We start from the raw sequence: 254,571 nt of genomic DNA, 5'->3' as shown, positions 1-254,571 counted from the left end.
ATTGAATCCGTGATACAGTCCAGCCATCTCATCCTCTGACGCCCTCTTCTCGTTCTGCCCTCAATCTTTCCCAGCATCAGGGACTTTTCCAATGAGTCGTCTGTTCGCAACATATGACCAAGATACTGGAGCTTCAACTTCAGCATCAGTCCTTCTAGTGAATAATCAGGGTTGCGCTCCGTTAAGATTGACTGGTTTGGTCTCCTTGCTCTCCAAGGGGCTTTTGGGAGTCTTCTCCAGCACCACAGTTCGAAGGCATCAATTCTTTGGCGTTCTGCCTTCTTTACAGTCCAGCTCCCACAACCATATGTGACCGTTGGGAAGACCATAGCCTTGACTATACAGACCACTGTTGGCAGAGTAATGTCCCTGCTTTTCAACACACTGTTTAGGTTTGTCATCACTTTCCTGCCAAGAAACAATCGTCTTCTGATTTCATGGCTGCAGTCACTGTCTGCAGTGATTTTGGAGTCCAAGAAGAGGAAATCTGTCACTTCTTCCACCTTTTCCCCTTCTATTTGCCATGCAGTAATGTGGCCAGATGCCATGATCTTAGTTTTTTTAATGTTTAGTCTTAAGTCGACTCTTTCACTCTGCTCCCTCACCGTCATCAAGAGGCTCTTTACTTCCTCTTCGCTTTCTGCCATCAGAGTGGTATCATCCACATATCTGAGGTTGCTGATGTTTCTCCCACCTATGTTGATTCCAGCCTGTCATTTCTCGTGATGTGTTCAGTGTATAGGTTAAACAAACAGGGTGACAGAGGCTTATAGGGTGGAGCTACTAGCTACTAGTTAAAGTTCTCTGTGTGATTCAGTTTCTTGGATCCTTTGCATTTGTTCATACCCCAAGCCCCTCATCTCATGGGAAACAAATTGTTTTCTGAATTCATGGTGAGTGCCTGCAAAGTGCTTTGAGGTCGGGTCAGTTGAACCCAAGGCACTGTATTGTGAATATATTGTCAGAGAGATGGTTAATAATTTTTAGAACGAATGAAGTTGCCTGGTTACTGTTTAAAGCTCAGAGGGGTAAAGCTTTTGTCTGTCTTAGTTGTTTACTTCACCAGGCATTTTCAACTGCGAAAAGTGAACAAATGTCTTGCTGTCAAAGAGCACTGCAGTTGTTCATTTATTATTAAATGTAAATAATGTCCAGAGGGAGAATGAAATCCTAGTTTTAACAATCATTAATGTAAAATATGACCAATTTATAGTCAAGAGGACATGGCCTTATCAGTCACCCTGTGCTGTGCTTAGTTGCTTGGTTGTGTCCGATTCTTTCTAACCTCATGGACTGTAGCCCTCCAGGCTCCTCTATCCATGGGGATTCTCCAGGCAAGAATACTGGAGTGGGTTGCCATGCCCTCTTCCAGGGAATCTTCCCATCCCAGGGATCAAACCCAGGTCTCCCACATTGCAGGCGGATTCTTTACTGTCTGAGCCACCAGGAACTGATCCATTTGCTAGTCACTTGTTTAGCCAGTAATTATTGAGAGCCAGCAGTGCAGTATGTGTGTGCTCAGTGATATCAGACTCTGCGACTCCACAGTTCCTCTGTCCATGGGATTTTCCAGGCAAGAAAAATGGAATGGATTGCTGTTTCCTCTTCCAAAGGATTTTCCTGACCCAGGGTTCAAACCTACATCCCCTGTGTCTCCTGTATTGGCAAGCGGATTCTTTACCGCTGAGCCACTTGAAAACTGTATGGAGAGCCTAATGCATAATAAAGATTGCATGTGCATTCCATCTGTGCCTTTCCCAACAAGTAGTTTATATCATTGCTATGTGGATGGAAATAATAGCCTATGCCAAGGGCCTAGAGGAACAGAAAGACCTACCAGATGACTAGTTATTGGTGTGAGATGGACAATGGGAAGACTGGGAATATTTAAACAGTAGTAGAAAATCACGGTCCTCCTAAGCAGTTTAGACTAAGACATCAGAGAGGCAGTAAGGGTTCTTAAGCAAGGAGGGTGAAGTGACCAGATCATTTTGGTTATCCTATGGAAACTGTGTTAAGAAGGGCAATGAGATGATTAGTTAAGAATACATCAATGGTTTGTATGATCAGTGAAGAATAATAGTAATTCAGAGATGATGGTCTCAACCAAAGAAGCTTCAATGAGAATGGGGATTTGGATGGATTCCACAGATATGGGATATGGAGATTAAAAAAAAAAAAACAACCTTGGTGATTGATTAGATATTGGAGCTTAGGAAGGAGAGGAGTTAAGGGAGGAACCAAGGTTCTTGGCTGGAATAAGTGAGTTGCGGAACATCTGGAGGAGAAGAAAAGTTAGGAGATCTAGGACCAGAGGGCTCCACAAAGGGATAATTCATTTGAGCAGCTGTACATTGGGGAAAGAGGGATACCCAAACAATTCAAGGAATATAGGACAGAGTCTGAGTTGGTATTGGCTCTCTATTGGAATGGAAGGCCTAAGGGGCCAGGTAATAAAGAGAGTCTGGGTCCATAGTTCGATCTATTGGGTCCACAGACCCACATCTGGTAGTTTTCCTGCTTCCAGATAGTATGATTGGAATATGCATAGTTGATAGCTAACACTGTCTAACACTGGTTCTTGGTGTCTAATAGAAGAGCTGTTTTAGTGGAGATGGCTAAGTAGAAGCCTCTGAATCTGCCCCGCTGACCAAACCATATTATCTCCTGGGGGGAATGGCAGAAATTAGTGCTGCATTTAAAAGATGCAGTGGTGGTTACCATCATATCACCATCTAATGCCTCTTCCATGGTAGGTGCTCCCATTATTATTATTAATGGAGGACACTTTACGTACTTTTCCACTGATCCACTCCCATGCTTCTATCCCAGACCTTCTCTCACATCTGATCTTTTTCCTCCCGATTCTTGACCAGCCGGCCAAGCCATTAACCACTGCCCATAAATCCATGTATGTTTCAACTTCAGACAACTCTTTCTATGAAAAGTGAATAACCAGATGCATTGCTTAAAGACGCTATCCCCATGCCCCATCCTGGAGATGTGGACAGGATTTCATCCTCAACCTTGTCTTTCAAGGCCACCCTAGGCAAGAGTGAAATGCAGTTGCACGTGAAAAGATGCTCAACATAACTAACCATCAGGGAAATGGAAGTTAAAACCACAATAAGATATCACCTCACACCTATTTTAATGTCTATTATCAATATTAAATAAATAATAATACACAAATGATTAAATAAATAAGAGAGGGAAAAAAAAACCTCTTCCTTACTGTAAGACACCAACAAATAAAGAATTAATGGAGTTAGAAAATTATCATTTGATAACTGTCATACTTGATTCTTTGGCATTGCCTTTCTGTGGGATTGGAATGAAAACTGAACTTTTCCAGTCCTGTGGCCACTGCTGAGTTTTCCAAATTTGCTGGCATATTGGTGCAGCTCTTGCACAGCATCGTCTTTTAGGATTTGAAATAGCTCAACTGGAATTCCATCACCTCCACTAGCTTTGTTCGTAGTGATGCTTCCTCAGGCCCACTTGACTTCACATTCCAGGATGTCTGGCTCTAGATGGATGATCACACTATCGTGGTTATCTGGGTCATGAAGATCTTTTTTGTATAGTTCTTCTGTGTATTCTTGCCACCTCTTCTTAATATCTTCTGCTTCTGTTAGGTCCATACTCTTTCTGTCCTTTAATGTGCCCATCTTTGCATGAAATATTCTCTTGGTATGTCTAATTTTCTTGAAGAGATCTCTAGTCTTTCCCATTCTATTGTTTTCCTCTATTTCTTTGCACTGATCACCGAGGAAGGCTTTCTTATCTCTCCTCGCTATTCTTTGGAACTCTGCATTCATATGAGTATATCTTTTCTTTTCTCCTTTGCCTTTCACTTCTCTTCTTTTCTCAGCTATTTGTAAGCCCTCATCAGATAACCATTTTGCCTGTCTGCATTTCTTTTTCTTGGGGATGGTCTTGATCACTGCCTCATATACAATGTCACGAACCTCCTTCCATAGTTCTTCAGGCACTCTGTCTATCAGATCTAACCCCTTGAATCTATTTGTCACTTCCACAGTATAATCATAAAGGATTCGATTTAGGTCATACCTGAATTTGGTCTAGTGGTTTTCCCTACTTTCTTCAATTTAAGTCTGAATTTTGCAATAAAGAGTTCACAATCTTAGCCATAGTCAGCTCCTGGTCTTGTTTTTGCTGACAGTCTAGAGCTTCTCCATCTTTGCCTGCAAATAATATGATTTTTTATATAAGTGTTTGGCTGCAAAGAATATAAAGGCAGAAGAACCAGAGATCAAATTGCCAATATCTGTTGTATCATGGAAAAAGCAAGAGTCCCAGAGAAACACCTACTTCTGCTTTATTGACTACGCCAAAGACTTTGACTGTGTGGATCACAACAAACTGTGGAAAATTCTTCAAGATATGGGAATACCAGACCACCTCACCTGCCTCCTGAGAAATCTGTATGCAGGTCAAGAAGAAATAATTAGAACTGGACGTGGAACAACAGACTGGTTCCAAATTGGGAAAGGAATAAATCAAGGCTGTATATTGTCACCCTTATTTAACTTATATGCAGAGTACATCATGTGAAATACTGGGTTGGATGAAGCACAAGCTGGAATCAAGATTGCCAGGAGAAATATTAATAACCTCAGATATGCAGACGACACCACCCTTATGGCAGAAAGTGAAGAGGAACTAAAGAGCCTCTTGAAAGTAAAAGAGGAGAGTGAAATAGCTGGCTTAAAACTCAAAATTCAAAAAACTAAGATCATGGCATCTGTCCTATCACTTCATGGCAAATAGATGGGGAAACAATGGAAACAGTGAGAGACTATTTTCTTCAGCTCCAAAATCACTGCGGATGGTGACTGCAGCCTTGAAATGAAAAGCCACTTGCTCCTTGGAAGAAAAGCTATGACCAACCTAGAAAAGAAGAAAGAAAGAAAGTTAGTTGCTCAGTTGTGTCTGACTCTCTGTGACCCCATGGACTGTAACCCACCAGGCTCCTCTAGCCATGGAATTTTTCTGGCAAGAATGACCAACCTAGACAGTATATTAAAAAGCAGAGACGTTACTTTGCCAGCAGAGGTCCGTCTAGTCAAAGCTATGGTTTTTCCAGTAGTCATGTATGGCTGTGAGAGTTGGATTGTAAAGAAAACTGAGCACCAGAGAATTGATACTTTTGAACTGTGGTGTTGTAGAAGACTCGTGAGAGTCCCTTGGGCTGCAAGGAGATCAAACCAGTCAATCCTGCATATTCATTGGAAGGACTGATGTCGAAGCTGAGACTCCAAAACTTTGGCCACCTGATGCAAAGAGCTAACTCATTGGAAAAGACCCTGATGCTGGGAAAGATTGAAGGCAGGAGGAGAAGGGGACGACAGAGGATGAGATGGTTGGATGGCATCACCGACTCGATGGACATGAGTTTGAGCAAGCTCTGGGAGTTGGTGATAGACAGGGAAGTCTGGCATGCTGCAGTCCATGGGGTCACAAAGAGTCAGAAATGACTGAGTGACTGAACTGAACTGAGACTTAATTCAGAAAGAATCATCAGCTGGATTCTAAAATTAAAAATTTGATAAGAAAGTATCTGTCACAAACACTTATTAACTATAAAGGGAAAAATAGTAATTTTATAATAGAGAAACCTGGCAGACACCACCTTAATGATCAAAGTTAACATCACAACGAGTGGGACAAATTGACTTCATATGTCTCATGACATGATGCCCTGAAAAGAAACAGCATCACTTCTGTGGTTTTCCTGCCAGAAATGCATTACCTGAACCAAATCATGAGGAAACTTCAGATAAACTCAAAATGAGCATTCTACAAAGCGACTAGCTAGATTGAATGTCTAACTGTTCCTTTTCACAAGAAACTTGTATATCATATATTTTTCTGTTCTATCTAAATTGTATTGTTTACTAATGCTTCACACAGACTTCCCTGGTGGCTCATTGATGAAGAATCTACCTGCCAATGCAGGAGACGTGGGTTCGATTCCTGGGTCAGAAAGATCCCTTGGAGGAGGAAATGGCAACCCACTCCAGTAATCTTGCCTGGGAAATCCCATGGACAGAGGAGCCTGGTGGGCTACAGTCCATGGGGTCACAAAAGAGTCGGACACGACTTAGTGACTAAAACAATAAGAACAACGAACACTTCATACAGACCCCTTGTTATACAACCATCAAAATTCAAGAGCACTAGTGGAACACTAGCCAATTCTCTCCAGTAGGTAACATTAGCAGAGTGAAGATATTTTATAGAAAACACTGTCTAAATGGCTTTTTAATCCAGAGTTTTCATCTTCCAACTTCAACTGATGACGATATACATAAATGCATACATACATACATACATACATACATACATACATACATAATTTAAATCATTAAAACCATGGGAATTCCCTGGTAGTCCTGTGGTTAGACTCTGCATTTTCAATGCTGGGAGCCTGGTCAGAGAACGAAGATCCTGCAAGCTCAATGGCCAAAAAAATAAAATTGTATCAATTATATAAATAAATAAATCATTAAAACTTTAATCAGTCAACAAACATTGTGTGCCTTACTCAGTACTATTTATCACACATTTGTACAGATTGCTGGTAATGGACATAGCAGGGATTTTACATTATTAAAGAACAAATGGTATTTATGTTTTTTTTTCTTTCTGCATTTCTATTATGACATAGTTTCCAAGAAAGATTATAACTAACATCACTGACTTAAGCAAATCAAGTAAAATTGGTATTTTCTACCTCCAGGCACTGCCTGGACAAGCATACAGAGTTCTACCAAGTGTAGTTCCACCACTGCGAGGAAATGAACCTGGAAGGGGTCAACAGTACAATGTAACACAAGGTAAGGGCTTCCCTGGTGGCTCAGTTGGTAAAGAATCTACCTGCAGTAGGGGAGCCCGCCTGTAATACAGGAGACCTCCTGCAATGCAGGAGACATGGGTTCAATCCCTGGGTCGGAAAGATCCCCTGGAGAGGAACCTGGGAAATGCCTGGGAAATCTCATGAACAGAAGAGCTTGGCGGGCTACCGTCCATGGGGTCTCAAGAGTAGGACATGACTGAGCAACTGTACCACCAATACAAGGTGAAGCCCAGAAGTGTGGATATTGGGGGGATTTGCTTACTTCTTTTCAAGAGCTTTTATTTCTTAGACATTTCTTTAGCATTCCCCCAGAAGTGAGGCAGGAAATAGATGAGCCCCAGGCTGAACAGCTGGAGCTTGTCCCCTATGGACAGATACGCCAAGATTAAGAGGAGAGAAGCTAAGCCCTGCCTAGATAAGAGACCATACATTTCTTTCTCCAAGTCAAGGAAACCTTCCTGACTGTACATGTACAGCAAGGCTCCTTGGAGGTCGAAAATGGAGTAATGTCAACCTACCCATAGGCCTCTTCTCTAGAATCCATCTTGGCTAAGAGATGCATGTGCACACATGGGAGAACTCTGACAAAAACCAAGTACAGATTCAGAAGCAAGCAAAGCGAGATGACCAAAGGCAACCTGGAAGAAATGCCCCACATAAGTGATCCAAACCACCATGCGGGCACAGCTCTCTCTCTGTGCCCACCTGTGTGTTTATCCTTTTCCTCCTAATAAATTCTACTTATTTCACTACTTTCCTTGTCTTTTTGTAAATTCCTTTCCTGCAAAGCCGTATGGGCCAGGGGCTTGTCACTGACCACTGGTCTAGTGGCTAGGATTCGGGCTCTCACCGTCACGGCCTGACTTCAGTCTCTGGCCAGAGCTGAGATCATGCTTCCAGCCACTGCAGACCAAGGCCATGCAAGATCAAAATCAGGTCCTGAGATAAGGATTTAGGTGGGAGCAGTTCATTTGAGAGGTGCAGTAAACACCAGGAGGGGAATGTCATGGACTGAATTGCAATCCCCACCCCCTAATTCATATATTAAAGCCTTAACCTCCAATACCTCAGAATGCAACTATATATGGAGACAGGGCCTTTAAAGAGATAATTAAGGTAAAAATGAAGTCACACAGGTGACCCCAGGACTTCCCTGGTGGCTCAGTGGTAAAGAATCCACCTCCCAATGCAGGAGTCGCAAGAGACATCCGTTTGATCTCTGGGTTGGGAAGATTCCCTGGAGGAGGGAATGGCAACCTACTCCAGAATTCTTGCCTGGAGAATCCCATGGACAGAGGAGTCTGGAGGGCTATAATCCTTGGGGTCACAAAAAGTCAGACACGATTTAGCAACTAAAGAACAACAATTCCAGTATGACTAGGTCTTTGTAAGAAGAGGAGATTAGGACACAGACACACACAGGAAAAAGACCACATGAACGCATAGGGGGAAGACGGCCATTTACAAGCCAAGGAGAGAGGCCTCAGAAGAAACCAAACCTGCCAGTGCCTTGATCCCTGACCGCTTGAGTGAAGCCTAGGAAAATAAATTTCTGTTATTTAAGTGGCCCAGCCTGTGGCGCTTTGTTTTGACTGATACAGGGAGTGAGGAAACGTGACAGGGAAGGAAAATACAGGGGGAGTTATCAAGTCAGCGTCTTTGTAGGCAAGGGGGGGTGTATCCCACAGAGAGACTTGCAGGAAACGTGAGGCACATGCCTCAGAGTCAGTTCACAGGGACGAGGGAGCTGGGATATTTATTTTTCGCTTATGTATGGCTGTGCTGGGTCCTCACTGATGCACAGGCTTTTCTCTGTTGCAGTGAGCAGGGGCTGCTCCCCAACTGGGGTGCACAGGCTTCAGCGTTTGCAGTCCGTGGGCTCGGCAGCTGTGGCTCCCGGCTCCAGCGCGCAGGTTCAGTAGCCGTGGTGCGTGGCCTTAGCTGCTCCAGGGCAGGTGGGATCCTCCTGGAGCGGGGATTGAACCCATGTCTCCTACACTGGTAGGCAGATGCTTTGCCACTGAACTACCAGAGAAGCCCAAGCTGGAATATTTATTTAGTCATACCTGTTAGTCCTTGGCCGAAGGCACCAATTACACTGTCAATTCCAGGCTGCTGTGAGTGGGCATTTATCTATTTGCTGTGTCGGTTCTTGGTGGTGGCTTGCAGGCTTAGTTCCTTGACCAGGGATTGAACCCACATCCTCTGCATTGGAAGCTGGATTCCCAACCACTGGACCAGGGAAGTCCCCACTGTAAGACTTTTAATACTACATTTTAAATTATTTAACAGAAGCTGTTATAAGTTAAGCATATCTACTATAAACTTTGAAGAACAAAAACAAAGATATAGCTAACAACCTATAGGAGATAAAATCATAAAAAATTTTATTATTCCAAAAGAAGGCAGAAAAAGTAAATAAAGTGAATTAAGAACAGATAAAACAGAAAACACATAGCAAGCTGACTGACTGAAACCCAAGTGTATCAATAATCATGTTTCAGTTCAGTTGTTCAGTCATGTCCGACTCTCTGCGACCCCATGGACTGACTGTAGCATGCCAGGCCTCCCTGTCCATCACCAACTCCCGGAGTTTACTCAAACTCATGTCCATTGAGTCGGTGATACCACCCAACCATCTCATCCTCTGTCATCCCCTTCTCCTCCTGCCCTCAGTCTTTCACAGCATCAGGGTCTTTTCAAATGTGAGTCAGCTCTTCACATCAGGCGGCCAAAGTTTTGGAGTTTCAGCCTCAACATCAGTCTTTCCAGCAAATATTCAGGACTGATTTCCTTTAGCATTGACTGGTTTGATCTCCTTGCTGTTCAGGGGACTCTTAATAGTCTTCTCCAACACCAAAAGCATCAATTCTTCAATGCTCAGATTTTCTTATAGTCCAACTCTCGCATCCATACATGACTTATCTACCATACATATTTATCTGCCCTAATTAAAAGGCGGCAGCTAAAAAAACAGATGGTTTTTAAAAAAACCATCAGATGATTAAAAAATCAGTATCCAATTGTATTCTACTTACAAGAAAGGTGCTTTATATATCAAGACACAAGTGGGTTAAAATTGAAAGAATGAAATATAATATGACCTGCTGACAGTACAGAGGAAAGCTGGAGTGACTATATTAACATCAGACAAAGTAGATTCCACAGCAGAAACTATTATAAGGGATATAGCAAGGTCATTTCATAATAATAAAGAGGTCATTTCATTAGAAAGATGTAACGATCCTATACATTTATGTTCCTATTAACAGAGCTTAAGACAAATGAAGGGAAAACTAATAAGAAATAGAGAAAAATCCACAGTTATAGTTGGAGATTTCAATAATTTTCCCTGAATAATTGACAGAAATAAAACAAAACAATCTGTCAGGATATAATTGATTGCAACAATACAATCAACCAACTTGACCTGATTAATCTTAATCGAACATTTAACTCTGAAACAAGAGAATACACTTTCTTTTCAAGTCCACACAATCATTTACCAAGACAGACCATAATTTGGTAAAATGTTCATACTGGTGAATTTAGGAAGGTGGGTACATGAGTTCTATTCTGCTGCTGCTGCTAAGTCACTTCAGTTGTGTCCAACTCTGTGAGACCCCATAGATGGCAGCCCAACAGACTCCTCTGTCCATGGGATTCTCCAGGCAAGAACACTGGAGTGGGTTGCCATTTCCTTCTCCGATGCATGAAAGTGAAAAGTGAAAGTGAAGTTGCTCGGTTGTGTCCGATCCTCAGTGACCCCATGTACTGCAGACCACCAGGCTCCTCCGTCCGTGGGATTTTCCAGGCAAGAGTACTGGAGTGGGGTGCCATTGCCTTCTCTGGAGTTCTATTATAGGGGAGGAAAAACTTAACTTTTTACTCTGTGGTCCTAGGTTCTCATCTGGGACCCTGCAAATCAGACTGATGAAATGTTAACAAGAGAAAATCAGTTTATTAACACATGTATTACACATATACATAGGAGAACTCTGTGATTAGTAACTCAAAGGGATGGTTGGTACCTGGGATTTAGAGTATTTTAATAAAGAACAATAAATTTGTAGGGAAGTGACAAGATAGAGGGAAAGGGGTTTTATGTTTCCAAGAGTGGCAAAGAGCAGAAGGTGAACATTTGGGGGAAGGTGAAGGAGTAAGGTTCAGTTATGCAGGTCCATATCAGACCCGACTTTCTGTCTGCTTTGCAGCCATAAAACTTGCCCTGGAAAGGAGATTTATGGAAGTCCACATATTCCAGAGGTTTCTGCTTTTAGTCAGATAAGGGAAGCTTGAGAGGCCTTCTATCTGCATCTGTTGATTCTCACTTAAAATTATCCTTCAAGACACAGATGTAGAGAACAGACACCAAGGGGGGAGAATGGGACTGACATTTACACACTACTCCGTATGAAACGGATGACTAATGAGAGCCTGCTGTATAGGACGAAGAGCTCTCCTTAATGCCCTGTGGTGACCCGAATGGGGAGGAGATCGGGAACAGAGGGGATATACACACAGCTGGTTCACTTTGCTGTACAACAGAATATAATACAACATTGTAAAGCAACTATACTCTAATAAGATTTTGTTTTAAAGATAAAAGATAATTGGAAAAAAAAGTTATCCTTATGCTAAAGTGGCATATTTTGAGGTGGCATATTCTAATTTCCTACATTATATAAATATGTATAATTTTCTATATGTTTATCTTAATTTAAAACATTGTAAAAACTGCAAGTTTTGTCTAATTTCTTGAATGGTTAAGCAAAAATGAATAACCATGGACTGATCACTTTGAGGAGTCCTTAAGAACTTGCTTTTCACCAGGCCATAGTTCACCAAGATAGAGATAAAGGAGGATCTGAACGAAACATCTGGTAGAGCAAAGTCCTAAAACTTAAAAAATTGTATTGAGATATAACATATATACCATAGAATTCACATACTATAAGTGAAAATTCAATGGTTTTTTAGTAAATTTTACATGAAAATATTCTAAAGTAGTGATCTTTGGGCCACAATTTCCAAAAATAATTATTTTGTTACAATACAAATGAATTGGGTAATTTAGGCATGCTAACGTTAAACAGTATTGGCAGTTTTACTTCTGTCCTTAGAGCTTTAAAAGGGAGAAAATAAAATCTACATTTTAATGTAGATTTGTACATAGAAACACCATTCATTACTGAAGTGTTCATTAAAGAAGGCAAAACTTCCTGTTTCCCCATTTGTCACTCAAAGTACCTAAACGTCTTTAGAGAAGTTAAGTTGCTGTTGTAATTGGTTTATTTTCGGGTGAGTTATTTTCCCACTGATTCATCAGAGGTTCCAACTTGCTTTTGTCATTTACACGGAGAAGTTACAAAAGTCTTTACTGTCATGAGTTAGGACAAGTCTGGCCAGCGTCAGCCTGATTTGTAAGATAAGAGCTCTGGTTTGGCCATTTCCTAAGCGGGGAATCTGCTTGGTCTGGGGGACTGGGAGGCAGAGGGAGGGTCTCTCCATCCCTAGAGGGCACTCTGACAACTTAGGTCCTCAAATCCTGTTGATCAAGCCACCACTGCTTGATCACCCATATATGGAAAGAGAATAGTCAACGAGGCTCAAATAACTAAACTCCTGGGGGAGACCAATAGAAATGATATCTGGGCATCAGACATGGTTCTTAAACAGACGTGTAGGGAGTCGCTTGCCTCTCAGGCATAAGGGCCCATCTCCTGCACTCTGCCAGTGTCCCCACTGCGTGCATCACTGGCACAGATTAAGTCTTTTTCTGAGCTACTTTGTGTCAACTACAAATTGGCACTTGCCATCCACCTCCGAAAGGATTAAATCATGCGCTGCCGCAGCTGCTGACCGTCAACACCCACTGAAAAAAGTTCAATACGTACTTGATTGCATGTGTTCTTCCTTGCCAAACTCACATATATACTGATCTTCCCCCTGCTTGTTTGGAGCATTTTCTGTTATCTGAGGTGCTGTCTCCTGGGCTATAGTTCTCATCTTGACCCAAATAACACTTAACTTGCAACTCTCACATAGTGCATTTTCAGTTGATTTCCATTATATTGGAGGCAGTTGGTAACATAATCAGGGACAGTGTTTCTACTGTGACAGATGCTGAGTTTGCACTGCATAAGGAATGGAACGGACAGAAGGCTCTAATTGGGAAAAACCTTGATAACGAGTATAAGGTCCTTTCAAAGACCTTGCCACCTCCCTTTCCCACACAACCACCCAAGGGGTTGCAGGAGAAGGCGGCATTGTCTCTACTGCACACCGATGGACACTTGGCCTCAGAGAGAACAAAGTGACCGGCTCAAGAAGACTGGAGGAAGGCTCACAGGACTGGTTCCTGTCTGGCCCTTGCTGCTGGCTGCATGACTGACTCACGATGCCCTAATCCTTACTTCTCCTTCCTACTCAGAAAGATGAAAAAAAGGAGCGGAGCAGGAGTTGGCAGAAAAGCAAAGAAAACGATAAAGAAAAGAAGAAAGAAAGGGAACAGGTGGGAAGAGAGGGAAAGAAGGAAGAAAGGGAGGGAAAAACAGCTCCCCAGGCAGACTTAGTCTCAACCTGAAGGTCAAGAGCATTTCAGGTGTTTGTTTATTTTGCTCGCCGTCCCCAGCTCGGTGCCAGCCCAGCCCAGCTAAAGGGAATGACCCAACTTGTTTCTCCCTGTTTTCTCTTCCCTGGGTTTTTTTTTTTTCTCTTTGCTCCTAAGAGCCACTTACATAAGTAATCTGAGTTTATCCAAAAGTGAACTTGAAAGGCTATGTATCAGTTCACGATCAGAAGACCGGACAACACTTTGTCAGGGATCAGGTCCTCCGAAAGTTAGAGCTTTTAGATATTCCAATATGGCCGAGAGAAGAAGGCAGCGGTTCTGACTGTCTCGGTTAGGGGACTACAAGTGTCAACAGCAAGGGTTGTTGTTTAGTCGCTAAGTCATGTCTGACTCTTTGCAACCCCAAAGACTGAAGCCCTCCAGGCTCCTCTGTCCATGGGATTTCCCAGGCAAGAATACTGGAGTGGAGTGCCATTCCCTGCTCCAGGGGATCTTCCCACCCCAGGGTTCAAACCCGCATCTCCTGCACTGGCAGGCGGATTCTTTACCACTGAGCCACCTGGGAAGTCCCCTGATGAAGAATAGTCCGGCTGTATTCTCCTCTTGTGAAAAGGAGGTGGCAAGAGGTGTTTTGCCATCACGTCCCATTTGCCCAAGGCCCTGGTACACCGCTGTGGGGTTGGGCGAAGTTAATTTCTCTGCCACGTCTCAGGAAAAGCTGGAAGCCATGGCTTTCTCTCTACAGCAGAACAGACCCTGGCTTCCCAGACCTTCACAGGCCACAAGGCATGTACTGAGCACACTGGACAGGATTTGGGGGGGTCGAGGGCATTCGATGACTTATTCATTATATATTTGCTTACATTATGTAATTAAAATTAGAAATACAAAACCCAAAGCATGTTACTTTAGATACGTGACATTAAATGTGTATGAAACCCCCAAGTATGTTTTCAATTTGCTTACTTTAACAGATTCAAACATATCTTTTTTTTTTTTTTTGGCCACCTGGCTCTTGCGGGTCTTAGTTCCCTGACCAGGGACTGAACTCTTGCCCCCTACAGTGGAAGTGCAGAGTCCTTACCACTGGACCACCAGGGAAGTTGCCATGAACACACCTTTTTAACTTGGGTTTTTTTGCTTGAACTCGTCAGTTGGTTCATGATTTCCCCAAAGCATGTTTCCGTTACTTTTAAAATCCCTATTGCATGGAAAAGACATTCTCGATAGTCATCGCCAACAGGAAACTTTATTTGCACAAGCAGATGATACAAAGCAGGTGATACAAAATCTTTTATTGATTTTCAAATAACCATTCAAAAATTTCCAACAGTTAGAAATTACCTTGGTAGGTTCTAACAGCCTTTTGTTTATTTCTCCCTTCACTGATGAAATGTGGTGCTGGCATTTCTCATAGCAGTGCAGACTCCTTTCCACTCCCCAGAACTTTCTGGTCTGGAGCATTTCACAGTAACAATAGGGTCAGCTGGCCCTGGAGACTGGGGCTGGCAGCTGGGGTGAGGACCCAGGCCAGGAGGGCCACAGGCTGCTTTCTGCAGGCTGTAGTGGCTCGCGGGAAGTTATTCACGAGTGAAACAGGCCTGAGGATGCCAGAGGGCTTGGCCTGCCCGGTTGCCACGGGCGCTGGAAGGATCACCACTGAAACTGATCCCATCAGTTGACTGCTTTACTAGCAGAGTAAGTTAACCTTCTCTTGCCTCATCTGCCCACGTGTGAAATGGAGATAACAGTAGTATCTACCTGGTCTTCCCCGGTGGCTCGGTAGTAAAGAAGCCTCCTGCCAGCGCAGGAGATGCAGGTTCAATCCCTCGGTCAGGAAGATCCCCTGTAGAAGGAAACAGCAACCCACTCCAGTATTCTTGCCTGGGAAATTCCATGGACAGAGAAGCCTGGTGGGCTACAGCCCATGGGTTCTCGGAAGAGTCAATCAGACCTGAGCAACTAAACAACAACAAACAATGCCTGGTAGGGTCACTATGAGGATTAAATGACTCCTGGCCTGGCCACATGGTAAGTGCTGTCCATGTGTTTGTTACCCTGGGGGAGGGCATGGCAACCCACTCCAGTATTCTCGCTTGGAGAATCGCATGGACAGAGGAGCCTGGTGGGCTACAGACCATGGGGCCGAAAAGAGTCCCACACAACTGAGGTGACTTAGCATGCACGCATGCATGTGTTTGTTAAAAGGCCAAGCAGCTCTGGAACAGACTCCCCAGGTCACATGCTTGGGCCAGCCTGAAATGGATCCCTTGGTTCTGAAGTCTGGCTCCCGCCCTCTCCAGACAGGGGCCATAGAGGACCCTCAACCTTTCCAGCCTCGGTTTACCGGCCCACGGGTGATGATGCCACTGCTACCCATGTTAGTGACGTACAGATTAAGGTAGTTTTCATAAAGTGCTTGAGACACAAGACGTGCTCAGCCAGCAATGACTGTTAGGACCCAGCGGAGCTGGGATGTGAACTGAGGGGTCCTGAGCTCTAAGCTTGTTTCCTGTTCACTGCCCACATCTCCCTCCCACAAGTCATGCCTTCCCACAGAAAACTGCTTTACCTCTTGGACTCATCTATGATTTTCTTTTTTTCAGCAGAGCTGCATGGCAAGCGGGATCAGTGTCCTGCCCAGGGATGGGACCTGTGTCCTCTGCAATGGAAGTGTGCAGTCCTAACCACTGGACCACCAGAGAAGTCCCTTATGATTTATTTTAAATCTTTCCACGCAGATGGTATTTTTCAACCCTCTAATATTGCTTGCTTTTCATCTCTGGGCTCTCTGGGGGGGGGGGGGCGGGTTCCGTGCCTTTCTTTGGCTGTACTGGGTCTGTGCTGCTGCGCTTGGGCTTTCTCCAGTTGTTGCGCATGGGCTGTAGAGGGCGATGGCTCGGTAGCTGCCATACGCAGGCCTCTCGAGTTGCAGTACCCAAGCTTAGTTGCCCTGCGGCATGTGGGATCGTAATTCCCTGATCAGGGATTAAACCCACATTCTCTGCATAGCAAGGTGGATTTTTAACCAGTGGACCACCACTGAAGTCTCTTCCATATCTTTAAAAACCATTATCAAGAGTGGTCAGAGCAACTGCATCAAGGGCCTGGCATCAAGAGGCAGCCAATGACCATATTCTCCCAAGTCTCAAGTACCACACAGTCTTCCTCATGCATATTTTATTAGGAAGCCAATCAGAGAATTCATTAGTTATAAAACTTTAAAATGAATCACTTTTACCAAATACATGATTCAGGTGGGAACACCAGATTTTTCTTAAGAGCAGGAGCAACGGCAAATAGGGTATTTCATTTTACAAATATTTAATAGTCATGAAAAAGACAAAAAACTTACAAAAAAAAAAATTTGTGCCAATGTTAACATCCAGGAACTGCCGTAGAGATGAGGCTGTTAGGGCTTAAATGTTACTATCTGCTAGAAAAGTGACATGATACAAGTCATCTTTTATTAAAATAGAGTATCTTTGTCTCTTTCCACCATATACATATAGATACTATCTCTTTAAATAAATATATATTATGTACTTTAAACAATGATGACTTACTTGACAGCATTCACATGGTGCTTTCCAGCTGGGGCACTTACTTGTTAAGGAAGGCAAATACAAAAAAAAAACCAAGGGTCTTCAAAGTAGGAATTTCCAGGGTTTGGGAGTAGTATCTCAGCTCTCCTCACATGAGGAGTTCTGAGCCTTCCGAGGAGTCATCAGCAAATAAAAGTTCATCTGGCCCTGAGGTCCCCAAGGGCAACGTGCTGGACTGGGACCAAGAGACCCCATTCCTTACCAGTGTGTCCTCCGGTAGAACCCGGTTCTTTTCCGCTGTTCCTGTGGTGGCGGAAGCCATAGCTGGCTCTTCCCATCCCTCATTGCCCCCATTCAGGATGTACCGTCCCTCCTGAGGTCTGTGCTCATGAACTTCCGCTGTGACCACGCTGATGGTGGCGCTGGGCATGCAGGAAGCAATGATGGAGTCGGGATCGATGCTCAAGTCCAGCTGAGTCAGTGCCGAGCCCTGGGCCCGGCCCTCTCCGCTCTCTGGAAGCTGCGTGTTGACATAAATGACATCGGCTTTGTCCCCAGCTACAGGAAGACTCTCCAAGAGCTTTTCTAGCTGCAATCTCAGCACTGAAAAGGTGGGGCGGTCCAGGGGCTCAGCTCTCCAGCACGAGTGCATGATTTCATACCTGGAAGTGAAGAAGAGCACGTGACCTCCCCAGCACAGCACCCGGAGCCCACATGCCAACCATCCGGTTGTCCCACTCAGGAGGGAATGGAGGGGCTTGGGGATGCAGGTGAGAGTGAGGGTCAGTGTCCCGGCTCCACCCTCACCATCATTCCAGGCCCTGCGAGCCTCGAGGAATGAAGTCGAGAGGTGGGCTAGGATGGACAGGTGTGTGAGCCATGAGGACAGTGCTATGACAGCAGCAGGTGAGCCCTGCGCTCAGACAGCCCTTGATCTGGGGTGGCTGCAGCTTCGGGCATGTGCGGGGCTGCTGCGTCTTGGCCGTCTGCTGCTGCCCCGTGAAGCAGACAGGCACGGCCACTCACAGACACGGGGACCCCTGCTCTTGCCCGTGACCTCTACCTTCTCCAGTAAAATGAATGACTGACCGTAGTATTTACTAACAGCTGTCATTTAAGGTACTTTTAGACATGTTAGCTTGGCAGCAACACACGTCCCCACACAAGTACTGTTAAACTCATTTTACAGACAAGTCTCCAGAGAGGGTGATGCTTGGCTCTTCCTAGTTTGAGGGGGAAACTGACCCACACTGAGGAGTGTCTGGTGCCCCAGCCCATGTTCTTAACCACTGAGCTGCCCCGCCTGCCATGGGTCAGACCCTCAGGCGTCTGGCTTCTACTCTCTGGGCAAATGGGGGACCATGGAAAGATTGTGTTTAGCAGCATTTTCATGATCAGATGATAATTTTAAGAAAAGTAGGTCTGGACGCCACCCAAAGGATATGCTAGGATCCTGAGGGTGATGAAAAGAGGAAGACAGGAGAAAGGATAGCCTGTGCACTCTTGCAGGAAAGAGGGCCCTGAACTGCTCATTCATTTACATGCTCTGTGATGCCACTGTGCCTAGGTTCCCACAAGTGTGACCACTCTAGGCCCTGCCCAGCCCTGGGCTTCTGTGGTTTGATAGCGCAAGCGGACCCTGTTTTATTGCATCCCCCCCCCACCCCGCCGCCACCACCACAGGCATAAACCCATGCTCCTTCTAGCATTTCATTTTATCACACTTCAAGATACTGTGTTTTTTACAAATTAAAAATTTTTATTGACTTATTTGGTTGCCCTGGGTCTTAGCTGTGGCACAAAGATTTTCAATCTTCATGGCAGCACATGGGATCTTTAGTTGTGGCATGCAGGATCTAGTTCCCTGACCAGGGATCAAACCCAGACCCTTTGCATTGGGAGCACGGAGTCTTGGCCACTGAACTGCAAGGGAAGTCCCTGTTTTTCACAAATTGAAGGTTTGTGGCAACCCCGTGGTGAGCAAGTCTGCCGGTGCGATTTTCCCAACAGCATTAGACTGTGTCACAGTCCAGTAATTCTCACAACATTTCAAACTGTTTCATTATTAATGTTTGTTAGGGTGACCTGTGATTGAGTGTTCTTTGATGTCACTATTATAATATTTTTGAGATGCCGCAAACTGCCCATGGAAGACGGCAGATTTAATCAATGGATGCTGCATGTGTTCTGACGGCTCTGCCCACTGGCTATTCTTCGGTCCCGTTCCCTCTCCTTGGACCTCTCTCTTCTGAGAGATTGTTATATTTCTGAGATATAACAATACTGAAATTAAGCTATTAATAACCGTGCAATGGCCCCTAAGTGTTCAAGCGCAAGGAAGAGTCACATGTCTCTCGCTTTAAATCAAAAGCTAGACATGATTAAACTTAGTGAGGAAGGCATGTCAAGAATGAAAGCCAAGACAGGCCAGAAGCCTCTTGGACCAAACAGTTAGCCAAGTTGTGAAAGCAAAGGAAAAATTCTTGACGGAAACTGAAAGTGCTGCTCCAGGGAACGCACGAATGATGAGAAAGCAAAACAGCCTTATTGCTGAAGGGAAGAGTTTCAGTGGTCTGGATAGAAAATCAAACCAGCCACAGCATTCCCTTAAGCCAAAACCAAATTCGGAGCAAGGCCCTAACTCTCTTCAATTCTATGAAGGCTGAGAGGTGAGGAAGGTGCAGAAGAAAAGTGTGAAACTAACCTGAGGTTTTAGGAAAGAAGCCGTCTCTATAATATAAAAGTGCAGAGTGAAGCAGCAGTGTTACGTAGAAGCTCGGATAATGAATGAAGGTAACAGCCCAAACAACAGATTTTCAGAGTTGACAAAATAGTCCTGATTGGAAGAAGATGCCATCCAGGACTTTCATAGCCAGAGAGCAGAAATCAAAGCTTCAAAGCTTCAAGGGACAGACTGACTCTCTTGTTTGGAACTAATGCAATTGGCAGATGACTTTAAATGGAAACCAGTGTCTTTTTTTTTTTTTTTACCATTTCAAAAGTCCTGGGGCCCTGGAGAATTACCCTAAATCTGCTCTGCCTGTGCTCTATAAAGAGAACAACAAAGCCTGGATCACAAATCTGTTTATAGCATGGTTTCCTGAATATTTTCAGCCCACTGTTGAGATCAATTGCTCAGAGAAATAGACTCCTTTAAAAATAATGCTGCTCATTGACAATGTACCTGATCACCCATGAGCTCTGATGGAGACGTGCGAGATTTATGCTATTTTCTGCCGGCTAACACAATATCATACTGCAGCCCATGGATCAAGGAGTAATTTAGATTTTCAAGTCTTATTACTCAAGAAATATATTCTGTAAAGCTATAGGTGCTGTGGATAGAGATTTCTTTGATGAATCTGAGCAAAGTAAATTGAAAACATTCTTGCAAAGATTCAGTATTCTATTGATAGATGCCATTAGAACATTTGTAATTCATGGTAAGAGGTCAAAATATCATCATATGCAGGAGTTTGAAAGAAGCTGATTCCAACCATCATGGATGACTTTGAGGGTCAAGGCTTCAGTTGAGGAAGAAATTGCTCCAGTACTTTGACCACCTGATTTGAAGAGCCAACTAACTGGAAAAGACCCTGATGCTGGGAAAGATTGACGGCAGGGTGAGAACAGGGTGGCAGAGGATGAGATGATTAGATAGCATCACCGACTCAATGGACATGAGTTTGAGCAAGCTCTGGGAGATGGTGAAGGATGGGGGAGCCTGGTGTGCTGCAGTCCATGAGGTTGCAAAGAGTCAGAACAACAACAGCAATACCAGCACCACCAACAACAAATTTGATAAAGCAGCAGCAGGATTTGAGAGGACTGACTCCACGTTTGAAGGAGGTTCTCCTGTGGGATAAATGGTATCAAAGAGCATCGCCTGTTACAGAGAAATTATTCATGAAAGGAAGAGTCAATCAATCATCTTATTTTAAGAATTCACCACGGCCACACCAACCTTCATCAGCCACCACCCTGATCAGCCAACAGCCACCACCATCAAGGCCAGAGCCTCCACCAGCAAAAAGATTATGACTTGAGGAAGGCTCTGATGATGGTTAGCATTTTTTAGCAATAAAGTGTTTTAAAAATTAAGATATGTACATCATTTTTTTAGACATAATGCTATTGCATACTTAGACTACAGTGTAACTTTTATATCCACTGGGAAACCAAAAAGTCCTGTGACTCACCATACTGCAGTACTCTGGGGCTGAACCCACGATAGCCGGGAGGAGGGCCTGTACTGGGGGGAGGGATGGCCAGAGTACCCTGAAACATACCTGCCGGCTGATGGGACACAGCGGCAAAAGGAAGAACACGGCGGCTTCGGGTGTCACCTTGGAGCGGGGGACAGTGACAGTGCTAATCACAGCAGCTGCAGCTGGGAGGCCGTGAGTTCAGTTTGGGAATGTCGCCTGGAGGTGACGGGGAGCAGGGCCTGTAGCCTGGGCATTCGGAGGCAGGGGTGATGCCACGAGAAGAGACGGCAGCGGGAGCAGGGCTCCACGTGCACGCTGCTACGTGCATCTCTGTGTTTCTCAGACCTGACCGGAAAAGGACTGTTCTGCCTGCTCAGTCATACCCAACCCTTTGTGATCCCTTCGACTATAGCCCACTAGGCTCCTCTGTCCGTGGGATTTCCTGGCAAGAATAGCTGCGGTGGGTTGCCATTTCCTTCTCCAGGGGATCTTCCCGATTCAGGGATGGAACCTGGGTCTCCTGCGTTGCAGGCAGGTTCTTTACCACTGAGCCACCAGGGAAGCTATAACATGACCGAGGGGCAACCAAACACAGCGGTCAACTTGTCTCCACTAAGTTTAGACAGCAAACAGAGATGTTCAGAAGGATCTGCCTCATTTTTATTAAGAATTTTTTTTTTTTTTCTTTTTGGCCTCAGCACATGGCATGAGGACCTTCCCTGACCAGGGGTCAAACCTGTGCCCCTGCACTAGAAGCCCAGAGTTGCAACCAGTGCACCACCAGGGAAGTATCAGCAGGGCCTGCCTCATTTTTAAGAGAAAAGGCCCCAGATTTGGAAACACAGAGGCTTCTCTGGCCCAGCATCCAGACTCTAGAGGGAACCTGGGAAGCAGGCCTGGTTCACCAGAGCCTCTGCAAGCCCGCAGTGGCCTGAGGGGCAGTCTGGGCACAGAGACCACAGAGTCGCTGCTTTATCCGGCTTCCCAGCCACCCGGCATTGCTGAGACTGAGGCTCTTTCACCTACAAAATCTCTCAGGAAACCGACTCAGCCTTCCCTCGTCTTGGCTCTACATGAATCATCTGAGACCACAGTGTGACACGGCATAGACCTTGCTAAGACCTCACAGTCAGCTTCTCCTGGAGCACAAGAGAAGCCAAGAGAGAAGCCGCCACAAAACACCCTATTCAATATTGCTTCATGGAAAGGGCTTCCTCATTTGCAGAAGCAAACATTTCATTCACGTGGCCATTGCAGAAACAACCGTGAAACCCCAGATCTAATTAAATTAGGATTTCATGATTTTCTTTTAAAGGGCTTGGGTTTTCTGTGTCTGTTCTAAATTTTATGGGTTTACAACCATAATCACCACCACCACCTCCAAGCAGAGTAAGGCTCTGATCAAAAATCTTCTAAGATGGGACGTCGGAGGCCCATGAGCAAACTGACAGGGGACTTCTCAGGGGTGTGAGAAAGCAGAGCCAGCGTGCGAGTGTGAGTATGTCTGTGTGTGGGGGGTGTCCTGCACAGGCCCACCTGCCCTGGCAGCCGGGCAAGGCATTCCATGATGGAGCCCACGCAGGTACCCAGTCCCGAAAAGTTCTTGTTAAACATGGTGAGAATGCCCCTCTCCTTGGAGCCACAGGAAATTATTTTTATAAAATCTGCAAAGGGGCTTCCCTGGTGGTCCAGTGGTTAAGAATCCACCTGCCAGTACAGGAACACGGGTTAGATCCTGGTTGAAGAACTAAGATACTGCGGGGTAGCTAAGCTCATGGGCCACAACAAGAAGCCCACACACGGCAAGGACGATCCCGTGCGTCACAACTACTGAGCCTGAGCTCTCCAGCCCGTGCTCCACAAGGGGAGAAGCCACCGCAGTGAGCAGCCTGAGAGCTGCAATGAAGAGTTGTCCCCACTCATAAAGCCAACCTTTCTTGAAAAGAGAGAGAGCAGTGAATCATCCAAGTACCCCATGCACTGTGAAGTCAACCTGTGTCTCGTAGGATTTACAGTCCTCCGTCATACCCATGGCGGATTGTTTTCCAAAGCCCAGTGGACACCAAACACTGCAGATGCTCAAGCCCCTTACCCTTGGCTCTCTTTACCTGCGGGTTCTGCCTCCACCCACACAAAAGGCCAACTGCATTTCCTAGAGGGGATTATAGGTGTTGAGGGCATGTGTGGGCTCACTGGGGATGAGCACACGCCGCCTACCCCCACAAGGGGCTTCTGGTCCCAGTGTCTGTGACTGTCACCCTCTGCCCATGCCTCCCTGTAAGCGGCCCCACCCCAGTGGCTGTGCGTCCCCAGGTCTCTGCCGGCTGCCGCAAGGTAGAGAGCAACTGACTCACAATTCATCCAGGCAATCCTCGGGCTGCTTCAGCCGGTGGCCGTGGAGAAGATAGTCATATATCTCGTGGTTCTGGACTCCGGGGTAGGGGGTCATTCCTCGCGTGGCTATTTCCCACATGGTCACGCCAAACGCCCACTGAGGACAAAGCGACAACATGAGGGCTCAAGTCTTTCCAGAAAGGCTGAATGGACTTCTTCACTGGGAAAGGCCATTTCCTCAGAGCCCTGGCGACGGCACACAGAGCTGCCCAAGGCGTTAGGGACACGCCGCTCTCCCAACGCGGCAGTGACACGGGTTGGAACGGCACAGCTCCCCATTTCTATTAGAGCTGTCTGGGAAATGAGACAAAGGCAGGCTAGCCTTCTGTCTCGTCACTGCTCTGTTTAACATTCTCTTCCTACTGTTGTTGGCAAGGGTTTTCTTCTCCTGCATGTGGGCTCAGTTCTGTCCAGCTCTTTGTGACCCCATGGACTGTAGCCCACGAGGCTCCTCTGCCCATGATTCTCCAGGCAGGGATACTGGAGTGGGTTGCCATTTCCTCCTCCAGGGGATCTTCCCAGCCCCAGGATCAAACCCACATTTCCTGCATTGGAAGGCGGGTTCTTTACCACTGAGCCACCTGGAAAGCCCCGTTTTCCTTTCCCAAATCTCTGGTTAAGGTTATCTGTCGTTACACAGCACCTTTTATACAGCATCTTGGTTCAAACAGCTACGGGATGAATTCATTTAATTTAATGTAAATCTGAAATATCTTAGTCACTATACTGTAGCAGAGGAAAGTGGGGATAAATGAAGGGCCTTTGCACGGCAGGCTACTTCACCAGAATCTAGTGTCCCACCTAGAATGAAAGCATCAAGCAATGAACAAAAGGGTGAGCCCGCCCCGATCCTCAGTTCATCAAAGAGTAGGTAGTCCTGTGGCACCAGCTGAGGTCATTTCTTTCACCTTGCCTTCATCTTTGCAATGCGAGGCCCCGCATCAAAGCTCTGAACCTACCACATCACTTTTACTGGTGTAGACTCGGTCTGCGAGACTCTCTATGGCGATCCATTTCACCGGCATCTTCGCGATGCGGCCCTGGCGGTAGTAATCACCGCTGTAGATCTTCTTAGAGAGGCCAAAGTCTGCCACGCAGACAGTCATGTCATCTCGCAACCTACAGGGAGAGACAGAGTGAGTTCACATCCTCAGCGACATCAGAGGCAAAGCCTTAAATCCCAGGTCCGCGCCCAATGCAGCTGAAAACAGTCAGGATAAGTACAAAAAATGGGCTTCCCCAGTGGATCAGCGGTAAAGCATCTGCCTGGAATGCAGGAGACACAGGTTCAATCAGGAAGACTCCTTGGAGGAGGAAATGGCAACCCCCTCCAGTATTCTTGCCTAGGAAATCTCATAGACAGAGAAGCCGGGTGGGCTACAGTCCATGGGGTCACAGAGTCAGACATGACTGAGTGACTGAGCATCAACAATGGCTACTGAAGTCGATTGAAGAGAGGGGGAAGCTGACGTTCAAAGTTCTTGTATAAGCCCTTATCTCTTCGCTGCAGAAGGAAAGTTTTGGTGTAGCCAGGACAAAACTGCTTCACAAGACAGCATCATGAAAACTCAGGGACAGAACTGTTATGCTGCTCACGACTGTCTTCACGATTGCAGTTTAGTCTCCAAGTTGCGCCTGACTCTGTGTCTCCATGGACTGTAGCCTGCTAGGCTCCTCTGTCCATGGGATTTCTCAGGCATGATGAGTTGACTTATATGTAATTCTGGATCCAAAAAACCTGATGGCAGTCGGGGAGGGTCCCAAAGTCACAGCTAGGACTCCGAGTTGCATGAGAGTGTGAAAATAAAGTAGTCATATGTACACACTACTACATAAAAACCAGATAACTAATACGGACCTACTGCCTAGTGTAGGGAACTCTACTCAATATTCTGTCATGACCTATACGGGAAAATAATGTAAAAAGACTGGGTATATGAGTATATGTACAACTGATTCACTTTGCTGTACACCTGAAACTAAAACAACATTGTAACTCAACCAGACTCCAGTAAAAAATTTTTGTAAGAAGTCACAGGGCAAAGTTTTGGAAGTCAACCAGACTCTTGGAGGCAGAGATAGTGAAAATCCTCAAGCAGAAAACCCAGTTGTATCTCAGGGTGGTAGAAATTCCGCCTCCAGGGCCAGCCGCGCTGTCCTTCTCCCAAATCCAGCCGTCCTCTGTATCTTAACAGCAACGTGCCCCCCAGCACTCCTACAATATCTAACCAGTGTCTACCACCACGAGGCCCCAACCGCCTCCAGGACGGACCAGGACTCTTACATGCAGTTTCGAGCAGCTAAATCCCGGTGAAGAAAGTTCCTGTTGCTCAGATACTCCATTCCCTGGGCAATGTCCACCATGAACTTCAGCAGTGTCTGCAGGGGGATATGCTAGGGGGTGGAAGACATGAGGAGAAAGACTGTTATTATTATTTGGTTCTGTTGTGCAGCTTGAAGCTAGTTGCTCAGTTATGTCGGACTCTTTGAGACCCCATGGACTACAGCCCACCAAGCTTCTCCATTCATGGGATTTTCCAGGCAAGAATACTGGAATGGGATGCCATTTCCTTCTTCAGAGAATGTTCCTCAGTGGCTCAGATGGTAAAGAATCCACCTGCAATGCAGGAGACCCAGGTTCAATTCCTGGGTTGGGAAGATCCCCTGGAGAAGGGAATGGCTACGCACTCCAGTATTCTTGCCTGGGGGATTCCGTGGACAGAGGAGCCTTGTGGGCTACAGTCCATGGGGTCAGAAAGAGTCAGACATGCCTGAGTGACACAGAGACTGAACACAGCCCATGGCAGTGAAAGTGCCAAGTCCTAACTGCTGGAATCCTGCCAGACTAGTTTCTTAAAAGGAAACCGAGTTATTTCCCTTTGAGGGGGAAAATGATGGCTTTATTTCTTAGAAGTGTGGCCATGAAACAAGGAAATTTCCACATCACTAACGTCGGTGGCTCAGTGGTACAGAAGTTGCCTGCTAATGCAGGGGATGCAGGACATGAGGGCTTGCTCCCTGGGTCAGGAAGATCCCCTGGAAGAGGGCATGGCAACCCGCTCCAGTATTCTTGCCTGCAGAATCCCATGGACAGAGGAGCCTGGCGGGCTGCAGCCAATGGGGTCACAAAAAGTCAGACACGACTCAAGAGACTGAGCATGCATGCAACCTCACAAATGAGGTTTTTAAAAGGGATGAAGACACACAGACAAAATCAACAAACCCTAAAACGTCTTGCAAATATCATATTTTATTGTTTCTTTAGAAGTATGGACAGTGAGTAATAGTCTTTTCACAAGTCATAAGGTCAAATGGGATCCTTGTGTCCTTCTGAGCGGCAGTGGGACCAACAGGGGAAAGGAGGGGAGGTCTGGTTTCAGTCGGGGAGGGTGAGGGGGGAAGGTCTAGGGTTTGGATGGCAAAAAGCGCTCTGAGAAGTAGCTGTTTCCAATTATGCACCCACATCTGCTATCATTTCACTTCAAAATGTTTTGAAAGATACTTTCTTCTTCTAGACAGAAAGTAGGACAGTCTTTACTCCTTATCATGGGACCAAAGAACCACAAGTAACGATTTAGGAATTTTCATTTTTGTTTCTCTAGGGGGCCTTTCTTTAAGTTTGAACAGTCTAGTGTGTATTTTTTTCCCCTAGGTTGTAAAAATCAAACCAGACTGTGTGTTAGAAAATTATGGGATTAATTATGAGGGTGCTGATTCAGCAAGACTTCTGTGTAGTAATCCAAGGTTTTAGTGCAATCGGAGCCCTAAAGAGAAGGGTTCACCAGTTCACAGAACTCACAATGAGTCCATCCTTGATACGTTCTCCCCCAAGGGGCTGGACTGTCACGGCCTACTCCCTACGGCACCTGAGCCTTCTGAAGTGGTGCTGAGGAGGACACTGCATCTTCTAGAAACTGACTTATTTCGGCTGTGCCAGCTCTTCGTTGTGGCACTGGGATCTTTAGCTGTGTTATGTAGGACCTAGCTCCCTGACTAGGGTTTGAACCTAGGCCCCCTGCATGGGGAGCATGAAGCCTTAGCTATAGGACCACCAGGAAAGTCCCAAGACACTGAATTTTCAATGATTTATATTTCCCAACTAAGACACACATCAATAATAGACTGTATAACAAAATGCTTTCATTATCCTTTACCCTTAAAGAAAATGTAAGCAAATCAGGCATGAAACCTTATGCCTCTATTCTGTCTATTTGGGGCATTTGGTTTTCTATATTCTAATTTCTAGGAAAGGATTTGGGTGCTGAGAAATATCAAATCTGCTGACATTTGTGAAAGGATAATGAATATCAGGTGCTATTGATTTGTGTCATTTTTCTCCCAAGCACAACTACATTATTCCTGCAGACTGTGACCAAAGGTCATGTAAAAGATGAATGTGGAGCAAAACTAGTAAATGAGTTCAATAAGGCCACCGGATACTAGGCTGACATACACAACTCAACTGCATTTCTATGCCCTAAACAATGAACCGTTCAGAAATGAAATTAAGAAAACATCTACAAAAGAATTAACAAAATACTTAGGAAGAAATTCAGCAAAAGAAGTGCAAAACGTATACTCTGACAACTATAAAGCAAAATAATTAAACTAGTTCTAAATTAATAGGGAAGCGTCCAGTGTCCACGGATCAGAAGACCAGGGGTGCTACTAACGCAAAGAACAGTGTGGCACCAAGTCCTGCAGAAAAAGCATCTTCGCGTGACTGAGACCCCTCCAGAAGGAACAGAAGGCACCTATTCCCAGGGACCTGACTGACAAGGCAGCAGAGACTTGAATAGAAACTCTTGATTTTCTAGTTTGCCTATGAAGCATTTTGTGACTTCCAGTGGCTATAAGGTAGTAAAATATAAAAATATACCCCTTTAAAATTTTTATAACAACCTGGGGGTTTTCATCATTGGAAATATACCTGTATTTCTGCAAATAGAAATAATTCATTAGCAAGTAAAATGCTGTGTACTTGTTTCCTTACTTGTTATTTTTTTAAAAACGTTTTTATTTTTTGTTTCTTTACTTACCTTGTTCAAAAAAAACATAAGATGACAGCAGTTATTTCTGGCAGACACAGACAAACCGATTCTAGAATTTACATGGAAGGGCAACAAAACCAGAATAGTGAAAACAATTCTGAAAAAGTAGGATAAATTTGGAGGAATCACATTACCCGATTTTACGACAAAAGCCACAGTAATGTCGACGATGTGGTAAGGGCAAAGGATGGCCCAGAGCTTGATGGAACAGAGCAGAGAACTCAGAAACAGACCCACACGTGTACACACAGTTGATTTTTGACAAAGATGCAAAAGCAATGAATGGATGAAGGATAGCCTTTCACAAATGATGCTGGTCATCTATAAACAAAAGAGCAACAGACTAAATTTCACCCCAGTAACGAAAAATAGCTCACAGACTCAAACACAACATGTAAACAAATTTTTAGAAGAAAACATAGAAGAAAATCTCTTATACCTAGGGTTAGGCAAAGAGTCCTTAGACATAACAAATGATCAAGTCCAAGATCATAACAAGTATGATCCATTAAAATAAAAAACTGATGAGATGAGAATCCGCATGCCAACAGAGGAGACAAGGGTTTGATCCCTGATCTTGGAAGATTCAAGGGAGCGACTAAAGCCACTGGGCAGCTGAAGCCCGGGTGCCAGGAGCACTGAGGCCCGGCTGTTCCCGGGCCCGCAGGACATAGCTAAAGCCCGGGTGCTACGAGCACTGAGGCCCGGCTGCTCTCAGGCCCGCGGGACACAGCCGCTGAGCCTACGTGCTAAACCACCAAAGGCGCCACCCCACCCCCCCCCCCCCCCCGAGCCTGTGCTCTACAGCAAGAGAAACCACCACAATAAGCTCCTGGACCACAAGGAAGAACAGCCCCAACCCACCAAAAATAGAGAAAGCCCAAGCACAGCAACGAAGACCCAGAGCAACCAAAAATAAACACGTGAATTGTAAAAACCAAAACAGGCGTGAGCATGGGGCCACCATGGGAGCCAGAAGAAGGCAGGAACTCCTTCCCTTTTAGGTTCTTCCCGCCATCCCTCAAAAGAACAGGACAAAACCAAGAGAAAGAAAATAAAAAGTCTCTTGGTGTTTCCATAACACTCGCATACAATACCAACAGGGGCAGCAAGGTACAGGAGAGAAGGCTCCAGAAAATGTTCTCTGTAAACTGGTCTCAGGTTTTATGTTTTTTTAAAGATTTATTTTGTTTTTAAAAATAATTGTATTTTATTTATTTATTTGGCTGTGCCGTGTCGGAGTCTTCGATCCCCGCACGTGGGATCTTTAGTTGAAACAGGTGGGCTCTAGTTCTCTGACTAGGGATGGAGCGCAGGCCGCCTGCCCTGAGAGTGCAGAGTCTTAACCAGTGGACCACCGGGGAAGTCCGTGTTCACTTTAGTTCTGACTTCGCTGCACAGGCTTTGCTCTAGTAGCAGTGAGCGGGGACCACTCGACATTCTGATGCGGGGCTTCTCCTTGTAGTGGCTTCTCTTGCTGGGACCCGGGCTCTAGGTGCAGGCCTTCAGCAGCCGGGGCTCCCAGGCTACAGGGCACAGGCTCACTAGATGTGGAGCACTGACTTGGTTGCTCCGTGGCGTATGGGATCTTCCTGGACCAGGGATGGAACACGTGTCCTCTGCACTGGCAGGTGGATTCTCATCCACTAGACCACCAGAGAAGCCCAGGTTTGTGGTTTCTCCAGCCGTCTCGATAAACTTTCTGGTGAGTGGCCGTTCCTCCAGGTCCGCCTGTCTCGGGGAATGAGGACCTTCCCCTGCGGCGCTCCCAGGCACCACGTTGCTACTGCTCTCTCATCAGGACCCCTTCCACCACCTGGGGCTGGGGAGCGAGGTGTTGCAGTCTAAGGGCCCGTTTCTGGTTGCTTTCTCTGTGCTGTGGGGCTTGAGGGCAAGGCTTAGGCTTGCCCTGTGGGGTCTCAGGGGTGGACCTCTCTCAGGGGCACCGTGGAAGGTAGGCTGGTGGGCACACCAATTCCTAACATGCTTTCTGATTCTGAGGACAGAGGGGCTCGGGACAAATAGAAAGATGGATGCAACCAATTTCCCCTCCGGTTCTCTGAAAAAAACTCTGCAACTGGGAACTGAGATGGCTCCGACATCTGGTGATTCCATAGTGAACAATCCACAAAAGGAGACCGAAGGAAAGAGCCACTCTGATAGCAAGAGGGCTATCTTGCTCCACTCCCAGCTGGCTTCTCCCCCACATAAGATGAGAGTAACAAAGCCTGTGGGCAGGTCTGCTGTGACGACGGACGCCCTCCATCAACCCCCAGGGCCTGCAGTGAGCACCGGACAAAGCCAGCGTCCCCTGCTTCCCTTTCTAGGTTAGACGCTGAGGTTGTCCTGGCCCTGTACTGGGCCCTGGGAGCCCCGAGTACTGCTCAGGCAGTGGGGTGATGAATTACCTTCGGTCCTGTCTCCAGTCGGGAACAGAGGAGGTAGGTGTGCAGATCCCCGTATTTCATGAAGGGTAAAATCACCATGGGCCTGGGGATGCCCTGAGGGCTCATTTCTATACATACGCCTGGAATTAAAACCAGAGAGTAAGTTACAAAGAGCCCTTGTTAGCAGTGACCAGAAAACGCGCTGCAGGAGCACTGCGTAATTGAAACCACGCACTCTCAAATTAACAGTTAAAAAAACAAAACACTCATAACTCACACACTCTGTGTTCTAGAATATGGAACACATACTGGGGTCCACTTGGTATTTTTTTTCTTTCAGACTAGTGCCAATCTTTGCACGAAAGTTCTCAAAAAAGTAATCAATACCAAGTACAGCTATGGAGAAGGATATGGCAACCCACTCCAGTATTCTTGCCTGAGGAATCCCGTGGACAGAGGAACCTGGTGAGTCCACGGGGTCACGAAAGAGTCAGACACGACTTAGTGACTAAACAACAAAAACAAGTATAGCTGTAGAAACTCATGGAGTTTTTGTTACTCTGAGTCAAACTGAGGGGGAGGTGACCACAAGAGAATTCGAGGGCAAACTAGTTTCAGACGGTTAAATAATTAATCATATGAAGTCCCCTGCAACCAAATACTTAAAACTATTGGAAGAATTAATTCTGAGGGCCCATAGGTGAAATCCATGTCTCTAAATGTTAACAGTTATACACAGGAAAGCTCCACATCATTTGTCACAGATGCTTGAATCAGAGTCTGTCTGAGGTCAGGTTCGCAAAGCTCTTGCACATAGTAGTCAAGGACTAAACACCACTGTCCTTAGACTCTGCCGAAGTCAACAGCTACAAATGAGCAACAGTAGTTTCTTTGACACAATACTGTCTCCAAACATTAGTTTTCCCATCTCTCTGGCAGTGTCCATCATAATAAACATTGAAAATTCCCCCAAGAATATAGCATTTATCAAGTTAAAGGACAGCAAAAAAAGAAGTCAGCAGAACATTCAATTATCTTTAGGTTGCTCCCCCCTTTTGGAAGAACATCACACACCAACCACTTGAGACCAGCTCTCCATTGAGTATTTGTTAGTAAACGGTGTCACAAAACCAAATTCTCATTGTTAAATCACTGACTCAAATCCCATGAAACTGCCAACATAAATCCCAAGAAATTAGTAAGTTAAAAAAATGTTAATATCTTTTCAAGTACTGATTTCTTAGGTTGTGCTGTGCTTAGTTGCTCTGTCGTGTCTGACTCTTTGTGACCATGGACTGTAGCCCGCCAGGCTCCTCTGTCCATGGGATTCTCCAGGCTAGAATACTGGAGCGGGTTGCCATGCCCTCCTCCAGAGGATCTTCCCAACCCAGGATTGAATCCAGTGTCTCTCATTGCAGGCAAATCCCTTACTGTCTGAGCCGCCAGGGAAGCCACATTTCTTGGGCTCTGTATTGACAATTTCATGGGACTTGATTCAGTTGATTTAAAAACTGTCTCTCAGGACTTTCTAGGGGTCCAGTGGTTAGTACTCCTAGCTTACACTGCAGGGAGCAGTCTAAATCCCTGAGGGGAACTAAGATCCCGTATGTCACTTGGTAGAGCTAAAAGAAGTTTTAAGAAAAATTGTTTTTCGAAACTGATCTGTGGAATTTGTCTAATTTACAGCTTTACCCTGCTAGCATTTGATTCATGTGCAACCTGAAATCAAGACAAATCACAGCATAACCAGCTTTCACGTCTTGTAAGCGGGGTGGCAGTGGTGGTTCAAGGGCTACGTCGTGTCTGACTCTGTTTCGACCTCATGGACTGTAGCCCGCCAAGCTCCTCTGTCCATGGAATTCTTCAGGCAAGAATACTGGAGAGGGAGAATACTGGAGGAGCCATTTCCTTCTCCAGGGGATCTTCGCAACCCAGGGAATGAACCCAGATCTCCTGAATTGCAGGCAGATTCTTTACCAACTGAGCCATAAGGGAAACCTTGTAAGGGTGGGGGCGGGGGTAACTGAGGCTATTTTAATCCACAGCAACTTAGAATTCTGTGGACACTAAACATTCCTGAGTTCACTGGTGTCCAGGAAATTCAGGCCTATTTTTACAACCAGCTTCAGAAAAATACAACCATAAAAAGTCTTTTGGGAGAAAAACCAACTCTTTTTTTTTTTTTTTTGCAGGATATTAGTTCCCCAACCAGCGATTGAACTCAGGCCTCCTGCAGAGGAAGTGCTGAGTCCTAATCACTTGACTGCCAGGGAATTCACAAAAACCCAATGTTATGAAGTACTCTGGGCTTATACAAAGCACAATGTTTATCTGCCGCAGAGATTTTTGCTTGGGCCTAGAGTATGCCAGCCAAGGCCCCCCGGCTACCCGATGCTGCGTCTCCGTGAGTACCGAGGAGCCGGATGACGTTCGGATGGTTGAAGTCTTTCATGCACGCGGCCTCACTGAGAAATTCCTCAATCTCTCGCTGCGAAAAGTTGTCCACTAAAAGAAAAGATGGAAACAGTTAGCCTTGAGTTATTACTCAGGGAAGGGGAAAGAGGAATAGCAATTTTATTCTTTAAAAGTTAAATCAGGAAAAGGTAAAATGATAGGGACAGTAAGAGTGGCTGCCAGGGACTGGTTGGGGGAGGGATGAATCGGTTGCCTACAGGGATTTTCAGCAGGTGAAACTTCTGTGTGACCCTGGGATGGCGGACACAGGACATAATGCATTTGTCAAACCCTACAGAACATACAACACCAGTTGGACCCTAATGTCACCTGCTGTGGCTGTTTACTCGCCAAGTGTGTCCAACTCTTCATGACCCTGTTGGACTGGAGCCCACCAGGCTCCTCTTGGGATTTCCCAGGCAATACTGGAGTGGGCTGCCATGCCCTTCTCCTGCGGATCTTCTTGACCCAGGGATCAAACCCACGTCTCCCGCATTGCCAGGTGGATTCTTTACTGCTGGAGCCATCAGGAAAGCCCCCTGCTGTAAATCTAAAACCATTCTAAAAATTAAGTGATCAAACCAGTCAGTCCTCAAAGAAATTAGTCCTGAATATTTATTGGAAGGACTGATGCTGAAGCTGAAATGCCAATGCTTTGGCCATCTGATGTGAAGAACTGACTCACTGGAAAAGACCCTGATGCTGGGAAAGATTGAAGTCAGGAGGAGAAGGGGACAACAGAGGATGAGATATTTGGGTGGCATCACCAACTCAATGAACACTGAGTATGAGCAAGCTCCAGGAGTTGGTGATGGACAGGGAAGCTTGGGGTGCTGCGGTCCATGGGGTCACAAAGAGTTGGACATGACTGAGCAACTGAACTGAACTGATTATTAATAGCAAAAAAAAAAAACAACACAAAAACCACACCTAAAATAGAATCTAACTGGTCTGTTGCAATGATTTTTGCCTCACAAAAAGAGCAAACTGCTTCTCTCTCTCAGCACATTTCTTGCAAGTCTGGCTGCCCCATTCTGCCTTGTGAACTAGATGCACTTTCATACCAAGTTTCTGGAATCACGCCAGCTCAAAAGAAACATTTAAAATTCTATAATTTGGCTAAGTGAAATAAGCCAGTCACACAAGGACAGATACTGTATGATTCCACTTCTGTGAAGTATTTAGAGAAGTCCAATTCACAGAAAATTGAATGGTGAGTGCCAGGTGCAAGAAGGGGTGGGGAGAATGGGGGTTGTTCTTTAATGGGTATGCAGCTCAGTTTTGTGAGTGAAAAAGTTATGGAGGTGGATGGTGGTGATGGCTGCACAAGAATATGAATGTACTCAATGTCTCTGAACTGCAAATTTAAAAGATTCTTCAGTTCAGTTCAGTTCAGTCCACTCACTCAGTCATGTTCGACTCTGCGACCCCATGAACCGCAGCACGCCAGGCCTCCCTGTCCATCACGAACTCCTGGAGTCTACCCAAACTCATGTCCATTGAGTCGGTGATGCCATCCAGCCATCTCATCCTCTGTCATTCCCTTCTCCTCCTGCCCTCAATCTTTTCCAGCATCAGGGTCTTTGCAAATGAGTCAGCTTTTCATATCAGGTGGCCAAAGTATTGGAGTTTCAGCTTCAGCGTCAGTCCTTCCAATGAACACTGAGGACTGATCTCCTTCAGGATGGACTGGTTGGATCTCCTTGCAGTCCAAGGGACTCTCAGGAGTCTTCTCCAACACCACAGTTCAAAAGCTTCAATTCTTTGGTGCTCAGCTTTCTTTATAGACCAACTCTCACATCCATACATGACCACCGGAAAAACCATAGCCTTGACTAGACGGACCTTTGTTGACAAACTAATGTCTCTGCTTTTTAATATGCTGTCTAGGTTGGTCATAACTTTCCTTCCAAGGAGTAAGCGTCTTTTAATTTCATGGCTGGGATCACCATCTGCAGTGATTTTGGAGCCCCGAAAAATAAAGTCAGCCACTGTTTCCACTATTGCCCCATCTGTTTCCCACGAAGTGATGGGACTGGATGCCATGATCTTCGTTTTCTGAATGTTGAGCTTTAAGCCAACTTTTTCATTCTCCTCTTTCACTTTCATCAAGAGGCTCTTTACTTCTTCTTCACCTCCTGCCATAAGGGTGGTGTCATCTGCATATCTGAGGTTATTGATATTTCTCCCGGCAATCTTGATTCCAGCTTGTGCTTCCTCCAGCCCAGCGTTTCTCACGATGTACTCTACATGTAAGTTAAATAAGCAGGGTGACAATATACAGCCTTAACATACTCCTTTTCCTATTTGGAATCGGTCTCAGGATGATGTATTTTGTGTTATTCTTAGTCACTATATTGTGTCCAACTCTTTGCAACCCCATGGACTGTAGCCCGCCAAGCTCCACTGTCTATGGGATTTCCCAGGCAAGAATACTGGAGCAGTTTGTCTTTCCCTTCTCCAGGGTATCTTCCTGACCCAGGGGTTGAACCCATGTCTCCTGCATTGGCAGGAGGATTCTTTACCACTGAGCTGCTACAATTAAAATCAACCATAGGGAATTCCCAGGTGGTCCAGTGGTTAGGATTCTGCACTTTCACTGCTAAGGGCCCTGGTTCAGTCTCTGGAATTAAGATTCTGCAAATCTTGCAGGGTGCACCCCCACCAAAAAAATAGGGGAAAAAATCAAGCATAAAGCCGGCACACCTTAGGGAATGCACACTGACAGGAGTGGAGTGTTGTCTGGAGTCACATACAAGAGCATGTAGTACAGGGTCTGTGCCTCCTAATCCTCCTATCAATGCAGACTCAGGGAGTGTCTGCCCACTTGCCCCAACCAGCCAAGTGTGATGGTGGGGAAAACCCTCCCCCGTGGTGCAACCCCTTCAGGCCAGTGTAGATGAGTGTGTGACTTGGAGGCCAGAGACGACTGGCTTTCAACCTTTGATCATTAGCATGGATGCGATTCCTACACAAATGACCCTAATTTTCTATTTTCTTTCATTCTTTTCTTAAAAGGTGCTTTTATTTATTTATTTTGTGGCCGCACTGCATGGCACGTGGGACCTTAGTCCCCTGACCAGAGATCCCTCAGGGATTCAGTCGGTGCCCCCTGCCGTGGAAGCGCAGAGTCTTAATTAGTGGACCACCAGGGAAGTCCTATGCGTGTTCAGTTGCTTAGTCATGTCCGACTCTTGGAGACCCTGTGGACTGTAGCCTCCCAAGCTCCTCTGTCCATGGAAATTTCAGGCATGAATACTGGAGTGGGTTGCCATTTCCTTCTCCAGGGGATCTTCCCAACTCAAGAATCAAGCCCGTGTCTCCCTGGACTCCAGCACAGATTCTGGAGTGTTCTAATTGGCATCTATCACTATTTTTGCCAACGCTGTATTAATGGTTCCTCCTCCTCAACACTGCAACCAAAGTGAACGTTCCAGAACATCGTCTGCTCTTGCTTCTCATTTGCTGAAGACTCTTAACAGTGGTTTACCACTCATGGGTTGGAAGCAGACTCTGTGATGACTTTTCGGGCCCTTCCTGACCCAGATGTAGGCACTCTCCTCAGCTTACTTGGAGACTGTAGTTTGTGATCATAGCTCTCCTTCCTATGCCTTTGGGCAAAGAACACTTCTCCTCTCTCTGAGAATTCTTTCTTCCAGGCAGCCCACAGCTTCCTGCAGACCCACACAGCCACCCTCATGCGAGGAAGTGAATCCACCAAGTAAGCCAGAATGAGCCCTAGGGTCAGATGCTGCTACCAGATCCACCCTGCCTTGGAAATTCATGCCTTACTTTGGAATCATTATCTCTACTAGGTGACAGAGGCAGGGAGGTAGGGAGGAAACAGCAAACGCTATTGCCTCGTGTGTCGGGGCTCAGGGTGGGTCATCCCAAAATACGCCGTAATCCGTAATGCATACGGTTACGTAAACGGCAACCCACTCCAGTGTTCTTGCCTGGAGAATCCCAGGGACGGCGGAGCCTCATGGGCTGCCATCTACGGGGTCGCACAGAGTCAGACACGACTGAAGCGACTTAGCAGCAGCAGCAGCAGGAAACAGCTAATGCAAGAAGAAAGCTCTGACCCTCCTTTCTGTCTTCCTGAAAACTGGAAATAAATCTCTCACGTGAAAGATGAAGGACATCCTTATCACCAGAGAAAGGGAATTCAGGCTGAAGAAGCCTGTATGAACAAACCTTGATAGGTCTTTAAATTGACTACCCCAAGCCCACACTCTGTTTGGATTCTTCACTTAACTGGACATCTCAAACTCAAGTTTCTTTGTCCTGTCATTTCCTCACAATGGTGCTGTTTCTCTAAAACATTTACACAGTGCCTCCTTTGGCCACTTGTTAAGTCCCATTTCTATGAGATCTTCTTGGGCATTAATTAAAATTCATGTGTTTTCTCCTTTTAATCTGTCCTGTGTCAATTTTATTATTAGGCCAGCCATGAGAACTTAAGATGGGTAGGGAGGCAAATTTCCCCCTCCCTGGCAAGTGTGAAGAATATGCGAAAATATATCTGTGTAACTGAATCTCTTTGCTGTACCCTGAAACACTGTAAGCCAACTGTGTGCGTGCATGCTCAGTGACTCAGTCGTGTCCGACTCTTTGTGGCCCCACGGACTGCAGCCCACCAGGCTCCTCTGTCCGTGGGGATTCTCCAGGCAAGAGTACTGGAGTGGGTTGCCATTCCCTTCCCCAGGGGATCTTCCCAACCCAGGGGTCAAACTCTTGTCTCCTGCATTTCAGGCAGTTTCTTTACCACTAGCACCACCTGGGAAGCGCATAAATCAACAATACTTCAATAAGAAATACATAAATAAACAAAACATTAAAAAAGAAAAGAATATATGATGCAGGTATGAACAGTTCATTATAGTAGCTCTCCCTCTGTGACTCGATAGGGATCATGACATACGAACTCCATCATCCATCACTGGCCTGATGAAGCACCAGACACTGAAATAGCTGCCCGCCTCTAGAACAATCGGGGTTAACTCACACTTCATGGTTTTCACAGCCACCTTCTGAGAGGTCCCATCTTCCTGATTAAGATTTCCTTCCATGACAGACCCAAACTCTCCTGTGAAATAAAACATCTATATTGACCTTGTGCAAAATCATTCCTGCCCACAAAAGTGGGATAGTACCAGAGCTGTTATTTTCATGAGACCCCAGAGTGACCTCCACACAGCAGCTGGTCAGAGCCGGCCCAGGCCACCTACACTGGTCAACCCAGGGCACAGGCTGTGCACTAGCTTTCTGCTTGTCACAGGCTTGTTTGGCTCAGACTTACCTCAGTTCATCACTTTAGTATGCATCAAAACTGATCCAGGAAACTTATAAGACAACCTGGAAACTGTTACTGACATGCATCAAGTACAAACTCTTAATACTTCTATCATTCATCCTAAGATGATTTTGACATGAAATGTGTATCTTCACTTTTGGTCCTATGTAACTTGGCAGGTGCAAAGGACAGGAAGCTTAAGAACTAGAGGAAAACATTGAAAGTGTACGAACTGCTGCTTTTTAATGAAGGAAGGGAACTGACATTTTTAAGAGGCTCTTTTCACACAGGCTCTTTTCTTTTTTAAATTTTATTATTTATTTATTTACTTTTGGCTGTGTTGGGTCTTTGGGATTTCGCTAGTTGTGGTGTGTGGCTTTCTCACTGTGGTAGCTTCTCTTGTTGCAGAGCTTGGGGCTCAGTAGTAGCGGCACACAGGCTTAGCTGCCCCGCGGCATGTGGGATCTTCCCTGACCGGGGACTGAACCCACGGCCCCTGCATTGGTAGGCAGATTCTTTAACACTGGGCAACCAGGGAAGTCTGAGGCTCTTTTCATAGGTCACATCCGAGTTTCAGAAATCACCGTTTACTTTTTCATTTTAAAAGTTATAAAAGAGAACTATGAATATTTGTATTATAAGTTAAAGTCACAAGAATGGTATTCTATTTAATATATATATTTTAAAGAATGACTGTGAACTGCTTACCTTTTTACTCATATTTGGAAAGAAAAAAACTGCTTACCTTCACCCAGAATTTTGCCAAGAATAAGAAGGCTCCTGTCAATCACAACATCCTCTAGTTTATTTTGCAGCTCCTCACTGACTCCCAAGCTCTGTACTATAGGAGGAGTGGCAGAGCACATATGACCGGTCAGGATGCTTCCTTTCATGTGAACATACTTAAAATTATAAAGTTCCATAAACAAGTTTAACAGTTTTCTCATTTTATATGCATAGCTCTCCCTGCCAAATGTCAGTAATGAAATATCATACTTAATCCCGCTGTGATTAAAGTGAGTAAAATCAATCCATCAGGGCAAAATTCATCCTGAACGATTATAAAAATCAGAACCATTCCCATTGGGCAGTAGCAGCAGCTGGCAATCAGATTCATGCAGGGGAGCTTTGCCCTTAAAAGAGTGAGGAAGGCAAGTCAATATTCTTTCTAAGTATTTACTATTATACCCCGAACTATGGGATACGAAACCGTCATCAGGACGTCTCCCCTGCCCTCCCAGCTGAGGAAGCTGGCACAGAATCCACGGGAAACATGTCGAGAACAAGGCACAGTCTGTTTTGCATATGGTGCGCAGAATCTCGCTCTAATGACATAAGAGGAGCCAAGTGGGATACTTGGTGGGGAGATTGAAGACTAAAATTTCCTGTAAGGTGTAGACATACTGTACAACCAATGTTATCAACAAGAAGTATTAACCAAGAAAGGGAGACCAATTTGGTAACTACTGGCAAATGATTCAGTTTGTGCCATAGTTCGGGAATAAGCAAGACTTTGAAAGAGAGAAAAACAGTGTGGATCTTTAGAAATAACACATTAGCTCTCAGTGGATAAATTTTACCCAAATCATCCCCCCATCGGAGAAAAAAATTGGTCCAAATGGAGGATTTTTTTTTTTAATGCAAGAATAGACACCTAAACCTCTAAACTTCTGGATTAGAGAAGGAATTAATAAGATACTACATCAAATGAATTTTTGTTCCATAGCAATCTGCATTCCATCATCTTTATATTTATTTATTGTTTTGTTTTTTGGCAAACATCCAAACACTTGAATTTGATAATATTCAAATACTTTCTACACTGTTTCTGAAATTATTCAAGAACAGAGCTGTTTATTCCCATTTTTTGAGACTAAGAGTTGCTGCTCTGATTCAGCAAAGTTCAAACCATAATTGTCACAAAGTATGTTAGGAAGTTGTTCTCTGACTTGGTTGCCAGGAAAAAACAGGAAATGAGCTCTGAGGTTGTGACAGTTGCTTTGCTGTTTCTTTTAAGTCCCTCTGCCCGCATCTTCTCCTCTCACCCTGAGAGTTCCTTCTTCCTCCCCCGTTTCAAAGCACCAGGAGTCCTTAACCCCAGGGCCTTCACCTCGAGTACAGCTCCAGGTTTCCAGGGAATTGCCCGGCAGGGAAGCCCAGGGCCATGTTGGATTCTCTGCTTGTTGCTTTCCAAAGACATTTTGCACATTAAAGATAGACATTCTTCAACTCCTTTGGCTTTTGTTAGAAATCCATCAATTAATTTGTGGTTCTTTGCTTGTTCTTAATAATTTCTTTTTGGTCACACAGCACGTGGGAAATTAGTCCCCTGACCAGGGATTGAACCCTCATCCTCTACATTGGAAGCATGGAGTCTAAATCACTGGGTATCAGGGAAGCCCCTCAATAATCGTGGCTTTTGCCAAAAGAAAGAAATGAAAGTCAACTTACAGGTGAGTTCGATGGCTCGCCGGCAAAAGGACTGCTTTGCCATGTAGCTGATGACCAATTCTGAATCCTCCTCTGTGAAGGCGCTCCTGGGTGAATTAGATAACGGACATCTCAGACTAGAAACAGAGAGCTACCCAGGCTGGGGCTGAGTCCACGAGATGCTACTAGGCTGCTGCCTGTTAAGAGAGCTCTTCTAGGCCAGGAACATTTCCCACCAGGAGAAACAAGCTTCTTCCTTAGATCCATTTTAGGACTCTGTCTAGGAACCATGGAGAGTTTAGAACAACTGATAAGCTCCCAACAGCCAAAGCTGTAACAATTTGAGCAACACAATGAAGTTGTGTTGGATTATAACCCCAAGTATAAAAGGAGTCCAAATTGATACATATATACATGCTTGTGTATATACATGCACGTGTGTGTGTGTGTATAAATAAATAAAGAGGGGACGAGAAACAAGTCTCCTGTGCAGAAGAATTCCAAATATTTCATATACATACTTTGTATTTTAGGGCTTCCCTGGAGGTTCAGACGGTAAAGAATCCACCTGAAATACAGGAGATCCAGGTTCCATCCCTGGGTTGGGAAGATACCTTGGAGAAGGAAATGGCAACTGACTCCAGTATTCTTATCTGGGAAATCCCTTGGACAAAGGAGCCTGGTGGGATACAGTTCATGGGGTTGCAAAGAGTCAGACATGACTGACAACGACTAACACTTTCTGCCTGTAAGAGATGGGGGGAGTGTTAACTCCTCACCCTGTAAATGTGAGCTGCAAGCACTGACTTGCTTCCAAAGAGCCCAGTATAAAAAGGGAGAAACAAATAACTATGGTAGAGAAACTAGGCAGATACCGCCTCCGCTAGGTGATCAGGATCAACATCAACAGTGAAACCACACTGACAGTGTATCCTTGATATAACAGGATGAAGACGGTGCTCTGCCTCTGTGGTCTTCCTTTCAGTAGTCCACCACCCTAGTCCAATCATGGCGAGAACACCATACAGATTCTAACAGAGAGTATCCTACAAAATATCTGGCCAGTACTCCTGAAAACTATCAAGTTCATCAAAAACAAGGAAAGTCTGGGAAACTTATGGAGCCTAAGGAGATATGACAACAAAATGTAGTGTGGTGTCCCGGATAGGACCCCAGAATAGAAGAGGGATAGCAGGTAAAAACAGAGGAAATCTGAATAAAGTATGGACTTTAGTTAGTGATAATGTATTCATACTGTTTGACTGATTGTAGCAAATATAACTAACATAAAATGTTAATAATAGGGGATCCTGGATGTGATGTACATGAAAAGTTTCTATACTGCCTTCTCAATTTTTTGGTAATTACAAAACTTCCCTAAAAAATAAAGCCTATTTTTAAAAATCCATTTAGTCACTGCTTTAGCCTAATTGGTATGAAAGTATTATGAATTAGTGAGTCTAGATTATAGACTTAACCTCACTTTTTCTTATGTATATAGATTATTTCAAAATAGAAAACACATTAAAAATAATATATTTATATGCAAGGCAAACAATTTGGAAGGATTTATGCCAAAACAGCAACTGAGACCATGGCGTATCAACCAAGGAGTTACAGACGAGTTTCACCTTCTACTTTCAACTATTCTATATAATTTGATTTTTTAACAACAAAAAAACTATAAGAATATTAATTTTATAAGTAGGAAATAAATATATTTTCATTAAAAATGAATAAATGAAAGGTGCTTGTACAAATGAATGAACAAATGAATCTAGGGGTTTGCAGTGAAAACCCATGGAAACTGACTTTAGTATAAAAATAATGATCAACCTATCACTTGTTTACAGCTTCTGCTCAATGGTTCCTGGTAATGGTTCCTGATAATCTTATTCTGAAATATTTGAAGCAGTCCTGTAATTTTGTTAATATATTTGCTGTACTTCATAACTCCACTCTGGGAAGTTCTAGAACATTCAACCTCAAACAGTACCAAGTTATTCAAGCTAAGGTTGAATCAGATGAGACCTTATCTGATTCACATATATCTGTTCTGGTGGCAAACTTTTAGCTTCTGTGGAACCATGAGGTAGTGGAGGCCTAGCTGATAGAAATATTTTCACTTGGAGTATTTTATTCTGCACTTCTTAACTGCCAGACTTCTTAACAGCCTCATGTCTGTCCTGCTCAGCTCTCTGCATTCAATGCATAGAACAGGCTGTGTGTATTTTTTTTCATATTCTTTCCTTCCTGCAAAGATGTGAAATAGAATCTTCATGTTTATTCTACTGCCACCTGATATGGGCGCCCTGTGATGTCCACAGACTGAGCTTTCTCTATATGTAACAATACCTCTCTGTCCCAATCACTAAACATGTTTTTATACTTAGTAGGACTAGCCTTCTCCACCCAAATTTTTGTATATTTCAAAACTGTCATGATTCTCTCTGCTCATTTAGTTCTCAAGATACATTTTCAAATCAGCTTTTATTGACAACCCTGTAGCAATTTAGATGGTGACTGAATTGAATTTATGGTCAACTTGGGGGAAAATGATCTCTTGACAAAGCTGAGCCTTCCCATCCATGAACATGGTACACATCTTTCCATTTATTTGAGTTTTCTTCTGTAATGTCAATAAAGTTTAATAAATTTTTCCACAAAGCTTTTGTACATATATTGGGTTTCTTCTTAGGAACATTATTATTCTCATGCTATTATGGATGGGACGTCATTCTAGCACTTTGACTTTAATCTATCTGTCTTGAAATGAGGATCAAAATACTTCACAATATTTAATGCCCTAAAAAATGTTAAGTTTCTTCCTGAAGAAAAACAAGAAAGAAGAGTGCCAGGAAGAGACTTTGAAACAAGTAAAAAACTTTCACTATTGGCTGCCTTTGTGACACTGGCCTAATTAAAGAAGCAGCCTGCCTCCAAGAGGTGCATAAGACAGGGACCAAGCTGGATACAGGAGCAAGGCCAGCAGAAGAGGCAATACCACTTCACATGGCAACTTCATCAATACCACTGAGCAAAACATTTTAAACTGAGAAACTTACCCAAACTTTGTCTCCTGGATTCTTTTCCTGATGGCCAGAGAAATGTATAAAACCAACCCAATCAAAACAAATCCACAAACGCAGCCAAGGATTATGAGCACAGGATCTGTGTTGCCAGGTGCTGGGGTAGATGAGGGAGCAAAGTCTATTGAACCTGGTAAAATACAAATAGAATACATTCAAACATCTCCATGGGATTCGGGATAGTCGATTTACAATATCAGGGAAACTCTATTCAAGTCAGTTATAAATGTATAGGAAACTGAAAAAATAGTAAGCATGTTCAGGTGCTCAGCCATGTCCGACTCTCTGTGACCCCATGGACTGTAGCCCGCCATGCTCCTCTGTCCATGGGATTCTTCAGGCAAGAATACTGGAGTGGGTTGCCATTTCCTTCTCCAGGGATTCTCCTGACCCAGGGAGTCTCCTGACCCAGCGATTGGACTGATACCTCCTGTATCTTTTGCACTGGCAGGCAGGTTCTTTAGCACTGGGCCACCTGAAAAATAGTAAAACTAATATTTAACTGGTATACTCTAAAACACTAGAAATATTGAGAATCAAAATGCTTTTTGATGTTGTTTAAAAAAAAAATGTATCAAGAGTAGTTTGCACAGTGCTTGCCAGGTTCCAGTTACACAGCTTGGGATATAGAGAGAGTGTATTAATATTTTCCATGCTCTGGTGAATGTCAAACTCCTTTCCAAGTTTGGATCAGCTTCCAGTGTTTCATCCTCTGCACTTTCAACGCTGTAAAATACCTCTGTGAGTTCCTTAAATGTTGTGATGAGAAAACAGCTATTTTGAGTTACTCCTGGGGCGTTTTACAGTATGACAATCCCTCTTACAGCAGAGCCTGGACATTTTGATAAGGATCTGAACTTAGAAGTCTTGCTACAAGTTGCCACTTTGCTTTTCCTGGGGGACCTTTTAAAATAACCACTTAGAGCTGAGCCTTTGAAAAGTTAAGTACAGGCATTTGCTACCCACCCTCTACCACCTGCTGTGACCTGGGACAGAGGACTGCCCTTCCTCTGGCTCTCTCACCCCCTCACCCACCCCCACATCTGGGATTTGTAAATCAGTCTTGTGACTCTACTTCCTTTGTGTGGGGGTATTGAAACTGCCCATCAAAATGACCTCAGAGTTTTCACTTCCCCAACGTGGGGGCTCAGATGCAGAGGGAATTAACTGCCTGCCCCCAGTTAATTAACCAGACCCCACGTGTCTGGTATGTGCTCCTCATTCAGGAGGTCGTGCTCTGCATCTTCTCAGTGCAGTACACCAGTACGGGGGTGGCGGGGCAGCACACTTGAGAAGACTGTGGCCAGCGTAGCTTCCTCTGGGACATCCTCCTCCTTTTTAGCACAGCCATTTCACTCATGTGGCTAAGACCATCCTACGCAATGGCTGCTCATCTCATGGACAAAATGGTAGCAGCATCAACGTGCCCTGGTCAGCGATTTCTTCCATAACTCCACACACGTTCAATTCAAACTCTACTTCCAACATCATCTCCTTTCCTTTCTTCTCTGCACTTTCACCTTTGTTCACCAGCTCCGTCTTTCAAATAGCTCCTTTTGTGAAATGTCATGTGAGTTTTGCCCCTGGGAGAAAGGAAGCAGCCCAGCTCTGCGCCTCTTAGACGTGTGTGAACAGACTAAGGAAAGCATGGTGACCAACCACAGACAGACTTGGAGAGAAGTGACCCGACTGGTCACAACCAAGATACACCTGTTGCTTGTGGACTGATTTGCGTACTGCAGAGCTGGTGGAGACGAACACACAATCACTGTTGATACATGCTGGTAACTTAACTTTGAACTGTACTGTTGGGAATGGCTATGATTTACCTAAACTGTAGTAACTGAAATATATGAAGATTAGAACTTTGCAAAGGCAGGCCTGCTAGGACAGCAAAGCCTTTTATAATTATTATGTATGACAAGGAAAAGTCTGTCATCTTAAACTCTGATTTTTTTTCTTAAACTGAAGTATAATTGATTTCTAATACTGTGTTAGTTTCCGGTGGACAGAAAAGTGATTCAGTTACACGTATGTGTGTGTCTGCGTGCTCAGTCACTCAGTCGTGTCCGACTATGTGACCCCCTGCTCTGTAGCCCGCCAGGCTCCTCTGTCCATGGGATTTCCCAGGCAAAATACTGGAGTGGGTTGCCATTTCCTACTCCAGGGGATCTTCCCGACCCCAGGATCAAACCCATGTCTCCTTGCCAAGTGGATTCTTTACACTGAGCCACCTGGGAAGCCCTGTATACACACACACACACACACACACACACGTGTATATATATATATATATATATATATATATATATATATATATATATATATTCTTTTACACATTCTTTTCCATTATGGTTTATTACAAGATTTTGAATATAGTTCTCTGTGCTATTGTCTATTTTATTTGCTAATCCTAAACTCCTAATTTATCCCTCCCCCACCCTCTTTCCCCTTTGGTAACTGTATGTTTCTATGTCTTGTGTTTAGCTCTGATTTTTAACCTGTGCCTTTAGAATCAGAATCATCCCTGAATTTCTTCCAGGCAGACATACCCTGAGTCCCCATCATAGGTAACTAATGTTCCCTAGGGACAGAGCCTATGGTCTGTAGGAGCTGAAATAAGGGTTAAATTCAGCACTACAAGGGAGAGCAGGTTTGAGGGTCACTGGGACAGAGAGATGGGAACTCAGTGGTCTGCTCCCAAGTCTTGTCTGCTATAGGTACAAAGGCCATATTTGGCAAGAACTTTGTAAACGTATAAATCGTATTCATGTAGATGTCTGTGGGGAGTTTATGACAGCAGTTCACTACCAAACAACTTAGGGCAGGTCAGAGTCAGAAGAAGGCGGCTTCCCTGGTCTGTGTGAGCAAACACAGTATTTGGGCCCCTCGAGGCACCATAGTGTCACCTTGCCAAAGGCTACTCCAACAATACACAGAGGCCAACATGCAGGGCTAAGCATTTAGCTGGGTGAGCCAGCACTGTCTAAAGATGTCTCTATAGGAAATGCTTCATGCTCTGTACCCATCATGTTCTTCACCCAGTTATGAAGCACATTACCCAAGGCTTGAATGACTCATCACAGGGCGAGCTGGACTGCTTATAACAAACACCAGCAAATAAACAGTGCTAATTATAAAGAGCTGAGGATTAGCCACCCTGATTAATCCAAAATTCAGCCCTGTATACATTATTCTCACTAAATTCAGCAGTCAGAAAGAGAAAAACAAATATGGTATATTAACTCATAAAAATGGAATGCAGAAAAACGGTACAAATGAGCCTGTTTGCAGGGCAGGAACAGGAGAGGAAGGTGTCGAGAAGGAGCACGTGGACACGGAGGCAGGCCAGGCCGAATGGGGAAAGCAGCGCTACATGCACGCACTGCCACGCGTGAAGCAGCTAGTGGGAAGCTGCTGCACGGAGCTCAGCTCGGTGCTCTGTGATGACTTGGAGCAGGGGGATAGTGGGGTGGGAGGGAGGCTCAGGAGGGAGGGGGCGTGTGTGTTTATATGGCTGATTCATTTTGCTGTACACAGAAATTAACACAACGCTGTGAAGCAATTATTCTCCATAATAAAAAAAGAACTAAATTCAGTACTATATATAAAATAGATAACTAATAAGAACCTACACAGAGCACAGGGAACTCTCCTCAATACCCTGCAATAATCCATATGGGACAAGAATCTGAAAAGGAGTGAACAGTATTGAAAAAGACTTCCCAGGTGGCTCAGCGGTAAAGAATCTGCCTGCCAATGCACAAGACACAGGTTTGACTCCTGAGTCAGAAAGATTCCCTAGAGAAGGGAATGACAACCCACTGCAGTGTTCTTGCCTGGAGAATTCTATGGACGGAGGAGACTGGCGGGCTATAGTCCATGGGGTCACAAAGTCGGACACAACTGAATAAGCATACACAGGCACATATACATATATACATGTACATCTGATTCACCTTGTACAGCAGGAACACAACACTGCAAATCTATACCACAGTAAAAGCCACAACAGCTGTTTGGTAAGTCCAGTCGGACTCTGGGTTCTAAAAGGCTGAAACTTCCTAGGACATTATCACCCTGGAGAGTGACAGTGGGCGGACTCATTGGAACCAGCAGCTCTGAAGCGTATTATCCTGTCAACTATCTTCATCACTGTAGAATTTCCTTTTGGTCTTTTTCATTCTGGTTTTTTTTTTTTTTGGAGGAGCCACTCAGCATGTGGGACCTTAGTTTCCCAACCAGGGGTGGAACCCTGTGCCCTGCAGTGGAAGCTCGGGGTCTTAACCACTGGACACCAGGGAAGCCCCTATTTTTCATTCTTAAACAAGCTGCCCATCCCACCAGCTGCTCTCTGGCAACCCACGTGTCGCCTGGACTGATACTCCCATTAGCCGATCTGGCACCAGCTCTCACCGCGTGCGGGGATGAAGATCTTCACCGGGTCACTGAAGGGCCCCACGCCCCCTTTGGTGACGGCGGCAATCCTCACGGTACATGTGGCATTGTGCGCTTGAACAGAAAGCTGAGCAAGGCTGCGGTTCTGGCCAACTTCTTCCAAGAGCTCTTTCTGGGGGGGCAGACAGGAAAGGAAAGGAAGTGAAATACTGAGGCACCAGGGGCCTTGTCCTTCCAAGAGGAGTTCTTCTAAGGAAAATGGTCCCACCCACATCCCAGGAGCAGTGGCTGTGTTTCTACCACATCCTTTCCTCACTCAGGTCACAGCTAAGGGAGGAAAAAGGGAGGCAGGGATGCAGGATGGGCTGGCAGCATCCTCAGGCCTTGGGAGTCTTGGCTTACTGGAGCCATGCAGTAGGGCTCAGGGAAACCTCTGAAAGCAGAGGAGCATGTGGCGGATGCACTTGAAGGGAAGAGCAAGGCTGTCTTCTTGGTGGTCCAGTGGCTACAATTCCACATCACAATGCAGGGCGCCCTGGCTCCATCCCTGAATGGGACAGAACTAGATCCCACCTATTGCAACTAAGACCCGGCGCAGTCAAATTAAAAAAAAAAAAAAGGAGGAGGAGCTCTGACAACCTACAGGGGTGGGATGGGGTGGGAGGTGGGAGGGAGGCTCAGAAAGCAGGGGACATATGTATACCTATGGCTGATTCATGTTGATGCACGGCAGAAATCAACACAATATTGTAAAGCAATTATCCTCCAGTTAAAAATAAATTTTTAAAAATGTAATGAAAAGTTACATTGAGTTAGGACATTGCACCATTGCATCATTGCATGACTTCATTACTGTATGCGATGAAAAATTAATGCTCCACTATCCCAATGGCTGCATTGCTCTCTTTTCTGAAACTGTGGGAACACAGTAGATAAATGTTTAACTTTTCTGAGAAAAAAGCACATGAAGGAAAAACAAAACTATCTACTCAAGACCCCCACCCTCAATCCCCACAGAGCACTGCCCAGGAGCTGCTCTGAACCTTGACACTGACCACCTCCCATTGTCCTTGCACCAGCATGGTGGGCTCCCGTTCTTTCCAATTCTAAGAGGTGTGACTAAAACCAACATTTAGGAAGGCACTGACACTTTCTGTTCCAGAGAAAATGTGCTCCATTAAAAAAAATCAGGCCTTACTTATTTATCTTGTTTTAAAGCCACTGGTGTGCTACTTGAGCCAATAAAACATGGGGGAGGGAATGTGGAGAAGATGCTTGGAAAAAAAAACAAAACAGAATTAAGTGCTTATAGAGTGCTTTCTCAGAGAAGGCAATGGCACCCCACTCCAGTACTCTTGCCTCGAAAATCCCATGGATGGAGAAGCCTGATAGGCTGCAGTCCATGGGGGCGCGAAGAGTCGGACACGACTGAGTGACTCCACTTTCACTTTGCACTATCATGCATTGGAGAAGGAAATGGCAACCCACTCCAGCGTCCTTGCCTGGAGAATCCCAGGGATGGGGGAGCCTGTTGGGCTGCCGTCTATGGGGTCGCACAGAGTCGGACACGACTGACTCGACTTAGCAGCAGCAGAGTGCTTTCTCCTTTGGTTCCAAACCTCAACTATCATGATGTTCTCTGGCACAGGAAATAAATTTTGTGTGAGTCTCTATGGTTCAGGCAATTACGAGTTAAAGGCTGTTGTTGTTCAGTCACTAAGTCGGGTCTGACTCTTCGTGTCAAGTCAAAGGTAAACAGATTTATCTCCTGTAGAACACTGGAGAGCCTTGAACTTGCCAGTATATACTGTGGGTCTTGAAGAAGGGCTTATAATATGCAGCACATTTATAAACTTGTCTTCTCACTGAATTCTCACAGGTCTACAGACACTTCATGGGAATGGGACAAGAAATACTAGTCCACGTTCATCAAAAGGCTGTCCCCTTCACAGAGAGAAATTCTTCTGGTTTAGATGTCAGGCAGGACCATGCATGAAGTCCGTAGTGTCCTGCCTACAAAGCAAGTTCAAGGTCCTGTGTTCAGATGGTGCAAAGATGAGGAAGGCACAGTCCCAACTTAAAGGAGAACAAATTTTACTTGATCCTGACCTTTATATTTTAAGCTTTGATTTAGAAGGCAAGGGATAGCAAGAAACAGAGAACAAAAAAATGTTGAAATCTTCATCAAGATACGGAAAACGGGGACTTCCCTGGTGGTCCAGTGGCTAAGACTCCATGCTTCCAAAGCGGGCGACCCAAGTTTGATCCCTGATAAGGGAACTAGATCCCACATGCAGTAACTAAGACCCAGCACAGCCAAGTGTGTATATATATATATATAAAAGATACAGAAAACGTCCATATAATAAATATCAGGAGTTTCTTAGTGTGAAGCGACACAACAGTTGTAAGATAATGAAGGTACAAACTTTGAAAACTTTGGTGGGTTATTACAGTTTTCAGCAAACTGTAAACCCACCCAAAGACTACTTCAAGAAAGTTCTGAAATTCTATACCGAAAAAAAAAAAATCTTCACTAGAGTAGTCAGTTGGAATATCTTCCAAAATATCCAATTTCATCACCTTGCATGAAGAAAATGCAGCTTTAGTAACAGTTTTCTCTTTTTAAAACTTTTTACTTTATACTGGAGTACAGATGATGAACAGCGTTGTGACAGCTGCAGGTGGACAGCAAAGGGGCTCAGCCATACATATACATACATCCATTCTCCCACAAACCCCCCTCCCATCCAGGCTGCCACACAACACTGAGCAGAGTTCCCCGCGCTGCACAGTAAGACCTTGTGGGTTATCCATTTTAAATACGGCAGCGTGTACATATTCATCCCCCTTTTTTCTGTTTTTATTTTTTGGTGGTGCCCTGTGATATGCTGGATCTTAGATCCTCAAACAGGGATCAACCCAGTGCCCCCTGCATGGGAAGGGCAGAGTCTTAACCACTGGACCACAAGGGAAGTCCCAATAACAATTTTCTTAAAATGAAAATGAAAGGACAATTTTCAGGGGAAGCTGTGTCGAACTCTTGCTCTTTGGAAATGAAGGCAGATTAGGGAACCTAAGTGATGGACACAGAGTTCATTTCAAGCTTCAGTTCAGACGCAGGTTCTAGGCTCCTCTGAGGGAGGGCTGCCCTTCAGTGTTCTTCGTCTCCAGCAGCTGGTGGCTCAGATGGTAAAGAATCCCTTCTGCAATGCAGGAGACCCAGGTTCCATCCCTGGGTCAGGAAGACCCCCTGGAGGAGGACACGGCAACCCACTGCAGTATTCTTGCCAGAGAAGTCCCATAAACAGAGGGGCCTGGTGGGCTACGGTCCATAGGGTCACAGACAGCTGGACACGACTGAATAACTAAGCAAGCCAGCAATTTTAACACTGTTTATCTCCCGCTGGAAGGTGCCTTGCCTAACCCAGGAATATCAGGTCTTTTCACTACAAAAACAAAGTTCCTAAAGCAGTATACGTCAACAGATGCACGGAGACAAGAGCACCCTGTCACAGTTCAGACTTACGGATGTCTCTGCATTCTGCCACACATGAGAGATGTGATAGCCCACGAGATCCCCGTCCTGCCGCTTAGTGGGAGGCTTGATCCACCTAATGGCCACCTTGTTGCTGGACTCATTCAGGAACATGGTGACGTTCAGAGGTGCTACTGATGGGGCTACAAAAGGAAAAGGGGAGAAGGATGAGGAGCCACGGAGAAATGCACATGAAACAAAAAACATTCAACGAATCCAAAAGAAGCAAGTGTATGAAGTTATAGACAGAACCAATAGAAAATATGGTAGGTGTAAATCTATGCATGGGCTCCTCTGGTGGCACAGAGATTTAAAAAACACACACAAAAAAACCCCTACCCGCCCATGCAGGAGATGGAAAGGCAATGGTAACGCCTTCCAGCATTCTTGCCTGGGAAATCCCACGGAAAGAGAAGCTGGGCGGGCTACAGTCTATGGGGTCACAAAAGAGTCAGACACGACGTAGAGTGACCAGACAGCAACATAGCAATCCGTGTGAATGATACCATACATTTCACTGGGCTGACTATCCAAATTCAAAGGCAACGATTGTGAAGTAAACTACTCCTGACATGAAACACACATCGAATATAAAGACGCAAATTAGTTAAAATAAGTATGAATAAATGATACACCATGTAATCAAAAGAGAGCTAAAATGCCTATATGAATATCAGATAAAAGAGATTTCACAGATAATACTGTTAACACCCAAAATAAAGAAAATCATTTCATAATGGTAAAGTGGCCAATTTATTCAGAAAGCACAGTAATATTAAACATTTATGCCAAAAATAACAGAACTTCAGGGATTTCTCTGGTGGTCCAGTGGCGAAGACTCCATACGCCCAATGCAGGGGGCCTAGATTCAGCCCCTGGTCAGGGAACTGGATCCCACATGCCACAACTAAAGATCCCACCTGCTGCAATGGAGACCCAGCACAGTCAAATAAATAAATAAGAAAATAGTTGGGTCCCCAATTTAAAAAAAGCAACAACAGCACTTTAGAATATCTGGACTGCTAGACCTGCAAATAGAAACAGGTGAATTCACAATCGTAATTGCAGACTTTAATGCACTTGTCTACATGACTGATAGAAAAAGGAAGCAGAAAGTCATTAAGAATACGGTTCGAAAAACACTACCCACAAACCTGACCAAGTTGACGTTTATAGAGCACTCCATCTATGACAAACCTAGATAGCATATTAAAAAGCACAGATATCATCTGGCTGACAAAGGTCCATATGGTCAAAGCTATGCTTTTTCCAGTATTCATGTTCAGATGTGAGAGTTGGACCATAAAGAAGGCTGAGCACTGAAGAATTGATATTTTCGAACTGTGGTGCTGGAGAAGACTCTTGAGCATCCCTTGGACTGCAAGGAGATCAAACCAGTCAACCCTAAAGGAAATCAACCCTGAATATTCACTTGGAAGGACTGATGCTGAAGCTGAAGCTCCAGTATTTTGGCCACCTGCTGCAAAGAACTGACTCAATGGAAAAGACCCTGAAGCTGGGAAAGAATGAAGTCAGGAGGAGAAGGGGCAACAGAGGATGAGATGGTTGGATGGCATCATCGTTTCAATGGACATGAGTTTGAGCAAACTCTGGGAGATGCTGATGGATAGGGAATCCTGGAGTGCTGCAGTCCATGAGGTCACAAAGAGCTGGACATGACCGAGCAACTGAACAACAACAGAAACCATCGGATCAGAGCAGGATGCACATTCTCTTCACATGCACACTGAACATTTATCAGGGTACACCATGTTCTGGACCATGAAACGGGTCGTGATAAATACTGAAGGATTCAAGCAACACAAATTATATTCTTTGACCCCAGGAGAATGAAATTAGAAGTCAGTCATACAAAGATCTCTGGAAAACCCCTTAAATATTTTCGAAATTACATTAGACACCTAAATAACTAATAGCGCAAAGAAGAAATCAAAACAGAAACCAGAAAGTGTTAATATTTTGAGCTGAATAAAAATGAAACAGCAGATAAAAATCATTCTCAAAGGTTTTTCTTCCTCATTTAAGATATTTTACAACCTTGGCACTAGTTTCATTTGTGCAAGGATTAAGCCCTAACAATTTGTGATCTAGACCTTTTCCACAGTCTGTATGAAAATTAGAGCACTGATTAGGTTAAGGCAGGAGTTCAGGGCAGGAAAGACTGTAAGCAATCCAGAACTCTAAACTGAGAAATAACAGAAACTGCACAACTGAAATCTAACATAATACAATATTCACTTCAATGTTCATAGAAAAAATGTAAGATCTTGGAAATCAAAAGCAGTACACAGAAAGTTTACAGATGCAAATAAAATTTGCTATGAGAAAATAATATAGAACCAACAGTACCTACTTCATATGGTTGCTATGAGGAGCTAATGAAATAATGCACATAAAGTACCTAAGATGGTCACTGACACATAGTAGGTGCTTCTTGAACATTAGCTGCCTTCATATTTATTAGTTTCTTGACTTTAATGCTATGAGTAATAACTTTCATATATGCTTCATGCTAAGACACTTCAGTCGTGTCTGACTTTTTGTGACCCAGTGGACCACAGTCTGCCAGGATCCTCTGTCCATGGGATTGTCCAGAAAAGAATACTGGAGTGGGCTGCCATTTCCTTCTCCAGGGGACCTTCCCAACAGGGGGACTGAAGGGTATCTCTTACATCTCCTGCATTGGCAGGCAGGTTCTCACTAGTGCCACCTGGGAAGCAGTTATGTTTTAATTAATATATGCTATAAAGAGTGTGCTACTATTAATATTTTCCTATATAAAAGAAAACATCACTGATACATAGTGAGTATAAGGTTTGTCACTAAACTGTTTTCAAATACAGGAAGTCCCCTACATACCACCGAGTTCTTTTTCCGAAAGGGCGTTTATAAAAATTTGTTTGTAAGTCCAACAAAGTTAGCCTAGGTACCCAACTAACACAATTGGCTATATAGTACTGTACTGCAATAGGTTGAAAATTGAAGGAAAGTTACACAGCTCAAAATAGCCTGGAGCTAAAACTCCCCTTGGGGTCCTCCCCACCGTTCTATGCAAAACAAAGAACTCTCTCACCGGAAGGAAAAAAATGGACATTAAGATTGATTACGCCCAGCTCCTAGCCGGTCCCAGCCTCTGGCTGATCTCTAGAACTTCTTGCCCCAGCCGTTTAAGAGATAACTACTCTGAACAACCTTGGAGAACAGGCCCCCTTAAGACAGTAGCTTTCCACATACATGCCTATACATACTTACTCTTTTCTTGGGTTAGTGCAGCAGCTCACTAGTCTGACTGCTGCCCCTTCTCACCTCATTGAAGGTGATCTGTTTCTGTAAAGTGCCGGTCTCATTCTTTTTCCAAACCTCACCTTCTCTAACTCGCTTACCCTACAATAATTCTTTTCATACAAATAATACATAAAAAAGCAAACCAAAAATAAAACATTTTTTTGTGTTTTAAAAAGTACAGTAGTACAGTACAACAGCTGGCACACAGGGGTCAACAGCCAGTGAACAGGCAAGAAGAGATACTGCCTGAAGGAGGGAGAGGAGGTGGGAGATGGCAGAGCTGAAGGATCATCGGCAACAGGAGACGGCGGGCAGGCTGCGACACTGATAGCACAGGTTCCGGTTCCTTGCTGCAACCACATGCAAGTCTGCATCTGTGAAAACTCGAAACTTAAAAGGTTTGTATGTAGGGAGCTTACTATATGGAAGGAAACATCTTTCCCAGTTTCACTGGTCATCTCCCTAAAATTCTCTTCCGGAGACAAAGGCCACACAAACAAAAGTTCAAGTCTGAACCAGCCCATCAGGAAGGATTTCTATCATCACATGCCATCCGGCACAATATTCATTTCTGAACCCCAGGAATTACCTCCTTCAGTTGTGCTGGCCAGAATCCAAGGGCTTATTGCAGACCAGCCGACTTCATTCATGCAGGACACGCCGATGCTGTAATTCGCCAGAGCCTGCAGCTGCTCGATTTGATACAGATGTGCTGAACCGGAGGTGTTAAAAATCCTGACTGAGCCATGACTCAGCGGCTCAACTTCCTTCACCTAAATGAAGAGTAAAAATTGTGGACCAGGCGTGAGTAAGGTAGTAGGAATGTTAGGCTTGGGGTATCCACACATCCAGTGTGCACGGCCCTTCCTCTGCACCGAGCGGAAGTACCTGCTTCCTTTTGGGTCACACCCTAAATTTCCCACCAGTGCGTTACTCATGCTACTTACTTGAGCAACAACTGGGAACCTGATGAAAAACACCTGAAATAAGTGTTCTCACCATGGCAGGTAACAGAGCAAATAAATCATCATCTTCGAAACAGTGTCAGACTTTATTTTTTGGGGCTCCAAAATCACTGCAGATGGTGACTGCAGCCATGAAATTAAAAGACACTTACTCCTTGGAAGGAAAGTTATGACCAACCTAGACAGCATATTAAAAAGCAGAGATATTACTTTGCCAACAAAGATCTGTCTAGTCAAGACTATGGTTTTTCCAGTGGTCACGTATAGATGTGAGAGTTGGACTGTGAAGAAAGCTGAGCACCGAAGAATTGATGCTTTTGAACTGTGGTGTTGGAGAAGACTCTTGAGAGTCCCTTGGACTGCAAGGAGATCCAACCAGTCCATTCTGAAGGAGATCAGTCCTGGGTGTTCATTGGAAGGACTGATACTGAGGCTGAAACTCCAATACTTTGGCCACCTCATGCGAATAGTTGACTCATTGGGAAAGACCCTGATACTGGGAGGGATTGGGTGCAGGAGGAGAAGGGGACGACAGAGGATGAAAGGGCTGGATGGCATCACGGACTCGATGGACATGAGTTTGGGTGAACTCCGGGAGTTGGTGATGGACAGGGAGGCCTGTGATTCATGGGGTCACAAAGAGTCAGACACGACTGAGCAACTGAACTGAACTGAACATTATAATCCTTATAATTTATATTTAACCAAAAAGAAAAGTAGCTTTTCCTCTCTCAGAACCACTTTAATTCCTGATCCTTTTTTTCGCAGTTGTTTCACATAATATACAAAAACGACCTGAAATATATAGAATCTGACCCTTTAAAGAGAACATTTCCCAAATCCTGCTTTAGAAGATGAGACCCTTAATTTAAAAAAAAAAATCTGCATTTCATTATGTAACCTGAGGAATTCTGGCTATTGTCTTGAGGCTATCTGAGCACGCCCTTTATTCTTAAGCCCCAATTCCCACTCCAATATCAACCCAACTCCAAAATCACACACAGATGGTGCAGATTTTATGGCATTTTTTGGTGGAGAGATATAGGAAATGACCATCTGTACCTTACCCAACAAGCTTTTCTCCAAAGCTTTAGAAAACCTATCAGCTCTTTCTTCTGAGTCCTTGTACCCCATCTTTCCCTCCATAAACACCGCCAGTCTCTCCATATCCCTCTCCCGATGTCTTCTGTATGTATAGGCAAGAAGGGGGGAATCCCCAGCAAATCTAGTCTTATGGAAACTTCCAGCTTTTCTCTTGGAAACATCTTATCTGGGGATAGGGATCACGCAGTCTTCCTTCACTGTATGTTTTCGGAAGTGAAGTGACAGTGTTAGCCGCTCAGTCATGTCTGACCCCTTGCGACCCCATGGACTGTACCCACCAGGCTCCGCTATCCAGGGAATTCTACAGGCAGGAATACTGGAGTGAATTGCCATGCCCTGCTCCAGGGAATCTTCCCAACCCAGGGATCGAACCTGGGTGTCTGGCATTGCAGGCAGGTTTGTCACCGTTTGAGCCACCAGGGAAGCTTTCAACGCATATTTCTATTTCTAAAACATGTTGTACTGATAAAAATCAGAAAAGACTAAATAGGATTGGACAAAACAGAAGTCACCAAGAACAATTTGGGAAAAAAATCTTAAACCCACAAAATGTATTCCTGATAATAATAGGCTTGAAATTATAGGGTGTGGATATACAACCTTGTTATTTCAGGAGATATATGTTTGAAATTTAGGTCAAGGGGCCACAGGCTGACATTTTGGAATTCTAAATCCCCCAGTGGATATGATGAGGGGGTGCACTGGGCTCGAGTTTCACGTCTGACTCAGACCCACAGGCTCCACCGGGTGACAAGATGGAAGCCCACTGGCCTGAGGAGCCACCAGGGGAGAGCCCAGGAGCTGGGTGCTGATCTCAGTGGTGGCTGTTGGCAGAAAGTACTTTCTGTTTCTTCCCTTTAAAGTCTGCACCTACTTCCTGGTGTCCAAGCACTGGAACTAAGCTGCAAGAAACCCTGGCTCCCACCCCTGCCCATTTCCGGGGCAGGGCACTGGCCTGCTGCCCCTCACAGGGACGCTCCTTACGGCATGTTCCTAGAAGAAGCCGCGGTTTCTGTAACCGTGCTCCGTGGGTCCTGGGGCATGAAACAGTAAGATTACGTGGGAGAGGTGAAAATAGAAATGGAGTCCAGAGCCCAAAAATGGGTGAAGAATGAAACCAAGGACCAAAGGAAGTGAGAGGGTGTGTCCTGCTAGTGTGTGGATCTGAATCTTGTCCAAAGCATTCATTTGTTACTAAGTCAGAGTTTAAAATAACAAGGAACTGGGAATCTGCTACAAAACTATACTTGGTCCCATCAGAAACTGGAATACACTGTTAATCAACAGCTTGCTGCTCTGTGATGACCTAGAGGGGTGGCATGGTGGGTGGGGTGAGAGGAGATATATGTATGCATCTAGCCAATTCATGTTGTTGTACAGCAGAAACTACCACAATATTGTAAAGCAATTATATTCCAATTTAAAAAAAAAACAATATAGAAGTATACAACTTGTAGAGCCAATTCTGACCAACTTCGCTAGGACTGCCAGAGAAAATACAGCACACCTAATTATATTTAAAGTTCAAATCAGTTCAGTTCAGTTCAGTTCAGTTCAGTCGCTCAGTTGGGTCTGACTCTTTGTAACCCCATGGACACACCAGGCCTCCCTGTCCATCACCAACTCCCAGAGATTACTCAAACTCATGTCCATTGAGTCAGTGATGCCATCCAACCATCTCATCCTCTGTCATTCCCTTCTCCTCCTGCCCTCAATCTTTCCGAGCATCAGGGTCTTTTCAAATGAGTCATCTCTTCGAATCAAGTGGCCAAAGTACTGGAGTTTCAACTTCAGCATCAGTCCTTCCAATGAACACCCAGGACTGATCTCCTTGGCATAGACTGGTTGGATCTCCTTGCAGTCCAAGGGACTCTCAAGAGTCTTCTCCAACACCACAGTTCAAAAGCATCAATTCTTCGGGGATCAGCTTTCTTCACAGTCCAACTCACATTCATACATGACCACTGGAAAAACCATAGCCTTGACTAGACAAACTTTTGTTGGCAAAGTAATGTCTCTGATTGTTAACATGCTATCTAGGTTGGTCATAACTTTTCTTCAAAGGAGTAAGCGTCTTTTAATTTCATGGCTGCAGTCATTATCTGCAGTGATTTTGGAGCCCAGAAAAATAAAGTCAGCCACTGTTTCTCCACCTATTTGCCATGAAGTGATGGGATCGGATGCCATGATCTTCGTTTTCTGAATGTTGAGCTTTAAGCCAACTTTTTCCCTCTCCTCTTTCACTTTCATCAAGAGGCTCTTTACTTAGTCTTCACTTTCTGCCATAAGGGTGGTGTCATCCGCATACGTGAAGTTATTGATATTTCTCCCAGCAATCTTGATTCCAACTTGTGCTTCTTCCAGCCCAGCGTTTCTCATGATGTACTCTGCATATAAGTTAAATAAGCAGGGTGACAATATACAGCCTTGACGAACTCCTTTTCCTATTTGGAACCAGTCTGTTGTTCCATGTCCAGTTTTAACTGTTGCTTCCTGACCTGCTTATACGTTTCTCAAGAGGCAGGTCAGGTGGTCTGGTATTCCCATCTCTCTCAGAATTTTCCAGTTTCTTGTGATCCACACAGTCAAAGGCTTTGGCATAGTCATAAAGCAGAAATAGATGTTTTTCTGGAACTCTCTTGCTTTTTCCATGATCCAGCGGATGTTCGCAATTTGATCTCTGGTTCCTCTGCCTTTTCTAAAACCAGCTTGAACATCTGGAAGTTCACGGTTCATGTGTTGTTGAAGCTTGGGTTGGAGAATTTTGAGCATTGTTTTGCTAGTATGTGAGATGAGTGCAATTGTGCGGCAGTTTGAGCATTCTTTGGCATTGCCTTTCTTTGGGATTGGAATGAAAATTGACTTTCCAGTCCTGTGGCCACTGCTGGGTTTTCCAAATTTGCTGGCATATTGAGTGCAGCACTTTCACAGCATCATCTTTCAGGATTTGAAATAGCCCAACTGGAATTCCATCACCTCCACTAGCTTTGTTCATAGTGATGCTTCCTAAGGCCCACTTGATTTTGCATTCCAAGATGTCTGGCTCTAGATGGATGATCACACTATCGTGGTTATCTGGGTCATGAAGATCTTTTTTGTACAGTTCTTCTGTGTATTCTTGCCACCTCTTCTTAATATCTTCTGCTTCTGTTAGGTGCATACCATTTCTGTCCTTTATTGAGCCCATCTTTGCATGAAATGTTCCCTTGGTATCTCTACTTTTCTTGAAGAGATCTAGTCTTTCCCATTCTATTGTTTTCCTCTATTTCTTTGCACTGATCATCAATGAAGGCTTTCTTATCTCTCCTTGCTATTCTTTGGAATTCTGCATTCAGATGCTTATATCTTTCCTTTTCTCCTTTGATTTTGGCTTCTCTTCTTTTCACAGCTATTTGTAAGGCCTCCTCAGACAGCCATTTTCCTTTTTTGCATTTCTTTTTCTTGGGGATGGCCTTGATCCCTGTCTCCTGTATAATGTCACAAACCTCCGTCCATAGTTCATCAGGCACTTTATCGGATCTAGTCCCTTAAATCTATTTCTCACTTCCACTGTACAATCATTAGGGATTTGATTTAGGTCATACCTGAATAGTCTAGTGGTTTTCCCTACTTTCTTCAATTTAAGTCTGACTTTGGCAATAAGGAATTCATGATCTGAGTCATAGTCAGCTCCTGGTCTTGTTTTTGCTGACTGTATAGAGCTTCTCTATCTTTGGCTGTAAAGAATATAATTAATCTGATTTCAGTATTAATCATCTGGTAAAGTCTTCTCCTGTGTTGTTGGAAGAGGGTGTTTGCTATGACCAGTGTGCTGTCTTGGCAGAATTCAATTAGCCTTTGCCCTGCTTCATTCTGTACTCCAAGGCCAAATTTACCTGTTACTCCAGGTGTTTCTTGACTTCCTACTTTTGCATTCCAGTCCCCTATGTGAAAAGGACATCTTTTTTGGGTGTTAATTCTAAGAAGGTTTTATAGGTCTTCATGAAACCATTCAACTTCAGCTTCTTCAGCATTACTGGTTGGGGCATAGACTTGGATTACCATGATATTGAATGGTTTGCCTTTGAAATGAACAGAGATCATTCTGTCATTTTTGAGATTGCTCCCAAGTACTGCATTTCGGACTCTTTTGTTGACTATGATGGCTACTCCATTTCTTCTAAGGGATTCTTGCCCACAGTAGTAGATATAATGGTCATCTGAGTTAAATTTACCCATTCCAGTACATTTTAGTTCACTGATTCCTAAAATGTTGACATTCACTCTTGCCATCTCCTGTTTGACCACTTCCAATTTGCCTTGATTCTTGTACCTAACATTCCAGGTTCTGATGCAATATTGCTCTTTACAGCATCAGACCTTGCTTCCATCACCAGTCACATCCACAACAGGGTGTTGTTTTTGCTCTGGCTCTGTCTCTTCGTTCTTTCTGGAGTTATTTCTCCACTCGTCTCCAGCAGCATATTGGGCATCTACCGACCTGGGTATTCATCTTTCAGTGTCCTATCTTTTTGCCTTTTCATACTGTTCATGGGGTTCTCAAGGTAGGAATACTGAAGTAGTTTGCATTCCCTTCTCCAGTGGACCACATTTTGTCAGAACTCTCCACCATGACCCGTCTGTCTTGGGTGGTCCTACATAGCATGGCTCATTGTTTCATTGAGCTAGACAAGGCTGTGGTACATGTGATTATATTGGTTAGTTTTCTGTGATTGTGGCTTTCAGTCTGTCTGCTCTCTGATGGAGAAGAATAAGAGGCTTATGGAAGCTCCCTGATAGGAGAGACTGACTGAGGGGGAAACTGGGTCTTGTTCTGCTGGGTGGGGCCATGCTCAGTAAATCTTTAATCCAATTTTCTGTTGATGGGTGGAGCTGTGTTCCCTCCCTGCTATTTACCTGGGGCCAAAGACTCCTGCAGAGAAAAGCTGGACTGGAAGAAACACAAGCTGGAATCAAGGTTGCCAGGAGAAATATCAATAACCTCGGATATGCAGATGACACCATCCTTATGGCAGAAAGTGAAGAGGAACTAAAAAGACTCTTGTTGAAAGTGAAAGAGGAGAGTGAAAAGGTTGGCTTAAAACTCAACATTCAGAAAACGAAGATCATGGCATCCGGTCCCATCACTTCATGGGAAATAGATGGGGAAACAGTGGAAACAGTGTCAGACTTTATTTTTGGGGGCTCCAAAACCACTGCAGATGGTGACTGCAGCCATGAAATTAAAAGACGCTTACTCCTTTGAAGAAAAGTTATGACCAACCTAGATGGCATATTCAAAAGCAGAGACATTACTTTGCCAAGTAAGGTCCGTCTAGTCAAGGTTATGGTTTTTCCAGTAGTCATGTATGGATATGAGAGTTGGACTGCGAAGAAGGCTGAGCACCGAAGAATTGATGCTTTTGAAGTGGAGAAGACTCTTGAGAGTCCCTTGGACTGCAAGGAGATCCAACCAGTCCATTCTGAAGGAGATCAGCCCTGGGATTTCTTTGGAGGGAATGATGCTGAAGCTGAAACTCCAGTACTTTGGCCACCTCATGCGAAGAGTTGACTCATTGGAAAAGACTCTGATGCTGGGAGAGATTGAGGGCAGGAGGAGAAGGGGATGACAGAGGATGAGATGGCTGGATGGCATCACTGACTCGATGGACGTGAGTCTGGGTGAACTCCGGGAGTTGGTGATGGACAGGGAGGCCTGGCGTGCTGCGATTCATGGGGTCACAAATAGTCGGACACGACTGAGCGACTGAACTGAACTGAGCTGAAACTATGTTGGAGGTAATGAAAATAATGGTGACCTCCCTCAAAAGATCCCATGCATGTACTGCTACAGTCCATGCCCCCAACCCTGCAGCAGACCACCACCACGCCTCCACCAGAGACTCCCGGACACCCACAGGCAAGCCTGCTGTGGGGTCACTGCTGCTTTCTCCTGGGTCCTGGTGCACAAGGTTCTGTTTGCCCTCCAAGACTTTATTTCCCAGTCCTACGCTAAGTTCTGGCAGCTCTATGGTGGGGTTAATGGCGACCTCCCCCAAGAGGACTTATGCCATACCCACACCCAGAGCCCCGCCCCTGCAGCAGACTACTGCTGACCCGGACCTCTGCAGGAGATGCCAGAGCAGTTCTGCCTCAGTCTCTGTGGGTTCCTGGGTCTGGCGCACACAAGGTCTGTTGGAGCCCTCTGGGCATCTCTGGCGGGAATGGGGTTTGATTCTAAATGCGAATCGCCCCTCCTACCATCTTGCTGGGGCTTCTCCTTTGCCCTTGGACATGGGGTATCTCCTCACAGCAGCTCCAGCGCCTATCATCTTACTGGGGTTTCTCTGACCTTGGACGTGGGGTATCTCCACATGGCCGGTCCAGCGAAGTGCAGCCAGCGCTCCTGACCTTGGATGTGGGGAATCTATTTATGGCTGCTCCAGCAAAGTTCAAATAGACAACCAATAATTATGGGTGTACGTATGACACAAAGTCAGCAGGGTAATTATCTTATAAAGTAACTACGTTTCTATTTGCTAAATCTGGACAGATGGAGAGGAGAATGGGTGAAGGGAGTCTGAGCTAGCTGGTGGGACAAAGACAGGATAACCACAGGATCCAACGTGGGCAAGGGGGCTGCAACTTGGCAGCCTCAGGACGGCTCTTTGTACCACAGCCACCCAAAGTCCGGGCGAAGAGAGACAGAAAGCAAGTGAAGCTTGTGGAGACCCGTCTTCCTCCTGGAGGGGTGACCTGGTGCTTTCAGACTTCCCAACCCCCCTACTCTACCTCACACTGACCCCGAGAACCACTCTTGTCGGGGGTGGCAGGGGCGGGGGCTGGGGGGGGGGAATGTAACAACCTCCTACAGGAAGGAGTCTCATGATCCTCTTGGACTCTTCAAGCAGCTCAGTAACTGGAAACAATCTTTAAAAAGGCCAGTCCACATAGGGAATATAACCACATTTTATAATAACTATAAATAGAGTACTGGCTTCCTGTGTAGCTCAGCTGGTAAAGAATCCACCTGCAATGCAGGAGATCTGGTTTGATTCCTAGGCCAGGAAGTTCCCCTGGAGAAAGGATAGGCTACCCACTCCAGCATTCTTGGGCTTCCTTGGTGGCTCAGAGGGTGAAGAATCCACCTAACATGCAGGAGACACAGGTTTGTTCCCTGGGTTGGGAAGATCCCGTGGAGGATGGCATGGCAACCCACTCCAGTATTCTTGCCTGGAGACTTCCATGGACAAAGGAGTCTGGCAGGCTGCAGTCCATGGAGTCACAAAGGGTCTGACTAAGCATAGCACAGCACATAAATGGAGTATAATCTATAAAAAATCTGAACCACTATTTTGTACACTTGAAATTGTACTTCAGAAAAGGGAGGCTGGTCCATGCTTCATTTATGTCCATATATAGGGACCGTTATGTCCATAGACAGGGAAACAGGCCCTGTTGTTCCCTAAAACAACAGAGTCCTGAAATTCATGAAGCAAAAACAGAGAGAACTGAAGGGAGAAACAGACAATTCAAAAATAATGGTTGAGATCACAATTTCCTACTTTCGATAACAGATAAAACCGCAGGGCAGAAGACTAACAAGGAAACAGAATTAGTGAACAAGACTGTATATAAACCATCTGGACCTAACAGACATTGCCAATGCTCCACCCAGCCACAGCCTAATACACCTTCTCCTCAAGTGCACAGAGAACGTTCTCCAGGATCGAACATACGCAAGGCCATGTGTGGGCACTCAGTAGAAGACAGTGTTACTGCTGCCCTTCCATTTTTTATGGAGTGAATGCGCGCAGCAGAGTCTGTTTCATGGCGAGGTATCATTTTAGGATGTGTATGTGTGCTCAGCCATGTGCGACTCTGTGACCGCCAGGCTCCTCTGTCCATGGAATTTTCCAGGCCAGAATACTGGAGTGGGTTGCCACTTCCTACTCCAGGGGATCTTCCCGACCCAGGGAGCGAGCCTGCATCTCGCACATCTTCTGCTGTGACAGGTGGATTCTGTACCACTGCACCCTCTGGGAAGCCTCCGCTTTAGGATGCCTAACCTATATTTCTCGTAGCTCTATTTTATGTCAATTTTAGATACTGAGAGATGACTCTGCAAGGTCTGTCACCCCCGATTTTTCCAAGAGGCGGAGTCGGTCCATTCAGTAGTGAGGATGACTTGTCTCCTGCTGTCCTTTATGGCCACCAACCCAGGAGGAGCCAGGCTGGGGCATGCCTGGCTTCCTGAACTCCTGGTCACAAGCCAGATGTGTTTTTATATCTTAAAAATTCATTCTCCCTGGTCTCATGATGTTCTATCTTAGAAACATGTTTCTCCTCCAGTTGGGCCCTGGACCACGCACAAAGAAGGGCACAGCGCCCCAGGCAGGCAGAACATCACAAAACGGCGCATGCCTGGTGGACACGGGGCAGGCGGCAGGCCAAGGGCTTCTGAACACGGGTGTCAACTTGACGTCTGTGCCACTCCTCAGGCAGAAAAGAAATCAGGCAGAGTCACTGAGCCCCAAATAGATATTTCTCTTCATCAAGAAAGGTTACCTGAATTCTGCAATCGCTCAGCGGGGAGTAGCCGTCAAAACCCGGGACCCAGGAGATGAGGATGCTGTGTGCGGAACTGTTGTGGACCCTGACTTCAGTAGGTGGCGAGGGAATTGCTACGTAAAAGACAAAAGACACACCACAGACACAATTATAAACCACAGGAGGTCACGGCTACCAAACAGGTGCATTAATGCCAAGCCCATGTCTGCTTCTTGAGATTGGGAAAATTAAACACGACTTTTAAAGAGGAGCCACCCTCTGGGTGAGGGTGATCACATGAGCCTCTGCCTGGACCAGAGACGTGGGATGCAGACCTGTGCTCCTGCCCACTGATGATGTGAGAACTTTTAGCTGGACAAGAACAGCGAGATATCCGTTCCTACTGCTCTGTGCAGGGCTGTCACTGGTGCTCTAAATGGGGGCAGAGCCATGGCCCTCTATCTGCCTTATCCTGTTACAGCTGTTGCTCAGTCGCTAAGTCATGTCCGACTCTTTGCAACCCCATGGACTGCAGCACGCCAGGCTCCCCTGTCCTTCACTATCTCCCGGAGTTTGCTCAGATTTATGTCCATTGAGCTGGTCATGCTATCTTTCCATCTCAACCTCTGTCACCCTCTTCTCTTTTCATCTTCAATTTTTTCCAGCATTAGGGTTTTTTCCAATGAGACAGCTCTTCGCATGAGGTGGCCAAAGTATTGGAGTTTCAGCTTCAGCATCAGTCCTTCCAATGAATATTCAGGGTTGAATTCCTTTAGGATTGACTGGTTTGATCTCCTTGTAGTCCAAGGGACTTTCAAGAGTCTTCTCCAGCACCAGGGACTTTCAAGAGTCTTCTCCAGCACCATCAGTTCTTTGGCGCTCAGCTTTTTTTATGGTCCAATTCTTACATTCATAAATGACTACTGGAAAAACCATAGCTTTGACTAGATGGATCTTTGTCTGAAAAGTGATGTCTTTGCTTTTTAATACTCTGTTTAGGTTTGTTGTAGCTTTCCTTCCAAGGAGCAAGCATCTTTTAATTTCATGTCTACGGTCACCATTCACAGTGATTTTGGAGCACACGAAGAGGAAACCTGTCACTACTTCCATTTTTTCTCTTTCTATCTGCCTTTGTGTGTGTGCTCAATCGCTCAGTCATGTCTGACTGCTTTCCGACCCCATGGACTGTATCCGCCAGGGTTCTCTGTCCGCAGGATTTCCCAGGCAAGAATACTGGAGTGTGCTGCCATTTCCTACACCAGGGGAATCTTTTGGACCCAGGAATTGGACCTGGATGTCTTCATCCCTCAGCTAAACGCTGAGCTGGGGAGACCTACATTATCCGAAGAGGAGCGGCTTGCCCTGAGAAAAAGAGGCGCACCATGGGAACGTGCATGTGTGTGCTTGTGTGCCTGTGTGCCTGTGTGATGCGGGGAGGGAGCGTTCCTGGCCGAGGAAATGGATGAGAGTCAGCTCAAGCCAAAGAGCCAAGTGCATCTGCTCATGGGGAGGGAAGGCAGGCCGTAATGAGTGTGTGATGACCTCAGTCACAGGTGGGACGTGGCTAGATATTCATTAGTGATAGACTGTTACTAATAATCTATTATTAATAGAATCCAACACATTATTGATAGCATTCAACACAGATCTGTTTTTAATGTATTAAAATCTGTGAATCGATCCTGCTTTCATTATGTATTTATTTATTTACTTTTGGCTGCGCCACATGGCTTGCAGGATTCCTAGTGCCCCAGCCAGGAATCGAACCCTTGCCCTTGGCAGTGAAAGCCCGAAGTCCTAACCACTGGACTGCCAGAGAATACTCATACATTAAACTTTTTTTTTGATATGTGTAATATTTTGCTATTACAGTTTTTTAAAGTTGTTATTGAATTTGTTACAATATTGCTTCTGCTTTAGATTTTGACTTTTTGAAAGTGAAGTATGTGGGATGTTAGCTCTCCAACTGGGGATTGAACTTGCACCCCCTGCATCTTAACCACTGGACTACCAGGGAAGTCCCTAAACTCTTCATTAACATTAATAACCACATTTATGGGCTTCCCTGGTGGCTCAGACAGTAGAGAATCTGCCTGTAATGCAGGACACCCAGGTTCCATCCCTGGGTTGGAAAGATCCCCTGGAGAAGGGCACAGAAACTCACTCCAGTATCTTGCCTGGAGAAGCCCATGGACAGAGGCCTGATGGGCTACAGTCCTCGGGGTTGCAAAGTCAGACACAATTAAGCGACCAACACACACACCACAACAACATTTATAATCCAAAAAGATGACTAATGTTTTTGAATGAGTGCTTACTGTGTGCCAGGAATCTTTATGGACTTCATTGGATCATGATTAGAACCCTATGAGAGAAGCAGTCTTACAATCCCCATAGATGGAAGGGGAAATTTGAGGACCAAAGAAGTTAAAAACTTGCCGAAGCTCACAGAGCTCACTAGCAACAGAATGGGGACTTGAACTCAGGTCTGCCTCACCCCAGAGCTCCGTATGTCCGTATCTCAACAGGACACTGGTGGCTGGCTGTGGGAGCAGGGAGCAGACCAGCGTGAAGACCAGCACGGGCTGGAGAGTGTGATCACCACTGAATCGGCTGCATGGCCCACCGTGGCACAGTTCAGTGCCCTCTCCACTCAGCTCTCTCTTCTATTGCTTGGGGAGAGATTGCACTGTTCGATGGGGCTGAAATGAGGTAACACACACACGAGGTGTGGGGGAGATATACTGGTGATGAAGGCAAGGACAGGAGGCACGGATGAGGGGAAGAAAAGACCATATTAAGCACCCACGGGGTATGTTCAGGATTCCAGTTTTACCAGGAGGCACACAGCTTGATGAGTGAGAAAGCCAGCCTTTCGTTTGACTCACTTTCCTAAATACATTATCTGCTTTTCCAGATCCAAATCTGGCCACATACACCTCAATTGATGACAGATTGGCAGGGAGTTTTGGTTGCTTTGACATATATGTTTAAGAAAGCCCAAAACCTGAGTTTCAGAAATAGGACTTGTTAAAAGTCCTAGTTGAGATTCTGTCTGAAGAATAAAATTCAAGAAGTGCTTCTCATTTTATGGATTTTTAAACTTTAAGATAGTGATGCTTTATGAAAATGTCTTTATAAATTTACGCCCACTGGTGGATTCCTGAAATTCCCAGCATTTCTTTTGAAAATTGTAATAATGCAATTTGTAATGAAGGAAGGAAGTTATACAGTTCCTCTTGTAATAACTTTCGGTTGGCTCATTTTTCCTTTCCAGCGAAATTTTAGAAAATACCCTCTCATAGCTTCTTCCAGCTGATTTGCTGAAACTAAACACCAGCAGTGAAGCTTGGTGTGCTGCAGTTCATGGGGTCGCAGAGAGTCGGACATGTCTGCGCAACAGCAACAGACATCAGCACCTTTAAAAACTACAATGCCTTGTAATTTTGAGTCTTTTGCTACGCCTTATCTACCCTTTAACTCATTATTAAACACACTGCTTTTTCCCTCTATCATTTCCTCGAAGGACAAAAGGAGTACGAACTTAATATTTCCTTTTAATATCTAAATTAAGAACAAATAATGTAGAGAATAGAACAAATAACCCCCAAGGTGGAGGGGGGTAAGGGAGGGATGCAATGGTAGGCTGGGGTTAGCAGATGTAAACTTTCATATATAGGATGGGAAACAAGAAGGTCCTATTGTAGATAATCAAGAACTACATATTCAATAACCTGTGATAAACCATAATGGAAAAGAATATTTAAAAAAACATATATATATATGTAAAGACTGAATCACGTTGCTGTACAACAGTAATTAACACAATATTGTAAATCAACTAAACTTCAATCAAAATTCATTAATTAATTAAAATATAAATTAAGAACAAATACTAAAACATATCATTTCCTTGAATTTCTATGAGAAAGGTTAAGGAGATGACTTGAAAAGGTAACAAAAGGTTTTCCTTTCAAGTTTCAGAATTTTATTTGATTTATTTGAAGGTTTAATTGGAGTATAGTTGCTTTAGAATGTTGTGTTAGTTTCTGTTGTATAGCCAAGTGAATAAGTTATATATATACATATATCCCTCTTTTTTTAAAATTTCCTTCCCATTTAGGTCACCATAGAGCACTGAGTAGCATTCCCTGGGCTATATATTGAGCTCTCATTAATGATCTATTTTAAACAGTTTTTTATACACAGTATTTTATACACAGTATCAATAGTATATGTACATCAGTCTCAATCCCTCCCACCCCAGCCTCAGTTTGCTCTCTACATCTGGGTCTCTATTTCGCTTTGCACATAGGTTCATCTGTATCAATTTTTCCAGAGTTTCAGGTTTAAATGTCTTTGATCCCACAGAAGGGGAGGAAGACACAGAATGTTGGATTGGAGTGCCTCTACTAGCCTTCCAACAGCTGCCTTTCATTTTGTTACATCCCAGCCTAGGGGAAGCAAGGAGGGCCACAGAGATTAGGAGAAAGCGGGCCCAGGGCCTTGGGCCCCGAGGGGAGGCGTGACTCTGACCTCCTCCCTCCTCAGAGCAGCTGCTGGGAGGACGGGCCCCAGCTCCAGCTGCCCAGGGAAGGACACAGCCCATCCCCAGATCAATGGGCGCTAGTTCAGTGTGGAAGAGTAAAAAGAGGAGCTAAGATGATCTGGGTCAACATTTCAGCCTACTTTCTTTTCTGACTGAGCAGAAAACTAAACTAGTTACTGTCGATCACAGACAAGTGTCAGGCCCTGTTATGAGTATTTCTGCTTTCATTATTTCATTGAACCCTCAAGAAGAGATAGGTTCTGTAATTATCTCCATTTTACAGAGGGGCACACTGAAGTTGCTGAATGACTTGTTCAAGGTCACAAAGGGAAGCCAGGGCTCAATCCCAGGCAGCTGGCTGCACAGCTCACAATGTACTTCCCCTGCAAGGCACCCCCGTGACACTTACCTTTGATGTTGATCTGCACGCTTTTGGACACGGTCAGCCCTTTTTGATTGTGGGCCTCACAACTGAAGATTGTGGTCTTGGTCAGACCTAGAGGAGAAGGAGACCCATGAGACCAGGGGTGGAGAGATAGGCTGCTGTTTATCAGAATCCTGCGGGAGTCTGGGCATCCTTTTACTTCGTGGTTCAGTGTTCCAAGCCATAAATGCAAAGTTAATTAAAAATGTGTGTTGGTGTTTGAAAAACAAACCTAGGATTAAATCCTAGGTACCAGGAGCAAGGCAACAATGGGCTTAGTGAGACATGAGGTAACAAAGCAGTATCATTTAGTTTTAAAATTTCAGCAAGGAGCCATGGGAATTGTGTGTGTGCTCAATCCCTCAGTCGTGTCCAACTCTGCGACCCCGTGGGCTGTCCATGGAATTTTCCAGGCAAGAATACTGGAATGGGTTGCCATTTCCTCCTTTAGGGGATCTTCCCAACCCAGGGATCGAACCTGCATCTCCTGCACTGGCAGGCAGATTCTTTACCAGTGTGCCACCTGGGAAGCCTGCAGTAGGAATTACTGGCCCCAATATTAAGAAAAGTGGTTTATGGGGCTCACCTAGACAGCCCTGTGCTTAGCATCCCCATATATCCTATGCTACACACTGTGGACATATCAGGACTCCAGAAACAGCAGGACAAAAGTCACAGTTTTTAAAACTTCTGATGAATGAAGTTTCTGTTGCAGTGATCCTTTTTTAATAGTAAATATCAATGTATTCCTAAGGAATTATGTAAACACAAGGCATCACTATTACTTGAAGACACTGGTGCTGAATGAAGAGAAATTCTACCATTTCAGAAGTTTGAAGACATCTCAGAAGCTAAACACATTCAGTTGATTCATTAATTTTAAGGAGGAAGGAAGAGAAGCAATCCAGACCTTGGTTTCTTTTTTTTTTTTTTAATTCTTTCGACTGTGCTATGCGGCATGTGGGATCTTAGTTCCTCATTGGAAGCACAGAGTCTTAACCACTGGACTTCCAGGGAAGTCCCAAGATCTTGGTTTCTTTCTTTATTTTTAAAATATTTTTATTTATTTGGTTGTACTAGGTCTTAGTTATGGCATGTAGGATCAAACCCAGGCCTCCTGTACTGGGAGCATGGAGTCTTAGCCACTGGTCCACCAGGGAAGTCCCCCCTTGGTTTCTTATAACACTATTAGCCAGCGAAAGGAGCCAGAGTTCCTTGGAGAAATGCTGATTTTCAGTTTGGAGCAGTAAACATGTAAGATGAGCCTGGAGCAAGATATAAAACATACGATACCCACACACACCCACACACACACAAAGGGACGGGTGGGGGCGGCGGCCAAGAGACAGAGGAGCCAGCTAAAAAACTCCCAATCACTAAAGTGGGAACAAGTTGAGCAAGAAAATAAAGTAGCATTAGATTGTAGCGCCAAGTATAAGATAATTATCCATGAGTCTATAACGACATCTGTTGCTGCTGCTGTTGTTTAGTTGCTCAGTTGTGTCCAACTCTTTTTTGACCCCATGGACTATATCCCACCAGGCTCCTCTGTCCATGGGATGGATTTCCCAGGCAAGAATACTGGAGTGGGTTGCCATGCCCTCCTCCAGGGGATCTTCCTGACCCCGGGATGGAATCTGCATCTCCTGCATTGGCAGGCGGATTCTTTACTGCTAAGCCACCTAGGAAGCTCCTTTACCAATATATACAAGTGATTAAATAAATGGGAGAAGAGACAAACCCCCATGCAGAAGAATTCCAAGTGATTTTTATATTGATGCTCTGCTCCTAAAGAGGAGCATTAATCCAATGACTTCCTTCCAAAGAGATCGATATGGAAAGGGGACTCAAAGAAAAACTTTCAAGTGAGACACCAACAAACACAACTCAGGTGGAGAGTCAAGGTCAAGGGCAATGCTGTAAGCCATGCTGACAGCGTACCCTCGATGTGATGTGACGTGATGAGAATGGCATTCCCCTCTGGGGTCCTCCCCGCCAAAACACAGAACCCAAATCTAACCATGAGAAAAAGGAGGTAAACATCAGACAGGTCCAAACTGCGGGACACACTACAAAAAAAAGACCTGACCCGTACTCCTCAAAACCATCCATGTCACTAAAAAGAAGGGAAGTTTGAGACATGGTCACAACCAAGAGAAGCTGAAGGAGACACAACCAAATCCTAGGCCAGTAAAAGGACGTTAGGTAAAGACTAAGAAAACCTGAATAAACTATGGACTTTAGCTGATGACAATGTCTTGGGAATTTTCAGGGGTGATGGAATAGTCAGCTACATGCTAGTTTCAGGCTTACTTACTGGAAGGACATTTCAATGGATAAAAAGGCATGCTTGGCGACTTCCGTGGTGGTCCAGTGGCTAGGACTCTGAGTTCCCAGTGCAGGGGGCCCAGGTTTGATCCCTGTTCAGGGAACTAGAGCCCATGTGCCACTAATTAAGACTCAGCACAGCCAGATACATAATAATATAATACATAATAGAGTGCGCAATATAATACATAATTATTTATAATATATTATTCTGATGTAATAATAGAAATAAGGTGCACAGCAACTGTAATGCACTTGAATCATCCCCAAACCATCCCCTTATCCACCACCTCCAGTCCAAGAAAAAATTGTCTTCCATGAAACTGGTCCCTGGTGCCAAAATGGTTGGGGACCACTGCTCTAAGCCCCTGTTGCCCACCACTTTTTCACAGGAAGGCCTGTCACCTTTGGCTTTTCCTGCTGGAGCATCACCTTTAACCTGCCAGGTCGTCAGTTCCCAAATGACATGCCTGTTTCACCAGGCAACGTGAACTGGCAAAACTTGGCTTATGTTTAGAAAAATCAGCTTTGGCTCAATCATAAGACCCTGGGAGCTGCTAGGCAACTTACATTTTGTACATATTTGAGCAGACTTCTGCAGGCTAAAACCAGTCATTTGACTTCAATCACCCTTGTCCAAACTCTTGGGAAACCCTTGAAAACAATTTATGAATCCCTCTGACAACTGGTGGTGAGGGCAAGCCTGGCCCTACAAGGAAACAACAGGATGGACCTATTTCCTTGGGATCCACCATCTCCTTACAGATCCCAAAGTAAGATGAGTTAGGCCCATGGTTTTTTAGTCCTGCAACGTTGGTCGATGTGAGAGTGAAACCACTCCTCACGGAACAGGATTTTACATTAAGGAGGAAGACATTTTTCCTCTTCGTGCTTCTCTTCGGAGGACACACAAAGTCAGCAGCTAATTCCCTGGCACAAGGCACCCATTCCGACTCGGAACTGCCCACAAGAAGCCAAATCATCAAGGGCAGTAGTTTTATCTGGCAGGTTGAGGTGGTGAATGCCCAGAGGCCAAACAGAAGCTAGCAAAGAGGCTGATTCCAACCCAGATTAACTTTCTCCAGAACTGAATGGGTGAGAACTTTAGGCCAAATACAGGCTTCCTGGCTTAATGTATTCGGTGATACTTTTTTTTTTTTTTGGCTTAAGGACATTAGCTTCCCACTTGGAGGCTCATTTATAAACCTGAGTTGACTGCCGCAAACAAGATGGGCTAAGAAAGAGAGCTACCTCATCACTTCTCCGTTCCCCCTCCCTCAACTACTAGACTAGAAAGGATCTTGACGTTTTAGAGCCCAACCCTGTGGCTTTCCAGGGAGAAGAGCACCCACCCACCACGTCTCCACCCTGCCATCCAGTCTCCACCCTGCCATCCAGTCTCCCAAACATCCCCGACAGCAGCGCCTCCGCATTTCCTGTGGCCAGGCCTCCTTCTCGTGGACACCCCCTGACTCCACGACACCCACCCCAGTTCACTATGACGGTGTGCGCCCCTCTTACTTGGTACTCTGCTGGTTTAAAAAAAGACAGCCCCTGACACAAGGTCTGAAAGATATTTTAGGGAACATGCAGCCACAGGATGCCCCCTCAAGGGAAAGACAATCAGAACTGCTGAGGAGGCAGTTCCTAAGAGCACAGTTAGGGTGTTTCTTTGACTTCTGGGTTAAGCAATCCTGTCCTTTTGTTTTCTTCCCCTGGTGTTCATCTTTCCACCCAGAGAGGAGAGAAATACAATAATATGCTGCATAAATGAAGGGCTTGCACTTACAAACTTGGAACTCACTTTCTGCCCTGAGTTCATTCACTCAGCATTTACTGCGTAGCTGCTATGTGCCAGCTGTTTTCCAGGCACCTGGGATCTATCCATGAATAAAGCAAAGATACAGCCCTTATAAAGCTCACATTCTCAAGGACAAAAGAGGGTGAGAAATAATAGCCTTAATAAATGTTACCAAAAGGACTTTGCGGGTCCAGCTGCTTGCCCCTCAAAAGCCAATAAACAGGCCAGATTGGTGGAAAGGAAAGTGCTTTATTTCAGGTGCCGGCAACTGGGTGGAGGAGGGTGGCAGACACCTGTCCAAAGGCCAACTTCCAACCCCAACAAGCAGCGGGTGAGAGCTTTGAGAGATAGATTGTGGGGGGCGGTCTCCATGCAGGAACAGCACAGTCATTTCTAAGTTATCTTCAAATTGGTCATCAGCGATCTGACCAGCATCATCTTGGTTGTCTTAGGTGCAGTTAATCTTTAGTTCTGGGGTCCATTTGTTCCCACTTTTTGTGGCCTATTTTAAGAATTGTGGCAGCTCATGTCCTGGGTACAGTCTGCTCATCATGTAGTTCACTTCTCCAGCTAGGCATCTATAAGACAGCTCACAGGATGTGGCTCAGAATCTCATCTATAGACCTTGAGAAAGAGCTCAAGCTCCCTGACTGTGCTTAATGACTACATTATTATTATCTAGTCTCCTTTGATTGTTTTCCTTTGTTTCCACACTTCTCACTTCTCTGATTAAACTTATTCTTTGAGTAAAGTTTTCCAGACACAAAAGGCAGGCAGAAGACATGGGTGGGGGGCAAGTAAGGGGAGGCAAAGACCTGCTCTGTTTGATAAGCTGCATGCTGTATTAGAAGGTAATTAGTACTCGGGAAAAACAGAAGAGGATCAGGCGGTCAGGGTGTGTGGAGAAGTGGTAGTTATTTTAAACATGCGGGTCAGAGATGGCTCCTTGAGAAATGTCCTCTGAGGAAAGACTTGGGGTGAGGGAACGAGCCAAGTTTATTCTGGAGGGTGAGGGAAGGTTTGAAGTCAGGGAATATATGGGTCAGGCTTCCCTGGTGGCTCAGAAGTTAAAGTGTCTGCCTCCAATTCAGGAGACCTGGGTTCGATCCCTGGGTTCGATCCTCGGGTCGGGAAGACTCCCTGGAGAAGGAGATGGCAGCCCACTCCAGTATTCTTGCCTGGAGAATCGCACGGACAGAGGAGCCTGGTCGGCTACAGTCCATGGGGTCGCAAAGAGTCGGACACGACTGAGCGATTTCACTTTCTTTCTTTCTTTGTCCTCCAAGAGAGATGGGAAACCTGGGGCTTTGAGCAGAAGACTGATATGACCTAGTCTATGTTTTATGAGGCTTGTTCCAGCTGCCACACAAAGGCTAGACCTTAGGCACGCAGGTCCCTTACTTGCTCCAAATTTCTTCCTGATCTGTAAAATGGTAATTAGAAAACGTCTAACTGTATCATTGACTGCTATGAGGTTCTTTGCTGAAGGCACTGTAAGAATTACAAACTGACATACAAATTCCAGTTATTATTGTTACTGTTGTCATCACAACAAATATTAACAGGGACTGCCCTGGTAGTCCAGTGATTAAGAATCCATGCTTTCACAGCAAGGAGCGCCAGTTCAATCCCTGGTCCAGGAACTAAGAATCCTGCATGCCTTGCTGTATGGCCAAAAAATAGTAATAATTTTTAAAAAAAGCACTATAGCCAATTAACTAAAAGCAAAACTAGCTTAGCTGTTTTCTAAATGTGGATTTTAACATAAAACACGTATTTTTTAAAAGTAAAAACGAGGACGTTCCTGGTGGCAGAGTGGTAAAGAATCCACCTGCCAATGCAGGAGACAGGGGTTCGCTCCCTCCTATGGGAAGATCCCACATACTGGGGAACAGCTAAGCCAGTGCCCCACAATGACTTAGCCTGTGCTCCGCAGCAAGAGAAGGCCCGGGTCCATGCAACTGAGAGAAGAGCTCGAGCAGCAGTGAAGACCCCGCAGAGCCAAAGATACAGAAGCAAATAAAACCTTTTTAAAAAGTAAAACCCAGAAAGATCAGCCTAAGTCCCTGATCTTGGTAGGAAGGTAGCTCAAAATGGACAGTGAGTTAGTAACTGTTTCATATAAAAATTTGTTTCAGGTAACATCTGAGTCATTCCTGTAGGTTGCTTCTGTACCGAAGCCCTTACATACATTATTTCATTGAATCTTCATAAATGTTCTGTGAGGCAGACACTGTTATTATCCCTATCGTATATAAAGAAGGCAAGTAGCTTGCCTAGGGACACACAATGGTGAACTGACATTAGTTAACGGGATCTTAACCACTTAAGCTATAACACATCCTGTCGCTGAACACCACAGAGCAAAAGCTTTCTGTAGTTCTGCTCTTTATTTTGGGACTCGATTTGTTGATGGCAAAGTACTTCCTTGGGGGGAAAAATTGTAACTTTGTTTTGAAATAGTTTTCGATTCACAAGAAATTACAGAACTAGTACAGAGTTCCTAGCGCCCTTCACCCAGGTTCCCCAATGGTAACATCTTACGTAATCACAGTAGCATGACCAAGTGACTTTGGAACACTGTACATGTGCTCAGTTGTCCAGTCGTGTCCAGCTCTTTGCAACCCTCTGGACTGTAGCCCACCAGGCTCCTCTGTCTAAGGGATTTTCCGGGCAAGAATACTGAAGGGGGTTGCCATTTCCTACACCAGGGGATCTTCCCAACCCAGGGATCGAACATGCATCTCTTGTGTCTCCTGCAATTGAACCACTCAGGAAGCCCAATACTAGTAACTAAAATACAGGCAGCTCTTATTCAGATTTCACTAGTTTTTGGTTTTGCTTTATTTGGGGGAGGGGGGATTTTTATAAAATTTCTATGAAATTTTACTACAGGTGTAAATATGTATACAAATCAACTGTTTCATCACCAAAAAGAAGCTTCCAGGGCCTTCCCTGGGGGTCCAGTGGTTAAGACTCTGAGCATTGACTGCAGGGGTGCGGGTTTGACCCCTGGTTGGGGAACTAAGACCCCATATGCCCTAGTGGTAGAGCCAAAACAAAAAAAGCTCCCCCATGCCACCCTTTTTACAAACCTCCTTCTGTCAACCTAACCCCTGCAGAAGCTGATGTGTACATCATCACTATAACCCTTTCATTTCGAGAATGTTACCTAAATGGAATTACACGGCACATTACCTTTGAGACTGGTTTTGTTGACTCAGAATCATGCCCTTTAGACAAAGTACTTCTTCGCTCACATTTCTTAAAGACAGCACTTAGGTCACAGAAGAAAAAACAACTGGTAGCATGAGGGAAAACTGTATGATCTTCCTGCTCCTAAATGTGCCTGCTCCAGGCAGGCTCTGAGTGGGTACACAGCCCAGCAAAGCCATCTCAAGTCAAAACAGCCTCAGCCTAGTTCCCTAAATACCACCTACTTACTGGAAGGGGCTCGGGTATCTCACTAACTTGTCTTCTAAGTTAAGAATAGATGTAAATAAGTTTGAATGTAGTTCTTTCACAGTGCTACAAAATTTTAACAGTATAAAACATTTTTTATTCTGAAATGTTAATTATATATTTACAGAAACAGACAGGGAGTTCCATGTGTCCTTCACCCTACCTCCCCAATGTTAATGTCTCAAATAACTATAGTGTCAAAACCAGCAAACTGATACTGGTACCTTCCACAGAGCTTATTCAGATTTTTCCAGTTACATGTGGACTCATTTGTGCGGATGTGTTGCTTTGTGTGAGTTTATCACATGTGTAGCTTCATGTAACCATATCCCACTAAAGTCTATGTTAAAAAGCATACTATTAGCCTGTAGAATGCTCAATTTCTATTTTACGTCTATCTTCTTAACCAAAAGGAAAAAAAAACTTTAAATTAAAGAAAGTAAAATGAAGACTGTAAAGAAGCTAAAGCCCAAAATAAGCGTCACTTGTAATGGTATATCTGACCATTTAGAAATAAATAAGGTCACCAAGTTGAGACAATTTATATCAATATATTTAGCTGTGGGTATTAAATTTTGCAGATCCTTCTACTTGCTAAGAACACTGAAGAGGAAGACCTCTAGAAGAACAGAGACGGGGACCACCCTGGTGGTCCAGTGACTGGGACCCCTTACTTCCAATGCAGGGCATGTGAGTTCAATCCTTGGTCAGGGAACTAGATCCCACATGCTGAGCAGTGGCCAAAATGTAAAACAAAATTAATTCTAGATGAACAGAGATGGACAGACTTTGTCCTTGCTTTCATAAAGAAAATGATACTGATTTTGGCAAGTACAAAATCAGTGAGAGACAGAATCCACAGTAGAACTTCAGAGAAGGTTATCAAATTGGTGCCTAGGACACCTATCCTAGGAGGACAGGCATGGAGTTCAGCTCACCAACAGGAAGTCAAGCCTGATTTCAGAATGAATTGCAAACTGATTTCCAGCCTTTCCAGGACAGTTCCTAGTCCAAAGTATCAAGGAATATCTTAGAAGACAAGATGGAGAGATAAATGGGGGAAAAAATAAACTTAGGCAGATTTACTGCTGACTGAAAAGTAGACAAAAGAGCTGATTTCATGAATTGATATCAACTCAGAGGTTGCCTGATGGCCACTGTGTTTTGTCCTTGGTTAGATCAGAATCTAGACAGGAAACAGGGAGAGAATTTGCTAATCCAATAAGAGAATCAAGGTTCAAAATGGCCTGAGTAGATTGGGATGATGAGATAAATTTTCATAGGGATAAAGATCACATGGTGGGCTGAAATTTCAAAGTAATTAAATATACAAAAAGCAGGAGAGCCTTGATTTTGCAGCAATTTACGAGACAAATGCTTGGGGGTTTCAGTTAACCTCAGACTCAACATGAACCAATACATTAACCTCCCCAAAAAGGTAATGGAAACTGCATTATCAGAAATAAAGCATTCAATATATTTAAAATGGATAACCAACAAGGTCCTACTGTGTAGCCCAGGGAACTCTGCTCAGTGCTACGTAGCAGCATGAATGGCATGGGAGTTTGGGGGAGAATGGATACCTGTATATGTTTGGCTGAGTCCCTTTGCTGTCCACCTGAAACTATCACAACACCATTAATTGGCTAACTCCAATATAAAATAAAAAGTTTTTTTTTTTAAAAAAAAGCAAGGGAAAAAAAATATTCAAAACACAAGAGGTTACAACCTCCACTTAACTTCACACACATCTTTCCAAAACAACACCAACGCTACCAAGCTCTTTCAACAAACAGAGGAGTTGGGAAGACTTTCCAACTGTGTCTTATGAGGTCAACGCTACCCAGATGGCAAAGCCGACATCACAAAAACAAACTTATAAACCAGTTTCCTTCACGAACACTGTCGTGTGATAAAGACTCTGTCCCTGGTAACTGACTGAGTAATGAGAGTGGCTTTGTTATGCTAATGAGGTAAATCACGTGGATCCACGGATGACTTCTAGATGGGGACTGGTCACCAGAATGACTAAATCATGTGATGGGAAGGCTGGGGCTTTGATCCACGTGATATTAGCTCAAGTTCCTGGCGTCCAGGAAAGAGAGGGAGGTCTGGAGACAGTATTCCACCATGGTTAATGCTTTAATCAGTTATACCACATAATGAAGCCCCAGTAAAAAAAATTCTGAACACCAAAGCTCTGTCCTGTGAACACACTGATGCAGCAAGTGACACTCGTCAAGGCAGAAAAGCTCTGCATTCGGGACCCGCCCAGACTTCATCCTGTGTGTATCCTTGGTGAAACAGACTATAACGTAAGCAGAGCACTTTTCTGAGATCCGAGTTATTCTAGAAAATCACTGAGCCCAAAGGGGTCATGATGCCTGCTGTTTAGTCACGAAAAGTGAGGCAACACCAGAGGGTCTCTCTGCGACCCCATGGCCTGTGGCCCACCAGGCTCCTCCGTCCATGGGATTTCCCAGGCAAGAATACTGGAGTGGGTTGCCATTTCCTTCTCCAGGGGCCTTCCCAATCCAGGGAGTAAACCCATGTCTCCTGCATTGGAGGTGGATTCTTTACCACCGAGCCATCTGGGAGACCCAAGGGGGCCACAGGAACCTCCAAATTGACAGCCAGTAAGCAAGGAATACAGGTGGCTTGGGACTCGTGGATGGCAGCTGAGGTGAGCGCAATCTTGTGGCAGATGCTGTCCTGACCACAGGGTCTTCACTAGCTCACAGTAATGTGGAGCAGAACCAGCTCGCAGTATAAGCGGTCGGTGTTATCCCAGAAAAAGCTTAAATGCAAAAATATTTAACTTAATATCTACCAGCCAATGGAATCTATCACAATCCATCAGGACCAAGCAGAGTTTAGCCCAGAAATGCAACACTGGTTTAAAATTTGAAAATCCAATCATGTGGTAATTTGCCACATGAAGAGAATAAAGGTGAAAAACGATATGACCTCAACAGATGCAGAGGCCCCACACTAAAGAAGACATACCTTCTGATTTCATTTCTGTAAATTTCAGTAACAGGCAAAATTTATATATGAAACTAGACATCAGAACAAGGTCACCTACGGGGCGGGGCAGGCTGACCCAAAGGGAAAAGGGGGTACTTGCTATATATACAATATGTAGCAATGTTCTATATATTGACTGAAGTGGTGGTTACATGACTGTCTACATTTATCATGACTCATTGACTGTGTGCTTAAGTTCTATGCATTTAATTATATGTCAATTCATTGTATGCCCCATAGATCTTTACAGGACTTCAAAACAATCATCCAGAGAAGGTGGAATGTAGTTTTTTAAAGTTGATTTTGAACAAATAAGTCACTTGATGATCAATTCCTCAGAGAAACTCAAAGAAAACTCAGATGAAGGCAGAGACAATGATAACATTCCTCGTGGAGTCAGGAGTGAGAAAAGTGACTCAGAGACAATAAATACCTCTGACTGGCAATCACTTGCTGGCCCATTCTCACCATAAACATTCAGTGAGCATTGCCATGAGTCAGGCTCTGTCTTGGGAGAGACAAAGCCCTTGTCCTTACTAAGCATGCGTTCTCTGAGAAGACAGACAAGGAGATTAAACAATAAAGAAGGCAATGACAGACTGCGATGTGCAGCGAAGGAAGCCCACAAGAATATGTGCCATGCCTGAGAGTCAATACAGGAGTGAGGAGGACCCGGAAGAGCGAGCAGGAAGGACCTCTGTGCAGAAGCGTTACCTGGCACATGTCACGGGAGGAAGGGCAAGCGGAACGACACTGCAGGCAGACAGAGAGGCGGTGCAAAGGTCCTGAGGCAGGGAGAGGGGGACGTTTCTAAGAAAACAAAAGACAACCAGTGTGACTGGCGCTTAAGTAGCAGGGCGGAAAGAGCAGGTGGGGTGGAACTGGAAAGTAGAGTGGGGACCGGAGCACACAGATCCTATGAGGAGCAGATAGGCCTCTTGAGAGAAGGTCAAAGATAACAGGCAGCCACTGAAGAGTTCCAGCAGGCAGAGGACATGACCTACCATGGAGAACAAGAGTGGGGATAAGGCTGGAAGCAAAAGCCGATGGCACCCCACTCCAGTACTGATGCCTGGAGAATCCCATGGACGGAGGAGCCTGGTGGGCTGCAGTCCATGGGGTCGCTAAGAGTCAGACACGACTGAGCGACTTCACTTTCACTTTTCACTTTCACGCATTGGAGAAGGAAATGGCAACCCACTCCAGTGTTCTTGCCTGGAGAATCCCAGGGACGGGGGGGCCTGGTGGGCTGCCATCTATGGGGTCGCAGAGAGTTGGACACGACTGAAGTGACTTAGCAGCAGCAGCAAAGAGACCAATTAGGATGCTACTGCAGAGATGCTGGTAAGAGGTGGTGGTGACCTGGACCGGGGCCCTGCAGCAGACAGGCAGAAGAGAGATTTGAGATGTATTGTAGGAAGACAACTGGCAACCTCCTGATGTAGTCAGTCTAAACAGTGAGCAGCAGGAACTCCGTGGCAGAACAAGTCCGAGTATGGGGGGGGAAACTAAGAGTTTCATTTTAACACACTTGCTTACCCAGTAAGTGGACATGCCAGGAAAGGAGCATGAAGCTCAGGAGGGTAGTCTGAGCCAGAGGTGCAAAGTTCAAAGTCATCATCACATGGATGGTCATGAAGCCAGGATCCAGAGGAGAGCTCCCAGGCAGGAGTGCCTCAGAGGGAGCAGAATGCAGTCCAGGACTGAGCCCTGTGGCACCCAGCATGTTCAGAACTCCTGTCATAGGCAGAGGAAGAGCACTGAGGCAGGAAGGAAGCCAGGAAGACAGTGGTTTCGGAAGGTCACCTTTGGCGTGCAGCATCCTCGCAGAATACGCCCTGAGTACACGCAGATTGGGAAGGTTAGGGGGTGGTAACCTTCCCGGACGTTGCTGGGAGATGCGAGGAGAGGAGGCAAAGAGGAGCCCATCGGATTTCGCAGCACAGAACACGGCGCTGCCCCTAGGAGCAGCGTGGGAGGAGGGCTGGGCCCGAAGCCAGGCCACACCCACTTGGATGGAAATCAGATGACTGCTGACCTTCACGGCACTCACAGCCCCACAGTGACTCAGTCCTCCCACAACTGCCTCCGTGACCAAGGCGTTTTCCTCGCCGCCACCTCACTGAGGTCCTCACATCAGTGGTTCCTGAAAGGCAAGGCCTGCCAGGCCAGCTGGTCCACAGCTGCCACGGGAGATGTGAGCAGGGCTTCCCGGCCGCCCTGGCTCGAAGATTCCGGCCACTTGATTGATGTAAGCACAGACACCCATCCTGTGCTGTGACCTCTGAGCCCCGAGACTCCCACCTGCCTCCCCTTCTGGTCCCCATCCTGGGCTGCCCCACCTGTGTTTGCATCCTCGTCGAGGGCCCGCTGCTGTACTCTACAGCACTCACCATCTTCTGCTCCCTTCCACCGTCAGAAAGCAAACAATGAACAAATGCCACAACTGAGACTCACCAGGAACAGTCAGAACAGAGGGGGATCTTTCTGGAAGTTCATTAACACGGCTGCTGTTTTGAACCCAGTAAATGCTGACGGGCTCGGGTGGACCCACAGCCTGACAGGTGAGGTTGAAGGCTGTGTTTCTGGTGACATTCATGCTCTCGGGGTGCCTCGTAAAGTAAGGAAGTCCTGCAGAGGAAGTGGTAAGTGGAAGAAGGTTTGAGATTCACAGGTCAAGGCACAGCCCCCAGGTGAATGGAAACCACACCAGAATTCGGCACTAGTCCTCTCTGTCCACCACCCTGCGGTGTAGGAGACTTGGGTTTGATCTCTGGGTCGGGAAGATCTCCTGGAGAAGGAATTGGCAACCCACTCCAGTAGTCTTGCCTGGGAAATCCCATGGGCAGAGGAGCCTGGTAGGCTACAGTCCCTGAGGTCGCAAAGAGTCAGACACGACTGAGTGATTAAACTTTTACTTTCTGTCCACCACCCAGGCGTGAAATGCTCAGTTTTCACCTCGATGAAGTTGAGTAAGAAAGCACACAGAAGCTAATTCTTACCAGTCTAGCTCTAGCTGGCTTTCTAGGACACTTTCCCAAAGGAGCAATGGTGATTCAGAACTGGTTTTTCCAGAAGGGAGGCCTGGCAGTTGTGAAATTAGGTGTTGCTTAAGCTCCTGGGAAAGGCTGACAGGATTCCTCACCAATAAACACAGAGTGAAAACAAAGCCACGTGCGAGGTCTGCCCCGCCTTTTTTTTTTTTTTTTTAAGTTTAAGTATACTTGATTTACGGCTTCCCAGGTGGTGCAGCATAAAGAATCGACCTGCCAACAGGAGACGCAGGGGACGTGGGTTCAATCTCTCGATTGGGAAGATCTCTTGGAGGAGGACATGGCAACCCACTCCAGTATTCTTGCCTGGAGAATTCCATGAACAGAGGAGCCTGGTGAGCTACAGTCCATGGGGTTGCAAAGAGATGGACATGACGGAGCAACTGAGCATGCACACTTGATTTATAATGCTGTATTAGCTTCAGGTGTATGGTGAAGTGATTCAGTTATACATACGCAAAAATATATATTCTTTCAGATTCTTTTCCATTATAGGTTGTTGCAAGATATTGAATAGAGTTCCCTGTGCTATGCTTGTTTATTTGATACACGGTGCTGTGTACCTGTTCATTGGAAACTTCCACTCCTTCCTCTTTGGTAACCAGAAGTTTGTTTTCTTATTCTGAGTCTGGTTCTGTTTTATAAATAAATTCATTTGTATCTTTTTTTTTTCATTTCCACGAATAAGCCATACCATATATTTGTCTTTCTCTCTCTGACTTCACTTAGTATGATAATCTCTAGGTCCATCTATGTTTCTGCAAGTGGCATTATTTCATTTTTCGTGGCTGAGTAATATTCCATTATGGGCTTCCTTGTGGCTCAGCGGTCAAAAATCTGTCTGCCAATGCCAGAGATGCAGGTCAGGAAGGTCCCCTGGAGAAGGAAATGACAACCCAGGGATTCTTGCCTGAGAAATCCCATGAACAGAGGAGCCTGGAGGGCTACAGTCCATGGGGTTGCAAAGAGTCAGACACAACTTAGCGACTGAGCACACACACAATATTCCATTATACGGCGCATCTTCTTTATCCATGCAGCTGTTGGTGGACACTTAGACTACTCCCATGTCTTGGAGATTGTAAACGGCACTGCTGTGAACACTGGGCTGCATGTGTCCTTTCAAATTGCAGTTTTCATCTTTCCTGACTATTTGTCCAGGAGTAGGATCGGTGAATCACATGGTAACTGTAATTTTAGTTTTTTGAGGAACCTCCATACAGTTTTCCATTGGAGAACGCAATGGCACCCCACTCCGGTACTCTTGCCTGGAAAATCCCATGGACGGAGAAGCCTGGTGGGCTGCAGTCCATGGGGTCGCTAAGAGTCGGACACAACTAAGCGACTTCACTTTCACTTTTCACTTTCATGCATCGGAGAAGGAAATGGCAACCCACTCCACTGTTCTTGCCTGGAGAATCCCAGAGACCGAGGAGCCTGGTGGGCTGCCGTCTATGGGGTCGCACAGAGTCAGACACGACTGAGGCGACTTAGCAGCAGCATACAGTTATCCATAGTGGTTACCAATTTATACTTCCACCAACAGTATAGGAGGGTTCCTTTTTCTCCACACCCTCTCCAGCATTTATCATTTGTAGACTTTTTGATCACAGTCATTCTGACTGGTGTGGTCCATTTTTTAGGACAACCTGTTATATGTAAGACTTTCATATTGGTGATAATAAATTTTAAAATCTGTACACTTGTGTTAAGACTGAACAGTTTTTCCAAGCCTAAACTCATGAAAACAGTGTAGACAGAGTTACACAGTTACAACCTCAAGATCTCCCACTTTGATTCCAGAACTGGGGTCACAGGGAAGTGACGTTAAGAACAGCTCAGAGACAGCCAGTTGGTACTTATTTGGGGCATGTGCCAAAATGTTAACAGATCAAGCGAACTGACCTCCAGCATTTAAATTGTGTTATTTGGGGACTGGGAGTTCACAGATCCAGTCCCAGCAGGAATAACATGGGATTGGTAAAATGGGATTCTTTTTTTCAAGCTTCAGTGTTTTACCAAACTTCATTTGAACCTAACTCATTCCTACCCTGCGCATTTTTTTTCTGGGACTTTACAAGTAAAATGTCTTCTGAATAGTTTTTCCAGAGTAGCAGCAAACGTAGGAACCCTTCCCTCCGGTGGATACTGGCAGAACTCTCTGGCATGGCCATCCAGTTTGGGACCGTGCATGTGTGCCCGCCAAGTCACTCCAGTCGTGTCCGACTCTGTGTGACCCCATGGATTGTGCCGGTCAGCCTACGTCCTTCTCCAAGGGGATCTTCCCAACGATCCAGGGACTGGACCCGTGTCCCTTAGGCCTCCTGCATTGGCAGGTGGGTTCTTTACTACTAGCACTACCTGGGAAGCTGTGCAGGGAAGTCTGAGATGGGCTCAGAGCAAAGCTCCAAAAGAGACCCCCGTGAGGGCCCTCCCTCTCTTGCGCCTGCTGCAGCGTCAGCGGGTATCAAGTTCAGGTTTAGACGAGAATGGACAGCACAGTTGCCTTTCAGAGGGAGATGAGTCTCCTTAAACTTCGCTGAGAAGCTAATCACCTTCTCTAAAGCCTGTGAGGACAACGGTGAGAAGAAAGCAGCAAAGTCATTCTCCTGATGACATTGTAGATGGGGGTGTCTCGGCGAGCCTGGATGCAGAGACCCTGGAGGTCAAGTCCCTGGGACAGCGGGGAGTGGCCACTTGGGTTGATAATGAAGATGTTTCTTCCTCGAAGCCCCTCTTGGCAGGCCCTGCCGTTGCCGAACCAGACAGGCAAGGCCCAAGAGGCAGGACCTGGCCTGGCTCACCTGTGCGTCAGCTCATGTCCCCACGAGAGTTTAGGCTCCTCGAGGGCAGAGATTGCCTCTTCCTGCCTGATGCCCCAGTTCTCCCCTACCAGGCCCACGTCATGTCATGGCATCAGAACTGCACTGAATCACGTGCCTGAGAAACCCTAAGGATTGAAAAAGGAATCCCAGGCACAGTTGAAACTAGCTTATTCTCCCTGGTTTCACTGTCCACATAAGCAACATAGGAAAGCTGGGGTCCCCAACCTCCAGGATCTAAAGCCTGATGATCTGAGGTGGTGCGAATGTGATAATAGAAATAACGGGTACAATAAATGTAATGCACTTGAATCATCTCGAAACCATAACCACCCCCCTCCCCCAGCCCCGCCGTCCACCCCTCTGTCTGGGGAAATATTATTTTCCATGAAACTGATCCCCAGTGCCGAAAAGGGTAGAGACCACTGCAGTAAAGGGTACTGAATAGTAAATAATTGGTACTTGACCCAGTGAGCGGCATCTAGTGCCAACACTGAGAACTGTTCGATAGACTGCATTTTGCCTCCGAAAAGAGACTTCAGGTTTTGTTTTTTGTTGTTGTTTTGTTTTTGGCTGTGCTGGGTCTTAGTTGCCCCAGAGCATGTGGGACATTAGTCCCCTGACCAGGCATTAAACCCACATCCCCTGAATTGGAAGGTGGATTCCTTACCACTGGACCGCCAGGGAAGTCCTAAGACTTTAGCTTTTTAAATTGTAAATAACCTTAAGGCAAGGAGGTCCACAATCCCTTTTTATCTCAGGCTTAGGATCTAGCAGAGAGCTAAATCTTTAAGAATTCAGTTTATTTCACAACTACGTATAATCTAAGAAAGAAGATGGCCTTTAAAAACTCAGTGTTTATAGATCTGTAAGTTTTGCATCAGAGTATGCATACAAATGGGATAAATTAGGAATTTGAGGGTAACATGAACACACTACTATATATATAATAGTTAAACATCAAAGACCTACTGTATGGCACAGGGAACTACACTCAATATTTTATAATAGCTTATATGGGAAAAGAATCTGAAAAAGAATATATATATATATATATATATATATATATATATATATATATATATACATACACACACACGGTTTCCTTGGTGGCTCAGCAGTAAAGCTGAGCAGTAAAGCTGCCAATACAGAGACATGGGTTCAGTCTCTGGGTTGGGAAGATCTTTTGGGAAAGGAAATGGCAACCCATTCCAGTATTCTTGCCTGGAAAATCTCGTGGACAGAGAAACCTGGTGGGCTGCAGTCCATGAGGTCAAGAAAGAGTCAGATACAACTTAGCGATTAAATATGAAACATATGTACATATATATACATACACACATATATGTATTCTCTATACATGTATATGGAGAAGGCAATGGCACCCCACTCCAGTACTCTTGCCTGGAGAATCCCATGGACGGAGGAGCCTGGCGGGCTGCCGTCTATGGGGTCGCACAGAGTCGGACACGACTGAAGTGACTTAGCAGCAGCAGCAGCAGCATATATGTATATGTGTATATATATGTATCTATCTATCTATCTATATCTGAGTCACTCTGCTATACACCTCAAACTTACACAACATGGTATATCAACTTCAATTAAAAATTCTTTTTAAAACCCAACGGCAAACAAATGGGCATGCCAAACTCTGGAGCATTATACACAAAGCAGTTCATGCAGGTTCTAAAAGAAACCGCCAAGTGGCAACTGGACATCGTGGCCTTTGGACTCACCTTGAACCTCGACGTAGATGGGGTCAGACACGATCTCTTCACTGTTTATTTTCATCTTACAGATGTACGACCCATTGTCTGAACGCTGCACACTGGTTATGCTTGAGAGAGAAACACAAAGATATTTCACTGATGACCTTTCCAGTTTCTACTACAGGAATCAACATTCTTTGTCTTTCACTGTGATGATTAACCGTGTATGTCAACATGGCTAGGTCTTGGCACCTCGACACTTGGTCAATCATTACTCTAGATGCAGATATTTTTCTGTGAAGGTATTTTTCAGATGTGATTCATATTCCAGTCAGTAGACTCAGAGTAAGGCAGATTATCCTTTATTGCTTGAGTGGGTCTCATTTAGTCACTTAAATGTCTTAGAAGCATAGACTGAGGTCCTCTGAGGAACAAGCAATTCTGCCTCCAAACTGTCTTTGGAACTCAAGGCTGCAACAGCAGCTCTCCCCTGGGTCTCCCACTGACATCCACAGATTTCAGGTTGGGCAGCACCCACAATTACCTGATGCTGGGACAGACTGAGGGCAAAAGGAGAAGAGGGAGGCAGAGGATGAGATGGCTGGATGGTATCACCAACTCAATGGACATAAGTTTGAGCAGACTCCAGGAGATAGTGAAGGACAGGGAAGCCTGGCGTGCTGCAGTCCATGGGGACAGAGTCAGACATGACTGAGCGACTGAGCAACAATTCCATTGGGGGTTTCCCTAGAGGCTCAGTGTTAAAGACTCCATCTGCCAGTGAGGGAGATGTCGGTCTGATCAAATGTCGACCCACTCCAGTATTCTTGCCTGGGAAATCCCATGGACAGAGCAGCCCCGTGGGCTACAGTCCATGGGGTCACAGAGTCGGACACGACTTCAACAATGACAACAGTGACATTAAATCTTTAAAATGACACCAATCTTTAAAATATTTTTTTTTTTGCTCTCTCTCTTTTCACATGTGTGCATCCCGTTGGTTCTGTTTCTCCTAAGAACCCTGCCTAACGTCTGTGTGCTCACTTGCCTGGATTTCTATGGTAGGCTCTACACCAGGGTTCTCCACATCAGAGTACAACCTCTCAAGGCATTTTGCAAATCTGTGGGACTGTCCTGGATGGTCACATAACTAGAGGCCAACATGGCTTTCAGGGGACAGAGGCAACTTTTCCACAACCCAAATGATCTTCAGAGACTGGAACCTAACCCCATCGTACACACATAAAGTATTTTGCCTGGTGTTAATATCCATTTCATTGCCCAGGACCGTGAAAATGGTAGGCTAGCACCTCCTCGTCCCGTTTTGAACTTGGCAGTGACTCGGCCATCGTCTGGAAAAAGGATGACTAACAGCATCTCTGTCTGCAGTGGCCGTGTGCATGGCGCAAGTCACCGTGGACTTTATTTCCTCTCCTGGTGTGGTCATGCCCAGTATTTACACATTCATGTTCATACTATTTAATTTTCAGTCACCTTCCTTTTGTTTTCCTCATATTACAGTGTAAACACGGTATATTATTAAATATCTGATATAAATAGGAGGCCTTGGCTCAAAAGGTTCAGAGTCCTGCTTGTCAATTTCTCAACATGTTTACAAACAGGGAGATATACCACAGAGGTGACACCTGCTTTTAGCTGGGGCAGGAAGGGATGAGAGAGTATGGAACACTCTGAAATACTCTCAGATGCTCCCTGAAAGAGGACACCTTCATTAGTCCCACAGCACTGGTTTCTTCTCTGTGCATCAGACACAACCAAGAAGACTGTGATAGAGGAAAAAGGGGAAAAAAGAAAAACGCGGAGAGGCCTACTTGTCTTCCTAGTAGCTTGCTCCTCGATGCAACTTATTTGTGAAAGTGTTAGTCGCTCAGTCGTGTCTAACTCTTTACAACACCACAGACTCTAGCCCACCAGGCTCCTCTCTGTCCATGGAATTCTCAACATGGCAAGAATACTGGAGTGGGTTGCCATTCCCTTCTCCAGGGGAATCTTCCAAACCCAGAAATTGAACCCGACTCTCCTGCAGGCAGATTCTTTACCGTCTGAGCCACCAGCGAAGCCAAGCTTTAGGGAAGGGGCTTTATGTCAGAGTGCCTAGAGGTCACCAGAACATGGAAAGAGACCTCACAGGACAAAGATCTCCAAATAAGGGGTCAGCAGACCCTCTCTGAGAATGTGTTGGGATGTCGTGGTTACCAGAAGGGGATGAAGAAAGAGGAAGACGAGCAGGTGTGCTGCTCACGTGGGTAACAACCAGGGGCTGGACAGTGCACACAGCTCCTGGCAGAGCCTGTATGCTGATCAGTCTAGCCTTCTTTGCAGTTCTAAGGGAAACCAAGGTCATGGCTGCTGAAAAGAGGAGCGTTTCCACTCATTCCACACGTTCACCTTGAAAGAGGCATCATTTTCTTGCAGGAAAACCTAGGGAGGAGCTGAACAGAGTGGACGATGAGACCCAAGACTCAGTGAGCCAGGAACCAGAGGGGAGTGACAGCCAGCGAGGAAGGCAGGCCACAGCCCCAGTGAGGCTGCACCCAGGCCAAGGGTGCGCAGCACACCAGAACCCGGGACATCAGCGGGCGCAGACAGCCACGGAGCGGCACACGCGGCGGCGGGACTCAGGCTGCACAGGGCGTCCAGGCGTGTCTTCAGCCAGCCAGCAAGCACAATTCAGGGTAGGAGAAGAGCAGGAGAACACAAAACTCAATAAATACTTGGTCGCTTTTTTTTTAAAGAAAGAAATACAAAAAAGAATCAATAAAGCCTTGCCTGAAAACAAACACTTGGTCTTTACTCATTTGCTTTAGGCAGGGTTTAGCAGCATCTGGTGAGAAGGACTATTTGTGTCTGCATTAATTACCAAGTCCAGACTCATCTTATCTGTACCACAGGAACAGTTTTTCCCAAATAATTCTACTTTTTGTTTTATAGACATAACATAAAGGCTCCCGGGATGAAGGCAGGGTGCAGCTGGGACTCGAGATGGGAAAGTGGTCCCCCATCTCCTCTCTCTCCCCAGCAGAAACAGCAGGAAAGGCTCCGCTCACAGAATAGCAATCTAGACATTCCGACGACTGAGTAAGGAATTCCAGAAAGAACACAGAGAGGGGAGGGGGAGGATATGATTCAAGAAAATGCCCAGGACTGGAGATATGGATCTTTCCAAACCTGACCATTAGGCCGGGAGAGAGAAAAGACCCACCAAGGGGCTTCACCGAGCCCCTTAGACATGTCACACATCTAAGATAAAGCAGAGACCCCCAAAAGCTTCCAGAGAAAGGAAAAGCAGGTAATTTATGAGTGAATCAGAACAGCATCATGCTTCTCAAGAACAACTCTCGGAGCAAAAAGGTAACAGCAGGAAGTTGTTTTCCTTTTAAATTCTGTATCTGGTCAAACTGTCTTTTGGTGAGAGTAGGAAAAATCTGGTATTTTCAGATATTCAAGAGCCCAGAAAGCAAGTGGAGGGGGTGGGTGCCGCATAAAGTGAAGGACTAAGCCAGGAAGAGGGGGAGCTGGGCTCTGGGAGACAGGAGCTAGAAATCAGGAGGAATGAGGCTCCCAACAGCAAGAGCAAAGATGACTCAGCCAGACCCAGGCCTGGAGAGAAAGGACGGTTCCAGGTCTGGCACCTCCAAGGAAAAAACTCCAGTCCTGAGAATTGTGTCATTTTGAGAGGACACGCTTATTTTCCTTTTGAACGTGGAGGAGGATGAGCAATCAGAAATTAGAAAATTAAGTGAACTAACAGGCAGGCAAGGAAGCTATTAAATTCAGGAAGATCAAAAAGCTCGACAAGAAGGCCAATGTAATTACAGTCTGACGACATGATTCGGCTGAAAATAGCATTTCCACAGCCACGGAAATCGCGAACCCTGGCTACTGATTTAACCACAGCCATGTGTAATACTCTAATATATTAGATTAACACACCATGCTGGTGCCTGGCGCGGGTATGCATGCACCCCACACACACACACATACACATACACCACACAGACAGACACACACCCCCACACACACACCATACACACACACCACACACACACACAGACACACACACAGACACCACACACAAACACCACACACACACACACAGACACCACACACACACAGACACCACACACACACCACACCACACACACCACACACACACACAGACACCACACACACACACCACACACACACCACACACACACAGACACACACACAGACAACACACACACACAGACAACACACACACACACACAGACACCACACACACAGACACCACACACACACACCACACACACCACACACACACAGACACCACACACACACACACACAGACACCACACACACACACACCACACACACACACAGACACACACACAGACAACACACACACACCACACATACACACAGACACACACCCACCCCACACAGACACAGACAACACACACACACAGATACACACACACGCACACAGACACCACACACACACACAACACACACACACACAACACACACACACACACACACACACACCCCCCACACACACACAGAGGACTCGTGGATTGAATATCTCTGGAACGCTACCCAATCAGTGGGCCACCTCTGCTCCCCACCAGGAAAGCACTGGGGGCCGGAGCGGGATAGACAGACTACTTTACCATGTGCAGGCACTTTTTAATAAAGGGTTAAGAATTTCAACAGATTTTGGTCAAACATCTGAACGGGAGAAGACCAAAGAAACTACAGCCCCAGACCCGATGTCTAGACAGGAACCATCTGGAGAGAGCCAAGGTGAGGAAGGGGGGCTGGCAGCTGCAAAAGCTCGTCCCCACCAGGATCCCCTCAGCTGACATAGCCCCAGAACATGCTACAAGGACACACATCTCTCTGGCCATCAGACCTGTTACAACTAGGCTGACCTGCTCACAGATGGCTTGCGGTAGTGGTGGTAGTTTGGTTGATAAGCTATGTCAGACTCTTTTGTGATCCCATGGACTGCAGCCCGCCAGGCTCCTCTGTCCTCGGGATTTCCTGGGCAAGAATACTGGAGTGGGTTGCCATGCCCTCCTCCAGCGGATCTTCCCGGACCAGGATCGAGCCCGGGACTCCTGCATCGGCAGGCAGATTCTTTACCATCTGAGTCTCCTATATGCGGAGTGTACACACATCTCTCCATCTCTCTGTGCTTCTGTTCCTTCTCAGAAATGGAGGGTCTAACACCCACCTCCACACCATGTACGGCACCTACGGGAAATCTGGAACTCAATAAATATCTGGTCACTTAAAAAAAAAAAAAAGAAAGAAAGAAATACAAAAGGGACCAATATTAGTTGACTCCTCTTGAATACCTAGAGTGGTTAAATTCATAGAGAAAAAATGTGGAATAGAGGTTGCCGAGGGCTGGAAGGGATAGGGAGTGGGCAGTTAGTGCTCATGGGTGTGGAGTTTCAGTCTGAGATGATGAAAGAGTTCTGGAGATGGATGGTGGTGATAGCTGCATAAAAATGTGCATGTACTCAAGGTCACTGACTTGATTCAAAAAGGGTTAAAATGGTGTTTTACTTTATGTGTGCATGCGTGCTCAGTAGCTAAGTCATGCCTGACTCTTTGTGACCCCATGGACTGTAGCCCACCAGGTTCCTCTGTCCATGGGATTTCCCAGGCAAGAATAAGCTGGAGTGGGTTGCCATTTCCTCCTCTAGGGGATCGTTGCAATCCAGGGATCGAACCCATCTTAGCAGGTGGATTATTTTACCATTGAACGGGAAGCTCATGTTATATGTATGTTACAACCATCAAAAACAAACAAACAAATACTAAAAATGAAAGAAAAAAAATACTAAAAAAGAATACAAAGATCCACTGATATTTAACTAGCCGTCATTCAAATGGTGCTGACAGGATTCCATGGAAAAACTGAGTTCAGGAATCTGGTACAAAATCTGACCTGAAAAGAAGTCTGAATTTTATATAAACTAAGTCTGAAAGTCTCAGCAATCTGTGGCTAAAATTAGCTTTTCCAACTGATGGCTTTTTTGAACAAATGATGTCCTTACTTTCTAGATGTTTGGCTGATCTCTCACATACGATTCCATCTTTGGGGTCACCAACAGCAGCAGGATAAAGAGCAACCAGCGATGGCATCAGGCAGACCCAGCTGGGGCAGGGTGGGGCAAGGGTCTTGGCTCTCAGAGCCTGCAGGGGCCTGCCAACACAAGTCTCTCAGGCACAAGGAGCACGCAGGAACCCAAACTACCCATTTACCATGTTCACCAGGAAAACGCACTAAGAAGGTAAAATCCGTGCCGCTTGAGCCACTGGGAAGGACGCCAGAGTTTAAAGAGCATTGGGAACTCTTGGACTACAAAGAAAACAAATATCAAACACTCTCCCTCTGCCATGAACCACCCAGTGAGTAAATCTGCAGGGCCTGTTGATACACAGGACTATCAGTTTTCGTTTTTGCTTGAGGGCGGGTCTCCTCAAGTCTTCTGATCTGAAGCCTGGTGCCTTCCTGGAAATTTTTACCTGATGAGTGTTTCAACCTAAGCCAGAGAGCTTTTCTACACCTTACCCCAGACTTTAGAGCTAACTGTTGTTTTCTAGTCTCTAAGTCGTCTCTGATTCTTTGCGATCCCAAGGACTGTAGCCCACCAGGCTCCTTTGTCCATGGGGATTTCCTGGGCAAGAATACCGGAGTGGGTTGCCATTCCCTTCTCCAGGAAATATTTCTGATTCAGGGATCTAACCTCCATCTCCTGCATTGGCAGGCAGATTCTTTATCACTGTGCCAACTTAGAAGCCCTTAGAAATAACTGCCCCAGGAATTGCACTCTTCTTTAGAGACTTCATCAGGAGGTCTTGGCTACGCAGGGTTCCCAGGCTAGACGAATGGATACTCTGTGCTTTGAGCTGATATCAGGTGTAGATGGGGTAGGATACTAGTTGGAGTGCCAAGGGGGACGTCCAGCCTGGTGACGAGTCCTACAACGGAGGTCTAGCAACTACTTTTGAGTGATGCACCATCCAGGATTAGACATGGGGTGGGGGGTATGGGGCCAGGAGTAAGGAGGGGTGTTGGTGGAGATTTTCTGTTTTAGCCACCAAGCTATTGATTAGGAATACTCCAACCAGACACTGAGTGCTCCCTACACCCATTAATGCCAGATGACTCTTGACTCTATCAATACTAACAGACATCTGATCCCTGCTATATGTAGTCATCTATCATTTGCAGATTTGCTTAAATAAACGTGGTCCATGCAGTACTCTTGGAGGCATCTCCAACAAAATTGCAAGCTAATGAATTCCTGGTAAAATGGCATCCACTGAAAGCTTAGAACTAGTTTTTAACTTTTCACTTTGCTGGGAACCAGAGTGGATTTCCTTGGGGCCCATGAGACGTGAGAAGAGAGGATATGAGGAGAGGTGTGCAAATCAGGCTCCCTAGTTAAATTTACTCCCAGCTTACTATCTAGTTACCCGGGACCAGTCATCCTAATTTATAAGGACCTCAGGGTCCTCATCTAAAAGACATCAAATTAGGCTCTCCAACATCCTTCAATCTTGCAACGAAATTATACAGATATTGATCATCTTGATCAAGTTACTTTAATTTACTTCATTGAATTACCCACAGCTACAGCGTCACCTGAACACTAACAAAGTGAATATGTCAGTGGTGGACTTGATGCTGCTCCAAATATTACTCGGTTCAGCTGAGTGTCCATCCATTGTAAGAATTCTGATGACTAAATTTGCTCAGTTGGGAGGTCACATAAGATTTGCTCCCCTTCCAAATGACTTTATGAGAGTTCAACCAAATATGTGCAAAAGTATACATTTTTTTAAAGTTCTCAAAATTTCACCTAGTCACCTTCCAATATCTAAAGACCTAAGTTCAAAATAAGACTCTGCTGTTCTCCATAGTGGCTGTACTAGTTGTCATTCCCACCAATAGTGTAAGAGGGTTCCCTTTTCTCCACACCCTCTTCGGCATTTATCACTTGTAGACTTTTGGATAGCAGCCATTCTATCCAGTGTGAAATGATACCTCATTGTGGTTTTGATTTGCATTGCTCTGATAATGAGTGACATTGAGCATCTTTTCATGTGTTTGTTAGCCATCTGTATGTCTTCTTTGGAGAAATGTCTGTTTAGTTTTTTGGCCCACTTTTTGATTGGGTCTTTTATTTTTCTGGAAATGAGCTGCAGGGGTTTCTTGTATATTTTTGAGATTAATTCTTTGTCGCTTCGTTTGCTATTATTTTCTCCCATTCTGAAGGCTGTCTTTTCACCTTGCTTGTAGTTTCTTTTGTTGTGCAGAAGCTTTTAATTTTAATTAGGTCCAATTTGTTTATTTTTGCTTTTATTTCCAATATTCTGGGAGGTAGGTCATAGAGGATCCTGCTGTGGTTTATGTCGGAGAGTGTTTTGCCTATGTTTTCCTCTAGGAGTTTAATAGCTTCTGGTCTTACGTTTAGATCTTTAAGATCCAGCAATCCCACTGCTGGGCATACACACCGAGGAAACCAGAATTGAAAGAGACACGTGCACCCCAATGTTCATCGCAGCACTGTTTATAATAGCCAGGACATGGAAGCAACCTAGATGTCCATCAGCAGAGGAATGGATAAGAAAGCTGTGGGTACGTATACACAATGGAGTATTACTCAGCCATTAAAAAGAATACATTTGAATCAGTTCTAATGAGGTGGATGAAACTGGAGCCGATTATACAGAGTGAAGTAAGCCAGAAAGAAAAACACCAATACAGTATACTAACGCATATATATGGAATTTAGAAAGAAGGTAACGATAATCCTGTATGTGAGACAGCAAAAGAGACATAGATGTATTAAACAGTCTTTCGGACTCTGTGGGAGAGGGCGAGGGTGGGATGATATGGAGAATGGCATTGTAACATGTAGATAATCATATGTGAAATGAATCGACAGTCGAGGTTCGATGCACGAGACAGGGTGCTCGGGGCTGGTGCACTGGGATGACCCAGAGGGATGGGATGGGGATGGAGGTGGGAGCGGGGTTCAGGATGGGAAACACGTGTACACTCATGGTGGATTCAAGTCAATGAATGGCAAAACCAATACGATATTGTAAAGTAAAATAAATTAATTAATTAAATTTAAAAAAAAGACTGCCTACTCTAGGTGTAAAAATTCTCCAAGTCTTTTGAATATCTCATGGCCCTTCAGAGCTTTCAGTCAGGTGGTCCAATTCCATCTCTTTGGCAAGAAGACCAAGAAAGACATGGAGGCTCACTTACGGTCTCATAGGAGCCAGTGGCAGGACCCCAAGCTGAAACTCCCAGCCCAGACAGCAGGGCTGTGCTTTCCTTCTAAATGATACTCGGTGGGACCAAGACTTTGGTCGGACTTTTGTTTTTATAAGCCTTTTAACCTTATTTATTATGAAATGGTGCTTTTAGTTCTCCCATCAGGAGCTGTGTCTGTATAATGGAAAAACATCTGTGTTTTGCAGATGATGGAGAAAAAAATACAGTCAAGCCTCCCGAGGGGTCTCAGTCACTAGCTGAGAACGGCAGCCCAGGAGACCGAGACAGACTTTAAATCGACCAATGAAAGACATGGAAGCTGTTTTCTGTGCCTTGATGATGACCAGGACAACTTAGAAAATGCAGAAAAAAAGGGAGGGGGGGATCTTATGGAAGTGTTGACACATTAAACTCCAACTGGAGTCATCAGGTCTGTGGTAACTCAGAGGTGGTTTTTCTGAAAAGGAAACATACAGTGATTCACCCAAAGACATGACACAGCCTGGAAGCAGCCCAAACATCAGGCCAGAGAAAGTAAAAACAACAGATCAAAGAGGCTCCCCCCAGCATGGAGGAGTCCCAGAGAAAAGGCTCTTGCATCATCGCGGCCGGGCTCCGACCTCATCTTGAGCTCTTAGTGACTACAGTCTGCGCATGCCTGCTAAGCTGCTTCAGTCCTGTCTGATTCTTTGCGAACCCATGGACTATCGCCCGCTAGACTTCTCCGACTGTGGGATTCTCCAGGCAAAAATACCAGAGTGGGTTGCCATGCCCTCCTCCAGGGAATCGTCCCAACCCAGGGACCAAACCTGCATCTCTTGCATCTCCTGCACTGGCGGGAGAATGCTCCACCACCAGTGCCGCCTGGTAAGCCTGACTGCAGTCCACCTAATTCTAAACCTGCATATGCTGGGCGGTCCTGACGTAAACACCGACAAACACACACCCTCCTGGCTGAGAGGAGACAGGAGAGAATGAAGAGGGAGGGGATCCCCTGGAGGTCCAATGGTTTAACTCCATGCTTCCACTGCAGAACTGCAGGGGACACGGGTTCGATCCCTGGCTGGGGAACTAACATCCCACATGTCACATGACACAGTCAAAAAAGAGAGGGAGAGAGAATGAAAAGGGACGGTGGGAAGAGGAGCCACTGTCTCACTGTCTGCAGGATCTGGCGTATATGGACTCAGTCCTTGGGATGATGGGTTATTGGGTTACGTCCTGGCCTGGCTTATTGCTGTCTCTCCCTCAACTCACTCTGCCTGCCTGGGCCAATACAAAGTGGAATGTTGAGATGGAGAGCCAAGTGCCTGAAGGTCTGTCTCAGCTTCCCAGACTTCACACTTTCGGCGTTCTTCCGCCCCAACACGAGGTCAACATCAGTACCAGTATCTGTAGCCACAAGGGCTGCTGGGAGAGGAGGGAGGAAGAAGAAACGGAGCAAACGAAAGGGATGCAGGGCTGCACTGTTTGACAAGCTCCACGCCCACCCAATGATTCTGATGTCTCCTCATGCCTGGCAAGGACACAGCTCTCACCCACTGGGAGAGTTCTGGAGTCCAGCAGGACTTGGGGGTACTTGCAGGCCAGCTGGGAAGACCGTCTGATCACCAAGAATTCCACTGGGGCCAAAATCCAATGAAAAGAGATCAACAATACAATTGACTATTAATCTACACTCTGAATGGACTGGTGAGGCTGCTAACACAGAAAACAAAAGGCTGTTTTGATTACTGACAAGCTTTTTGCTTTTGAATCAGCAAAAGCATAACATTTTCAAAGAAAGGGAGAGAGAACACTTACCTGAAGGAAGCGATGACTGCTGTAACTTCATTATCCGGATAAAACTGAGTAATTGCATGATGGACCCCCAACAATTCCTTCCCATCTTTCCACCAAGAAATAGTTGCACTGTCCTGGTAGATGTTAGGTATGTTGATGGAGCAATTAAACTTGACATCTTTGTGTTCAGACAGTATTATATGGCCAACCGTATGATTAAATGCAAGAGGTGGCAGGAGCTTGGACCTGGCGGAGGTCACCCTGGGAAAGGCTACATTTCCAGGGACTGGTGTTCCAGGCTGGATGGGTGGAGACACAGCGGTGGGCTGGTAGGGACCAGTGTGAGGAAAGAAAAATGGCGTGTGGTCAGCCTGTAAGCTTCCTGGGAGAGAACCAGAGAACAGCAGGTTGGGGCTGGTTCCTTCCTTCATCTCAGCAATAGCTGCAAAATAGAATATTGGATTTTTAGCCCTTTTTTTTTTTAAGGTATAAGCCTTTCATTTTTTTAACACATAAAAAACACATATGTGACAAACTTGGATCAAACTGAACTTGAAAAAACTTCCTTTTTTCTTGAAAATATATCATGGATATTCTCCCCTGTCAACATGTTTCCTAACATATATCTAATCTAATTGCTAATTCCACCATGTTAAATTTTTAAATTATTTTTTAATTGGAGGATAATTGCTTTACAACAGGGTGTTGGTTGCTGTCGTACATCAATATGAATCAGCCATAAGCATACACACATCCTCTCTCTTGAACCTCCCTCCCACCCCCCACCTCCCACCCCGCCCTCCATCCCACCCCTTTAGGGTGTCACGGAACCTCCCTGCGTCACACAGCAAATTCCCACCAGCTATCTATTTTACATATGGTAATGTATATGTTTCCACGCTACTCTCTCTATTCATCCACCCTCTTTTTTATTTAACTTTTTCACTTTTTGGCTGAGCCACACAGCATGTGGGATCTTTGTTCCCCAATCAGGGATTGAACCTGCGCCCTCTGCATTGGAAGGGCAGGGTGTTAACCACTGGACCGCCAGGGAAGTCCTGGATTTTTAGCCTTTTAAATAATGGAGTTTCCCAAGTAGGTTCCCAACTTTCTAGGCCAGCATGAGAGAGAACTGGGCATCCTCAATATCCTCAGAAATCATGATCAGAATTTATTTAACACACATGAATAGTGTGAATATTTTCACAATTTTATTCATTTGTAGACTTCCTTCTATAGAAAACTTAAGAAATATAATCTTCACCATCAAAATTTTTAAAATTTGAGATATAATTGACATATATATAATATATTCGTTCCAGCTGTATGGCAGAATAATTCCATACTTGTATAGTTTTGCAAAATAACTGCCAGGATAAGTCTAGTTAATATCCATTTTCACAAATGGAACTTTTTTTCTTGTGATGAGAACTTTTAAGATCCACCATTAATAACTTTCAAATAGCCATTTGCAGGATTTTAGTTCCCTGATCAGGGATTGAACTTGGGACCTCAGCAATGACAGCACAGAGTCCTAATCGCTGGAACGCCAGGGAATTTCCTACGATACAGTATTACTAACTACAGTCAGCATGCTCGACATTACACCCCCAGGACTTAATTATTTTAAAACTGGAAGTTTGTACCGTTGACCACCTTCACTCACTTTTGGAACTGCGACTCATTCTAAATCCCTCCTCCTTAACTCACCAGCAGGCAGGCAGGTGCTAGCACCTGAGAAGTGCCTCCCTTCTGCCCCGTCAGTCACAGGACTTGATACAGCAGACTCGGCCAACAGTCTGGGAAAGGCTGCTGCTGGCCACAAAGGGGCACGTTTGCAATTCTTGTGCCTCAGCATGACCCATTTCCAGGGATGGGGGAAAAGTCATCGTGTGTTTATACAGTGACTTGGAGCTTCTAGCAAAATGTCTGCCTGCTGGAATAGACCTGGAAATACTCTGATTTCATCTGACCCACAAGAATTTCTAAAATTTCTGTTGTGCTCTTAGTGTTAATGGCAATTTTGGAACATACATTCTATACTATTAATAGTTGTCATTTATTCAAACACATCAGGACTTTCCTGATGGTCCAGTGGTTAAGACTCAGCTCTTGCAATGCAGGGGACATGGATTCAATCCCTGGTTGGGAAACTAAGATCCTACATGCTGTGTGGCATGGCCAAAAATAAAAGGCACATTCCATGGGGGGAAAGAGCATTTTTTAAAAAAGCACATTGACCACAGGTGGTGAAACAGGCAGGGAGGAGAGACACAGGCTGGCATGTTGTGGGTGAGTGATGGGGGCACACAGAGCCACCTAGTCCTGCACAAGGGCTGTGCTTCCTGCCACTCTCAGGATATCACACCTCTCGGGCTCTGTGTGTGTGTGTGTGTGTATGTGTGTGCATGCGTGCGCACACAGAGAGGGCAGATTAAGCAAATCACAACAAAAGACGCTCAGTTAAACTTGAACTTCAGATAAACAAGTAACTTTTAGTGTAAGTATTCAGTTAAGTACTTATTTGGTGGATAGAGGTACAAGCAGATTTGGGGGTAGAAGGAGGAATCAGAATTTATTCCTCTGGCTTCCTCCCTGCAGGTCACTTTGGACCACACTCATCCCTCAGTGGAGGGCTGGACTTCCTGCCTCAATGACTTCCCGACAGAAGTCCTCTCCACCCAGCTCTCTCTCCCAGCAGGGAGACTCTCATGGTTGTTGTAGTTGGGAACTGCTTTCTGGGTGAACTCCAGGTTGAAGGACAAGAGGTTTCCCTCTAAAAACAGGTAAAGCTTGTTGCTTGTTCTTGAGGCTGAGGTCTCAGGGGCTCTTGCAGTGCAGGTGTCCTTTGCAGCCTCTGGGAGAGGGCTTTGTGAGTCAGCTGCTGGCTGGCCTGGAGCCCAGTCATCCAGACAGATGAGTGTGCTCTGATGGGAGCTGTCCCTTATTCCAAGGAGTCGAGATCAGAGTGACTGTACCGAGAGGGGCCCCTGCCCCTCCTATCACCCTCACGCCAGGCAAATTTTTGCACAGGGATGGTAGGAAGAGGTGAAGTCCATCTTCTCTGATGTTGGGGTCCCTTCTGCAGTTATGGATGCTCTGGCTATTTATCTGGTCTGTCTGCAGACCCTCCTCAAGAATACTCTTTTTCTACAGGCTTCAAAACACTGACAATTCACTTGTGCCTCTTAGAAGCCAACTTACCTGAAGCACTTCCTATTTGTTGAGCTTGGGAGTCAAAGGTTTTGTCCAAATAACTTTTCTTTCTTTCTTTCTTTTTTGCCACACTATATGGCATGCAGGATCTTACTTCCCTGACCAGGGATTAAACCCATGCCCCATGCAGTGGAAGCCTGGAGTCTTAACCACTGGACCACCAGGGAAGTCTCCAACTTTTCTGTTGTATGTTAAATATAGGGCAAAAAAAGTAGACTGGGAGAAGAGGGTAATACTTCTTTTGGTTTGTTTCATTTCCTTAAAAACACTGAATATTTCTAATTATAAAGGTAGCACAAGTCTGCTGTAAAAAATTCAAATATATGGGAGCACAGAAAGTATAAGATGGAAACCTATTTTATAATTCCAACCCTGCAAGATAACCTCTGATTACAGTTTAGGGTATAAGCTTCAGTTTTCTGTGAGCTGAGCAGCTCACTGAACAAACTAATGGCAAAGCCACCCAGTCAGATGACATCACTGAGATTGGGGCACAGCCAAAATCTGTAATCACTATGGATGGTTTAAAAGATAACTACTCTCCAGCATTTGATTTGCCAGAAGCTGGTACAGTATGATTTAACTGCTAACATTATTTATACAGCACTTGCAGGTCCAAGATTAGCTGTGACTGTCAAATGGGATACAGAAAGGCGAATGTCCCAGCAGAGGGGGAGCAGAGAGTCCCGGGAGTTGAAGCGGGTGGGACACAGCTAACTGTGGGGAGGCCTTCCCCAGGCCCCGCCCCACTCTGTCTAGTTAATAAGCTCCCACGTCAGGGACTCGGACCCGCCACTTTGGTGGTATCTGCTGTAGCGACTCCCCAGTTCTCTCTCTGCTGCTGGACTGACTGAAAGCCCCATGCTGTAGTCAGTTCCTAGCAGGCACTCAAAATATTACAGGTTTGCTGAGTGACGAAGTAAAGGAATGAATTCAAGGAGGAGCAGGGGAAGAGAGACAGGGTTTCAAGGGGCCAAGGAGGGGGAAAACTAGAGGGAAAGGAAGAGGCCCTAAGAGTTTGGGAATACCAACTTAGCTTCAGCGTGGCACTTCTGTGCTAGGAGAAAAAGAGATGAAGTGGAATCAGAGGACGTCCCTGGTGGCCCAGTGGTTAAGACTCCTCCCTCCCAATGCAGGGTGCCTGGATTCGATCCCTGGTCAGGGAACTAGATCCCACACGCCACAGCTAAGACCCAGAGCAGCCAACTAAACAAAAATTTAAAAAAAGAAAAATAATGGAATTAGGCTGAACGTGGAGAGCCCTGAATCCCAGCTGAGGCAGGAGGGGTGCCTGGAAGATTTCTGAGCAGGGGAGGGAGATCAGAGCTGTGCTTGACCAGGCCACAGGAGGGAGGGAGAGGAGCAAGGAGAGGCCAGGAAGTGGGAAAGCCAGAAGGAAGACACTAAGGCCTAACTACGGGAAAGGATGCTGGAGACAGACAGGGCTGATCCTGGCAGCGCTCAGCATTACCATCTTTCCAAAAGGAAAGGTCAGTTTCAGATGCAAATTCCTATATACAGAGTGGATAACCAACAAGGTTCTACCGTATAGCACAGGGAGCTATATTCAATAGAAAATGTTAGTCATTCAGTCGTGTCCGACTCTTTGCGACCCCATGGACTGCAGCCTGCCTGGCTCCTCTGTTCATGGGATTCTCCAGGCAAGAACACTGGAGTGGGTTGCCATTTCTTTCTCCAGGGGATCTTCCCGACCCAGCGACTGAACTCATGCTTCCTGAATTCCAGGCAGATTCTTTATCATCTGAGGCACGAGGGAAGCCCACATTCAATATCTTGTGATAAGCCATAATGCAAAAGAATGTGAAAACGGACATATATAGATGCATTATATATATATACACGTTATATATAATACTGAATCACTTTGTTGTATACCTGCAACTAACAAAACAATGTAAATCAGCTACACTTCAATAAAATAAAATTTAAAATGCACTAAAAAAAAAATGTCACAGAACGGTTAACACTTCACCTTCAGGTGCAAAGGGTACAGGTTCAAATCCTGGTCAGGGAGCAAAGATTCCACATGCCTCCGGGCAAAAAAAAACAAAACAAAAAACAGAAGCAATATTGTAACAAATTTAGCACAGACTTTTTAACAAATGGTCCATGTCAAAAACATCTTAAAAAAAAAGAGGTAAATCGGACACAAATATTTAGGAAGGACATAATCTCCGGAATCAGAATAGTTCTCAGAAGTGGCCATTTGGCAGGTTAATCCTGGCCGTGGTTTGAAGCGCAGGGCCCCCATTGGGAACATGGGGATGGTAACAATGGTGCCCCATAGGATCACCAACAGAAATAAAAGAGTCATTGCTATGTCTGGCTCATCATAAGCACTCAATAAACATTAGCTGTTAGTACTTAAATTATTTTCCCTTTTCATTGTGGATCCATAAAACCTGCCACGGCCCAATCCTTAAGAATTGCTGTTCACAGGGATTGACACTGGGGGCTCCGTGAGGTCCTAACTGCAGAGCTCTGGCAAGAGGCGTGTCTGGGGTGGGGTGCTGCCATTCACACAGTCTTCAGTGTAAATGGAGCTTCAGAGCATGTGCTATGCAGTGCATAGCCTCCCCAGACCCATGACCTATGAGGTGGCCTTGACTAAATGAACATAGACAATGTGGAAAAAGGCACAATGAGAACTGGTCCAAGGCTTTGGACCCCAGGGTCAGGGCAATGATCAATTAGAAATGACACTTGGGCTTCCCTGGTGGCTCAGGGATAAAGGGTCTGCCTGCCAATGCAAGAGATTGGGGTTTGATCCCTGGTCTGGGAAGATCCCACGTGCTGCACAGCAACTAAGCCCTTGGGCCACAACGACCGAGTCTTGTGCCCTAGAGCCTGGGGGCTGCAGTGACTGAAGTCCACGTGCCCCAGAGTCTGCTCAGTAAGGAGAGACGCCACCACAAGGAGAGGCCTGCACGCCACAACTACCGAGTGGCTCCCGCTCACCACAACCGGAGAGAGGCCCGTGCAGCCATGAAGACCCAGCATCAACAAGTAAACAGAAATCATTTTTAAAAAATAAATCCAATTTTAAGCTGCTAATCTTTCAGTGTTCTACGTTGGTTGTAAAATGCCCCTCCCCCTGTCTTTCCTCGAAGAAGTAGAACACTTTAAAATTATTTGGGAGTGAGTGATGGTGGGAGGATGAAAGTAGATCAAAAATTTTTAAGTTTTTGATTTTTATTACCACGTGCTCATTAGTGCATCTTCAAGATGACACAGCGAACGCGGTGGGCCTGCCTGATGGTCCCCATCGTGGAGACCATTTTTTCAGCCCATGTCAGAGATGTATCAAACACCACAGCCCCAGACTTAACGAGGATTTCAGCTTTTCTCCATGGAACAGGTGGAAAAGTAGGCTGCTTGTGAAATCCAGCAGAAACCGTTCCTCCTCTTCTTTCCCCTCTTTTCTTCTTTTAAGGTTACTTCCGCGTATGGACTGGACAGTAGCTAAAGTGGGACGTTTTGCCTCACAAGCAGACGCAGTTGAGCAACCCGGATGAGCGGCTTCCCACTCACGTCCAAGCGCAGCTGCCCAGGGGTCCCCGCAGCTGGGTCTGCCAACCCCAGGGGCCACATCCATCCTGGAGTTGGTCATGGAGCGCTCCCGCCCCGTTCCCATGCGATTCCAGCCCTTGACCAGATTCCAACGTCACCTTCATAGAGACGAGGGACTGTGTGTCCACCATCTTCCTCCAGTCCTCGGGTCAGGGGACAGGCTCCAGGAGATAAGATTACCAAATGTTTCTCTAGCCAATGAGTACGTGACTAGATCTATTGTCCACTGTGTGGGGTTTGCCAGGTTCTTCTGAACAAATCTGCCTGTAGCTTCCCTGAGGGCTGGAACTGGCATTCTCTGAACCCAGGCTGATGCCTGGCATGGAGTCAACGTGCAGTGAGCATCTATGGGATAAATGAGTGTGATACAGGCAGGGGACACTGCTATGACCGGAAGCGGGACTGCGGTGGGGCTGGAGCAAGGGCTCTGCAGCAGCACGTCTTCCCCCAACCACAGCGAAACTGTGGAGGGGCAGATACTGAGGGATCGTAGTCTCTCAGACTCAAAACTGGTACATGAGGGAACACTAAGGAAAGAGCTATTTCTGAACAAAAAATTGAGTTGCCATCTGATCCAGCAATGCCAGATGGCGCAGTGATAGAGAATCCACCTGGCAATGCAGGAGACACAGGAGGTGTGGGTTCGATTCCTGGGTCTGGAAGACTCCCCTGGAGAAGGAAATAGCCACCCACCTCAGTATTCTTGCCTGGAGAATCCCATGGACTTGGTGGACTACAGTCTGGGGGTCACAAAGAGTCAGACACGACTGAGTGACTGAATGCATGATCCAGCAATTCCACTCCTGGGCATGCATCTGGACAAAACTCTAATTCAAAAAGATACATGCACCCTTATGTTCACAGCAGCACTGTTCACAATAGATAAGACACATAAAACGACCTAGATGTCTACCAGATGAATGGCTAAAGAAGATGTGGCTAAAGAAGAAGTTCAGTCGCTCAGTCGTGTCAGACTCTTCGCAACCCCATGAACCGCAGCATGCCAGGCCTTCCTGTCCATCACCAATTCCCACAGTTCACCCAAACTCGTGTCCACTGAGTCGGTGATGCCATCCAGCCATCTCATCCTCTGTCATCCCCTTCTCCTGCCTTCAGTCTTTCCCAGCATCAGGGTCTTTTCCAATGAGTCAGCTCTTCGCATCAGGTGGCCAAAGTATTGGAGTTTCAGCTTCAACATCAGTCCTTCCAATGAACACCCAGGACTGATCTCCTTTAGGATGGACTGCTGCTGCTAAGTCACTTCAGTCGTGTCCCACTCTGTGCGACCCCACAGACTCCGCCGTCCCTGGGATTCTCCAGGCAAGAACACTGGAGTGGGTTGCCATTTCCTTCTCCAATGCGTGAAACTGGTTGGATCTAAAGAAGATGTGGATTACTCAGCCATAAAAAGAATGAAATAATGCCATCTGCAGCACCACGATGGAACTAGATCATCACACGAAGCGCAGTCAGAGAAAGACGAGCACCGTGTGACATCCCTCATAGGTGGGATCTAAAACATGAAACAAACGAACGCATCTATGAGACAGAAACAGACTCACAGACAGAGAGCACGTGCGTGGTTGCCATGGAGGAGAGGAGAGGGGGAGGATGGATCGGGGTCAGTAGACGTAAGCTATTATACATAAGATGGATAATCAACGAGGTCCTACTGTATAGCACAGGCCACTATCTTCAGTGTCCTGTAATGAACTATAATGGAAAAGAATATGAATATAAAAACAGTATATAATGGAATCACTGTGCTATATACGTGCAACTAACACAACGTTGTAAATCAACTATATGTCGATAAAATAAATTTTAAAAAAATAGGCTATTATCTCTGTGATCACATAGTGTGCCCCAGCCTTAAATTCATGAATATTTGCTGAGCACTCGCTGAGCGTGCATGATAGCAAACAGGTTGGTGGGCAGTGACGCTCAGGGCTAACCAGTAGCTCAGTGTTTGGCACCGAGGCCCACCCAGGCCCGGGATGCCTGAGAGGTGACCTCGGGAAAGTTCTGTAACTGGCTGATCCTCTTCAAGGACAAAAGTACCTGTGAAGGGTATAGGGAGAAGGCAACGATCAGATGTACCAGGTCCATCAGCAAACTGCACAGACACTGGCTGTTGTTGTGCCCTGCCCGCTTCTGAACCTGGCCCGGTCTGTTTTTTCCTGGCTGTGCTGCGTCTTCGGTGCTGTGTGCCGGCCTCTCTCCGTCGAGGAGAGAGGGGCTGCTCTCTAGCTGTGGTGCGTGGGCCGCTCACCGCACTGGCTCCTTCTGTTTCAGGGCACAGGCTCCAGGTGCCAGGCGCACCTGCTTAACGGCTCCCTGGCACACGGCGTCTTCCTGGACCAGGGATTGAACCCACGCCCCCTCCACTGGCAGGTGGATTCTTACTCACTAGACCACCACCAGGGAAGCCCTGAACCCGACCTGTTGAACGCCAAAGGAGGAATTTTGGGGCTTTGTGGGATGAGTGCTGGGACTAACAGGTGAGGTCTGTCTCAGACAATGCATAGAACAGCAACGTGGCGGCCACATGACTGCCACCCATGAAGAAGAGGAAAATTCACACTTCCGGTCTGTGATACCCAAAGAACTCTGGCTCGAAGGAGTCTCCCGGGGCTGGTCACCACCCTCTCCCAGCAGGAGAGCCTTCCGATTCTCTCGAAGCTGTAGGACCACAACCCAAGGTGGATCAAGGGGAAAAGCAGCAGCTACTGAAAGGGCAGGACTCGGAGGAGTGGGTGGAGAGGCAGCCTTCCGCCCCCTCCTGACCCTGGAGTCCCTCCAGGCTGTGGGAGGAGAGCTGGGCAGGGCAGCAGCCCGGGCGGGAGCGAGAATGCAGACTCCTGCTCCGGCAGCCTGCTTTATCACCCCAGGACCCGGGGAGGGACCGGAAGCGCCTTGGCCAGATGGGTCAAATAAGGGCATGGCTGAAGCATCAGTCATATAGCCCACATCTGGCTCTTTGTACTCCTTGTCAGACAACAGAACAGCTGGCGACATGAGCGGACCTCTCTGAAATTCAGCCTCAAAACCTGAAGGCCCAGAGGAGGCTGCAAGAGTGAGGACTTACTATTGAACTCAGGGTGTCATGCCCCGCACTGCAGAGCAGGAGTGGGCCGTGAGGACGCGCTTTTGCTGTGTAGTTGCTAAGTCATGTCTGGCTCTTTGCAATCCCAGGGACTGTAGCCCGCCCGGGTCCTCTGTCCACGGATTCTCCAGGCAAGAATACTGGAGTGGGTTGGCATTACCTCCTCCAGGGGGTCTTCCCGACCCGAGGACTGAACCCACCTCTCCTGCACTGGCAGATGGGTTCTTTACCGCTGAGTAACCCAGGAAGCCCAGGATGTGCTTTGCCCAGGCGCTAAGAGCTCCTCAGCCCCTCTGTCCCAGGGTGACATTTGCTATCAAGCAGCCCCCATGGCTGGAAGGAGAAAGGCCCCCTTCTGGGGTGAGATTGCAGTTCACAGAAAAGGCTTTTGGCACCTGGAATCCTGTTGGTGACCACTTCCCTGTCCCCCTCCCTTGTCATGCCCCCTGTCCCCCCACCCCAGGAAAGAGGCCTGCATGTGGACCAGAGGACACCCCTTCCATGTGTGCCCCCCTCCCTGGCTGATATTTGAATCATGTCCCTGAGTGGCTTCCCTGTTACTTGGTTAAAAACTGATCCTCTCATTCCCAAAACTGGCTGAGGCCAAATCCAGAACAAGCAAAAACTTTCTACTTAGTAACAAGTCACTTTATGAAAACAGGAGTCTCAATTGATAAAGAGAAGCAACACTGATAAGAGGACATTTTTTCAAAAACCTTTCAACCTGAAATCACTTGACCTGGTTGCTACTGCTGCTGCTGCTGCTAAGTCACTTCAGTCATGTTCAACTCTGTGCGACCCCAGAGACGGCAGCCCACCAGGCGCCCCCGTCCCTGGGACTCTCCAGGCAAGAACACTGGAGTGGGTTGCCATTTCCTTCTCTAATGCATATAAGTGAAACGTGAAAGTTAAGTCGCTTCAGTCGTGTCCGACTCTTAGCGACCCCATGGACTGCAGCCCTCCAGGCTCCTCCGATCTGATTGCTACCAAACTATAAATGGTAAACAAGAGCACTCCGCCACTTGGAGAAAATTTAACAGTGCAGCAAAAGCCTGCAAGGCAGAAACCATGAGCTGACCTGAGGGAGGGGCCCCAGCAGGGGCTTTCCGGAAAGAAAGAGGAATAATTGGTAGATTGCATATGCCTGGAGGGATCACAGCCTCAGCAGGAAAAAGCACAGACACCAGTGAACTGAGCGCTGCAGAGAGAGAAGAAAGCGGGGCTGGTATGAAACAGTGCTGGCAGGCCAGAGTTTCTACATGGGCGGTGGGGTGCGGTGGGGGAGAGGGTCGGGATAGTTGCCAGATTAACAAGCAGGATGCCCCAGTTATACTGGAACTTCAAATAAACAATGCCTATGTGGTTTATACTTAGTTAAATAAATACAGCTTGGTCTCTTTCAGCACAAACTGGCTGGAGCCATGGCCCAGGGAGTTCATTTTCACCCCCGCCCCCATCGACTGGCCTCCTAGGGCAGAGAGCAGAGTGAGGAGGGGGTCCGAAGGGGCAAACAAGGACCCCAACACACTAAGCCAGCTACCCACCCTCTCTGAGCCCTGACCTGAGGGAGTGCAAGGGCCTGGGCCTCAGAGCCAAACCCACGATTATCAGGCTGATTCTACTTCCGTTGGTCCCCCCAGTACACTGGCTCAATAAAAAATGTGGAACTGAGGTAGGAGACGGTGGGCCTCTGGGCTGGACACCTGGTTTGTCAAGCGGAGTAAAACTGAACCTCTGTTCTCACTCAGACACTCCAAGGACAAAGCTAGTGGCAGAAGCTGAGCTCTGCTAAAAAAAGAGATAAGGTGTCCACTCCAGAGGTCAAAAAAACTTTCCTGCCTACACATGCACAGGAAGGCTTCTTGGGGATGGAAAAGGGAGCTGACCCCCACCCCATAATAAGTGCGGACATATACTCATAGGCCTCTGTCGTGGGATCCATCTTAGCAAAAAGTTGCACACACATTTTGGGGAGGGTCCACGGACCAGAACTGTACATGGAACAACAGACCGGTTCCAAATCGGGAAAGGAGTACGTCAAGGCTGTATACTGTCACCCTGCTTATTTTCAACTTATATGCAGAATACGTCATGAGAAACGCTGGGCTGGATGAAGCACAAGCTGGAGTCAAGATTTCCAGGGAAAATATCAGTAATCTCAGATACACTGATGATACCACCCTTATGGCACAAAGTGAAGAAGAACTAAAGAGTCTCTTGATGAAAGTGAAAGAGGAAAGTGGAAAAGTTGGCATAAAGCTCAAAAATTCAGAAAAGATCATGGCATCTGGTCCCATCACTTCATGGCAGATAGATATGGAAAACAGAGGAAACAGTGACCGACTTCATTTTGGGGGGCTACAAGACCATGGTGACTGCAGCCATGAAATTAAAAGACGCTTACTCCTTGGAAGAAAAGTTATGACCAACCCAAACAACATATTAAAAAGCAGAGACATTACCTTGCCAACAAAGGTCCGTCTAGTCAAGGCTATGGTTTTTCCAGTAGTCACATATGGATGTGAGAGTTGGACCATAAAGAAAGCTGAGAGCCGAAGAATTGATGCTTTTGAACTGATTCTCCAACTGTGGTGTTGAAGAAGACTCTTGAGAGTCCCTTGGACTGCAAGGAGATCCAACCAGTCTAAGCTAAAGGAAATCAGTCCTGAATATTCACTGGACGGATGGATGTGGAAGCTGAAACTCCAATACTTTGGCCACCTGATGCGAAGAACTAACTCATTTGAAAAGAATCTGATGCTGGGAAAGATTGAGGGCAGGAGGAGAAGGGGATGAGAGAGGATGAGATGGTTGGATGGCATCACCAACTCAATGGACATGGGTTTGGGTGGACTCCGGGAGCTGGTGATGGACAGGGAGGGCTGGTGTACTGCGCTTCAAGGAGTCGCAAAGAGTCAGACATGACTGAGCAACTGGACTGAACTGAACTTAGTGAGGAGGTGCACAGTAAGGAGGTGATGTTAATCACTTATACAGGACAGTCCTTCCAGGTCTTCATTTACCTTTGGCCAATTATCTTGTTTCTTTCTTAACACCTAACTGGTCCGTTCAGTATTTTAGTGTTGAGTTTTAAACCAGCTTTTTCACTCTCCTCTTTCACTTTCATCAAGAGGCTCTTTAGTTCTTCCTCACTTTCTGCCAAAAGGGTGGTGTCATCTGCATATCTGAGGTTACTGATACTCCCCCTGGCAATCTTGACTCCAGCTGTGCTTCATCCAGTCCAGCGTTTCTCATGATGTACTCTGCATAGAAGTTAAATAAGCAGGGTGACAATATACAGCCTTGACGTACCCCTTTCCCAATTTGGAACCAGTCCGTTGTTCCATGTCTGGTTCCAACTGCTGCTTCTTGACCTGCATACAGTTTTCTCAAGAAGCAGGTCAGGTGGTCTGGTCTTCCCATCTCTTGAAGAATTTTCAATAGTTTGTTGTGATCCAGATAGTGAAAGGTTTTGGTGTAGTCAAAGCAGAAGTAGATGTTTTTCTGGAACTCTCCTGCTTTATGTTCCAACGGATATTGGCAATTTTACCTTTCATTCCTCTGCCTTTTCTAAATCCAGCTTGAACATCTGGAAGTTCAAAGTTCATCTACTGTTGAAGCCTGGCTTGGAGAATTTTGAGCATTACTTTTGCTAGCGTGTGAGATGAGTGTATTGGAGAAGGAAACGGCAACCCACTCCAGTGTTCTTGCCTGGAGAATCCCAGGGACGGGGGAGGCTGGTGGGCTGCCGTCTATGGGGTTGCACAGAGTCGGACACAACTGAAGTGACTTAGCAGCAGCAGAGATAAGTGAAATTGTGCAGTAGTTTGAACATTTTTTGGCATTGTCCTTCTTTGGGACTGGAATGAAAACTGAGCTTTTCCAGTCTTGTGGCCACTGCAGAGTTTTCCAAATTTGAGGACACAATGAGTGTAGCACTTAAACAGCATCATGTTTTAGGATTTAAAATAGCTTGACTGGAATTCCATCACCTCCACTAGCTTTGTTCATAGTGATGCTTCATAAGACCCACTTAATTTTGCATTCCAGGAGGTTGGGCTCTAGGTGAGTGATCACACCATTGTGGTTATCTGGGTCACGAAGATCTTTTTTGTATAGTTCTGTGTATTCTTGCCACCTCTTCTTCATATCTTCTCCTTCTGTTAGGTCCATACCATTTCTGTCCTTTATTGTGCCCATCTGCATGAGATATTCCCTTGGTATCTCTAATTTTCCAGACGAGACCTCTAGTCTTTCCCATTCTATTGTTTTCCTCTATTTCTCTGCATTGATCTCTGAGGAAGGTTTTCTTATTCTTTGTTATTTCTTATTCCTTGCTAGTCTTTGGAACTCTGCATTCAAATGGGTATATCTTTGCTTTCATCCTTTGCCTTTCACTTCTCTTCTTTTCACAGCTATTTGTAAGGCCTCCTCAGAGGACTATTTTGCCTTTTGCATTTCTTTTTCTTGGGGATGGTCTTGATTACTGCCTCTTGTACAGTGTCACGAACCTCTGTCCAATTCTTCAGGCACTCTATCAGATCTAATCTCTTGAATCTATTTGTCACTTTCACTGTATATTTGTAAGGGATTTGATTTAGTTGATACCTGAATGGTCTAGTGGTTTTCCCTACTTTCTTCAATTTAAGTCTGAACTTGGCAATAAGGAGTGCATGATTTGAGCCACAGTCAGCTCCCGGTCTTGTTTTTGCTCACTGTACAGAGCTTCTCCATCTTTGGCTGCAAAGAATATAATCAATCTGATTTTGGTGTTGACCATCTGGTGATGTCCATGTGTAGAGTCTTCTCTTGTGTTGTTGGAAGAGGGTGTTCGCTATGACCAGTGCGTTGTCTTGGCAGAACTCTGTTAGCCGTTGCCCTGCTTCATTCTGCATTCCAAGGCCAAATTTGCCTGTTACTCCAGGTGTTTCTTGACTTCCTACTTTTGCATTCCAGTCCCCTATGGTGAAAAGGACATCTTTTTTGGGTGTTAGTTCTAGAAGGTCTTATAGGTCTTCATAGAACTGTTCAACTCAACTTCTTCAGCGTTACTGGTCGGCACATAGACTTGGATTACTGTGATATTGAATGGTTTGCCTTGGAGACAAACAGAGATCATTCTGTTGTTTTTGAGATTGCTCCCAAGTACTGCATTTTGGACCCTTTTGTTGACTATGATGGCTACTCCATTTCTTCTAAGGGATTCTTGCCCAAAGTAGTAGATATAATGGTCATCTGAGTTAAATTCACCCATTCCAGTTCATTTTAGTTTGCTGATTCCTAGAATTTCGATGTTCACTCTTGCCATCTCCTGTTTGACCACTTCCGATTTGCCTAGATTCATGGACCTGACATTCTAGGTTCCTATGCAATATTGCTCTTTACAGCATCGGACCTTGCTTCCATCACCAGTCACATCCACAGCTGGGTGTTGTTTTTGCTTTGGCTCCATCCCTTCATTCTTTCTGGAGTTATTTCTCCAGTGATCTCCAGCAGCATACTGGACACCTACCGACCTCGGGAGTTCATCTTTCAGTGTCCTATCTTTTTGCCTTTTCATTCTCAAGGCAAGAATACTGAAGTGGTTTGCCTTCTCCAGCGGACCACATTTTGTCAGAACTCTCCACCATGACCTGTCCGTCTTGAGTGACCCTACTCAGCATGGCTTAGTTTCATTGAGTTAGACAAGGCTGTGGTCCATTTGATCAGTTTGATTTGTTTTCTGCGACTGTGGTTTTTATTCTGTCAGCCCTCTGACAGAGAAGGATAAGAGGCTTATGGAAGCTTCCTGACGGGAAAGACTAATGGAACAAGACCCAGTTTCCCTCACACTCAGTCTCTCCCATATATTATACTGTGTCTCTAATAATAAACTGTGTCTGTTTGCAGTTTTTGCCTCCTTGAAACATTCTTGCTTTCAAACAGGGTCAAGAACTCAGGCCACTTTGCTTCTAGCCCCTGGTGGTCTGGTGGCTAGAATTCTTGTTTTTCCAGGTTACCCAGGTTTAATTCCTGGGCTGGGAACTAAGATCTCTCTTCAGGACTGCTCAGAGCTCTCCTTCCAAGCAGAACCTGTGCACACACTTCAGCCACAGAAGTTGCAAGAAGCCTGAAGGGCTTTATAGCCCCCCATCACCCACTTCAGCTTGCACCCATTTTTTGATTTGAGCATTTGACTTTTTCTCAATAGAAGTGCTTTGCAAAGGCACCTTTCCCAGCAGACTGTGACCCCCTGGTCCTTTCTGTTGCTTGCGTGCTCAGCTGCTCAGTTGTGTTTCACTCTTTGCGGCCCCTGCCAGGCTCCTCCGTCCACGGGATTCTCCAGGAAAGAATACCGGAGTGGGCTGCCATCTCCTTCTTCAGGGGATCTGCACAACCCAGGGACTGAACTGTGTTTCCTGCATTGGTAGGTGAATTCTTTCCCAGTGAGCCACCTGGGAAGTCCAGTCCTTTCTGAAAGTTGAGCACTAATGCACCCAGAAAACAGAGCTCCAGATTCAGACTATGAATCTTCACCATTATCTCCTAACTCTCCACCATGCTCTCAAAACCAGCAGAATGTCAGGATCTCCAGGGAAGCTTTTAAAACTCTGATGCCTGTGTTTCACCCAGAGGTTGAATTTATTGGCCAGCAGTACAGCTTAGATATTGGGATTTTAAAAAATCTTCTCTAGTGATTCTAGAGGAATTGGGGTCAGACCTAATTCCTAGGGTATTAGGGAATGGGTCCATCTGGTGGACCAAATCATCTCGGGGGTAGGGGGCTCCTGCCTGGGAACCCTGATATTTTAAATGCACTGTGGCTTGGGAGCCTGGGATGAACAAGACGTATGATATCAGAGTTCAGTTCTGGCTCAGCCACTCAGAAGCCAGGTGACCGTGTACCAGTCACTTGTCCTTTCTTGTTCTGGCTGCACCACAGAGGCATGTGGGACCTTATTAATAGTTCTTCGATCGGAGATTGAACCTGCATCCCTCACAGTGGAAGTCCAGAGTCTTAACCACTAGACCACCAGAAATTCCCTTCCCCAGTTGCGTGTCCTTCTGAGACTTGCTCTCCTGGTCTGGGAAGGAAGACGTGTAATGCCTGCCCCTCTCAGCCAGCAGAGGAGCGCAGTGCCCAGGTGCACGACAGCCCGGAACGGCCGATCTGCTTTGCTTCCAAGGCACAGCCAGTCACGCCTGGACTGCCACAGGCGCACACATGGAACCGATTATGCTGACTTGGCTCGTTCAGCCTCTGGCAGGGAAACAGGAATACATGTTTACCCAAGCAAGGGTGGTTTTCCTTCTCTTTCCCCTTTGGCAGCACGCCAAGTGTCACAGACAGGCTGAGGGGACACTTTCTGGCCAGAGTGGTAAAGTTTGGCCCCCGTGTCTGGGGCTGGCTCTCTGCAAGGGCCAGCCGTGGCTTTCACAAGACCCAGGAGAGATGCTCTGTCCCCAAGTTTAACTCCTCTGCCGTGCCACCCACAACACACATCCTCCAGCCCCCTAATACTTGAAATCCTATTAATTTTAGCCATTCTTTTCAGGAAGAAACATTTCCTTTAAAAATGTGACCATCTCAGACTTTCCTGTGGTCCAGTGGTTAAGAATCCACCTGCCAATGCAGGGGACATGGGTTCGATCCCTGGTCTGGGAAGACCCCCCCAAGCCACGGGGCAGCTAAGGCCATGCGCCACAACTGTGGAGCCCATGAGCTGCGACTGCTGAAGCCCGTGAGCCGAGAGCCCGCGTTCCACAACAGGAGAAGCCGCCTCAGTGAGGAGCCTGTGCACCACAATGAAGAGCAGCCCTTCTCACCACAACCAGGGAAAGCCTGAGTGTAGCAGCGAAGACCCAGCACAGCCAACAATTAAGTAAATAAATAAATCATTAAAAAAAAAAAAAGTCACCATCTCTAAGGTCAGAACACCTTAGTCAGCACCGTTTGTCCATATCTTTCCCAAGTGACAAGAGGGCAAAGAATTCCCTCCGAAAGCAGAGTAGATGGATCTTTCCCTACTTCTTGCACTAAGTACACCTAAAAACACAGGGTATTACATATGAAAGGAGCTTTTAAAAAAACTCTGAAGAGTGGAAAGACAGTAGTTTGACCAGGGACCCAGGGGACCTAAGAATAACATGGTGATGAATTCCCTGAGTGTCCTTTTGTTCAGGGCATCCCAGATTTGGAAATGCTAACAGGCAAAGACAAAAAACAACAACAAAAGCCTGTTACCTCTAATCAAAGGACTAGGAAAGGGCAGCTGGGCAAGACAGAAGGCTTTTAAACAGTAAAGTGCTCCTCTCCAGGCAAACAATCCAGAAAAAGCCATGGCCCCATCCCCATCCATGCCAGCAAAGGTCAAGTGGGCAACCTAGACTTGAACCCTGACCAGGCCATAAAGAGGTGCCACAAATGCTCCACTGGGTGGTATCAGAGAAGGCCAAGAAGAGAGGTGGCATTTTCACCCCACTGGCTGCTCTCAGTAAAGCCCATACGGGATTCCCACACGTCATGAATGAGGCATCTCTCCTTGTCCCCAGCAGGGCGGTATGAGAGGAGAACCAGTAGAGAGTCAGAGACTTCACTACTCCCCTAGGGTCAGTGGCGGTCAGGTGGGAACTGTCATAAAGTAATCAGGCACTCTTACCCTTTCCCCAGCCAGAACTCCCACCCTACCTCTGACTGGCAACAGCATCCCACCCTTAGATGTCAATGGAGGTTGAGTGGGGAACCCAGGGCTTTCCTCATAGCTCACCTGCATGTGGGAGACCTGGGTTCGATCCCTGGGTTGGGAAGGTCCCGGGAGAAGGAAAAGGCTACCCACTGGGGAACCTAGAATTCTACCCCCACAGCAGTTCAGAGGAAACTACGTAAAACAAAAGACACATAAGAGTCAGTCACATAATACTCTCAATGTCTAAGTTTCAATAAAAAAAAAATTCTGTCTCAAACTGAATGAAATACAAAAACCAAGATAACAGAGAGTTATTCAAAAGAGCTTTTAAAGAAGGAATCATAAAAACACTTCAATGAGGGACTTCCCTGGTGGTCCAGCAGCTAAGACTCCGACTTCCAATGTGAGGTGCCTGGGTTCAGTCCCTCATTGGGGAACTAGATCCCACATGCCACAGCTAGGAGTTCTCATACCATAACTCAAAGATCCCACACGTCGCAAATAAACAACCCACATGCCACAACAAAGACTGAAGATCCTGCATGCCACAACCAAGGCCTGGTGCAGTGAAATAGATATTTTAAAAAGACTTCACTGAATATGAAATTCATGAATAAAATAGGAAGCCTTTTAGCAAATACATATAAAGTCTCAGTAAAGAACTAGAAGAGTGAGAAGAGAAACAAATGGGAACTTTTGAACTAAAAAATACAATAATCAAAATTAAAAACTCAGTGGATGGGCTCAATAGCAGAATGAAGGGGCAGAGGAAAGAATAAGTGAACCAGAAGATAGAGCAATAGGAAATTATCCAATCTGAACAACAGAAAAAAATGAACGGAGTCTCTGCAACCTGTAAGACTATTACTAAAGATCTAACATTTGTATCATCAGAGTTCTGGAAGGAAAAGACAAAGAGGGCAAGGCTGAAAAAGCACTTGAAGAAATAAAGGCTGATAACTCCCCAAATATGACAAAAGATATAAACCTACAAAGTAAAACACCTGAACGAATCCAAAATAAGATAAGCTCAAACATATCCACACCAAGACACATTACAGTCAAACTTCTGAATCCTAAAGACAAAATAAAAAGAGTTTTTAAAGCACTAAGAGAGACGATACCTTGCTTACAGGGGAAACCAATTCAAATGACAGTGAATTTCTAGAAGGAAGTGGCACATTTTCCTAAGTGATAAGAGAGAAGGAATGTCAACTCAGAATTCTTCTGGAATGAAAGGAAAACCAAAATATTTTCATACTAAGAGAATCTGTCATCAGCAGACCTACTCTAAAAGAATAGCTAAAGGATATTCTGCAAATAGAATGGAAACAATAAAAAATAAAGCCTAAATCATTAGGAGGAAGAAACAAATACAGAAAACAAAAATATTGATCAATACAATAGAACTTCTTCTCTTTTTCTAAACTATGTCTGATGTTTGGAGAAAAACTGCAACACTGTCTGATGTGATTTTATATACGATGAAGAAATATTTAAGATAATTATGCTTAATTGGGGAGCTAAAGGGACTTAATCAGTAACTTCAGATATGCAGATAGTACCACCCTTGCAGCAGAAAGTGGAGAAGAACTAAAGAGCCTCTTGATGAAAATGAAAGAGGAGAGTAAAAAAGTTGGCTTATAGCTCAACAATCAGGAAAAAGATCATGGCATCTGGTCCCATCACTTCATGGCAGATAGATGGGGCAACAGTGGAAACAATGGCTGACTTTATTTTTCTGGGCTCCAAAAATCACTGCAGATGGTGGCTGCAGCCATGAAATTAAAAGACACTTACTCCTTGGAAGGAAAGTTATGACCAACCTAGACAGCATATTAAAAAGCAGAGACATTACTTTGTCAACAAAGGTCCATCTAGTCAAGGCTATGGTTTTCCAGTGGTCATGTATGGATGTGAGAGTTGGACTATAAAGAAAGCTGAGCACCGAAGAATTGATGCTTTTGAAGTGTAGTGTTGGAGAAGACTCTTGAGAGTCCCTTGGACAGCAAGGAGATCCAACCAGTCCATCCTAAAGGAGATCAGTCCTGGGTGTTTACTGGAAGGAATGATGCTGAGGCTGAAATTCCAATACTTTGGCCACCTGATGCAAAGAACTGACTCACTTGAAAAGACCCTGATGCTGGGAAAGATTGAGGGCAGGAGGAGAAGGGGATGAGAAAGGATGAGATGGTTGGATGGTATCACCAACTCAATGGACATGGGTTTGGGTGAACTCCCAGAGTTGCTGACAGAGAGGGAGGCCTGGCGTGCTGCAGTTCATGGGAACTCAAAGAGTCGGACACAAATGAGTGACTGAACTGAAATGAAAGGGACTTAAAAGGAAGTAGGAATTATATAATTCACTTGAACTGGTAAAACATCAACACCTAATAGACCACTAATCACATTAAATATAAATGATCTAAATACTTCTATTAAAATACAAAGACTGGCAGAGTAGATTAAAGAAACATGACCCAACTATCTGCCATTTATAAAAAAATTCACTCCAAATAAAATGATACAGGCAAGTTGAATACAAAAGATAGAAAAAAAAAATCATACAACCACAACGAAAAGAAAAGCAGGATGCCTACATTAACATCAGATAAAGTAGATTTCAAAACAAGGAAAATTACCAGTAAGACATATTATGTAATGACAAAAGTCCGTCTACCAAGAAGACATCGCAGTCTTAAATGAGTATGAGCCAAAGCAAAGAGCTGCAAAGTATGTGAAGCAAAACCCAAAAGGCCTGAAAGGAGACGTAAAGAAATCAACAGTTATAGCAAAGACTTCAACATCTCTCTTTCAACAACTGAAAAAAGAACTGGGCACAAAATAAACCAGGATATGGAAGAACTTGATAAGACTGCCAATGAAAAGAGTCTAGACTACATTTATAGAACATTCCACCCAACAGCAGCAGAACACACATCCTTTCCAAATGATGATGGGATATAAACTAAGATAAACCACATCGTGAGCCATAAAGCCAATCTCAACAAATTTAAAAGAACTAAAGTGGTGCAGTATGTATTCCCAGATTACAATGGAAATAAATATAAATTAATAACAGAAGGTAACTAGAAATTTCCCAAATACTTGCACACTAACAGCTAAATAATCTATGGAGCAAAGGCAGAGTCTCAAGGGAAATTTTTAAAAATACACTGAACAGAGTGAAAATGAAGTTACAATATATCAAACTATGTGGGACATAGTTGACACGGTTTTGAGAGGAAATTTTAGTTAGTAGTCTGTGCTCATGAGATAGAAAAAGAAGAGCAAGCCAAACCCAGAACAAAAAGAAGGAAGAAAATAAATATAGGAAATAAATTGAAAAAGGAAAAGCTATAGGGTAAATCAATGAAACAAAGATCTAGTTGTTTGAAAAAAATCAATAAAATTGATGAGTCTCTAGCAAGACTGACAAAGAAAAAAAAGACACAAATTACTAATATCAGGAATGAAACAGGGAATATAACTACAGACTCTGAAGACATCAAAAGTATAATAATGAAATACTGTGTTTGCTACCAACTAAGCCCACTGTGCTCCTTGCCCTGTGGGAGTCTAGTGTGCAACAACTGCACACAGCAGCCTCCTCCGTAGTTTCTGCAGCCTGCTGCCTGCATGGGTTGCTCTGAGGGACCCTGCAGACAGCCCTTTCCAGTGGACACTCAGGTCTAGTATGCTGTCCCCAATCTAGGCTCCAGACAAGTGTACGCAGTGCCTCTAGAAAGCCCCAGGGCACAGTGGCCAGAGTCCACATTGGCCAAGTCATAATGTCCACCCACAACAAGCTGCAGAATAAAGAGCATGTGACTGTGGCCCGTCTCAGGGCCAAGTTCAAGTTCCCAGGCTGCCAGAAGATCCACATCTCCGAGATGTGGGGACTGACCAAGTTTACTGTAGATGAGTTTGAAGACACGGTGACAGAAAAGCAGCTCATCTCAGATAGTTGTGTGGTTAAATACATCTTAATCATGGCCCCTGGACAAGTGGCAGGCTCTGTACTCCCGAGAGCCTTGGCACTGTCCCCTCCTTACTCATGCCCACCAATAAATCCTACTTTCCTGGCAAAAAACCACAAAAATCATAATAATGATAACTAAATACTATGAACAACTCTACATACAAATTCAACAACAGAGGAAATGGACCAACTCCTCAAAAAACACAACCTACCACAACTCACAAGTCCTTGGACTGCAAGGAGATCCAACCAGTCCATCCTAAAGAAAATCTGTCCTGAATATTCATCGGAAGGACTGATGTTGAAGCTGAAACTCCCAAATACTTGGGCCACCTGATGCGAAGAACTGACTCAGTTGCAAAGACTCTGATGCTGGGAAAGACTGAAGGCAGGAGAAGAAGGGGACGACAGAGGATAAGATGGTTGGATGGCATCACTGACTCAATGGTCATGAGTTTGAGTAAACTCTAGGAGTTGGTGATGGACAGGGAGGCCTGGTGTGCTGCAGTCCCTGGGGTCACAAAGAGTTGGACATGACTGAGCGACTGAACTGAACTGAACCACAATTCACTCAATATGAAATAGATAATTTGAACAGCGCCAGGTAAGGAAATTGAATTTATAATTTAACGAACACCCACAAAACAAATTTTCAGGCCCAAACAATTTCACTGGAGAATTACACCAAATGCTTAAAGAAGAATTAACATCAATCCCACACACTGTTGTTGTTCCATCTTTAAGTCATGTCTGACTCTTTGTGACCCCATGGACTGTAGCACCGCCAGCCTCCCTGTCCCTCACTGTCTTCTGGAGTTTGCCCAAGTTCATATCCATTGAACTGGTGAGGCCATCCAACCATCTCAGCCTCTGCCATCCTCTTCTTTTGCCTTCAGTCTTTCCCAGAATCAGGGTCTTTCCCAATGAGCCTGCTGTTTGCATCAGGTAGCCAGAGTACTGGAGCGTCAGCTTCAGCATTAGTCCTTCCAATGATTATTCAGGGTTGATTTCCTTTAGGATTGACTGGTTTAATCTGCTTGCTGTCCAAAGCCTCTCAAGAGTCTTCTGCAGGCCAACAATTTGAAAGCATCAATTCTTCAGCGCTCAGCCTTCTTTATACATGATTACTGGAAAGACCATAGCTTTGACCATATGGATCTTTGTCAGCAAAAGTGATGTCTTTGCTTTTTAAAACGCTGTCTCGGTTTGTCATAGTTTTCTTTCCAAGAAGCAAGAGTCTCCTAACTTCATGGCTGCAGTCACCATGTACATTGATTTTAGAGCCCGAGAAGAGAAAATATGTCACTGCTTCCACTTTTTCTCCTTCCATTTGCCATGAAGTGATGGGACCAGATGCCATGATCTTCATTTTTTGAATGTTGAGTTTTAAGCCAGCTTTTTCACTCTTCTCTTTCACCCTCATCAAGAGGCTCTTTAGTTCCTCTTCATTTTCTGCCATTAGAGTGGTGTCATGTGCGTATCTGAGGTGGTTGATTTTTCTCCTGGAAATCTTGATTCCAGCTTGTGCGTCACTCAGCCCAGCATTTTGCATGATGTACTCTGCATACAGGTTACATAAGCAGGGTGACAATATATAGCCTTGACGTACTTCTTTCCCAATTTTGAACCAGTACACTGTTCCATGTCCAGTTCTAACTGTTGCTTCTTGATCTGCACACAGGTTTCTCAGCAGGCAGGTAAGGTGGTCTGGTAATCCACCTCTTTAAGAATATTCCAGCTTTATGTGATCCACACAATCAAAGGCTTTCAAGTAATTAATGAAACAGAAACTAATGTTTTTCTGGAATTCCCTTGCTTTCTCTATGATCCAACGAATGTTGGCAATTTGATCTCTGGTTCCTCTGCCTTTTCTAAACCCAGCTTGTACATCTGGAAGTTCTCAATTCAAGTACTGCTGAAGCCTAGCTTGAAGCATTTTGAGCACGTCCAGGATCCTCAGAAATACACCTCTGTGTTTCCAGACTCTTTTACTGCTCCAGATAGAGCTGGGGGTGGGGAGATGGGGAGAGGAGGGTAGTTCATGGGGCCACAGTCAGCAAAGGCAGCAGGGAATGGTAGCTGCCCACAGGAAAGAAGTCATACAGGCAGGACTCTTTTTTTTTTTTTCAGACTTCATTTATTTTTTGACCTAGGCCCATGGCAGCGAAAGTGCTGAGTCCTAACCACTGGAGCACCAGGGAATTATGAAGACTTTATTATTACTTTATTTAGCTAGTTAGCTTTTGGCCACGCCGCAAGGCATGCAGGATCTTTAGTTCCCTGACCAGGGATCAAACCGGTGTCCCTTGCAGTGGAAGCACAATCTTAACCACTGGAATGCCAGGGAAGTCCCACGACTCATTTTTAAGGGACACTCTACACTGCCTCAGGCCCTGTTTCTAGGCTGATTGATGCCTGAGGACACTTATAGCCAGAATCAGGCAGAGGGCAGGGGCGGGTGGGTTGATCTCATGCAGGCCCTGTGTTTGACTCTCGAGGAGAGAAACTGTTCCAGCCCACATCTCTCAGATGCAACCTGTGTCCTGCCCAGAAGAGATCCCAGAATCACCTATCTGCCCCCTATTTGATCAACAGAGACATGCAATTTCTGCAACATGACTCTCCCTGCACATTGCAACCGGGCTGAGGACTTACATCTTCAGACTCTCAAAGTGGTTTTTTTTTAACCTAATGCTGTAGATTTCCTGCTAAAGTCTAAGAGCTTCCTTTTTCCTTTGTCCTCAAACTTTCAAAGAACATTGTTTTCATCAACAAATCTTCAAATCATGTGCCCAAATTTTAAAAAAAAGAAAAAAGAGGCTCAAAGGGTGCTTTCACTTCCTGTGTGGAGGCAGCCTGCCCTGAACTGTGCCGAGTGGAAAACAGGCCACCCTTCGGAGGCCATGAATATTCATCACCTCACTGCGCATTCATTAAGCAGCACCGGGACAGAAAAGTACTTTCAGCGAGTTTATGCTCTAATATTCTCCATGAAGACAGCCTGTTCTTGCTTGTAGAAAAGATCATTTTCGAAAACGATAGTGAGGTCGGTCTTCTATGAGCAGCTTTGAAAGCCCTGTGGCTTACAATAGCAAAACAATCCCTTCTCCAAAATAAACAAGGCTTTCCTTTGTATGTCCAAGGAGAGGAAAGACCAGAGCTAAGGCAAACTCTAAGACGTCCACCGGCCCTGAATGCTGACACAACTAGAGCCGTCACCCCCCACCCCCAATCCCTGCACCCAAAAGCAGGTTATAGAGAAAAGGGTGCTTTTCAGACAGCGCTTGCCTGATCCTCAAGTTCCAGCCCGAGACCTAAATCCTGAGGATGGGCCCCATCCCAGAGTGAGCTGGGGCAAAGCTCTAACCCAGTGATGATCAGATATTGCCGGGCCTTGCTTGACTCCCCAGAAGCTAGACAACACCTATGAAGGGCCTGACTGGGAAAAATCCAGAAGACCCCATTAATGTCTGAGGACAGGGAGAAACACAAGCATACAATCTGCTGCCACAAACACCTATGCATTGTGACTATGAAATGCAATGGTTTTTCTCCAAGTCTACGTCACTCCAACATGCTTAGCTTTTGGTGTAAATGTATGATCTCCGTCCAAACATAAGGTCAACATGTCTCCTCTCTCTTTTCCTCCCTCTCCCCTCTGCCCTGCTCCTTCCCCCACTCCCACCCAGTCTTCCCTCAAGACTCATGGAAAATCCATTTTACCATTAAGTGAAAAATGATCTAACGGTGGATGAAATGGACAAGTGAGTGTAGTGAAAGTCGCTCAGTTGTGTCCGACCCTTTGTGACCCATGGACTATACAGTCCGTGGAATTCTCCAGGCCAGAATGCTGGAGTGGGTAGCCTCTCCCTTCTGCAGGGGATCTTCCCAACCCAGTGATAGAACCCAGGTCTCCTGCATTGCAGGCGGATTCTTTACCAGCTGAGCCACAAGGGAAGCCCAAGAATACTGGAGTGGGGACAAAAGGATGAAATAAAATGTTTTAGAATGGAGTGTAGAATTTTCAACCAACTCTTTAAGACATAACTATTCTTCCTTGACTCGGATTCGATTCTTGGGTGGGGAAGATCCCTTGGACAAGGAAACAGCAATGCACTCCAGCATTCTTGCCTAGAAAATCCCATGGACAGAGGACCCTGGTGGGCTATGGTCCATTGGGTCACAAGTAGAGCTGGACATGACTTAGCAACTAAATAACAACAGCAACAACATCCTTACTTCACTTTAAAACACTGGGACCTAAGGAGGTGACCTGACGTGGCAGCCAGGCCACGCCCGCTGGATCCTGCTGGCTAACAGAGGCTCAGACTGGAAATGGCGACGAAGAGAGCAAGCTGCCCAGCAGCTGGTGGGGCCAAGCTTCCAGGCCTCATGAGCCCAGGGAAAACCTGGGCTTTCGCTGTGGTTAAGAATCTTCCGTGGAACTTCCCTGCTCATCCGGGGGTTAAGACTTCGCCTTCCAAGGCAGGGGGCGCGGGTCGGGTCCCTGGCGAGGGAACTAAGATCCCACGTGCCTTGGCGCCAACAGGCCTCAACAGAAAACAGAAACAATGCTGTAACAAAGGTAAGACTAAAAATCGTCCACACCCCGCGCTGCCCTGGTGGCTCAGCAGTAAGCAATTCGTCTGCCAATGCAAGTGACACGGGTTCCATCCCTGATCCGGGAGGATCCCACGTGCAGAGGGGCAACGAAAGCTGTGCACCAGAACTATTTAGCCTGAGCTCCAGAGCCCAGGAGCCACAACTACTGAAGCCCAGGCACCCTAGAGGTCATGCTCTGCAACAAGAGAAGCCATCGCAATGAGCAGCCCACGCACCAAAACTAGAGGGTAGCCCCCACTTGCCGCCTCTCAGTGCAGGAGACGTAAAAGATTAGAGTTCGATCCCTTGGTCGGAGGGATCCCCAGGAGGCGGGCATACCAACCCACTCCAGTATTCTTGCCTGGAGAATCCAGCGCAGAGTCAGACAGGACTGAAGCGATTTAGCATGCGCACCCACACAGCAATTAGAGGAAAAGCCCGAACAGCAATGAAGGAAGACCCAACACAGTCAAAAATAAATACAATTATTTTTTTAATGGTCCATTAAAAAAAAAAATCTGTATACTGTATAGAAGTATACAGTTCAACAGCCTCACTTCAAAGCAAACTAAGGCCCAGGAGGGAGAAAGTGCTGGCTGGTAGGTACTCTGAGTATTCTTGCTCTCCAAAACAGGCTGCAAGATCTTCCTGCCAGGTGGCATTTTCAGCATTTTAGCTGGAGGCAGCAGGGGTGGAATCAGGAACAAGATAGAGAACAAGTTTCCTCTGGGTCAGGGGTTAGCAAATGCCCAGAGTGTGGGAGGCAGAGGAGTCTGGGCCTTTCCTGGGGTACCTGGGGGGCTTGCTCACACCTGCCACTAGGCAGGACGCACCTGGAAACCAGGAGCACACCTGGGGCTCCTTGCCCAGCCCATCTGCTACAAGACCACCTGCACGCGCCCACCCAGACACAGGCAAAGAGCACGGCCCAAGAAACAGCTTCCGGAAGCCTGCATTTGGCAAACCTAGTTTTAGCTGGAAAAAAGGAAAGGAATTATCTGGATGTTTACACTCAAACAACCAAAAAAAAAAAGTAACCAAAACAAAACCACACCCACTTTAGAGTAGAGTGGTGTGGGAAACACCGAGCAGGAACTGGACTTCATTTTTATACCTTCCTGAAAGGCACATGACGGGAAGCTATTCCTGGACCAAGTTAAGCCTGAATTCAAGGAGTGAGGGTCATGGTGGGGCAGGAAGGGGAGCAGTCAGGACAGGTCCTGCCTTGTCTGAGGTAACAAGTGTGGGTTCTGTTCACAGAAATACCAGGAAACAGTCCTACAGAATAAGGAATTCTGCACTCTAGAATGGACCCCCCACAGCGCTCCACCAAAGCGCTATGACCAGTTGGGGGGGGGGGTGGCCCACAGATCTGACCTCATATTTCAGGTTTCAATTTAGGACACATTTCAGTAAGAAATGGGGAAACTTTTCCCCCAGTACCTTTTATTTAAGAAAAACAATTACTACAAAATTTGAGTTCAGAAGGGAGGGAGCATGGCTAACAACAGCTGATAGTTTGAGAGCTTTTACCACATGACATTGCCTCCTTCATCCTCCCAATGGTTCCACAAACAACAAAGATTTCCACTAGACCCCTGAGGGAACTGAGGTCCTGAGAGTTAGTCACTGCACCCGGGGCTCCCCAGAGGCCAGCCAGGCAGGACAGGAAGCCCAGCCCATTTGGTCACTCAGCCCCTGTTAACATTTCCATTCCAATCCCTTGAAGCACACAGGTTTAAGAATAACCCGCTTTTTAAAATACGTTTTATAATACTTAACTCCCTGCTGAGATGCATTTTCCCCCACCCCCACCCCCACTCCGAGCCCCCTGTTTCGGGTTAAGATTAAACTAGTAACAACACGCCAAAGTCAAGACACTCCGGGCCACAGTGACCTGGGAATTAGGCAGTCTGCTCTGGACAAGGAACTGTTAAACAGTATCTTTAACATGAAAAATTGCCTTTTAATTTTAAGTCGAGACTATAAAAAAAATGTTAATTTTGCTCTATTGGCCTTAATACAGTCCACAAATCTACCGTAACCTTTCTAGTAATGGAATCATTTTGGCATAACAGTGAAATGAAAAACTGTTTTCTAGCAACCAAACCCCAAGCACAAGGGCCTGGGAGCTGCGGCAACTGTTTCTGGAAAAGCCAGAAGGGAGAAAGAATTGGGAGGAAGACATAGCGAGACCCACAGAGGCCTTGATCTTTGCAGACACTGAGCAAATACTTCTCTGTGCAGATGCTTCCCTGGTGGCTCAGTAGTTAAAATATCCACCTGCCCATACAGGAGACAAGGGTTCGATCCCTGAGTCATGTAGCTCCTCTAGAGAAGGAAATGGCAATCCACTTCAGTATTCTTGCCAGGAAATCCCATGGACAGAGGAGCCTGGCGTGCTACAATCCATGGGGCAAAAAAGACTAGGATATGACTTAGCGAGTCAACAACAGCAGATACTGAGCACCTGAAATGAGCACCCTGCTTGGAAAACAGAGAGGAACCCATCAGACAGCGGTAGAGTTATTTAATAGAGTGTGTGTGTGAGTATGGCAGAGGTGGCAGTGAGGGAAGGCCTCTTCAGGAGAGCAACTGAGTTAGCCTGTAGACACCTTGGGGAAGATTTTAGCCAGAGGGAACTTCCACAAAAAAAGAGCCAAAAAGACCTTTGCGGCTGGAGCGGCAAGAACTGAAACTGAAAATGAGTCAAAGAAGAGAGGTAGGACCCCAGCCCTTGCCAGCCTTGGTGCCGAAAGGGAGGCCACCCAGTCCAATTCAACCTCAAAGTCTCATTCTGGCCACTACGCAGAAAGTGGCGGGTTGGCATGTATTCATTTCCAGGTGGGGGAACCTGTTTAAAGCAAGGCTCAGCCTCTCTACCTGGTGGTGTATTATCAGTTCACTGGCACTGTTTTTAACCAACTCTGACTGGCAACCTGCTCCTAGGATTACTGACCCTGCTCCTAGGATTACTTGGAAGTTATTTTTGATTGAAACAATAGTTATCATTTTGAAAAATAATAGTGTTCTGTTCATCACGTTGGCTTCCCTGGTAGCTCAGTGGTAAAGAATCCGCCGGCCGGAGTAAGAAATTCAGGTTCAATCCCCGTGTCAAAGATCCCCTGGAGAAAGAAATGGCAACCCACTCCAGTATTCTTGCCTGGAAAATTCCGTGGACAGAGGAGCCTGACGAGCTTCAGTCCATGTGGTTGCAGAGTCAGACACGGCTGAGCGACTGAGCGTACACACACACACACACACACACACACACACACACACACAGAATCACCACTCTAAGGAAGCAGATCAGAATAACTTTTGAAAAGTCACTTATTTTTGAAATGTGACCTGCTTCCTTTCCCAAAGCATTTGAGTCCGTTGATACAAAGCCCATGAGCCACTAGACAGCTTAAAGTTCTTTCTGGGATAATGTTTACAGTATATTGTAATACGGTGCCAGCTTCAGTTTGGGAGAGAAACCGCAACACTGAAGAGTTTTAAAACCCAATTAAGGACTTCCCTGCTGGTCCAGTGGTATCCACCTTGCAATGCAGGGGACTTGGGTTTGATCCCTGGTCGGTTAACTAAGATCCCACAGGCCTCCCAGCAACTAAGCCTGGACCCCAACTAGAGAGTCCATATGCTACAACGAAAGATCCTGCGTGATGCAACAAAGATCCTGAATGCCGCAACTAAGACTTGATGAAGCCAAATAAGTAATGGAAAAAAAAAAAAGTGAGATTAAAAGAACAAAAGCCCAATTAGTTCTAAGGGTTGCATTAAGAGGCAAGCACAGCCTCATCACTGGTTAGGTCCTTGCAATGCCTTCACTTTTATCCACGTCTGCATTTTTTAAAACTTATTTTAAATTGAAGGATAGTTGCTTTACAATATTGGTTTGATTTTTGCCATACATCAACATGAATTAGCCACAGATATACACATCCCCACTCCCTCTTGAACCTCCCTCCCTCCCACCCCATCCCACGCCTCTAGGTTGTCACAGAGCCCCAGTTTGAGCTGCCTGAGTCATAGAGCAAATTCCCACCGGCTCTCCTTTACATGTGGCAGTGTGTGTGCTGCCATGCTCCTCTCTCCATGCCTCTCTTCCTCTCGGTCCTCCCCTTAGCCCTGGGCCATAAGTCTGCTCTGTATCTCTGTCTCCACTGCTGCCCTGCAAATAGGTTCATCGGTACCACCATAAATCATAGCAAGATCCACTTCTGTATTTTCATCCTCCAGTTTCCCCTGGGCCTCTAGAGCTACCCTTTGCTGATTTGTTGCTCACTGGCACCCCCATCAGAGACGGAACAGAAAGGACTGGAGAGCCCAGAAATGCCCCTGGTTCAGCAGTTTCAGTTCTCTGTGTTTATCTTTGTGCAAGGGTGTTTGTGGGTATGGGGTGGGGGTAAGGAGTAGGGAAGATTTCAGGGTTAAAGTGCTGTGTAAATTGTAATTATCCACTCCTCTACAGTGTAGAGTCTATGCACACATTCACACCCTGTCTCTCCTGGCTCTGCTGTCTGGTGAGTAAACCACTTAGAGCCACAACATGCAATATGAAAACCTTAAAACTAGACAAGAAATCCAATTTCCATTTTCAGCACCCTTGAGTGTGAGAAAGTGTTAGTTACTCCATCATGTCCGACTCTTTGCAGCCACATGGACTGCAGCCCGCCATGCTCCTCTGTCCGTGGAACTCTTCAGGCAAGAATACTGGAATGGATAGCCATTCCCTTCTCCAGGGGATCGTCCTGACCCAGGGGATCAAACCTAGCTCTCCCACACTGTGGGCAAATTCTTTACCATCTGAGCCAAGAGGTCTGCTCTCATTCAGCCAGTGAGAATCCCATTCTTTGAACTTTTCACAAAATGAAACAGTCAGACATCTCACAGGTCAATTCAAGATAAAAAAGAAAAGGTAGGAGAAGAAAAACTGGAGAAACTTTTCATTCTTCCAGTTGGGTGGATTTTAACAGACTTTTATGATTATCTGCTTAAAGTAATCATCAGCTACAGAAGGTTTATTATTATTAATGCTTAAAAAAAAGGAGAAAAAGAAAAACTCCATTAAAAAAACATCTTCCCCAAAACTACTGCTTCTGTTACTTTTCCCATAATTTTCACCACATTTACTACATCCAAGACTATTTATGGCCAGCCTTCCCTGGTAGCAAAATATAACAGATTATGAAAAACGGATCTAGCAGAAATGCTGAGGAATTTCTGAGGGTTTGGTGGGGGGTGGGTGGTTGGGGTAAAGAATAGAATTGTTTTCATTCTTTGCTTGGTTTACTCTCTGGATGTTTGCTTCAAATTGCTACATTGCCTCAAATTATAAATTGTATGTGTAATTTAACGTGTAACAAGAGGGTTCAGCTGCTTAAGAATTTCTCATTTGAGCAACTGAGCTTTCCAATGAAATTCTCACAGGAAAAATTCTGAAGTAAACTGCTTAAGTATAATTGAAGTTTCCAGGTACTCTTCAAAAACACCTTTGACCACAATTGGTTTATATAAAAGCTAAATCTTTAAGCTAAGGAAAAATGCTTGATGTGTGTTTATTCAGCATAAAGCCTGGTTAAGTTTCTTCCAGCTTCCGTAAGAAGTACTTCAGAGGTTAAACTTCTAGCCCATTCGTTAATCACTGACCCTCCAAACAAGCTGCGGATACAGAATGGAACCATGAAACCTGCCTTCCTGTGCCTCTACTTACCAATCCAGTATCTTATATTGGAATGCCTAGCAGTGCAGACGGAGAAGGCAAGGGCACCCCACTCCAGTACTCTTGCCTGGAAAATCCCGTGGACGGAGGAGCCTGGTAGGCTGCAGGCCATGGGGTCGCACAGAGTAGGACACGACTGAAGCGACTTAGCAGCAGCAGCGCAGAGGTAATACGCCTAGACACTGACCAAGCGCGTTAGATCCTGTTCAGCAATAATAGGGGTGAAAAGAGCGCGTGCTCTTTTTCTGCCCCCTCCCCCCCACTCACAGGGCGTCGCTGCTAAAGCAGTCCCTGAAGGCCCGGGGTGGGGGGCAGCCGACTAGTCCCTCCCGGTCGCGCTTTGGCCTTGGTGCATCGCTGCACCGGGACTGCGACCTCAACTCTCGCAGCCTGCGGGTCTCCAGTCGCCCAGAGTGGAGATGGGGTCTGCCTGCGGCTCCTAGAACTCCCGCCAGCAACTGGGGTCCAGCCACACAGCCACTTCCAGTGAGAAGTTTTCGGCGCATTTCCCTCCGCCGAAAACTTTAGGACTTGCAGCGCAACCGGCCGAGCTCGGTTTCCCTCTCCGCGGTCACTGTGGGCCCCGGGCGCCCACCCCTCCCGGCTCCGCGGGGACGCGCACCCACTGCCCAGCCAGGATGCCAGGACGGTGGGTACGCGGGAGCCCTGCACCTCGGCACCTGGCACCTCTGGGGCGCGGGGAGGGGTCTGCAAACTCGCCAGCAGCCGGGTGCGCCCCGATCGGCGCGCTCCCTCCCCGGAGCTCCCGGGCGCGAACCCCCGGCCCCGAACCCCCGGCCCCTTGCACTCACCTCGTGTCCAGAGCGCGGAGAGGAAGAGCCACGGCAGGAACAGCAGCATAGCCCGCCCCATCCCGAGATTGCGGGTCTGAACAGTCTCTTTGGACCGACGGACAGATGGACGTCCGGAACCTGCCGCGTCGCCGGCCTAGCGCGCGCAAAAACAGCCCACTCCCGGAGACCCGGGCAACCCGCTCCGAAGGCGCAGAGCGGAGCCGCGGTCGAAGGCGCCGAGAGCCGGAGCGGGGCGGGCGAGGGGCCGAGCCTGGGCCGACCCAGCCAGTCCGGGAGGGGAGGGGGCGGGAAGGCAGGGGGAGAGGCGGGCGGCGGAGTGGGTGGAAGGGGGGCTGGACCCAAGGGGCGGAGAGGGGCGGGCCGCGGGGTGGGGTTGAGCCTGGGCTTGGGGAGGGCGGCGGGGGCTGAAAGCGGGGGGAGGGAGGTGAGGACCGTAAAGGGGAGGGGTGACAGGAGGTCTGGGGAGGAGAAAGTGCCCGGGCCTCCCGGGGATCCAGATGACCGACAAGTGCAGGTAGGAGGGACGGAGAGTAAGTTGGGGAGGAGCGTAGGGTGCCCGAGGCTGCCAGCGACTTAAGACAAGGTGCCTGCGGCTTGGAGGCTGAGGCAGTCCCGCAATCCCGGCTCAGCAGACAGAAAACGCAGGCAGCAACGCTCCAAGAAGCCGAGGCCACCTTGGCGGCGCCCCCAGCCGAGCGCCTTCCCCGGGCCGAAGGTGTGGGGCAGTCCTGGAGTCTCGGAGCTCACCGCCTCCCGGGAAGAACGTTTTGCTGTGCCCCCTTGTGGAGTCCAAGAGAGGACTCGTGGAGGGAGATAAACACCTACGAAGTGGAAAGAGGCCTCCCACCCCCACCCCCCAGCGATTAAAGTGTGGAGGGGCCAAGAGGGCAGTCGCAGAGAAAGTTAACCGTGAAAGAAGTGTCAGCCACTTGTACTAATAACTGAAAGGATAACTTAACATTTTATATATAGATACGCACACATACCAGTGGTGCCAGTGCAGGAGAGGTAAGAGACATGAGTTCGATCCCTGGGTGGGGAAGATCTCCTGGGGAGGGCATGGCAACCCACGCCCTCGTATGGGTTGTATTCTTGCCTGGAGAATCCCCATGGACAGAGAAGCCTGGCAGGCTCCAGTCCACGGGGTCACTTAGGGTCACACAGACTCCGACGTGCCTGAAGCAACTCAGCATGCATGCACACACATGCAAAATACTATGTTTAAGGCCACATCTTTAGAATTAATGTATTTTCATGTGATCCTTTGACAACATGAATCAATAATGCCATTCCTCTGCTCAAAACCAGACAGTGATTCCTGCTTTCTCTCTGCATGAAAGCCAGAGTCCTGCCTTGTGGCCTACAGGGGAATACATGACCTGGTCCCCTCTCCTCTCCGACCTCATCTCCTTACTCCACTTCCGTTCATGCTGCTTTCTGGTCCAGAGTCCCTGACCCCAGTCAGGCTGGTCAAGTGGGCTAGATTTGGCTATAAGGAGGCAACCAGCCCAGTGGATTTAGATCCATTGTTACTTAACTGACAGCAAAATCAGCATGATGTCAGCCACTGGCATCCCTAGTCCCATAGGATGACACCCAGCCAGAGGGGTGGACATGAGCAGTGGGTAGCTCCCATGATGAGCAGCCAACTCTAAAGTACAGCCGAGCAGTTTCATTGATTTTCACAGGTGACTGCTGCTGTGTTGTCGGGTGCGGGGAAGGGGGCATGGTGGGGGGGTGGGAGTGGAAACTCACGTGCCCAGCTGAAAGTCTGGAGAAGGAAGAGAGACAGGTGTGCTGTGAGATAAGGAGAAGAAAACGCCTCCGACGGCTGCTCACCAGCCTCACCTCCCCCTGCCCCGGGAGGAATCGCGGGACAGTTTCCCAAGATCTGGGCAGAACTGGAGTCAAGCCTCACCTGCACACCTACATGGACATGTGCAGGGTCGCCAGGGTGTGTCAGCAGAGCCCTGTTCTCCTGCGGTGTCCTTGCTGCTGCTCATATACACCAGACTCTCTTCCATCCCAGGGTTTTGCACCAACTGTTTCCTCTGCTTGGAATGCTCTTCGATAGACTCACACCCTCTTGGTTAATTCTCCTCCTTCAAGTCTTTGCTATGCCTCACATTCTTGATGAGGCTTCTGTTGTTGTTCAGTCGCTAAGCCATGTCCAACTCTTTGCAGCCCTGTGGACTGCAGACTTCCCTGTCCTTCACTATCTCACGTGATTTGCTCAAACTTACGTCCATTGAGTTGGTGATGCCATCCAACCATCTCATCCTCTGCTACCCTCTTCTCCTCTTGCCTTCAGTCTTTCTTAGCGTCAGGGTAGTTTTCCAGTGAGTTGGCTCTTCACATCAGGTGGTCAAGCTATTACAGCTTCAGCTTCGGCATCCATCATTCCAATGAATATTCAGGGTTGATTTCCTTTAGGATGGACGGGTTTCATCTCCTTACAGTCCAAGGGACTCTCAAGAGTCTTCTCCAGCACTACAATTTGAAAACATCAATTCTTTGGCGCTCAGCCTTCTTCCTGGTCCAACTCTCACATTTATACATGACTCCTGGAAAAACCATAGCTCTGACTATATGGACCTTTGTTGGCCGAGTGATGACTCTGCTTTTTAATACACTGTTGATGAGTAGGCTTACCTAGTATAAAACTGTCTAGTTATCTATTCCTGTGTGATATACCACCCCAGACACAGCATGGGTAAACCACAGCTGCTGTGTTAGATTCACAGATTGTGTGGGTCGGAGATTTAGACAGGGCACAAAGAAGATGGGTTGTCTTATCTCTTCCATCTCTGCTGAAATATTGTGTTCAATGACTGTGGACTAGAAGCATCTGGAACAGGGATCAGCAAACTATAGCTGGTGGGCCTCTTGCCTGTGTTTGCAAATCAGGATTATTGGAACACAGCCATGCAGTGTGTGTTGTTCACGGCTGCTCCCGTGCTGTCACAGCAGAGTCAGATAGCTGCGACAGAGATCAGAGGCCACAAGGCCACGTGATCTGGCCCTTTACAGAAGTTGGTCAATCCCTGATCCTCACATAGCAGGTACTTAAACTGCGATGACTCTAAGGTCCAGGGCTGCAGACCAGACCACCTAAATGAGGCTTCCCCAAGATGACCTGGGTGTAGTTGGAAGTCCTACAAGGAAATTCTAGGCTCCAAGAGTGACCATTCCTTCCAGTGACCAAGATGGAAGCTGCATGGCCTTTCAAAACCTAGCCTCAGAGGTCACCTGACTCCACTAAGCCAGACTGTCTTGGTGGATGGTGGATACAGTCACAACCCCACCCTCCTGGAAAAGAGCCATACCCCCACCTCTTGATGATGGAAGTGTCAGAGGAGTTAGAGCATTGTTTTAAAACAGACAGACATCCACAGACATCCACACTAGCTAAAATGTAGGTTGCTGACTATCGTATTTTTTTTTCTAATTTTTTTGCTGTGCCACGTGGCATGCAGGATCTTAGTTCCCCAAGCAGACTGAGCTCATGCCCCCTGCAGGGGGAGCTGCTGCTGCTAAGTCGTGTCAGTCGTGTCCGACTCTGTGTGATCTCATAGACGGCAGCCCACCAGGCTCCGCCATCCCTGGGATTCTCCAGGCAAGAACGCTGGAGTAGGTTGCCATTTCCTTCTCCAATGCATGAAAGCGAAAAGTGAAAGTGAAGTCGTTCAGTCATGTCCGACTCTTCCCGACCCCATGGACTGCAGCCCACCAGGCTCCTCCATCCATGGAATTTTCCAGGCAAGAGCACTGGAGTGGGGTGCCATCGCCTTCCCCGTGGCAGTGGGGGCACTGTATCTTTACCACTGGGCCACCAGGGAAGCTCTGATTCTACCGTTTTAATTTTATACTTGCCATGCCTCTGAATGTTATTGAATGCTAATGTCCTAATTATAAAGATATGTGATGGGAAATGTTAGTTTTTTAAAAAATAGATCCCATATTATACAGCTATTTTCATCCTTATAGAATGTAGCCCAAAAGGCTACATTTGTGCAACTTTAGCAGGATGACACCAACCTGGAGCTCATACTCCAGTGTCCACACTCTCTCCTATATCTGATGGGACTCTGCACATTACAAGGTGGAGCTCCTACTTTTATTATGTAAGAAAAAGAGAGCATGTCAATGGCCCATAGCAGTGTTCATCCGGGGGCTGGGGAAGACAGCCCCTGCTGAGTCAAGCGTAGAAGGGCTGTGTCTTACATCAAGCGGCACTGTGAATACAGTCTAGTCATCAAGCATGTTCAGGATATCAGCGACACGGTACAGGACTAACAGCTGAGGTCCTCAGGGGAACAGGCCAAACGACACACGAAGGACGTAAAGAGTCAGTCATCAACGGCCCTAATCTATTTTTTCGTTTATTAAAATATAGTTGATTCGCAACATTGTGTTCATTTTTGCTGTAAAGTGACTCAGATCTGCACATATATATCCTCTTTCACATCCTTTTCCATTATAGTTTATCACAGGATATTGAATGTAGCTCAATATGGGCTATACAGTAGGACCCTGTTGTTTATATCTCCTATATACAGTAGTTTGTATCTGTTAATCCCAAACTCCCAATCCTTCCCTTCCCCACACTAACCCCTCCTTGGCAGCGCTAAGTCCGCTCTGTGAGTTTGTTTCTGTTCGTAGGTATGTTCGCTTGGGTCCTGTTTTAGATTCCACCTATAAGTGGAATCACATTGTTTGTCTTTCTCTTTCCAACTCGCTCCATGTAGCGTGGTCGTCTCTAGGCCCATCCGTGTTCCTCAGATGGCGTTGTTTCATTCTTTTGAAGAACTGAGTCATGTTCCAGTGTATATATGTACCACAGCTTCTCTAGCCATTCATCTGTCGGTGAACATTTAGGTTTTCTGTGTCTTGGCTGTTGCGAACAGTGCTTCAATGAACACAGGAGTGCATATATCATTTTGAATTGCCTTTTGTCTGGGTCTATGCCCAGGAGTGGACTTGCTGGATCAGTGGCCCTACTCTAAAGCCACACCCTCCCTCTGGCCGGCCCACTTACACAGACACCTCCCTCAACCCCTCAGCCTTGTCCCCAAACGGGGCCTGTATTTGACTTTCCACTCCTGCCTCCAGTCTGCTACATGGACCCCCAGTTCAAGCTAGTCTCCTGCCATTCACTTTAACACAGCGGAGACCGCCCAGTACCGAGGGATCTGGCTCGCTGGAACCATGCTCTGTGAATGATGATGTGCCGAGAAGCAGTCTCAAACTAGTTTCGGTGCCAGAGAGCCATTCATTCACTCATGATTCCACACAAATCTACTGAGCGTGTGCCGCATCAAGGCATAAGACCAGCGCCTCGAGTGTGCTGCTGAGCTAATGCACGTTCCCTCCATCAGGAAGCCCCAGTCTCACTGACCCGAATGCCAGTCAAGGGCCACGTTGGTTCTCACTTGCCCAGCAGCCAGTCCATGGTCCTCCCATCACAGCACCCTGGCTTTTCTTTGCTGAACCTGCCTTCTGCACTCGCATCCCTCCTACCCCTGAGCCTAGAGGTGGGGTTCTCCTTGATGCCTGAAGACCATTCTCTGCCCTTCTTTCCAGAGTCTCAGGATTTGAGTCTCATATCATCAGACCTGGCTGCTGAGGTCACTACAGACCCCTGGGTCTCTCCTCTTGTGTCTTGAAGATTACAGCATTTGCATCATTGGCGCTGCCTTCATGCCAGCCCTGCCATAATTCTTGGTGGTTTCAGTACATTTAATACATAAATGACATTGCAGCATGACAGAGGCTAAGCCCCTTGACTTCTTCTCCCCCATGTCGTGTGTTGAGCAACATGTTGGAAATACATATAAGGGCCAAGTTGTTGAAGTTTGCCGGGGAACTGACATGGTGCCTGTGAGAAGGTCCACTCAGAACACCCCACATCTTAGGGGAAGCACCAGTCTTGGGTAGTTTCTTGGGCAATGTAGATGGTGCATGGAAGATCCTCCAGTCAGTGTACTGAGCAGCATGCTGGGGCACGGGTATAAAGTTCTTGGGGGACCATGCTTCAGGTGAAGCAATGCATTTGGAATATTGCATTGAACATAAGCGCACTGGTATAACTACGTGGCAGTTAAACAGGAATGCAGTTGCTAAAAAGACTCACCAGCTCCAGCTCCTACAGTTTGTTACAGAGACAGGACACCATACCACAACAGCAGTAAATTAACATGCATCACAGTTAATGGTTGTTTTACCGTAAGGATTCCAGAGAGGCCAGGCACAGGATCCTTTGTCCACCCTTTCTGGAAGACGTGTGGCCAGATGCACTCCATCTCTTGGATCAGGAACCACTGGGAACACCTCGGAACCAGGGAGCCCCAAAGAGAAGTTCAGCTGAGGATTTTTCCATGCCCCAGGTCGCCTAGGCATACTCCCAAGGCATAACTGGCTTCAACAGCAGCGCCCTCTAGGGGTCACACCGATGGATGGACATGTTTGCTCAGTCGCGTGCGACTCTGCCACCCCACCGACTATATAGCCTGCCAGGCTCCTCCACCCACGAGATTTTCCAGGCAAGAATACTGGGGTGGGTTGCCATTTCCTTCTCCAGGGGATCTTCCAACCCAGGGATTGAACCCAGGTCTCCTGCACTGCAGGCAGACTCTACCATCCTAGCCACCAGGGAAGCCCTGGGGTCTCACTGAGACCATGTGCAAATCCTGTAACTCACTGTTTATTGTTTTGTTCCTTATTTAAAAATTTTTTTAAAATTATAGTTGATATACAATGTTGTGTTAGTTTCAAATGTACTGCACAGTGATTCAGTTATACACAAACCACGCACATGTATTCTTTTTCAGATTCTTTTCCGTTATAGGTCATTAGAAGATATTGGATATAGTTCCTTGTGTTGGATAGTAGGTCCTTGTATCTCACTGTTTTCAATAAACAGCACTGACAAGCTCGTACAAATCTCCCTGAACCTCTTCGATCCCACAAATCAACATTGCTAGTCAGTAGGCTTCATGCCCTGACCAGGAGCCAGGGCCATGAAGAAACTTTAGCAGAATAGCTCAGGTTAATTCCAGGCCCTCCCGGAACAACGGCTTCCATAGTCATTGCAAAACGGCACAAGGAAAAGTTACCATTCGGTGTTGTGAACACAATGGTGGAATAAAAGTGTTTCCTCTCGTGATTTCGGGAGCTCTTTGCCATGAAAATTCACTCCATAGGCAAAACAACAACAACGACAAAAACAGCAATGAGCCACCCATACTGGAAGTAAAATGGTCAGACTCAGAAAAGGGACGGTGCTTTTTAAAGATGTCCCTCTAGAGACTCCGCGGGCAGTCCAGTGGTTAAGACTTTCACTGTTGGGGGGCACGGGTTCATCCCTGGTCAGGGAACTAAGATCCTGCATGCTATGTGGTGCGGCAAACAAACAAAAATCCTTCAAAGAACTAATTTTTTTTTTTTAAAGGCACCGTTCCTTGAATTAAATGGAAAGTCCTGTGTTTTAGGAAACTCTAGTCCTGAGAAAACATCATAGGTTGAGGCCATGGAGAGGAATCTTGAGGAGAATTTACAAGCAGACCAGGGAACACTCAGGGGGAAGAGCTGGGTGAATCCTTTCAGTGACTGTATTCATAGACTGGACAATAAGCAGCATAGGACACTCTTTGTGAAATGTGTTCCCTAAACACTAGAGCTGGAGGCAAATGTGATGACTGCTGATGCTTTAACCCAGGAGAGAGAGAATAAAGGCAGGGAAAATGGAGCAGGGACGGATAAGAAGCCCTGCACTGGCCACTGCCAAAAACTCAGCTGACTGCTTGGCAGGCGTGCCTGCTTGGCCACAGGACGTCTCCTGGCAGGCTGTGCAGAGAGGCCATGCTGTAGAATAGGCTGGCACAGGGAAAAGGAGGGCGTCCACTTCTGTGGTTCCCACCTGCCTTCTTTCTGCTGATCAAGATTTGCTCTCTGGTGGCTCAGACAGTGAAGAATCTGCCTGCTGTGCAGGAGACCTGGGTTCCGTCCCTGGGTGGGGAAGATCCCTTGGAGAAGGGAATGGCTACCCGCTCCAGTGTTCTTGCCTGGGAAATCCCAAGGACAGAGGAGTGTGGCGGAATACAGCCTATGGGGTTGCAAAGACTTGGACACGACTGAGTGACCAGCGGTAACACGCTAAATTTGCTCTCTACACTTTCGGGTTTATGTCTTTAGCCCCTTCAGAAGACAGCTCACACACCTTGTGAGGAGGCACTTCCTCCAAGTCTGGCAGTGGCAGGAGAATCCAGTGCCCCAGGGAGTGTGACTTTGGCCTGATGACACAGCGAAGCCAGGGTAGAAGGCCTTGTGACTGGTGTCGGGGGCCACAGGGCTGGTGGAAATAGGGCTCACGTAGCATCAGGCCACGGTGGTGGTTGAGGTGGGCCAACAGGAGATGGTGGCACTCAGAGACTTCCTGTTGGAGTAAAGCCTTCTGAAAAAAGGCATTTGAACTAAACTCTAAAGGTCGACATTTCAAATAAAGAGATGAGAATGAACCAATATACCAAGGCCCCAAGGTTGAGGTGTGTCTGGAGACTCTAAGTAGAGAATTTTAGTGAAGACACAGAAGTTTCAGGCAACTTTATATTTCTGCATAAAGTATTTGAACTTTACTTCTCAGGCCTATTGGGGCTTCCCTGGTGGCTCAGAGGTTAAAGCCTTTGCCTGCAATGCGGGAGACCTGGGTTCAATCCCTGGGTCAGGAAGATCCCCTGGAGAAGGAAATGGCAACCCACTCTAGTATTCTTGCCTGAAGAATCCCATGGATGGAGGAGCCTGGTGGGCTACAGTCCACGGGGTCGCAAAGAGTTAGACACGACAGAGGGATTGACTTAACTTCTTAGGCCTATTAGTCCTTTAAATCTAGCAACACCACACAGTGAGATTACAGCTCAAAAACGCTGTTGTTTTCACAAGCCTGATATTCTACAGTTGATTTCACAGACAGGGAGGAAGGGGTGAAGCAGAAGTTTTTAACTTGGGCCTACGAATCGCTTGCTGAAGTTCTGTGGAGCTCAGATATTGGGAGCAATGTTTTCATTGAGGACCTCTGGAGAAGGGGATAACCGAGGAGGAAATGGCTGGATGGCATCACCGACTCAACGGACATGAGTTTGAGCAAGCTCCAGGAGATGGTGACGGATAGGGAAGCGGGGCATGCTGCAGTCCGTGGGGTCGCAAAGAGTTGGATAGACTGAATGCTTGAACAACCATCAGTTCAGTTCAGTCGCTCAGTCGTGTCCGACTCTTTGAGACCCCATGAATTGCAGAACCACCATAATTTTCATCAACTTTTCAAAGGGTCCAGACGTCGGAAAGGTTAAAGGGCACTGGTAGAGGGAAAAACCAGTAGATTCCCCACCCTTCCTCAAGCCTGGAGGCATATACCTCGCACTCGGGGGTCAGGAGAGGAGAGGGAAACTGGCCAGAAAATGTTGTTCATAGTCAGGAGGCAGGTCAGGTTCATACTGACACGACGTGGCGACCTGGACACCAGGAAGGTCGCATTCCAGCACAGACCCTAGCAGAGGTAGTCTTGCTTTGGGTCACGGCGGCTGCGCTACAGAAGGCGCCCTTGCTTACTCCTTCAGTCGCATCCGACTCTGCGACCCCATGGACTGGAGCCTGCCAGAGTCCTCTGTCCATAGACTTTCCAGGCAAGAATACTGGGGTGGGTTGCCATTTCCTTCTCCAGGGATCTTCCCGAGCCAGGGATCGCCCCCGTCTCTCCTGTGTTTCCTGCATTGTAGGCGGATTCTTCGCCCACAGAGCCTTCGGGAAAAGAAGCCCCAAGAGCCCAGCAACTTCAGCCCAGAGCCTCCTTCCCGCAACTGCGCAGGCGCTTCAGCCGCGGGCTCGCCGCGCTCCCGCCGAAGCCCCACCCCGGCGCCAGGCACGACGGGAAAGTCAAGATGGACGCGACCGTTTGAACGTCTCGGGTGAGAGGTTCTCCCGCACGCCTTGCTGTTGTGAGCAGTCGTGTCCTCAGCTGCTGCCCAGCCTTCCTCCGGAACAGGGGAGGGAGAGGGAATGAGAAGCTGCAGCGGCCGAGGAGTCACCGTGACCGTCCCCGCCGCTACTCGTGGGCCCTGTCGGTCCCCTCGCCTCCGGGAGCAGCCGGGGCTCGCCGCGCCTGACGCGTCCCGAGTCACACAGGTGTGGTCCCGGGCCCGCCGCGCCTGGTGGCTCGTCGCGTATCCCGTAGTCCTGACACTCGGCCCCCGGCCTACCCGCTCGCCGATCGGGAGGGCTGGGAGCCCGGGACGGGCCCGGAGCGCGCGCTGGAGCCATGGGGACCCCAGTTTGTGGGCTGGGCTTTCCGGGGAGCATCTCCCTGTTAGGCTCCGCGCCGGCTTCTTTCCTGAGCTCAGCGCGAAAGGGGTCTCAGCTTCCATGGGGGTCTCAACTTCTAGGTCGGCCCCTTGCCCCTCTTAAACGAAGTTCTGAGGCTCAAGCTCTTAGCCTGATGGATTCTCCTGACTCTAGAGGGGCCGGGAAAGCTCTGCTTTTTTGCAGAGGCTCAAGTTGCCTTGTGTGAGCACTTGGATTTAGTCGAATTTACTCTTGAAGCAGCTTTGTGGTTACTTCTGGCAGGGTAGTTTTTGTTGCTATTAAGCAAGGCTGATATCTTGATTTATAGCGTATCAGTTTAATACAGTACTTTCATCTGTAGCTCTTTATGTTGCCCCCTGATAAGTAAAAACACGTAAAAAATTGAGGAGATTGCAAAAGTATTAAATATGTTCTCGTAAATAGTACAAAAATATTGTACTGTGAAAATAACTCTATAATTAATAGTTTTGTAATTTTCTAAGTTTTAATAGAATAACGTTCCAAAATGGCACAACTGAAGTAGGATAAACTCTCCAGTCAGTTCTTTACTGTTTGTTATTCTGTTGATAGGAAGACCAAATGAATTTTGTTGTTTTCTTGTAAGTTTTATAAGGTACTATTTCAGTTATATCCCCAGTTCAAGTCTTCTCAGTTCTGAATTTTAGTGGAGAAAGATAAGTGTTTTGATTATGACGTACAGTTGTGTCAGGAATAGCATTTAACTCACAGAAAAATAACTTTGACCCTGGAAGAGCTGCATAAGAATTACAGGGGCTTTGAGATAGTGCAGGAAAAAAAACCCCTATTGATGCCAAAAAGACCTCAGATGGGATGAGAGATATGTCAAATATAGTTAAACTTTTAATTGTGAGTGCTGTTCCAAACACTGTTTATGGTACTATGGTTAAATGCTGGTTTTGATATATGTGTTTGAGGATTTCAGCTTAGACATGCCACAAAATCCGTTTTTAGGATAGGTATTGACGTGGAGAGAAAACTGGCATCTACCTTGTCTACTGTGATATCATACAGTGAATCTTACTGGCTGTCCCTTACTGTATGTAGAAATGTTTTGGAAGTAAAGGAGCATGTTTCCACCCACAGCTCATCCACATGTTCATAGTGATGAGCTGTACTCTAAATAGATTGTATTAATTAAAAACTAAGACTCGTAAATTTGCTACAAGTATGGCTGTCCCATGGCCAGAGTTCTTCATGCCTTGGTTTCCTTTGTTTGGCCCTCAAATTGGAATTGATTGTAGTTATATGTTCTGGTCGCCTGGGGTGTCATAACTATTGGTGACGTTTGACAGTTTAGTAGGTCTTTTGTGGATTGATCAGGCTTCCCTGGTGGCTCACACTGGAAAGAATCCACCTGCAGTACAAGAGACCTGGGTTCAGTCCCTGGGTTGAGAAGATCCCCTGGAGAAGGGAATGGCTACCTACTCCAGTATTTTGGCTTGGAGAATTCCATGGACTTTATAGTCCGTGGGTCACAAAGAGTCGAACCCGACTGAGTGACTTTCACTTTCACTTGTGGATTGGTCAGCTGAAAGGAGTAGTTCAACTTACGATGAATTAGAAGTAATATGAGGTTTTGGGTTTTTGGTTTGTTTCATTCCAACATGCCAGTGATCCTTGAAGTGTGTTTTTCAAATTAGGTTTCAGCGGAAATGAACAGAAATGACCTTTAATGTTAAGAATGTTATAGTGTTGTGTTATAGTCATGGGACTATAAAGTGCAACTTGTCTGAATGCTTCATGTGTGAAATGTGGAAAAGCTAGTGTGTAGTGTGAAACACGGGAAAGGTGTTGTAGGACATAGTGCTCACTTCAGCCTGGTGGTGGCCTTCAGCGCTAACCTTCTGTGGGCCCAACTAAAATGTGCCAATGACTGATCACCTGAGAGGCAGGTCTGGAACGACCTGTACACTTACAGTAGGATTATTTGACACTCATCTAAGGATTAATTGCTCTTCTGTAAACTTTTATGACATTTTATTCTGGTTTGGACTCCAGAAGCTGACTACAATGTGTTTGAATTCATACAGAAATAATGTTGATATTTGGAACCCATGTCGAACTTCTATGAAGAAAGGGCAACAATGATTGCAGCCGGGGATTTGCAGGAATTTGTTCCTTTTGGTCGAGACCACTGCAAGCATCACCCTAATGCTCTGAACCTCCAGCTTCGCCAGCTTCAGCCGGCCTCCGAGTTATGGTCTTCTGACGGTGCTGCTGGCCTAGTGGGATCCCTTCAGGAGGTCACCATCCATGAGAAACAGAAGGTTCCATTAAGTTTCTTTCCCATAATATTTTTGAAACATAGAATGTTGCGATCTACTTGTAATTTAAGACTACCTGCCACTGAGAAAGGAGTATAATGGTATTTCTAGGGTAGTGGTTAAGATTTGGTAATTTCAGTCAAGACTAAAATAATGACTTCATTGTATTATGGTGCCATAACCATTTATTTAGACATGTAACTCATGGTTTTATAGTAAGTATTATGATTGTGGTCCATTCTAAACCTCTTTCTTTTCACTTAGTATGTGGGGACCAGATATCATGTTGTTTGATTAGATGGTAGAGTTAGAAATGGTCCTTGCTGCAGAAAAAACTTACACGTTTGCCCTAGTTCTTAAATAGGGGAATGAGATGTTAGCGTGTCAGAAAATCAGTCTTCCCACCTTATTCCACTTGGGATACCACAGTCTCAGGGAGAGGGAAGTCTTTGTAGTTAGCGATCTAAACCTTTCTTTCTCCCGGTTAATTTTAATGCCCAGGGACAGAAGTTGAATGTAGCTGTGAAGCAGGGAGATCTGCCCTGTGGATGAACTCCCCCAGTGATTCCCACGCGCACCTCACTGCCCATCTCCGTCACTTCTCCCTGTACTTAATATACCTTTTCAGTTTCCCCCAGCATGCTGGTTTCACTTTGGGATCTGCAGACATGCTTGTGTTTTGGACACATGATACGATAGTATAACGTGAAACATCCTGTGAGATACATAACGCACAAACCCAGACAGCCCACTTTGTTAATCAGTGGCGCCGAGTTTCTGAAAGTTGGGCTTGGATTGTGTCTTACTCCACAGGCAAAGAGACAGGAGGAGACTTGTATCTGGATAGTTATTTGATTTAATTAGTAAATCTTGCCCCTATTGAAAAAGTGCTTAAACATGTCTCGCATGTGTTAACTTTTAAGGAGAGCTGGCAGTTAAGGAAAGGTGTCAGTGAAATTGGAGAAGAAGTGGATTACGATGAGGAGCTCTACATGGCTGGAAACATGGTTATCTGGAGCAAAGGAAGTAAAAGCCAGGCACTGGCTGTTTATAAAGCGTTTACAGTTGACAGTCCTGTTCAACAGGTGAGTTGATTTGAATTTTAGCATTTGATTATTTATCGCTTAAAAACAATGTTTGTCCTAAAATTTAACAGAAATAATGGAACCAGTACAGTGGTCCCAGCAGCTGGGTGTGAAGCTCCCTTTGCTTTCTATATCGTCACTCCCTTTTACACTACCCTCTGTCAGTCAGTTTTCTCCACTGTCCTTTCTCGTGTGCTTCAGTCCATGGGGGCGAAGAGTCAGACACGACGGAGCGACTGAACTTGTCAGCTTAATGAGTCTCTAAACACTGTTCTTGAGTGATAAGATTCATTATTCTCCAAAAATTTCTAAGACATTGAGGGTACAAAGACTACTTTAACACACAATGATTATAATTGATTGTAGGTATTCAGTAATACGTACTTCCTAGTGATAATCAGAGAGAGAAAAACCTACTTGCTCTCATTGCAGTTAGATATTACACCTATGTCTGTTCTGATGATTGGTAATTAAAGAGAAGGAATTAAGTGTTTGCCCTTCCTTTTTAGGAAGACATGCAGTTTATCTTCCTTATTTGTGGAAGAGTGCCAGCTAATAAAAATGGAAGGATAGAGTTAAAAAAAATCATCATTTTGTAACCTCCAGTGTAGTGATTGATTCAGAAAAGGATTATTAATGAATAGTAACACTCTTGGATGAAAAGACATTACTGTGCACCAGGGTATCACTCTGGATTACTTGCTAATATAAAGGAGCAGATGTATCTCTATTTTAGAGATATCTATTGGTCTCCATTTCTACCAGGTGATTCTTTGCCATCATTAATAGTGGGACAAAGGCATACTATACTCCAGCTACAACGCAGTATATGTTGTCATCCTCTCAGTTTTCTTCCCCAGATTATATAATGTGAGCATCTAGTTCAACCTTCCAGTTATAGAAAGTATGGGGACTAGAGGGTAAATTTTTAAAGTATCGTGAGATGAGGCATGGGTTGGAGGTATAGATGGAACAAGAATGGCCAGAGGTTAATAATTATTGGCTAATGAGTATTCATTATGTTATTCTGTTTACTTTGTATTTGAAATTTTCCATAATTAAAAATAGAAGGAGAAAAAAAACACTATAAGAAAACAATTGTATGAATTCAGAATATGGAACAGTCTACATTCTGGCCTCTTTAAAAAGTTAGTCAAGGAGCAGGAAAGAAAGATGGGGGCTGTTCTAGGTTAGAAGAGACTAAAAGGACATCACCAAATGCAGTAGTTTTTGAAAGTCGTTAAATGAACTTTGAGTCTTGGTCTGAGAACCAGCTGGGGCCGGAGCACTAGGACGGCCCTGAGGGATGGGCTGGGGAGGGCGGTGGGAGGGGGTTCAGGGTGGGGACACAGGCACACCCGTGGCGGACCCGTGCCAGTGTGTGGCAGACCCGCTACAGTGTTAAGTATGGGATGGGGAGGGCGGTGGGAGGTGGTTCAGGATGGGGGCACAGGCACACCCATGGCGGACCTGTGCCAGTGTGTGGCAGACCCGCTACAGTGTTAAGAAGTATGGGATGGGGGGCGGTGGGAGGGGTCAGGATGGGGGCACAGGCACACCCGTGGCGGACCCGTGCCAGTGTATGGCAGACCTGCTACAGTGTTAAGTATGGGAAGGGGGAGGGCGGTGGGAGGGGGTTCAGGATGGGGGCACAGTGCTAAGAAGTAATTAGCCTCCAATTAAAAGAAATACATTTATATTAAAAAAAAGACGTTCTTGAGAAAATCTGAAATATCAGGTGCTAGTAGAAAATTGCATTTTTTTCCTCAAGTGGTATGACGGTTTATAGGTTAAGCCTGTAGGTTTAATAGGAATACGTCTTCAGTTTTAGGAAATAGATGATGAGGTGGAAATACATGAGGACGGGTTTAGGGGTGAAGTGATGATGTGTGCAATTTTCAAACAGCACCTCCCTGCTTCCCACATCCTCATGTATAGGAATGCACACATGAACAGATACGCAAAAGGTTAGTAGTAACCGTCAGATTTAGGTGAGACAGATGTTCACTGTACCGTTTCAGCTTTTCTTATTGAAAGATTACAGGATCAAGTTGGGGGCAAAATGAAAGCATTTTCGATGGTTGAATTAATTGTTAGCCTATTGACAGAAGGTTTTAGAGTCTTTTTATTCATGTGAAGTTCCTCATTTGTAAACACTGAAATATCACTTATCACTGCTTTTTTCCCCCGTTAACTATTTTATGATGAGTATTGTACTCTTATAACAATTTATTAGGAAGGATAAAGTGAATTATTCCCAAATTTTAGATGATGTGTGAAAGCATTTCTGTATAGGAGTGTTGAAGCCAGTGATCTCTCACATTCATACATGACTTATCTACCATACATGTTTATCTGCCCTAATTAAAAGGCAGCAGTTAAACAGTATCCAATTGTATTCTACTTACAAGAAAGGCGCTTTATATATCAAGACACAGTTCAGTCGTGTCCGACTCTTTGCGACCTCATGAATCGCAGCACGCCAGGCCTCCCTGTCCATCACCATCTCTGAGTTCACTCAGATTCACATCCATCGAGTCCGTGATGCCATCCAGCCATTTCATCCTCGGTCGTCCCCTTCTCCTCCTGCCCCCAATCCCTCCCAGCATGAGAGTCTTTTCCAATGAGTCAACTCTTCTCATGAGGTGGCCAAAGTACTGGAGTGTCAGTTTTAGCATCAGTCCTTCCAGTGAACACCCAGGACTGATCTCCTTTAGGATGGACTGGTTGAATCTCCTTGCAGTCCAAGGGACTCTCGAGAGTCTTCTCCAACACCACAGTTCAAAAGCATCAATTCTTCAGTGCTCAGCCTTCTTCACAGTCCAACTCTCACATCCATACATGACCACAGGAAAAAACATAGCCTTGACTAGACAGACCTTTGTTGGCAAAGTAATGTCTCTGCTTTTGAATATGCTATGTAGGTTGGTCATAACTTTTCTTCCAAGGAGTAAGTGTCTTTTAATTTCATGGCTTGCAGTCACCATCTGCAGTGATTTTGGAGCCCCCCCAAATAAAGTCTGACCCTGTTTCCACCGTTTCCCCATCTATTTCCCATGAAATGATGGGACCAGATGCCATGATCTTCATTTTCTGAATGTTGAGCCTTAAGTCAACTTTTTCACTCTCCTCTTTCACTTTCATCAGGAGGCTCTTTAGTTCTTCTTCACTTTCTGCCATAAGGGTGGTATCATCTGCATATCTGAGGTTATTGATATTTCTCCCAGCAATCTTGATTCCAGCTTGTGTTTCTTCCAGTCCAGCGTTCTTTAGATAATTTCAATGTGATTGTCAAGCATGCCAGTTAAAGGTTAATGGTTTTTAAAAGTTTTCCTGGTATATACGTACACACACACGCATATTTTTAAAATGAACGTTGGAGGAGGGATTTCTAGGTGTGTCAGAGAGTGATGAGATCGTTAGGTCAGTCTGGAGATTATGAGACAGCTTGGCAGTTTTCAGCTTTTACAGTAATCTTTAGCTTTGTGTAGGATACAGGGTTTACTATAGGTTGAGTCTCTATTTGAATTCACTTCTGCTTCAAAGCTTCTATCTAGTAGGTTTGTTGATTTTTGTCTTCCCTCTTCTCTTCGTAAAACTTACTAGCAGACATAGTTTATCTGAAAATAGTTATCACTAGTCTAATTTTATCTAATTTTTCCTTATTCCCATATGTATGTGTTGAGCTGATAAGGTGGGACAGTTATGTATGTGACACTTTTAGATATTATTAATTCATAAGTTATTATTTAGATACCATTTTCTTAAGTAAGCATTTTGTTTTGATTTTAGGCATTGTGGTGTGACTTCATTATATCACAGGATAAGTCTGATAAGGACTACAGTAAGTTTCTTTTTGAAATTTTATTTGATCTTATGATTCCAAATGTTTATCTTATTTTTTTTTTCAGTCAAAATAAGTGGCCACTAGTAATAGTGGCTTAACTTGAGCATTTTTATGTTGTTCATTAAAGAATTTGTGCTATTGGAAATTGTAGCTTGTATTTGGGAATCTGTTTTGAAAAAAAATGCATGTTATCTTGTACTCCCTTTTCAGGTAGTGATGAAGTGGAAAAATGCATATGTATATTGCAAAGCTCATGTATCAACATGCATACCATAGAAGGAAAGGATTACATAGCTTCTTTGCCTTTTCAGGTAAGTCTGAGTGTTTCAGTCTTTTTGTGTTTTATTGGAGATTATTCTTTTTTTTTTTTTTTTTTAATTTTTAGTTTTTTATTTTTTAAATTTTAAAATCTTTAATTCTTACATGCATTCCCAAACATGAACCTCCCTCCCACCTAGGAGATTATTCTTGAATTAATTGATTTCAGAAGTACTACTACTCTCACATCATATAATCACAAATGTTATTTCTACTGAAATAAAACAGCTAAATTTTAGCAGCTGTAATTGCTTGCCATTTCCATCCTTTGCCTAAAAAGTAAATGACCTAGTGAAGAGAATTGTGAAATCTTTTTTGGGAATTTCTTTTGTTTTCTGTTTAAGTGACATATGTAAGAAATCACTTTGGTTCTACTCAACCGCTTGAGCAGTATTAGTTTTTTTCCTGTTTCTCATCGTCTTTTTTCATCCCCTGATGCAGTCGTTACACTATAATCACATTTTAGTACTGATATTAGCCACTGGTGGGAATATTAGATCAAACTTCTCTTCCTTATATTTGATTTTCTCTTAGATATCCTTGTTAGAATTATAGATTGTTAGTCTGCAAAGCTCTTATATTGGAAGAAAAATCTAATGTTCTATATTGTTTCATAAAAACATGTTATAAAGAGTCGTTTCTTTTACTTCTGTTTTTCCTTACCCTTTTACCAAATAGGTTGCAAATGTTTGGCCCACCAAGTATGGATTGCTGTTTGAACGAAGCAGCTCTTCGTGTGAGGTTCCTCCAGGCCCACCCAGGTATGCAGATCAGAATATGATTCCTTGGGCTTTTTCTGCCTGTTCTTAGGTAAAATTGCTCACCCAAAAGTTTGGGGTGATGCTAGTTTCCGTGCTGGCAGTGCAGATAGGTGCTGTTTCTCTCACCTCATCATTGTACACTTAGGAGTTCTATTGGCACTTCCCTCTTGGCACTTAATTATCTCAGCTTTTTGCCCCCAGGTAGTAAAACCGAGCAAACTCTTGGCTTAAAGACAGCAAGACTCAGTTCTTAGCTCTGCCATTTTTTTCCATCATGTTACTTTGGGCAAATCATTAGCTTCGGCATTAGTTTCCTTACCTGTTAAAAGAAGAATGTCTTCACTTCCTAGGTTTTGTGCAGAGTTTTAACAAGCTGATGTATATAATTGTTGACATAGAGCTTCCTAGTCTTAGGTGTGTAGTAAGTGGTAATGTGTTGAGTTTGTCTCCCTAATCAGCTCTTAGCTCGCAGAAGGACAGGAGCATCCAGTCACCTGTCAGTGTGTTGGCAAGGAGTAGATAATAAGTTTGAAGATGATTGCTTACATATTGTGATCTCTTTCTGTGTTCAGATAGAAGGTCTGTTTTTTTCCCTTTTTTTCAGTCACTCCTTAAAAAGCAGCTATTTAATTTACTTGAAGCATTTATTCTTCTTCCTTTTTTAAAGTACATGCCTTTGTAAATAGGTCTAGGGGACTAAATTTCTTTGCTAGCTGTCAGAGACACAGTGCCACTAAGAAAAGTGTTTTTAATAAATGACTGCCTTACGCCCCTCTCTCGGTTGGTTCTGTAAGGCGGTGACGGCTGCTTGCGGGTCCTCCCTGGGCTATACTGAGTTTGTGCTGTGTGTGTGTGTGTGTGTGTGTGTGTGTGTGTGTGTATAGACTTACTCTGCATAAGAGAGATTTCTAGAAAGAAAACCGAAGATACTGTGAAAAATGGTATGTCAGAGTTTAGAGGGTTGCTCTTTGAGACTGTAGTCTGCAGAAGACATTTCTTTGCCAGGAATGTTCACAATTTGTGCACAGATGGAGTTGTCCTGGTCTGTTCCTTTGTCTTCACTAGGGAGCCCTTGCCCACTCTGTTTAGCATGCTGCATCCGCTGGATGAGATCACGCCGCTTGTTTGTAAATCTGGGAGTAAGTGTGTTTTTATAAATTCTTTTACGTAGACTCTTATTTGAGTTTGGGAGTGGGGAGGACATAAAGGAGGGTATGAAAATTTGATTTGTTTTATAAAGGTAAAATAATTTAAGCATTAAAAAATAATTAGGAAAATAATTCATATTAATTACTTCATTGAATATCCTGGTATTGACTTTAAACAACTCTTCTTTCAGTAAAAATAGAGCCAGGGGACGTCCCTGGTGGTCCAGTGGCTAAAACTCCGCACTCCCAACGCAGAAGCCCTGAGTTCAATCCCTGGTCAGGGAACTAGATCCCACATGCAGCAGCTAAGACTTGGTACAATCAAATAAGTATTTAAAAAAAAAAAAGCCAGGAATAGTGATAGATTTTCTAACTTACCTGTAGATGACTCTGTACTCTGTTTTTCAGTAATAATAAATGAACAGTACTTAGATAAACTAAAATTGTTTCTTTTCTCTGGAAAAAAGAAATGGAGGGCCTTAGACCTTTATGGTGTAAATTTTAATATTTCACTTACCCTGCTCATAATATAATTTTCTGGGGCTCAATTTTTTAATATTTTCTAGACGTATTTCTAGATGCTTAGTTTAAAATTTTAAATGTGACCAAACACAGATTATTATGAGTAATGATACTTGAAGGCTAAAAAAAAAAAATTTACGTTCTTTAACCAGTTTTAAGGACATAGTCCCAAGTATATATTCTGAAATACCACTGAGATGTTTATCTTCTCTATCAGGGCTTGGCAAACTACAGATAGATCTAGCTTATTTTCCTAAGCGTTATGAGCTAAGAGTGGTTTCAGCCTTTTAAAAAGGTTGTAGGAAAAAACGAACTAAATTACGCTACCGAGTCAGTTTGTGGTCTGCAAAGCCTAAACTATTTACTCTTTGGCCTTACACAGAAAAAGTTTGTTGATTACTCTATATTATACTGCTAACAACTACAAACAACCTAAGCACACGTGTCAGAGCAAATGGTTGAATGGTATGCAGCCATTATTGCTCATGTTTTTGAATAATATTTGATAATCTCAGGAGTTGCTTATTCATGTTAAGTAAGGTATAGAACTAAATGCAATATGATTCTAATTTTGTAAGAACAAAAAATATGTTTGTATAGGAAAACAAAACTAGGAGGAATGTGCCTAAATATTTTAGTAATAGTTATTTTGAGTGGAATTATGAGTGATTTTTCTTTCTTTATAATGTACTTCTTAATTTTATAACCCAATTCTTTTAAATTTTTAAAATATTTTAATTGAGAGGAAAACATTTCGGAAACTGTCAAATAAGGAAATAGGAACTTGTTTGCGGTACTATAGATGTAAAAGCTGAACTCACTAGGAAAAAACTTATTTTTGCCTCTTTCCAGTAAAACAGAAACAGTAGTGTATTGTTCAGCACTGTTCGAATGGTTACCATAGAGGACAGATTTCATACAGAAGAAAAGAACCACTAAGGAAGTCAGATTTGGCAGAATAGTTGATTAAAATTTATGAATAAGTCAGTCATTGAAGGAATCATGGACCTTTTACCTGTGGTTGATAAGTTTAATGGCTTAACTTCATTAACATTTAAGTACATGTGTGTGATATAAAAGCTCATAACATTCTCACCTTTAATATGTTTGAAGAAATTGATGCCCAAAGTAGATGTATTAAAAATGGAGTTAATTATGTCATATTAATAGATTAATGGATTTTATGCCTTAATTAACCTTCATTTCTCTATGTCTTTAGGAATTGCAAGAAGTCACTTCATAAACAGTCTTGTGAAACCCATTGTCCTATACTTGATCATTTTTGTTTTATCTTTAAGGTCTTTTTGGTTCATCACGGGTACAGTATGTTGTAGACCATGCGATGAAAATTGTCTTTCTCCACACCGATCCCTCCATTGTCATGACCTATGACACTGTTCAAGGTCTGCATTCTGTGTGGGCTCTCCGGAGAGTCAAAACAGAGGTAAGGGTGAAGGCAAGTCACTTCTTAACAGAAAAAGATAGTTAATGCTGAAAACCTGCATATTTTTTTTACCACTCATTAAAAATTATTTTAAAAATTTGTTTATTTTTAATTGGAGGATAATTGCTTTACAGTATTCTCTCGGTTTCTGCCATACCTCAGTATGAACCAGCCATAGGCATACATATGTCCCCTCCCCCTTGAACCTGCCTCCCTCCTCCCACCCCAGCCTGCCCCCTAGGTTGTCACAGAGCCCCAGTGTGAGCTCCCTGAGTCGCACAGCAGGCCTCCACGGGCTCTGTTTTACGTGTGGCAGCGTGTATGTTCCATGCTCCTCTTTCCACCCGCCCCCCCCGCCCCGCTTCCCCCGCTGTGTCCGCAGGCTGTCCCATGCCTGCGTCTCCACTGCCGCCCTGTAAATAGACTCACCAGCAGCACACCACCTTTCTATACTCCATATATGTGTGTTAACATGTGATATTTGTTTGTATGTTTTTAGAAGACTCAATTGTGAAATAAATTGAGTATCTTAGGAAAAAAGATGTTTTGTCTTTAATAACTGGCAACTACCCTGCAAGGAAAATGCCCTCCTAATCTAATTATTATCTCCCCGTCCCCCTTCATTTTGACTTAAGGAAGGCAATGCTGTTTTAAAGTTCTCTGAACAGGGGGCCACCCCCCAGAACGTGGCTACTAGCAGCTCGCTCACAGCACACCTCAGAAGCCTCTCCAAGGGCGACTCCCCCGTGGCGTCCCCCTTCCAGAACTACTCCTCCATCCACAGCCAGAGCCGCTCCGCCTCCTCGCCCAGCCTGCACTCCCGTTCACCTTCCATTTCCAACATGGCAGCTCTCAGGTGGGACTTCAGTGTGGCCGTGTTTCCTTGTTTTAAACAAGAAGTCTCAAGAAAAAGATACCTTCTTTTTAAACTTTCTGTTGTGATTGGGAGCATTTAAAATTTCTCTTGACAGCTCCTGAGTACCTTTTAGAAAAAAAAGCAGTATGCCCATTAAGCTACTTTTACCAAGATTCCAGGCCTACTGTGTTGCCTTGCCAGTGAGTCATATTTAGAAGCTGCCAATTCTTGTTGTTAAGAGTGCCGCATTGTTACCACTCCTTGGCAGCAGTTTGGTGAATGTTAATTCTAGAGATATTTTGGTACTATTTTCTTTTGGCTTAGTTTGCTGTAGCTTTGGTTTTTATTAGTATCTATATAATCTGGGTTTTGTTCATATGTGTATGTCTGAGTACCTAAGAACGTAGTTTAGACTCTTTTGAATAATCTAAGCGATTCCTTTTCTGAGGCAGAAGATGAACTGATTTTCAGTTAAAAAAAGAGTTACTCCAGCAGGAGTTCTAAATCTTTAGAATATAATAAAGCGTGTTAACAAACCGTGTAAGTAGCTGTTCCTTTTTTTGTTTTTTAATTGTATTTCTGACTGGGTTTCTGCCTGAATGTTTGCAAGAGTACATAGCGTTGGAAAGCTCTGTTGGAAAGTGTGCCGTGTCAGCCTGCATTATTACTGATGGTGCCCTCTTTTCTCTGTTTGTTTTGCAGTCGTGCGCATTCCCCTGCCTTAGGAGTATACTCTTTCTCAGGGGTGCAAAGGTTCAACCTTTCAAGCCATAATCAGTCTCCAAAGAGACACAGTTTTTCTCATTCTCCAAGCAGTAATTCTAATGGCTCCTTTCTTGCACCAGAAACAGAGCCCATTGTTCCTGAGCTTTGTATCGACCACTTATGGACAGAAACGATTACGCGCCTGAGGTTTGGAGGATATATTTTTATATTGAAAGAAAAATGATGCTAAAAGTTTTAGAAAACACTTGATATTCTATGTAAAGGTTCTTGCTATAAGCAGTTACAAATACTTACAAAAATGCATAGAAATATGAGAGGCTACCTAAGTTTCAGTAGAGAATATTAGTGATATTAAGATGATCATAAAAATATTCCTTTGTCATTTGCTATTTCTTCCTTAGCTTTGTAGTAGTAATCTCTCCCGTTTGAAGTGTTTGCTGTTTTAGGGAAAAACAGTTAACTTGTGTAGTTTAGGCAACTTGGGGTTTTCTAGCATTTTTCTGAAGTTTTGCCTTTGTTAGCTGAGTATCAGCTGTTCTTCTGTGAAGCACCGCTAGACCTCCATTCTACATGGCCTTCCTCCTTTTATCTTCTCTTTAATCATTCATTCAGTCAGTGCCAGTGTGTGCTAGTGGCTGTGGTTTATCAGCAAGCAGGTCACTGTCCCTGTCCTCAAAAAGAGACATCTGGAGGGTGGTGGCACTGCAGATCTGCAGACAGGGCTTTGAAAAGACAACTGGGTATTTTCCGGGTGGGTAAGTGGACAGGGCACAGTAGTTAGAGGGGATCAGGAGAAAAGCTAGGAAGTGTGAATGTGTGGTATGTTCCAGGAATTAAAAATACTGTCAGTTTGTTTATGTAGGAGAAGGGGAAAGGGCTGAGAAAGAGGAGGTGGAGAGAGAGAGCCGTTTGGGCTGCTCTGTCTCATGAAAGCTGAAACGAGGTGCTTTATGTGTGGGTCATAAGTACAAGGGGAAGAGCAGTCACGTAACAGTGGTGACTGAGGCAAGACAGGTGCATTGGAATTTATGGAGGATGTAGAGGTTGTGTGTAGAGGTTGGGTTCCTGGGGTTCCTGGAGGCCTGTGGATGAACAGGGTTCTGGTAACCCTCTGGGATCAAAGATAGTAATCAAAGGTACGTGTGGTGTCTAGGCCTTTTCTTTAGGAGAGGGTTTAACATTCATTAGATTCCCAGTCTGTGACCTCTGAATAGTTAAAACCAGGCTGTGTAGAATCAAAAAGGGCTAGGGACTGAAGTCCTGGGAACTTAATGTTTGGGGAGGAGGTTGGTGAGTAGAGATAAAGTTACTGCAGACAGACAGAGCAAGGGAGGTGAGGCGGGGGAAGCAGCAGGACAAGTCATGGAACACAAGAGAGGAGGCTTGAGACGAAGGTGTCAGTGCGTCAGATGCTGGTGAAGTGTGGCGGTGACGGTGGGCCCGGAGGGGCGGCGCCTGCTGCCAGTGAGTTCCCTGGCGGCCTTGTCCAGAGCACCTCGGGTGGGGTAGGGTGTAGTGGGATGGGGTGGAAAACGTCACTGGGGACTGGAGGGGTGAGCATGGATGCACGGACTGTCCACGGAGTCCTTTGAGTGGGAATGAGGGTCCAAAACTAGCTAGAGGGCACCTCAGGGTCCAGGGAGGGTTTCATTTTTCCTGAACTATGTTAGAGAAAATTCATCTTCCTCTTTGCCCTTAAATACCTCAGTGTGTTTCTCTAGAGAGTAAGGACACTTTTTACCAAACCATGCTACCATTTTTACAGTCAGCTAAGCAGCCAGTAAGTCCTTCATATAATCTGATGTTTTAGTACATCTGTGTATTGAAAGACTCATTTTAAAGTGAGAGTAGGCTGCAAAGATGACACACCCAGAGCAGGAGAGCATTGAAAATACGGGGAAGAGGAAGTGACTGATGGAACAAGGAGCCAGACGGGAGCTCAGGAGGAGAGACGGGCCCTGGAGAGAAAGAAGGTGATGATTATCAGCTTGGGAGCTCAGGAGGAGAGAGGGGCCCTGGGGCTTGGGAGCTCAGGAGGAGAGACAGGCCCTGGAGAGAAAGAAGGTGATGATTATCAGCTTGGGAGCTCAGGAGGGGAGAGGGGCCCTGGGGAGAAAGAAGGTGATGATTATCAGCTAGGCTGCACTGGGGCGCCAGTGAGGTGGAGGCCACATCTGCTCTTAGGCCAGCAGCTCAGGGATACTTGGAGGAAAGTGGAGATGTGAGTGCAGGGTTGAAGTAGGTTCCATTTTTGTTCCTTATATATAACATAAAAATTCCCTGTATTTAAAAATAATTTGTTTGGGGACTTCCCTGGTGATCCAGTGGTTAAGACTGCATGCTGCCAATGTGGGGTGGGGGTTGGGGTCACAGGTTTGATCCCTGATCAGGGAACTAAGATCCTATGTGCTGCATTGTATGGCCCCAAATTTAAAATGGAAAGAAAATACTGTCACTAAAAGAAAAAGTCATTTCTCCTTAAATACCTTATTGCTAAGTTGGATATATTGCAGATGCTTATTTTACAGTTCCAGTCCTCTGCACTGCTCTGCAAAGAAACTTTTGAGAATAGAGAATTTGGGGGTATGGTTTAAAAGAAGAGAGGTGAAGTGGAACCTAATCTTAGAGAGTAAGGATAGATTGGAGAGGTCATGTTATAAAAAGTGACCCCTTAGACCTTGTAAGAGATAGGAATTTAAGTTTGCATTACTTTGGCAGTAGACAACTAGCATAGTGTCGAATTTAAAAGTCTGTAGGTAATGATTCCATTTATTGTAATTTCTCCCAAAAAGCTATGTAGTGGACTCAGTCAGAGCTGAGAAGAATCTTAGAGGTGATGAAGTTCAGTTCTTAGAAGAGCTCTTATGTCTTCAAGGTTATCGCTTGGCCCAGTTAGTATTTCTTGTATTTTCAAAGACTTTTTATTAATATCTGAGGTAGATTTTTAAGCCAGTGCCACCATTTTCTTTATTAATATATCTATTACAGGAAGAGAAATTCACAGGCCTCCAAAGTTTTCATTACATCTGACCTCTGTGGGCAGAAGTTCTTGTGCTATTTAGTAGAGTCTGAGCTCCAGCTGCGGTAAGTGTGCTTATGTTTCTCGTTTAACCCGTGTAAATAAATCTGTGCTTAGTGCTTAGTCGCTCAGTTGTGTCTGACTCTTATGACTCTGGACTGTTGCCCGCCAGGCTGCTCTGTCCATGGGATTCTCCAGTTAACAGTGCTGAAGTGGGTTTCCATTTCCCTCTCCAGGGAGTCTTCCTGACCCAGGGATGGGACCTGTGCTTCTCTCTAGGGCTGCTCTTTCTCTTCTTCTTTCTCTCTCTCTTTTTTTCATAATAACTTTATGGAAATAATTTATATCGCATAAAACTAACATGTTTTAAGTGTATAATTAAATGATTTTTAGTAAATTTACAATTGTGCAACGTCACCACAAGCCAGTTTTAAAACTTCCTCTGTCACTTTTGAAAGATCTTTTGTGCTTGACTTTAGTCAGTCTGTGTTCCCGTTCCCAACCTCAGACCTCCAGAAGGTAGGCTTTCTGCCCCTGCAAGTTTGCCTTTCCTGGACGTTTTATACAGATAGAATCATACAGTAGACAGTCTTTGGAGTCTGCTGCCTTCTTTCACTTGGCATGTTTTAGGACCCGCACGTTGTAACATGCGTAAACATGCCATTCCTCTCACCGTGTAGTACCACGTTTTGTTCATTGGTTGATGGACACTTGGCTTGTTTCTACTCTTGACTGTTGTGAGTTATGGCACTGTGATCATAGGAGCCAGAATCTTTGTGTGGACATGTGTGATTCATGTACGTAGGTAGGTAGGTAGCTAGGAGTGGATCAAACAATAAATTCAGTCAGCTTTTTTTTTGGGGGGGGGTCCTCTGAAGCATTTTATTTGTATGTATTACATCCCTGGAGAAAAAATCCAAGGATTTTCCCTCCTGTGTGTTTTCATTGCTTCCTCATGGTCCATGATTCCAGCTGAGGTTGTCAGTACAACGAAACCAAACTGACGGGGTGGGGGCAGGTTATTCGGCCATTTTTCTAGATCTTTGAGTTGCACATCAAATCTGGGGCTGATTACTCCACACTTACTTAGCCTGCCTGTGAGGTTCACAGCAGTTTTCCCAGCCCTGTGATCATCAGTGATTTCAAGTTCGCCAGTGTGACTGTGCTTCATCATCACTCTCGGAGACCTCATGATGACTTTGGAGCACGGCCTGATGAGGACCTGGCGTTTACCACTCTTTCCGGCATTGTTGACACTCTTGAGAGCGTCAGCCGGGACATTCATACGCACCGTTCTGGCAGCACGGAAGGATGCTGGAAAGAGGACTCATTGTCAGCTTTTAAAGAAATTGCTAAATTTGTTTTAAAACAACTAAACTGCACCATTTTACATTCTGTCCAGCAGTTTTTGAGTGTTCCAATTTTTCATCCTTGACAACATTTGATATTGTTATTTTCTTTGATTGTACCCATTCTGGTGTGTTTGAAGTGGTTTTAATTTGCGTTTCCCTGATGACTTACGATGTTGAACATCTTCTCATGTGCTTATTAGCTATGTGTTTATCTTTAGGTGAAATATGTATTCATATATTTGCCAGTGATGGACCCTTTAATTTTGAAATGATTACAGATCATAGGAAGTTGTAATGTAGTACTTGTCCCCCCAGAGGTAACGTCTTGCATAACTACAGTGCATTACCACAGCAAGGAAACTGCTGTCAGTACAGTCCACAGACCTCGTTCAGACCGTCAGGTTTACACGTGCTCACTTGTGCGTGTGTGCGTGTGTGTGCGCGAGTCAATGACGTCTTCTCACGTGTTGCTGTGGTAGACACCACAGTCGAAATTCTGAACTTCTTTATCACCTCGCGGGTCTCCCTCATGCTGGCTACCCTTGGGTCACACACTCCACACCCTGGACTTCCCAGGTGGCTCGCTGGTAAAAAACCCTCATGCCACAGGAGATGCAGGAGACAGAGGTTCGATCCCTGGGTCGGAAAGATCCCCTGAAGGAGGAGATCGTAACTCACTCCAGTCTTCTTGCCTGGAAAATCCCGGGGACAGAGGGGCCTGGCGGGCTGCAGTCCGTGGGGTTGCAAAAGAGTTGGACACGACCGAGAGACTAAGCGTGCGCGTCACACCGACCTCCCGCTGTCCCCAACCCCCGCAGCCACTGATCTGTCTGTCGCTGTGATTCTGTCATTTGTCGTTGAAGGTGTCATAAATGGAGCCCAGCAGTAAGTAACCTTCTGAAACGGGCAGTTACCAGTCAGCCTGATAGCCTTGACTTGAGTATGCGCGCAGGTCTGTTGCATGTATCAATGCTGTGTCTGTTTTTTAATTCGAATGTTTAGATGTGTAAAGTTTCAGGAGAGTAATGATAAAGCACAGCTCATCTTCGGCTCTGTCACCAACATCCAGGCAAAGGACGCAGCGCCAGTGGAGGTAAATGCGGGCGGAGCTCCTGAGAAGTTGGGAATCTCTGTACTTTATAATTTGCACAATTGGAAAAAACACTTTTTTTGCTTTTTGTTTTTTTCAAGAAGATAGACACTATGCTGGTCCTGGAGAGCAGTGGAAACCTGGTGCTGTATACAGGGGTGGTGCGGGTACGTAGCACGCAGCGCCCCGTGCTGCTGGTGGGCCTGCTTCTTTAATTATTATTTTTCAGTGCTAGTTTGATATTTAAAATTTGTTGCCTCGTGACTGTGGGATTTAGCAGAAGATTTCTGTAAGAATTGAAAATGAACCCTTTGGTTTATGTTGAACCTTATTTGGAGTACTTCCCTGGTGGTGATAAAGAACCAGCCTGCCGATGCAGGAGGTGCAGGTTTGATCCCCAGGTCGGGAAGATGCCCAGAGAAGGAAATGGCAATCCACTCCAGTATTCTTGCCTGGGAAATCCCATGAACAGAGAGAGGATCCTGGTGGGCTTTAGTCCATGGGGTTGCAAAGGAGTTGGACATGACAGCGATTAAGCAACAGCAGCTTGGAGGCCTAGGCCTCATGGTCATTAGGTGGATTGGCATTATGAACACAGTGCAGCTGGGGAAGCTTCAGTGAATGTAGATAAACTTTTTTAATAAAAGGAGAAAAGGTTAACTGAAGTTTTATAAAGTGTAGTTTTAAAATTAATGTATGGTCAGGTTTGTTAACTCTCAGAGTTTTAGTAAAGTTCAGTTCAGTTCAGTTCAGTTGCTCAGCCGTGTCCGACTCTTTGGGACCCCATGAATCACAGCACACGAGGCCTCCCTCTCCATCACCGACTCCCGGAGTTCACTCAGACTCACGTCCATCGAGTCAGTGATGCCATCCAGCCATCTCATCCTCTGTCGTCCCCTTCTCCTCCTGCCCCCAATCCCTCCCAGCATCAGAGTCTTTTCCAGTGAGTCAGCTCTTTGCATGAGGTGGCCAAAGTACTGGAGCTTCAGCTTTAGCATCATTCCCTCCAAAGAAATCCCAGGGCTGATCTCCTTCAGAATGGACTGGTTGGATCTCCTTGCAGTCCAAGGGACTCTCAAGAGTCTTCTCCAACACCACAGTTCAAAGCATCAATTCTTCAGCAATCAGCCTTCTTTACAGTCCAACTCTCACATCCATACACGACCACAGGAAAAACCATAGCCTTGACTAGACAGACCTTTGTTGGCAAGTAATGTCTCTGCTTTTGAATATGCTATGTAGGTTGGTCATAACTTTTCTTCCAAGGTGTAAGCGTCTTTTAATTTCATGGCTGCAGTCACCATCTGCAGTGATTTTGGAGCCCCCAAAAAACCAATTTAAAAAAAAAAAAAAAGTTTTCAGACTGTGGATGTGAACTTCCGTGTTGTTTTCCGGAGAACCCTATGGATACTTAAAAGAGAGAGCGATTAGCATGATTGTTGACTCACTCTTTTCAGGTCAGTGAGGATTTTATGTCGGGTTTTCTGAGGAGGAAGTGTTTGAGGGTTTATGATGGACTGCAAGCTGGAGAGCGCAGTTTGGACTAGCTTGGGTTTAATTTCCTGAGTGTCACTTCAGCTTAATTCCTTTTGGCCCCAAGACATACTGAGGCTTATTTCTCTCTGCCAGGAGACTTAGTGAGACTGATGCTTATGCTCTCTGAAAGCCTGATGTGCCTGCTGCCTCACCTCCAGTAAGGTGAAAGAGGGTGTGGCATGCTAGAGTTCCGTTTAATGTCTTAACTGTGTTAACGTTCCCCCCGTTCCCTGCCTTCAGAAAGTTCTCAGTAATGAAAAGGAGGAATCAGACTAAGAGAGTTTATGTCAAGATGTTTGTAGTTGGATGGTGGAATTTGATATGTTATTGAAATTTTAATTCTCCCTGTTTCTCAGTTGTGTGTGGTGAGCGTAAACTTTGAAATAGCAAAAGAAATACATGCTTACATGCCTTAATGTTTCATTGAAGAACATGATACATGAAAGCTAATATTTTTTCCCCACATTTTTAAATTCTTTCAGGTGGGGAAGGTTTTTATTCCTGGGCTGCCAGCTCCCTCCCTGACAAGGTCCAACACGATGCCTCGGCCCAGCACCCCACTTGATGGTGTCACTCCTACTAACCCTCTGAGTAAGCTGCTTGGATCCCTGGATGAGGTGAGAAGGGGAGTAGGTGTTGTCAAAAATCGATAGTTTTAGAGAAGTTGGGTCAAACATTAGCTTTTTCCATGGTTAACTTTTTTTCTGTTTTAAAAACAGTAAAATTGGAAGTTTAGCTAATTCTTATAGAATATGAATATTTTTAAACACAAATGATTCGATAAACGTACAGTGACTTCCCTTGTGATGTGTAAGGTGCTTTTTTGAGGATGTTACAGTGAGGAGAGGGATGCATTCTTTTTCATCTAGGGGGTCTCACAGTTTACTTGTGTGAATCAGATGTACTGTCTGTTTTAAGAAACCTTAATTTAATGCTCGCTTCGGCAGCAATATACTAAAATTGAAATGATACAGAGAAGATTAGCATGGGCCCTGCTCAAGGATAACACACAAATTTGTGAAACCTCCCATATTTTTAAAAGATAACTAATGAGAACCTACTGTGTAGCACAGGGAACTCTGAGAGATGTGTCTGACTTGGTTTGGACCTGGAGGACAAATGGAATATTTGTAGGTGGAAGGGGGCATTCGGGTAAAGAGGAATCCCATGGGTATGGGCGTGGGGGCAGGTCAGTGCAGAACATTGCTAACATATAACTGTACCTCCACCTCTTGGCATACAAGTTAAGACTCAACAAGTCTGAGGAAAGAATGAATACTTTTAAAAATCCATGTGGTCTGTTGGGTGCGGCAGGGCAAGGGGTGGGATATTCTAGTATTATCTATGTACTAGATACTGTTCCAAGCATTGTATGTGTACTAACTCATTTAGTCCCTTAAAACAGCTTTATTAGGAAAATATTAATCCTTGTTTTACAAATGTGTACACGGAGACACAGGGCGGTTACTTATCTAAAAACATACAGCTCGTAAGTGGTAGAGCTAGGACTTACACTCCACCTGACATGCTTTTAAAGAAGAAAGGATAAAGAGCTTTTTCTTTCTGAATACAGTCACTAAGACATTGTCGGTTTTAGAGGATGCAGTTAAGAATGTTAGGATGTGTGTTTCAGATGGGTTTATCTTGGGATTAAAGATAGACCAGGTGGTATTAGATCCCAAGTGGTATTAAACTGTGGGGCCACTTACTTTTGATTCCTTTCTCTCTTGATGTTGGGCCCTCAAGTCCAGGTTATCTCCACAACTCTCCAGTGCCATCGATCAGATGTCCTGTTTTTATTGACTTTTTATAGTTGCTCTTGGTGGGGACCTTGGTACAGGCTACTTAGTCATACTCAGAATGGTGTAAAGTCATTGTGGACAGTTGTTAGACCATATGCAAACAAGACATGTAATTTCTTCATCCTAATTTCTCAAAAATGCCTCACGTGTTGTATTTATGGCCCTGTACAGGTTCTGGTGTCCCCAGTTCCAGAGCTGAGGGATTCTTCAAAGCTTCATGATTCTCTCTATACTGAGGATTGTACTTTCCAGCAGCTCGGGACTTACATTCATTCTATAAGAGACCCTGTCTGTAACAGGGTAACGCTAGTAAGTGTGCACATTTATTTTTAAAAGGCAGGATAGCTTTCCAAGAATTATGGCTGTCATGTAAAGTTTGTCAGAATGCAAAGTTTTGTCTGAAAAGTGGAAACAAATATTTCATGTGATTTTTTAAAAGCGCTTGTAATACATCATTTTTTTGCCCTATTTTTCTTTAAAGTAGTTTCATCCAGCTTTTTTCTAAAGTTTCTATATTATTAAAAAGTGTATTGGATACAAAACTTGTTCATTCAGTTGAATTTTAATATAGACATATTTTTTTTGTTGTTGTTTAAAGTGAGACTTTTGGTGATGGTGACTCTTAGTGTCTATATGAAAATTAGGCACTTTGTTTAAAGATAAGAGTTCTTGTTAATGTCTTATAAATAAGGACATTTATTGTGTCTGAAATTTCAAAGTATTCAGTTCTGTTTGAAAAAAATACTACTTATTTTTCGTATATTTTATTGCATTTTTCTTTGACAGGCAAACAGTCTTGTTAAGCGTCAGCTATTTTTTAGACATCCAGAGATTTAGAATGAACAGATTGTATTCACTTGCCCTGATTTGTTTCTGTATTCTCCCTAGGAACTGAGTAATGGCTCCATGGTGAGGATCACTATTCCTGAAATTGCCACCTCTGAATTAGGTATGGTTGAGGATCAAACCTTACGTTCATGTGTTCTTAGTTTGATTTAAAAGATTTGGAGTGATTGTTGATATACATTAATAATTGGGGCTTTAAACATTTCGCTGTTTTGGAGCCACGGGATGGGCCTTCTTCCTGTGCTGAGAAGCTGTGACGCGCTGCTGAGCGCTGTGCGGCCCATCCGTGTGCGCGCCGAGGGTGGGGCCCGGGAGCGCGTGCTGGTTCCACCTCTGTGAGCTTTCTCAGGAGGAGGAAGCCGTGCAGTGAGATTATAGCATGTGGACACGCCTCTTGCAAGAAAGTCTGAGAAACAAGCCCAAGCAACTAAAACAGTTTTTGGCATATTTGATGGTTTTTAATCCAAAAATAATCTCTCAATTGTTAAGAATAATTGAGAAATTAACATAATTGCCTTTGAGGAAAACTTAACATTTTAGCAAAAATACACTCAGAAGTATTTTGATAAAATCAGAGTCTGCTTGAATTATCATTGAAATGCAATTTGGAAAGTACTAGGTGGAGAATATTTCTGAACGTTAAATACTAAAGAAAACCATGTAATCAAAAAGATTTGCCAACAAATGTAAGTTAAGAAAACAATGCCTGTGTGATATAAGAAAATTCAGGATGTCTGTTAGTTTCAAAATCCAACTTCTAGTGCAGAATGTTGGCAGATTTTGTGATCTCTGGAATTTGCCAGGTGGGCTGGAGTGCCTTTCTCATTTAAGGAAATACTCTTCATCAGTGTGGTAGATGATATTCTGAGTTGGTATGGAGTTGCCTTGCCTTTCTAAAGGGTATTTAGCCAGTGATCTCAAGAAATATAAGCCTAACCAAAATATATAAAAACAATTAATGGATTAGTTAAAATAAATAAAACAAAGTGAAATCCTACTCTTGGCAGGAGCAAATAGAAGTCACATAGTTTGTGCACAGAAGGTTTTGTACTTGATAAAACTTTCCTCAGCACCTCAGTCGGTGTCTGGTTTACACTGATTTTGGACTCAACCATGACAAACTTGGTTATCTGGTTTTCTGACATTGGTTTCATTTGATTCCAGCCTTGGTTGTGTGTGCACACATAGCAAATTGATGAGAAAAAGCATATACTGCTAAGGATGGGCTTTGGTAACAGTGGATTTGGGAAGGGAAGGAAAAAGTCCGCTAAAGAGATTATGTGGGTATACAAAAACATTGCAGGTCGGGGCCATTTCTTGCCGAAAGCAGACCTAGGCCTCTTCATAGCGATAGCCCTTGCCACCCTGCGGGAGTCGCTGTGTGACAGCGTGGCGCTGTAACTGATTGTCATGCTAATGGTATTGGCCAATAAGAAGGATGGAGATGACGTGGTATTGACTGATCTGTTGAAGACAGCATGTAAAACACCGTAGAAACAGGGCTGTCAGAAATAATGAAAAGTTATAAAGCTTTGGTTGACCAGAATGTTTGATCTTTTACAGCATATTTTAAAGCTAGGTGAATGTTTTTGAGGATGTATGTATTCATTATTGTATATTTACTGAAGTATTGAAATAATATTTTATATGAATTTATTAGTGTAGAAATTGTGTTTTTGTTAGAATGATCTTTAATTCATTACCCAAACTAGGACATTTTTGAGAGCAAAAATGGGAAGCTGTTAATAATTGTTGGGGCCACAGATGTCAGTCAGTTCTGTCTTAGGTAACCTGGGCTATGTGGTTATTCTATTTCTGACCCCAAATTGATGACGAAAACACTGCTCTGAGACCTCTCACAAGCCCTGTTAAATTCAGAGTCAGATGACTGGCTCGGTCAGGTTTGCGTCCCACCAGCTCTTTAATGGCAGTTCCCTTTTCATAGTGCTTGACCTTTATATAGCAGTGATTTAAAAACCTTAGTAAAAGGGGAAAAGAAATGCATGCCTAGGAAGCATACTAAAATTAATCTTTGCTTTCTATAGTACAAACTTGTTTGCAAGCAATTAAGTTCATTCTGCCGAAAGAAATAGCGGTTCAGATGCTCGTCAAGTGGTACAGTGTCCATAGTGCCCCCGGAGGGCCCAGTGATCACTCAGAGTGGAACTTCTTTGTGACCTGTCTCATGAACATGATGGGTTATAACACAGACCGCTTAGCGTGGACAAGAAATGTGAGTACATACGATCGTTTTTCCTCCTGAGATACACCGTTATCAGTGTGATGTGTGTGTAATTGATAATACAACATTCAGAGTATGTAACACACCAGTGTTCTAGTAGGCATGCCTTATTCATCAAAATGGAATAATGCTAAGGCTTATTGTATCTGTACGTTGTAAGTCAAATATTAGTTTAATGATAATGTTTTACTTGTAATTAGAATCATTATGTTTTTATAACGTAAACCACTTTGACTGTTATTTCTCATTTCATCGTTGTAACATGGCTGCAAATTATGCTTAGGTTAGTAGGAGTAGTCTTGATTTTACTGATGAAGAAACAGTCACAAGGAGATCACAGACTAGAGATTTGCTCAAAACTGGGCCTACAGTGTATTTTCTGACTCATGGCTTAATGTTCTTCTCTTGAGGCCCAGATTCTCTTTTTCCACATTATTGCTTGGTCTATGAGGAAGGTTTAATTTTGAAGGGGATTTAAAGTACTTTAGCGTAAATATCTAGTCTGTCAGTGATACAAACTAAGCTCCTCGTCTCCCTCCCAAGAAGCTTTGTTACGGGTCCTTCATAGGTTATTCACAAATCAGCAGGGTAGGGTCCTCCGTCTCGGTGTTTTTGTTTTGCTTCCGGAGATCTTTCCCAGGACAGCCTTGCCTGGTTCACTCTGAAGAAATCACTCTAGATCACACTTACAAGGTAACTAAGCTGTACCTGTCAATACATTTGGGTTTCATACCAGCAAATCCATTTAAAAAAATCATTGTTTTTCTTCATTATAAAAGTATACATGCTTACTGAGGAAAATTTGGAAAATGGAGAGATTAAAAAGGAAATAATACTAAGAGATAACCACTGTAAACATTTTCATTGTTGCTTCTCATAAACATCATAGCAGTGAACATTTCCCATTTTAAGAATTCTGCAACCTCCTTCCCCCCGATTATCGTTCTCATTATAGGGTACCATATGGCTTTGTCATAATTGTGAAAAAGTAGAAGTATTAGTCGCTTGCTTGTGTCCAGCTCTTTGTGACCCCATGGGCTGCAGCCCACTGGGCTCCTCTGTCCATGGGATTCTCCAGGCAAGGATACTGGAGTGGGTTGCCATCCCTTCTCCAGGGCATCTTCCCCACCCAGGGATCGAACCAAGGTCTCCCATATTGCAGGCAGATTCTTTACCATCTGAACTGCCAGGGAAGCCCCAATAGCTGATAATTAAACATTGCGGAATCAGTTTTTTTTGTTATGAGTAATTTGAGTAACATTCTTCTGTACACAGATCTTTAGATCTCTAGTCAGTTCTCAAGAATTGAATCTTAAAAGAGGAATTACTGGGTCAAATAATGTTCAAAAAGGACTGACTGTCCAATCAGCATTCTCACCAGTGTCATTTAAAAGTGCCTGCTTCACCTCCCAGATTATTCTTGGTGTGCTGAACCTTTGCCAACTCAGAGAGAATTTTTATTATTTCTGTATAGGTAAATGGGGATGGGTTTTCCAGTTTTTTGTTTTTTGTTTTTTTTTTACCTCTGATTCATCCCTGCCTTGCTCACATTGTCTCCACCACACTGCTTTCCATTGTTTGTCCTGAACAAGGACAGGCGTGTCCAAGCATGTTCTTACCTCAGGGTCTTCACACTTGCTCTTCCCTCTAGAGAAAATGCAGGTTTGCCAGATGGCTCAGTGGTCAAGAATCTTCCTGCCAGTGCAGGAAATGCAGCTTTGATCCCTGGATCGGGAAGATCCCTGGAGAAGGAAGTGGCAACCCACTCCAGTATTCTTGTCTGGGAAATCCCATGGACAGAGGAGCCTGGTGGGCTACAGCCCATGGTGTCGCAAAGAGTCAGACCCGACTGAACACGCCTGCACGCCCGCTGGAGAAAATGCCTTCATCAGGCAAGACAGGCTGAGGCCTCAGCCGGTGTCACCTCAGTGCAGCCTGCCCTGTCTCTTCTGTGTAGAACTGGACTTGACCCTTGTCTCCCGCTTATTATCCTCTTTACTTATTTTGTGTGTCTCTGCTCCCATTAGGAAGGTAAATAGCAGTGCCTGGCAAGGATGGATGCCTAGTGAACGTGCGCTGAATGAAAGCCCTTGTCCACCTAAATGCAGCATTGTTCTTAAAAGAGTTTATACGTGTTGTGTCGTATGAAAGAACTGCCTTCTGCAGTTTCCTTGGGGAAAGTTTTACTGGGAAAATAGACAATTTTCTTAGTCCAAACAATTGCATGAATGCTACTTCAGTCCAGATGTTTCCATTCTTTATTAAATACGAAAGAGTTGAGCCTTACAAAAACAGGATTTCTGCATCTGAATAAGTCTGCTTCAGCTTCTTGTAGTTTCTGCGTGCTGCTGTCCTGCAGGACCTGATGAATCCACATCACTGTGCCTCGTTTTCTCGCAGAGGGCCAGAGCCCCCTCATGGTTCCTGTTGCAGAGAGGGCCGAGCACGCAGCTGCGTTTTTCTTTTGTAAAGAAGAATCTGACTCTTTGACTAATTTGTTGCGTGGTAGCCCTAAGAGAAGGAATAAGGAAATGAGCCCTGAGACTGAGTTGCTTTGACATTTATTTGGATGACTGCGTAGTTAAACCTTGTCTTGGTTGTCCTTACAATGAAAGCTCAGGATGAAATGGTCCTCAGTGGCAAATGGTTTTTATTTTGTTTTGTCCAGATATATCCTCTTTGTTGTCAGTTAAGTAATAGGGTGGAGAGTAGAGAGTACAGAATTTCTGCCGATGACCAGCTATGTGTGTGACTCTGGAATTTGTTTGGGCCTTCCTGAATTTGCTGATGTTAGATGACAGGTCTGGGCCAGATGATGTTTCTTTTTGGTTCACAGGTTCTGTGAGTGGTTGCAGCTGAGGTTAACTCTTCTGTCCTTTGGGATGCTCTTATTTTCATTAGATATTGAGTCCCTGCTGTGGGCATGAAGCCAGGCTTTTCAGATAAGCATTAGGCAAGATAAGATAGTTCCTCCCATTGAATTGACTGTCCCAGGAGAAGGCAGATAAATGAATATTTTATAGTCAGATTATGATAGATCAAGGTCGGTGATCCACAGGATTATATAACAGGGTTGGCTAAGTGGTGACATATTAAAATAATGAAAATAAAACATCCATATGTGTGACAAAAAGATATCTGTATCAGTTTCCGCCATTCTTTCCCATAACTCCAGGTCTTAATGAATTTGATAACCACAGCAGGGGTGTTCTTTCTGATTGTGGGACTTAGATTGTGTCTGTGTATGCATGCTGTGTTTGGTTAAAGTTTCAGGTAAAATAATTTCATTGGTTGCTTTGATTTTACTCTTGTCATTTTTGGTTTTTGATAATATTGTGTATAAGTTGGGCTCAGTTTTTGTGTGTTTAATACATTCTTTTAAAAAAATTCTTTGCCATTATGGTTTATCACAGAATATTGAATATAGTTCCCTGTGCTATACAGTAGGACCTTGCCATTTCGATATTCTAAATGTAATAGTTTGTATCTGCCAACCCCAAACTCCCAGTCCATCCCTCTCCCACCTTTCTTATTCCTTGGCAAGGATAAGGCTGTTCTCTCTGTGAGTCTGCTTCTGTTTTGTAGGTTCATTTCTGTCATAGTTTAGATTCCACAGTGAGTGATATCATACAGTATTTTGTCTTTTTCTTGGGCTGTGTTTTATTTGAATACTTCATAAGAAAACCTGTTCTTTTGATCAGTTTTAAAAATTTATTCAGTTTTATCTTTAAATATTCAGTTTTAAATATTGCCGTTTATGTTTAGTTTTTATATATAAATCAACTTTCAGATGAATGAGGTTGATAACTATGTAGGTTTCTATAGCATAGGAAAATAGACATTACCATTTATACTGTTATGATCGATGAACTGATAGTTCAGTGCCTGTGCAAAGTAGCAGAAGGGGCTAAGGTTATGCCAGGGAAAATTGAATTAGGCTGAACTTTTAGGAAATTGCTTTTATGTAACTATATTAGGATAGGCTATTATAACAGAAAGCCGTTAAAAGATATAGTGGCATACACAACAGAAATGTGTATCTTGTTCCTTTAACAGTGCTTAGCAGGTAAACAGGCCACATGGTTTAATTAGGAACCCAGGCTAATGGAACATCTGTCCTCTTCAACCTGAGGCTTCAAAGATCACCTTAGAGTTGACACCACCCAGTCAGATGCGAGGGATAGAGCATAGGAGAGCATGCATGGGAGGATTTCACGAGCTAGTCTGGCATCGGTGACATCCACTCTCACTCACAGTCACTGTCACAGGGCCACGTCTCACTGTGAGGGCTGGGATACAGCAGCCTGGCTGTGGGTCCAGAAGAAAGAGGAGAACTCCGATTTTGGAGAGTAGCTACCCACCTCTGCCAGAGAATTGTTGGGCTGTCACTATAGACAGACTCTAAGTATGTGTCTCTAAATGTATATTTGCTTAGCTCTGACTTTTGGCTAACATTGGGTTGATTCTTTGAGACTGGGTGTACTTTGGATATGACTAATGGTTCTTGTTCTACGAATGGAGTGAAGGTCTATGTCATGAGAGAAGTGGGGAGGAAAGGAAGCTACTGCTGCAGAACCTATGAGCCCAGGCACCAGACTGGGTGCTTTATATAGATGATTTCATTTAATCTTCACAGTGACCCTAGAAGAAAGGTGTTCGTATCATGTTTTTCCAGATGAGAAAATGAGTTTTGATGTCATTCCTCAGTTTCCATAATTGGCAGAACTGATTGCTGAGTCCTTTAAGCTGATCTGTTGTAAGTGATAAATTTACATGATTTTTGTCTTCTCTTTTGGGGTTATCTTCCAGTTTGACTTTGAAGGATCACTTTCCCCAGTCATTGCACCCAAAAAGGCAAGGCCTTCTGAGACGGGATCTGATGATGTAAGCATTGTTTTTTCTTGCTGATACAAATTACTTTGTGGGTACTTGTACCAGTCCCCCATATTTGTGGTGTTCCTGTTGATTTGTGCCTATTTTTAACAGCTTTTGCTTATTTTAATACTAAATGGCAGTTATTTTGAAGGATAGGGCCTGTCAAGTTTTCTGTGATTGTTTATTCACTTTTGTCTTTAATGATCATCTTAAAACATACATAATGCTGTGTGATATAAATTTGAGTTTATAGATGTTTTACTGCCAGCTCATCACCTTAAGTGACAACGTTTATTATGCAGTGTTTCTCTAAGTTCTCAAACATGTCAGATTCCATGGGTATATTTTTGTGTTTCAACACATTCTTTTAAAATTGAGGTATAATTAGCATAAATGAAATGCTTAGATCTTAAATTTACAGTTTGATCAGATTTGACAAATAGACACTCGTGTAATCCACACTGCTCTTAAGGACAAAACATTTCCGTGAGTGTGTACAGTTCTCTTGAGCCATTTTTAACAGAAGCATCCACTGATTTGATTTCTATCATATGTTAGTTTTGCCAACTCTAAAACTTAATATAAGTAAAATAATCTAGTATGTAGTCTTTGGTATAAAGTTTCCCTCACTCAGCGTGATGCTTTTGGGGTTCATTGATGCTGTTGCCGAGTCAGTAGTTTGTACCTTCCTGCTGAGGCAGCAGTGTGACTCTGCCGTGGTTTGTGTATCCATTCTTCTCTGGGTGTATAGGCAGCCTATTGCCATCATTTGACTGTTATGAGGAAAGCTGCTGCCCACATTCAGTAACTAGGCTTTGTGGGCCTATATTTTCATTTCTCTTGGCTAAATGAATACCTAGCAGTGCACTTGTTGGGTCGTTGCTGGTCTCGAATTGATTGTACCATGTTATCTTCTGACAAGCAGTATATGAGTTGGCCAGCATTTGCTGTCAGTCTTTTTCCTTTTAACCATTTGAGTGTGTACAAAGTGGTTTCTCTAAGTGGTTTTAATTTGTTTTTCCAAAATGACTCATCACATTAGGCACTATTTCACATACTTATTAGCTACTTACCTATCTTTTTGTGAAGTTTCTGTTCAGGTGTAAATTAGATTTTAAAAATATTTATTAATCTAAAGAAGTTCTCTATATATTTTAGATACGAGTTCTTTGTCATATGTGTTTTGGGAATATTTTCTCCCAATATGTGGCTTAACAGTATCTTTTGCTGAGAAGAGTTTTTTATTTTGGTTGTCTGACTTATAAACTTTTAACTTTTATGATTGGTTCTATGTCTATTGCAAGAGTTTTAAGTTAGAATAATACACTGTATTAAGCCTGATGGAAACACCAATAAATTCCAAGTTCTGAAGAAACCATAGATTATCTCAACACAATACAACTGTACAAAATACAACCATAGACTGTGTCAACACAATACAAGAAATCACAAGTAGAAACTAGTTCAGTTCAGTTCAGTCACTCAGTCGTATCCGACTCTTTGCCTGGTCTCCTTGTCCATCACCAACTCCTGGAGCTTACTCAGATGCATGTCCATTGAGTCGGTGATGCCATCCAACCATCTCATCCTCTGTCATTCCCTTCTCCTCCCACCTTGAGTCTTTCCCAGCATCAGGGTCTTTTCAGATGAATCAGTTCTTCGCATCAGGTGGCCAAAATATTGGAGTTTCAGCTTCAACACCAGTCCTTCCAATGAATATTCAGGACAGATTTCTTTTAAGATGGACTGGTTGGATCTCCTTGCAGTCCAACGGACTCTCAAGAGTCTTCTTCAGCACCACAGTTCAAAAGCATCAATTCTTCGGTGCTCAGCTTTCTTTATGGTCCAACTCTCATATCCATACATGACTATAGGAAAAACCATAACCTTGACTAGATGGACCTTTGTTGGCAAAGTAATGTCTCTGCTTTTTAATATGCTGTCAAGATTAGTCATAACTTTCCTTCCAAGGAGTAAGCATCTCTTAATTTCATGGCTGCAGTCGCCATCTGCAGTGATTTTGGAGCCCCCCAAAATAAAAGTATGTCATGATTTCCACTGTTTCCCATCTATTTCCCCTGAATTGATGGGACCAGATGCCATGATCTTAATTTTCTGAATGTTGATTTTGAAGCCACCTTTTTCACTCTCCTCTTTCACTTCATCCAGAGGCTCTTTAATTCTTCACTTTCAGCCATAAGGGTGGTGTCATCTGCATGTCTGAGGTTATTGATATTTGTCCTGGCAATCTTGATTCCAGCTTGTGCTTCATCCAGCCCAGCATTTCTCATGATATACTCTGCATGTGAGTTAAATAAGCAGGGTGACAATATACAGCCTTGACGTACTCCTTTTCCTATTTGGAACCAGTCTGTTGTTCTATGTCCAGTTCTAACTGTTGCTTCCTGACCTGCATATAGGTTTCTCAAGAGGCAGGTCAGGTGGTCTGGTGTTCCCGTCTCTTTCAGAATTTTCCACAGTTTATTGTGATCCACACAGTCTAAGGCTTTGGCGTAGTCAGTAAAGCATAAGTAGATGTTTTTCTGGAACTCTCTTTCTTTTTCGATGAACCAGCAGATGTTGGCAATTTGATCTCTGGATCCTCTGCCTTTTCTAAATCCAGCTTGAACATCTGGAAGTTCATGGTTCATGTACTGTTGAAGCCTGGTTTGGAGAATTTTGAGCATTACTTTACTAGCATGTGAGATGAGTGCAATTGTGAAATAGTTTGAGCATTTTTTGGCATTGCTTTTCTTTGAGATTGAAATGAAAACTGACCTTTTCTAGTCCTGTGGCCACTGCTGAGTGTTCCAAATGTGCTGGCATATTGAGTGCAGCACTTTCACAGCATCATCTTTTAGGATTTGAAATAGCTCAACTGGAATTCCATCACCTCCACTAGCTTTATTCGTAGTGATGCTTCCTACGGCCCACTTGACTTCACATTCCAGGATATCTGGCTCTAGGTGAGTGACCATACCATCGTGATTATCTGGGTCGTGAAGATCTTTTTTGTATAGTTCTTCTGTGTATTCTTGCCACCTCTTCTTAATATCTTCTGTTTCTGTTAGGTCCAGACCATTTCTGTCCTTTATTGAGCCCATTGTTGCATGAAATGTTCCGTTGGTATCTCTAATTTTCTTGAAGAGATCTCCAGTCTTCACTATTCTGTTGTTTTCCTCTATTTCTTTGCATTGATCGCTGAGGAAGGCTTTCTTATCTCTCCTTGCTGTTTTTTGGAACTCTGCATTCAGATGGGTGTATCTTTCTTTTTCTCCTTTGCTTTTTGCTTTTCTTCTTTTCTCAGTTATTTGTAAGGCCTCCTCGGACAACCATTTTGCTTTTTTGCATTTCTTTTTCTTGGGGATGGTCTTGATCCCTGTCTCCTGTACAATGTCACTCTACAGATGGACATCACCAGGTGGTCAGTACTGAAGTCAGATTGATTATATTCTTTCCAGCCAAAGATGGAGAAACTCTATACAGTCAGCAGAAACAAGACCAGGAGCTGACTTGGCTCAGATCATGAACCCCTTATTGCCAGATTCAGACTTAAATTGAAGAAGGGAAAATCACTAGACCATTCAGGTATGACCTAAATCAAATCCCTTATGATTATCTAGTGGAGGTGAGAAAGAGATTTAAGGGACTAGATCTGATAGACAGAGTGCCTGATGAACTATGGATGGAGGTTCATGACACTGTACAGGAGACAGGGATCAAGACTGTCCCCAAGAAAAGTAGAAACTAAAATAGACTCAATACTTGTAAAGTGTAGCACAGTTCAAATATAAAATTCAGTTGATTATTAGGTATGTTACTAGCCTCAGCATCTTGTCAACATGGAAATACATGTATTTCAGCTGGATTCAAGTAGACCTCTCCTCTTACCCAAACCCAAATCAGTGTAGTGGTCCCTACACCTGCCTGTCTACACTTCTAGGCTTTCGTTTTCTTGTGGCCCATGAGACATTGCCTAAAATAATCTTAAATTTTTCTCTTTCAATCTCTGCTTAAGCAGTAGAATTCTTCTACTAAAGTCTCTTCCTTAAAAGGGTATGATTCAAGTGATTTTTAAAGGTGGCTTGTCTTAATGTTTATTGCTGGCACTTGGAAATTACTTAGCTGTTAGGTATTGGTTCTAATTTTTCAGCATTGTGTTTTTTTTTTTTAATAATGTTAACAACTTAATGTGAAAATGGAACTTGAGTTTTTTAAAGGGAATTTGGTCTTCTTTTTTAATAGTGACATTACAATTATTTAGAAAGCTAATATCCTTTTTATTCTTCTTAGGACTGGGAATATTTACTAAATTCAGACTACCACCAGAATGTTGAGTCTCATCTCTTGAACAGATCTTTGTGTTTGAGTCCTTTGGAAGTTTCACAGATGAAAGATGAGGATTTTCCCCAGAATCTCAGTTTGGACTCTTCTACGCTTCTGTTCACTCACATACCTGCAATTTTTTTCGTTCTTCACCTGGTCTATGAGGAACTCAAGTTGAACACCCTAATGGGAGAAGGGGTTCGTTCGCTTGTTGAACTTCTCGTCCAGTTGGCGAGGTAAATATCGTTTATAGATTAGAAATTTCCAAAAGGTCATTAGATGACCTAATTCTTGGCCGTGAATGTCAAATAGGAACCTTGCAAATAAATTTCTGAATTCTACCTTCTCAACAAAAAGGAGCCTTTTCCATAAGCCACAGAACTGTTTGAGGGGATCCATTGTGTAAGGGCCGTGGGTCAGGCTGGGGTTGCAGCTTTTTGTCCTCAGATGAGTGGAAAAGGCATGAGAGTAGTGTGTTGCCCAGTGAGGATAACCTGTTTGGCTTTCATTTTGACACCATGATTGTGGTGGAAAGTCTATAATGACACCTGCTGTTTTTATAATGATGCCTTAGATTCAAATAGTGTTTGAAAGTGAAAGTTGCTCAGGCGTGTCCAACTCTTTGTGACCCCATGGACCATAGAGTCCATGGAATTCTCCAGGCCAGAATACTGGAGTGGGTAGCCTTTCCCTTCTCCAGGGGATCTTCCCAACCCAGGAATCAAACCCAGGTCTCCCGCATTGTAGGTGGATTCTTTACCAGCTGAGCCACAAGGGAAGCCCAAGAATACTGGACTGGGTAGCCTATCCCTTCTCCAGAGGATCTTCCTGACCCAGGAATCGAACTGGAGTCTCTTGTATTTTAAGCAAAATTCTTTACCAACTGAGCTGTCAGGGTTTAAACTAACAAAATAGTACTTTACATGTAGAAATTGTCAAAGTAGGTATTACAGTCCCTGTTCCAGTGATGAGGAAACATGCTTAAGTTTTGAGGGGGAAAAAATTTTTTTTTTTTTTGGTGTGGACCATTAAAAATTTTATTTATTTATTTATTTTTGCCTGTGGTGGGCCTTCACTGATGCTCGAGCTTTTCTCTAGCTGTGGCGAGTGGAGGCACTCTCTGTTTGCGGTCCAGGCCTCTCATTCTGGGGGCTTCTCTTACTGTGGGGCCTGGGCTCTAGGTGTGTGGGCTTCAGGAGCTGCGGCGCCTGGGCTCTGGAGCACAGGCTCAGTAGTTGTGGTGTGCAGGCTTAGCTGCTCCACAGCATGTGGCATTTTCTGCACCAGGGATGGAACCCATGTTTCTTGCATTGGCAGGCAGATTCCTTACCACTGAGCCACCAGGGAAGCCTCTCAAGTTTGTTTTTAAGAACAGGTGCCATTCGCTAGATGTTGGTTCTCTTTGCTGGTCCTTGATTGCCCCAGTCTGGTCTTCCCTGTCTTTCAGGCTCTTGTAGTGGATCTACAATAAGACTGTTCTGATGGTATTTTCAACAGTCTTTTCTAGCACCTTGCGTTTGGCACTGAACTCTAAGTGTTTATACTTAGGTGTTGTTTGAGCCTTTGTGACCCTTGGTGATAAAGTTAAGTTTGAATTAAAATGCCAACCTCTGAGTTAAGGTTGTAGTATATTTTCTAATTTATGTTACCTTCCTTGAGACATTGAAATTCTTTTCTGAGACACAACAGTTTTAATTGATGGTTAGTTTCTCTTAATGACAAGGCATTACTATAAGGAAGATACTTTTGTAATGAAATGATTTTCAAACCCTAATCATGGCTCTTTGAAATAGGTAAAATTAGTGTAATGTTTTACACTTTATAAGGTATTTCTCATACATATTATTTAATCTTAAAAGCTTGAGGGTGAGTTGACTGGTGTTCCACCATTTTCTGGAAGAATAATTACTGAGATTGAGAAAGTTGACTTCCTGAAGAGCACACAGCTAACAAATTAACAGAGGAGAAATTGGACCACAGTTTTCACAGCAGTTTTACCCTCAAAATTTATCTAGCGGGAGGAGTGTTGGTTGCATTTGTCACCCTAGGCACTGTAAGTCCAGAAATACAGTACAGAGGCTCTAGACGTGGTTGTCTTCTTTCTCCTAAGTAAATGTTTTAAATTAAAAAGGTCAACTGATGAGTCTTCTTAACTGTTTGGGAGGAGAATACTGTAATACCTTGCTTGTTAATTCCTTTTGTGTATTCCATTGTTTTAGGGACTTAAAATTGGAGCCTTACGTAGATCATTACTATAGAGACTACCCAACACTTGTTAGAACTACTGGACAAGTGTGTGCAATTGACCAAGGTAAGTGTTCTGCTGTTAAAGATTTTCTCAACGGTATGCTGACCTTTGCTTGTATTTTTCTTGGTAAACAGCAGAGGATATATTTCTTACTGTTCACCTCTAAATCAGGGGTAGTGTTTTTCCACCAGGCAGATTTCAGTTTGTAGTGTTTGGTCTCTGACTTGTAGTATAGCTTCTTCAGTGTGGGGGGTCGGGGGTGGAGGGGATTTTACTCATCCCCAAGATTCTGCCTTGCAAAAGCTTAGAGCTTCCAGTGCCAAGGATGCTTTGCTATCCTGTGTGGTCCAGTTAGTAACCACCCACTGTGTGCTATTTTAGTTTAAACTAAAGATTCAGTTCCTCAGTTGCCCTGGCCACATTGCAAGTGCTCAGCAGTCATATGGGGCTGGTGGTTGCCATATTGAACAGTACAGATACAGAACAGTTTCACAGCCATTGTATTGTCTTAGACTCTGAGTTAAACGGACTCAGGATTGGGGCCCAATTGTTAAAACAGAGCAGAATCCTGGGTGTCTTGTCTTTTCTCATCATTAGAGTTAGAGCAGAAAATTTTGGTGACATTCTTTAATATGCCTTGAACATAAGAATTCGGATAAAATATTAGTCAGTTAAATTCCACAGATTATAATGTGATCACATACTTACTGTGACAGAAAACATGAAGCATTTTGGAGAATATGGAAAAAGTGTTACTCTGATTGTCTTCAAATGACAGGGATTGTTGATTATCTTTCCTTTGAATTAAAACAGTATTGTTTTAGTGTATACTTACATCTTTACAAACATTTATCTAATTCTGAAGGTCAAACAGGATCTATGCAGTACCCGTCATTTTTCACTCCTGAGCCACCTAGTGTTTATCAGTGGGTGAGCTCCTGTCTGAAGGGGGAAGGAGTGCCCCCCTATCCTTACCTCCCCGGAATCTGTGAACGAGGCAGACTTGTAGTCTTGGTATGTATTCAGTATGTTGCCAAACTTGTTTGTTTTTTTCTTTTTAACTTTCAATGTAATGTAAAAAATTATCATATAGAAAAATTACTGCCCCCCCCCCCATTTTGTGTATTGCTCTGTGGATTTCAATAAATGTTGAGTTCATGTAATCCCTCCCATAATTAGAATTCAGAATGGTTCTATCAACCCCCTCAGAAAATTCCCCCCTGCTTTTGAGATTCTTTCAAGTATTGCTGTAGCCGGAGTTCATTGCACTTAATTGCTGAGTGTTGGCTATACACTGTGTGCATATATATATATATCACATTGGTTTATCCATTCATCCATTGACGATACTTGAGTTGACTCCAGTTTTTAAGCAGTTATAAATACAGCTGCCATAGACATTCATGTCTAGGTTTTTGTGTGAACAAAAGTTTTCATTTCTCTAGGGTAGGTACCCAGAGGCGGGATTGATGGCCATATAGCAAGTATATATAAGATTAATATATTTGAGAAACTGTAAGCTGTTTTTCAGAGTCTCTGTTATTGTTTGTTGTTCAGTTGCCAACTTGTGTCCAGCTGTTTGCAACCCCATGAACTGCAGCACACCAGGCTCCTCTGTCTTTCAGTGTCTCCCAGAGTTTGCTCAAATTCATGTCCGTTGAGTCAGCGATGTTATCTAATCATCTTATCCTCTGCCACCCTCTTCTCCTTTTGCCTTCTTCCTAGCATCAGGGTCTTTTCCAGTGAATTAGCTCTTCGCATGAGGTGGCCAAAGTATGGAAACTTCAGCTTCATCATCAATCCTTCCAATGAATATTCAGGGTTGATTTCCTTTAGGATTGACTGGTTGGATCTTCTTGCAGTCCAAGGCACTCTCAAAAGTCTCCAGTACCACAATTCAAAAGCATCGTTCTTTGGTGCTCAGCCCTTCTTTATCGTCAGACTTTCACAGCTGTACATTACTAATGGAAAAACCATAGCTTTGACTATACGGCCTTTGTTGGCAGAGTAATGTGTCTGCTTTTTAATACACTGTCTAGGTTTGTCATAGCTTTTCTTCCAAGAAGGAAGCAGTCATTAATTTCATGTATCTGTTTCATGTATTTGTATTTCCACCATCAGTGTGTGAGTGTTCCAGTTTCCCTGCATGCATTCTGGTCAGTTTTTGGTATTGTCATGATTTGTAAATTTTCTCATTCTTATAGATGTGCAGTGATAACTCATTGTGGTTTAAATATGCATTTTCTTCATGGCTAGTGATATTTTGAATGTGCCTACATAGGAGGTTTTGTCAGATACATGGGTTTGAAGTATTTTCTCCTGTGGTTTGTCGTGTCCTGTTGCTCTCTTAATGCTTCCTTTGTGGAGCACAAATGTTTAATTTTGATGCAGCCAGTTTATCCACTTTTTTCTGTATCGATAGTGCATTTGGTGTCGTGTCTATAAACTCATTATCCAAGTCAGAAAGATTTTCTCCTGTTTTTGTCCAGAAATTTTACAGTTTCCTGTCTTATAATTAGATCTGTGATCCATTTTGTTAAATTTTTTTTAATCAGATGTGAGGTTTATGTTGAGATTTTTATTCCATTTGAATGGTTAGTTTTTTTAAACATCAATTGTTGGGAACACTATTCTTTCTCTTTTGCAGTTTTTCAGAAATAAGTTGACGACATATTTGTAGGTCTGTCTCTGGGCTTTTTATTCTAGTCCATTGGTCTGTGTTGTGGTCCACACACTCTTGATTACTGAAGCTTTATAGTCAGTCTTAAAATTGGTTACTGTGACTCTTCCTTCCATTACTTTTCTTTTTTAAAATTATTTTAGCTATTTTAATTCCTTTGCCTTTTCCTTTAAATTTTATAATTGGCTTATCCATAGCTACAAAAAATCCTACTTGAATTTTTTTAATGAAATAATTTTTATTAAAAAAATTAACTCACGTTATTAATACATAGTTAATCCAAGATCAGAGCTGATTCAGATAGAGCCAAAAGGCATCAGTAAAGGTAAGTTCCTTCACAGTAAGGTCCCTTGGTCCCCTTATGCTGGAGCAGCCTGCCGAAAGGTCTTCTGTGGACCTTTCTTGAGATGGGGCTTTCCCAGGCTTGTAGGAGAACCAGATCTTTTGTCTTCTGTCTCAGATATCACTGGACTAGGTAAATGTCCTTGCTCCCCACCTGCTGCTCCTTTACTCTGTGTCCTGCTTCCTTCATGTTGAGCGAGGCTTCAGTACCTGCCATGGCTCTGAAATAGACATGCAGAATGGTGATTCTGCTTTTTTAAAAAAAACACTGATAAAATATATATAACATATTATTATTTTGTTTTTAAGTGTACGATTCAGTGGCGATCAGTCCATTCACAGTGTATTAAGAGCAGCTCAATACTTTTTCATTCCTTGCTGCTGATGTAGAAACATTTAGGCGAATTCACCAGATACTTTGGTTCTGTACAACTCCGCTAAAATGAGGTAGACTCAGTGTTACAGCTCCCCAAGAGGGAGCCAGAGATACATGAATAAGCCAAAGGTGTTCTGTGTCCAGCTTACACTAGTCAACTTACAGATATTCGTGTCCTAGCATATCTTTCTTAGATACGATGTCAGCGGCTTTCAGGAACCTATCATCTGTAGTGTCTGTACCGGTTTAGAGTTAGGACTTGAAGACCCTCCAGCACTGTGTTGAGATTTTGATACGATCATGCTGCCACTTTCTTTCCAAACAAAAGCTGTAGGTGCAGATCTTAGTGGTGATAGCAAAGACTCAAAGGAGAACTTTGAAGGCTGAAGTGGAGAAGGGCCTTGAGGCTTAGAGAGTTAGGGTTTACCTCATCCCAAGTTGGGGCGCTACTGGTAAAGAGCCCACCTGCCGGTGCAGGAGACATGAGAGTCCTGGATTCAATCCCTGGGTCGGGAAGGTCCCCCGGAGGAGGAAATGGCACCCCACTCCAGTGTTCTTGCTTGGAGAACCCCATGGACAGAGGAGCCTGGTGGGCTACAGTCCCTAGGGTCGCAAAGAGTCAGGCATGGCTGAAAGGACTCGGCATCCACTCAACACAAATGACGCAAATGTCCATCAGTTTGTAAGTAGATAAGCAGAGGTTGGTACATATTTCTAATGGAATACCCCTCAGCAGTGAAAAGAAAGAAACTGCTGACACACACAGTGATGTGGGTGAATTTCACCAAAGTGCTGAGGTGATGAAACAGGACACAGAAGACAACATGTTCTGTGACTCCATTTGCAGGATATTGAAGAAGAAGCAAAATACAGGAAGAGAAAAAAGAAGCGTTATTTATTCCCAGTAGTTCCCAAGGGCACTTTCTGGTGTGCTGCAAGCATTCTGTGTCCTAACTGTGGTTATATGATTGTATAACGTTTGTCAAAACAGAGCTCTGTATCTAAAATGGGCTGGTTGTCCTGTCTGTGCTTATGCCTCAAGAGTTTAAAAAATAATGTTAAGTTTCTCCTTATGCAGAGTATTGCACTCTACATACTTGGTGACGAAAGCTCTCTCTCTGATGAATCCTCGCAGTATTTATCCAGAATAAGTATCGGTAAGTCAGTCTCACATTAGGCTTCCCCAGACAGATTTTTATAGATGTCAGTATCAGAGTTGAAAGTAAAAAATGAAAACTTTTCTAAGTGTACTTCAGGTGCTGTGTCTTGCTTCATTTTAGAGGTGACAAAATCGCAGTTCTAGTCTTGAGTCCGCAACTGACTTTCAGAGACCAAGATCACTAAAAATCTGACAAACTGCATTTTCAGTATGTCTAAAAAGGGCTGTTTCAGCCCCAGGGAAATGGTCATTCTTTCCAACCTGCCAGAGTACTGCGTATTTTGTTGTTTTTTAGGAGATCTTTATCTGTAATTTTTCTTTCCAAATGTCTTCTATATGTTGCGTGCTTTCTTTACCAGGATAACTATCAAAATAAAGTTTTGTTCTGTTTTAGCGCCCCAGAAGCCGCAAGCAGAACAAGAGGAGAGCAGGTGACTTTTATTCAGTTTGTGCCTTTACGCTGTCTATTTCACGGCTTCCTGTTTAATAACCTCGTGTTTGTTCTCTTGCAGGCTTAGTTTCAGCCATTCTACGTCGGTTTCTAGCCTAGCTGAGAGATTAGTTGTCTGGATGACTAATGTAGGTAAGGCCGTCTTTGTTACCTTTCATGTGTCTTTGAAATCCCTTCCTTGGACTGCTCTTTCCTAACCAGGCCCTGTTGTCCTCAGAGCACGCTAGAGCTGGGAGGCATGAGAAGGCAGGGCCTCTAGCTCCACAGAAGGATCCCACAGGGTTGTATGATGGCCCCCCCCCCCCCCCCGAGCCACCCTTTCTTTGCTTGATGGTCTCACAGCTTCCCTCTACTGATATCTTGGGTACCAGCCTTTTCTCCTTTGGTGGATGGAAAATCTTTGTCTTTCCTCTGAGACCAGTAGAGGCTGTGGCTTTGTAGAGTGGCCCCAGAATGGAGAATGCTAATCACTACACATTCAGATTTGAAGCTGTTAAATACTCAGATACCAGAAGCGATTATTTCTGGCAAAATTTTGAATGATCCAGGCCAGGGATTTTATGCACCAAGAGGCAGATTCACCTGGGACAAGGGAGAGGAAGGCGAAGAGTTTATCCTCTGTTCCTAAAGATAGTGCCTCTGGGTTTTAAGCTGAGGAAACAACCAAAACTTTATGTGAAAATGAACTAAAATGTTTTAAAAATATTGACAGTATGAAAACATAAAAGAATGAGGATGTTATAAAATAGTATGTTGAAAGTAGTGCTTTAATGAATATTACCAGAAGTTTCTGAATTCTTATTTAGAGAATATTCTAAATGACTTGAGTTTTTCACTCTTCTTTTTTGTTATGCTTCCTTGAAAATTCCAGTGATTGTCATGTAGTATTACCAATAAGATACTTATGCTGAAAAATATTGGATGAGTTCTATTTATTTCTATATTACATAGTATTTAGTATAAGTGTCATTCTCAAATAAAGTAACATTTTTACCTCTGTAATTAACCAATTTTCTGTGTTAATAAATACTGTAAAATATTATAAAATTTGGAAAATCATTTCAGAAAAAATTAACCTGAGGCTGTGAAAAATTTTTTAATGAAATATGGTATATATACAAGAAAGTGTATGAAATGTGTTTAGAGAATAATAGTAAAGTGAGCGTTGACGTCCTGGTCGCCCACTGTTAGAAATAAAGCATTGTCGGTGTCGTAGGAAGCCCTGTGGATCTAGTCCTTGATAGCCTTCTCCCACACACCTTGCTGCTCCAGGTAACCATTGACGCAGCACCCATCCTCAATTTTGTTACCGCCTGTCATTTTTTTATCACCTTCATATATTACTTAGTATTACATGTTTTTTAACTTAATGTAACTCAGTGTAGATATAAGTATGTTTTTTACTACCTTATTTTCCTCAATGTTATTTATAGATTTATCCATGTTGACTCACATAGCAGAAGGTCATTCATTCATTTTCACTGCTATATAATCTATTGCTTGGATATATCACAACTTATTTATCCATTCTGTTGATGATGGAAACTGGACTCTTTCCTCCCTTACCATTTTTTGCCATAATGAACGATGCTGATGAACATTTTAATGCTTATGTCCTTGTTCCCTGTGTGCGTGTCTCTGTATGGCTACTGACGGAGTGTAGGGGTGAACCTGACTCTACACGCTGTGTTTTCCGAGGTGGTTGGCTCTGTATACGCCACCATCCTCTGTGGAAGAGAATTGCTGTTGCTCTGTGTAGTTGTGAACACTTGGCATTGGCTGGCTCTAATATCTGTCTGTCAGATGAGCATGAATGTTCATTTCCTAGTGGTTTTAATTTGCATCTCCCTGGCCACTCATTGGACAGAGCATCTTTTCGTATGTTCATTGACCATTTGTGTTTCCTCTTAGGGAAGTGTCTTTTTGTCCTTTGATTTTCCTATTGGATTGTGTTTTTTTCTTAAAGTTTTTAGGAATTATTTTCCCCCCCTAAAGAAAACTGATGTCAAGATGCTGGTCTGGTAGCAGAATGAATACCATCAGTTTGTTGCTATTTGTTAGGGTAGAGTTTACTAACTTCATTCGGAGAATTGGGACAGTGGCTAAGTGACTGAAGAATTTTCTCTTTTCCTTCCGTCTCAAGGTTTCACTTTAAGAGACTTGGAAACACTTCCCTTTGGAATAGCTCTTCCCATCCGAGATGCGATTTATCACTGTCGGGAGCAGCCTGCTTCAGACTGGCCGGAAGCTGTCTGCCTCTTGATTGGACGTCAGGATCTTTCCAAGCAGGCCTGCGAAGGAAACTTGCCCAAAGGAAAATCTGTGAGTATCACCATGGAAAGTCCATGTTCAGTTTTAGCCTCAGTAGAATTAGAGGAGAGCTGTCCTCCGTTTTCCTTTAAGAATTTTTGCAAGTGTATGTATCAGATTATCGTTTATTATGTGCTAGATAGATATGCTTTAAAATAGGATAAATTATATTCATTGTAGATTGAACATAGAGATAGATTTTGGGAATGCTCTGTCTTACCTGCACCTCTCTTTGCCTTGAGTCAGGACGGGTGTTGAGTCAGTGGACAACTACCATGACTGATTCCCTGCTTGTACCACATTAGTAGCTAACTGCCGCTGCTGTTTAGTTGCTAAGTTGCTGTTGAGTTGGCGACCTCATGGGCTGTAGTCCACAAGGCTCCCCTGTCCATGGGATTCTCCAGGCCAGACGCTGGAGTGGGTTGCCGCCTCCTACTCCAGGGGTTTGTCCCGACCCAGTGACTGAATCCGCATCTCCTGCATTGGCTGGCAGACCCTTCACCACTGAGCTGCCAGGGAGGCCACATCTACCTTCCAGTCTGCACTTAAGTAAGAAGTTTTAGGTGAATTGGTGTTTGTCTTATTTTAAATAGAAGACCAAAAATTTTTTTGTTAGTAATATGATTATCTTTCCCTCAACCAAGTTTAAGTTGTTAGCATTTAGACCTCTTTTGTTACTATGAATGAGACCATCATTAGCCTTAAAGCTAAATGATACTGATAACCGTTCATCTGTATTTATATGTCCTTTTAAGTGCTTCCCTGGTGGCTCAGATGGTAAAGCGTCTGTATACAATGCAGGAGACCTGGGTTCGATCCCTGGGTCGGGAAGTTCCCTGGAGAAGGAAAAGGCAACCTACTCCAGTACTCTTGCCTAGAAAATCCCATGGACAGAGGAGCCTGGTGTCCATGGGGTCGCAAAGAGTCGGACATGACTGAGTGAATTCACTTTCACTTTAAGTAATTCTGGCTAAATTCAGTTTGTTCAGTTACTTGAGGTTACATTTTGTAACTCGTCTCAAATTAAATTTATCAGCTATTTGGGTCTATATTTTATTGCTGACTCACCAATTGGAATATAGTTTCTTTTAAAATTAGATATTCCATAGAAATTATAATAAATTTTTAGCAACTAAAGTCAGACTGATTTTTAATCATATCTTCTAGTATTCTTTTTCCTGGTTAATGTTGCTTCCACATTAAATGTTGCAAGATTTTAGCCTTTCGTCTAGGAATTAATCTTTTGTGAAAGGAGTAGAAAACTGTGAGAAAACAAGATTTCTGCTGTTTCTTCTGTTTTGAAGTCTGACTGAATCATTTGGCCTGGGAAGTTAAAGCACATGCTAAGATTATGAGGACAGAATGATAAGCAGGCAGTTAACTCTCCTCACTTGTTTTGCTGCATTTAATTCCTTTCCTTTTAAGAAACATACTTGGAACATACTTAGGACAAACAAAGAAAAGTGAAAACCAACCTTGATCCATTCTGTTTAAAGCACGGAAGTGAGAAAGTATTAGTCTGACCTCCTCCAGCCCTTGGTTGATACCTTTCCAGGTTGTTTTCTTCTGCTTCTGCTAATTAAAGACAGTATTTACATTGGTGTTGGTTCGTTAGTAACATTGTGTGGAGTTAATCTTCTGTTGCCAGTAATGTTTCCTCTTCAGAATATTTAGAATATAGTTTGATTTTTATAATTTATTTAGAATATTCCTTTCTGTGAGATCAGCCTCCTGACTAGTATTCTAAGTTGAAAGCTTTCCCCTTGGCTGAGTAAAGAGTCTTTCCAAGTAGGCAGTACGATTAGAGAAAGATCTCTGGGTAGAAGCCCGTATGCCTGGGAGCCTGAGCCAGCCCTCTTCGGCATATGCGTTTGTTTGCGTTGATGTAGACTTGGCACCCCATCCTATGCGTTCTCGTGTTCGGCAAATGTGCGTTGGTGGGTTTTTAAGCTAGTATTACAACCAAGTCTGTTACTCAGGTGCTCTCATCAGATGTTCCTTCAGGAACAGAAACAGAGGAGGAGGATGATGGCATGAATGACATGAATCAGGAGGTGATGTCATTAATATGGAGCGAAGACTTGCGCGTGCAGGACGTGCGAAGGCTTCTCCAGAGTGCACATCCTGTCCGCGTCAATGTGGTGCAGTACCCAGAACTCAGTGACCACGAGTTCATCGAGGAAAAAGAGAACAGGTAAAGGCAGTCATCAGCTGCCGGAATTTAAGTAAACAGTTACTGAGCGCTGCCTCAGTGTGTTCAGCTGGAGGAACAGGCGTGACTGTGGCATTCATTCGCACCTCACAGGGCTGCTCAGGAGCCCAGTGGGCTGCTTCTGCCTAGGGCTTAGAGCACTGCCGGGTGCATCGCAGAGCACAGCGCCGCCAGGCGTTTTTGGTATCCGAGGCCATTGATTTTGTGATGCTGTCTCTTTTTTAACCTTTTCACGTTTCTGAAATCAGACTATCTGTCAGTCTGTGGATGTCTGTAGGTGTTACAGTTTAGTTGGCAGTGGTTTTTCTTTCTTAGCACGTCATGAAATAGTGATGCATCTTAAAATTAGCTGCATCTTAAATGGAAGGGTACACAGGTTTTGTTTTCATTATTATAATTTTGTGGATTATGTATTCTGTTTCTCCTAAAAATGTTATGGGATATAGCATTCTGGCCTAATTCTAAATTTCCCTGATTACAAATTACTGTGGGGCAGTGTTCTTAAAGAGTCATCTTAGGACAGTGAGGTGTTCCTCCCCAGTGAATGAGAAAAGCAGGTATATGTATGTACAGTAAGGGAGAGAGCATGCTTATGAATAGCTTTGTCTGCAGAGAGAGTTTTAGCTTCTTGTTAGCCTCAGAAAGGATACTTCTGTGTCTTCAGATAGAGCTTGTAGTATTTCCTGGTTATAAATGCTCCTAGTTCCACAACTTCTGTTTGATGCCACTTATTTTAAGATAGAAGCAACTTAAAAAGTGGTGGATTAGTTTCAGAGTATAGCCTGGAAAAGGAAATGGCAACCCACTCCAGTATTCTTGCCTGGAAAATCCCATGGACAAAAGACTGAGATACGATTTACTGACTAAACAAAAACATAGCCTATAGAAGCCATTTAACCTTGAACATAGTTGGCGTATAGTGCTACTAGTTCCATGAATCCTAGCCATCGAGCAGATGAAATGACTTCGCTGTTCTGGGGACAGCATGAAATCCACTCACCTCCACAACAAGGACTTCTTTCTTTTTCTCCTGTGTGCAGGCCGTGGAGGGGGCACTAGGGCTGTGTTCACAAAGAGGATGAGAGGAGGGTCCCAGCTACACTGGCAGCAGCACAGTGAGGGACCCAGCAAATCCTATGTTTTCCTCTGAGAAGGTTCGGTTCGGTTGCTCAGTCGTGGGTTAGCATTATTGAAAGAAGAATTTTAGGTTTTCCTTTTTGAATACTTAGGGAGAGTTGGCCTGGTGTGTAGAAGAGCTGGTTTTAATTCAAAGTGAATATGAAACAGAAGGAGGAATGTGTCTCCCTCTTAGAGTTTCTGATGGGAGTGCATGCATAGTTAGTTGCTCAGGCATACCCAACTGTTTGCAGCCTTTTGGACTGTAGCCCGCCAGGCTCCTCTGTCCATGGGATTCTCCAAGCAGGAATACTGGAGTGGGTTGCCATTTCCTCCTCCAGGGGGTCTTCCCGACCCAAGGACTGACCCTGCCGCTCCGTCATTGGCAGGAGGATTCTTTCCCTGCCAAGCCATAGCGGAAGCCCTCTAATGGGAGTCAGAGTATGAAAAAGAATAACCGTGTTTAGATGGCTGACCCACGTCTTTGTAGGGATTTGTTTTGATGTGGCTTCTTCTTTCACAGCACTGCTGCTTTTAAAATACTCACTACAGATTGAATTCCAGTTTTTTCTTTTGTCTGTTTAAATTTTTTTCATGTGACGGCTTTAATCTTAATTACAGATTGCTCCAGTTGTGCCAGCGAACAATGGCTCTCCCAGTAGGACGGGGAATGTTCACCTTGTTTTCATACCACCCTGTGCCAACAGAACCGTTGCCTATTCCTAAGCTGAATCTAACTGGTATGTTAGACTCTGGGTCAGTGAGAAAGGAGAATGATTAATTATGTGTTTGGTGGAGTTCTTCTTGCATTATCAGTATTGTGTCTTATGCATGCGATGAACTGTCATTTCAGAAATTTCACTTGCTGTTCCATTATTAAGCTCTCTGCCCTTTTTGAGAAAGTTAAAGTGTCTGTCATGAACTTGTCACCAGTGTGGTACTCTCACAGACCAGCATTTGAGTTAGCTCTTAGGTACCGAAAGCAAATGGTGAATGCAAATTTATTTTATTTTATGCTGTCTTTGTATGTGTGTATATATGTATATAGACTTTTACAAATAAGACACTGTGCGTCTAATTAAAATTTACATAACTTTCAGAACATGTTTCAAACCTCTAGTGAACTGTATAACTGTGCAGTGTTTAGAATATTTATTTTAACTATTCATCCGTGACTTAAGCTATTATAGAACATTAAAAATATACGGAGAATTCAGTATTTGCAAGTACACAGTGTAGATTAGAATCAAAACATGCAAGAAAAGGAATTCATAGAGACCCTAGCATTATTAACAGTTTATGTGCTCTTCAATAAGTTGACCATAGATTTAAATTTAGTGATTACTCTTTTCTGATTCGCAGGGTAACTCAAGTGTATAAAATGATGTTTTTTTTATATCGATATCTTTGAATGCAATTTGGAGCTTTTACTAAAAGCATATAATTAGATTCCTATATAGAGAGAGTGACATATATACATAAGAGGTAGAAATAGAGCAAATTTATAAAGGTCTTTTTGAAAATACCGTGTTTTCTTAATGTCTAAAGAGAAAGAGAAAAATAGGATGGTACATTTGAAATTAATACTATTGTTATCAATCACACATTGGAATTATTATTCATGTAGCCCCAGATATTATGGGGCTAAGGGTTTTGAATGCAGCAAAGTGATCTCTGTTCTCAGAAGTCAGTGTAACAGTTCTGATTTTCTGAATTTTCACTCTCCATTTTACATTTCGTCTGACTAGGGCGGGCCCCCCCTCGGAACACAACAGTGGACCTGAACAGTGGGAATATTGATGTGCCCCCCAACATGACCAGCTGGGCCAGCTTCCACAATGGTGTGGCCGCTGGCCTGAAGATAGCCCCTGCCTCCCAGATCGACTCAGCCTGGATCGTCTACAATAAGCCCAAGCATGCCGAGCTAGCCAATGAGTATGCTGGCTTTCTCATGGCCCTGGGCCTTAACGGGCACCTCACCAAGCTGGCTACCCTCAATATCCACGACTACCTAACCAAAGTGAGAACTCGTGCTGCTGGCTCCTGCCCTTGTTCCTTCCCGGCCCTGTTACAATAGCTCTTCAGGGTCCTGTGCGCTCTTCTTCAGTCATGTCCCTCTAAGTGCGTTCTTCTCAGCAGGCAGAGAAATCCTTCTGAAGCATAAATTGGAACAGATCAAACTGTCCAGTGGCCTTCCATTGCTCTTAGTGTGCCTTTTGGACCCTGTGTGATCCTACTCACTTCTCCAGCCTGCTTTGTCCATTTCCTTCCTCTGCTCTTCACACTCCAGCTGTAGAGCTTGACTGTTCTAGCTCCTCTGCAAACCAGACTCTTTCTCACGGCCCAAAACGAGTGTTTTTTATTATATTCACGTTGGTGTGCATCCATCACTACTGTTAATTTTAGAACATCTTCGTCACCCCGTGAAGAAACCCCCTACCTAGTAGCAGTCAGCTGTTCCCCTCTCCCTCTAGCCTGACAAACTGCTCACCTACTTTTTGTCTCTGTGGATTTGCCAATATGGACCTTTCATAGAAATGAAACCAGACAGTAGCTGGTCTTCTACGGCAGGGTTCTTTTGCTCACTGTAATACTTTCAAGTGTGTCCGTGTTATATTAATACCATGCATTAGCTCATCATTCCTTTTGATTGCTGAGTAGATAGTCACTGTATGGATAGACTTTATTTTATTTTTCCATTCATCGGTTGATGGGTGTTTGAGTTTATTCTACTTTTTGACTGTTACGTGTAATACTACTATGAACATTTTGTGTGGATGAATGTTTTCGTTTTTCTTCGGTATATTTCTAGGAGTAGAATTGCTAGTCATTTGGTAACTCTTTTTAAAATTTTGAAGAACTACCAAACTTTTCCAGGGTGGCTGCATCGTTTTATAATCCCACAAGCAATACGTAACGGTTCCAGTTTCTCTCCATTCTTGCCAACACTTGCTGTTATCTGTCATTTTAATTTTAGTCACCCCAGTAGGTGTGAAGTAATATTTCATTGTGGGTTTGGTTTGCATTTATTTCCCTGATGGCTAATGATACTGAACATCTTTATATGTGCTCATTGGTCATTTATATGTTGTCTGTTGAGAAATGTCTATTCAGATCGTTTGCTTAGTTTTAATTGGTTGAGTTATAAGAGTTCCTTATGTGTTCTGGATACCAGACCATTAACAGGTACACGATTTGCAAAATTTTCTTCCATTGTGCTGTCTCTTGGGTTGTCTTTTCAGTTTCTGATAGTGTCTTTGAAGCATGAAAGTTTTTAACTTGATGAAATCTGGTTCATCTAGGCTTCCCGGGTGGCCCAGTTGGTTAAGAATCTGCCTGTCAGTGTAGGAGATGCAAGAGATGTGGGTTTGATCCTTGGATTGGGAAGATCCTCTGGAGGAGGAAATGGCAACCCACTCTAGTATTCCTGCCTGGAGAATCCCACGGCCAGAGGAGCCTGGCAGGCTACAGTCCGTAGGGTCGCAGAGTCGGATATGTCTTAGCGACTAAACAGTGGCAACAACAACTTATCTGTTTCTTCTTTGATTGCTGTGTGCATTTGGTATCTTATCTAATCAGTTATTTTTTAGCTTAATCCAAGGTCACTTGGGTGTATACTTGTTATGCAGGTTCACACTTGTGCTTTTTAAGAGTTTTTTACTTTCAGTTACATCTTGAAGTTAATTTTTATGTTTAATGTAAGGAAAGGGGTCCAATTTCATTCTTTTGCAAGTGGCTCTACAGTTGTCTCAGCACCTGTTTATGAAAAAACTCCTCCCATTGAATTGTCTTGACGCGCTTGTCGTCATCCAAGCATCACTATTTTTTAGTCATCTTGGCATTATCGGCATATATTCCCTCACCTGGCATCATTTTCTCTTACTTTCTAAATCTCAGTGACACCCCTCCCCCAACTTCTGCCACTTTCTTGGCTAATTTGTACTCATTCTATTGTAAGTTTACTTTTTAGAGATTTCTAGTGATACCCTGGTTCCTCTTAATCTAAATTAGGCTCTGTTAGAAATAGACTCACAGACATAGACAACAGACTTGTGGTTGCCAAGGGGGAAAAGGGGAAGGAGAGAGATGGACGGGGAGTTTGGGGCTGGTAGATGCAAACTGTTACATTTAGAAGATAAGCAGCAAGGTCCTGCTTATAGCACAGGGAACTGTATCCAGTCTTCTGACAGAGCCATAAGGGAAAAGAATATAAAAAAAGAATGTATGTATGTGTGTAACTGAGTCACTTTGCTGTACATCAGGGATTAGGCGCAACACTGAGTCAGCTGTACTTCAGTTAAGATAAATTAGGCTCTTAAAATATTCATGTAATTTTTATCTTTTTCATTAAATGAGTTTTTAATAATATATATTTTTTAGCTTAACACATTTTCTCCCCCAAGGGCACTAACTCATGAGAACAAGGACCATTTCTATTTACTTCGCTTATGTATTGTTGGATCCTCTCACTGTGCCTGTCACATAAAAGTCCTTAATAAAATTACTGGCAGGAAGTATTTTATGACAGTTGCATATTTGCTGTGGTAGTGACTTGAGCCTCATTCTCTTTTCTGTCCAGGGTCATGAGATGACAAGCATTGGACTGCTGCTTGGTGTCGCTGCTGCTAAGTTAGGCACCATGGATATGTCAGTGACCCGGCTTCTTAGCATCCACATTCCTGCTCTCCTGCCCCCAACGTCCACAGAGCTTGATGTTCCTCACAATGTCCAGGTGGCTGCAGTGGTTGGCATTGGCCTTGTTTATCAAGGGACAGCTCACAGGCATACCGCGGAGGTCCTGTTGGCTGAAATAGGTAGGACTTCAATGTGCTGTGGTCTCGTACATGTTTATTTCCCATTCCACAGGAGCCAAAGTAAAATGATAGTAAGATTGTAAGAATGAAGGGAAAAATAGTAGCTTATGTAAGCATAGAATGAGCTGCACTAATAAGAAAAACTTACAGATAATGTTTTCCATGGCTTATGTTACTCTGCAGGTTGTTAGTCTGCATGCTTACTGTTTGCCAGCCCATTATTGAGCTCCCGTGGCCCCATTTAATGAGGTGGCCTGTGGTCTCTTTTTTTTGGAAGGGAATGTGCCATGCAGGTTGAGGAATCTCAGTTCCCTGACTAGGGATTGAACCCAGGACCCTAGTAGTGGAGGCACAAAGTCCTAACCTCTGGACCACCCTGGAATTCCCGCCTATGGTCTTAAAATCACATGTGAGCATGCTCTTTATCCTGCTCTGTCTTTGCCAGGCATTGTCCAGCAATGGTCTGCACTGAAAATTCAACTTTGATTTGATTCCTGAAAGAACAGTGTTTATTCTCTTGGACAACAGCACTTCTAAGAGAATGGGAGTGACTGACTCCTCCTTTTCTCCTTTGTGTACTAGTGGGTGTGTTAGTGATGAAATTTAGTTTCTGTGTTTTCAGCTGAGTCTGCATTTTTTTGGAAATGTGTCTTGGATGTTGTCATCTTTTTCTGACAAACGGAGACGCTCTTGGCATCATTAGTGCATTCAGAGTTTAGATATAGCACTTACATGCTTCATTCTGCCCTGTTCAGGGTCTTTCTACATGCGTTTCAGGGTAGCCACAGAATTGGCCCGGGCCTGTTGGCTTCAGGCTCTAGATCGGTGGGTCTGATGCTCAGACTCTGCTCCAAATGGCTTTTCCTGGGACCAGCTGGAGGGTGTGCTGCTTTTGTGGTGATGACAGAAGGGCAAGTGGAGAACCAAATAATGGAGGCACGTTCTACACCTTTGCTTATATTATGCCAGCCAGGCTCCTAGGTCGAAGCCAGTCACGAGTGTTCATGTACAGTAGGAGATGCTGTCGGGAGAGTGGATGTTTATACAGGAGGACTGCAGGGCAGGAATGAATTGGGATCAACAATGTAGTGTGCTATCAGTTCAATTCAGTTGCTCAGTCCTGTCCGACTCATTGCAACCTCATGGACTGCAGCACACCAGGCCTCCCTGTTTATCACCAGCTCCCGGAGCTTCCTCAAACTCATGTCCATTGAGTCAGTGATGCCATCCAACTATCTCAACCTCTGTTGTCCCCTTCTCCTCCCGCCTTCAATCTTTCCCAGCCTCAGGGTCTTTTCCAATGAGTCAACTCTTCGCATGAGGTGGCCAAGGTATTGGAGTTTCAGCTTCAACATCAGTCCTTCCAGTGAACACCCAGGACCGATCTCCTTTAGGATGGACTGGTTGGATCTCCTTGTAGTCCAAGGGACTCTCAAGAGTCTTCTCCAACACCACAGTTCAAAAGCATCAATTCTTCGGTGCTTAGCTTTCTTTATAGTCCAACTCTCACATCCATACATGACCACTGGAAAAACCATAGCTCTGAATACATGGACCTTTGTTGACAAAGTAATGTCTCTGCTTTTTAATGTGTCGTCTAGGTTGGTCATAACTTTCCTCCCAAGGAGTAGGTGTCTTTTAAATTCCTGGCTGCGGTCACCATCTGCAGGGATTTTGGAGCCCAGAAAAGTCTGTCATGGTTTCCACTGTTTCCCCCTCTGTTTGCCATAAAGTGATGAGACCAGAGATGCCATGATCTTGGTTTTCTGAATGTTGAATTTTAAGCCAACTTTTTCACTCTCCTCTTTCACTTTCATTAAGAGGTCTTTAGTTTGTTTTCTGCCATAAGGGTGGTACTCTTGCCTGGAAAATCCCACAGATGGAGGAGCCTGGTGAGCTGCAGTCCATGAGGTCACGAAGAGTCGGACACGACTGAGCGACTTCACTTTCACTTTTCACTTTCATGCATTGGAGAAGGAAATGGCAACCCACTCCAGTGTTCTTGCCTTGAGAATCCCAGGGCTGGCGGAGCCTGGTGGGCTGCCGTCTCTGGGGTTGCACAGAGTCGGACTCAACTGAAGCGACTTAGCAGCAGCAGCAGCATCTGCATATCTGAGGTTGTTGATATTTCTCCCTGCAATCTTTATTCCAGCTTGTGCTTCGTCCAGCCCAGCATTTCTCATGATGTACTCTGCATACAAGTTAAATAAGCAGGGTGACAATATACAGCCTTGATATACTCCTTTCCCTATTTGGAACCAGTCTCTTGTTCCATGTCTGGTTCTAACTGTTGCTTCCTGACCTGCCTACAGATTTCTCAGGAGGCAGGTCAGGTGGTCTGGTGTTCCCATCTCTTTCAGGATTTTCCAGTTTGTTGTGATTCACACAGCCAAAGGCTTTGGCATAGTCAGTAAAGCAGAAGTAGATGTTTTCCTGGAACTCTTGCTTTTTTGATGATCCAGTGGATGTTGGCAGTTTGATCTCTGGTTCCTCTACCTTTTCTCAATCCAGCTTGAACATCTGGAATTTCACGGTTCATGTACTGTTGAAGCCTGGTTTGGAGAATTTTGAGCATTACTTTGCTAGTGTGTGAGATGAGTGCAGTTGTGCATTAGTTTGAGCGCTCTTTGCCATTGCCTTTCTTTGGGATTGGAATGAAAACTGACCTTTTCCAGTCCTGTGGCCACTGCTGAGTTTTCCAAATTTGCTGGCACTTCAGTGCATCACTCAACTGGAATTCCATCACCTCAGTTAGCTTTGTTCATAGTGATGCTTCTAAGGCCCACTTGACTTCACACTCCAGGATGTCTGGCTGTAGGTGAGTGATCACACCATCGTGATAATCTGGGCCCTGAAGATCTTTTTTGTATAGTTCTTCTGTGTATTCTTGCCACCTCTTCTGAATATCTTCTGCTTCTGTTAGGTCCATACCATTTCTTTCCTTTATCGAGCCTGTCTTTGCATGAAATGTTCCCTTGGTATGTAATTTTCTTGAAGAGATCTCTAGTTCTTCCCATTTTATTGTTTTTCTCTATTTCTACTATAGTGGTGAAATAAATTATTCACAAAATAAATTTCCTGTTACCAAAATATATAATAGCTTAAGTGATTGGTCTGAGAAATAGTCAGAAGATCTCAGGACTGGCTTTAAAAAGTAATTCATTTATGGGGTAATATAACATTTTTTGGCTGTATCATGATGATATCTAATGCTAATATCACACATATCTCACAGCCTTGGCTCTTTCATATTGTGTATAGAAGATTGTATATTACCTGTAAAAGATTCATGTGGATTCATAGGCATATGCTCTTTTTGTATAATTAGTCAGCATATACATACCATTTTTGTACTGCCCTTTTCATATATTATTGTCAAAAATGGCTTTTAAAATTAATTTTATATTGTATAATAGCTCATTGCGTTGGTGTTCTGTAAATTGCCCAATCATTTTCGTATTGTCAGGAGTTTTAGATGGTTTTTAATTCTTTGCTTTTAAGCAGTGAACATTTTACTGATTGCATGTGTATAATTGTTTCATTCTCTTAAAAATTTTATTTTCTAGGGATGAAATTCTAGGAATGTGAACTTTCTTTCGATGTAATATATATATAATACATTTTGCTGCATTAAAGAGGGTGGAGTTAGAATTAAAGGGTACTTTTTAAAAGTATGGATTTTACATCTAGTCAGACTTTTGGCATCAATACAGAAAAATTCTATCATAGTAAAGCTTAGTATTATCTAGATTCAAAATAAGTGTCTGGATCTGGAAGTTGGTGTTGGACAGGGAAGTCTGGTGTGCTGCAGTCCATGGGATTGCAAAGAGTTGGACTTGACTGAGCGACTGAACTGAACTGCATAGTTAAGAATTAAAATTCTCAAATACTTGAAGTGTCCTTCCTGTTCATTATCAGTATTTGAACATGTGTTCACCACATCTAATGAATGGATTTGAAAATAGTAAAACAAGAACAGAAGGAAAGAGGAAAGTAATTACAAATCAAAGCTTTTTGAGCATCCCTCTCCTTTAAAATTTCTTCCTCCTTTTTGGTAATTTTTTTTGGTTTTGTTATAAAGCCCAAGGTTTTGCAGTATTTTAAAGTCATTCCTTTCAAATTGGCAAATTAGAAGAACTGTGTTTGGGTTTTATTTTGTAGTAAACCAAAAGTCGTGGACAGCATTTGTGAGAATGTCAGATCTTTTTCTCAGTGGGATTATATTGAATTCATAGCTCTTAGGCAGCTTACTGGAAAGTTACCTCTAAAACTTTTACGACTTGGGCTCTTGAGAGACCAGCTTGACCCATGTTGCTTTATGTTTTGTAGGACGGCCCCCTGGCCCAGAAATGGAGTACTGCACTGACAGAGAATCTTACTCGTTGGCTGCTGGTTTAGCCCTGGGCATGGTTTGCTTGGGGGTAAGCAGAGTTCATGCCTTCAGATGCTTTAGTGACAACATCTGCTTGTTGAGAAAAACGACCTTGACACATTACTCTGAATACTGCTCTGCCTTAGCTGACACTGATTCTGAGCTCTTTTCTTCTTTATGGATATTTTTCAAAGTGTCAGATTTGGGAATGGAGAGAAATAGTGAAGAGTAGGGCTTTAAGATTTCTTGACCCCAGCTTAGATGTAAGTGTTTAGGAATGAACCCTAGGAATGAAATTTCTCAGAAAGATTTCAAGACATAAGATGAAGAAGTGACAGCCCTCTTAGTCAGAAACCAGTGAAAACGAGTCTGGTGGGAAGCCTCGAGAGTCTGTAGAAGTTATTAGAGATAAACCAGAGTTGTCTTTTGGGACACTGATATTCCAGAAGGTCGCCCCGCTAGCAGCTTTTTGTCACAGAATGCAGTATCACTCTGACCCATCTTTAACCCCATTCAGGAGACACAGTATAGAATTACCAGAAACATTTCATTAAATGACTGTGTCAGCTGGAGTGTGGGTTCTTTGATTAAAGATTGTGGGTTCCAATACAGGGTTATACTGAAACTAAATTATATAAGCTGTCAGTTAGGTTTTTGACTCTTCACATCTGACACATGAGGTAAGGAGGCAGATGATACAATGAAAAAAGCACCGCACTGAGAATTGGGACCTGAACTCTGGTTCTGACCAAGCAAGCCACGTCAGGTAACTACCGTATTGTCAGCAGTTGAGCCCCTCCCTAGACTGGAGCCAGGCTGCCTGTAACTACCATATTGTCAGCAGTTGAGCCCCTCCCTAGACTGGAGCCAGGCTGCCTGTAACTACCGTATTGTCAGCAGTTGAGCACCTCCCTAGACTGGAGCCAGGCTGCCTGTAACTACCGTATTGTCAGCAGTTGAGCCCCTCCCTAGACTGGAGCCAGGCTGCCTGTAACTACCGTATTGTCAGCAGTTGAGCCCCTCCCTAGACTGGAGCCAGGCTACCTGTAACTACCGTATTGTCAGCAGTTGAGCCCCTCCCTAGACTGGAGCCAGGCTGCCTGTAACTACCGTATTGTCAGCAGTTGAGCACCTCCCTAGACTGGAGCCAGGCTGCCTTGTCTTAGGGCCGTGGTGCTCTTTAGTAGCTGTGTGACCATGGGTGTGATCTTTGTGCCTCCCTTTTCTCACCTGTAAAACAGCAGCTATTTGATAGGCTTGTCCTCATATTAAGTAAATTAACCCATGTTAAACACACAGAACCACGCCTAGAAGAGAGTTAAGTGTTCAGAAATTTATTTTTATTACTATGGTTATTATTGTTGGAATAGTTCATAGGCACCATAATGAAAGGATTGAGATGTTCATAGTTCACGTTTCATTTACCTACCTAACAGTTTCTTTAGCTGTTAGTAAAATTAAGTATATTTTGAAGCTTTTGTGTATTTTATGAAATGAAAGTATGAATTTGTCTGCATGTGTATTATATAATTTTTCATGGGAATCATTAGTAGACTGAGTGTTAGCTCACGAGAAATGTTTATTTTAATTGATTAAAAAACCCGAATACCCAGCTTTGGAGTTACTCGGTTCTTTGTCATGGGCCTGTGTTAGGGATCTTACTCTGTAAAATCTCCTTTTACACTCTGTTTCTTCGTTATCCAGCATGGCAGTAACCTGATAGGGATGTCGGACCTCAACGTGCCCGAGCAGCTCTATCAGTACATGGTTGGAGGCCACAGGCGCTTTCAAGCCGGGATGCACAGAGAGAAACATAAGTCACCAAGTTACCAGATCAAGGTAGGTCCAGATCAAGCAACAGATCAGAGTTCTGGAAACTAAGGAATTAATTTAAAAAATGGTAGTTTTCATATCAGCATTTGTAAATATGTTCAACTTTAAGCATGGCTAGCATTCAGAAGAATTTTAGAGTAATTCAAAGCTCTTTTACATGGATGAACTTTTTCTTTTGATAGGAAGGAGATACCATAAATGTGGATGTGACTTGTCCAGGTGCCACTCTCGCTTTGGCCATGATCTACTTAAAAACCAATAACAGGTACCGTCTGCCCACCATCCCTTGCCGTGACAGTGTCACTGCCCGTCTGACTGCAGTTGATTTTGAATTGCTCCATTGCCTAATCATGTCCGATCTTTTGCCACCCCATGGACCATACCCTGCCAGGCTTCTCTGTCCGTGGGAATTTTCTGGCAAGAATACTGGAGTGGGTAGCCATTTCTTCCAGGGGATCTTCCTGACCCAGGGATCGAACCCACATCTCTTGCATGTCCTGCATTGACAGGCAGGTTCTTTATCACTGAGCCACCTGGGAAGCCCCACTCTGACCTCAGTAATGACACTAAATTATCTTACTGTCTTTACCTCACAGTAAAACTGTGCTAGATCAGCTTGACTTTAGTGCTGTCAAATACTGCCAGTTATTTTAATATCTGACAATACGGTTGCCAGTTTCTATTCATTTTTATAGTTGACGTCACTGACAATCAAACAATGTCCAAATTCCTTTTCATTGATTTTGCATGTTGTGAGAACTGATGAAATCAGAAATACTTAGCGTTGTTGTATTCCTGGTTCCCATCCATAAAAATGGTTTCTTCTTAATTCAAGAGCTTTCTTAATGACCATACCTTCAGCCTTCCCAACCCCAGTAACTAGTGTTGGCGCTGGCAAGTAGATGTTTGGCATTTTATTCTTTCATATTTTGCATAGAAGAGTAAGTTGGGTTTTAAGTCTTTTGATTTAAAAACACTGTCTGAAATTCAAGAAATTTTTCAATATTGTAAATTCCTTTTTTAGACAAAGTGGATGTTTGCAAAATTTTAAAATTTTGCAAATTTTAAAAGCAGATTTATTCATCTACTGTTTAGATGAAAGTATACGTCATTGCCTTCTTTGCTCCGAAGATGTTTCAGTGAATGAAGCAAATACTTAGCTTATAGTAAGGCATACATAGACGTACCAGATATTGCTTTGGAGGATGTGAAGTATTGTGAGAAAAAAATAGAGTGGTAGTTAGAGTGGAAAGAAAATTCCTGAAATCTGTCTTGTGATTCTTGACTGTCTTACTCTCTTCTTGAGCAATAATGCTTGCTGGTATCCACCACCAACAGATCCATTGCAGACTGGCTCCGAGCTCCAGATACCATGTATTTGCTGGACTTTGTGAAGCCAGAATTCCTCTTACTTAGGGTATGGTACTTCGCAGTTTTTCATTTCTCTTAATTTGAGGAATCTATATAAAATGTCTCCGTAAACGAGCCTTTACTGTTAATCCATCATGTATGTATATAACTGGTAGTATTCTTTTGAATAGTCCCAAATATAGCTGTAGGAATTGCTAAGTAAGGCAACCACATTGATATGTAATACTTGAAGTAACATTTTAACTTTTCACATTATTATTCAGACTTGCTAACCAGCAGCAACTCAGTGGGGCTTCATTACTACTTTATTTTACATTTTTTTCATTGCTTTTACGAGTGCAGTAGTACTATTAAAGGTATAATTAGTGACAGTAATTGTTTGACCTAACTACCTCAGATTTTTCCTCTTGATATTTAAGTGTATGTTTTTATCATATGGTAGGCTTTAAATTCTGTAGATTGATTCTTTTCCTTATGGCTTTTCATTTATGGGGCAAGTTTTAAAAACTTTTCTCCAACTCCTCCAGACTCCGATGATGAACAACTCAATGTTAGATTTTTTGGCAATACATCTATTGGGCTGGCCAAAAGCTTCACTTGGATTTTTCTGTAACAGCTTATGTAAAAAGGTGAATGAACTTTTTGGCCAACCCAATAAACTTTCAGTTTATTTTAGTGAGTGGCTTAGGTTGATATTATATACTTAGCTTTATTTTGAAAATTTCCATCAGTTGGGAACTGATTCTTAAATTGTTCTGTTACTGGTATTATCATTACAAAATCTGTGAACTTCCCCTGCTGTAATGAATTTTTTTGTATTTCATTTTTAAGACACTTGCTCGATGCCTGATTTTGTGGGATGATATTTTACCAAATTCCAAGTGGGTTGATAGCAACGTTCCTCAAGTACGTACGTATGATAAATATTATTTTATTTTTAATCATAAAAATTATGATTTCTTGTGGGATTTTCTAAAACCCTATAAAATACTATTTCTTTTGAAGACAATATTGATGATTATGGTACTTCTTCAAAACACAGGAACTTTCATTTTAAGATTGTATGTGAGCACAGACCACAACCTTCCTTAAAGAAACCTAAGTGTTTTTGACATTTTTATTCTAGTTAAGTATGCATTTATCAAAATTACTACTTTGTGACAATTTTTATCTTGTATATAATACGTTGTTTTAATTATTTTATGGCATATTTACCCAGTGAGCTAAGTAGTTAAAAAAATAAGCAGTCTCTTATAAAAACTCCAAATATTGTAAATATTGTAACTAAATATTGCCCTTTAATTAACTGTCCATGTCGTTGTTACTGTTTTATTTGGAAAATAAATCCTTAAGAGTGCTAGAATGCTTCTCCAATGTTTTAATAAGAAAATTCCAAAATAAAGGTTGAAAGAATGTTATACAAACACCCTTACAGCCACTTAGCTACTGCAATTAATATTTTACTGTATAAGCTTGCCTGATGTAGAACTTTTTATTAATGGAGTCACAGTATATACCCTTTTGTATAAGACTTCGTTCATTCAGCATGATTTTGAGATACTACTGAGTGTTCAGCCTTTGTTGTTAAGTAGTATCCTATTGTATGAATATACCACAGTTTCTTTTTCCATTCTTTTTTGAGAATTCTCTTCTCTTTTCCCATTCACACCTGGGTTGGTTCTAGGTTTCAGTTATTGTCAAGCTACCATAAATACAATTTGTGGACTTATACTTTAATTTCTCTTGAGTGTTTACTTAGGATTGGAACTACCTAGGCATAGAGTGGACGGTATGTTTAGTTTTCTAAGGACAGGTGAACTTTTCTCCAGAGACACTGCACCTTTTTACCCTTGGAACAGTGCTGTATGAGGGTGCGGACTGCTGCCCATCTTGCCAGTGGTGTTTGTCTTTTTAATTTTAGCTCTGCTTGTTAATACATAATGATAGCTTCCTGTAGTTTCATTTTGCCTATTGAGAAAGTTTTTATTTACTTATTGCTTCTTCATATGTCTTTTTATGAAGTATCTGTATCTTTTTCCCATTTAAAAAATATTTTGGGGGTCTTACTGAGTTGCTGGAATTTTTAATATATTCTGGAAACCTCTCCTTTATCAGATAAATGTTTTGCAAATATCCCTCCTAACCTATGGCTTGCCCATTCATTTTCTTAGTAACATTTTTGATGAGCATAAAATTTTAAAATTTTGATAATGCCTAATTTATCAGTTTTTAATTTTATAGTTGTTGCTTTTTTGTGTCCTTGGGAAAAAAAATTTGACTAACCTGAAGATTTTTTTTTCTAAAGCTTTGTGTTTTGGCTTTTATGTATACTTATGTAGTTTATCTCAGTAATTTTGTTTATGATGTGAGATTAAGGTTTAAGGCTTCCATATTTTTAAAAATATAGGTATTTAGTTGCACCAACATCATTTGTATTCCTTCTTTTCCTTATTGTATTCCTGTGACTCCTCTGTCAAAAATCAGATGACTATTGTATTTTATACCATTTCTACAAATTGCATCGTTTCTATGAATTTATGTTCACTTACTCTTTTTCAGGCATTTCATTTTCCTATTTAAGTCCATTAAGTGAATTTACAATTTTCATTTTTGTACTTCGCTGTTGTAAAATTTGCATTTTTCCTTTTTAAGTAATTTCTACTTTTCCTTTTTTTAATATAACTTTTTTTTAAGCTTCATACTTTTTCTGATGAGATTTTCTGTCTTTTCATTATGAGAATATTGTCCTTCCAGTTAGAAGAGCTGCTTAAATTCCTTCTCTTCTCATGCCAAGAGGGTGGTCATTTCAGGATGATTTTCTGTGGTCTTTTCTCCTGGAAGTATGTCGCATTTCTTTTCCTTATGTTAAGTAATTTTGATTTGTGTCTGAGACACTGTGCATGTTTTTTTTTTTTAAACCCATGTATTTGGAAATTAAATGTCCACTTTTAAATGATGGCTGTATCTAAGAAGCCATGACAAGGAAAATCAGAAAATATGTGTAACGGAGTAAAAGTGTGCATGCTGGTTTTTGAAGACTCCAGCTTCTCTTGTATTCCTCTAAGGAGTGTTGGTTGATACATATGTAGATACATATGCATACTTGTCTTTGTGTGTGTGTACACATAAATATACATACATACACACACAAATCATTTTGCTTTAAAGCAGCAGTTAATTTACTTGAAATCAAATGTCAAACCCTGTCTCTTGGGTGCCAGTTCTAATCTCAGTTGAGTTCTTTAATTCTGTGGGGTCTGGGTCTACCCTGGTCCCATATGATTCGTGGGTTAGGCAGACATTTAACTCCTTGCATAGTCAGAGGTCAAAAGTAGCAGTTCTTCTGGAAAGCATGCTTTAAGATACACATTGTAGGATGGAGCTATACTTTTCCTCCCACTCCTTCATTCAGCATGTGTGTGTTGATCCTTTGCAAATGCAAGACACCACCCTAAGTTCTGTGCTACATTTAAGATGCATCTGACATGTGGACTGATTTTGAGAAAACTTCAGTGTACTAAGTTTAGTTTTTTTTTTTAGTTTTCAAAGTGAGGTTAAACATGTACACAAATAACTATTTTCAGATGGAAAGTGAAAATTCATATAAGTTCTTTTTTTATGTAACTTCTGTTTTTAAAGTTTTGTGGAAATGTAGTCCTTGGACTTTTAATACAGGTATCTCTCTGACATTCCTTTTCCTTCAGACTTACTAATTTTAAATAATTTTAAATTTGGTCTTTATTATATTAGAGCTGGAGAAGGCAATGGCAACCCACTCCAGTGTTCTTACCTGGAAAATTCCATGGGCAGAGGAGCCTGGTAGACTGCCATCTTTAGGGTCGCTAAGAGTCCGACACGACTGAGCGACTTCACTTTCACTTTTCACTTTCATGCATTGGAGAAGGAAATGGCAACCCACTCCAGTGTTCTTGCCTGGAGAATCCCAGGGACGGGGGAGCCTGGTAGGCTGCCGTCTGTGGGGTCACACAGAGTGGGACACGACTGTAGCGACTTAGCAGCAGCAGCAGCAGCAGCATATTAGGTTACTCAGTAGGGTGTATAACAAGTTCACACTTCTGTTGGTTGATACACCTGTCTCTCTACGTTCTCCTCACTCCCACCTAGTCACCTCATTGATTCTGTAGCAGGGCTCCTTGTAGGGAGCACTTAGCATCAAAAAAGGGTTAAAAAGGTCCCTTTATAAACTGCTTGTTTGTTTGAACTTAAGGCATGTATCAAATACAGTAACTAACATCTTCATAAAAAAGCTTTACTCTGCAGCCTGTTTCTCTTTTTCTTTCCTTCTTTCTTTTCTTTTCTTTTCTTCAGTGTTGTGCTGTTAATTGTTGAAGTATTGCCCCCAGTGTATGGGTGGGAATGATGTACTTTTGATTATTTGTTATGTCAGGACTCCTCAAGGCCAGTTACTGTATCTTTCCATCTTTCATTCCTAGCAACTCGCACACAGTAGCTAGAGCTCAGTACCTCACCGTTAGGTTGAAAGAGGACAGACTGGTCCAAAACCACCCTTGCTAGTAAGAGGTAGGGCGAGACTTAAACTAGCTGTTAGGCCTTCCGAGTGTGAGACCTTTTTTTTTTACTGTTTATCTTTATTTTGTTGTGCTGGGTCTCAGTTGCGGCATGCGGGATCGCTGGTCTCTGTGTGGTGGCGTGCAGGATCTCCATTTGTGGCATGCACACACTTAGTTGCAGCATGTGGGATCCAGTTCCCCTACCAGTGATCGAACCTGGGCCCTCTGTACCGGGAGCGTGGAGTCTTAGCCACTGGATATCGGGGAAGTCCTGAGAGCTCAGGATTTTTGTCTTAGGCTTCCCTAGCGGTCCAGTGGCTAAGACTCCGCGCTCCCAGTGCAGGGGGCCCAGGTTTGATCCCGGGTCAGGGAGCTAGATCCCACATGTTGCAACTGAAAGATCCTACACGCCACAACTAAGACTTGGCACAGCCAAATAAAGAAAGATCAGGGGAAGAAACGGGCAGTTTGGTGGTCTTGTCTTGTTCATTCCTGTGTGCCTCAGCCTGCTTATAAGTAATTACATGTTTCCCTTTGATTGCGCCTCATATTTCTTACTATTTTTTTTTAAACTTACGAGGCTGTAGAAAAGATAAAAGGGCTAGCCTGAAGAGTGTGTTCCCTGCCCCCCACACACAGTTATTATAACTCAAGGTTTTAGTGATGCTTTAAGTGGTTTATGATCAAGTGTGATCTTGTGATAAGAATGGTACAGATCTATAATAATGATAATAATAGCAGCTAACACAAAGAATATGTGCTAGGTATTAATTTTAAGAGCTTTGAGTAGGTTAAGTCTTCTAATTCTCACAGAAACCTAGAAGGTAGGAGTATAATTTTTGCTTGTTTTACAGAGGTGGTTCAGGGCTAATGTGTGGCCCTGCTTCAATTAGAACCTAGGCCTTTAAGTGCCAGGCTATATGCTTTTTAAGATAAAAAGGAGCTTGAGCTTGTAACTGCCTGCTTTCAAAATAGAAGTATTTGATTCCTATATGATATTATTGCTAATTTATATAGTGAAAGTTATAATTAGGTTATCCATGTATATATTAACTGCTCACTTTGGAGTTATATCAGTTTTTCAGAATTCTCATTCAATTTCTAAGTAGATACATTCCAAATTAAAAATAAAGATGAGGAAGAAAGATGGAAGTAGTTATCAGCCTGTATTACATAGCCAACGTAATTGCTTACCTCATTGAGATTATGAAAGGGAGAAGGTATTCCAAGTTTTTTTTTTGATTGGCGGTGCTCAGTATATAAGAAGATTGTATCATAAGCGACTGAATACTTACTGGTTTATTATAGAAAGCGTCCTGAAAAGTCTTCTAAAAAGAGTCATAGGAATAAATCTTCATAGTTTTTCTTCTATGTGCTTGCATTCATAAGTTTTAAAAATGTATAGCTTTATCTTTTTTATTTGTATTTAAGTGAAGAGAAATCAGTTCATGGTTTTAAAGTTAGATATTCTCTGTGTTTTTTAAAAAATAAATTCCTGTTCATACTGAAAGGAAAGGGATGGGTTTCTAAACAATAGTTAACAAGTTAACATGTTGACAGTTTGGGTGACTAGGATGGTAACTAACCTTGTCTGTGGTAGGAAGGCAGGCTCAGTACTGGGAATGGTTATGAGTCTGAATACTGGAGGCATTCATACGTCCCTGGTTAGGAGCTCTTTCCAGCTGCCTTTTTCTGCTTTCCCGCTGCTTCCCCTCACTTCTGCCCCAGGTCTCATCTGTGGCCATTGTCCTTGCATTTCATTTCACTGGTGTGAAATATTACTGCTCTGTTATTGCTTCAGAATATACTCAAGTAGTCCAGTTTGTATTTGTTCAGTCCTGTTGAGGTATTTGCCCCATCTTAGATCTGAAATTGGATTGCAGTCAGTGTGATTAAACTATAGGCCTTTGAATGAGATGGTTTGGTAAAGTTTACGTAAATATGACCATAAGCAGTATGTTGTTATTCAAATTACTAGATACTTGTAACTTGAATGTTAATATCCAAGTATTCTGCTTTCTGTCTTGACAGATTATAAGAGAAAATAGTATCTCTCTCAGTGAGATTGAATTGCCTTGCTCAGAGGATTTGAATTTGGAAACTTTGTCGTAAGTCCTAAAACATCTAATACACATTAGCTACTCCAGTATCTGTCAGGTAAATGAGTTGAAATATATTGTGCAAGAGAGATGCTGTCCTTGATTTGAGTAATTATTCTAAATCCCCTGTGTCCCTAACCATGGTTTATCAGATGTTCACCGGTTTGTTTTTTATTTAATTCTCTAAAGCATAGAATTTTTACCCTCATAAAACAGTATCAGAGATTTAACTTATATATATTCCTTTTTTATCCTTTTCATTAAAAAAAATTCTCAGTGATTGTTAGAAATTTCTATCTTCTTTTGCTACATGTGAGACAGTGCAGGCATGAGGCAGACTTTATCAGCTAGAGCCGCATGGTGCTTCTGCTTAAGGAAAGCAGACGGAAGCCTGCCCAGCTGATTGAGTACAGGCGCACTTGAGCATTCCCAGAAGTAGAGGAACTAATTTAGAGAACAGGAGTATTTATTATTTGTGTCCCCAGATAATAGTAATAATGAATTTTAAAGCAAAACAAGGAGAATATTTCAATCTGTGGTGATCTGTTTTCAGGCAGGCACATGTCTACATCATTGCAGGCGCTTGTTTGTCTCTGGGTTTTCGATTTGCTGGCTCAGAAAACTTATCAGCATTTAACTGTTTGGTAAGAAATATCTTCCTCTACGCTGTTCTGTTTTCTTTTTTACAGAGCCTTAGTATACATCTTTTAACCTTAAATTTTTTCTTTTGTTTTTTTTCCAGCATAAATTTGCAAAAGATTTTATGACTTATTTGTCTGCACCTAATGCTTCTGTAGTAAGTCTTTTTGTGATGGTTCTCCTTGGGAATAAAATTAAACTTGAAGAAAATTCACTGATAATTCAACTACTTATGTGTTGCCAAATATCTGTACAGCCTTTGAATCTAGAATGGGAGGTTTGAGGCTTTGGCTCATCTTTGTATTTTAGTTCTGGTTAGTTGGTTGAGAATGTGACTACCCTTAAAGGCATTTATTTCTTATGATGAGAGAATAATTAAGAAAAGCCATGACCTTCATGGATTGTCATAATCTTATGCCATTCTCAGTACTAAATGCTGATAACTGCTTGTTGGAAAAATTACTTAGAAAAAATACAGTTGCTATTGAGGATTGCTGCTCTGATGATAGTAAGACCACAGGGTTTTATTTCCTGGTTAAAAAACAGATTTAATTAACACTATTGATATTAGAAAATTGTCAGCATCAAAAAAATCTAAAAATAGTCAAAAAATGGACTATGGTATATCTACACTGTTATATAGAGGAGCTAGCAACAGCATGTTGTGTAAGAATTTTTTACTAGTGAAGATTGCTTTTAATAAAATAGATTAAAAACTTAAAAATACTATATATAATAATATTTCAATTTCATTTAAAAGATAGATACTATAGGTAAGATTTGGGGGGAAAACCAACAGTTTATAGCTTTTAGTATTCCAAGTAATTGTTATTTCCTTCTTGATACCTTATTGTCTGAATTTTCCACCTGGAACTTAAATTTCATAATCAGAGAAAACATTTTTTCAGCGTTTTTTAAGTTGTGAACATCTGTAGTCTAATGCTGGCTGCTTTAGTTTTGATGAAAAAATGTAGCACAGCTGATGTGGTGTGTCATCTTCTGTGTCTCCAGACAGGTCCTTACAACCTGGAGACTTGCCTGAGCGTGGTACTTCTGTCTCTCGCCATGGTGATGGCTGGCTCGGGGAACCTGAAGGTTCTGCAGCTTTGTCGCTTCTTACACATGAAAACAGGTGGTGAGATGAACTATGGTTTCCACTTAGCCCATCACATGGCCCTCGGACTTCTATTTTTGGGAGGAGGCAGGTAATATAGTTTAACCATCAATTAATTTATGCCACACTAAGGGGGGCTTCCCTGGTAGCTCAGTTGGTAAAGAATCTGTCTGCAGTGCAGGAGACCTGGGTTCAGTCCCTGGGTCGGGAAGATCCCCTGAGAAGGGAATGGCGGCCCACTCCAGTACTCTTGCCTGGAGAATCCATGGACAGAGGACCCGGCGGGCTACAGTCCACGGGGTCGCAAAGAGTCGGACACAACTGTGCGACCAACTTTTTTTTTCTTTAGGAGAGTTACCATCCTCTCTCTAACACGTGTGGCATCACTGCCTTTCTCAGAGTCTGTACTCAGTACTTCATTGTATCACTTCTTGTTCCTCACTCTTGAATGATTTTATTCTTCTACTAAATTGTTGTCTCATAAAAGGCATGAACACTATCAGTCGCCAAAGCCTGTCAGATTTGCTGTTTTCAGTTTTCTTGCTCTCTTTATAGCATCTATCATTCCTGACCACCTCATCCTTTTCTAAGACTTCCCTGGCTTTTAATGATCTGTTTTGGATAAAATATACTTACAGAATAGTGTGCAAGTCATAGGGGCATGACTCAATGAACTATCTACAATTTGAGAATCTCTTAGATGTTCCATAGAGCAAGATGTCACTCAGAATATCCATCTCCAACTGCTCTGTCCCTTCCAATTTACTGTTACTGCATTCTGCCCAAACATAACTGTAGGCTTCTAACATGTTAGACTGGTTTTGAAATTAGAGTGGAATCGTATACTGTGTGTCCTTGCATACTTTATTTCTTTAGCTCAGCATTGTGTTTGAGATTCATTCATGTGGCAGGTAGCGTTTATTCATGTCTCAGTGCTGTTGAATTCCATTGTATGGTTATACCACAGTTATTCATTTACTCTGTTAGTGATGGATATGCTTGTTTTCTAGTTTGAAACTGTCATGAATATTCTTGTACATGTTTTTGATTTTGTTGTGTACAGATCTGTGAGTAGAACTGGGTCATTGGGTATATATTTCTTTTATATTTCAGTGGGTAATGCCATCAGTACTCCAAAGTGGTTTTACCATTTTGTATACCCATCAGCCTCATATAAATTTCCAGGTGCTCCCCATCCTGGCCAGTCCTTGCTGTTGTTAGCCTTTATTTTAGCCATTGTGTAGTAGTATCTTGTTTTGTTTAATTTCCATTTTCTTGAATAATGGTATGTGGTGCCTGTTTATAGCTTTGGTGGCCAACTGAAAATTTCCTTTGGTGATGGCCAAATCTCTTGCTACCCATTTTCATATTGGTTTATTCATTAAAAAATTTTTATTTGTGGTTTAATGTACATAACATAAGATTTATCATCTTATGACAGTTTTTAAATGTCAGTAATATTAGATATATCCACATTGTTATACAACCAATCTCCAAAGCCTTTTCATTTTGCAAAACTGAAACACTATCAGTTCAGTTCAGTTGCTCAGTCGTGTCCCACTCTTTGTGACCCCATGAACTGCAGCACACCAGGCCTCCCTGTCCATCACCAACTACGGAGTTCACCCAAACCCATGTCCATTAAGTTGGTGATACCATCCAACTATCTCATCCTCTCTCATCTCCTTTTCCTCCTGCCCTCAATCTTTCCCAGCATCAGGGTCTTTTCAAATGAGTCAGCTCTTTGCATCAGGGGCCCAAAGTATTGGAGTTTCACCTTCAGCATCAGTCCTTCCAATGAACACCCAGGACTGATCTCCTTTAGCATGGACTGGTGTGATCTCCTTGCAGTCCAAGGGACTCTCAAGAGTCTTCTCCAACACCACAGTTCAAAAGCATCAATTCTCCTGCACTCAGCTTTCTTTATAGTCCAACTCTCACATCCATACATGACCACTGGAAAAACCATAGCCTTGACTGGATGGACCTTTGTTGACAAAGTAATGTCTCTGCTTTTTAATATGCTGTCTAGGTTGGTCATAACTTTACTTCCAAGGAGTAAGCGTCTTTTAAATTCATGGCTGCAATCACCATCTGCAGTGATTTTGGAGCCCCCCAAAAATAAAATCAGCCAGTGTTTCCACTGTTTCCCCATCAATATGCCATGAAGTGATGGGACTGGATGCCATGATCTTAGTTTTCTGAAAAAGCCAACTTGTTCACTCCTTTCACTTTCATCAAGAGGCTCTTTAGTTCTTCACTTCCTGCCATAAGGGTGGTATCATCTGCATATCTGAGGTTATTGATATTTCTCCCGGCAGTCTTGATTCCAGCTTGTGCTTCCTCCAGCCCAGCGCGTCTCATAATGTACTCTGCATATAAGTTAAATAAGCAGGGTGAACTATACAGCCTTGACGTACTTAGAAGCGCTGTAGCCCCTAAGCAAGTACTCCTCATTTCCCTGCCTTGCCCAGTCCCCTGGCGAACACTGTTGTGCTCTCTGTTTCTGTTAATTTGACTGTTCCACATTGGTTTATCATTTTGATTCCAAGACCTCTGTTCGTTCTTTATGTTGTAGGTATCTTCTGCTCTGTGGTGTACCTTTTAATTCTCTTATTATCTTTTGATCAACAGAAGTATTAATATTTTTCTTTGATGGTTTGTCCTTTTTTGTCCTTTTGGTGACATATTTCCTTACCCACCAGAAATGAAGATATTCTCTTATTTATCTTCTAGAAGTTTTTCAGCATATTTCCATTCACATTCGGATTTAGAATCTACCCAGAACTGATTTTTCTGTGTTTCCCCCTCCCCCCTCGTCCCAGTTGACTCTCTGCTGTTAAGAAACAGTTTATTGCTCCTCCACTGTTTGGCAGCACCACCTTAGTTGTAGATTAAGTGTCCATGTCCATGTGTTTGTTTCTGGGCTGTTATGTTCAGTTGTCTATTTTTCTATACTTGCACAGTACCACAGTTGACTTAATTATTGTAGTATTTATAATAAGTTTTGATATCCAGTAGAGTAAATCCTCCAAAGTGAGCTATGTTCTTTGAAAATACATTTTTCTGTTCTTAGCTCTCTACATTTTATATAAAAAGTGGAATTTGTTTGTGACTTTTCCAAACTAAATAACATGATTAAATATTGCTAGGAATTGCATTGAATCTTTCCACTGGTTTGGAGGAATTAAAATCTGACATCGTTGAGTCTTAAAGTCTATGAGGATAGTGTAACCTTTCATTTATTTAGCTCTAGAGTATGTGACCTTGGACAACTGACATGATATCTGTTAAGTCAGTAGTTATTTTACACTATTGAGAGTGAATTAAACATTGGAACACACCCTTCCACAAGTACAAAAAGTCAAGATTATTAAAGATGTGCATTCATTTCCTTTTGACACATTTTGTAGAAAGTTTTGTCTTTTAATTGTTTAAAATTAAGAATGGTTAAGGAAAGATTATCATAAAAATTCTACTTTTTAAAATGTATTTTCCTTTCAAAATAAGCCTCTGATTTATTGTATTCTCTTGCTCAGGGTCATCTTCTGTCCTCACATGCTGTAGGACTCTACTTGCTCTCTTGTGTATTGAGTAGTTTTTCTCCCCTTCTGCCCATCCTGCTGTTGCTCTTCTAGTGACTGTTTTATCTTTGAATGATTGTATGCACTCTGACATGGTTTACATTTCTCTTAGCATAGTTAACCCTTATGCTTAATCTCAAAATTTCTGACATTAATATCTAATGTTTATCTTTGGACTTATCAGAATGGTAAAGAGAAAATGGCCTAGCTTATGTTCATGTCAAAATAGATGTATTTCTGTGTTTTAAATTTTGAAATCTCTTCTTCATAAAATATATATGTGTATAATAAATACTGAATTCTTACTTGATACCCTAATTATTAAAAGAGATAGGGAAAGAGATGGGGGATGTCTACATGTATATGTATAATAAAAAATATGTATATTGAGTAATGATAGCAGTGGTTTTATGTGATGTCCAGAATCATCTTTATTTCAAAATATTTGTAGGAAAGACTAAAACTTTAGTCACCCTGTTTGCCATACTGAATTTGAGCAACAGTAAAATATTAATTTGGAGAAGGAAATGGCAACCCACTCCAGAATTCTTGCCTGAAGAATCCCATGGACAGAGGAGCCTGTAGGCTACAGTCCACGGGGTTGCAAAGAGTTGGGCACGACGGAAATCTCAAAAGATTTTGGTTTGCTAAGAGTGTATGGCCTTTATAACATACGTTTATCATACCAATAATAAACAGAACCGTGTTTTTCAAGGAATAGTTGTTTATTCATTCATTGTAACTTTTTAATGATAGCTTTTGCCTGTTCTATTTAGTCTAGCATTCTAAGGAAATACCTGTGCTTTACAGAATGGAAAAAAGTGTTTGAGATAACCCAGTAAAAAAACCCCTGTATGTTTAGAAGTAAGTTTCAGCATTCTATTAACAGGCATATATAAAGCTGGAGAAGAAGGCGGTGCAGTTCACACAGGACTTTCTCAGTGTCTATAATCTCTACAGTTGGTGCTGATTGTTCTCGCTGCTGTTCTCTCTTAGGTCAGCACTTCGTTAAGCTTTGAAATTTAACATTTGTGATGTGTCACTTCTGCTTTAAATAGTAGCTGATGTTGAAATGGCTTAAGGACTGACTAAAATGTTCCCGTTGTTGACGCACCCACAGTGATCAAGGCACTAGTCTCATCAACACACCTTGCCACAATACCCCAGTTTCCCAGTTCTCAAGGCTGCTGTGAAAGCTGAAAGTCTGCGCTGTGTGATGAGTAACGCCTGACCCTCCGTGTTTGTTCTGCAGGTACTCTCTGAGCACAGCAAACTCGTCCATCGCCGCCCTCCTGTGTGCCCTGTACCCCCACTTCCCAGCTCACAGCACTGACAACCGGTGAGCCGAGTGGTGTTCCTCACGTGGCCTTTCTTCAGTTATCTGGGGGAGGGGAGTCATCTGAGTGTGTTTTGGCTTAACGGACTCATTTCCAAATTCGCTATACTGTGTTCTTAAACTTAGTTATCTTCCTGGATAAATCTTTTTAAAAAGTTTTTCTCGCAAAATATTAAGCCAGAAGAGAACTTTGGGCTTCTGATGCCTGACCAGCCTTCTCCCATTCTCGTCAGTTGAACTGCTCTAAACCCAAAAGTAGGCCAGACCAGGGGTATCATTAGGGGAAACAACGTACAGAGGACAGCAGCAGGAGAAACTGAATACCCTTTGGCCAAAGTGTTTAATTCTGAGAGAGGAATTTATCTAATGTAGTGGCAATGTCTGTATGAATTCCATTTGCTCCCTCTTTGAATGCTGAGAAGTTTTGTTTAACTGACAAAGGGACAAGAAAATGCAGCCAAGAATGAGTTTAGAAGTGGCAGTGACGAGTAGAACCCTACGCATGGAGACGCCATCTGATAACACAGCAGCTCTGGGTGCAGAGCGCAAAGAACCACCACAAGTTTCGGGCCCAGCCAGCCTCTCCCGTTTGTGGAGGAAGGGCAGAAGATAGCCCCTTGTGCCCCAGGGACATCCAGGACGCTCTGAGAGCTCAGCTGCAGGCAGCCCCAGTGGTCTGCCAGGGAAGGCGCAAGCGAGGGAGGCCCACAGTAATGAGCCGCCACTCAGAGCCGAAGTGTCATGTGCAGCCAGTGATGACAGGAAGGCCGCCTTCAGAGAGGTAGTCTGGTGTGAAGTCCAAACTGCACTTCTTTTTTAACATTTCTTTGGCCTCACCGCACCACATGTGGGATATTAGTTCCCTGACCAGGGATCAAACTCACACCCCCTGTGCTGGAAGCATGGAGTCTTAACTGCCAGGAAATCCCTAAAGTCCAAACTTTCATGATAGATGGTGCATAAGAATATTGTTGTTAAAATTAGTATAAGTCTGATGCATGGTCTCTTACTTGTGAGTTTAAGGAAGATTGTTTTGAGTTGTTGAAGTCCGCTATCGCTTAGGGTCCAAGGGAGATGGTTAGATAGCATCACCGACTGCATGGCCATGAATGTGTGCAAACTCCGGGAATCCGTGGAGGACAGAGGAGCCTGGCGTGCTGCGGTCGGCGGGGCCGTGGAGAGCCAGAGGCGACTTGGCGACTGAGCAGCAGTAGGGAGAGCTGCTGGCCGCAGTGTCAGCTGCCTTACGCAGAGCAGGTCGGTGGCGCGCGCCAAGAGCCTCTGTGTGCCTAGTGCAACGAGAGGGCCTCTCTGCCGTGCAGTAGCTGAGCCTCAGCATCGCCCTTGAGGACTGTCGTCCGGACGGGCGCCGCTCGGCTCCGCCGCATCTCAGCTCGCAGGCTGCTGCGCTGCCCCCCGTTGCCATGGCCTTTTGTGTTTTCTGTGAACAGGTATCACCTCCAGGCGCTCCGGCACCTGTACGTGCTGGCTGCAGAACCCAGGCTGCTGGTGCCCGTGGATGTGGACACAAACACGCCCTGCTACGCCCTCTTAGAAGTGACCTATAAGGTAGTTGTTGCCTTGTTGCTTTTTATTGCCGCTCATCCATCTTTGCACATCAGGGTTTTTTGAAAGCATTGTCCTTTAAAAATGACGATAGTGAGTTGTGTTCTCCTAAAAATTAGAGCCTCCACAGTTAATGTACATCCTGCCAGGCCGTTCAGGCTCATTTGTAGCCTTCAGATGTAATAGTTGAGGGACTGTCAGCTGCTCTTTGGTTTTTAGAGCTTGTAGTTTGTAAATCTGTTATCTTTACATAGCTGACAGTTGCGCTCCAAAGAACGAAGGGAGTTAGAGTAATTTCTGGACGTCGGCCTAGTGCTTCAGAGTGTGTAATGAGAGAGTTGGATTTACATGCATGCACAGATTATAAGCCGTTATGTCCTTCCTTCTTTCCGGGCTTCTCGGGCGGCTCAGTGGTGAAGAGTTCATCTGGCAATGCACAAGACACAGGAGACGCGGGTTCGATTCTTGGATCAGGAAGATCCCCTGGAGGAGGAAATGGCAACCCACTCCAGTGTTCTTGCCTGGAAAATCCCATGGACAGAGGGGCCTGGCGGGCTACAGTCCATGGGGTCTCACAGAGTCTGACTCAACTGAGCGTGCGTGCACATCCTCCCTTCAGAAAATTGTTCGGTACCTTCTGTGTATCAGAACTGTGCTAGGGAGTTCCCTGGTGGCCTAGTGGTTAGGATTTTGAGCTTTCACTGCTGTGGCGTGGGTTTAATCCCTGGTCGGGGGACTGAGATCCCATAAGCCATGTGGTGTGGTCAAAACAAACAGGAAAACAAAAAAATAGCAAACCCCAAAACTTCTAGGTTCTGGGATACAGAGCTGAGGTGACTGTCATTTTCCTTAAGGAATGTCTGTCACTGAAGAGTCAGGCTTGGATTCAGTCAGAGTAGCCTGAGATAATTGGAGGTCTGTGTGGGGCCGGGGGGAGCTGACACGTGCTCTTATCAACACTCCTGGCAGTTGGGAGGCCATCGTGGTAGACACGGTGTCTGGACTGAGGTTTGCCGGCTGAGCCGGGCACGTTCCTGGCAGAGAAGACAGTGTGCCGAAGGCCAGAGGCGCCGCGCTGCTGGCAGCTGAAGTGCAGGCTCGGAGCCCTGGGAGGCGGCGCGGGCTCTGCCAAGCACAGTAGATGGTAGCCCGTCAGACTTGAGTATCAGAGGGGATTTTATGCTGTTGACAGTCTGTCTGCAACCTGCGGGGAAGGGAAAGCATGCAGTGGTGAATGGTTTTCATACTTTTCCCCTAACTGTGTAGTAAATGGTGATTCTTCTATTTGTGAAGGGCACTCAGTGGTATGAGCAAACCAAAGAAGAATTGATGGCCCCCACCCTTCTTCCAGAACTCCACCTTTTAAAACAGGTGAGTAGGATATGAATAGAGAGATTTATCAAGGGTAGATTCATCCAGGATAACAGCATTAACGATGGCCAAAGAACAGCGTGTGCGCTGTCAGCGCTCTCCAAGCAGCGGCAGGAGGAGTGGTCCTGAGGGAGGGGGAGGTCCCCGCTGGGAGCTCGGTGCCGAGCGGGCCTGAGAAGTGACTCACCTCTCACCGTCTCTCTCTAGCCCAGTTTATTTTCATTTCCTCGGAGAAGCGTGGGTTTCATTTTATCTACTAACACTTCCCCAGGATTGGATTGAGTGTTTACATTTATCTTGGCAGATTAAAGTTAAAGGCCCAAGATACTGGGAGCTGCTCATAGATTTAAGCAAAGGAACACAACACTTGAAGTAAGTGCATTAAATTTCTCAGATGTGTCTGTGAAGGGAATAGAAATATATGGGAAGGTATAAATGATAATAATTACGTGAAATGCTCCTTGTCACCCTTTCATCTCATCCAGGACGATATGTAGAGTGTTAAAGAAGATGGTCTCTCTCTTTGAAAAAGCTTGTAGTAGGAAGTAAAATTTTACATTCAGAAGTCAAACCCTAATTATTAATTCACTGAGAAACTTGAGTGACTTAAACTGGGACAGTCATGGGCTTGTCTTCGGGAGCAGTAATGAAAGATTTAATCTAAGAAAGTGAAGCTGACTTATCTGTCCACAGAGGGGACTTTGTGACAGTTGGTGTTTGTCAGACCACATCTGCTGTTGCATCTCTTTACCATTTTCTGGTTAGATGGCTCTCATAAAATTAAGATGATGGCTGATTGCTTTTGGTTGGAAATGGTCATATGCAGATAATTACTTTGATGAACAGAGAGTGCTAATAATTTTTATACTTCAGTTAGCATGTAAATTAAGTCTTTAAATTTGCAGAAAGTTTAACAATTTGTAACAGTTTTTACAGTATCATCCTCATTTCTGTTTCTCCCAGACTATAAATAGCTGCTTTTTGTATTATTCTGTCTTTAGATTTGTAGCTTTTTTTTCTTTTTGCTGTAAACCAATCAGTAGGTATTTAAGGGAATACGTGTTAGATAAAATGTCTCCTTTGAAATTCATACTTGAGCAAATAGTCAGAATGCTGCCTTATTTAATAGGTTCCTTGAATCTTGACAGCAGAGAAAAGCAGAACTTGATGATGACTTGTAGGGGGCTGGTTTAGTTTCAACACAGTAAATAATCACATAGCAGAAAGTGGTGAATACTGTGTCTCATGTGAAATAGTATTGGGAACTGCATTTCCAGGCAACAACTCCCAGTAATACCTTGTATTAAATCCATTCTTGTTTTCTTTCAGGTCCATTCTTTCCAAGGATGGGGTTTTATATGTTAAGCTCAGAGCAGGTCAGCTCTCCTACAAAGAAGATCCAATGGGGTGGCAAAGTTTATTGGCCCAGACTGTAGCTAACAGGAACTCTGAAGCTCGGGCTTTCAAGGTAGTGTGATTGGTAAAAACTGAAGGATATTCTCATCAGAAGAAAAAAAAAAATTGTAACTAACTGTGACAATGGATGTTAGCTAGACTTGTGGTTGTCTTTTGTCAGTATGTATAAGTATCAAATAATTGTTGTGCACCTGAAACTAATAAACTGTTCTATATAAATTATATCTCAATTAAAACAAAAACCAAAATTGAACAAGAGGGAATAGGTTCAAATCCTCCTAGTCCACCCAAAGCATGTACTTCTTCATAACATTTGTGGTGCTGTTTAGGTAGATCCACTCGCTAACCTCAGCAGATTATGAAGACTGAACGACCTGGGGCCTGTTGGCTGTTCATGTGATGGCTGTTATATAATACAGGCCACCTGCCAGAACTCAAAGGATGATTTATATTTAGTGGCAGAGACAGTCAAAATACATCTTAACGCTAAAAAAAATTTAGCTTTATAGTTAATCCTCAAATCCGTTAAGATTTACTTAATTCATGGGAAAAATTTAAAAAGTTTTTTTGCAAGGTAGCACTTTTGAGTTCTTATGACTAAGTCTTTTATAGTTTCCAGAGAATCAGTTGAGGTAGTTTACATCAGTGAATTTTGTTAGTCAGTATTCGAAAGGATTTGGGGGCAAAGTTTAACTTGAATTAGCACTGTTGCTAATTAGCACTAAACCAAAGTGAATGAAGGTGGAAGTCACTCAGTTGTATCTGACTCTTTGCGGCCCCATGGACTATACAATCCATGTAATTCTCCAGGCCAGAATACTGGAGTGGGTAGCCTTTTCCCTTCTCCAGGGGAATCTTCCCAACCCAGGAATCGAACTGGGGTCTCCTGCCTTGCATGTGGATTCTTTACCAACTAACTATCAGGGAAGCCCGATATAAGCCCGATATAAACCAAGGCCCATCTCAAAGACCCTAATCCGGTTTGTAAAGAAAATAGATAAGTTCAGGCTTGAGTTTTCATGGGGCAAGTATATGAAAATTAAAAGACCATCTCCATTTCCTGCCTGCCCGGAGTTCAGAAGTAAAATATAAACCTCAGTGGAAAATGGTAAAACCTTCATATTCCATTTTCAGTCTTGAACCTTGAGTGATATTCCTTGTCACCCTTTTCCCCCAGTTTATTTTTTAAAGTTGTAAAGTACACAGAACATATACTGGGTTACCCTTTCAAGTGTATAGTTCTCTGGCACTAAGTACATTCATGTCGGTATGCTACCGCTACCATCATCCGTCTCCGTGACCGTCTTTACCTTGCAGAGCTGCGTCTCTGCCCCGCTAACACTGACTGCCCACTCCCCTCTCCCCAGTGCCGGGCAGCCACCATCGCACTCTCTCTTTCATAGCTCTAGTGACCGTATGACAGCGTTTGTCCTTCTGTGAGTGCCTTGTTAGAGCGATGATCTTTTTTCCTTAATCTGTTCAGAAATAATTCTAGTTTCTGATTTGCCTTTCAGTTAGTTTAAGAAGGAAGGGAAAACCTTTTTGGGGTGACTTCTGTAAGAAACACCTGGTTTTAATCTGCCCTTTGATAAATCAGTAGCTCATGGTAGCTTATGCAATATATTTCTTAAGTATGACATCCCATATATGTTTAATCTGAAAGGAAGTAATACAAATGAACTTAAAAAACAGAAACAGACTCAGAGTCTTTGAGAACGAGCTTATGGTTGCCAGCGAGAAAGATAGAAGGAAGGGATAGTGAGGGAGTTTGGGATGGGCATGTACGAAAAAAAAGAAGTAAGCTGGCAGTAAGTAAGCTTTCTTTACTAAAGAAAGAAAGTAAGCAAAGTACTTCTTTACTAAAGTAAAGTACTTCTTTACTAAAGTAAGAAAGTAAGCTTTCTTTACTAAAAAAGAAAAAAAAGACTTTCAACCCAATAGGTTGATGAACCTCTAGCAGCCTTGGGTTTTGTGGAAACATTCTGTGAAAAAAAAATAAAGTAGATTACAGCTGCATACAATCTGAGTAGTAATGAAAAGAATCTTTATTATCTCATGTATACTTGTTCTTTATTTTTTTTAGCCTGAAACAATTTCCACATTCACTTCTGATCCAGCACTTCTGTCATTTGCTGAATATTTCTGCAAACCAACTGTGAACGTTGGGCAGGTATGTATTATGTGGTTTGCTTAGCTCCAAGACTAGGCTTTGTTTCTATCTTCAGACCACCAAAAAAAAAATCCAAAATATCCTTATCTGTCTTTGATGACATGCCTTAGGCACACTGAATGATTTTTGTTTGGCAAATATAAGTTTTTCATAGTCTAAAACTATTAAATTCAGTAATTTCCTATCTTAATAGTAGAAACAACTTAAAAATTCTGAGATTAATTTTGATCACTGGTATTTATGTATTCTTGTAATGTATTCTTTTATTTTATAACCCTTTTTGTTGGTCATAAGGCTGTTCTCTTCAGGAATCTAAGGGTGCTTGCTAGTAGATTCTTTGATTTATCCATCATCTCAGTTGGCAAGGATTGGATATAGGAATTATATGATCTGGGATTGATGGCCTATTGTCTGCAAGTGTGTGTGACCTTGGAAAAGTTTTTCAGTCTTTTTGAGATGTCATTTTCCTTATTCCTAAAAGTGGAATTATAATATAACCTGCCTTACATTGTTGTTTTGAAAGTAAAATGACAGAACCTTCCTGCCTCTTACTTATTGAATCTTCATTGTGTGTTAGGCACTCTGTTCAATATTCTTTATAATTTTTCTCATTTAACTCTGACCCTGGGGGTAGGTACTTCCTGCTGAGAGATACTGCCACTTAGACCTGTCACATACCCGAGGTCACATAGCCAGTAAGGACTGGGGCCTGTGCTCAGCTGAAGGCCATAGGTCTCTGCTGAAAGCCCACGCCTGCCCTTGACCCCAGCTGGGCTTGCTATGCCACCGCCCCAAACCTGTTCTGCTCAGTGTTTCTGCTGCATCTTGGTGGCTACAGGGTGCCCCTTCTGGATCCTGTTCTTGCCAGCCCACCCCATGGCATAGCTCTGTGATGTCCTGTGTGATCGTGTTACCCAGCTTCTTTCATTCCTCTCCTCCGTAGCACTTAGAGCCTTAACTGTTTCTTGGAACTTAATTTTGATTGTATTTTTATTGGTGTTTAATATTGCGTGCACTCTGATTTTATAAAGACCTAGCCTTTTTTACCCTTTTATATCATTCACTGTAGAATGTAAGATTGGGCCATGATAGTGACTATACAGTTGTTCTTTGATTTGATTTTGGAATATACGTTGTTGTGCTACAAAAAGATTCTGACTTTGCACAGAAACAGGAGCTTCTGGATCTCTTCTCTTCAGTCCTGTACGAATGTGTGACTCAGGAGACCCCAGAGATGTTACCTGCGTACATAGCGATGGATCAGGTATGGTTCAGAAAACCTATCCTAATTCTGATGAGCATTATCCTGTATTTCAAATAACATGCCAGACAATACAGTAAGATTTCCTCTCTGTCCATCTTTTTAGTTTCTCATTCGCTTTTAGAATCTCAGAAAAGGAATTTCTGTCAAAGTTGCAAGCTCTGTATAAACCAGAAGCTTAGAGTTTATGATGACAAATAGGCTCTCTTACTCCAAGAGTCCCACTCTCCCCTCTGGCCTCTCCCTGTGACCAGGAGAGCGTGCGTTCTCCCTTTCTCCCCTGGCGTCCGCGCGTGGTCTCTGGCCTCCCTCCTGACAAAGCCTCTTCCTGGAAAAGCTTGTGCAGGTGAGCAGTAAGTGAGCACACAGTGCCCTGGCGGCGGCAGCCATGCGCAGTCACACCTGGCGACTGAGCTCAGGAGCCACAGTGTCAGCATGTGGGGGTTTAGGGAGCTGGAGTCCATTTTTAAAATTCTTTTGTGTTATTGTTGCTTTAAATTAAAAGTCTAAAAGGGGTAATGCAGAAGATAATGTTCAACAGCTTTCCTAAAGGATTGAACTTATTTATTTTCTTAGGTTATTAGTAATTGTTGTTTTAATTAAGTCCTGTCTGTCTCTTTTGTGACCTCATGGATTGTAGCCTGCTAGGCTCCTCTGTCCATGAGATTTCCCAGGCAAGAATACTGGAGTGGGGTGCCATTCTTTCTCCAGGGGATCTTCCTGACCCAGGGGTCGAAATCCCATCTGCATTGGCAAGCAGATTCTTTACCACTGAGCCACCTGGGAAGTCCTATTTAGTAATACATATTGCTTTTTAATATTGTCATATCATTGAGACTCAGATTTGCCATTAAATTAAGGCAATAGCTTTCTGACTTGGCTAAAATTTATCTGGGAAATCTTGACAGTACAGATCTTCAAGTCCCCTTGTACGGTTACTGAATCAGAATTTCTGAGATTTAAGTCCAGGATCTATAGTTTTAAACAGCTCAAGTGACTATGATATAATGAGTTCACAGATAAGAATTTGGGACTCAATGTCAAAGGAAGTAATTTCTAATGGAAAAAGAATCTCTACTGAAGAACTGAGTGGGAAAATGCAGGAAATAATTCCCCAAAACCTGTTTTGCAAACAGTCTTAATTAAAAAGGCCAATTCCAGAATAACCAAGTGGGCCTAGAGTGCCCTTATTGTCGGGCATCCACCTTTTTTGGTTGGTAAGTATATGATGTCCACACCAGTACTGCTTCTCACGGTGTGTCTGTGTACAGCAATCAAGTCATGAGTGGTGTTTTTGAGTTGATGGTTGAGAGTGTGTTCTTTTCTTACACTCTGAACTTTTACCTCTTTGCAGTCACAGGCAGGTACCTATAGTGGAACATCCCTCTGGTTGCAGCCATGGTGACTTTTGCAAATGGGTCCCAAGAACAGTCTTGTTGATAATACAGGTTTTGCCTCCTGACCCCTGGGATCCCTGGCCTGATTGCGGACATATCATTGTACCGACTTAGGTTTCCCAGAGGGGACCAGCTGTAGACCTATTGGGTCTTCATTTCTCAGAGCTGTTGAGCCAAGAATAAGCTTCGTTTGCCTTCACCATTTTTTATCTGAAGGCTGTTCATGTTCATTTTAAACAGAATGACCGTGTACCTAAACCCACTAAAGGGCTTCTCTGTGGGGCAGGCTGCATCAAACAGAGTGAGCCTCCCCGCTGCCCTTCCTTGATCTCATGACCATATTAAAAAAATACTCCAGTGTACAACTCCAAGGAAGTGATGGATCTTCACTCTTTCAAGTGGATTTCTGTTCTTCTCTCTGCAAGGCTGTAAGAAGACTGGGGAGAAGAGAAATGTCTGAGACATCTGACCTCTGGCAGATAAAGTTGGTGCTGGAGTTTTTCAGCTCCAGAAGCCATCAGGAACGGCTGCAGAACCAGCCTAAGCGAGGGCTCTTTATGAACTCGGAATTCCTCCCTGTTGTCAAGTGCACTATTGACAACACTCTGGACCAGTGGCTGCAAGGTGAGAACAGCGTTGCACCCCTTGTCCTTCGAGCTGCACTGGGTCTCAGGGGTTTCTGTTTTAACGTGTTTTCCTTGGTAAGCAGGTTAAGTCCTAGTACAATCCCAAATGGCTGTAGATGTCATGTTCCCAGTTAGGTGAATTACGCTCTGATTATCTTCTCTAACATTTTTTGCAGATAGAAAGTGAGATTTATTTACTCATTTATTTACTTGGGCCACGCTGTGTGACATGTAGGATTTTTAGTTCCCCAGCCAGGGATCCAGCCTGCGCCCCCAGCATTAGGAGTTCTGAGTCTTTCGTTTTGGTTGCACTGGGTCTTTGTTGCTGTGCACGGCTTTCTCTAGTTGCAGAGCCTGAGGGCTACTCTTTGTTGCGGTGCTCAGGCTTCTCACTGGGGTGGCTTCTCTTGTGGAGCATGGGCTCTAGGAATACAGGCTTCAGAAGGGCTTAGCAGCTGTGACTCGAGGGCCTTAGAGCACAGGCTTGGAAGTCGTAGGGGACAAGCTTAGGTGCTCCACAGCATGTGGGATCTACCCGGACCAGGGATCGAACCCATACCCCCTGCGTTGGCAGGTGGATTCTTATCCACAGAGCCACCAGGGAAGTCCAGGAGCTTGAAGCCTTAAGCCCTGGACCACCAGGGAAGTCCTGACTTCTTTACCAGGTGTATTTAACTCTGCTCTATAATCATGGAGAGAAAGTATAATGTAGCATTTTAAATACCACTTGATGCTTAGAAACTTGTTTCATCTTTTCCAGCTCAGATCATGTTTCTTTCCAGTGCCCCTCTTGTTTCATCTTTTCCAGCTCAGATCGTGTTTCTTTCCAGTGCCCCTCTCTCCTGTTTCTTAGGGGTGTGGTGTGTCCCCTGCCTGACCCGTTTTTCTGCCTGCATCCTGTGCACACTGAAAACTTGATGTGAGTTTAGAGTGAATGCTTGTTTCACCAGTTCCATGAGTCAGTTGCTGAGGACCTGGGACTTCTCAGTAGCAGCTCTGCCTTGTGATTGCAGGGAGAGTGTGAAGTTACTCCTGACAGTGTAGAAGTGATTATGGAGGCAAGTGATGGGGCCTTTTGATGTGTGAAAAGCTGTCTAATATGTGATACATGCCTGAAATCCATTTTTAATACTTAACTCCTTGATCTTTTTATTCTTTTCAGTTCTGATGCTTCCAAAACATATTGGACAGCAACTTGCTTTGAGTAAATGCTGACCCTCATAATATCAGTAGTAACAGCTTTTGATTCTATAACATTGTTAGAAAGTGGTAGAACCTAGGGATTTGACTGTAATTATGTTTGAAGCTGTCTACCTGTTCACTGCACCTGGTTGGGGCTCCTTGGCCTGCCCCGCCCCCAGCCCTGAGGTGGCTTGTTTCTCCAAGGTCCCAGCTGCTCTTGCTTTTTCTCTACTTTATTTAGATAGGAAATGGAAATGAGGGGGAGGGGGAAGAAGGTTAGCTTGAGCCTGTCTTCGCCCAGCTGTAGAGTCAGGGTAGGTTCTATCCAGTTACTGGAGGGTCAAGGTCAAACGGGTGCACGGGAGTAGGGAAAAGGACATGCATGAGAGCGGGAGCGAGCCCCAGGGCGCCAGCCCAGAGGAGGGGAAAGGGGGAGTGGTTTTTGACAAACACCAAAGGACCCCCTCGCTCCCCATTTCCCATCTGTCCCCATCTCTCCTCCTGAATTAACACACAAGCTGTTTCTTTAAAAAAAAGTTTCTGGAAAAATTTAATCGTAAGCCAGATTGTGAACAATATATATGCTGCCGCTTGCTGCTGCTTAATCGCTTCAGTCATGTGCGACTCTGCAGCCCTATGGACTGTACTATGCCAGGCTCCTCTGTGCATGGAATTCTCCAGGCAAGAATACTGGAGTGGGTCGCCATTTTCTCTTCCTGACCCAGGGATCGAATCTGGGTCTCCTGCATTGCAGGCAGATTCTTTACCACTGAGCCACCAAGGAAGCCTGAGGGATATGTATATGGAAAACAGCAATTTCAAAGTCCTGTGTTTAACACCTGCGTCTGCTCTGTAATTTCCTCTTGAGATTTGAAAGGTCATAAAGTTTCAGAATTTCTAAAAATATGATAATCATTTTGTTCTCATGTTTGGGAAAAAATACCTGTTGTTTTATAGATGTTGCCGTTCTGGTTTTATTCAGTTTCGTGTTTGTTCACCCATAACGGGCCCTTGCTGTTGATAAGAAATGAGTCCCCAGACCTTCACAGATTCTCTGACACGCACGTGTCCTATAACGTAGTGAGGCTCCGGCGGTGACTAGAGCGCTCTCTAAAACAGCCCTGACTTGCTTTCTCCTCCCTCCTTGTTAGAACGACTGGTGGTTTACAGTGGTGTTCTGAGCCTTCACCAGATTTGTCTTGCCACTCTGATTGCCAGCGATGTGTATTTCTTTATTTTTTTTTTATTGAAAAAGGACCGTCACTTAAAAAAACTCTTTGGCACGTGGTCTCCTGTCACGGATGCCGGCAGCTTCGGGGTGGAGGAGAGAAAAACAAGTGGAGGTGCAGGGGCTGTGCGGCAGCGCTGGGAGATGCCAGTTGTGTTTGTGTCTCAGTGAAGTCACAGGGACATGGGCGTTTAAGCTCGCTCACTAGTGACCCGAACTAGCGCCGCGGAGTGATCATATTCTGTTGATGTTTTGTGATTTATCTCAATTAGATTTTAATCTTGAGCAAAGAAAATTGGGTTTAAAGTTTAAGAACTTAAAATTTTTATTTACTTTTACATCTTATTCTGGAAAAATTTAAAGCATAACGCAAAGTAAACATAATAGCATCATAAACGCCATCAGGCAGCTTCAGCAGTGTCCGCATTCTGCCATTCTCTGTAACTACCCGTTGGCCTGCTGTTAGTTCCAAATTGTGCCATTTTACGTTCCTGCCAGCAGTGGGAGGCTTTGCGGATTTTGGCATTGTCAGTCTAGTTTTAGACAGTCTGCTGAATATGTAGTGGTGTCTGATGGTAGTTTTAATTTGCATGTCTTTGATGACTCATCATGCTAATTATTTTTGTATGTGTTTATTTGTTACTCATACATCCTTTGCAAAATATTTTTTCAAACCTTTATTATTGCTATTATCTAGCACTAAGCCATGTCAGACTCTCGTGAAAACCCATGGACTGTATGTAGCCTGGCAGCCTCCTCTGTCCATGGGGTTCTCCAGGCAAGAATGCTGGAGTGGGCTGCCATTTCCTTCTCCAGGGATCTTTCTGACTCAGGGCTCAGACCTGCATCTCCCGCACTGGCAAGTGGATTCTTTGCTGCTGAAGTGAAGTGAAGTCGTTCAGTCGTGTCCGACTCTTTACGACCCCATTGACTGTAGCCTACCAGGCTCCTCTGTCCAGGGGATTTTCCAGGCAAGAATACTGGAATCGGTTGCCATTTCCTTCTCCAGGAGATCTTCCTGACCCAGGGATTGAACTGAACTCAGGTCTTGAACCCAGGTCTCCTGCATTGTAGGCAGACGCTTTACTGTCTGAGCCACCAGAGATACTGCTGAGCCACCAGGGAAACTTTGAACTTTGAAACCTTTACCCATGTTTAAAATTGGCTGTCTTCTGATTATTGAGTTGTAGGAGTTTTTATGTATTCTGGCTGAAAGTTCTTTGTCAAATATGTTTTGCTGTTATGTTCTCCTACTTTATGCCTGGCCTATTTTTTCCAGAGTGTTTTTTGATAAACAGTTTTAAATTTTGATGAAGGCAAATTTATCAGTTTGTTTTAGGGTTATTATTTTTTGGGTGTTAAGAAATCTTTCCTACTCTAGGTCATGAAGTTTTTTTTTTTTAAGTTTAATATTAAAAGCTCTATAGTTTGATTTTTTGTATTTAGATCTATGATTTGTCTCAAACTGATTTTTTTTACATGGTGTGAGATAGGAGTTGTCCTTTTTTTTTCTTTAACTTTAAATATGAATATCTAGTTGTTTCAGGACCATTTGTGCAAATGACTTTTTTTCTCATTGAATTGCTTTGGGGCCTTTGTTGAAAATCAGTGGACTATGTAAGTGTGAGTCTGTTTCTGGACTCAGTTCTGTACCATTGATCTGTTTGCCTTTTTGCCAGACACCCTCTCAATTACTGTAGGTTTAGAGTAAATTTTGAAATTTTGTAGTGTAAATCTTCCTGCTAAAGCAGCATTGAGAAGGAAATTCATAGCGCCAAATGCTTACATTGAGAAAGTCTCAAATCAGTAATCTGAGTTCTTACTTCAATAAATTCGAAAAAGAAAAGCAAAATAAACCCAAAGCAAGCATTTAAGAGCAGGAATCAATGAAATTGAAAACAGGAAAACAATAGAGAAAATCAGCGAAACAGAAAGGCAGTGGGCTGGAGAAAGTCCTTGACATGGGGCTGAGTGGCTGTGTTCTCTCTTGCCTCTCCTGAGAAGCTGCCAAAGCAGGGCCTCTCTCGCTCCTGTATCAGGCCCAGAGGTCCCCACCTCCCACCAGACTGACATCCTCCTGTTAGGGCCAGTGGGTTTCTGGTAGTGTTCCTGGCACTCCATCTCCTTCTTAAGGAAAGTGATCTCTCTTGACTTTTGTGACAGCTCGCTCTCCCACTTCCCAGTTGTTAAAAGACAAACAGAAAGCCTCTGACCATTCTTTCTGTTTCGTCCGTTTGACGGTCTCTCCTTCCTTGCCTTTCTGGGAGTCACTGTTGCCCCCTCCTCCCTCTGCGTCCCTTCTTTTCTGTGGTAGCCAATCCATTGCCTCAGCCTTTCATTCCTAACTCTGACACATGTCGTGAATCTGTCCACATTTTGCCGCTTCTGTCCTAGAACAGTGGTGTGTTCGTGCCTGGACGAAGCCGGTTGAAGCCTCCTGCACATCTTTCTGCTTTTCACTCTCATCTCCCTCTCGCCGTCTCTAGTCAGCCGACAGTGGTCTTCTGAAGAGTAAATGGGTCTAACTCTCCTGCTTAAAACCTTGCAAAGGCTGCTGATTCAGTTGTGAAAAAGATCTTTACCATTTGGCCACCAGGGCTTGTATGTCCAGCGAGGCCTCTGTCTCTCTCCACAGCGTCTTTTTTGTACCACCTGCTCCTCATAAACTCCACTCAGGCCCCCTGGTCCCTTCCACTTCCCCGAAAGCACAGAGCTCTTTCTCACCACAGGACTGGTGAAGGAGCTGCTTCCCATCCCGAGAACCTTTTCCTCTCTTTCTCTGCCTGCCCTGCTCATGCTCATTCTCACAGCCTCCATGTAAATATACTCCTTCCTCCCAGGCCTTCTGTGACCACACTGCCTCAGGCACCTTTCCTGCCATTTTTACTTCTTTCTCTCTCTTAACCTTTTTGTCTGTATCAGAATTTCTTTATCTGCAGGTAGCAGCAGGCCTGACTCAGCTTGGCTCAAAAAGTGTTGTTTAGTCACTGAGTCGTATCCGACTCTTCGGAACCCTATGGACTATAGCCCACCAGGCTCCTCTATCCATGGGAGTTCTCAGGCAAAAATACTAGAGTGGGTTGCTGTTTCCTTCTGCAGGGGATCTTCCTGACCCAGGGATTGAACCCACGTTTCCTGCATTGGCAGGTGGGTTCTTTACCGCTGAGCCAGCAGAGGAGCCCAGCTCAGACAGTAGGACACGTACAAACTTACGTTACTGGAAGTCGACAGTGACTGTAGGCTGAAGGGACGTCTTGCTGCAGTGCTTCAGCTCTGTCTCTCTGAGGTTCCATCAGTTCCACTCTGTGCCGTGACTTTATCCTCAGAGTACTTTTCCCTGATGGCAGAACAGTAACAGTTCTTTGCCACAAGCTGTGCATTTTGCTTAGAGGAAGAACAGAGTTGCTTCTAGGAGCTTTGCCATAAGAATGAAGAAATTTGTTTCCTGCAAGCCTCTAGCAGACACGTTATCAGGCATCTCCTTGTGTCTCTGAACTGAAGCTCATGCATGTTCCTTAACTGTTTCTGAGGGCAGAGTGTGTCACTCTCCCTGAATGTCTGTCTGCCTGTCCCTGAACTGGTCACTGTGTTGGGGGAGTGGCACTGCCTGGATAGCCCCAGACCCGTGGTTCTCACAGCGTGGGTTCTGGAACAGCAGCAGCAGAATCGCTTGGGAGCTTGCTGGAAACAGTTTCCCTGGCCCGATCCAGGAAATTGTTGGGGTCCACACATCTGTGTTTTAATCAGTCCTCTGGGTGATTCTGATGCCTGTTAAAGTTTGAGAACCCCTGACCAAGACGAATCAGGATCCAGTCCCCTCACTTGTGAGCGAGGAGGGAAAGGTGGCAGAGGGGTGTCCGGGAAGACGACCGTGGTGACCGCTGCACCTGGATGGCACTCATCCTGATTTGTGGCTAGCACCTGTTTGATGTTAGGTCTATTCTATCTCCGTCCCCCACAACACTCTAAACTCTGCAGTGATGGGCACTCTGGCTGGTTTACCGCAGGAACGTTAATGCCCAGCACAGGAATTGATACATGGTAGGTGCTCAGTGCGTCCTGGATGAGAAAATAATCAAAAGAATTCGTTCCTTGTGCCTCTCAGTTGTGTAATCAGCTGGCTCTGTCCCGCGTGTGTCTCCCTCACAGCTGGAGGTGACAGGTGTGTGCACGCCTACCTCAGCGGGCAGCCCTGCGAGGAGTCGCAGCTGAGCATGCTGGCCTGCTTCCTGGTCTACCACTCAGTGCCAGCCCCACAGCACCTGCCGTCCATAGGCCTGGAAGGTAACTGCCGCTGGGTCCTCTTTTCACACCTGCATTACCCACCGATGGGTTTCGTTTCTTGGTAGGAGGAACTTGTACTGCGTTATTTTCTCAGATTTTTGGCTTCATTCATGTTTGGGTGTTATTGTTGACAGTTTTTTCCCAGAAAACAAAACCAAAAGACTCTAATAATGAAACTACCTGAGCTTTCCATATGCATAAACCTTTCTTTATTTTCTGAGTTTTCAGTTTATATTTTTAAAAAACACATAATATTAATTTCTAATATTATAAAACTTTGAAATGATAGCAGTCTAATTTTGTATGTATTTGAATATTTCCATAACAGATTTTGAAGTTTTAGCATCTGACTATTTTTCAGACTGTAGAATCAGATATAAAATCTGTCTATTTAATCATTTAAAGTGTAATGACATTATTGATTTCTGGCTGTCTTGAAAACCTCAGAAAAAAATGCACTATTTAGAGACCTCTAGTTGTGGCCACAGTGGAATTTCTTGTATTAGACAGACTCTCCCACACACAAAAAAGCTAATATAAAAGTGGACATCTTCATAAAGCTTAAAGGAATTGGTGGCAACCCTACTAGCTGGACTTGACTGAGGAAAAAGAATTCCTGAGAGAAGGGAAGCATTTGAGAAGCTCCATATTTACTCTGGCATTCTCCCAAAGGCACTTGTCAATTCATTAGAAGAAGTGGAGACCCAGAAAAAAGCAGCAGTGCTGCTGGGCAGAGGAGCTGGAGGTTGAATTAATCATTGCCCAGGCCTAGAACTTAAGGAGCAAAATCCCAGATAGGAGGGAACCATAGGAGTTCAAAAACTCAAAACCTGGGTGCTCTCTTCTCTTGAGGCATTTATCAAACCTTAACCTGCACGCGCACAGGGTAAAACTTCAGGAAATCTAGCAGAAACCAGGATGCTAAAATACGAGCGGCGATTTCAGCAGCATTGTAGTGCCGAGGAAACGAAGGGCAGTGCTCGCAGTCCGCCACGGTGGAGGCTTTGGTAAGCTCCCAGACAGACCAGCCCTAAGACCAGTCTGGGACAGAGCTGATAGAAGAAAAATTAACCTTTATAGGAGGAAGAAAATACCTCTTGAACTTCTGTAATTTTTTAATTCACAGTATCAGTGCTGAATCAAAATGAAAAGACATGAGGAAAAAGGGTAATATAGAAACAGATTTGGATGTGATCCACATATTGGAATTTTCAGACTTAGATTACTCCAGTGTCTGGAGTTACTATGACTAATATTTCCAAGAAAATAGAGGAAAAGATGAAGAATTTCACCAGAAATTTGGAATCAGTAAGAAAGAGTTAAAGGGAATTCTAGAACTGAAAAATATAACTAAGATTAAGAGTTCGGTATGTAGAGGATTGCCTGGGAGCCTGGTTGCCCATGGCCCCAGTTCAGCCTCTGGTTGAGGAACAGATTCCAAAAGCCATGCCAGCAGGGCGGAAAAAAAAAAGAATTCATACGTAGATTAGTTAGCATATTAGACATAGCAGATAAATGAACTGGAAGACAGGTGTGTAGAAAGGAAACAGATTGAAGCACAGAGAGAAGAATGAGTATCAGATTCAGAAAAGAGAGGGGGAGACGTTTGAAGTACAGTGAAGTCAGACATGCGTGTGATTAAGATCCCACAATGAGGAAAGAGAAAAAGAGAAGCAACATTTGAAGAGACAGAGGCTAAGAAGTTTGAGAAATGGATGACGGACTCCTATGCAAGATAAATGCAAGGAAAACCACACCTCATTGCAAAATAGTCAAAGCTACTAAACAGAGAAAAAAAATGTAAAGCATAGATTTCCTTTTTCATCCAGGATGGAGTAACAGAGATCTGATTTACTATACCACCTGAAACAAAAAAAAAAACAAAAAGGGAGAAAATCCTAGACACTGCATATGAATCAGTGGCTTTTGTATCAGGCAGTGACAAAGAGTGACCCCTAAGAGATGAGAAACAATGAGATTAGCTCTGTGATTGCCCCAGCTAATCGCCTTGACAGTTTCCAGACTGGGAGGTTGGGGGGGCTTGGTGGGGGCAGGGGGTGGGACAGGGAGAGGAAGAACCCGGGAAGAACCTGAAAGACTCCGAGAGCTGAGGTGGTGAGGCTGAGAATGCAGGGAGCCCAGAGGAGCCAGAGTTTACATGAAGGAGTGCCGGGGGGGAGAGCAGCACACAGAGAACGCCAGGCCCCGCAGGCGGGCCTCCAGCAGCAGGCGTCCTTGCTGCTCAGCACGTCCATGTGAAGGAATCTCCCGAGGCTGAGGGGAGAACTGTCCAGACCCCTGCAGACGGGCCTCCAACAGCAGGGCGTCCTTGCTGCTCAGCACGTGCACGAGAAGGGATCTCCCGAGGCTGAGGGGAGAACTGTCCAGACCCCTGCAGATGGGCCCTCCAATATCAGGGCGTCCTTATTGCTCAGCACGTCCACGTGAAGGGATCTCCCGAGGCTGAGGGGAGAACTGTCCAGACCCCTGCAGGCGGGCCTCCAACAGCGGGCGTCCTTGCTGCTCAGCACGTCCATGTGAAGGAATCTCCCGAGGCTGAGGGGAGAACTGTCCAGACCCCTGCAGGCGGGCCTCCGACAGCGGGCGTCCTTGCTGCTCAGCACGTGCACGTGAAGGGGTCTCCCGAGGCTGAGGGGAGAACTGTCCAGACCCCTGCAGGCGGGCCTCCAACAGCGGGCGTCCTTGCTGCTCAGCACGTCCATGTGAAGGAATCTCCCGAGGCTGAGGGGAGAACTGTCCAGACCCCTGCAGGCGGGCCTCCAACAGCGGGCATCCTTGCTGCTCAGCACGTGCACGTGAAGGGGTCTCCCGAGGCTGAGGGGAGAACTGTCCAGACCCCTGCAGGCGGGCCTCCAACAGCGGGCGTCCTTGCTGCTCAGCACGTCCATGTGAAGGAATCTCCCGAGGCTGAGGGGAGAACTGTCCAGACCCCTGCAGGCGGGCCTCCAACAGCGGGCGTCCTTGCTGCTCAGCACGTGCACGTGAAGGGGTCTCCCGAGGCTGAGGGGAGAACTGTCCAGACCCCTGCAGATGGGCCCTCCAACAGCGGGCGTCCTTATTGCTCAGCACGTGCATATGAAGAAATTTCTCGAGGCTGAGGGGAGAACTGTCCAGGTGGACTAGAGGGCACATTCCCAGTTTATGCAGATTCAGAAACAGTGGGAACAGTGGCAGATTTTGTTTTCTTGGACTCCAAAAATCACTGCTGATGGTGACTGCAGCCACAAAATTAGAAGATTCCTTGGAAGGAAAGCTATGACAAACCTAGACAGCGTATTAAAAAGCAGAGACATCACTTTGCTGACAGAGATGCATATAGTTAAGGCTATGGTTTTTCAGGCAGTCATGTATGGATGTGAGAGAGTTGGATCATAAAGTCAGCACTGAATTATTGATGCTTTTGAATTGTGCTGGAGAAGACTCTTGAGAGTCCCTAGGATAACATGGAGATCAAGCCAGTCAATCCTAAAGGAAATCAACTCTGAATATTCATTGGAAGGACTGATCCTGAAGCTGAAGCTCCAGTACTTTTTCCACCTGATGAAAAGAGCCAACTCATTGGGAAAGATCCTGATGCTGGGAAAGATTGAGAGCTGGAGGACAAGGGGCTGACAGAGGGTGAGATGGTCGAATGGCATCACTGACTCAATGGACATAAAGTTTGAGCAAACTCGGAGATGCTGAAGGACAGGGAAACCTGGCCTGCTATAGTCCATGGAGTCTTGGGGGATCAGACATAATTTAGCAACTGAGCAACAACAGGATCAGTACCTGTTCCCACAACTTCACAATTCAAGGGGCCTTACTCAGGAACATCTTGTCTCAATAATGGGAAATATTTAGCCTTAAACTAAATAGAGTTCTAATCCCACCTAAAAAAATACTAAAAGCACAACACAAAAGGATTAAATCAAGTAATGTGACTACATTCAGGAACAAAGTTCAAGAATACAGAAATGTGAAAATACCCAGCAGCCAGGAAGGCAAAATTCACCGAAGTCTGGCATACGAAGGAGCAGGAGAGCAGCTTACAGTGAAAGAGGCGAGAGATCAGTGGGTGTTGCTTAGCAGGCAGGGACATCAAACCAGCTCTTATAACTGTTCCATACTTCAAAACACTAAGAGATACAGAAGATATGAAAAGAATCTAATGGAACTTTTAGAGATGAAAACTATATTTCTGAGGAGAAAAATACACTGAATTGGATTGATGGCAGATTAGACGTTGCAGAATAGAATAGTTGAGTTTGAAGACATAGCATTAGAAACTATGCAAACTGAAATGCAAAAGGAAGAAAGTTGTGAAACAGGAACAGAGCATTAAAATGGAGGAGGAAATTCTGGTACTTTAAGTACCCAGTTTACAAGAGGTTGAAGTCCCTGAAGAGAAAAATGGGGGAGAGGGACAGGAAAACACACTTGATGACATAACAGCTGGAAAGTTTCCAAGTTTGGTGAAAACTGTTTCAGGAAGTCCAACGAATCAAAGTCTGAGAAACATAAAGAAAGTTACGCTAAGGTATATAATAAATTGTCCAAAAAAAATCTTAAAAGCAGCCAGAGGAAAAGAGCATGTTACAGAGAAACAAAAATAAGAGTGCGTATTTTTCATAGGCAGCATGGCCAGTGATAAGTTAATGGAGTAACATCTGTAAAGAAATCAAAGGAAAAACACTACACCCAGCAAAAATATCTTAAAAAAAAAAAAAAAAAAGACCACAGAAGCTGAAAGAAATCATAACCAGCAGACCCACACTGCTGGAAATGTCATAGTAAGTCCTGTAGACAGAAGGAAAAGAACACCGGATGGAAATACGGACCTACAGAAAGGAAGAGCAGGAAATGGCCACTACATGGCTGTGTACGTAAGGTTTGTTCCTTTCAGACTGCTCTTTAGAAGACAGCTGACTCCTAAAAATGGTAACAGTGTACTACTACTGGTGTTTGTAGATTCTGAAAAGTGACATGTGTAAGCACAGCAGAAAGACTGGGTGGGGAGAAATGGAAGTGTAGCCGTGAGGCTCTTACTGCCTGTGAGCAGGTGTGATCTCATGTGAAGGTAAAGATAATACTGTAAATCCAAAAGCAGCCACTAAACATAAGAAAACGGAGCTAGTAGGCAACAGAGGAGCTCTGGTGGAGTCATGGAAAGCACTCAGTCCAAAAGGGGGAAAGGGGGGCAGAGGACAGAGCAAACAGAAGACAGATGGCAAGGGGAATGTTCAGGCTGGCCACAGTGATGGTCACACCAAGTCTGAATGGTCTGTTGGATTCCATAGTGTATCAGGACATTGGAGCTGTTTTCTTAGCTCTTATGCACTTGTTCCCGGTCTTTGGTTTTAACGAGGTCTTAGGAAATCTGTTGATGTTTATTTGCTAAGTCATATCTGACTCTTTGTGACCCTTGAACTGTAGCCCACCAGTCTCCTCTGTCCATGGGGATTTCCAAGCAAGAATGCTGGAACTTGCCATTTCCTTCTCCAGGAGATCTTCCTAATCCAGGGATTGAACCCACATCTCTTGCATTGGCAGGTGGATGCCTTACCTCTGAGCCACCAGGGAGGCGCTGGGCGTATTTATTAATTATATTTAAATAATATATGTATGTAGATAGTATTAATTGTTTCACAGGGTTATAAGTCAGTTTCAGAAGTACAGAATGGAATAAATTAAAGTTTTATATCAAGTCATCTCCTAGAGTGTATGAGGGAAATCCGAAGTAGTAGTGTCTTTTAGCAGTTGTTTTCAAAGAGAAGAATACCAACTTTAAACATGATTGTGTGTCTGAAGCTTCCTTGAAAGAGGCTGACTTTGTTGAGTGACGTGTGACCCTTCCCTTCCATTCCGTTTCTTCAGGGAGCACAAGCTTCGCAGAACTCCTCTTCAGATTTAAACAGCTGAAGATGCCAGTGCGGGCCTTGCTGAGATTGGCTCCTCTGCTCCTTGGAAACCCACAGCCAATGGTTATGTGATTATGGCTGGTGGTAAGCCTACCCTGAAGCGTGACTTCTGCACAAAAAATGTGACCAAATGACAAAGCTATAGAAACCCTTCTAAGTTTTATAATATAGCTGTGGGGAATGAGCTGCACAGACCTCAGTGTATTTTAAAATCCAGATGTTTCAAATATCCCAGAGACTCTGTTGCTGTCGGCATTAACGTGATAGGATATATAAAAATGAGTTGAAATTTTACTTTTGTAAATAAAATGTTTTGGTTTGTTTTCAAAACTCTTGATGGTTAAGATTTTTCAGAGTAGAGCAGTGGGCACTGGGGTGTATATTAGTTTTTGGAATCTTTCAGCTCTGGTGATTCAGGTGAAGTGGCTTTATGCTCAGGAATGCAGGTTTTTTGCAGGGGGCATTACGGAGATGTTCACTTTTTTTTTAAATCTATTTTTAATTGGAGGATAATTGCTTTACGACATCCTGTTGGCTTCTACCATACAACAGTGTGAATCACCATAAGGATACATACACCCCCTCCGTCTTGAACCTCCCTCCACCCTCGCTCCACCTCACCCCTCCACGTTGTCACTGAGCATTGTGTTGAGCTTCCTGTGTTGCACAGTAACTTCCCACTAGCTGTCTGTTTTACATATAGTAATGCATTTGTTTTTAAAAGGCTCTGTTATATAATTTTACTTTCTGCAGCAGCAAAGGGCTTTTATCATTTTCAAAGGTGTCACCACTTGCGAAGAGTTGACTCATTGGAAAAGACTGATGCTGGGAGGGATTTGGGGCAGGAGGAGAAGGGGACGACAGAGGATGAGATGGCTGGATGGCATCACCAACTCGATGGACATGAGTTTGGGTGAACTCTGGGAGTTGGTGATGGACAGGGAGGCCTGGCGTGCTGTGATTCTTGGGGTCGCAAAGAGTCGGACACGACCAGGCGACTGAACTGAACTGAACTGAAGAGTCACCATTGTCTAAAGTAAGCTTGTTCATCCTGTGACAGTGCCATAGTATGATGGATCATCTTAAACAAGAGATTTATACCCTAGTAAAGAACTGCGCAGCACGAATCCTGCTCTGAATAGAGAAAATTCTCACTACAGAGACGTCTTCAGAAATTGTATTTTAAAATACAGTTCATTTCCACCCAGGATTTAGAGAATATACACCCACATCAAGTTTTTGGACTAGATGATGAGGAACGGTATTTGTATAAGATATCTCCAGCTTCAGGTTTCTGGACTAAGAAGAAGAAAACTTCCTGTTGTCTAGATTCTGAGATGCCCTCTGCCTCCTTAAATGGCCAGTGGGACCTTAAACTAATCAAAGCTGCAAGGTCTATCTTGTGATTTCACATATCCACATCCTGAATTGTGAGATTCTACAGTTAATTTCAAAAGTGAAAATTAAAGCAAATAGAAATGTTTCCACTGAGATTTTGACAAAAACCCAAATGGTGTTTGCTCCTTGCATCCCAAAAGTGTGCATAGTGTTTCTATTCAGACCTTTCCTGTCTTAACCTCACGTGTGAATCAAGGGCAAAGTGGCTGAATGAGAGGGTGAAATGTGCTTCCTTCACATTTAAAAGTTTTTCTTCTAGTTAAAAAAAAGGTAGATTATGAAAATTCCATTTGAGCCAGGACCTAAAGAAGTCAGTACTGGGCAACTATTGGTGTCTTCACTCCGAGTTGTTTGTAACTTGTAAGCTTTTCCCTGATTGAAGAATGACTTGAGTTACTTACGAATTGTCGTGTAGAAGGTGAACGGTCATTAGAATGTTGTCAACAGAAGCAACAATCAGGCTTTATCAGGGATTCAGCAGGCTGGAAGGTTGCAGTCTGGAAACAGCGTTGTCTTTATATCCCAGGCCTCCTGAGGAGACAGAGGATATTCTGAACAGTTGACTCCTGAGTAAGCATGCTTGAATCATCGGAGAAGTCAGTGCCAGCTGTTCATGGGCTCCCTGAAAATCTTGAGAGTATAACTCACCGTCCAGGACATTTTAGTCTCCTCATAGCCGTGGAGGAGGAAGAGTTGGGGAAAAACGCTTCCGGTTCCAAGTGGGCCCAGAAGTGGCCCCGTCACTTCCTGCTGCTGCGTGTTGGTGGGAAATAAATTCCTCCACCTCATTCAGTGCTCTCTCACAAAGGGGAGATGCAGACTCTGGCGCGTCTTGGTGGCGTCTGTCATAATGTGGTTCCTCACTCGCTGCTAGTTCTGTCCGTCCATCTCCTCTGCTTACACAGGTGGAAATGTGTGGCATTGCCTCCGTAGATGGACGTAATTAAAGAAACAGTACATTAATACTGTTTCCCTGATGGATGTAGACACCTGTGCTCCTACCTTGAATGCCTTTCAAAGCATTGAAGGCATGAACTTGGGGGCAGCTCTGAGGCATGTTTGCCAGGCCTGAGCAGGGACACCAGTGGTGGAAGCCTCAGAGCTTCTGAGTGCTGCCCGATCTTCCTTGAGTAAGGCCATGCTCTCACCCTTTGCCTGGGAACCAGCCGACTTCACAGCTTACTGAGAGGGGCATGTCCCAGTTTAGGGGCCCCCCTGACATCCTAAAGAGGTGAGAAGGGGGCGGGACTTGGATCTCTCAGCCTGGTGGTGGTGTCAGGCTGGTGAACCTGCTGGGCGGACGGAGCCCCTGGGTGTGGGAGCCCAGATGGGGGCTGGCAACGAGAGCCTTCTTCCCTCCGCAGGAGCGGAGAAGAAATTATTAGAGAAAGGGACGTGTTAGGACGACGCACGTGCCAAACCCATCCTGAGTGGGCCAGCCGGGAGACACCGTTGGGAGCTGGGTGAAACTGAAGGCCGTGGGCCAATCTGAGACCAAACCAGGAAGATTTTGTTACCTCCTTCATAAGGTTTGGGGGCCTCTTCTGGGTTCCCCATCCTCATCCTGACCAAATTTTGTGGGAGAAGCCTCCCTGTGTGATGATCTTTCCAGCCCAGCAGTGGGAGAGGGGACAATCTGGTCGCCCTGCGCCTGCTGTGTCTGCGGTTGTGAACCAGCAGTGGAAGGGAGCAGAGGCAAGGTGGGAAGAGAGCCTCCTAAGAGGGTCTCCCAGGCTGGGAGGGGCGGCGTCAACACTGCCTGCACCGTGCAGACACTGGCACTGGTTCCCACAGCTCCCAGGTGACTGTCGCTTCCTGCTTCCAAGACCAGGCTCCCCCTGCTCTGAAACAGGGGGGCTGCTTCTCAGTGCAGTCGCGAGCTTCAGAAACGTGGTCTTTGGTAAAAGCCTCTAAAACCACATCCGTGGCTTTGGCCCGTGGGTGAGGAAGACCTGCCTGTTCTCTATCCTCTCGCTTTGCTGCGTCTTCTGTTGGTGTGCAGTGTGGTGCGCATGCAGAGTGGGGGCTGCTCAGAGGGCCGGCCCTGGAGGCTCCAGATGAGGGGAGCCCATCGGTCAGGCATCTACACCAGACGCTCCCTTGGGTGACCCCTGGTCCTGCCTCTGTTCCACAGCTGAGACCTGAGGGTCAGAGCAGGACATGGCCGGCCCGAGGCCACACGACCCCCAGTCGCTGCCCGGGCAATCCTGGGCACCCAGGCCATGCTGTTCATGCAGGGAGCTTGGTCCACGGCTGCCCCCCTTCCTGGTCCAGTGGACACTCGGGAGGAGGCTGGTGAAGTGTGAGTTACTTGGCTGTTGCACCAGGCAGAGTTTATGAACACCTTCAAAAGCAGACAGGTGACTCTTGCTTTCTCTGCACATCTTTGGAAAATCAAAGGTCTTTGTGTGTATTTTCTTGGAATTACATTTATTGAATTAGTCTGTGTGCTGCTTTCTTAGTCATACAACAACCATCTTAAACTGCTTCTCTTTTAGCCAGAAATATTTCTTCCGTGGTGCATTAGAACATGAAATAGGAAGTTTAGGAAAAGAACTTTATACTAAGTTCAGTAAACACTGAAAATCTGTGAATGAGCACGTGGCTTCCGGTGCTTCCCTCCAGGGCTCAGTCAGGTGTGGTCTGCCTCCTCGTCGCTGTAGTCAGCGGTGCCATCTCGATTCCTAAGGGTGGGTGCCGAGCTCTGTGGACCGTGTGCACTCCGAACCCAGACCTGCTGGGGTCCTGGCCTGGCAAGTCGTATTCCTGGGGGCCTTGCCACAGGAGCAGTGGCTGAAAGCTACTTAAGGCCACTCGTGTTTCTTTCGTTTGTGTTTATTTGTGTGCATATCTTTCACTTATCAGGAATGTTTCCATTCTACTCACTGTAGCATTTCAGAGATTAAGCAGGTATTTTTGGGTAAATGTGTAGAACTCTGGAGTTGAAGGAAGAAGGAAGAATCCTGAGCAGACCCACTGTCATTAGCACCCGTAAGATCATATGAGAGCAGCGCCAGCCCTTGGGGTGAAGTCTGCAGATCTCCAGGGGAGGGCTGAGTGTGCTCTGTGCCACCTCCCTCCAGGCTCCAGCCTGTGGGCCACCACGTGTGCCCTGTGCAGTGCCTGGATGTCAGCTGGGCATCTTCACCCGCTCCTCCTCACTCCTCAGCCTCCACCCACATTTCTCATGGGGGCCAGGTAAGAAGAGTGCCCTCGGAGGTGCCAGTGGGAGATGCCGGGCACGGCCTGCAGGAGGGAGAGGAGGCGAAGCTGCTGTGGGTGGACAAGAGGGTGGAGGTGCTCACCCGGCTGCAGGGCATAAATGCCAGCTCTGCGTGGCACCCTGCCCTGGGGCCTCTGCATCCTCTGCCCCAGAAGCCCCTCCGTCTGCTTCCCTTGGCCAGCACCGTTGCTGCTTGGGCTCCTGAGCACACCCCAGGACGCTGTGTGGGGTGTGATGACCCAGGTGCAGACACAGCCTGTGCAGAGTGCCGACCACGCGGCTCCCCTGGGCTGTGCTGCCCTCGCCCCTTGGCAGTCTCCCCTGAGTTCCCAGTGCTGTTCTCTTGTCGTTTCCATGGTCCGGCCCAGCTAGTCTCTGAAACCCACATGTTTCTTTGCGATCCTGCCATCCCTGTACCAGCTCTGCTGATGGCACCATTCTCAGCACTGCAGCGGCAGTGACCTCCAGGAGGCCTTGGGTCACCTCCCACATGCCAAGGGGACCTTTTAGCAGAGCTGCTGGAGTCCTCAGGGGTTGGCCCCACTTGATTCGGGCTTCCCGGGACTGCACTCACAGGAGGGTGGGTGGGGACATGGTGAGGCCTGTTGTCCAATCCTGTCGGTCTGCCTCTCAGGGGCCACCCTGGGGAGAGAACCGCCCCTTAGCCCAGCTGGCCTTCTGGGGAAGCACTGGCTGGGTTTCACAGGCTGGAAGTACTGTGGTCCTTTGCTTTTGGAAGGTTCGAAGACGCGAAGAAAATGCGAAACCTTCATGAAATAGCATTGAACAACAATTGTATTGCTTCCTGAAAGGAGTTGGCTTTTTACAAGACCAACTGTTCTAACACTTGACTGTGAGGTTCCTGGGAACCTTAGCAGAAATTTCTTGGCAAAATTAGACATTTTCATGGGAAAAAAAGATGAAGAGCTCAACAGTTTCTGTCTGGCAATTACCCAGTAATACTGTGTAGCAACTGCTCAGTAATAAAACTTTGTACCTAAAGGGGCTACACATATGAAAGAAAGTGAAAGTTGCTCAGTCGTGTCCAACTCTTTGCAACCCCAGGAGCCTACCATGCTCCTCTGCCCATAGGGTTTCCCTGGCAAGAATACTTCAGTGGGCTGCCATTTCCTTCTCCAGGGGAATCTTCCTGACCCAGGTATTGAGCCCTCGTCTCCTGCATTGGCAGAAGGGTTCTTCACTGCTGAGTCCCCTCTTCTGTTCCCACTGTGTCAGCCTTCGGTCCACCCACCTGTAGGCTCCATGTCTGCCCTTGGTCCCTCGGCTGGAGCATCCCGTCTCGCTGCTCCGTGTCTACCCTGGTGCCTCAGCTGGAGCATCCCATCTCGCTGCTCGGTGTCTGCCCCAGTCCTTTGGCTGGAGTGTCCCATCTCGCTGCTCGGTGTCTGCCCCGGTCCTTTGGCTGGAGTGTCCCATCTCGCTGCTCGGTGTCTGCCCCGGTCCTTTGGCTGGAGTGTCCCATCTCGCTGCTCGGTGTCTGCCCCTGTCCTTTTGTTGGAGTGTCCCATCTCGCTGCTCCGTGTCTGCCCCTGGTCCTTTGGCTGAAGTGTCCCGTCTCGCTGCCCCGTGTCTGCCCCCGGTCCTCGGCTGGAGTGTCCCGTCTCGCTGCTCCGTGTCTGCCCCTGGTCCTTTGGCTGGAGTGTCCCATCTCGCTGCCCCGTGTCTGCCCTCGGTCCTCGGCTGGAGTGTCCCGTCTCGCTGCTCTGTGTCTGCCCCTGGTCCTTCGGCTGGAGTGTCCCGGCTCGCTGCTCCGTGTCTGCCCCCGGTCCCTCGGCTAGAGTGTCCTTTCTCGCTGGGTATGGCTGCTCTCCAGCAGGTTGGCTCCGGGCGTCCTTGGCCGTCCTCTCTGCTCCTGTGTTCCTCTCCTTCCTGCCTCCACCTCTTTTCCTCCCGCCTGGTCGTTTCTCTGGGCTCTTCTTCAGGTTCTTCCTCCCTGGCAGTGCAGGCCTGCTGCTGCACTTTCCGGCCCTTCTCCCTTTGCCTGCCCTCGGTCTCCATGGAGGCGCCTGGTCCGGTCTTGGCTCCCTTGGGGCCCCTCCATGTTACTGCTCAGCCCTTCCAGGGCCCTCGGGCTCAGGGCCTCGTTGGCTGACACCCACTGGGAGGCCAGGGGCCATCATACCACTGGCTGGTTTGGCACCGCAGGTTCCGTTCGCGATGGTCCATAGGCCTGCAGAGAGCTGGAGACCCACCCAGTGCTTTCTGTCTGTCTGAGGCTGCCCCCCAGTTGGGGGAAGGAGAGAGAGAGAGGGGTCAGGTGGGTGGCAGGCCCCCTGGGGAGGAGGCTGTCAGGACCGCAGCTCCAGGTGCGCAGAGGACGGCCTCTGGGAGAATCCTTGTCACCCTCGTCGTCTTTATCATGGCCAGGCCCGGGAGGGGCCCCGCTGACTGCTGTTCTCTCTTTATTATTGTCGTTAGAATGCTGTTTTCTTTGGAATTTTGAGACTCCTGATATGTACGGTAGGAATATGTGTCCTGACATATTCTTGGTTGTCACATAAAATGCTGGGGATGAATGGAACTTGATACCAAACTCAGTTTATCTCAGAACACACCCACCCTGCTCTGTCTCTCCTTTTCTTTCTCCTGGGGTCAGAGTGCACCTCGTCACGCCCTGCAGTGAGACGGGGCGTGGGGTGGGCACTCAGCTCACAGGATTGTTCCAGCCCAGGCGGAGGGTTCCTCATGCCCTTCATGGATGAGCTCCCTTCACACAGAGCAGATCCACACAGAAAAATGGAATTGAAGGCAAAGAAGACAGATACTGAAGAGTGTGCTGCCTGTCGGATGCTGGGTCTCCACACCTGTCCTCTGTCACCTCCACGTATGTGCTGCTTTATTTTCCAGTGAGCTTATTTGTTCAAAGACGAGAGAGCTCTAGGAGCTCCTTCCATCCTTGTGAGGCTAGGCCCTGCCACATCCTTCAGGGACCCAGCCCAGGGAGCAAAGCACACAGAACTTTGGATGACATGCTGGAATTAATCTTTCTCCTTTTTTTTCCCCCAAGAGCCACCAGGGTAATAGCTCCTTTTCCAGAAAGGATGACCTCAGTGTTTTTCATGTATTTATATTTAAAATTTTCAACTCAGATCAAAACCTTGCAGAGGTTTTCATGGCTTAGATCAACATTTTCAAGAGTTTTCCTAAAAAATAAAAAAAAAGAAGAAAGATTGATATGCAAATTGGGACCTTGTACAGCATAGTTCATGATTCCATAATGGAATCCGTTGGGAGAATTTTAATATAAACACAGTAATTACTTTCTGTACCACGGGAGTTCTCAGAGCGCTTACTAGGCTAATCACGCATCCAGGGACGCAGTGGCACTTCCTCCTCATGCCCACCAGCCCTGGAGGTGGCTGCAAGGGCATAGGGGGGTGGCGGCATCCCCACCAGGAAGCCCCGTACTCACTTGGACCAGCTGCACTCCCCACTCCATTTCCGTGGGAACCTAGGGGGCGCAGTGGCGTGCCCGACTCCAGACCCAGTGATGTGGGTTCTGAGCCTGGATCTAAAAGGGAAGCACAGTGGGGTAAGCCCCCTGAGGAAGGACCCAGCCCCTCACTTCTGGGGTGTGGCCCCCAGCCCTCATCCCCGACAGACCTCCTCGCACAACTCGGGGGTGACCCAGGCTCGGTGCCCCATCGCGTGGAAGAATTCCACCTTCAGCTTGAGGAACTCCTTATAGAGGTCTGGCCAGTGCTCCCTGCCCAGCAGGAACTGGAAGATGCTCCGCTTGGATGTGGGGTTGTCTTCTTCCATGTCGGAGGCGATGTAGCTGCCACCAGAAAAGAGGGCAGGCTGGACTCAGCCCTGTGAGGACTCCCAGCCTCAGGGCAAAGGAGGGCAGTGGAGAGGCTGCCGAGGTTCCCTGGAGGAGCCAGCGTCTAGGACAGAGTATCCAGGCCTGGGGTCCAGGGGAGCCCCATTGGCTGGAGCTCCTGGATCCAGACAACAGGATGGCGCTCAGCACCAAGCCTGTCTGGCCCAGGGCAAGGTTCTGGCTGCTGTCATTCCCCTGGGGGTCTCCACCTTGAGTCACTGTCTTCGGGCAGTGTGCGGTGTCTCCTGGCTACATTCATCACCCCAGGATCTGACTGGTTGCCTTCCCCTCCTCTGACCCTGTGACCCTTTGAAGGCCTTGAACCACCACTGGGGGCCCTTGGGCAGCGCTCACAGGGCCAGGAAGAAGTGGATCCTGTTGTAGAGGTGACCAGGCAGCCCCACACGGCCGAAGTACTCCACCACCATGGACAGCAGGTACTGCGTGAGACAGAGAGCAGGGGAGGGCAGCCAGGGCTGGATGGCAGGGAGAGCATTCTGAATGGGCCGTGTGCCCCACCCAGGTGGGAGAGCCACCCAGGGTGGGCCTTGCTGGGGGCCTCCTGGCCCTTTGACGTGGAGACGAGCCAACAACAGGAGGCCAGGGAGGAGATGCTCAGGGCTGGTGCAGGGCGCTGCCAGTTCGTCCGTCCGTCCTTTCTGGCACCAGGGGTGGGTTACTCAGGGCTTCCACCCAGGCTGATGCCTGGTCCTCTGTCCCTGCGCCCATGGGGTGGTGACCTTGCAGTCCCTCAGTCCCTCCCCATGTTAGTGCTGTGAGTACCTTGTCAGACACCTTCAGGAAAATGTCAGCTTCCAAGAAGCTCTGGATGACCGGATCCTCTGCAAAGGAATGGAGGCGTGATGAGGGCTCAGGAGTAGCGAGTCTGGGGCTGTGGGATTTCAGCTCACAGGGAGGAGGAGGATGGGAAACCTCTCCCCCTTCCTCTATTTCAGGGAATGCAGGCAACTCTCTCTCCCAGTGGGAGGCTCAGAGCTTTAACAAGAGTGACAAAGCTGTTTTTTGCCATTGACACAGAGAGTGGGTCTCAGCTGTGGCGGTTGGGGGGGGGCGGTGCTATTGTTATGTAATCTTCAACACATAGAAGTTGATAAGTGTGCTTCATGAAGAGATACAAACCTGGTTCTCAAAGTTTTAACAGTATTCCTGGAGCCAAAGCTTAGCTATGACCTTGGGCCTCTGGGCACCACATTGCTTGTCGCTTCCTCACACTGTAAGTCTTTCTGCCCCATCTGATAACCAAGCACCCTGTGTGGGCAGTGGGGAGTGGGCGGCACTGGGCATCTTGCCCTCTTTCTCCTGGATTCTGCCATTTCCTGCAGATAGTAACCTGGCCTCACCTGCTCCCAGCAGGCTCATGGGGGGCTACAGTTGTCATCCCTTGGAGGTCACCATTTTCCAGTGGTGACCTGAGAATTTCAGAGCCTCCTTGTTCTTCACTCCTTACCCTGGACAGTGACATTTGCACAGATGGGAGGACGGAGGGCTCGTGGATCATTTTCCCTCCCTGACAGGGAGCAGCTGAAAGCCTGGCTCCCAGCTGTGTGATGATGAAGATGGTCTAGATCTTTCTATCCAGCGTGGCAGCCTGTCAGGACTTCCTGGCGGTGTAGTGGACAGCAATCTGCCTGCCAGTGCAGGGACGCGAGCCCGATCCCTGCTCCGGGAGGGAGGGTTCCACATGCCATGAGGCAACTAAGCCCGTGTGCTGCGACTGCTGAAGCCTGAGCACGGGGCCTGTGCTCTGCAAGAGGAGAAGCCCCCACAAGGAGAAGCCTGCTCACAGAAACTGCAGAAAGCCTAACTGCAGCAGTGGACACCCAGTGCAGCAAAAAAAAAAAGGTAGTTGTTGGCCATGTGTGGCTACTGAGCATATGCAATGTGGCTGGTGAGAAGAGCCAGGAACTGAGCTTCAGAAGTTTAAAATGTTCAGTGTTAAACTTGAATAACTGCATGCAGCTAGTGGCCAGGGTCATTTCTGTGTCATCCCCCACCTCCTCAGGTCATGGCGTCACCTCTGCAGACCTCGCCTGAGGATCTGTGGCCAGGGTCATTTCTGTGTCGTCCCCAACCTCCTCAGGTCATGGCGTCACCTCTGCAGACCTTCCCTAAGGATCTGTGTCACAGAACCCCTGCTCTTGTCCACAGTCCCTCTCCAGGTGCCATTGTGCTGTGTGCTAAGTCCCTTCAGTCTGTCTGACTCTCTGCGACCCCATGGACTGTAGCCTGTCAGGCTCCTCTGTCCATGGGATGCTCCAGGCAAGAATCCTGGAATGGGTTACCATGCCCTCCTCCAGGGTATCTTCCCCACCCGGGGTTTGAACCCGTCTCTTATGTCTCCTGCACTGGCAGGTGGGTTCTTTACCACTAGTGCCACCTGGGAAGCCCCTAGGTGTCATTGATGTTGGTTTTTTCTGAGTCAACTCTTCACATCAGGTGGCCAAAGTACTGGAGCTTCAGCTTCAGCATCAGTCCTGCCAATGGATATTCAGGTGTCACTGCCTTTCCAGAATTTTCCTTCTCTGCATTTGTCACTGGCAAATTACTTATTCTGTAATTATTCTGGGCCTCCTTCCCCTTTGACCATCAAGGCAGCAAGATCTAGTTGGTCCTTTCACCACTGATCTCTAAAACCTTAACTGGATGGAATAAATGTGGGCAGGGAATTCCCCCCTTGATTTGTCTTAAACTGTCTTGATCATTGAACATAGCCATGAGTCTTTTTCTCTTCTCCCTCCAAGAACTTGTCTCAGAGGAAAAGCCATTGGCACCGCAGCAGAACCAGAGCATGAAAGCCTGGTGATCTGCTACGCCACTTGGACATCTGTCAGCTCCAAGCCCCAGGGGGTCTTGGCCACGATCCCTGAGCCCCTGGGATCCTCAGTGTAGAAGAGACCTGACCCTGCACCGGCTCAGAACACACACCCAGAAGTCGGTAGAAGGCTTCTTGGTCTTCTGGACGATAGCTAGGTCTTCTCCTCTTGTTCATCCTGAGTTTCATTCCCTCGATGTGATTGACAGTCCATACGTTCCTCTTCCGCTCCCTCTTATTCCAGGACTTCAACTCAGAGACAGATTCTGAGGAGCTGGGGCAGGAGGCCAGGGAGCTGCTCTTGTGGGCTGCTGCAGGAACAAGACTCTGTGAACACAAGACTCCTGTGGAAACAAGATCTGACCCACCTGGGAGTCCTGAATCCGTCCTGTTAGCTCACCTGAAGACAGGATCCTGCCACCCAAGAACCGCCATGAGGGCAAGATGACAGTGCTGACTCAGCAGTGACTGATGCTTTGTGCAGGGCTAGGGAAGCCAAGGACACATACCTGCCTTGACATCTGTTAGTTTCTTCCTCTTCCGGCCTCTCATCTTCCTGGTTCTCTGCTCAGGGCCAGCCTCCAGAGGGGCAGGACTGGAGGCCAGAGGGCTCGCCTTCCGGGCAGCTGCTGGAGAGAGGAAGGGCCCTGTGTGGTCAGGATGGGGGACCCACCTGGGAAGTACTTGGCTCTTTCCTTTTCGCTTTGCTCACCTTGAGGTCTTTGTGTATAATATCTGAAGAATAAGAATGACCGTCACCCGCTTTGTGCTCATCTGTGAAGGAGGGTGTGTGCGTGCATGCTCGGTTGTTCCACTTGGCGTCGACTCTTTGCCATCCCGTGAACTGTTGCCTGCTGGGCTCCTCTGTCCATGGGATTCTCCAGGCAAGAATACTGGAGTGGGTTGCCTTGGCCTCCTCCAGGGGATCTTCCCAACCCAGGGATCGAACCTGCATCTCCTGTGTCTCCTGCATTGCTGGTGGATTCTGTACCCACTAAACCACCCCGGAAGCCTCATAAAGGAGGGTGGGAATTGAGTAAATAATTACCTTTCTTTGCCGGGGAAATCCTGCGTTCCTGGGCCTCTTTCCATGGCTCTTTCTGCCCGGGGGACACCTCTGTGGAGATAAATGTGAAATTCTCTGGTCATTGATGTCTTTATTAACTACAAAAGTGAACAAGAGAGTGGCCTTCCGTCTCCCCACCCTGGACACCCTTTCCCCCACCCTGCAGACCCACAGTCGTGAGAGTTCGGGGAATGGGTGCTGGAGCCATGGCGATCTGTCACCTTCATTCAGAGACCGGGGATAAAGGGGGGCGGTTGGCCACACACACCTGCCTTCCCTTCCATGCACACCTTTTTCTTCTTTGCTGAGACCTGTTGGCTTGGAGCTGTCTCCGAGGCAGCCAGTGAGGAGCTCAGAGGGATCCGGTCTTTTCTGGGCACCAAAGAAAAGAAAGAAACCAACTTGACATTGACCAGGCCATTTCTTTCTGCTTAAGTTGCTTATTGTGAGACCAAATAATATTTAAAATAGCAATAACTATAGCTAACAGTTATTGACTGCTTAGTAAACTTCAGATATTTTTTAGTGGTTGGGAATTACCTCATTCAGTTCTTATAATGAGGCATGAGGTAAAGTATATAACTTGCCTATTTACAGGTGAGGAAGCAATGATGTAATTTGTCTCAGGTTTGCTCCTTAACTGTGGCTAGAGCTCTTTGGACTTGGAATTAGAACATGTGTCTGGGACTTTCCTGATAGTCCATTGACTAAGACTCTACGCTCCCAAAGCAGGGGCCTCAAGTTCCATCTTGTCAGGGAACTAGATCCCGACTAAGACCCAGTACAACCAAATAAATAAATGAATAAATACTAAAAAATACCTCGTGTCTGACCAGCGCTCAAGGGGAAGAATGGCTTGTGGCAGCCACCACTGAGCCTCAGTCGCATTTCCATTAGGGTCAAACTGGACCACCTCACATGCTTATGTTATCAGCTCTACCTGTGTGTGCCCGCTCAGTTGTGTTTAACTCTTTGCAAACCCGTGGACTGTAGCCTGCCAGGCTCCTTTGTCCATGGAATTTTCCAGATAAGACTGCTGGAGTGGGTTGCCATTTCCTTCTCCAGGGGATCTTCTGGACCAGGGGATCAAATCGCCACCTCTGGCATCTCCTGCATGGGCCACCTGGGAAGCCCTGTGAACCACTATAAAACCACAGGCAAGCAAGCCTGGCAAGAGTCTGAGCAGAGTGGCCCAAGCCCGTCTGAAGCAGTCCTGGAAGCTGATTGAGAGGGCACCCCCTGCAGAAGTCCAGTCCTGCCTGTGCTTCCGAGGGTAGTGTTCCCCCTGAATGATGTCTGCATGTGCCCAGGGTTCTCAAGGGCAAGTTATCTGTAGAAATCACTTTACTCTCTCTCCCTCTTCCCCAGATTTTTTGTTCTCCTCTTACCCACATCCCCTCTGGTTCTCTTTTCCCCCCAAACGTGAGACCTATTTGTATTTCTACTGCATCCCAGTCACTCATCTGGAAATTCACAGGTGACGCCTTCCACATCCCCTGTGACAGTTTGGAAGGACATAGTTCAGGACCCAAGATTCACCTTAGTACAGAAAAGAGTGATGCCCACCCTGAGGGAACACCACGAGGCTCCCTCAAGACCCAGGCCCCCACCTTTACTCAACATGCAGACTTACAGCGGCAGGAGAAGACTGCGGACTGTAGCCAAGTGTTTGGGATCCCATGGCTTCCAAGATTCCGGAGCCCTTGCCATGAGTTCATGATGATGTCACACCATTCCACCAGGAAGTGCTCTTGGGTTTATAAGACTCTCAAGGACAAGACTGTGGGCCTCAGGAGGAGGGAGTTAGTGTCCCAGGCTGAACACCGGGATCACTTTCTCTTGTCCCAGTAATACCTCTGAAACTCAGCTTGTGTTTTATCTAACCAATTCATGTTTCTAAATGAAAGTGATACATCTGCATATCCAAAAAGTGATGAAAATCAATGAATATCCATAATACAGTTGTTTATTTTTTGTACCTTTCTTGTGTTTACTACATTTCTTGATTTGTGTTTAGCTATGATCATATGTATTAAGATTTAAAATTTTGGCTTTTTAATCTATAATTGTAGATTCACATGCAGTTGTCAAAACTGATAGAGACAGACACTGTACACCCTTTTTAACAAATTTCCTTCAGTGGCACAGACTCGTGTGTCTGTAGCAGAATATCACAACAGGAGATCGACATTGCTGCTTGGGCTCAGCTGTGGGGCACAGGCTTAGTTGCCTTGAGGTATGTGGGATCTTAGTTCCCGGACCAGGAATGGAGCCCATGTCCCCTGCATGGGCAGGTGGATTCTTAACCAGTGAATCACCAGGGAATTCCCATGTAATGTTTTAGTTTCAAAAAATATATAAATGGAAACTGTAATCGGATGTAATTTTTTTTCACTTTGCATAATTCTCTCGAGAACTACTTAATGAGCTGCATAAATCAGTCGTGCACTCCTTATCGCTTAGTAGTAATCCAGGGCTGTATGGTGAAGAGCATATTTTGTTTTGTAAGAATCTGCCGTATCTAGAGTAGCCCTGTCGTCATGCATCCCCAGTGCGCCCAGTCAGTCCAGTCACGTCTGACTCTCTGCGACACTATAGACTGTAGCCCGCCAGGCTCCTCTGTCCACGGGCTTCTCT

The 254,571-nt window shown here is 44.6% G+C and overlaps 2 protein-coding genes, 2 non-coding genes and 1 pseudogene across 13 annotated transcripts; 3 read left to right on the top strand and 2 right to left on the bottom strand.

Annotated features, from left to right (window-relative positions):
* Positions 1–16,622: 16,622 nt before the first annotated feature.
* On the bottom strand, positions 16,623–134,398 carry MERTK (MER proto-oncogene, tyrosine kinase). Of its 2 annotated transcripts, XM_069583995.1 has the most exons (19): positions 134,125–134,398; positions 100,443–100,863; positions 89,357–89,457; positions 84,200–84,373; positions 71,110–71,196; positions 66,170–66,285; positions 56,143–56,326; positions 52,239–52,390; positions 48,728–48,881; positions 44,288–44,441; positions 41,244–41,329; positions 39,538–39,633; positions 38,505–38,585; positions 33,455–33,547; positions 31,064–31,182; positions 25,889–25,998; positions 24,564–24,723; positions 23,565–23,701; positions 16,623–17,664 (listed from the first exon to the last, which is right to left on the bottom strand). In XM_069583995.1, exons 1-19 carry the CDS (start codon positions 134,183–134,185, stop codon positions 17,151–17,153), a joined length of 3,000 nt encoding a protein of 999 aa, XP_069440096.1. In that variant the 5' UTR covers positions 134,186–134,398; the 3' UTR covers positions 16,623–17,150. The 2 variants fall into 2 exon arrangements, with proteins under 2 accessions (XP_069440096.1, XP_069440097.1); XM_069583996.1 differs by lacking the exon at positions 84,200–84,373.
* LOC138438463 (small nucleolar RNA SNORA70) lies at positions 122,537–122,671 on the top strand. The gene has a single exon (XR_011256391.1). It is a non-coding gene; the product is annotated as a small nucleolar RNA SNORA70 (small nucleolar RNA).
* Positions 134,399–144,027: 9,629 nt separating the features above from the next.
* On the top strand, positions 144,028–239,900 carry ANAPC1 (anaphase promoting complex subunit 1). Of its 9 annotated transcripts, none has more exons than XM_069583991.1 (48): positions 144,028–144,303; positions 146,532–146,768; positions 147,689–147,850; positions 151,643–151,694; positions 151,908–152,008; positions 152,694–152,776; positions 153,842–153,915; positions 155,745–155,890; positions 156,526–156,746; positions 157,449–157,658; positions 160,461–160,556; positions 162,846–162,936; positions 163,038–163,100; positions 164,952–165,086; positions 166,443–166,580; positions 167,160–167,220; positions 169,163–169,350; positions 174,169–174,243; positions 178,528–178,796; positions 180,780–180,871; positions 181,674–181,822; positions 185,285–185,363; positions 185,760–185,796; positions 185,878–185,948; positions 187,960–188,138; positions 190,106–190,320; positions 192,076–192,194; positions 193,203–193,474; positions 196,034–196,268; positions 200,598–200,689; positions 202,345–202,479; positions 202,656–202,738; positions 203,812–203,890; positions 204,676–204,750; positions 210,408–210,484; positions 211,029–211,119; positions 211,218–211,271; positions 212,126–212,319; positions 217,065–217,151; positions 218,600–218,717; positions 220,008–220,085; positions 220,390–220,457; positions 221,415–221,553; positions 223,585–223,671; positions 224,840–224,935; positions 226,755–226,953; positions 233,515–233,649; positions 239,527–239,900. In XM_069583991.1, exons 2-48 carry the CDS (start codon positions 146,556–146,558, stop codon positions 239,640–239,642), a joined length of 5,829 nt encoding a protein of 1,942 aa, XP_069440092.1. In that variant the 5' UTR covers positions 144,028–144,303; positions 146,532–146,555; the 3' UTR covers positions 239,643–239,900. The 9 variants fall into 9 exon arrangements, with proteins under 9 accessions (XP_069440092.1, XP_069440090.1, XP_069440088.1 ...); XM_069583989.1 differs by having other exon boundaries at positions 163,035–163,100; XM_069583987.1 differs by having other exon boundaries at positions 153,782–153,915.
* Positions 161,374–162,374, bottom strand: LOC138435182 (small ribosomal subunit protein uS8-like; annotated as a pseudogene).
* Positions 165,402–165,506, top strand: LOC138438392 (U6 spliceosomal RNA). Its single transcript, XR_011256331.1, has one exon. It is a non-coding gene; the product is annotated as a U6 spliceosomal RNA (small nuclear RNA).
* Positions 239,901–254,571: the final 14,671 nt, after the last annotated feature.

This window comes from Ovis canadensis, chromosome 3 (genome assembly GCF_042477335.2).
Source record: "Ovis canadensis isolate MfBH-ARS-UI-01 breed Bighorn chromosome 3, ARS-UI_OviCan_v2, whole genome shotgun sequence".
Taxonomy (NCBI): Eukaryota; Metazoa; Chordata; class Mammalia; order Artiodactyla; family Bovidae; genus Ovis; species Ovis canadensis.
Note: the sequence above shows the minus strand (reverse complement) of the source record. Positions and strands in the feature narration are given on the sequence as shown.

Bases quoted from the DNA above. Each gene is read 5' to 3' on its own strand.
- MERTK (XM_069583995.1), bottom strand. From the start codon at position 134,185: ATGGGGCGGGCTATGCTGCTGTTCCTGCCGTGGCTCTTCCTCTCCGCG. The intron at 52,391-56,142 runs GTAATTCCTGGG...TTCCTTTTGTAG, and splicing joins GGCCAGCACAACTGAAGGAG to CCCCATCAGTAGCACCTCTG. The intron at 23,702-24,563 runs GTAGGTTCAGAG...CTTTGTCCTCAG, and splicing joins ACACCAGTAAAAGTGATGTG to TGGGCGTTTGGCGTGACCAT.
- ANAPC1 (XM_069583985.1), top strand. From the start codon at position 146,556: ATGTCGAACTTCTATGAAGAAAGGGCAACAATGATTGCAGCCGGGGAT. The intron at 162,937-163,034 runs GTAAATGCGGGC...GTTTTTTTCAAG, and splicing joins AGGACGCAGCGCCAGTGGAG to AAGATAGACACTATGCTGGT. The intron at 233,650-239,526 runs GTAACTGCCGCT...CCGTTTCTTCAG, and splicing joins GCCGTCCATAGGCCTGGAAG to GGAGCACAAGCTTCGCAGAA.